This window comes from Bos javanicus, chromosome 2 (assembly GCF_032452875.1).
Source record: "Bos javanicus breed banteng chromosome 2, ARS-OSU_banteng_1.0, whole genome shotgun sequence".
In the NCBI taxonomy this organism is placed as follows: Eukaryota; Metazoa; Chordata; class Mammalia; order Artiodactyla; family Bovidae; genus Bos; species Bos javanicus.
The window spans coordinates 129,515,779-129,761,292 of record NC_083869.1 but is presented as its reverse complement, the minus strand read 5'-3'; the positions used below and the strand labels follow the sequence as shown (position 1 = coordinate 129,761,292).

Here is a 245,514-nt window from a genome sequence, read left to right as displayed (position 1 = left end):
CCACTTATGAGCTAAATAGTGTGATCAGATTTATAGAGATAGGACTTCCCTGGTGGAGCAGTTGTTAAGAATTCGCCTGCCAGTGCAGGGGACATGGGTTCGATCATTGGTCTGAGAAGATTCTTCATGTTGCAGGGAAGCTAAGCCCGTGCACCACGTCCACTGAGGCTTCACACCTAAGCCTGTTCTCCACAACAAGAGAAGCCGCCCAATGAGAAGCCCATGCATTGTAACTAGGAAGTAGCTCCTGCTCTCTGAAACTTGAGAAAGACGGTGAGCAGCAACAAAGACCCGGCACGGCCAAAAAAAATTTTTTTTTAATTTATAGAGACAGAGGTAGAAGTTTGGTGGTTGGCAGGGGTGGCAGACAGAGGGGAATGATGAGTTGTTTTGCTGAATGGGTACAAAGTTTTATAAGATGAAAAGCGTTCTTGAGACTGTTTGCAGAATCATGTGAACTGTACACTTTAAAACACTTAAGATGGTGAATTTTATGCTATGTGTAATTTACTCCAATTGTTAAAAGTTAATTTAAAATGAATTACAATTTCAAAATGAGTTAGTTATTTCTGGAAAAAATGGCTAATTTGCAAATGATTTTTTTGGTAAATAGATGCAAATGAATTCTGATAGAAAAAGTAACCTCAATGTTTACAGTTTTACAGCCTTGTAGGACTTTTTTTTTTTTTTCTTATTCAACTTTACAGTCTTATTCCAGCATTCTGTGTTCTAATGACCGGTGACTAGTTATCATTTTCTTATATTTTCCTTTGAACCAGCTTTATCAACCTGCTGGTCCTCTCAATAATTGGTTAAATACATCTTCGACATGTGCTCACTATTTTGTATGAGAGTTCTTTATGTTCGAAAGTAAATTTTAATGACTATATTATTCTAATAGTATATTCAGTTAGTTGCCACTTGTTGGGCCTGTAGGAACCTGAGATAAACACATTGAAGTTAAATCTTTGTACATATACTTAAACATTTTCCTAGAATGTTTTTCGGAAAGTAGGGTTGCTGGGTCCAAGGATATGCATATTTTAAAATCTAATTTTGTGTGTGTGTTAGTCAGTCAGTTGTGTCTGACTCTGCAACCCCGTGGACTGTAGTCTTCCAGGTTCCTCCGTCCATGGAATTCTCCAGGCAAGAATACTGAAGAGGGTTGTCATTCCCTTCCCCAGGGGAATCTTCCCCACCCAGGGATCAAACCCAGGTCTCCTGTATTGCAACTGGATACTTTAGCAAAATCTAATTTTAAATTTTATCAAATGACTGGGATTCCCTAGTGGTCCAGTGATTAGGACTCTGCACTTCTGATACTTCCACTGCAGGGGGCATAGGTTTGATCCCTGGTGGAGAAACTAAGATCTCTAAGCCCCTTGGCCTGGCCAAAAAAATAAATGTTTACAGGTACTAAGTTACTAAACTTTCAAGCTAGTCAGGTAAAACTATAGGGTTTAAAACAAACAAGTTTCCATCTCCTATCTCACTCCTTCCCATTCTCACATTCCACAACTCAAACAACCAATTCCAATTCTTTTAGCTGTTTCTTGTGGTATTTATCTTGATATATCTAAATAGTAGACTTCCCTGGTGGCTTAGACGGTAAAGCGTCTGTCTACTGAAAGGTTGCTGTTGAATCACACGAATACACCGGGATTCTTGGCCCCCGGATTAGAAGAATCCCGGACGAGCCCCCAAGATGAAAGGTTGTTGTTGAATCACGCAAATATACCGGGATTCTTGGCCCCCGGAGGAGAAGAATTCAATCCGGGGCCAGAGACGAGGCTTGATCGCTCAGAGCTTTTGTGTAATAAAGTTTTATTAAAGTATAAAGGAGATAGAGAAAGCTTCTGACATAGGCATCAGAAGGGGGTAGAAAGAGTACCCGCTTGCTAGTGTTGACAATGAAGTTATATACTCTCTAATGAATCCAAAGAATGTCTGGAGGTTGTAAAGACCTCATCAGACCTACTCCCATAATTTACATTTTAAGATAACAGAATTAGCCAGAAGGTTTAATCCAAAGACTGTCCTTAATCCAGAGACTGTCCTCAGGCAGGATACATTATTGTTATATAATCCTAAGGAATGTGGAGAAAGAAAAAAAGTTTGTCCTTTCTTCCTCCCTGAGAATTCCAGACCCCTCTCTCCTTGGGGACCCCTAGATTTCCTATCAACCTGCCTAGGAAATGACTCTCTCACTACGATGCAGGAGACCTGGGTTCGATCCCTGGGTCAGGAAGATCCCCTGGAGAAAGAAATGGCAACCCACTCCAGTACTCTTGCCTGGAAAATCCCATGGATGGAAGAGCCTGGTAGGCTACAGTCTGTGGGGTCCCAAAGAGTTGGACATGACTGAGCAACTTCACCTTATACCTTATCTAAATAGTAACTTATATGCAGAGTACATCATGAGAAATGCTGGGCTGGATGAATCACAAGCTGGAATCAAGATTCTAGGAGGGAAAGATCAGTAACCTCAGATATGCAGATGACACCACCCTTATGGCAGAAAGTGAAGAAGAACTAAAGAGCCTCTTGATGAAAGTGAAAGAGGAGAGTAAAAAACTTGACTTAAAACTCAGTATTCAGAAAACTAAGATCATGGCATCTGGTCTCATCACTTCACGGCATCCCATCACTTCATGGCAAATAGGTGAGGAAAAAGTGGAAACAATGACAGACTTCATTTCTTGGGCTCCAAAATCACTGTGGACAGTGACTGCAGCCATGAAATTAAAAGACGCTTGCTCCTTGGAAGAAAAGCTATGACAAACCTAGACAGCATATTCAAAAAAGAAACATTATTTTGGAGACAAAGGTCCACCTAGTCAAAACTATGGTTTTTCCAGTAGTCATGTATGGATGGGAGTGTGCGTGTGTGCTAAGCTGCTTCAGTCGTGTCTGACTCTTTTCGACCCTTTGGACTGTAGGCTCCTCTGTCCATGGGATTCTCCAGACAAGAGTACTGGAGTGGGTTGCCATTTCCTTGTCCTGGGGGTCTTCCCCACCCAAGGATCAAACCCAAGTCTCTCAGGTCTCCTGAACTGGCAGGTGGGTTGTTTACCACTAGCACCACCTGGGAAGAGAGCTGGACTATAAAGAAGGCTGAGCATTGAAGAATTGATGGTTTTGAACTGTGGTGTTGGAGAAGACTCTTGAGAGTCCCTTGGACTTCAAGGAGATCAAACCAATTAATCCTAAAAGAAATCAAACCAGAATATTCATTGGAAGGACTTGATGCTGAAGCTGAGGCTTCAATAACTTTGGCCACCTGATGTGAAGAGCCAACTCATTGGAAAGGATAGCAGGAGGAGAAGGGGACGACAGAGGATGAGATGGTTGGATGGCATCGCCGACTCAATGGACATGAGTTTGAGCAAACTCTGGGAGTTGGGGATGGACAGGGAAGTCTGGCATGCTGCAGTCCATAGGGTTGCAAAGAGTCGGACAGGACTGAGCAACTGAAAAACAACAAGACATCTCAATAGTATGCTTATTCTGTTATTTCAGAATTTCTCAGTTTTGACATTATAAATGATAGTGGGGGTTAGACTGCTTGCCACTCAAAAGCCATTAAAGAGGCCAGGTTGGAAAGGAAAGTTTTGGATGCTGGCAAGAGGGGAATGTGGGGGGGTTGATGCCAGCCTGAGTGGGGTGGCTACATGTAGAAATAGCACAGTCATCTCTGACAGTCATCTTGAAATTGATCATCGGTGATGTGACCAGTTTCATCTTGATTGTTTTAAGTACAATTAGTCTTCAGTTCTATGGTTGTTTTGTTCCCATTTCCTTAAGGCCAATTCTCAGAACTGTGGCAGCTTATGTCATGGTTATAATCTGGTCATTATGTAGTTAACTTCTTCCACCTAGTGGGAGTTTCAGAATCTTTAAGACAGCTCACAGGATATGGCCTCAGAGTATTATCTATAGCCTTTGGGAAGGAACTAAAGGTACTTACTTCATGGCAAATAGATGGGGAAACAGTGTGAGACTTTATTTTTTGGGCTCCAAAATCACTGCAGATGGTGACTGCAGCCATGAAATTAAAAGACGCTTACTCCTTGGAAGGAAAGTTATGACCAACCTAGATAGCATATTCAAAAGCAGAGACATTACTTTGCCAACAAAGGTCTGTCTAGTCAAGGCTATGGTTTTTCCTGTGGTCATTTATGGATGTGAGAGTTGGACTGTGAAGAAGGCTGAACACCGAAGACTTGATGTTTTTGAACTGTGGTGTTGGAGAAGACTCTTGAGAGTCCCTTGGACTGCAAGGAGATCCAACCAGTCCATTCTGAAGGAGATCAGCCCTGGGATTTCTTTGGAAGGAATGATGCTAAAGCTGAAACTCCAGTACTTTGGCCACCTCATGCGAAGAGCTGACTCATTGGAAAAGACTCTGATGCTGGGAGGGATTGGGGGCAGGAGAAGAAGGGGATGACAGAGGATGAGATGGCTGATGGCATCACTGACTCGATGGACGTGAGTCTGGGTGAACTCCGGGAGTTTGTGATGGACAGGGAGGCCTAGAATGCTGCGATTCATGGGGTCGCAAAGAGTTGGACACGACTGAGCGACTGAACTGAACTGAAAGGTACTTGACTCTGCTTAATGACTACACTATTGTTATTTGGTCTCTTTTGACCATTTTCCTTTGTTTCTGCATTTACTCACTTCTCTGATTAAACTTGTTCTTTGGCTAAAGATTTTCCACAGACAAAAGGCAGGTAGAGGACAGGGAGGGCAAGTACCATAGGGTCTTACTCGGTTTCAACATTATATACTATCATTTTATGATGGATGATGGGAATTTAGCTTTGATACAGAACCTCATCCACCCCCATTCTGACTCTTCTATAACCTCTCTCACCCCCTCTCTCCTCCATAAACTTTCTCCTTTCTCCATTCTCTCAATATAATTCTATCCCTTTGGTTAAAATAATTTTCATTGTTCATGTTATTTTGGACATGTGTCGCTCATGGCTGAACCATGTGCTGTACTATGATTTTCTTTCTGGCAAAGCTTTAGTTTCCCTGAACTTAATTTTCCTGAAGTTGATTTTTTTCTATGTACTTAGTAAAAAAAAAAAAAAATCAACTTCTTTAACATACAATCAACATAAAATAAAATATACCTATTTTACATGCATAATTCAATGAGTTTTGACTCATGCATACACACTCCAGTCAAGATATAAACCATTTCCATCACTGCCAGCAAATTCTTTACGGCTCTTTTGAAGTCAAACCCCACCCTCATCCCAGGCAACCACTGATTAGATTCTATCACTAGAGGTCAGTTGGACTAGTTCTTGAACATCATGTAAGTGGAATCATTTTTTGAAAATTATACTTTGAAGACACAAACTTATAAGAAAAGCAATGATAACTCTGTGTCTTGATGGAAATAAGCTTGAAGAACACAAGGCCTGTTTCATTGTTAAGTCAGTGAAGTATTCCTGGAAGAATTAAAAGAATACACGATCTCCACCAAATAGCATATTAAAAAAGCAGAGACATTACTTTACCAATAAAGGTCCATATAGTCAAAGCTATGGTTTTTCCAGTAGTCATGTATGGATGTGAGAGTTGGACCATAAAGACAGTTGAGTGGTGAAGAACTGATGCTTTTAAACTGTGGTTTTGGAGAAGACTCGTGAGAGTCTCTTGGACTGCAAGGAGATCCAACCAGTCCATCCTAAAGAAAATCAGTCCTGAATATTCATTGGAAGGACTGATGCCAAAGCTCCAACTTTGGCCACCTGACGCGAAGAACTGACTCATTGGGAAAGATCTTGATGCTGGGAAAGATTGAAGGCAGGAAGAGAAGGGGACGACAGAGGATGGGATGGTTGGATGGCACCACCGAGCCAATGGACATGAGTTTGAGCAAGCTCCTGGAGTTGGTGATGGACAGGGAGGCCTGCAGTCCATGGGGTCACAGAGTCAGACACGACTGAGAGACTGAACTAACAATCTGGGCCGACATTAGAATTAACCTGGAGTGGAAAGCTGTCCTGTGCAATGGGGATGGGGAGCATAGGAGTGTGAGGAGGTGCAAGTGCTAAAGTGCAAATGTGGGCGGGGCGGGGGGGGGCGGTCCACATAGAAGGAAAACTATGAGCAAAGTCCAGTAAGAAATGACAATTCCATTTGGACTCACTGTGGATTTCCTAACTTTTGTCCATTTTATTACCATGAAATTCATTTGCTCTCCAAGATTTTGCCAGTCCATCCAAGCAGGACAATTATGACTAGTAAATAAGTTGATCTACCAGCTACATTTCAGTGTCTTCCCCTCACTAGACTGTAAACTCTTTGAAAGCAAGAACTTCATAATTAAACTCTTGTCGCGTAGTAAGCATATTAATACTAGTTGAACTAATGAATGAGTAAATGAACGAATGAATTTATAAATACATGCAAGTCTCTGGAGGAAATGGTTGCCCTCGGATGTACGGTCTGGCCCAGAAGCCCTAGAACGAGAACCGTCCCGGGACAGATCCCCAAAGCTAAGGAGACGCTCTAGGAAAGCTTCGCGCAATTTGCCGTGGTGCCGCTCTAGCCTCTAGGACGGCACTCTATGGCAGCGGGGAGGGCGGGGCCGGGGGCGTCCGGGGCCTTATTGTCCGGGCGCGGCGGGAGCGCGCGCAGCGCGTGCGTACGGGGCGGCGGTTGGCAGCGCGCGGACTGTGTGAAGTGAGGCGAGGCGGCTTCGGACCCACGGACCGACAGACCGGGCGGCCCCTACGGCCGTCAGCGGCCAGGCGGCCCGACATGTTGTCTGGGAAGAAGGCAGCGGCGGCGGCGGCGGCAGCGGCGGCGGCTGCGGCTGCCGGGTCGGAGGCCGGTGCGGGGGTAGCGGGTGGCGCGGAGAACGGCTCTGAGGTGGCCGCACCGCCCGCGGGCCTGTCCGGCCCTGGCGAGGCGGGGCCGGGGGCGGCTGGGGAGCGCACTCCCCGCAAGAAGGAGCCCCCGCGGGCCTCGCCCCCCGGCGGCCTGGCCGAGCCGCCGGGGTCCGCCGGGCCTCAAGCCGGGCCTACCGCCGTCCCTGGGTCTGCGACCCCCATGGAAACGGGAATCGCAGAGACGCCGGAGGGGCGACGGACCAGCCGGCGCAAGCGGGCGAAGGTGAGGCCCGACCCCCCACCCTCGACACAGAATCCCGGTGCCTAGCTCCCCTGAGTTTGTCCAGCCCGCGTTACCCCGCCCCCACCTCCGCGAGCCCGGGTCTTGGGCCTTGAGCCCCACGCCCACCCCGACCTCCGGTCGCCGACCTCCACCCACCTCCCGGCTGGCTGACTGGGTGGGGTGAGCGAAGGGAAGGTGTTTGCCTGTGGTGAACGCGTCTTTGTGCAGGGACCCGGCCGTCCCAGGAAAAGGGGCATCTCGGAGGGGAGTCTTTTCACTCATATACTTTTCGTCTACCTTTTCGTTTTCTTGACTGGGGGGAAAAAATGGCTCCCTGACGTGGTGTTGTGGTTGGCCTTGTCGGGGACATTCATCCCTGTTTGTCCACAGATGTGTCTGGAAGCTGCTCGGCGATATTTATGTGTTTGAGCTGGGAGCACGTTGAGGCTGTAGGATGATGGTAAAGAAATTGTCTTAGCCGGAGAGATCGGGAGGGTGGGGGAAGGAACTTTTTTTTTTTTTTTTTTTTTGAGCACTTTGCTTGGTGCTAGCGAGTTTTCCCCTTTTCATTCTATCAGTGATCTTTTGATGTGGATTTTTACAGATGAGGAAGCTGATTAATATCAATTAGTCAAGGCACTGTTACAAGGACAGTATATACAGATAATAGTTGCCTCACAATTCTGGATGCCAGATGCTGTGTTCAAAGCGTGACCAGCATTTTTATGTTTGTTAAAATAATAGTAACTGGCAGGTGTTGCTAGCCTCATTTCAGGAATGAGTAAGCTGAAACTCCCAGTTTAAGCAACTTGTCCAGAGTCAGAAAGCTAAGTAAGTGGTGGAACTGGAATATAAACCCTACACTTAGAACAGGGTAGGGTATCATCAACCTCTGAAACAAAGGACCACATGGGACACCAGTGAGCAGGGCACTGGGGCAGTGCGAGAGCGCAGACTTCAGGCGTGGGCCTTTTCTGGGATTTCACGGTACAGTTGAAAAAACTGGAAATATATAGTTCTAAGTAACTAAATATGTAAATCGTAGCTTATGCCTATGATATCTATAATTTAAATGGGTGAGCCAGTTCAGTGTGCACGAGGAGCTTCTTGAGTATTGCCTATACTGAGAGCCCTCAGAATAGATTGCCCAGTTTTGAGAGCTCTCTCACCAAGAATACCCTGCCCTAGGGATGTCTTGAGGGGAGAGGAAGTTTTAACCAAAGCACAGGTTGGCAACTTCCAGCTCTGAAAAGAAATAGAGGGCAGAAGCCCAATTGGGTTTTGATTTTACTATTTCAACAGATAATGTGGCCAGAAAACCAGAAGATGAGATTAAAAAAAATTTATTGAGGGAATTCACAAACAATAAATTTACCATTTTTGAGTCTATTCAGTGATTTTTATCATATTCACAAAGTTGGCAACCAGCACAACAGTCAATTTTAGGATGTTTCATCATCCCCTAAAGACACTTGTAACATTAGCAGGCACTCCCCATTCCTCCTTAACCCCAGCCCCTGGCAATAACTAATTTCTGTCACTGTGGATTTGCTGTTTTCTGGACATTTTATGTAAATGGAGGCATATTTGGCCTTTTGTGTCTGGCTTTACCATGTTTTCAGAGTTCATCCGTGTTGTAGTACTTCCATTCAGAACTTAATAGTTCACAGGCCAAATAATATTCCAGTGTACGAGTATAGCACGTTTTGTTTATCCATTCATCATTTTATAGACATTTGGGGTGTTTCCACTTTTTGACTATTAAGAGTATTGCTGCTGTGAACATTTGTGAAGTTTTTTCTGTGAATTTTTTTTTTAATTAATTTATTTTTGACTCTGCTGGGTCTTCGTTGCCACACATGGGCTTTCTCTAGTTGGCAGTGCCTGGGCTTCTTATTGTGGTGGCTTCTCTCTTGGAGCATGGTCTCTAGGTGTACGGCCTCAGTAGTGTGGTTCCAGGCTTAGTTGCTCCGAGGAATGTGGGATCTTCCTGGACCAGGGATTGAACCTGTGTGCTCTGCATTGGCAGATGGATTCTTAACTTCTGGACCACCAGGGAAGCCCTGTGTGAATGTTTTTGGTTCTCTTGGATTTGATACCTAGGAGTGGAACTAATGGGTTGTATGGGATGCAACTTAGCAAGCATGGGTTGTTAACCTTTTGAGGAGCTGCCAAACAGTTTTCCATAGCAGCCTCATCATTTTACATTCCAGCTATCGATATTTGAGAGTCCTAATTTCTCCAATCCTGTTTACACTTGATACTGTCTTTTTATTTATAGCCATTCTAGTGGGTGTGAAGTGGTATCTCATTGTGGTTTTTTTAATATGTAAGCTAAAGATGTTGACTTGAGTATTTTCCCATATACTTTTTTGGTGAAAGTTGTCTTTCTATCATTGGCTCTTTTTCTGTTTGTTTCTTTATTTTTGGCTGTGTTGGGTATTCATTGCTGGAAGGGCTCTTCTCTAGTTGCAGCTAGCGGGGGCTACCTGATGCAAAGAACTGACTCATTTGAAAAGACCCTGATGCTGGGAAATATTGAAAGCAGGAGAAGAAGGGAACGACAGAGGATGAGATGGTTGGATGGCATCACCAACTCAATGGACGTGAGTTTGAGTAAACTCCAGGAATTGGTGAGGGACAGGGAGGCCTGTCGTGCAGCCCATGGGGATGCAGAGTCGGACACGACTGAGCAGCTGAACTGAACTGAGCGGGGCTGCTCTCTAGTTGTGGTGCACACGCTTCTCATTGCAGCAGCATCTCTTGTTGCAGAGCATGGGCTCTAGGGCACACAGGCTTCATTAGCTTTGGCACATGGGCTCAGTAATTGTGGCCCCCAGGCTCTAGAGCACAGGTCAGTAGTTGTGGCCCAGGGCTTAGTTGCTCCAGGGCATGTGGAATCTTCCAGGATTAGATTAGGGATTGAACCCGTGCATTCTGTGTTGGCAGGTGGATTTTTTTTTTTTTTTTTTTTTTTACTGCTGAGAGCTTCCTGGTGGCTCAGACAATAAAGAATCTGTCTGCAGTGCAGGAGACCCAGGTTTGCTGGATCAGGAAGATCCCCTGGAGAAAGAAAAGACAACCTACTCCAGTTTTGTTGCCTGGAGAGTTCCATGGACAGAGAAGCCTGGACAGGACTGTAGTCCATGGGGTCACTAAGAGTTGGATGTGACTGAGTGACTAACACTTCTTTATCACTGAGCCATCAGGGAATCCCTCCTTGGCTCATCTTTAAATTGTGTTGTATTTTTATTGTTGAGTAGTTCGAGTTCTGTATATATGGTGATTACAAAAGTTTTAATTTTGGTTTCCAATTTATTAACATTTTTTCTTTTGTCCCTTTTGCTTCTAGTGTCCCATCTAAGGAACTGTTGCCTAATTCAGTGTCATAAAGATTTACTCCTGTGTTTTCTTCTAACAGTTTTATACTTTTAACTCTTTTAGGTCAATGATCATTTTGGAATTAATTTTTGTAGATGGCTTTAGGTAGAAGTTCAACTTCATTCTTTTGCCTGTGTATATCTATTTGTCCCAACACAATTTGTTGAAGCTATTCTGTCTCCCTGTGGATGGTTGACACCCTTGTTGATTGACTATTAAGTGTGAGTTTATTTTTGGACTCTCACTTCTATCCCATTGTTCTATATTTCTGTTCTTACACCAGCAACAGACTGACCTGATTACTGTAGGTTGACAATATGTTTTGAAATAAGGAAGTATGAGTTCTCCAACTTTATTCTTTTTCAAGATTGTTTTGGCCATTCTTTATCTCTTGCATTTCCATATAAATTTTAGGATCAATATGTCATTTCTGCAAAAAAGGCAGGTGAAATTCTGATTGGCATCACATTGAATCTGTAGATTAATTTGGGTCATGCTATAAGACTTCTGTCTTGTAATTCTCCTGTGTTTGTTTTAATTTTCCTTTGTGATTAGCTCTGAAGCTCCCAAAAGAAAAATGAGTTGTGTGTGTATTTGGAGAGCACCTAGAAAGTAAAGAACTGGGGAAGCTGACCTATGTATTCAGAGCTAGTCTTGGGAGCCAAAGAAAACAGACTTCAAGGGATAGAGTGTCCAAAAAGGGGTAAAATGTAAGCTGAGTCCAGTGTAAATAGGCCTTGCTTCAAGAGTTCTGAGGTTTATCCAGGGGATATATATCTGTATTTTTTGCATGGGAGTTTATTCAGTTTTTCGGGGGAGATTTAAAAATTATATATACATAATATATAATTATATAAATAAGTAAATGTATATATAATTGTGTAATTGAAATTACACAATTGTATTGTATTGGAAGGAATCCAGGCAACTGAAGTTCCCTGATGCTCAGGTTTCATTAGTTTCAGAGTAAATTTACCTCTGAATGTGTGTGCTAACATTATGGCAAACTAAGGTTTGAAATTGTTGGGTTGGACTGAGGCTTTGGGAACAACACACAGCTTAAGGAATGGCGTCCTTGAGCTGAGCCTTGAGAAAGGACAGAATTTTTTATAGTAGTCTGGAAAAGGATGAACTTCTGGAATTAACTCATCCTCCTGTGATTGATTCCCTTTCCTCAGGAAAATAAATCTATCTATAACATTATTAGGTTTATGTATAATGTAAACAAAATGCTTATTTCAGTGTCTGGCACCCAGTGATTAAGTGCTACGAGCTGAGAGAAGGAGGTGAGAAATGCTTGGAATATAATAGGAAGTGGTCTGAAAAGCAGACAGGAAATCCAGAGTGGACAACTGAATGTTGGAAACAGTGGGCAAAAGAATTTAATTGCAAATGAGATTTTTCTAGGAGCAAGATAAGTTAGAGGGATTGTAGTCGGAGTGTTGTATAGAGTTGGGTCTAGGTTGTAGAGATCTGTACTGTGCAGTATGGTAGCCACTGGGCAGTTGCGGCTATTGAGCGCTTAACATGTGGCTAGTAGATTGCTGCTGCTGCTAAGTCGCGTTAGTCGTGTCCAACTCTGTGTGACCCCATAGATGGCAGCCCACTAGGCTCCCCGTCCCTGGGATTCTCCAGGCAAGAACACTGGAGTGGGTTGCCATTGCCTTCTCTGGCTAGTAGATTGAGGAAACTGAATTTTTAATTTTAATTTAATCCTAAGTAGCCACATGGTGAGGGGCTTCCCTGGTGGCTCAGTGGTAAAGAACCTACCTGCCAATGTAGGAGGTGCAGGTTCGATCCCAGGGTCAGAAAGATCCCCTGGAGAAGAAATGGCAACCTACTCCAGTATTCTTGCCTGGGAAATCCCATGGACAGAGGAGCCTGGTCACTACACTCTATGGGGTCATGAAAGTCAGACACTACTAAGCAACTAAACAGCAATAACAAGTGCTCAGTAGCCACGGTTAGTGCTACCTTATTGGAAGCACAGATGCACAACTTTACCATTATCACAGAAAATTCTACCAGACAATATTGCTAGATTATGAAGGGTAAGTACTATGAAAATTTAGAGAAGGGAAAGATATATTTGTGAGTGTGGAAGACTTAGGGAGTGATTTGCAGAGGAGGTGTTCCTTGGTGAGGGTAGCTTTTAGGGAATTTAGGGATGATTTTGACTAGTATGTTAGAAAATGATTAGAGGTAAGTTTGACTAGCTAGAGCCAGAGAGTTCTTACGCTGCTACGACAGTTTGGGCATTCATCTGTTAAACTGTGTGAAATATAACATATTTGGAAAAATTAATCTGGCAGTTGTGTCCTTAGGTGAATTACAAGGAAAAACTGTTAAAACAAAAGATGAGCTTTAAGGTGATTGGGAAGTGAATGAATCACTGTTGCGAGGGTGTGGAGGAGAGAAGAGACTAGAGATGTAAATTTGAGAGTCATGGGTGTACAGGTAAAAACAAGTACCCTTCTGACTCATATCTGCCTCTTGGGGCATCTTTTGTCCTTGAGTATAAGTAGTTGTAGAACCTCTGAGGTTCTGTTGTTGTTCAGTCTCTCAGTCATGTCCAACTCTTTGTGATCCCATGGACTGCAGCACGCCAGGCTTCCCTGTCCTTCACCATTCCCAGAGCTTGTGCAAACTCATGTCCACTGAGTCGGTGATGTCATCCAACCATCTTGTCCTTTTCTGTCGGCCCCTTCTCCTCCTGCCTTCGATCTTTCCCAGCATCTGTATTTTCCAGTGAGTTGGCTACTTCCCATCAAGTGGCTAAAGTATTGGAGCATCATCCTAGCCCCTCCAGTGAGTATACAGGACTGATTTCCTTTAGAATGGACTGGTTGGATCTCCTTGCAGTCCAGGGGACTCTCAGGAGTCTTCTCCAACACCTGAGTTCAAAAGCATCAATTCTTCGGTGCTCAGCTTTTTTTATGGTCCGACTCTCACATCCGTACATGCCTACTGGAAAAACCATAGCCTTGACTAGATGGACCTTTGTCCCCAAAGTAATGTTTCTGCTTTTTAATATGCTGTTTAGGTTTTGTCACAGCTTTTCTTCCAGGGAGCAAGGATCTTTTAATTTCATGGCTGCAGTCACCATCTGCAGTGATTTTGAAGCCCAGAAAAATAAAGTCTGTCACTGTTGCCAGTGTTTCCCCATCTATTTGCCATGAAGTGATGGGATCAGATGCCATGATCTTAGTTTTTTGAATGTTGAGTTTTAAGCCAGTTTTTTCACTCTCCTCTTTCACCTTCATCAAGAAGCTCTTTAGTTCCTCTTTGCTTTCTGCCATAAGGGTGGTGTCATCTGCGTATCTGAGGTTATTGATATTTCTTCCAATAACCTTGTTTCCAGCTTGTTCTTCATCCAGCCCAGCATTTCACATAATGTACTCTACATACAAGTTAAATAAGCAGAGAATTTTACTTAAGGATAAAAGATTCCCAATCCTTTGTGTTCAGAGCATTCAGTCTTTTGAGTTGGTGCCGCTGGTAAAGAACCAAACTGCCAGTGCAGAAAACTTAAGAGATGCGGGTTTGATCCCTGGGTTGGGAAGATTCCCTGGAGGAGGGCATGGCAACCCACTCCAATAATCTTGCCTGGAGAATCCCGTGAACAGAGGAGCCTGGCAGGCTGTACTCCATGGAGTCGCACAGAGTCAGAAACAACTGAAGCCACTTAGCACAGCACACAAATGAGTCCCAATTGTTTGTGTTCACAGCATCCATTCTTTTTCTCAGGGTGACAGTTTTTATTTTTTAGAGTTTGTATGATTCTTTCAGATGGTTTTTAAACTTTTTTTAGCAAGTGGAAAAATCCTTTTTTACAAAATAGAATTTTATGTTGTTGACCAGTTGCTCAGTCGTGTCCGCTTCCCTGTCCTTCATTATCTCCCAGAGTTTTCTCAAACTCAAGTCCATTGAGTCAGTGATGCCATCCAACCACCTCATCCTCTGTCCCCTCTTTATCCTCCTGCCCTCAGTCTTTCCCAGCATCAGGCTCTTTTCCAGTGAGTTGGCTTTTCACATCAGGTGTCCAGAGTATCAGAACTTAACTTTAATCTTGTATTCTTTTTTCCTTCAGAGGGCTTGATGTCTTAGGCAAAAGCTGAACTACTGCAGTAGAGAGGATCTTACTGTTGGTCTTTGTCTCAGAATTTGCATATTGCCCAGTTCCATAGTAGGCCCTTGTTAAGTGATTATTCATTGAATGTTTTGGACTGATACACAGGGGGATTAAAGGGCTGAATTTTGGAGACAGAGGGGTCAAGCATTGTTGAGGGGTAAAAGGAGAAAGGAGGCTACATACTGTAAACATATATTACATTTTCTAACCCCTTCCCTCTCTGAAACTTTTTTCCCCTCCTTGCTGCTTTACCCATTACCCTGAGGTCTGTTCTGTAGTTTATCTCAGTCAAATAGGATAAAGTTTCAGTTCAGCTCAGTCAGTCAATCGTGTCCAACTCTTTGCGACCCTATGGACCTCAGCATGCCAGGCCTCCCTATCCATCACCAACTCCCAGAGTCCACCCAAACCCATGTCCATCAAGTCGGTGATGCCATCCAACCATCTCATCATCTGTCATCCCCTTCTCCTCCTGCACTCAATCTTTCCCAGCATCAGAGTCTTTTCATATGAGTCAGCTCTTTACATCAGGTGGCCAAAGTATTGTCAGCTTCAACACTCAGGACTGATTTCCCTTAGGATGGACTGGTTGGACCTCCTTGCTGTCCAAGAGACTCTCAAGAATCCAACACCGCAGTTCAAAAACATCAATTCTTCAGCCCTCAGCTTTCTTTATAGTCCAACTCTCACATCCATACATGACCACTGGAAAAACCATAGCCTTGACTAGATGGACCTTTGTTGGCAAAGTAATATCTCTGCTTTTTAATATGCTGTCTAGGTTGGTTATAACTTTCCTTCCAAGGAGTATGTGTCTTTTAATTTCATGGCTGCAGTCACCATCTGCAGTGATTTTGGAGCCCAGAAAAATAGTCAGCCGCTGTTTCCATTGTTTCCCCATCTATTTGCCATGAAGCGATGGAAGTGGATGCCATGATCTTAGTTTTCTGAATGTTGAGCTTTAAGCCAAGTATCTACATTTCTGGGAGATTTTATTGTAAAATCTCTATGAGATGTTTACCTGATCAAGTTTATTTTGTTTGCCACTAGAGTTTCAGCTTATTAAGGACAGAGAGACTCATTTACAATCATTTTCTCCATTGTGCCGTGTTCTCAATGTTTAGTGTTTGATAGATAAATTGATGTGTTAAATAAGATTCTTGGAGCACATCAAAACTGTTCAATTTATCCATAATTGTTTCCATTTTCTAATCCAATCCATGTTTTCAGTAAAACTCTTATGTCTACTCCCTTAGCTACTGACTCCCCAAATCTGTGGTCATGTCATTTAAAAAAAAAATAATAGCAGCCAGCCATCTGGAGCTATTTCAGAGATATTTAAAAATTAAAATAGATTATACTCTCTCTGATCCACAAGATTTCGCATTTTAGAAGCCTAATAAGTTAGCTGTGTTTATGTGGAAGCCATGTTGTCCTTGCCCTGTCTCCACAGCCAGTAAGTTGTTTATTTTATTCATTTTGTCTTTTCATTGAATCCAGGATAGAGAGCTGTTGTTTCTGTGGCTTCTTGAAATCTTTATTGGGATGGGAGTCGAAATGATGATTTGACAGTGTTCCAAGGTGTTTTTCCTGTTTCCTATGGAATAGTAATTGGAAGTACAGATTGGCATTAGACAAGACTTGTTATTCTAGTTGACTATATTTTTGTCTGACTGAGGACTATTTTAGTCTTTTTTCAAAGCTATGGTTTTTCCAGTAGTCATGTATGGATGTGAGAGTTGGACTATAAAGAAAGCTGAGCGCCAAAGATTTGGTGCTTTTGAACTGTGGTGTTAGAGAAGAATCTTGAGAGTCCCTTGGACTGCAAGGAAATCAAACCAGTCCATCCTAAAGGAAATCAGTCCTGAATATTCATGGGAAGGACTGATGCTGAAGCTGAAACTCCAGTACTTTGGCCACCTTAAACTGACTCATCTGAAAAGACCCTGATGCTGGGAAAGATTGAAGGCAGAAGGAGAAAGGAACAACAGAGGATGAGATGGTTGGATGGCATCACCGATTTGATGGACATGAGTTTGAGCAAACTCCGGGAGTTGGTGATGGACAGAGAAGCCTGTTGTGCTGCAGTCCATGGGGTCACAAAGAGTTGGATGCGACTGAGCTGAACAAGGTTGATGACTGTTTGTAATATCACATTACACATTTTAGCAGAGAGATAGATCGATAATAATCTTCGCTATCCTAAATTGCTCTACCCCACAATAAAACATTCAGTAGGACTGCTTCCTCTTTCTACTTGTGACTGGATTTCCTCTTTATAACCAGTGTTAATTAGTAGTAAGGCTTGTAGTCTCCATTTCCCCATGACTTACTTCTTAGTTTGTGTTCATATGGATTCTTTGCTGTGATCATTCGACTCTCTTGAGTCACCAGTGTTGTTTCTTTAAGCATATGTACCTGTTTATTGTTTTTGACTGTTGCCATTTGCAGCTTTTATTCCCTGCCCACCATCCGCACCTCTGATTTGGTTTCTGAAATTCTTTTGCTGTTTTCCTATTTTTCCCTATTTCCTATGGAACAGTAGTCAGAAGTACACATTGGCATTGGACGGACTTGTTATTCTAGTTGACTGTATTTTTGTCTGACTGAGGACTATTTTAGTCTGTTGTTGAAACTTGCAGTATGTGAACATAACATATATGTACATACAAATGCACGCACAAACAGTTTGTAGTTGCAGAGAGCCTCAGAGTCGTTAATTTGAATTTCAGTACTATGATGTGAAAGTTAGTTTGGGCTAAATCTGAACTGACAAAAGATTGTTTCATGAGTGATTTTGTTTTAACGGTTACCTGTTAGGAGCTCACCTGTTCTTTGTTATTTGCTTATTTCCTTTTAAAATTGAAGATAGAAAGCAATTCACATTTACTTACAGTTCCAAATTGAGTTTCTGACTTTAGACGTCCACTGTATTTAGCTTTCCCTGGTATAATCTCCATATAGGTAGAGTATAGAGAGATGGATGAAAGTTTGGCCAACCTCTCAGAAGACGAGTATTATTCAGAAGAAGAGAGAAATGCTAAAGCGGAGAAGGAAAAGAAGCTTCCTCCACCACCCCCTCAAGCCCCACCTGAGGAAGAAAATGAAAGTGAGCCCGAGGAACCATCTGGTGAGTTGTAGTAACTAACCACAGTTTTGTTTTATCTTAGAAATAAGAATAAATGAATTTACTCTTATTCTGCAATGTTATTGATGTCTTTGGTTTATACTCTGATATTGGCCGTGTGTATTTTAGTATGTGTATATGTGCATATACATGTTTACACACATACATATACATACGTAATGGTACTGACATTCTTTTTGTGTGCATTTGTACATATAGGAGGAAAGTAAAGAAGGAGGGTAAAAGGATAATGGCTATGTAAGGCAGTTGGAAAGTTGGAGAAAATGAACAATTGGAGAAAACATACAAAAGTCAAACCCAAAGAACCAAACCTCTCACTGGTAACTCTGATTCAGAATTTAGAGGTAGAATGGTTCAGAAATTATTCTAGCTAAATTGTGCCACTTACTTTATGGTTAGATACTTTCTGATAAAACTGTCATGGTGTGTATCAGTTTTGAAGAGGGTCTTTCTGGTGAACGAATGTAAAATGTAGTCTAAAGTCAAAAAGAAAAGGCCTGAATGCCTGTCGTTTAGTTATTGAGCCCTGTACTCAAAAGAATGTGGTGAGAAAAGGCTATGAAGAGATTCTAAGGTCACAGTCTTCCTGTGACCTGGAAAGATTGCTGGAGTCTATGGTACTGTTTTCAGAGCTATAAACATCTTTAAAAATTCTCACTAACATCCCTTCATGAGTCCTGCTGAAGATACCCAGACCAATCAGGAATGCCCTTTTGTTTTGCAAGACCAGCCAAAGTAGAATCTTAGTTAATATTTCATATCTTCTGCCTTTAAAGGCATTTCATTAACTCCTCTTGACTTTGGATTTTTACTAGTTCTTCTCTTTAAAATATTTTCTGTATTTCCAGTATCAGCTCCAGGCCCATTCACCTCACCAATTCTTTTAGTTCTGCACCTTTTAAAAATAAAGTACTTGTTTCAGATCCCATCTGTTGTATGTTGCATCACTTTCATAGGTACCCTGATTAAGACATACTATCTTTAAGAAATTTTATCATTTTTTTTAGTTTTTTTGTGTTTGTTTTTGTTTTTCTCCTTTATTATGTTATATAAATACCCAGAAGTTACTGTATTTTTTTTAAAGGGATTAATACTGATGTATCACTTGAGAGTGTAACAAATCAGATATTAATTTAAACTTAGAACTTATCAAACAGGTTCTGAGGTTAAAATTCAAAAATAAAAATTTATAATTTATAATAATTGTAAGTAAGTGTAATGAAAGTATACAATTTGAGTGCATTTAGAAAAAGATTCTGGGTTTAATTCTTCTTAAGAATCAAATTTTCTAAGAATGGTTTTCCTAAAACTTTCTTAAAATGACTTATCAATTACTTCCTAGGAGTGGCATATGGGAGTAATGTCCCTGTGGCAAATGTACCTCAGCAACACTGCCTCTCTTTTTGTTGATTTATTTTTCCTCTTCTTTCTAGTCTTTTACATTTAGCTCTCTCCCCTTCTTTCTGTCCTTACTCCCAACTCTCCCCTTGACTCTGCCCCTTTCTTCTATAACTTTCTTTGATTCTTGCCTTTCTTTTCTTCTGCCTTTGCTGTAGATTTGCTTATGCAACACGTGGTAATAATCAGATAATCTGATATCTCTGATACTGCCTCCCTCTCTTTTTCGTGTGGTTGTCGTGTCTCCAGGAAGAAGCTGATTTACTGGTTAAGTTGATACACACTTAATCCTCTGAAAATTTTAAACCAAGTCTTAGGGTTTTCTTTCTTGTAAAAGAGGTTTTTTATTTTGCTTTCTTTTCCCATAAATGTCAGGTACTGTTTCTACAAAAAGTAAATATCTTAGCAAAGGGATTTAGGATCTGTGGAACTGTTGTTATGCCTTTATGTTCTAGTTCGTTTTAATCCAGTGGTTTAGTTTAAACAAGTTTTAAACTGTTTAATAATTTGGAGAAAGTTAAAGTTTATTTTCTCAAGTTTAGGGTATCTTCAGTGCTCAGAAGTTTGTTGATTACAGCCAAAACTTCTAACCATTTGTGCTTATGAAAGTAGTTATCTTTCCTCTAAAACAACTTAAATTTTTTAAAACATTGTAGGGTGAATTAGCAAAGTACTTTCCCTGGGAAAGTAGTGGTAACTTACTGGCCTGCAGAATTTAGAAATAGTTTGGGTCCTCATGGTGAATAATTAAATATTATCAGGGGAGTTCAAATACGTAGAAACTGTCCAGGTTTTCCAAATCTCGTGTCCTATCTGAACTAGTTCTGTCACTTAAGTTTTCATTCAGGAATGAGTGGTGGCTTTGTCCTATGGGTATCTTAAAATCTTGAGAGACAATGTGGGTTTGATTCTTTATATGTGTATGTATATATATATATCTATATATGAAGATTTGTTTACTTACCTTTAGCTGTGCTGGGTCTCTGTTGCTGAGTGCCATCTTTTCTAGTTGTGGTAAGCGGGACTGCCCTTCACTGTGATGCGTGGGCTTGTCATTGAGGTGGCTTCTCTGTTGCGGAGCACAGGCTTAGGGCATACTTCGGTAGTTGCGGCCCATGGGCTCTGTAGTTGTGGCTCCTGGGCTCTGGAGCGCTGGCTGAGTAGTTGTGGTGTGCCTGCTTAGTTGCCATGCAGCATGTGGGATCTTCCCAGAGCAGGGACCAAACTTGTGTCTCCTGCATTAGCAGGTGGATTCTTAACCACTGTGCCACCCAGAGAAGCCCTAGGTCTGGTTCTGTGCCAAATCTTTTCAGTCATTTTAGGTGATAACTAGATATTAACTTGGAGGAGGAAATGGCAGCCCACTCCAGTATTCTTGCCTGGGAAATCCCATGGACAGAAGAGCCCGGTGAGCTACAGTCCATGGGGTCTCAAGTGTCGGACACAGCTTAGCTACTGCACAACAACAACAAGACGTTAACTTAGTCTCTTAAAATATAGCAGGTTTGAATACATTTCATTCTTACCAATTTTTAAACATGTTTAGAAAATTTGCTTTGCTTTCCATAGTGTTAATCTTTAGAATAAGCTATTTTGTTAATTATGAAATCACAATGTGATATTCTGAAGTCAGTGGGTCAAATGATTTGATTGGAGAAGATTCCTCTAGGAGAGTTCTAAGAGGAGGCTAGAAAGGGAGGTTGGAGCCTTGGGTACCAGGCTAAGGAATTTGAACTTAATGTCCTTTGAACTCTGGGAGGATGTGGTCAGAGGTAGTAGCACTGGTCTTTTGAGTAAAGGATGTTTACCAAAATACATGTTTTGGAAAAATCAACCTATCTGCTATTTAAAGGGGAAGTAAAGGAGTAAAGAGACTGGGATTGGAGAGATGATTTTTAGACTTTTTAGTAATTTAATTTACTGGATCTTGATCAGAAGAAAAATGCTGTCAATATCAAAGTTGAATTTCTGTAGAAATAAGAGGTTTGGGTTTTGGGAATTTCCTGGCAATCCAGTGGTTAGGACCCCACACTTTCACTGCCAGGGCCTGTGTTCGATCCCTGGCCAGGGAACTAAGATTCCGCAAGCATGTGCCATGTGCCCCTTCCCCCCAACCAAAAAAATAAAAGTTTGGGTTTTTTTCTCTTTGAACTTACTTGGGAAAAAAGCTTTCTGTTCTGGGTTAAACATTGTTTGTAGATTTGTCAGTTTTTAATTATAACTTAATGTGGCATGTAGTTCCGTGTAGTTACTTGGGTAAATGTATTTTTTGTACTAAATATTGCTGCTTATATTTAAAATTCACCTAATTTATTTTCTTAAAAATTTCCCATCTATTTTTACATTTGCTGTACACTTCTGAATATATTTTAACAAATGATGGTTTTATTTGGTTTTCTAGAACCTTTTCTATCAAGATAAAAGTGGTTTGTGTTTTGGGGAGTCATGGCAACTCAGCCTGAACAGGTTGTCTTTGGCATTGCATGTTTGGTTATTAGTGGTGTCACATAATAGTAGAGCTTTGATAAAATAGAATGAAATCTCAGTTGGAGTTTACATACTGATTTAAAATAATTGCCCCTCTGTTAAAGTAGCTTTCTGTTGGAGAAAAGATTTCTTCCCCTTTTGAATCAATTGTTACCCTCTGTACCTTAGATTATTCCTCAGTGAGGTTTTACTATGTTAACTAATTTGCTAGCACTTTGTTTTTTATTTTCATACAAAAACATAATTTTTTTCCCCTTCACTGCTTTTCAGCAATTGAAATTTTCCAGGAAAATCTCACTAGTAGTTCCTGGATTTAAATTTTGTATTGGATTACTATTTAGGGACTCTGGTTTGAGATTACTGTTTAGGAACTCTGAACTCTTGAGGTTAGAGGTAGCTTAGTTGTATATAGCTTAAGACTTTTATTCCCCAAACCCAAACCCTTTTATGGAAACGTATTCTAAAATAAAATGAAATTTAAAATATGTTATTAAGTTGCCTGTCTTAAGATTTCTTCACAGTAATGAATTTCTCAATAGAAACATCAGAAGTATGTTTAAAATATATGTATGTGTGTGCATGTGTCTTTTGGGTACCATTTTTCCAGACTCAGTGCTACGCTAATACTCTATAATGAAACTCGAAGGCTTCCTTCCATTAACCATTGTTTAACTCTTTAAATCAATTTTGTTAGATATTGTTTGCTGGTCAGTGACTACTCTAAATGACTGGGAAGAATCACTTTACCTCCTTGTTTAAGGATTCTGGTAAGAACAGGAAGGAAAGTATTTCTCTTTATTGTACCTGGTAATTTTGGAAGTGTGTGGTGTGTGTGTTTGAAAGAGATGTAAGCTATTAAGCAAATTATAAAACATTGAGACACGAGAGACTGGTATGACAATTTTGTGTAGTTTTAATAATTTGAGGACCTTGATCTTGTAATAATCATGCTGTAGATTGAAAGTATATTTTAAAAATCACACAAAAGGAGATGTAACCTTAAGTAGTAAAAATACCCAAAAAAACCCACTAAATTTATAGAAAATATACCAAATGTATCTTTATGGGTTGACGAATTTAGCTTAAAACTGAGTGAAATTTGATCACAAGTAATAATATAATGAAAATATCCATATGACAAAAGATTGATGACCAAATATTTGGTGAATTGCTTTATTTGGTTCAGCAAAAATCCAAAAGACAGAATCTTTTGGATCATGCTTTAGACCTTGATACAATTAAATTTGACCAGAGAAGAGCTGAAGATGGACCTTCCTTCAAAAGGAAAAATCAGTGGTCAGTCCCAATGTTTGTAAATGGTCCTTAGGTTTTTGTTCTTCTTTGTTTACAACATGCCCTGGCATCTTCTCTGTGAGGCAGTCACACTGATTGCAATCAGTAAAAGTGCTGGATTCAGCAGCATGGATAGTTACGGTCAGAGTTCAGGTGAATATTTTTGTTTTTTGTGCTATAAGTGCTCTCTACTGGCTTATCCCAGGCTTCTCTCTGTCCATGCCTACAAGTGCACAGCCCCCATACCCAGCAACAGACCCTCTTTTATAGATTTAATAGAAGTTGCTAGGAAATTCATTCCTGAAGAGTTGTATATGTTGCCATTTTGGCCTGTAGTGTCAACTAAGTGCCTGAAATCATTTGATTTTTCTTATCATATGACGTGTGATGCATACATTTAGAAAATAGACCTAGGATTAATTTTCTTGCCTTTTTTTTTTTTTGTATAGCATCATTTCAGTGTTCTGATTTGGAACTATGCTCCAGAATAACTTACTAGAGATCTGGGGGAAAATGTCACAGCCTGAAAAGGTAATCTAGATCAATTCAACGAAATTTTTATATTTTGAGAGATGACTAAAAATGGACCAACGTGTATATTACTATCCAATACATGGTCCCCACTCTTAGATAATTTGTAGCTTGATATGAGATACAGCTGTATTATTGTCAATGGCAAAATACCCTTAAGTGTTACATTATAGAATAAGAATTTGGAGAGAGAGGCAGAAAGGGTGGAAAGGAAGGAAGTCTTCAGATTCTTCTTTACTTACTGGAAGAATTAAAAAACAAACAAACCCAACAAGGAAGGGGATTGGTAGTATAAAGGAGAAAAATGTATTACAGAGACATTTTCTACACAAAATAAGATTCCCTCAAATGTGCAACTGCTCATTCTCTGTATTTTACATACATTAATTGTAAAACTATAATGTTTTATTCCAGGCATGGTGCTAGATTCTGAGGGTTCAAGGCTGAAGACTAAGTCCTACAAAAAATTCACAGTCCAGTTTAGGTTTATAGATATATTAATCGACAGTAATGAAGAAACAATACAGTAAAAGTGTATTCAAAGTTTGATGAGATCTCAGAAGTTGTTTTCAGATGTTTTTCCCAAAATTGGATTTTGGAAGTTGTACTTTAAACATAAAAGAATGAAATTAGGCTTTTATGAAGCAGTTTGAGAGCCTTGATTTTTAACTGTTTACTGCTTTTGGCTGATAAGAACCTTTGAATGAGATGCTACCAAGTTACATTTGGTCTTTTAGAGATTGTGCTGCTTTTCTTAATGACTGATTTTATTTTATTATTTTGCTTTATTTTCTATTAATGCAAAACAGTAATTTGTTTAGTTGAACAACTTTATTTTTATAATCTCCTTGTATTCTTTTTGCTGCCATGGTTTATTTGGTATGATCATGGATAATAGAAGAGCAGGATAGTTTGTGAGGATTTTGTCATCTGCAAAATGGGTCTTGATATGAGGATCAGATGAGAACATATGCACTCCACTTTTGTGTACAAACATCTTGAATTTATTAAACACAGAGTTGAACCAGGAATAAAGTGGATTGGTGGAGGTATTTTTATTGAAGTATAGGTGATTTACAATGTATTAATTACTGCTGCGCAGCAAAGTGATTGAGTTATACGTACAAATATATATATGTTTAGTTATATGTATATTCTTTATTTAGTATTCTTTTCCATTATGGTTTATCACAGGATATTGAATATAGTTCTCTATGCTATACGGTAGGACCTTATTGTTTATCCATTCTGTATATAACAGCTTACATCTGCTAACCCCAAGCTCTGAGTCCATCCCGCCTTGAAACCCCATTCCCTTGGCAACCACTAAGGCTGCCACAAAAACCACACTGTTCTCAGTGTCTGCGATTCTGTTCCATAGGTAGGTTCATTTGTGTTATAGTTTAGATTACACATATAAGTGATGTCATATGGTATTTGTCTTTCTGACTTGCTTCACTTAGTATGATAATCTCTAGTTGCATTGGATTGGCATTTTAATCAGGAAAAAATCAGGTGAGGTTATGGATTAGGTTGACATATATATTCTGTCACTTTTGGAAACTGGAAAGTGTTTAAGCCCATTTTCAGTAATGTGAATAGATCTTTCTTTGCAAGATAGATCATTCTTTAAGCTTTCATATGTTAAATCATCAGAAGAATGGCAAATCTTGACAATGTAAACCTATGTATCAACTATTGAGATATAACATGTTAAATTTTGCCATATTTGCTGATCACAGAGGTTTTAAACATTTGAAAGTAGGATTGTTTTTACTTTTGCTATTTTTTTAGCATTTTCTGATATTTGAAGATAGACGAGTACATATGATTAATTTATTTCTAAGAAGTTGTATGTTTTTCATAGTATCGTAGACTCAAATTATACTTCAGATGGAAGTATAATTTAATCTAATCATAACCCAGGAAGGTGCAGATAGCCAGAATTCTGAAAAACCTACCTGAGCAGGAAAAGGGAATTCTCCTATTGGGAAATACATTCATGGTTATCAGTTGTGTAAAGGTATAATGGTTCTTTTAATGGCCGGTCCAGAATAAAGTTCCATATTGGCCTTTATAAAAGCAGGTAAATAACTATAAAAATAAGCTTTGTTTTTAACTACTCGGACATAGATTAAGCTTGGTAGTTGAGGAACATAGCATCCAAATTGTAGATTTTCCTTGCAACATTTTGAAAAGTAAACTACAAACCAAGATTTTGCAACAAAATAAGGAAAATCTGCTGTATGCAATGTGGAGGGAAATAACATGTGAAGAACTCAGTTCTTGCAATTGGTTTCTAAAAGCTTTGCTTTCATCCCTAGCTTGTAGGGCTTTTACTTTCTTCTATGTAGGATCCCTGCTGCTGAGCTTCTCAGTTGATCCCACGTTTAAGTTCTGGAGCAAATCTGTGCTACACCTTTCCCAGTAGTACAGTGAAAAAATCCCAGGCAGGCTCCTACCTCAGGCAGCAGTTTTCTTGCTTTTCAGACTTTAAGGTTATCTATTCTTAGTTCATTAATTTAAATAACAGTGTAACCCTAGAATTGCTGCTCTAATTGGAGATTTCGTTTTGGTTAATTTTGTTGGAGAGTATTGATCAGTGTTTTGTGTGTGTGTTAGTCGCTCAGTCATGTCCAACCCCACGGACTGTAGCCTACCAGGCTTCTCTGTCCATGGAATTCTCCAGGCAGGAATACTGGAGTGGATTGCCATTCCTTTCTCCATCGGTCATTGTTCAGTTCAGTTCAGTTCAGTCGTTCAGTCGTGTCCAGCTCTTAGTGACCCCATGAATTGCAGCACGGCAGGCCTCCCTGTCCATCACCAACTCCCGGAGTTCACTTAAACTCATGTCCATCGAGTCAGTGATGCCATCCAGCCATCTCATCCTCTGTTGTCCCCTTTTCCTACTGCCCCCAATCCCTCCCAGCATCAGAGTCTTTTTCCAATGAGTCAACTCTTCGCAGGAGGTAGACCCCAAAGTATTAGTTTCAGCTTCAGCATCAGTCCTTCCAAGAACACCCAGGACTGATCTCCTTTAGGATGGACTGGTTGGATCTCCTTGCAGTCCAAGGGACTCTCAAGAGTCTTCTCCAACACCACAGTTCAAAAGCATCAGTTCTTCGGCGCTCAGCTTTCTTCACAGTCCAACTCTCACATCCATACATGACCCCTGGAAAAAGGTGTTTTTAAATACCTTTGATGTACTTCAAAGGAACCCCTGAGGCTCCTTTAGGCTAATTTAGATCTACCTTTCTGAGCCCTTACATTTCTTTCAGCTGCTATAGATCATTTATTCTTCTGCTGAAAATCATAGTAGAAAAGTTAGCAGAAAATAGTATATACCATTTTTTTTTTTTTTTTTTTTTAGTATATACCATTTTTAAGCCACCTCTCACTAAAGCAAGGACAGAAAGGCAGCATGAAGTGGTTGGTGCTGGTCACCAATAACTCAATTTTTCTCAATTTTTTTTTTTGTCATTTACATGGACCAGTTCCTCTTTGTGTCTTTCCTTATGAGATTAACATATAGCTGCTTCAGACTCTTTTACCTCCATGCTAATTTAAAATTTCTTAGTCCCATTCTCACTTGTGAGCTCCAGTCTTTAATTTCCCACCATCTTTAGAGTGAAGCGAAGTCGTTCAGTCGTATCCGACTCTTTGCGACCCCATGGACTGTAGGCTACCAGGCTCCTCCATCCATGGGATTTTCCAGGCAAGAGTACTGGAGTGGGTTGCCATTTCCTTCTCCAGAAGATCTTCCCCACCCAGAGATTGAGCCTGGGTCTTCTGCATTGTAGACAGACGCTTTACTGTCTGAGCCCATTTAATTTTACTAAGCTGTCTCCCAGATTTACTGTTTATACATTTTATTATTACTGAAGTCCATTCTCCTGAACTTTGGAAGCTTGCAGTCATCTTGAAATTCCCTTATCTCTTTCATCAAATCTCTTGAAAAGTCGTGTCTTCCTGTGCACAGTTTCTTCAACTTGTTATATGCCTCATCCATTTTTACTGTCTCCCTTTTAATTTTAGTGGATTTTGCTTCATATCCAAATTATTTCAGTAGTCTTTCTATTGAATCTCCTTCATCTAGATCACCTTTACCCTCTGATCTATCTGGTACAAAGTGACCAGATTAGTTTAATTAAAATGTCACTGTTTTATTGCTTTCTTGGTAAAAATCATACTGTTCTCCTGCATTACTAATAAGACCAAGTTTAAGTTTTGGCCCTGAAGTGGGTACATTTTTGCCTATCCTGTGTGTTTCCCACTGCTCTTTGAGATCATCTCCTTCATTAAGCAGCATGCTGTGTGCAGTTCTTTGCACATACCATGTCTCTGCTTTTCTCCTTGCTTTTGTAAATGTTTCGGCCCATGCCAGTGGTTTCACTGCTCCCCCCACCCCCAGTCTCTCCAAATCTCTCTGGGTTTGTTCAGAAAAGCTTCAATGATTCCCCCAAGTCTGTACTTGTTTCCTCTTAAAAAATAAAAGTTTCTGGGTATTTTTTCATCTTTCCCCAAGTAGATCGTAAACCGTTTGAAAGTAGGCACTCAGGTCTTCCCGGGTAGTGTAGTTGTAAAGGATTTGCCTGCCTATGCAGGAGGCAGGAGAGACTCAGGTTAGATCCCTGGGTCAAGGATATCCCCTGGAGTAGGCTGGGAGGCTACAGTTCATGGGGTCACAAAGAGTTGGATACAACTGAGTGTGCCTGTGCCCGCGCGGGTGCACGCACGCGCGCGCACACACACACACACACACACACACACTATTCTACCTTTGATTTTGTGCATGGCAGTTTTTGTTTGGGTTTTCAGTAAACATTAAATTTGTGAGGTTATTAAGAAATTCAACTTGAGTGTTAATATAGTAGACACTTGTGTATTCAAAGATGGTTTATTGAAAATTTTTTTTTTCCTTTGCTAGTTTGATTGAAGTCAATCCTTGGCAGTCATTTTTATTCTGTAAATTTTGTAAAATTTTGATTAATTGATTTTCTGTTTAAAAACGATTGCTTCCTCTAAGATTTAGAAGTTTGTCAAAATGTTTATAAAAATTATCAATGTGTTTCCAAGAAACTAGTCAAAATATGATGAATATGTTGTTTAGTATGTTAATGGGAACAATAATCCAGTAATTCTCACTTCCATGCCTGGCTAAATGAAAATATTTGGAAGCAACAGACTTCCTCTGAAGATGTAAGAGTATGAATTTTAAATTAACAGTTTTGAATTAAGATGAGAGCTTGAATTAAGATGAAAAAATACTCAGTAGTGTGACTATAACTAAAATACTTCACTGTTTTTCAAGAATAACTTAACATATTTGCAGATTTACTAGAGGATGACTGAAAGACTGCTATGTAAAATAAACCGAAAAGATTTTCAACTTGGAGAAAATATGCACAAATAAACTGTGTTAAGAGTCTGTGCTTCAGACTTGAGAATTGTGTGTGTGTGTGGTGGAGGGAAGTGAGGTAAAAACAACAGGAAGTATTCTCATGCAGGAATGCCAAATTAAGTTAATATTAAAAAGTTGCTTTGTGTAATTTTGTCTTCTGTTTTGGATTTGAGCTCATGGAAAACAAAAACCATATTTGCCTGATGTTCCATGTCTTTGTACCACTGTAAGAAGAAAAGTTCTAGGCCCGAAAGACCCAAAGAACAAATGAATACAGCATTTTACGTGTTCTAGTCAGAGACGCTACTTGGATGGAAAGTTAGCTGCAAACATTTTTCTGTGTGAAAGTGAAAGTGTTAGTCACTTAGTCATGTCCAACTCTTTGAGACCCCCTGGATTATAGACCACCAGGCTTCTCTGTCCATGGAATTCTCCAGGCAAGAATACTGGAGTGGGTTGCCATTTTCTTCTCTAGGGGAGCTTCCTGACCCAGGGATTGAACCTGGGTCCTCCTACTTTGCAGGCAGATTTTTTTTTTTTTTTTTTACCATCTGAGCCACCAGGGAAGCCCCATTTTTGTGTGTATTTTCTTAATGAAATGATTAATACTCTGTTAAAAAATAAAGGAAATTAATATGTAATTATAAAACTGTTTCTTATGCCAATTGTATTGCATGATTCTGTGCTTTAAATATTATATAGCATTCTGGCAAAATGAATCTGAGAGCTAGTAAAGTGCAAAAAAAAAAAAAAAAGATGAAGAATTGGCCTAGAATACCACTAATAAAGATGATGCTGTTTTCCACTGTCTTGGAGAAGTATTCACCATCACAATACTCATGAGTATATTGTGATTAGAGAGAAAACAGCAACCTTATCTTTACTTTCAAACAGGTTATCAGTGTTTGTCAAGAGATGTATTGTTCATTTACCTAATTTAAAGCACTTTTTGTTTTTCATCATTTCTTACATGTTTATATCACCTTCTGCTTGGTTTTCTCCTGTTTTTCTGCTTAAGTAATACCCCAGAGTTTCACTTCTTTTTTTTTTTTTTTTGACTGCTGCTATAAGAGATACCTTTTAAAAATCTTTCTAGGATATTGAATATTTTCCTTGTTTCTCCTACAATTTTTTTTTTAATCAAAGAACAGTCTCAAAAAAAGAAAACAGTGTCTATAAGAATTTTGTTAGTTACTCTTCAAAACCAGAAGACCAAAAAGATTGCCTTACCTTGTTGACCTTCTGAGTACATAAGTCAGGGGTAAGAACTCCATATTTCTATGAAGTACCATTGATAGAAAAAATTGGTCAATAAAGTACATAGCATGTTGTATGACATGTAGTGGGAGAAGAAGGAAAATCATAGAAATAGGAAGGATTAAAATAATTAATACTTAATGGCAGGCTTGAAGGTGTTTTTTGTTTTTACTTATTAAGAAGTGATCAGATGCCATCATGACAAGAGATGGTTATTTTCATTCTTTGTTAATCCAGGAACATAATTTGCGAAAGAGCTATATTATTACTTCTAATACCTAAATGTTCTTCTTGGAAATGATTTCATTGTTTTGAGCCCCTTTCCTCTCTTTTCTAAAATATAGTTTAATTTTCTGATCTAGTTTGGTTCTATTTTGGAACCAAACAAAATTATGACAATAATTTTTACTCAGAAACTTTTCAACTCTGAAAGTTTTTTAAATTAATTAATCTGTGTTTATTAAGAATGAGCATTTTTTTACTTAAACTTTAAAATATTAAATGTAGAGCTTGCATTTTCAAGATAGGTTTACAGATTGGATTTCATAATTGGAGTTATCTCTTCATACGTATAAGCCCTTTTTCAAAGGCTGTAAACAATAGATCACACACCTTGTAACTTGTCTGAGAAGCATAATCCTCTGGAACCTAAAGGACACTCTTCATGCAAGAGCAATGTGAAATAATTTTAGAATGAGATTCTATTCTCCTTTGAAAGCAGATCATCTAGCAGCATATTATAACATTGTAAAAAATCATTTATGTCTGAATACCTTCATACACTTAAGATGAAAGTGTTACCACAGTCATAGGATCGTTCTTACAGTAAGGGGGTAATGTTAGTTGTATTTTCCTGCTCTCTCAACTCAAATGATGGAATACTCAGTCTGCTTTCTAGTTGAGATTCTTTTTAAACTGTTGAATGAAGCTTGTCAAGTTTTAGATTTTTGGGGGATGGTGTCTCATATCTTCAAAGATCACACTGGTTTTCCCATAGTGTATCAGGTGGCTGGAAGCTTAAGATGACCATTACATCTGTCTTGGTGATTGACTTTGGAAGAGTCTTGAAGATGATCTAACTTTCTCAGATTGAACTTTCAAGCTGTGATACTTTTCTTGAAGCTATTTGTACATTAATTAATACAGAAAATTTCTTAGCAGGCTTATTGTGTAGCTTGAGGTAGATGCTCCCCCACAATCTTCCCTGCTTCAGCCTTTCCCCTTGTGTCTCTCTCCAGTACTTGGCATATAACTACAAGCTGTCTTATGTTGTGTTTTAAAGTTTTCTAAGGAAGCTCTGGCATGTTCCCATCTGGCACTGTGTAGTATGTATAGCGAATGAAACTTCTTGTGGAACTGAATCTTGTAGTTAATATCCTTTCTTTGAAGTCAAGGGGAGAATTTCTCATTAAAATTACATCTTTTGCTTATTTTCTTATATATATATGTGTGTGTATATATATATACTTTTTAGGTAGAAAGGTAAAGTTTAAGAGACATTGAGCGAATGCTGAATTGTTGCAACTCCAGATCCTAGAGCCCATACCACACCCACTCTCAGTCTAGCAATAAGTAGTAAGACATTTGGAAGCCCTTTTTCCCCATCCAGTCTTAACTGTTAAGACTGACATCAAGGATTTAGCAATGAGAAATACTATGTACTTTGTTCTGCTACCTTTCAACAAGAATCAGTATGCAAAGTTGACATTTCCTGACCAGAATTTGGAAGACTATAATGTGATTCCCTGGGCCTTGATTCCAGAAGAAAGAGCTCTCTGAATATGGGTTTACTAGTTGGTGGTGAAGTCATGAGTCACCAACTGTTAGGCCAGATATTATCCCAACTATATGTCCAGATATTATCTCAATTTATGGAGTAAGGTCCCTGAGTTCTCCTCTTTCCTTCCACAGGGCAAGCAGGAGGACTTCAAGACGACAGTTCTGGAGGGTATGGAGACGGCCAAGCATCAGGTGAGGGTGGCATTAGATGCTTGCCACTTAGCAAGAGCCGCCAAGTCAGGGATTGATGCTTGCTAGTGTCTTTGGCTGTGGTACCCACATTTTAGCCAGAAGCGCAAGGGAAGAACTATAAGCCACAGGATAGAGTAGTATAATAGAAAGTGTAGCCAGAACAAAGGCAAGCAAAATCTTTTGAAGTCCTCAGGCCGATCTCAGCCCTCCACTCTTCTTCATGTTTTTGAGGAGATGGCGGGTACTTTTCTCCCCAGCAGACTTTATAGTAACAGCAAACATGATATAAAACACAGCTTAGGAATCATGGGACCTTTACACAGAACTATAACTTAATAATACACAGAGAGGGGAAGCCATAGACTGAAAAATAAGATGGAAAGGCATTCTAAGATTAGTCAAAGGAATTATGTGGGCAAGTGACTCTTTAGAAATGATTGTTAAGTGGTATTGGATACAGTTTTTTCAACTAACATTATTACATAGTTAATTTTTCAGTTTTAAACATTTTGTTTCTCACATGAAAATTAATTTTTTAAAAAAAGTCTGCTCAAAGTGCTCTTTATTTTCAGACCAAACTATGAGATTTTTAACTTCTAGGAAAAAGTAAAGGGTTAAATGATTTATAGGGGCCCATTTGGAACAGTTAAAGTTTGTTCCAGGAATCCAAAGTAGAGTTGTCTGGATTTCATCCTTTACCTCTTAAAGGATGTTATTGTATATGCCAGTGCTCAAAACTATTTTGCATGTACATTTTAATAGACTTGGAATAGGTATCATTTTTGGAGTTTGTCACTTTTCAACTCTTAAATCTACTTCAAAAGTATTACAATTTGTGTACAGCAGGTCCAGGGAATATTTGTATTTTACTCTCTTGGATCAAAGATACTTCAGTGGTAGTATCTAGGGGATCCAGAATGTTAGAAGTAGACTTCTTTAAATGCTGTCCAAAGAATTGAAGTTTGATAATCAGTACATGGTTGTCTTAGAGGAGTTAAAATTCTCATTTATCTGGCAGATGAATCTTCAACAATGCTTTTCATCAAATGATGCATGATTGGATCTTCCATGGAACTGCCGAGGAGCAGGGATAGCTTTTAGAACTTTTAATCTTGAAGAAATAGAGTTTTCTTGTTGCTTTTTGTTTTTACGTGAATAATTAATAAATTTACTCTTTCGCTTAAGAAAACAGTGTGTTGTATTGCTGAAAGTAAAAGCAGACTTCCATACAAAACTGGTGCTACTAATTTAATACTAGTAGAACATGAGCTTTAGGTGTTTCCAGGAATGGTGGTGACTATTCGGAACCCGTCAAGGTCTCTTTAGATCTTTATCTTGTACAGCTTGTTCAGAAGCATGCATTTGTGATATGATCAGTCTGAGTTAGAAAAGTATGCTTATAAGTAATCAGTGTTCTTCTCTTAACAAAACCATGTGACCTTCATGAGTATCTTGGGACCAATATCATATCTTGACCTTAAAAAATCACATCAAGTTGGTATTTACATCCTAAACCTTAAAAGTTAGTGGGGAACTTGAGGTCATCTTACCTAGTTTTCTGCCTTCAAACATATGGTATTTGTATCACCCCTGTTTTATCATTTAGGTCCTGAAACACAAAGTTAAATGACTCGGCCGGGAATATACCAGCAGTGGAGGAGTGAGAACCCAGGGGTCTTGTTTCTTATGCATATACTGTTCCTTACACTCTGCCTCATAGAATCATTTAAAGTGTGCATTTACCCTAAAAATTAAAAATCTAAAGCGTAAGAAATGCTCTCCTTTTTCTTCCTTTTTCTGTCTTTTTATTCTTTTATTTTTAAGCTATTAGTAGACTGGATATAGTGCATCAGGGCTTCCCTGATGGCTCAGACAGTAAAGAATATGCCTGCAGTGCAGGAGACCCAGGTTTGATCCCTGGGTCGGGAAAATCCCCTGGAGAAGGCATGGCTACCCACTCCAGTATTCTTGCCTGGAAAATCCCATGGTCACAGGAGCCTGGCGGGCTACGGTCCATGGGGTTGAAGAGTCAGACCTGACTGACTAACACTAACATGTGGTGCCTCTGTAGTTACTAATTTTAGGAAGTTCATATGTACTTCTTAGCAGGCTCTTGTTTCCATCCTTTAGCTAGAAATCTAGTTATAGGTAAATTTTATCTACTTTAATGAAGGTGGGAAAGCCAAGAAACTCTCATGGAGTTCTTCTTTTCTTTTCTGTTGTCATATCTCTGTTACTTTATTCAAGATGCTGCCTGTGTTCTAACAGAATTGGGGGGAAATGGTTTCATGGAATGGAGGTCCTAGAGCCTCACTTTCCCCCTCCCTTTTTCTGTCTAATTAATAGATCCAGAAAGGTCTAAGTCATTCCCTTAAATATGTAACTACTTTTACTTTGTTTTCAGAGAAAGTATGAGCCAGTCAGACCCTTAGACAGGGCAGTTAAGCTTTAGCATGACTGCATTTTGAAAGGTGATGCTGGAAATATCCTGTGTTGAAGTGGTAAGACAAACAGAGGGCAAGACTGGTATGTAGGCAACCTTGGGGCTTTTAAAAATGTCTTTGAAACATTCTGAATTTCCAGAATACCAGGCTCTGTTAAGTACACACAGACACCAAAGTATAAAACTATTCCAGAGCCAAGTGTAAATTACTTGTGAATTGTGTGTACTACTGATACTTTTAATAGTGATATTGTTAAAGACAATTGTATTCTGTAAGATTCTCCCCATTAAAGGAGATAGCATTCTGTTCATTTTGCAATATTTGTAAAAGAAAGAATGTTTTGATTTAGCTTCTGAGCAGTTTAATTTCCAAATTTTTTGTTTCTTTGGGGAAAAGTTAGATTTTTAAATCTTGTACTTTTCATCTTGATTTTGATAATGGTTTCCTTCTCTGAAATACTAGTCTCATCCTTAAAAGCTAGAAGGAAGGCAGTAATTACTGAGATTTTTAGTAATTTAGTAATTACTAAAGTAATTTTTAGTAATTTAGTCCGTTTTTCATGTTTTAAAACTTTAACTTTAAGAATAATTGGGTTTTTTTTTTTAGGTATTATGCAGAAGTTAGGGATGGAGAATATTGTTATTCCACATGTACATTAATGTTACAACTTTGGGCTTCTTTAATTCCTTTTGTTAAACTTTTGATGTTTGATCAAAAGATAATTTAAAACTCATGACTGATAAAAAATTTCTTGTTACATTTTCTCCAGATTTCTCAAATTAGACAACTATATTAAAGTGATTTCTGTTGATAACACTTGGAATGAGAAACCATATATAATGTAAAATTTAGTGGGTCTCCCCCCGCCCATCCCCCCCCCCACACACACACACATGGTTTTTCTGGCTGTCATGACAGTAGTATTTTGCAATGGCATTGATAGTCAGGGACCACTTATTAAACATATGTATAGAAGATATATAACTAAGAAAGAAAACTAACCTGTTTTGGGGAAGGAAAAGTAAAGTTTATAGAGTTCATTGGTTTTCTTGTTAATAGTATACACTCGTGAAATATACCAAGATATAACCTATATTTGGTTCAAATACTCAGGGTAATTGAGTAGATAATATTTCTTATAAATGTAACATGTTTTTAGACTTGGCTTTATTTTTCGTTTAGTTTATTTATTATGATTTCGGAATACAGGACTGGGGACTTGGAAGCTGTAAAGTATTGGAAACTTTCAGTTTACAGAAACTGTCAGTTTACTTCTGATAGTCAGCATTTCTTCTTTTCATGCCTTGATTTCCTGCTCTACCCTCCACAGTATGGCCGTTATTCTTTGTTTTTTTCTTAGAGAATAATTTCCCTGAGAGTCTTTAATTTTAGGTTGTGATTCATTGACTATGAGGATTGTTAATTTGATCTAGTGTTGTGAATACATTATTTGTGCCCTCATTACTTACTGTGGATGAATGGGTTTTAATGTTTGTCTCCAAGAACAGCATTCCCTAATGTACAGTAGCATTGGGCATTTTTGCTTATCCTCTTGTTAATCATTGTTTTTTCTAAATCATGTTTAGATGTCTTTACGGAAACAGTGCCTCAGTAGCTTAACTGTGGTTCTCTGAGCCCCACCTTGCCTGCTTTCTTCTCTTTGTTCTCCTGATCTCACCAATGCCTTTTCTTTAGTGTTGCTTCCATCATCAGTGCTTTCAACTTCTTGTTTTTTTTGTGCTTTTAAATGATTAAATATGGATATCTGGTACCTATTTTATTACTTACATAATTACTTCAATGGTACTGAATTTTTAAACTCTTTAAATTGTGTCTTGATATGTGCAGAAGCTGATGGTTAAGTGTATATTTATAAGATCACCCTAGATAGAGAGCACCAAATCCTAACCCCTGGACTAGCAGGGGAAGATCATCTTAGAAATAAAAGTAAAATATATGAAATGTATTTCTTAGGACATCTTATAAAGATGTACTTAACCCCCAGCTTATAAAAATTTCAATTTAATACCCAATTTAAGACTTGTTAAATAAATTATATATATGTATATGTAGTACTATCACTGACTTAGAGCCAGACATCCTGGAATGTGAAGTCAAGTGGGCCTTAGAAAGCATCACTATAAACAAAGCTAGTGGAGGTGATGGAATTCCAGTTGAGCTATTCCAAATCCTGAAAGGTGATGCAGTGAAAGTGCTGCGCTCAATATGCCAGCAAATTTGGAAAACTCAGCAGTGGCCACAGGACTGGAAAAGGTCAGTTTTCATTCCAGTCCCAAAGAAAGGCAATGCCAAAGAATGCTTAAACTACCGCACAATTGCACTCATCTCACACGCTAGTAAAGTAATGCTCAAAATTCTCCAAGCCAGGCTTCAGCAATATGTGAACCGTGAACTTCCAGATGTTCAAGCTGGTTTTAGAAAAGGCAGAGAACCGGAGATCAAATTGCCAACATCCGCTGGATCGTCGAAAAAGCAGGAGAGTTCCATAAAAACATTTATTTCTGCTTTATTGACTATGCCAAAGCCTTTGACTGTGTGAATCACAATAAACTGTGGACAATTCTGAAAGAGATGGGAATACCAGACCACCTGACCTGCCTCTTGAGAAACCTATATGCAGGTCAGGAAGCAACAGTTAGAACTAGACATGGAGCAACAGACTGGTTCCAAATAGGAAAAGGAGTACGTCAAGGCTGTATATTGTCACCCTGCTTATTTAACTTCTATGCAGAGTACATCATGAGAAACGCTGGGCTGGAAGAAGCACCAGCTGGAATTAAGATTGCTGGAAGAAATATCAATAACCTCAGATATGCAGATGACACCACCCTTATGGCAGAAGGTGAAGAGGAACTAAAAAGCCTCTTGATGAAAGTGAAAGAGGAGAGTGAAAAAGTTGGCTTAAAGCTCAACATTCAGAAAAGTAAGATCATGGCATCTGGTCCCATCACTTCATGGGAAACAGATGGGGAAACAGTGGAAACAGTGTCAGACTTTATTTTTTGAGGCTCCAAAATCACTGTAGATGAATGACTGCAGCCATGAAATTAAAAGACGCTTACTCCTTGGAAGGAAAGTTATGACCAACCTAGATAGCATATTCAAAAGCAGAGACATTCATTACTTTGCCAACAAAGGTCCGTCTAGTCAAGGCTGTGGTTTTTCCAGTGGTCATGTATGGATGTGAAGAGTTGGACTGTGAAGAAGGCTGAGCACCAAAGAATTGATGCTTTTGAACTGTGGAGTTGGAGAAGACTCTTGAGAGTCCCTTGGACTGCAAGGAGATCCAACCAGTCCATTCTGAAGGAGATCAGTCCTGGGTGTTCATTGGAAGGACTGATGCTAAAGCTGAAATTCCAGTACTTTGGCCACCTCATGCGAAGAGTTGACTCATTGGAAAAGACTCTGATGCTGGGAGGGATTGGGGGCAGGAAGAGAAGGGGACAACAGAGGATGAAATGGCTGGATGGCATCACCAACTCGATGGACGTGAGTCTGAGTGAACTCCAGGAGTTGGTGATAGACAGGGAGGCCTGGCGTTCTGCGATTCATGGGGTCACAAAGAGTCGGACACGACTGAGCGACTGAACTGAACTAATATAGTATATGCAGTAACATATTTTACTTGCAGTTAGTAGTAAGGCATTTATAGTGTTTCTACCAGAAAAGATGGATTTCTTGCTTTCTTTTGTCTCTTCATTGTAGTCGCCTTCGTTTCTCTCACTGCTTGCCAGCAGTTGAATTATGAGAACTAGTGGATGGTGCTGTTGATGAGACCATATGTTCGTTATTAAATGTTAGATCCTCTTCATGTTCCCTGTTGTTGTCCTAAAAAAAGTATGTGATTGTGTTTTTCATTCCATAGCCTCTTTTGCTTTCTTGTTAGTCTTTTCTCCTTTACTCTTGTTCTTTAGTTTTAAAATTTATTATATACTGTTAATAGTGCTAATTTTAGTTAAGAGTGTCCTCAAGTATTTTAAAGCTTTTTGTGGATGAAGAAAAGATTCTAAATGCCTTGTTACGTTTTTTAACGTATATTGTTTCTCTCATTAGTAAACTGATTTTAGGAATGTTAAGCTCGAAAGAATGACTACTTTTTAAGGGTGTTTCAGCTTTTGAGCAAATTGAAAGTTTGTTTTTTTTTTTTAAAAAGGAAGTGAGATCAGTCTGTGAACAAGCCAAAGCGCTACAGAAGTTCTTCAGGCAGAAAAGGAGTTTGAGGCATAATCATTATCCCTAGTTCTATATTCACTTGCACGTTTCCCAGAAACCCGTTGCTTTTTTTTGCTAGGTGTGGAGGGTGCAGCTTTCCAGAGTAGACTTCCTCATGACCGGATGACTTCTCAAGAAGCAGCCTGTTTTCCGGATATCATCAGTGGACCACAGCAGACCCAGAAGGTTTTTCTGTTCATTAGAAATCGCACAGTAAGTTTCCTTGTTAGTTTTTTCCCACCTGAATTCTAAAAGGTACATATTATTTTATATAGAATACAGGGGGGAAAGTAGAGAGGAAAGAATTTTTAAGTTATCTATAATACTATTATCCAGAGATAAACACTGTTAAAAATTAGTTTTTTTCCTCTAGGTATTTTTTTAAATGTATATAATTTTTCTTAAAAAATTGAGATCCTCCTTCCATGCATTCTTTGGATTCTTTTCATTCTTCAGTAGCCTTATAAACACACAATAAGAATCTTTATAAGCTTTTTAAAAATATACTTTAAAAATAATCACTTTGTCTTTCCTTCTCAGCATAAGAGAAGCCCTTATTCTGTTCTGCTCATCTGGGTCATCATCTTCCTCTGGCTAAATGATTGTTTTTAATATCTGTGTAATATTTATTTGATAGGTGGGTCATACTTTTAACTGTTGGGCAGTTAAATGTCCATTTTACTTATTAAAGTGAAGCTCTGAACAGCTTTATACATTGTTGACTCTCATCTCTGATTATTTCCTTATGATAGAATTCTAGATAGAGTTCTAGAAGGAAAACTACTTTCTCAAAAAGTATGAACACTTTTTAAGATTTGATACATGTTGTCAGATTACTTCCCCGAGAACCTGACCCAGTTAATGCCCTCATTGAGTGAAAGTGAAAGTGTTAATTGTTCAGTCATGTCCAACGCTTTGCGACCCCATGGACCGTAACCCACCAGGCTCCTTTGTCCATGGGATTTTCCAGGCAAGAATACTGGAGTGGGTAGCCATTGCCTTCTTCAGGGGATCTTTTCAACACAGGGATCTGAACTCAGGTCTCCTTCATTGCAGGCAGATTTTATGGTCTGATTGATGATAATCTTTGCTGCTGTAGTAGGCCAAGATCATTTCATTTATCTTCCATTTCTTTGATTACTTAGACTGATGGCTTTTTCATATTTGTTAGTCATTCGTATTTCTTCTGTGAATTTTTCTTTTACATTCTTTATTCATCTGAAGTTGTTTTTTTTTTTTTTTTTTTTTTTAATTTGGCTGCCCTGGGGTCTTAGTTGGCCTGTGGGATCTAGTTCCCTGACTAGGAATCAAACCCAGGTACCCTGCTTTGGGAACACAGTCTTAGCCACTGGACCACCAGGGACGTCCCATCAGAAATTCTTTAACTGTATACTGTCAGAACATATTTGTTAAACTCTGAAAGTGAAAATGTTAGTCACTTCAGTCGTGTCCAGCTCTTTGCGACCCCATGGACGTAGCCTGCCAGGCTCCTCTGTCCGTGGAATTCTCAAGGCAAGAATACTGGAATTCTCAAGGCAAGAGCCATTCTTTTCTCCAGGGAATCTTCCCGACTCAGGGATTGAACCAGGGTCTGCTGCAATGCAGGCAGATTCTTTACCTGCTTGGCCGAGCCACCAGGGAAGCTCCATTAGTTATACTCTGGTGAAACAGAGTAGAAGAAATTCATGTTGAATTTCAGCTATTTTGGATATAGCTGAATAAATACTCAGAGATGTCTTTTTATTCACCACTAACATCTTTATTTTGACCATTAGATTGTAGAACTACTGCTAAATTTGGATTGTTAGATGCCATTTAGCTAGAGTGATTGGTAGGTTTGTGTAGTAGTGAATAAAGGTTCTTTTTGTGAAGAAAAAATTGGGTGATTTTTTAAAAAAGTGAATGGAAAAGTCCTAATGTGCATTTTTGAGGCTGATTTGTCTTATAATTGAATCAGCTTCTGTGGATAGCTTGTTAACATTTGTTCTAAGTAGATTTCAGACAAAATTGTCATTTTGTTGTTTCACCTGAGGGAAGTTTTCACTTTAACTTGAATTTCAGTGGTAGATTTATAGCAATCTCTGTTTCCTCTGATTCATTCCCTGTGACAGAAGTCCAGATTTGGGGAAGGACTAAGCGCAGATTTAAAGTTGTGGTCTCTGGCTATAAAACAGAATTTAAGTTATTCTTTCCTATAAGAACTGTGTCACTTGTCTCATGTTAAATTGCATCCTTTGCTTCCAGATTTTAAAACCACAATTTTAGAATTATTCAACTAGAACCTGTGATGTGAGCTTTGTATTATAAGATGGAAGGAGGAAAAAGGCTTATGTTGAAGTTTCATGGGCTTGGGCCCACGGCATGATTGAGGAATTCCATTTTCCTTTTGACAGTAGCCACAGAGAAAAGCAGAGGGTCCATATGAATTTGGTCATATCTCTTTGTAACTGAATTTATTTACACATTAACTCCTTTGAAATTTGATGGAGCAGTATTTATTAACTTTTAGCTAAGATTTAAATATGATAGTATTCCGCTGGTCTTGCCTTTTGTAGGTATGTATTCAATTTGAAGATAATTCATGTTAGAGGCCATTGATTGTACCTTAATATTTGTCATTCCTCATTTTACTGCTTTTTCAGCAGTATTAGAAATAATTGACTCCTTTCTTAAATACACAGCTTCCTTAGCTTAACACAGTATTCTAGTTTTTCTGTTGCTTCCCTGGTTGTTGTCTTCTCTGAATGATTTGTAGGGTTGTCCTTAACAACAGGCCAACTATGTGAACTGGTTGGAAGTCCTTAAGGTCCTCTCCTCTCTCCCCTGTTCTTTCCTGCTAGGAACCCTTCTTCTGCACACTTGACTTCAGTTATTCCCATAAGCAAGAGGCTCTAAACCTCAACTCTCTGAACCCCAGCTGCGTATCTAGATGCCAGTCTTTCAGCTCCTCTTATTGTCTTTAAACTCAACTCATGATCTCTTATTTCAGTGTCCCTCATTCAGTAAATGGTATACCAATTCATTTAGTTGTGCAGGCTAATAACTGAGGAGTTATCTTTTGCACACACACGTCACCACATATCTAAATGATCATTTAATTTTGTATCAACTCAGTATCTCTGGAGATATCTAATCCAGGTTTAAATCCTTGTTGCTCCCAAGCTGAATGATTTTGACAAGTTACTTGGTAGGCCAAATATTTCCCAGCTTCTTTAATTATTCCCTCATTTGCCATGGTTTTGTGTTTCATTAGTTTCTTTGTCAGAAATAAAACCCTTACTGTTTCATTGAAAGGAAAACCCATATTTGAGGCAATCAAATAGTGTATGTCTATTTGTATGTAATACAATTTTCTGTCATTCGATTACAGTTGCAGTTGTGGTTGGATAATCCAAAGATTCAGCTGACATTTGAAGCTACTCTCCAACAATTAGAAGCGCCTTACAACAGTAAGTAGTATGTTCCATAGGACTGATCTTGAACTGGATTGTGAAAATTGATGTTTTTTTGCAGAAGCTCATGGCTCCTTGATATTGAATTTGTTAATTAATTTTCATACATATATTCATTTTATTTCACGCCTGTGCTGTGCAAAAGTGAGCCTTTTAGCAAAACTGTTTTGTGTGTTTGTAATTGTTCTTCTGAATTTTTATTTGTGATGACAGGTGAATGAGTTCAAGAAATTGCTAATAATCTCTCTAGACCTGTGTTCCAGCTTTAATCCACAGAGCACTTTGGTGGCATTCAATTGGCTGTATATTTGGCTTTTTCATTTGCCACTTGCCACCAATGGTGTTGTAAAGATTTTCCCAAAGTAAATGAGCATACTACTGCTATTTAAAGGGTTGGTTTTGTCCTTCATTTCATCTGTATTGGAATGTCATTCTTAAAAATTGAAGATTGTGTGATAGGCTTTTTGGACTACCACACAGACTTAACAGTTCTCAAAATCACTTTCCTAAAGGAGTCATATGACTTGAAGCTTATGGAAAAGATGAATAGAATGACTTCATGATGGAGAAATAAAGAAGAATCAGAGTTTTCCATTTAAAGTGCTAAAAAGATAAACATGTATTTAAATTCATTTTTCTGTAGGTGATACTGTGCTTGTCCACCGAGTTCACAGTTATTTAGAGCGTCATGGTCTTATCAACTTCGGCATCTATAAGAGGATAAAGCCCCTCCCAAGTAAGGACTGGCCAATGAATTTCATTGTTTTAGATTAGATTCCAGGAGGCTTTATTTTGATTTCTGATCCATATTTAGAGCCAGAATATTCCCAAGCTTATCTTCTTATAAGTCAAATTTAAGCTAAAATCTCCTTATAAATATGAATTTCCTATAATTTCTGGTTTGATAAATACTTGGTAAAAGAGATGAATTTCCAATTTAAGAAAAAACAAAAATAGTTTATTAAAAATGAAAAATCAGTTATGAAAGTGGGAGGTTTGTTTTCTCTCATTGAGCAGTTCTTTAATGCAGTGATAGGGTTGCATTTTTATTTTTTTTTAATGCTGTTTACCCCTTTAATGGTGTCTGGATAATGTCTGCCAGGAGTCAGAAGATAGGGATAATCTGAGAATTAATACATCTATCTGTTTATTTGCACTTCCCTGGTGACTCAGATGGTAAAGAATCTGCCTGCAATGTGGGACACCTGGGTTCGATCCCTGGGTTGGGACAATCCTGTGGAGGAGGGCCTGGCAACCCACTCTAGTATTCTTGCCTGGTCCCTATAGACAGAGGAGCCTGGCAGCTACAGTCCATGGGGTTTCAAAGAGTCGGACACAACTGAGCAACTAAGCACACACATCTGTTTATAATACATTTATTTTTTTGCTTTAATAATTTTTTACAATGTATATATTTATCTGGCTGTGCCTAGTCTTGGTTGTGGCCTATGGGATCTTCAGTTGCAGCATTCGAACTCTTAGTTGTGGCACATGGGGTCTAGTTCCCTGACCAGGCATCGAACTCTGCATTGAGAACACAGAGTTCCAACCACTGGACCACCAGAGAAGTCCCCTCTGCTTTAATAATTTTTAAGAAAAGGAAAGACTGCAGAAGTACAGCTTATAGAAAATAGCTTTAAGAATCAGTTGGTTGACTGCTCAAATTGTCCTAGTATAATTGTGAGGTAAATGTGGGAGATTATGCATAATAAGTTTACCAAGGATCACAGACACTGAAGCAAGCATGTGACTGAAGTAACGAGAAAGTAAATTTTAAGGTAAAGAATTCCATTTATAAATTTCAAACATTGAGTTAAAGTATAAGTCTCAGATATTTGTTAATTTGTATTCATATAGTTTTCCTATTTTGAAAATAACTAAATTATTTGTGAGACATCATAACGTAAAGAATTTAGAAATTTTCTTGATAAAAAATGATAAAAATATTAAAACTGTAACAGTGTTTTAATTTTTGTTCATTTTTTATTTTCAGCTAAGAAGACAGGAAAGGTAATCATCATAGGCTCTGGGGTCTCAGGCTTGGCAGCAGCTCGTCAGTTACAGAGTTTTGGAATGGATGTCACACTTCTGGAAGCCAGGGTAAGAATTTTAGTTTGGGTTTAGAAGCCCAACCTGATGAAAATATGGTAAGGAAATTATCTGTGGTAAATTAAGGAATCATACAAATTGAACTAAACCAAATTGATTTAAATAATACTCAAAAGTATTTTGATGGTGTTAATAACTACATCGAATAAAGCATTTTTGACAATAAGACTTTGAAAAGGGCTCAGTGAGTATTTAGAGTTTATATAATCTATATAGCCCTCTAGTGTATATTTTCAGGTCATTGTTTCCTACAATTAGCAACTTTCAATTTGTGGGCTTTGTTGAAATACCCTTTATAGAATGCAGTTACTTTTAGTGGTGGCTGTATTCTGTTCGATAGTAAAGGGAGAGGAGTTGCTTCTCAGGCAGCAGCTGTCTTTTACAGCCTTGGTAAATCCAAGATTCTGGCTCTTTACCATTAGTCCAGAGAGAGGAATGGAAGCTGAAGGAGGACAAGGATGATGGCACAGAGTAGAAAAAAAGAGTATCCCAATAGGACATCACTGTTCAAATCATTTTCATGAGTAATGTTTGAGATTTAATTATCTTTCAGTGGCTTAAAGACCTCTGTGGGCTCCTGCCACTTAAAATAGCAACAACAAAACACTTATCACATAACCTAAATCATCTAAAATTTTATAAAAGCTTTCAAAATGTTTTGTGCAGTACAATCGAAATTTAATTTTTTTTAATGTTCTTTTCAGATAGTATGGGGAAATCAAAATAAACAATTTGTGATAGTCTTACTAAAAATAATATTTTATTCCTTAATTGGAAAATATCTGTGTGCCTGTGTATCCTATGTACTGAGAATACAGTAAAGAATAATGGAGGATCATTATGATTCCTACCCATGTGTATAGGTTTTTGTCTTGTTTTGCTTTTTTTCATTTGTTGGTCTGGAGTTTACAGAGTACTCACGTAACTCATGACTGAAGTTTCGCTGCAGCTCAGTAAGATTTCCCTGTATTTGAAAATCTCCAGTCAGCAAAGATAACACTTGGGCCTTTTTAGAAATGAGAGGTATTGTCAACGGTTCATGTTCAGTAGACACTGCCCTTGGGCATGAGGCTACATTGAAGAGGCCTTTCTCAGAGAAGTTGTCTATCAAATCAGTCACACCTGACTTTGACACTGGGGGACAAGAGTCAGAACATGGTGGTAGAAAAATGACCTTAAGTGTTGAAATTTGTGTGCAGGTATTTTCTTTGTGGGTGGCCCTTGCTCAGCCTGTACAATAAGTGGTATTAGAGACATTGGGGTTGAGAGCTAAATAGTACCTATAACTGATATCTTCTGGCTATTAAATTTTTTCCTATCTCATAGCACTTAATTCTGTTCCTTTTATGTGTCATTATCTCCCATTCCCTCAAATAGTTAAACTTCATTTCCTCTTTGAGCTAACATCATACTCCCATGTAAACTCTACACCTTTTTCTTTTTAAGTTATCAAAGAGGCCTGAGATGGTACTTTGCCAGGTTATTATGATTAAACTAGAATTAATTTTAGCCATTTAATTTTTAAAAAACAGGATCGTGTGGGTGGACGAGTTGCTACATTTCGCAAAGGAAACTATGTAGCTGACCTTGGAGCCATGGTAGTAACAGGTCTTGGTAAGTAGTTTAGTTTTGTGCTACGATTTCAGGGTCTGAGACTCATAAAATGGTTTAATCTTATAAAGTCATAGATTCAGTTTTTAAATACATTGGTTTGGATTCTGTTCTTAGTCTTACGTGTATGTGCTCAGTCGCTCAGTCATGTCCAACTGTTTGTGACAACCTGGAAGGTTCTTCTGTCTATGGAGTTTTCCAGGCAAGAATAGTGGCCTGGGTTGCCATTTCCTTCTCCAGGGGATCTTCCCCACCCAGAGATCAGACTTGTGTCTCTTGTGTCTCCTGCACTGGAAGGTGGACTCTTTACCACTACACAAGCTGGGAAGCCTGTTCTCAGTGTTAGTGAAAGGTAAATTGGCAAACAGTTCTCTGAAAAGATATATCAGTATGTGCATAATTTATAATGTGTGTAGATTTTGCCCTGGCAAATCTAGTTCTAGGAAATTAACCTAAAGAAAATAGACAAGTGAACCATATTGTGTTCAAAACATTTTCAGTATGGGGTAACAATGTTAGAAACTGCAGATCAGAAGATTAAATTGTTATTCAGTGAGAACTCTCCAGCTGCTAAAAATTTGTAGCTCCATATTAACATGAAATTATGTTCACAATTTATTGCTAAGTTGAAAAATGATTATAAAACAGTGCATGTGTTATGATCCTTTTGTGTGTAATGTCTAATCTTACGCACATAAAATCTAGAAGGATCTGTCAGTTCATTCGCTCAGTCGTTGTCCGACTCTGCGACCCCATGAATCGCTGCACGCCAAGCCTCTCTGTCCGTCACCAACTCCCGGAGTTCACTCAGACTCACGTCCATCGAGTCAGTGATGCCATCCAGCCATCTCATCCTCTGTCGTCCCCTTCTCCTCCTGCCCCCAATCCCTCCCAGCATCCGAGTCTTTTCCAATGAGTCAACTCTTTGCATCAGGTGGCCAAAGTATTGGAGTTTCACCTTTAGCATCAGTCCTTCCAAAGAACACCCAGGACTGATCTCCTTTAGAATGTACTGGTTGGATCTCCTTGTAGTCCAAGGGACTCTCAAGAGTCTTCTCCAACTCCACAGTTCAAAAGCATCAGTTTTTTGGCGCTCAGCTTTATTCACAGTCCAACTCTCACATCCATACATGACCACTGGAAAAACTACAGCCTTGACTAGACGGACCTTTGTTGGCAAAGTAGTGTCTCTGCTTTTGAATATGTTATCTAGGTTGGTCATAACTTTCCTTTCAAGGAGTAAGCATCTTTTAACTTCATGGCTGCAGTCACCATCTGCAGTGAGTTTGGAGCCCCCAAAAATAAAGTCTGACACTGTTTCCACTGTTTCCCCATCTGTTTCCCATGAAGTGATGGGACCAGAAGCCATGATCTTCGTTTTCTGAATGTTGAGCTTTAAGCCAACTTTTTCACTCTCCTCTTTCATTTTTATCAAGAGGCTTTTGAGTTCCTCTTCACTTTCTGCCATAAGGGTGGTGTCATCTGCATATCTGAGGTTATTGATATTTCTCCTGGCAATGTTAATTCCAGCTGTGCTTCTTCTAGCCCAGCGTTTCTCATGATGTACTCTGCATAGAAGTTAAATAAGCAGGGTGACAATATACAGCCTTGACGTACTCCTTTTCCTATTTGGAACCAGTCTGTTGTTCCATGTCCAGTTCTAACTGTTGCTTCCTGACCTGCATATAGGTTTCTCAAGAGGCAGGTCAGGTGGTCTGGTATTTCCATCTCTTTCAGAATTGTCCACAGTTTATTGTGATCCACACAGTCAAAGGCTTTGGCATAGTCAGTAAAGCAAAAGTAGGTGTTTTTCTGGAACTCTCTTGCTTTTTCCATGATCCAGCAGATGTTGGCAATTTGATCTCTGGTTCCTCTGCCTTTTCTAAAACCAGCTTGAACATCTGGAAGTTCACGGTTCACGTATTGCTGAAGCCTGGCTTAGAGAATTTTGAGCGTTACATTACTAGCGTGTGAGATGAGTGCAACTGTGCGGTAGTTTGAGCATTCTTTGGCATTGCCTTTCTTTGGGATTGGAATGAAAACTGACCTTTTCCAGGCCTGTGGCCACTGCTGAGTTTTCCAGATTTGCTGGCATATTGAGTGCAGCACTTTCACAGCATCGTCTTTCAGGATTTGGAATAGCTCAACTGGAATTCCATCACCTCCACTAGCTTTGTTCATAGTGATACTTTCTAAGGCCCACTTGACTTCACATTCCAGGATGTCTGGCTCTAGGTGAGTAATCCCACCATCGTGATTATCTGGGTCGTGAAGATCTTTTTTTGTACAGTTCTTCTGTGTATTCTTGCCACCTCTTCTTAATATCTTCTGCTTCTGTTAGGTCCATACCATTTCTGTCCTTTATCGAGCTCATCTTTGTATGAAATGTTCCCTTGGTATCTCTGATTTTCTTGAAGAGATCTCTAGTCTTTCCCATTCTGTTGTTTTCCTGTTTATTTGCATTGATCGCTGAGGAAGGCTTTCTTATCTCTCCTTGCTATTCTTTGGAATTCTGCGTTCAGATGGGAATATCTTTCCTTTTTTCCTTTGCTTTTCACTTCCCTTCTTTCCACAGCTATTTATAAGGCCTCCCTAGACAGCCATTTTGCTTTTTTGCATTTCTTTTCCATGGGGATGGTCTTGATCCCTGTCTCCTGTACAATGTCACGAATCTCCGTCCATAATTCATCAGGCACTCTATCAGATCTGGTCCCTTAAATCTGTTTCTCACTTCCACTGTATAGTCATAAGGGATTTGATTTAGGTCATACCTGAATGGTCTAGTGGTTTTCCCTAGTTTCTTCAATTTAAGTCTGAATTTGGCAATAAGGAGTTCATGGTCTGTAATGTTAACTGATTTTTGGTAATAGGTTCAGTGACTGAGCACACACGCACACACTGTTTTGCTTTCTTCTTTATGCTTATATGTTTGTTTTACTTTGGGCATTTTTTTGGTATTAATTCATATACCCTAAGCTTTAATATTTTAAAATTTGAGTAAAAATATTTTTTCTTTGAAGTTTTTGTTGCCTTTTCATAAAGTATGTGAATTTAATTGTTGAAGTTTTTTCTAGGAGGGAATCCCATGGCTGTGGTCAGCAAACAAGTAAATATGGAACTGGCCAAGATCAAGCAAAAATGCCCACTTTATGAAGCGAATGGACAAGCTGTAAGTTGACAGCAAACAACTTTATGCAATTTCTTTGGTTCAGTTGAAAGCAATTTTGGGAAAATATGTGGATGAACATGCACACATACAAATATGAACTGAGGGTAGAAATAATGTGGCTTTATTCAGATTCTTAACTCTGAGCTATATAGGATGGAGTTATAATAGCTGCTTAGGTATTTAAATACTTAATGAAAGTTAGGCTAGCCAAGTGATTAATTTTTTTATTTGGCTGTGGCCACCTATACCCTAAGAGACCTGTAGAATGACCACCTGATTCTTCATTTCTTTGTGTTGTGCCTCCCATCATGTGCTTTAGCTTTGTGTGCTCTTCATGATTTCAGTTTTATGTTTATAGGATCAGGTTTCTGATGGGCTAATAGTGAATGGCAGTACTAAATTGATGCTTAGGTAGGTTAAAGTATTTGTTTATCAGAGGCATTTGTTGTTGTTGTTTAGTCACTAAGTCACATTCAACTTTTTGCAACCCAGGAGACTGTAGCCCACCAGTCCATGAAATTTCCCAGGCAGGAATACTGGAGTGGGTTGCTATTTCCTTCTCCAAGAAATTTTCCCAACTCAGGGATCGAATACACTGGGCACCAGGGAAGCCCAGATAGGAGCTTCCTATAGTTAGCATGGCAGTAACATGAAAGTGATGTTTAATATGGGAGAGTGGGAGTGTTTTAACAACTGCCTGATAGGTTATGTGTCAGTTCTAATTTTTTAGGGGTCTGTGAAACTCAAAAGTTTGTTTTCAGTGGAAGTTTGCCAGCTCCCCTGTTAGGAGTAAAAGAGACTGTAGTTCTCAGAATATAAACACATTGTCACCTTTATATTTCAAGGAAGAAAAGGTTTGCTATGTATATGGCAGTGTAGCTACTGTTATTGAAAGTGGTAATATTCCAACTCTAGAATTTTTTGTCATAGGTCCTGTGGGACATCCTCGCCTTTTACTATCTACCTTTAGGAAAAGACTTTTTTATAGGGTTCATATCAGAGAAGTACAGACTTTCAGGGAATGCTTTGGTTCCCATCCCCACCATTCTGGATCCAAATTTACTTCTAGGGCTTTTCTGGGGGTGAGGGAAAAGGGCAAGCAGCCTTCTAACAATAAAATAGAAAAAGATGAAGTAGACGTTAATTCAGCAATTCTATAAACTTCTGTTACTTGCAAAGATCTGTTAAAAAAAAAAATGCAGAGATGAATAAGACAGTCCCTGCCATATAAGACCTACAGTCAGGTGGGACTTGTACACAAATTTTCAAACTTATATAAATGTAGAAAGAGTACTATAAAAGGCTCCCATTTTTCCAGTCTAGTTTCATCTATCCAGTCTTGTTGAGAGCGGAGGAAGTGACATGACCAGATAGATGTTTTAGGTGGATAGACAATAATATAGAGAATTGAATTGCGGAAGCAAGGTCTTTGAAGTTGATACTATATCCTCAAGAAGTAATGGAATCCAAGCCAAAGATTATCACTAGTCTTTGAGACACTATCTTTTTTTTTTGATTTTCCTGAATGTAGAACAGGTTCATTTAGTCTTTCTAACAGTAAAATGTGAGGTTTTTTCCCCTAGTAGAGATATCCAGAGGAATGGTCTGCTTTTGTGGTATTAGATAAGCTGTAAAACATTCTAGAAAACATTTGTTTCCAAATAAATGCCCTTCTCCAGGGGAATCGTCCCAACCCAGGGATCAAACACAGGTCTCCTACAGGAAGATTCTTTACCATCTGAGCCACCAGGGAAGCCCATAGTATAACAACATTCACTCAAATATGGCCTACAACCAGCTGCCAATTCATGAACTGTTGGTTACTGATATGGGATGAGAGAAATATCTTGTACCAGAATGTAAATAAACTGCATCCTTTTAACCACAGTGTTAGTTCAGATGGCTTTGGTAGCAGGAGTTTTCTCAGTGAAAGAAATGTTACTTTAGTTTATGTTCTGGCATAAGCTCCTTATCTCACCAGGACCAGCTCTTTGAGTAGCATTCTAGTAAACAGTTGTTAAGCTGGTGTGTGGTTTTCAGCATTTTGTTGTTATTCAGCTCTGATCTTTACAGGATTTTTCTTGGTTGGTTTGTATTTGGTAATGCAGCTAAATGGTAAGGAGGATTCTTCAGGCATTACTAAATTTGAGGAAAGAATTTCTTTGTAGCTTTGAGTTCTGCTTGCCCTGTTAATGTTTCTGTATCTTGCTGTTCCCAGTAATCTAGTTCAGAGGACGAATGGATACCTATTGACTAGCAGACTGGCTTTTGGCTTATAGCCAGATTAATTTATACTCATAGTCAGATATGTTTCATGGCTTTAGAAATCTAAGGAATCTCACTCGGTTGCTTCCTTTCCTCACTTTGCAGGGGAAGAATCTAAAGCACACACATGTGTTTGCCTGACGTCACCATAGTCAATAAATTGTAGAGTCAGGTCTCTTGTCTGGTGTTTTAGCTTTTTTTTTTTTTTTAACTTAAAAAAAAAAAGGTTTTATTGGTATATAGTTGCTTTACAGTGTGGTGTTAGTTTCTGCTGTACAGCAGGGTGAATCGGCCACATGTGTGCATGTATCTCCTCTTTTGGATTTCCTTCCCAATTCGGTCACCACAGAGCACTGAGTAGAGTTCTCTTTGCTATACAGTTGGTTCTAACTAGTTATCTACTTTATACATAGTTGTGTCTATATGTCAATTCCAGGGTCCCAATCCATCCCACTTCCCCTGGTGTCTAATGCCGTTCTGCCTGCCTGAGAGCCCAGGGAAGGTTGGGGCAGGAGAGGTGTGCAGTTCTGTCAGTGTGACTGCATCAGCTGAGTCTCTTTCTTTTATTAAAAGAACTTTTTTTAATTGTTACTCTAAGGAGGCCCACCTAGAATACTCACTCAGCCATTGCTTTTTCTTTAGTAAACTGTTGTACAAAACGGGATGTGTTGCTCTGTTCTCTCTGTATAGCATCAGTAGAAAAGAGGGTAATTAGATGGTTCTTTTGTTAGTACACAAAAATTAAGTACTTCATCCTATACAAGAGCAGCAGCAAACTCAGTTATAAATACCACTTGTAATATTGTCTTAAGGGCTTCCCTGGTGACTCAGTGGTAAAGAACCCACCTGACAATGCAGGAGTTGTAAGCTCAATCTATGAGTTGTGAAGATCCCCTGGAGAAGGAAATGGGAACCTACTCCAGTATTCTTGGCTGAGAAGTCCCATGGACAGAAGGACCCTGCAGGCTATAGTCCATGGGATTGCAAAGACTCAGACATGACTTAGTGAGTAAACAACAGTGTTGTCTTAGGAACATATTACCATATCCAGGCATTTTGCTGCTATAGGAAAAACATCATGTAGTAAGTAGTTTTTGTTACATTACCTTGTTATTGTTTTAATCACAGTCACAAGAATCCCTGAAAGAGCTTGCCTCTCCCTTCTCTCTGGTCTTACACTGGCAGCTAGGATGTTGAACTAATAGAAGTATCTTCCAAGCCTATAAAAACAGTCAGAGTTAATGAAGCAGCTGCCTTGCTCATTGTCATTATTAATTGATGATGGAGTCATACTCTGAATTATGCTGTAATTAGTTTTGAATGGATAAGGTTGGAAAATAGGGTAATTCATGTTTTCAGTAGCATTTTGGGAGTCACCAGTGGGAAGTCTGAAAACCTGGATTGTGGGGGAGACTAGAGAAATGGCTGAGTGTTTTCTGCATCTCCTATACACCAGCTAGTAACTCAGGGGCTTTAGATTCTTGTTTTGTTTTCAGCTGTTTTTGAGTCATGAGTGTGAGAGAGAGGGGTATGTGTGTGTTGTTATTATCAAGTGAGATCCAAAGGCTCAGTAACTACTTGGAGAAACAGATCCTGATTTTCTACTTGGGAATGGCTCAGAGGAAGAAAGATAACTCTTGAAAGGTAATGCATACCAGGCTTCTTATAAATACCACTGATTGGGTACACTCAGTACCTATCGTAACTTACCAGGTATCCAGTTGTGTTCATATAGAGTGGTGTCTAGGTTATTATAGTTTTGACACAGGTGTCTTGGCCTTTTCAGTTTTCATCCTTTTTGGAAACATCTTTGGTATCTTTAAGGCAGTCTTTCTCTACCCTTGAAAATCATGACTGCCAGTCTCCGCTTTTTATGTAAAAATCTCATGCCCTTCTTTAATGTTTTTGAAGTTGCAAAATAGTTATTTTTCCCTCAAATATAGTTACAATACTGACTTTACTTTTCCAAACTATATTAATTTATTCATTTAACAAGAATTTACTGAGCACGTATGTGCTAGGAATTGCTAGAGTGTACTCCTTAGACATGCCATGTGTTCCGTCTCCATATGGCTTAGTCCCTGCTCTAGGAAGGTCAGTTATTTACATCCCCTATTCTTAAGAGAGAACGGGAGGGAGGCAGCAGTCTCCATTTATAGAATCACATTGAATTTTATTGAGTTGGCCAAAAAGTTCATTTGGGTTTTTGTATGGTGTTACAGAAAAACCTGAATGAACTTTTTGGCCTACCCAATATTTAGATTACAGATATACCCCTTGCCTTATTCTCCCTTTAGGGTCAACAACTATCTTTCATTTCCCTTAGCTATTTCAGAATCTGAGTTGGAAACCCCTCAGATATAAATTTGTTATTCCACGATTTACCAAAGGAACCAGTGTTTCGTTTTGTAGTTACAGAAGTGCATGGAGATGGGAGAGGTGGAGACTGACTGTAACCTCTGTTGGCCGGATTTGGCCATTACAACTTTTTTCAGGGTGTTACTTTTTCCTGAGAATTTCTCTTGCTAAATGTCAAAACTTTTAAGTACCTGGAACCCCATTTTTGCTCTGCTGCTAGAGAACTTATGCAGACTGGAAGTGTGACAGATCGGCAGTGTTTTTGAAGACCTACCAAGCTTGTAATGATAGAATGCAACCAGAGATAGAACTAAGAGCTATCTTTTCTTTGCGATGACTTCTTGCAGAATCAGGGACCCTGTCCAAAAAGTTGCTTGGCTTTCCCAAAATTTATTCTGCATGGGCCAGTCACATGGTCTCCCCAACCCATGACCATGTTCAGGGATGCTCTGTATAATCTACAGGACCAAAACAGTCAGGATTATAATCCATTTACAGGAGTGAGACTCACCAAATTTTTCATCTGGAACCATTTATTTGGAGACTTTTGTAGAGAAATAAATGGTTTTGAAGAATCACAAAATCTGTTTCAAGTGATAGCATTTTTGTTTGATTCTTTGCTAGAAAACTGTATCAGTGATTCTTTCCCAAAAGAATACATGGTTTGTTGTTTTGTGTTCTCACTGTGGTGTAATAGAGAAATCCAGCTGCCAGCAGACATTTTGCTAATAACTCTGGTAGTCATTTGCTGAGTTCCTTTCTCAGAATGCAACTAAGAGTCTAGAATAGAATGCTCAAATTAAACTAAAATTATTGAGACTTGTATTTAAAGACTGCCAATATTTCAACATCCTTTCATAATTATTTGTGAAACTAACGGAGTTCAAGGGTTCTCACCAAAAGGAAAGAAATGACGTGAAACAGTATTTAAGGACTGCTTAAGGTAGTCAGTTGCTAAAATTCTTTCATTGTCTGAGTCAACTGGAACATAGGTAATTAGCTTAATTTTAGAAACAGATTCAAGGTTTAAATACATCAAACATTTTGGTTTTCTCCCAGTCAGTATTAATTTCCTAATGGACAAATATTTTATTTACTCTTTTCCAAATAATTTATTTAATTTCAAAGTGGAATTTTTAAATTAATGGGAAGACAGTCCAGGTATCAGAGGTATCCCTGGTCTCACTGCCAACATTCCAATAACTGCTTAACTAGCAGATAACGGATGGGGCCTTACTGCTGACTGGACCCGAGTCAGAGAGATGCGCTAGGGCTGCAGTCGTGTCATTCTGGTGTCGGTCAGATGTGGCAGTGAGCTTTTGGTTTGCTGTTTGTTTGTTTGATTCTGTTGTTCTTGTTACTGTTCAGTGTTTTTCTTTTTCTCTTTTATTGAATTTTACTTTATTCTCTGCTTTCTGGCACCATCTCCCTTGACCTCCCTACCCTCCACCACCACCAAAAGTGCCTTTCTTTTGCCCATTTCTCTGCCTTGACTCTCCCGTTTTAGTCTCTGTACAGTCTGTTCCTTATTTCTCTGGTGGTTGCAGCTTCTGAGCTAACAATGCTTCTGTCATGCTATGTGTTTAAAGCCTTGATTTTACAGCTGTCTCACAAAACTAAACTTGACGTGGCTGTTGGGCTGTTATTTACAGTTTATTTCTCTCTCTGCTGCACTGGTTAAAAGGACACTGTCAAGGTATTTTTTTTTTCATAATTTTTCAAGTCATTTTCCTCACTGTTTACAATAACCCATTAAAAGCTTGAAACTTAAATCTTTCGCTTCCAGAGATCCTCTCCATCATACATTCACACTGGTTTGTTGTTGTAGAGTTGCGCCTATATGTTGGACTGGTGCCATTTGAGTTTTTGTCATTAAAAGCGCATGTAAAAAGTCAAGTTTTTTGTGGTGGCATGGGTGGGCTAAAGGGGAAAGTGTAATGAATCAAGTGGGCTGCTCAGCAAACAGAGGGAAGAAAAAAGGTCAAATTTGGTCCCTCTAACCTTGACAGTGTCCCTTTAAATATTTCTCTACCACACACCCTGGAACCCAGTTACTGAGCCTTGAAGTGCTGTGTACTTTTTCAGTATGAACTTCCCTATGTGACTGTCACTCTAGCTGTAAAGATTAAAGCTTGCCTAAAGCAAGCCACACAGTTGGCACTGGAAGAGCTTTAATCAGTACCATTTGCACACATATGTATTGGCACATTCTGCCCTATTGTAGTGGCATATGTGATCTGGCCCCCCTTGCTGCTATAGCATCCTCTTGCTAGGCATTTTAGAAGCCATGTATAGAAATATCACCATTTGTACTCCAGGAAAAGCAGTCCTTCACATTGCATCTGTGATCAGTTAGGATTTCATAAATATGGAGGTTTCATATTGAAAATGTAATTGATTCCTTTTTAAAGGAGCACCAGATTTAGAGTTTTTAGAATCATCTTTTGTAACATCATTGAGGGAATTAACACCAAGCAAAATTTCAGCTTTGTTTTAAGCTTCTCTGTATATGGCCTGTATACACCCTTATGCCAGAAAGTGAAGAGGAACTCAAAAGCCTCTTAATGAAAGTGAAAGAGGAGAGTGAAAAATTGGCTTAAAGCTCAACATTCAGAAAACTAAGATCATGGCATCTGGTCCCATTACTTCATGGGAAATAGGTGGGGAAACAGTGGCAGACTTTATTTTTTGGGGCTCCAAAATCACTCCAGATGGTGATTGCAGCCATGAAATTAAAAGATGCTTACTCCTTAGAAGGAAAGTTATGACCAACCTAGACAGCATATTCAAAAGCAGAGACATTACTTTGCTAACAAAGGTCCATCTAGTCAAGGCTGTGATTTTTCCAGTGGTCATGTATGGATGTGAGAGTTGGACTGTGAAGAAAGCTGAGCGCCAAAGAATTGATGGTTTTGAACTGAGAAGACTTGAGAGTCCCTTGGACTGCAAGGAGATCCAACCAGTCCATCCTAAAGGAGATCAGTCCTGGGTGTTCTTTGCAAGGACTGATGCTGAAGCTGAAACTCCAATACTTTGGCCACCTCATGTGAAGAATTGATTCATTGGAAAAGACTCTGATGCTGGAAAGGATTGGGGGCAGGAGGAGAAGGGGACGACAGAGGATGAGATGGCTGGATGGCATCACCGACTCGATGGACATGAGTTTAGGTGAACTCCAGGAGTTGGTGATGGGCAGAGAGGCCTGGCGTGCTGCAATTCATGGGGTCACAGAGTCGGACACGACTGAGTAACTGAACTGAACTGACCTTCACTGTATCATGTCGGTGAGGAAAAGTAACTGATGGGACAGTAAATGAAATTCCTAACAAGATCACTTCCATCAGCTCTGGTAGCTGTGAAAACAGAGCAAGTAGGGATGTCACCAAGAGCCCCCCTCTGGCTGTGGGATTGAAGGGGTAGGTCAGGTGTGTTTGATCCACCAAGTCCCAGGTACCACCCTGATACATAAATGGTACCAAGCTCCAGAGCCTGATTCACAGCCTTGTTTCTCAACATAAACCAGAACATTCTCCCAGGTATCTATTTCTTAGGCTCAGGGGGATTCTCTAATTCATAAAGATTTCCTGATGTTTTCCATGTATAATCTTTTAGAACTTGATGCTTTAAAATATTATTTTGATTGAGTCAGTTATGGTGTCTTTCATATTTACAGTTTGGAAGGAGAATTGCCATCCTTTCCCCTTTGTTTTGGTGCAGATTATACTTCTCACCATATTCTTTTTGCCACATCACGGCTCATCTGATAGAGTTACTTGTGTTGGCTCATCATTGAGAGGGCAGAGGCTAGTGCTTTGAAACCATCTGTTTAATTGTGAAGGGCACAAGTGAAGGTGTTTCAGATGAGAAGCGAGAGTTTTACTGTGATGGTCTGATCCACAATAATTACCTCTGTTCTTCCTCACCTTAGTAATTATTAGGACTTTCGTATTTTGTTCCTTATTACCAATTTTAGGTTGATTGTAAAGTCAAATTCCAAATTTGGAAACCCATTTCCCATGCCTAACTTATTATGGCAAGAGATGCTTTCTTTAGACATACTTTATTCTTCTCACTGTCCCCATGAATTCAGCAGTGGAACTGCAGATACAGTTTACTTTGGGGCTGAATTGAGTATTAGCAGAGGGATTTGTGTCAGCTAACTGATGGCATCACTATGCAGGGGCACAGCAGGGATTTAGGAGCATGTTCTTGCAGCTTAATGATCTGCTTTGCAATCTGTTCTCTTCCCCCACAATAGTGAGCCAGACTTGGTACCTCAGTTACTCGTAGTCTTAAGAGCTTTGGACATTCAACCTTGAACTTAATTGGTGCCATAAAACACTAGTACTCTGAGAATTAAGATGCTATTGTGTTCTTATTAATAGCCATGAATTTCACTTCTGTCTTCACTACCCCTATCTGAAATTGTTATCTTAGAGGGGAAGCAGATACCATGTTGTTCTTATTTTTTTCATCCTGCCCTTATTTACAAGGTGCTTGGGTGTGTTGACAGTCTTTGTTCTCCAGAACTTTTCCAGTGTGTTGTCTGCATGTCAGCCCGGCTTATCTCAGTGCATGTCAGCTCCAGGGCACCTTGTGCTCCACATGACTTCACTCACCACCAGTGTGAATCCTGTGGCTGTCCATAGAGGTGGAGTTCCAGCTCTGAGGGCCAAATCATGAGAATAGGGAATATCTGGGCTGAAACATTTCATATCTCATTTAATGGAATTGACCACTTCATAGAAAAGATAGTTTGAATCATTGTCCTCAAAGGCCTCTCCTTTGAGATACATATTTTGACCTTTTAAACTGTAGAGCATTTGTGTTTTCATGGATGGCTACGTTTAGTCTTGTAAGGACCAACTCTGCCCTACTTCGAATTTTCAGGTTCCTAAAGAGAAAGATGAAATGGTAGAGCAAGAGTTTAACCGGTTGCTAGAAGCTACATCTTACCTTAGTCATCAACTGGACTTCAACGTCCTCAATAATAAGCCTGTGTCCCTTGGCCAGGCATTGGAAGTTGTCATTCAGTAAGTACTTTGATACTGCTTATTGTATTGTGGATTTTGTTTATAGATTGCTGGGTAGTGTTTTAAGTTTCCATCAAGTCTTATTTGAGCTAGTTTTCACTTATTTTCATATGATAGTTAAATCTAAAAATAAAGCTTTTTAAAATAAGTCCATACATGATCCTTAAGGCTCTCTCAATTGTAAAATTCATATCTTTTATGGTATTGAATTGATTGTACTTAAATAACCTACAAAATAATTTGCCACCAGCCAACTTTCTTATTCCAAAGTCTTAGAAATTTTAATGGGCCTTGATACCATCAAATGTTGTGGATGGGCACCTGTCTTACACAGCACGGGTAGCTGTGTGAGCAAAGCACACATATATTGTCTCTTCAGGTTACAAGAAAAGCATGTCAAAGATGAACAGATTGAACATTGGAAGAAGATAGTGAAAACTCAGGAGGAACTGAAGGAACTTCTTAATAAGGTAAAATTCTGTATTTTTATCTGTCAGTCTTTCAGTATGACATTATTGATAATTGTTGCTGGGAGAAATAGATCTTTGCTGTAACAGATTGCCTTTGACTGTTGCAAAGCTGGTCTAGTGCCCTCTGCTGGAGTCTAGGATGAAAAGGGAGATCAGCTGTGCTGGGGTCAAGTTCCCACTGATGAAGACAACATGTCAGTAGCCAGGATCATAATTCGTTGGCCTAAGGATTTCACTTGAGGTGCCAATATGAGGATATTCCTCAGTGGTACGAATAAGGGGGCCCTTGTGTATTTCACCTTCCAGAGCCCCAGCTCCAGACTGGGAAACTGTTTCTCCGCATCCTGCCAGCTGCAAACTTGGGGGCTTTATAATTGCAAAATCTAGGTGCATCTTTTGGCTGGGCTCTTGGCCTCCCTCTTCGACTGTGCTTCATGTCTTTATCTTGTCAAATGAAGAGGTCTCTGGCACACCTCCTTCACGAACTGTGGTGTGGAGGACGCGAGAAGAGTGGCAGAGAACCAATGGCGAGAGCTGGTGTGGCGCTCCTAGTCTCAGGCTTTAACCTTCCCCTCAGAAACCTGGAAGAACTGACATTGGGAATGGTTCCTTAAGGTTCTTGATGTGGTGATTTGACCTTTTACGTTTTTAAAAGACAAATCATGATAATTTGTTTCCCAAAACTGTTTTATTGGTGACAGTTTCTTTTACCTGGTAGTTAAATTTTGAATTAATTTTTATTTGGGGGACATTATTTTTATTAATGGGATACTCCTGGTTCTTCCATTTGTTTTGGAAGACAGAGTCAATCCTGCCTGTTTGATAGTGATTTGATGCCTCTGTGTTGAGCCATGTAGGATTTTTTCCTGTTTTAAATATCATCATTTGGAAGAGGTACTTAATTCCATACATGTTGCAGTGTTAACCCTGTTTTGGTATAACAGCAGTTTAGGGGAGGAGCCAAAGTACATGCTTTGGTGATGAATTATGTCACTGTCTGCAATGGCAAATTTGTGTTTTTCTCTCTTAGATGGTAAATTTAAAAGAGAAAATTAAAGAACTCCATCAGCAATACAAAGAAGCATCTGAAGTCAAACCACCCAGAGATATCACTGCTGAGTTCTTAGTGAAAAGCAAACACAGGGATCTAACTGCCCTGTGTAAGGTATGATGTACATACATGCCTCCTGATTTTATTTGGAATCCTAAGTGATCATATAGATCTGGGAAATTTTGGCCATTAGCCAGTGACAGGCGCCTAGAATAGTAAGAAGAGGGTTTGGTACACAGGAGCCCTGGGGACTTAATGGGTTAGTTTTGTCTGCTTTTTCTGCAGAATTCCTACCTTGTTTTCACAATATCATCCTTTAGCTTACCTGCATCTCAGGTTAGCCCTCCATGATAGTTTATCCATGACAGTTTAGAGTAATGTTAATGAAGGTGGACTTCAGAGTTATTGGAGTCAGACCGTCTGGTTGAAATCTCTTAACTTAGTATCTCCTAGCCATGTGACTTTCGACGCCTTAGTCACCTCATCTGTGACATGGTCTTAAGTACTACCTTACTTGTAGAGGGATCTGAAGGGCTTATTCATACTAGAGACACAGTAAATGCATGAGAAGTGACAGTCACTATTCTTTTTTATCCTTCCTGTGTAGCATACTAGTGTGTTTCTTCTTCATCCTCTTCCCCCACCACACCCCGCTGTTACGTGCATCGTGACCCAGCCTTGGGCGAAGGCACTCTTGTAATTGACCTGAACAGGGGCGTGGTGCAGGCCTAACCCTCTGTGTTGCAAATAACTAGGTGCATCTCTGACTCATCCTGACCAACCTGGTTCTCTTAATTCCATCAGGAATATGATGAATTAGCTGAGACACAAGGAAAACTAGAAGAAAAACTTCAAGAGTTGGAAGCCAATCCCCCAAGGTAAATAAATGCTCCAACAGATAGCTTTTACTCTTCTCTCCATTAAATTTAGAAGGAAGATTACAAAGACCCTGGCCTCCTATGTATGCTCAGTGAATGTATTGTAGACTATTTCATGAATGGAAGGTGTCTGTGCATGCAGAACAGGGTCCTTAATACTCTGTTCTTATATGGTAATATGTAAGAGTGTCCTAGATGCTTAAATCAAGGTATCTTTCTTAAAACGATAGCTTTTTCCCATAAGATTTGATATTTGAATGCAAATTGTCTTTGAGTGAGGTAGAAAGTGGTATTGCTTTAAATTTCAAAATTCTGAGGATCAGAACAGTGTTACACTTAATTTCTGACAGTGCACCCTTACATGGTGACAAGTGCTCCATGTGGCATCCGGCATCCACATACATCTGCTCTTTTCTCCAGTCAGGGATGCCACCCGTCTTGCTTTTTTAAAAAATGCTTTATTCAAAATATAAAACACACAAAAAAAGGATACAAGTAAGCTTTTATAATACAAGGTAAATAGTATAAAGAAGACTTTTTTCCAGACTAATTTTTTTATCCGAATTACAGTTAGGCCTTTGCTTTATGTAGGAAGCTTGGCACTGCTCCTAGGCACTAGCAATAAAGGGTTTAATAAGACAGATGAGATCCTGTTTTTGACTTAGAATTTCTTCACATAAGGCATAGTCCCACTGATATCATCAACATCAGCCCATTGAGAATGGTAGTAATGCCCTTTAGTAACCTTGAGCTCCTTCGTTGTCATTTTGCAGTGATGTATATCTCTCATCAAGAGACAGACAGATACTTGATTGGCATTTTGCAAATCTGGAGTTTGCTAATGCCACGCCTCTCTCCACACTCTCCCTCAAGCACTGGGATCAGGTAAAAACTCCTTTGCCATGTATTTTGTTGCACATGTCTCTGAGAGGCTCCTAAGAGAGACTGTTAATTTATCTGATGTGTGTTTTTAAACAGCTTTAGTTAGTTACAATGTATATACAATAAAACCTATTTTAAGTGAGCAGTTTGATATTTTGCCAAACTTAAATGATTATGAACCACCACCACATTTTAAGATATAGAACGTGTCTGTCATCCTGAAAAGTTCTCTCTCACCCCTTTGCATTCAGTCCCCAGCCCTTCAGCTCCTGGCCCTGCACAACCACCAATTTGCTTTCTGTCATTACAGTTTTGCTTTTCCTAGAATTACATGTAAATTGAAGCATGCAGCACATAATTGCACTGTCCGTAGCCTTTTGTGTGTGACTTTTCATTTGGAGATTCGTTGTTGTATGTTTCCGTAGTTTGCTCCTTTTGTTGTTTAGTAATATCATATCCATTGAATGGATATGCCACAATGTATCCATTCACTGGTACATATTTAGACATTTAGGTTGTTTTGTTTTTGGCTATAAATACTTGAAGCTACTATGAACATTCATGTGTTTCTCTTGGGTAAATATCTAGAAGTAAAATTTTTACTGTGGGAAGTAGATTTTTAAAGTGTTTTCGAAACTACATTCTCAACAGTAGTGTACATAAGTTCTGTTGTTCCACACCCTCACCAGCACTTGATACTCTGTCAGCTTTAAATTTTTTAACTGTTTTAATGGTTGGTTAGTAATTTTTCATTGTGGTTTTAATTTGCACTTCTGTGATGACCGATAAAGTGAAGCATCTTTTCATGTGCTTACTGCTGCTAAGTCGCTTCAGTCATGTCCGACTCTGCTCGACCCCATAGACAGCAGCCCACCAGGCTCCCCCGTCCCTGGGATTCTCCAGGCAAGAACACTGGAGTGGGTTGCCATTTCCTTCTCCAATGCATGAAAGTGAAAAGTGAAAGTGAAGTCGTTCAGTCGTGTCCAACCCTCAGCGACCCCATGGACTGCAGCCTACCAGGCTCCTCCATCCATGGGAGTTTCCAGGCAAGAGTAGTGGAGTGGATTGCCATTGCCTTCTCCGTTTTATGTGCTTATTGGCCATTCATATGTCAGTTATTTGGTGAAAAGGCTGTTAGATCTCTTGCCTACTTTTAAAAAATCTAGTTGTTTGTTCTCTTGTAAGAGTTCATTATGTTCTTCAAATCCTGGATATAATTCTTTTGTCAGATTTATGGTTTGAAAATTCTTTCTTCCAGTCTGCAGCTTGCATTTTCCTTTTCTAAGTGATACCTTTCAAAGAGAAATATTTTTAAATTTATAAAGTCCTATTTGTCGACTCTTTCTTTTAGGCTTTGTCCTTTTTGTATCCTGAAAAATATTTGTCTAAACCAGGACTGCAAAGATTCTCTATTTTCTTCCTAAAGTTTTATGAATTTAGCTCTTATGTTACGTCTATGACTCATTTTCAGTTAATTTTTGTATATAGTGAGAGGTGAGCGTAGTTCATAGTTTTCTATATGGTTATCTTATTAATCTAGCACCATCTTTTTTCTTCATTTGTCAAATTTGTTGAAAATCAGTTCTTCCATTCAACAACTGTCTCTCTCCGTGCCACTGTCACACTGTCCTGATCATGGTTGCTTTATAGGACAATTTGAAATCAAGTAGAACTTCACCTTTGTTCTCTTTTGAAAGTGTTTTTGACTAGTTCAGATCTCTCAACTACAAATCAGCACTTGCCATCTGCCTCTACAAGGATTAAATCTTGTGCTGCTGCAGCTAATTTTCAACACCCTCTGAAAGGAGTTTAGGGCAGACAGCAGAAATGAGGCACTCTGTGCCCTGGGAAAAGCTGGCAGAACAGGTCTTCAGATAGTTAATATTTTCCAGAGCTGATTAGCCTACCTCTTGTATCTCTGGGATTCCCAGATGGCTCAGAGCTAAAGAGTCTGCCTGCCAGTGCAGGTGACACAGTAGATGTGGGTTCAGTCCCTGGGTCAGGAAGGTCCCCTGGAGGAGGAAACGGCAACCCACTCCAGTATTCTTGCCAGGAAAATCCCTGGCAGGACAGAGGATCTTGGCGGGCTACAGTCTGTGGGGTCCTAGAGAGTCAGACACAACTGAGCAAGTACGTACACTCGCATCTTCTTGTATCTGAAGAGCACTGAATGCTTCATGATGATGTCTGCTTCTTGGGACTCACAGTAACGAGACCAGCAGTAACCTTCTGTAAAAAATACGTGCTTTGATTGCATGTGCTCCCCAATTACCAGAATCAGTGTGTGCCGGCTTTCCTCCCTGCCTCTCTGAAGCGGTTTCTCAGAGCTGTCTGAAATGCTGCCTCCCTGACTATAATCCTCATTTTGCCTCAGATAAAACTTGCAGCTTGTACATTTTTTAAGTTGACACCTCTATAAAATTTTAGAACCAGCATATCAGTTTCTATAAAAATTACCTTCTACAATTGTCATCTCAACAATAGTGAGTCTTGAAATGTTTGAACATGGTCTGTCTCTCCATTTATTTAGGTATAGTTCTCAGTGTACCAGTCTTACACATCTTTTGTTAAGTTATTTTTAGGTGTTTTCAGTGTGATTTAGTCTTGAACTTGTGACAAATCACAGCATTTCTTAGATGTTAATGAACCAGTCTCTAAATCTGAGACTTTGGCCAGACTTAAGGAGATCCAACCAGTCCATTCTGAAGGAGATCAGCCCTGGGACTTCTTTGGAAGGAATGATGCTAAAGCTGAAACTCCAGTACTTTGGCCACCTCATATGAAGAGTTGACTCATTGGAAAAGACTCTGATGCTGGGAGGGATTGGGGGCAGGAGGAGAAGGGGACGACAGAGGATGAGATGGCTGGATGGCATCACTGAATCGATGGACGTGAGTCTGAGTGAACTCTGGGAGTTGGTGATGGACAGGGAGGCCTGGCGTGCTGCAATTCATGGGGTCGCAAAGAGTAGGACACGACTGAGCGACTGAACTGAACTGAAATGAAGATTGTATAGGAGTAAATATTATATTTTACCTACATATTTTCATTTTCATTATGCATTTTCCTAGTAAAATTGTTTTGACTTCCTCATCTTTAGAGCATGTCCTCGTAGTCTTTAGAATTTGAGTTATGGTAAGGATTGGACTTGTTAGTGGTACATATCTTGCAGAATTTCCAGTTTCCTTATGGTTTTTCATGTAAATACTGAATTACTCCTATCCTAGTCACTGATCTATCATTTGAAGTTTTGATATATATTCATTTCAAGTTGAATGTAGGTGATGATCCATATGGAGAACAGATGAGTCAGTCACTTAAGTAGTGAGTGTTCTGCTGCCAACCCAATATATTTTTTTTATCTAATTCCTAAGAACTGTGGTATGTTTTTCCCAGAAGTTTAATGAAATTAGAAATATCAAATAACCTTCAAAAGTTTTTCTGTTTGGAAGATTTTTCAGTAAATTCAGAGACATGAAATCATTTTGGGAATTCTTCCAGGTGAAATCTTGACTTCTTCACTCTATGGATTATCTTGAGCGAGTCTTTATAATCCTGTATTGCCTTCATCTAGTTTGACCAACTTTAGTTTTGGAAGTTTTCCTCGACTTTAAAACTTGTACGTTTAGGGCATGAAAACTGATTTCGCTGTTAATGTAGCAGAAAATGTAATTAGGATGGTGATCCTAATGTCCTGCCAAATCTGTAGTGCAGGTGAAAATGATAACTGTTGTGGTAGCTAATCATCTGAACTTACTGAATCAGCTTTCTTCCCTCTCCTGCCCTCTAGGGACAGTCTGAGCTTGGTGGTGTAGGGCTTTGATGTTAGAAAGTCTGTCTCAGGAAAAAAGAAAATGCCCCAATTTCACTGCCCACAGTTAGCCGTAAGCGACATTTTGGCTTTTTTTCCCTTTTCCCTTCAGTTTCCTGGGGCAGCTGTAGTTGAAGACTGAGGGATTGTCCTTTAGTTTCTGTCTTAGAATACTAACTTTTCACAAGCTTGTGTTTTTCCAGTGTTGTTTTATAGGACTCAGTACAAATGACATCAGTTAGACTAAGAAAGTGTGAAAGAATGCCCTTTTCTGTCCTCCTTAGGATGATGACTTTGAGTTTACTGGCAGCCACCTGACGGTGAGGAATGGCTACTCGTGTGTGCCTGTGGCTTTAGCAGAAGGCCTGGACATTAAACTGAATACTGCAGTTCGGCAGGTTCGCTACACAGCTTCAGGTAAGTCTCTACTAGTAAGATAAATCTCTTACTCTGAAATGCAGTACTGGTCTTCTGTTGAGTTTGACCTACTGAAAAAACATTAGTTACTTTTCCTGATAGAATGTTTTATAAGCTATGATTCCTGAATTAAAATTTTTTCATTTACAAAAGTATTGAGCCATTAGAGCCTTTAGAGGTTCTGACCCCATCATAGTACAAAGCAGAAAATGGGGCAGTTTTCAGAGTCTCTGGTTTGAATGGATTAGCAGTTAGCGTGAATTTGTTTGTTACCGTTGTTCAGTTGCTAAGTCATGTCTGTTTGCAACCCCATGGACTATAGCATTCCAGGCTTCTCTGTCCACCATCTCCTGGATCTGCTCAAGGTCTTGGCCATTGAATCAATGATGCTACCTAACCGTCTCATCCTCTGCCACCCTCTTCTCCTTTTGCCCTCAGTCTTTCCCATCATCAGGGTCTTTTCCAGTGCGTCAGCTCTTTGCATCAGTTGGCTAAAGTATTAGAGCTTCAGAACCTTTAGCATCAGTCCTTCTAATAAATATTTAGGGTTGATTTCCTTTAAGATTTGCTGAATTAGTTTGGTATTTAGATCCAGTGAGTTTGGGTCTAATTTTGCTAAGTAGATTCTTAAATACCAGGAATTGGGCCCCGAGGCTCCACTGAGAGCCACCCGTTGCATTTTACCATCTGCACCTTCGTCTTTGGCTTTTCCTGTTCAGGTGGGCTAACTGCTTAGGCTGGTTTCTCGTTTTGGGAGCAGTTTTGCTGATAGGTTGACCTCGGAGCCTGAACTGCCCTTTGATTCCTATGGCAGTGGTCTCTGTGCTCATTTTTGCTGCTTTCAGGATACATTTCATTTGGAGTGCAGAGAACCCGTCATTCCAACCACTTTTGGAATTTACTTGAACACCTTAGAAAAGCTTGTTGATCCCCCTCTGTATGGACTCTCATGACAAGTGGAGATGTGGCCACCAATCTTGCCCTCCATGGCCCCTTTTCTAGAGTTGCTAAGATCACCACAGATTTTTTTTTTTTTTTTAACAACAAAGGAAACAATTTTCCATTTAATTTTCTCTTCAGAGGCAGCTTTTAGCTGATGGTGTTAAGATCTGCGGCCTTTAAATAGCCATTTTCAGGCAGGTGGGGAATAGTGAGACTAGTTTCTTGTGTCATTTCCCTTAATTCTGCAGCCACAGAAGATGGGCGCGTATGGAGCACTCATTCTTATTTTGAGCTGTTTGTGTATTTTTTGGAAATTATGTGAAGAGGCATTCATTGAGGAAAAAAATGGAACACAATTGAGAGAAAACTACACTACCCGACTTACAGCACCTTTTCTGTGGTCAGCCTTGAGCTCGCTCACGTCCTGGCAGGCTCAGCACTACACCCTGGTGCGTCTCGAGCACAGCAGCTCTGGTGCAGGCTGCGCCCCAGGCCAGCACAGCGGTCTTCTGTCTGCGGGCGCCACTGGCCTCCTGGTCCTCAGGAGCTCCCTAACCGCAGTGGAGAGGCATTGCTTCTGCTGGAATAGGCATTTTACTCTTATTTAATTTTGGTCCAAATTTATAAACCTTGGTAAATGATAAGGTCTTGTTAGTACAGAAGAGCACTAGGGTCAGTCAAGAAGGTGTGGGGGTGGTATGGTGGTGAAGTTCGAGGACTCTGAAGTTGACTGTTGGGTCTGAATCCTGGCACTTGTTACCTATATGGCTTCAGACAAGTTACTTCACTTCTGCCTCAGTTCTCTTTTGTAAAAAATGAGTAGAACTGATGTCATAGACAGGTAGTAAGAGCCGCCTGAGGCAGCATGTGGAGTCTGCTGTGCACGAAATGTTCAGTGCCCTTGTCAGTCTCATCCTATCACCAAGAAAGCCTTTTCCCTCCAACCTCTCTAGGGTGCGAAGTGATAGCTGTGAATACCCGATCCACAAGCCAGACCTTCATTTATAAGTGTGACGCGGTCCTCTGTACCCTTCCCTTGGGTGTCTTGAAGCAGCAGCCACCAGCTGTTCAGTTTGTGCCGCCTCTTCCTGAGTGGAAAACATCTGCAGTCCAAAGGATGGGGTTTGGCAACCTCAACAAGGTAACTGGGCACCTCTCTACATTCCCAGTGCGCAGGCACCACTCTGATGCCAGGGTGAGGGCTGTCCGTTCATGCCCTTTACGTCCTAATTATATATCCAGGCATCCACGAGGCCTGCCTTCTGAGGTCACTTCTCAACCCCAGGCCTAGAGAAGCGAGTGCTAAAGGTCCTCCTGAGTGGTTATTTATAATAGGGACTTCTAAACTTACATTGAGAGTAGAGTAGAGGAAACTTTCTGAGGAAGAAGTACTTCCCTCTTGGGACACAGCTGTGCTTACAGCCCTGTTCTCTGGGTTCCGCCACCAGCTCATGTGCTCCTCTCCCCACAGGTCGTGTTGTGTTTTGACCGGGTGTTCTGGGACCCAAGCGTCAATTTGTTTGGCCATGTTGGCAGCACAACTGCAAGCAGAGGTGAACTCTTCCTCTTCTGGAACCTCTATAAAGGTAACTGCTTTCTAGTTTTCATCTTTTTCACATCATTATAGGAACAGAGAATCAGTAATATTATACTCGCCTTCAAGGAGTGCACAGCTTAGTGGGAAGTATGCATAGTAAGGAGGTAGGCAGCCTCAGGAAGGGGCAGTAAGGAGAGGAGTGAGGGTGCGAGCCCCGGCGCCGCAGGAGGAAACGTAGGAAGGAGGACTCTGCTCAGCCAGGGGCCAGCCCCGGGAGAGCTTCTGGGGAAGGAAAACGTGAACTCCTCATGCTCAGGTGCTTGTGTCTGACCTGCCCGAGTCTTTGATCACTTCTTGTTTTATATTCTTATGTAATTGGGTTGCTCTTAGCTTTATTTAGAACTTTTTTTAAAAAAAAGAAAGAAAAGTATATTTAGATACTACCTCATTCTAAGAAAAAGGTGTAAGACATGCTGTGCAGCAGTTTCAGGAGGCCTGGCCTTGACGGTGCAGACACACGGATTACCCAGTTTGACTGCCACCCTGGTTCTTGCCATCACTCCTTACTGCCTGATACCGAAGTATCCTGCACGTGGCCATCCTTCATCCTTCATTTGCTCCCTGGGCACGGCGCTTCCAACGACCGCTGAACGCTCTCTCTTTCAACTGCCCACCTCCCAGTCCAAGCCACTCTTACCTGTGCATACCTGTCCAATCACCAGTAACCACTGACTGCTATGCCTGCTTCTTTCTTTTGATGGTTTTCATTTTCATGGCCAGCATGAAGGGTAGTTAATCTAACCCTTCTTTTCTATCAGTTTCCTCATTGTCCATCCCTTCCCCAGCCTCCAGGCACACTTGTCTGCTCCCCCGGAACCCTGAAATGCAGCATCCTGTCTGCTACTTCTGCATTGTACTGGGGCCTGGGCCTGGGCTGCTTTTCTTTTTCTCCTTTTCTTTCTTGCCAGCCTGGCATACTCAACCCAGCCTTCAGTCTTGACCTAAATGACTCTTTCAAAGAGACCTTCCAGGATACATCTGTCCCCACAGCCTCAAATGTAAATGATGTCCTGTGTTCTTTTCTCTCTAGTCTGTGTTTTCGTAGCTTTTATCATAGTTCGTAATTACATATCTGATTTTTTGGTTGCTCTTTGGGGTCTGTAGTTTTTATATCCCCAGCATCTAATACTGTGCCTATCGCATAGCCTGTTGCACACTGGGCCATGAAATGGGTGAGGAAGGGTAATGGTGAGTATGGAAGGCCTCGGACGACAGCTAAGAGGCTGCAGCCCTGGTCATGGAGATGTCTTGAAGGATTCTGTGCCTAAATAAAGGGCCACTTGTTAGCAGGGTCTGAAGTGTATCTTCAGGACTTCGGTATTCTGCTAGGTTACATGCAGTGAAGTACATGAGTCACATTTCACTTACAGCTCCCTTCAGGGGGCAGGATTCAAGTTGCTAGTTCAGAAACATGCGTGGTGCATATCTAGTCTGTTGGCCGTCATATTTCAAACAGCCACAAGTAATGTGGGACCTGACAAGGAAGTACTTGGAAAAAGTCTGTAGGACTCTAGAATCGTCCTTTGTTTCTTCAGCTCCAATACTGTTGGCACTCGTGGCGGGAGAAGCTGCTGGCATCATGGAAAACATAAGTGATGATGTGATTGTTGGCCGATGCCTGGCCATTCTCAAGGGGATTTTTGGCAGCAGCGCGGTGCCCCAGGTGAGTAAGCGGGGCGGGGCAGTCAGGGATCTGGGGCCGTAAGACTACAGCAGGGTTTGATGGATCTCCAGTTGCAGCATAGATTCTTGGTCAGGGCAGTTTCAGCCAGAATCAAGTGTGTGCTGGGTTTACTGTGTAGAGTTCATGTCCCAAGTAGTTTTGAGAAAAGTCCCCCAGTGCATGGGCCCGGTGATTGAGAAGGCTGTGTGCTGCCTTTGCTCACTTGTGTTGTCTGTTGTCTCTATGTGTGAAATCACACTCCTCACCTGCCCCCCAACTTCCCCAACCACCTTTTAAAGTGGCCAAACTCCCTTAAGGAAGTTTTAAGAGATTATCTTGATACTTCTTTCCTATTATTTAGTCCATTGAAACACTCTTATGATTCCTTTGAGATGAGGCATATTAATGCTTCATGTGAATTTTAGAATCAAAGGGGAATACAGGTCAAGCCCTAGGTGGATCTCTGGATTCATAGCAAAGGCAGCCTGGAACCTCCTCTCAGCCTAAGAAGGCATTTGTGTTTTGTTTCCGAGCAGCAGCATTCATCACTTGGCCAGCGCTCATGTCTCACTGTATCCCAGCCCATCACAGCTTTTCCACCTTTCAGAAATGCATGATTTGTCCTTGGTGTCCAGTAATAACTTCCACTCTTATCTTTTTCTTTAGCCCAAGGAAACTGTGGTATCTCGCTGGCGTGCTGATCCCTGGGCCCGAGGCTCCTATTCTTACGTAGCCGCAGGATCATCTGGAAATGACTATGACTTAATGGCTCAGCCAATCACTCCTGGCCCCTCAATCCCAGGTGCCCCACAGGTGAGACACTGGCAAACTCTACCTGAGCTTCTTTGGAAATAGGCCAGTATCCCAGGATTTCGGGGTAAAAATAGTGCTACTGGTTTGATTGTTTTGTTTTTTCGTGTGTGTGTGTGTTTTTTTGTTTTGTTTTGTTTTGTTTTTTTTAAGATTTTAATTTTTTAAAAAAAGATTTTCTTCAGATTTTTAATCTGTTCTCGAACCTTTCAAGAGCAGAGGGGAAGGGAGGAGAAATACTTTGTGTGTCTGTTACTTATTGGCTTTGTCTAGTCTTTGTTCAGAATGGAAGAGTCCAAAGTATAGACCAGTTACTTTTTCCTCATTCAGATTGTGTGTTTTAATCTTTAATTGTGCCCCATTTTGTACTGGCTCATAGGATTGTTGCAGCATCCCAGTTACTTAGGGGGCTCCAGGAGATGCCCCTGAGAAATAACCTGAGGTCTTTATGAACAGTCATGGTTTCCCAGAACCCTGTGGCGAGTGAGGTCTGCTCTAGACTGAGGCAGGTGTCCCAGAATAAGAACAAGTACTGTGTTCTCTGTGGTACAGAGTAGTCAGGACACCATGCCCCCAGTACACGCTACCTCAGGCAAAGGAAGCTCCAGAACTGGGTGTTCCCAGATTAAACTGATAAATAAGTCCAGCTGCATCACCCTAGAATAAGGCTGCACTGAGTTTTAGTGCCCCATCTCTACCTCTCTGTGCTTTGGGGAGTTGCCTGCTAAGAAGGGAGAGACCCTTTTTGGTGGGATGATTGACCAGTAATGGAACGGAGGTAGTGAGCCTTCAAAGGCCAACAGGAGTTTGGCAGTTCAAATACAATAATAAGGCATACTTGCAGCCTGCTGATTTTCTCTAACTTTTTTTCCTGAAATAGCCTATTCCACGACTCTTCTTTGCTGGAGAACATACAATCCGTAACTACCCAGCCACAGTCCATGGTGCTCTGCTGAGTGGGCTGCGAGAAGCAGGAAGAATTGCAGACCAGTTCTTGGGGGCCATGTACACCCTGCCTCGCCAGGCCACACCCGGCGTCCCTGCACAGCAGTCCCCGAGCATGTGAGACAGACGTGTTAAGGGAAGAAGCCCGTGCGCGTGTCTTTGGCTGCATAAGCAAAGCTCTTCTAGCAATATAGATTCCACTGAGAAACTCACCCCGCATCTGGGCTCCAGTTCAGCTGCTAAAGCAAAGCCCATGATGGTCAGGTGGCCGAGGAGGTTGCCTCCTCTAAGTGACTTTAGAGCCAGGGAGGCACTTGTTGCATTAGTATGAGAGTCTGTGTTCTTCATTAGGACTGAGGGAAGCAAGTACTGGGAGAGAACGTCTTAGTCTCTTTGTCTGTGGTGGTTTTTTATATTTTGAGAATAAAACTTCATAGAAAATCAGGACTGATTTTTGTTTCCCCTTGGGGTTAGAGTTCTATCTTGAAAATGCCAAGTTTATCCATGTTAAAATGAGATAAAGGAGAAAGTGGTTTGGTGTGATCAGAAGACAGGACCTAGGGTTTCACATGGGAGCAAAATGCTTATCTGTGGGGCTAGACTCACCCCCACTGGGAGTGTGGGGTGACCCTGTGCCAGGGGTATGAACCTGCAGGTCATGCATATGGGTGTTAGGAAGCTGAATGAATTTTCAAGATAAAACACAGGCCTTGACACAAAGTTTGGCTAGGCCTCTGGCAGACCATTCGGGCTTTATTTCCCTAGATTCCCTCCCATGGGTATATGCTAACTTTCCATGTCTCTCCAAGGTACTGATACAAAAGTATAAGATCAAGGGTTTAGATAACAGCTACGCAGACTGTCGGGATATTCCATTTCCTTGCTCCTTCAGCTTCTACTGACTGTATTCCTTGGCTTGTGGCCCCTTCCCCATTTTAAAAACACATTACCCCAATCTCTGCTTCCATCATCACGCTATCTTGTTCTGGTCTCCCTCTTATAAGGATATTTCTGATTTAAGGTCCACCCAGATCACCTCTCCTGTGTCAGAATGCTTAGTCACATTTGCAAAGTCATCTTCCCCATGTAAGGTTAAAATGTTTTTACAAAGAAGGAACTGCACCTGTTTCTTCCAAAGGGCTCCAAACAATGTTACCGTTAAGTGTAGGTACATAATCTGCTTCAGTAAGTTGGATTTTACTCCTGTTAGTCAATTCTTTCCTAAGAATAGTTTAAATGAGGTTTTATCCTTAGTAAGATTTAAGGACATTATAGTCTGACTAGAAGGTGGAGATGGAGAGGGCATTTTCCCTAGAATGACAACCATGGGAGAATTTGCACACCAGGATTAGGACAAGTGATGTAACCATGACGTAAAGCTGAGAACATGGAGGAGAAAGTATACTGACTTTGGAATACAACCTATATTTGAACCCTAGCTTTGCCATCAACATCTGTGTTCATGAACCTCAGGGGCTTAGGTGTCTGATGTAGTGATACATGCTTTTTAAAGAGTTTGTGTTATTTAATGACACAGGCAGCCTGGGAGATACAGATGGTGGTTTTGTATGTATCTGATGACAGATAAGCCTAAAAGTAAAATGCAGCAATGAAATAACTGCTTTATGATTCTAACTCCACTTACATGAGTCTGAGGAAACATCCATAGCCTCAGCTATGTTTCCAGTCCTTAATGACATCTGTAATTGGCTGAATATTTTCAGTAAAACACAGTGAAATATACTAGGTGCACCAATGCATAGCAACAGTTGTACACAGAGATGACATCAAGGAGAATGGCATCACTGATGCACACTCACACAGAGCATGTGGAAACTAGGGAGCTTTATTGGTTACATATTGTGCTGCAGAGCCAACAGACCGCATTAGAGCCAGAGGATACATGCAGACAGGCAGCTTCAACTATACACATGCACCCCAGGAGCCCTGAGTCATTGCTCATGGCTTTGCCCTGGTTTCCAGTGACAGGGTCTGGCCTCCTCGGTCCCGTGCTTGGAGCAGGAATGTAAGAGAAGCTGCTGCACCAGCCTCCAAGGGGCAAGGGAGCGGCCAGAAGACCTGTCTGAGCGAGTAGGTGTAGACCGCCACACTGGTGTGTCCCCAGCGAGGGGGCCTATAAGGTAATAACAGTTTATTTGAGGGCTACTTCCCTAGCCCTCCCATCTTTAAAATACAAAAAAAAAAAAAAAAATAGACTTTATTCTCTTAAAAATACATTCCATTCAGTACATGTTCTGAGCTGTGAAGCAGCAGGAAAATAGGGCCCCTTTCCTATGCTCTTGGCTGTGAGAACCCTGTTCCCAACCTGGGGTACTTAAAAGGGAATCCCTAAAAGCAGCTCTTCCAAAGCAGTCCTGTCAGAGTAACAATAAGCCCACACCAACAAAGGCAGCTGGGGACCCGGACAGGGGGTCCCCAGTCCTTTCCTGGGGAGTGGGAGCACTTGGCACTAACCCACTGAATGTAAAGAAGTAAAACTACCCCGAGATGACAAGTCTAAGATCAGTACAGACGCCCCCACCCCCGTGAGAGGATGATGTTATGTGCAAGCTCGCCTGTGGCTGAGGTTGGAGTCCTTGGCCCCACTGCAGAGCCCTTCAACCCACCCTGTAACTGTTTGCTTGCCACACAAAAGCAGAACAGCCACGGCTTCCTTGTCCACCATCCCCACCCTTTCTTTCTCTGGTTGTTCCGCATGTCACGAGTGGTGAGACAGGCGGCAGCAGGTGGCGGAGACCAGCTCCTTGCGTGTAGCCAGCTCTGCCTCCAGCGCCCCTTCCTCCAGCCGAGCAGCTCTTGGAGTGCCAGGTTCCCCGACCCTCCTAGGAGCCTCCCGCAACCACACATCTGCCAGGAAAAGTCCGAGTCAGAGCCAGGCTGTGGAAGAGACTGGTTGTACAAAGTGGGTGTGTTGGCTGGGACAGTGGGAATATTTGGCTTGATAAGACAATTATTCAACTCCTAGGTCTCCCACTTGGAAGTTTCCTCCAGGACCTCTGATGGTGAGGTCTGGGGCCAGACAGTCACGCCTAGATTGCTTTTCGGAAATGGGCCTTCCAACTTTGGAATCTGAGAGCCAGCCTTGCCAGCCATTTGAAGCGCAGAGGAACTGCGCCTCTAGCCTTCACTTGCTATTACAAGTAGTATTTTCTGCAATGTTGAGGACATTTAAAAATAAAATATATTTTACAGCGGGCTCTAGAAAGTGTGCAGAGTAAGGAAACTATTTATCCTGAAATAACTGTACAATCAAACCCTATTGCACTCAGAGTTTAAGTCAGCAGCCCCAGCAAGAGGGCACCACGGCTGTCCCTCTCCCACAGAGCATTCTGGGCGGTGGCAGATGCTGGTGCTGCTGAACTGTGGAAAGATCCAGACTTTGGCACCAGGAGCTACAGCACCAGAATCCAGGGCTCCAGACGCCCAAAGAGACAAGAATTACTGCCGAGACCTTTGCGGGCATGGTCTGGTGCCTGTTTCCACCCGTAAAGAGCCACAGACCTAACATCTATAGTCTCAGTTGACTACCACAGAGGTCTGTTTCCTCTGGACTCTCAGGGTTGCTGACCAGTGAAGAGTGGCAGGGAGGCTACAAGTGAGGAGTTGCAGCCTTGACCCAGGAAAAGCAGCAGGAAGAGATTCTGAAAACAGCATCTTGAGCATCTGAGGCAGCGATGAGGAGAAAAGGCAAACCACATTACAACCCTTGGATTGACAAACCTCCGGGAAATGAAGTATGAGCAAAACACTCCTGTCCGTGAAAGTCAGGTAGGTGCTCCCCAAGCCTCCTCCAGGATCACCAAACCTGATGCAGACAAGGGAGGGGTGAATGCTGGTTCCCACCCTGAGTGGAGGCAGAGAAGATTCAAGAAGCACTGGAACTGGAGATAAACCAACTCATGTCATGGAAAGCACATGGCCTGCTGTGCAGCACTGGGCAAGGTTGGTGTTGAGAAGGGCCACAGAGACCATCTAATCTAACCCTTCCATTTTACAGACTGGAAAAACAGGGCCAAGGTAACTTCTCTGAGTTCATCCTCTCGACATTAAAACACAGGAAACTGGAAAGAATAAGGCCCAGAAAAACATAGGCAGTGGGAAGGACACATGTAAACCCATTTGGACAATACCTTCCAACAGTGAGAATTAACCCCCTACAGGGTGGAAACAAAACTTACAATGCCACGTTTAGGACCCTTAGAGACCATCCATTTTAAAGAACTAATTTTATAGATAGGGAAACTGAGGCCCCAAGAGGATAATGATTTGCCCAAGGTCACACAGGAGGAAGTATAAAGCCATGAAGAAAATAGCTTTCTCAACTTCTACTCCAATGCAATTTTTCCTTACGAAGGAAGTGTCGGCTTCATAAAGGTAGCCTTTGAAAAGGGATCGCTTTGAACTGATAGAATGCTATAGAAAAAGCAGTGTGAAGAATACATGGTTCTTCCCCAGGGGACTGGTACAAGGATGTACCAGGTTTTTTTTCCGTTTTTCTTTCCATGGCTTCCTGAAAGGCTTGCTGCTTTCTGAACCGTGTAAGCCTGGGGCTCTCGATGGGCATGTTTACCTTTCCTCCAAAGTCGTCACGACAATCGCTGGTTTGCAGTGCTCAGGGGCCCGCTTCTGGTAGGATGCATCAGCCTGGTAAAGTGCGATACCTCCTCCTTGGGGGACCAGGAGAAGGAACAAAGGTCACACCTTTTTCATGGAGCTATTGCTTTGTAGAGTGACTGAAGGGAAATCGCTTCTTCCTGTCCACTCTCCCCCACGCTGGCACTTCCTAGGAGGCCTCTAGAGGATGCTGGGTCTGGCCCAGTGGAGTCTGGGAATACTCCAGAGGAGATGACGCAGTCAGCCTGAGGTCTCCAGCCGCAGAAGAGCAGGCCGGGCCAGCAGCACGGTGGTGCCCAGGGAAGGAGACACGAGGCTCGTGCGCTCCCGGGTGCCTTAGAAGGTAAGCAGAGAGCCGGGGTTGGTGACGAGGGATGATGCCATTCCAGTAGGCAGGTAGGGTACCCGTGTGCTCTGCCCCTGGAAAACGATGGTCAGCCAGGGGGACAAGTCAGAGAAACATCAACCTAAAGGGTAGTTCCGTAAACCCTTAGAGGCGACACAGATCTCTCTTGCTGTAAAAGTCTGAGGAATGCCACAGGGGAAGAAACGGAGGCCCCCCAGATGGAGCTGATGGCTGGTGGGTGCACAGGCCCCTTGGGCAAACGAGTGAGCTTGGATGCGGTGAGGATACTAAGGAATCAGAATGTTAACCACACAGAAGGGGTTGCCCTACGACACAGATCCCACTGAGGAGCTGGGAAGAGATTTGGCTGCTGTTGTGTGGTGGGGATCCAAGGGGTTTTCTAGGTCTTTCCTCATTTGGGGGCCAGACTGGCCCATCCTACCTGGGGGACGGGGACAAGGAGAGAAAACTCATGCATCAGGGAAGGCTGGGCCCAGGTGGCCACGCAGCTTGTAGTTTCTGATCCCCTCTGGCCAACTGGCAAGCAAGGGGCCACACCCAGGCTCTCCGCAGTCTCCCAGCCAAGGCCTGGGGTCTGGCCTGGCTCCTCCTCAGGGCGGGAAGGTGGATGAGCTGAGAAGCAGGGGCAGAGGGGACGGCAGGCGTCGCCCGGCCGGCTCAGTTGTCCTCCGCACAGGGCCTGGTGGGCCGCAGCCGCTGCTCAGCCCACGTGCGCCCAGGCTCTGGTGGCCCCTGCGTCACGGACAGTTCAGACCTCTCAAGGGAGTTGTGCAGTCGTCTGTAGACGCTGAGGGTGCAGTCATCCCCTTCCTCCTGTGCCAACAGGACAAAAGTCAGCCTCACAGGACAACCCAAGTGAGGATCAAGACGCCCGCACACCCAGCCCCATGGTCCTTCCCTGCGGGGGGAGATGGGGTACAGAAAGCCCGCAGCAGAGCTGGCAAGGGGAGGCCGGCAGACAAGCTCCTGTGCCAGTTCCGAGCTGCTCAGGGCTCCCGAAGTAGACTGGAGGCCCACAGCTGAAGGGAACCCCAAGATGGACAGTGCCGGAAGCAGGGGCACTGAGGCGGTGCCCCCAACAGGGGCCAGCAGTCCTGGAGGGCTGCACGTGCAGGCTGCCTACCTCTCAGGGTCAGGGCCAAGTGCTCAGTGGACAGGCAGGGAGGTGTGAGAAGGAAGATGGCCAGCTCTTATCCGACTTGCCGCCCACAAACTACCAAAGGCTCGCGTGCCTTTCCTGCCGTATCCCGTACGTGCCCTTCACCCACGGTTTTCAGACACCCAAAGCTTAGCTTCATCCAACCATCTCCACTCCTCGCAGAATTCTGCCTTTGGAATGTTCTTGTTGGTCCTCCCACCCAAGTGAATGCAGATCAGAGAATGCAAGTGTGAGTGAGAAGGTCCAGCTGGCAAGGTGAACAAGCGCTGGGTTTAGAGGTCAGAACCGTGGATTCAGATCTCAGCTCTTCCAGTAATTCACCTGGGTGGCCTCGGGTGAGGCACCTCGTGTCTCTGACCCTCAGCTTCTGTGTCTAAAACAGAGGAATAATATCGCCCTCCACACACCCCAGGGCTGTTGGAGAGAATGAACGAGACGCTGGGTGGAGAAGGGCTTTGTCCGGTACTGTAAAGACTGCCTGGGCTTTTAAACTCAATACAGTCACCCCCTACCTTTTAAAAGAACAGAACAATATCTTGGGTTGAAGATGTCTTTCTTCATCACAGGACTCACATCTGAAAGACTCCCGGGGGGTTCCCACCACACGCTGATCTGGCGCTCTGACCCTCAGGTAAGGGGAGATTCTGGATCTGTGTTCAGTAACAGGCCACATGGAGCTGACCAACCCTGCCCTCAGACTGGTGGTGTAATGGGCTAGACAGATGCGGGGGACAGTGATGCTCGGGCATAAAGCTTATCACCGTAGGCCCAGTGGAAGCCCTAGCTCTCCTCAGCCCCTACATGCCAGCGGCTGGCAAAACTCTGTGGTCTAAACTGAAGAGGCAGCCAAAGAGCTCCCTGCCTCGGCCTGCCTCTGCCTACAGAGAGGGCGCGGGGCTTTCCCCATTTCACCAGCGCCTCCCTGTAGCCCACGTGCTCCTCTGCGGGGCCAGGAGCCCGGCGCCTCTGGCTGCTCCAGCAAACTGCGTGAACAGGCCACATCTCTCCTTTCCTGTACCCTTCATGTATGGAGGCAAACGGAAAAGACAAATTGGGGAAGAGGATTTTGGAAATTCATGCTGCTCTCTGCCAAATACCTTCTTCAAGGTACTTCCCTCTTCTCTCCGGCCCAATCCGCCCTATGTTCAGCAGTCCTCTGGACCACTCAGGTCTTGCTCAGTGTTTCCTAACCCCAAAGTCTCCAGCATCCCGAGTCACACAGGCCGGGGCAGAGGAGAACCAAGAAGAAAGCACAAAAGGAAAGGGGGAAGGTGGGAGGAGAAGGGGGCAAGGGGGAGAAGCGGGACCTACCGTGCCTGCCAAGTGGTTCCAGGCCTCAGCCGGAACGGCGTCCCCTGCCCGACTCCGCCGCGTGAACACCTCCGACACAGCAAGGCTGCTCTGGGTCCTTCTGGAGGCGAGCTCGGGCACTTCCCCTGAGGTTCCGCCCCTTCGAGTGCCCTGCTCAGAAAGGTACGAGCCGGGCTGTTCAGGGTCTGAACAGTCTGAGGACGATCTCTGGGTGTGGGGGTTGGGAGACTCCACGTGTCTACCTACTCGAGCTGGGGAGTCTTCTGAAGAGTTCAAGTCTCGCCTGCTCTTCCAGGCGTTGCGCACAGTGATGTGCCTGGCATCCGGAGAGCCTGCTTCCAAAGGGGCACTATGGCTTTTCCACCTGATTGTCTCCACTGTGGGTGCATGGCTGTTCCTCTCCACCGGATCCGATGGCTTGATTATAATGCTGCTCCGAGAGACGACAGTTTCCGGCCTGTTCTTCAGGGACCCATCTCCCGTTCTCTCCGCTTCGCTGAGCTGCAGGGTGATGTCATGTTTGTGAATGGAGAGCTCAAAAGGGGAGCTGACGTGGTTGCTCACCGAGGCGAGCTCCGGCAGCCCGACCTGGATGTTGCTTGTGGACGTGTGCCTCTCCCGCGCGGCCTCGCCCGGAGCGGCTCGCGGGCTGCCGCTGTCCGAGGGGTAGATAGTTATGCTGCTGGTCACTTTGTTTGGCCCTGGTTTGGAAGCAGATTTCTGTTTTTCCAGTGCGGCCTCGGTTCCAGATCCTCCCATGATTTTTTTCACATCCTTATCAATGATGACAGGTTTGATGATGGCTCTAGACCGCAAGGCCTCTCTGGGGCTGAAGGGCCGCTGGCTTTTTGCCCCAGAGCCATTGGCCTCTGGGAGCTCCATGGCATTGGCGGAGGCTCTGACAGCTTTCCCAGATTCATTTTCTGTTCCAATATCCTTATCGTTCTCAAACAGGGAGGCTCTAACCGCTCCTCGGGATTTGGCCTTTTCTCTCGACTGGGGCTGATGCGGGGGCTCTGGCTCTGGAGTGATGGTCGTGTTCACCAACTTGGCAGTAACAAGAGACACCATGTCCATGTCGTCGTCCGAGTCTGGCTTCTCCCTGCCACTGGACTTGGTGACTCGACACCTCAGGGCCTCGTGCTGACTACTGTCTTCCATCACAACTGCCACAGGTTGTTCAACTCCTTCTTTACTTGGGGTTGAAAAGCCCTGAAGGATGTTCTCTTGGCTTCTGGAGCTATAAGGATACTTTGATAGAGGTGGAGTCTTGGAGCTGGGGAAACTGGTGTCAGCCTCCAGGCCACTGGTGGCCTTTTTCCCCTTAGAGAGCCCTTCTGAGGAAGATCGTCGAGATGTGGCCAGGGCTCCAACGGCTTTAGAACTGCCAGCATCTGCAGCCTGAGTTATTTGACTTCCACTGCCAGGCACCTGCCCCCTCTTGCCAAAGGGGGCCTCAGTGGAGGTCTCAGAAGCCTTGTCGCCTCTCCCCGACACGTCATTGGAAACAGATCCATGGGTGTTATCACTAAACGTTCGCGTTGCCTTCTCTACTTTTCCCTTCAACCCACTCTCAGTACCTGGCTTGGGAGCGCCCTTCCAGACCTTACTGTGCTCCTGAGCGGCGGGCGGGTAGCGGCTGAGCACCGGCGGCTGCTCCCTGGACTTCTTCCCTTCGCTCTGCGAGGAGCCAGCCGTGAACCGGTCTTCGGTTCTCCTCGTCTCCTGAGCCCCACTGTCGGCACCTGCCCCTGCGTGGGAAGCTTTGGCCGTCCTCCTGTTGGTAAAGCTGGGAGAGGAGACCTGCCTGTTCTTCAGAGGGTTTTCATTGTTGAGGGTCAGTTCCCTGTTGCAGTGCCTTTCCCGCTTATGCTGGGGGGACAGCTCCCGGGCCATGTGCTTCACTGATGCCTCACTCCCGTGGCCTCTCAGCTTAGTCCTCTCGTGCCTGCCTCTGCCGGACAGGAAAGCGTCTTCCCCTTCCACCTCCCCGTTCTCTAATTCTTTTTGTTTCTTGATTTGTAGCTTTATCTCCTCCAGCTGGCTGGCTAAGAGTTTGTTTTTATTTTGTTCACTTAGGTAATTATCCTGCAGATCATTATTTTTGGCCCTCATTTTCTTAAGCTCTTCCTCTAAGGATTCAAAATGTTTGATTTGTGTCTTAAGTTTCTCAATCTCTTGGGTAAGGTCTTTTACTTTGTTGTCTTCCTGATTGCGGTTCTTTTCGTTTTCTGACTTGTTTCTTGTTTCATTCTCTGCCAGCTTTAGATAGTCCAGAGCGCCCTTCCTTCTTGATTCTTTGGACGGCAGTGGGGAAGAGATACCATCCTCAATTCGCAGGTCGTTCCTTTCCAGAAGATTCGAAGCATTCCTGGTGTAATCTCGGTTCATTTTTTTGTTCTGCTCCAATTTTTGAGTAAGTTCTTTTATCAGTTTCTCGTTTTCTTTCTCCTTTTCATTCAAGTACTTTCTCTCACTTACAAAGCTCAGAGTTAGTGATTTCAGCTTTTCTAACTCCGACACTAAACTCTGCTCAGTTTTATCCAGCCGGTCCTCGGAAGATTCCAGTTCTTTCACTTTGATCCGGAGCATTTCCAGCTCAGAGGAGATTTTCTTCGTCAGGTTTCTCTCCTCGTTCAGGCTCAGACAGAGCTGGGTACAGTCATTCTTACTCCTGCTAAAGGCCTCCTCTAGCTTCTCCAGTTCTGCCATCCGTTTCTGAAGCCGCTCAATCTCAGATTTCAGCTCCCGGGTGAGGTTTTCCTCCTCTTCAAGCTTCTCCTTCATCAGCTGACAGAGGTCCTCTGCTTTCTTAATTTCCTCGTCTTTGCCTTCAATTTTCAGCACTCGCTGGCGCAGCACTTCAACCTCAGCTAACATGCTGGAGTTGCTGCCTTCCGCCTGAATCACCTTGTCCTGGAGGTCCAGGAGCTCATCCTCTGCTTTCTGGAGGTTTTTTGTGGCTTCCTCCAACTCATCAAGGCGGCGGCTTAGACTCTGTAACTTGAACCGCAGGTGGCGGCTGGAAGCAGTGTCTTTGTAGCTTGTAAACTCAGCCATGTCTACTGCCAGCCAATGTGGGCTCCCAGAGGCAACCAATTCCACTCGAGGGGATGAGAAACGGTTACCTTTCTCTTGGCATCCACAATCTTCTTTGGCAGCTGGAGACCATTCTCAGTCTACAGAAGAAAAGCAGAAAGCATGTTAGGCGGCAAATCTAAAGTCTCCATCTCAGCTCCCAGTTGCAAGAGTTCCCATATGTAAGTCTTGAGCCTAGAACATGGTAAGTATTCAAATTTACTGAATGACTAAATCTGACTAAACCTGCAGGAAAGCACTGGTTCTTGATGGCTGATGCCTAGTTTCACCCTAATGAAGAATGCCACCAATGGCAGCATAGCAAAAAGACACAGAAAAATGCCTCGTTCACATGACCAATTGTTCCATATTCAGGAAGCAAACTCCCAACCCAAGAAGGATAAAAATACAATCTGCACTTATACATCATAAGGATATGGCAGAATACCACCAGATCTTTTTAAAAGCAGTAAGTTGGGGGGAGAAAAGGGAAAATATTCTATGAAGAAAGAAATAACAACTGAACTGGATTCTCAGCAGAAACTTTTAAGTCGGTGTCAAGTAGAAGATAATAAGACACGATAATAGTATCTTTAAAAACTTATAAGAGAAAATAACTGTAGCCTAGAAGCAAATGGCACCCCACTTCAGTACTCCTGCCTGGAAAATCCCATGGACGGAGGAGCCTGGTAGGCTGCAGTCCATGGGGTCGCTGAGGGTCGGACATGACTGAGCGACTTGACTTTCACTTTTCACTTTCATACACTGGAGAAGGAAATGGCAACCCACTCCAGTGTTCTTGCCTGGAGAATCCCAGGGACTGGGAAGCCTGGTGGGCTGCCGTCTATGGGGTCACACAGAGTCGGACATGACTGAAGTGACTTAGCAGCAGCAGAAGCAAATACCCAGAGGAACTATGAAAAAAAGATACAATTAGAGACAGTTTTTGAGACTAAGAGGAAAATAAAGTGTTTATTATTAACAGACCATCACTGAAAGATCGATTTATGGATATACTTCAAAATATAGAAACTGATCGCTTAAAGAAGGCATGAGACGCAAGACAGAAAAGAAATTAACCTGAACAAGCACTGATTCAGTAAAACAATAAAGATCACCTCAGGGCTGGGGAGAAGTAAAAGGATAAAACCAAAGTGAAACTAAAACACTAAACAATAACATGTGAGTCATAAAGACAAATCAGAATTCAAGTGTTCTTAAAATGTTATATTCTTGGGGAAGAGGACAGTGCTACTACAGCTAACCTTAGAACCTTATTAAGAATAGATAGTATCACATATCTGATAAGGCATTAATAAGCAGAATATATAAAGAACTCATACTACAACTTAACCAAAAAGAACCTGATTTTAAAATGGGCAGAGGATTTGCATAGACATTTCTCCAAAGATGATATCCAAAGACAGCTACTATCAAAAAACAAGAAGTATACAGATGTGAAGAACTGGAACCCTTAAACACTATTGCTGGGAAACTGTTATATGAAAAAAAATGATGGTTTCTCAAAAACTTAGTAGAATTACCATATGATCTAGCAATTCCACTTCTGGGTATATATTCAAAAAAATAAAAGAATGATCTCAGATATTTGCACACGTGTTTTTTGTTTTTTTCCCCCCTCTTGGTGGCACCATACCACACAGCTTGCAGGATCTTGATTCCCCAACCAGGGATCGAACCCCAGGCCTCCACCAGTGGAAGGAAGCACAGAGGTGCAGAATTCTAACCACTGGACCACAAGGGAATTCCCCATACCTGTGATCATAGCAGCATTTTTCACAAAAGCCAAAAGGTGGAAGCAAACTAAGTGTGCACCAGTGGATGCATGTATACACAAACGTACATACATACCATGAAGGATTATTCAGTCTTAAAAATGAAGAAAATTCTGACACATGCTACAACATGCAACACAGATGCACCCTGAGGACACTGTACTAAGTGGAACAACGCTGTCACAAAAGACAAAACAGCGTATGATTTCACTCATACGAGGCATCTGGGATAAGTCTTCCCCGGTTGCTCAGACAGGAGAGAATCTACCTGCAATGTGGGAGACCCAGGTTCAATCCCTGGGTCAGGGAGAGTCTCTGGAGAAGGAAATGGCAACCCACTCCAGTATTCTTGCCTGGAGAATCCCATGGACAGAGCAGCCTAGTGGGGTCGCAAACAGCCAGACACGACTAAGCAACTAACACTTTCACTTCACTGGAATAGTCAGATTCATAGAAACGAAATAGAATGGTGACTGCCAGAGGCTGAGGGAAAGAGGAAAGGGACTTGTTCAATGGGTATAAAGTTTCAGTTCTGCAAGATAAAAAATGTTCCAGATATTGGCTGGACAACAATGTGAATATATCAGATCACATCAGTCGCTCAGTCGTGTCCGACTCTTTGCGACCCCATGAATCGCAGCACACCAGGCCTCCCTGTCCAACACCAACTCCCGGAGTTCACCCAGACTCACGTCCATCGAGTCAGTGATGCCATCCAGCCATCTCATCCTCTGTCGTCCCCCTTCTCCTCCTGCCCCCAATCCCTCCAAGCATCAGAGTCTTTTCCAATGAATCAACTCTTCTCATGAGGTGGCCAAAGTACTGGAGTTTCAGCTTCAGCATCATTCCTTCCAAAGAAATCCCAGGGCTGATCTCCTTCAGAATGGACTGGTTGGATCTCCTTGCAGTCCAAGGGACTCTCAAGAGTCTTCTCCAACTCCACAGTTCAAAAGCATCAATTCTTTGGCGCTCAGCCTTCTTCACAGTCCAACTCTCACATCCATACATGACCACAGGAAAAACTACAGCCTTGACTAGACGAACCTTTGTTGGCAAAGTAACGTCTCTGCTTTTGAATATGCTATCTAGGTTGGTCATAACTTTCCTTCCAAGGAGTAAACGTCTTTTAATTTCATGGCTGCAATCACCATCTGTAGTGATTTTGGAGCCCAGAAAAATACAGTCTGACACTGTTTCCACTGTTTCCCCATCTATTTCCCATGAAGTGGTGGGACCAGATGCCATGATCTTAGTTTTCTGAACGTTGAGCTTTAAGCCAACTTTTTCACTCTCCACTTTCACTCTCATCAAGAGGCTTTTGAGTTCCTCTTTACTTTCTGCCATAAGGGTGGTGTCATCTGCATATCTGAGGTTATTGATATTTCTCCCGGCAATCTTGATTCCAGCTTGTGTTTCTTCCAGTCCAGCGTTTCTCATGATGTACTCTGCATATAAGTTAAATAAACAGGGTGACAATATACAGCCTTGACAAACTCCTTTTCCTATTTGGAACCAGTCTGTTGTTCCATGTCCAGTTCTAACTGTTGCTTCCTAACCTGATACAAATCTCTCAAGAGGCAGATCAGGTGTTCTGGTATTCCCATCTCTTTCAGAATTGTCCACAGTTTATTGTGATCCACACAGTCAAAGGCTTTGGCATAGTCAATAAAGCAGAAATAGATGCTTTTCTGGAACTCTCTTGCTTTTTCCATGATCCAGCGGATGTTGGCAATTTGATCTCTGGTTCCTCTGCCTTTTCTAAAACCAGCTTGAACATCAGGAAGTTCACGGTTCACATATTGCTGAAGCCTGGCTTGGAGAATTTTGAGCATTACTTTACTAGCGTGTGAGATGAGTGCAATTGTGTGGTAGTTTGAGCATTCTTTGGCATTGCCTTTCTTTGGGATTGGAATGAAAACTGACCTTTTCCAGGCCTGTGGCCACTGCTGAGTTTTCCAAATTTGCTGGCATATTGACTGCAGCACTTTCACAGCATCATCTTTCAGGATTTGGAGTAGCTCAAGTGGAATTCCATCACCTCCACTAGCTTTGTTCGTAGTGATGCTTTCTAAGGCCCACTTGACTTCACATCCCAGGATGTCTGGCTCTAGGTCAGTGATCACACCATCGTGATTATCTGGGTCGTGAAGATCTTTTCTGTATAGTTCTTCTGTGTATTCTTGCCATCTCTTCTTAATATCTTCTGCTTCTGTTAGGTCCATACCATTTCTGTCCTTTATCGAGCACATCTTTGTATGAAATGTTCCTTTGGTATCTCTGATTTTCTTGAAGAGATCCCTAGTCTTTCCTATTCTGTTGTTTTCCTCTATTTCTTTGCATTGATCGCTGAAGAAGGCTTTCTTATCTCTTCTTGCTATTCTTTGGAACTCTGCATTCAGATGTTTATATCTTTCCTTTTCTCCTTTGCTTTTTGCTTCTCTTCTTTTCACAGCTATTTGTAAGGCCTCCCCAGACAGCCATTTTGCTTTTTTGCATTTCTTTTCCATGGGAATGGTCTTGATCCCTGTCTCCTGTACAATGTCATGAACCTCATTCCATAGTTCATCAGGCACTCTATCTATCAGATCTAGGCCCTTAAATCTATTTCTCACTTCCACTGTATAATCATAAGGGATTTGATTTAGGTCATACCGGTCTAGTGGTTTTCCCTACTTTCTTCAATTTAAGTCTGAATTTGGCAATAAGGAGTTCATGGTCTGAGCCACAGTCAGCTCCCAGTCTTGTTTTTGCTGACTCTATAGAGCTTCTCCATCTTTGGCTGCAAAGAATATAATCAATCTGATTTTGGTGTTTACCATCTGGTGATGTCCATGTATAGAGTCTTCTCTTGTGTTGCTGGAAGAGAGTGTTTGTTATGACCAGTGCATTTTCTTGGCAAAACTCTATCAGTCTTTGCCCTGCTTCATTCTGTATTCCAAGGCCAAATTTGCCTGTTACTCCAGGTGTTTCTTGACTTTCTACTTTTGCATTCCAGTCCCCTATAATGAAAAGGACATCTTTTTTGGGTGTTAGTTCTAAAAGGTCTTGTAGGTCTTCACAGAACCGTTCAACTTCAGCTTCTTCAGCGTTACTGGTTGGGGCATAGACTTGGATTACTGTGATACTGAATGGTTTGCCTTGGAAACGAACAGAGATCATTCTGTTGTTTTTGAGATTGCATCCAAGTACTGCATTTTGGACTCTTGTTGACCATGATGGCCACTCCATTTTTTCTGAGGGATTCCTGCCCACAGTAGTAGATATAATGGTCATCTGAGTTAAATTCACCCATTCCAGTCCATTTCAGTTCGCTGATTCCTAGAATGTCGACATTCACTCTTGCCATCTCTTGTTTGATCACTTCCAATTTGCCTTGATTCATGGACCTGACATTCCAGGTTCCTATGCAATATTGCTCTTTACAGCATCGGACCTTGCTTCTATCACCAGTCACATCCACAGCTGGGTATTGTTTTTGCTTTGGCTCCATCCCTTCATTCTTTCTGGAGTTATTTCTCCACTGATCTCCAGTAGCATATTGGGCACCTACTGACCTGGGGAGTTTCTCTTTCAGTATCCTATCATTTTGCCTTTTCATACTGTTCATGGGGTTCTCAAGGCAAGAATACTGAAGTGGTTTGCCATTCCCTTCTCCAGTGGACCACATTCTGTCACATCTCTCCACCATGACCCGCCCGTCTTGGGTTGCCCCACGGGCGTGGCTTAGTTTCATTGAGTTAGACAAGGCTGTGGTCCTAGTGTGATTAGATTGACTAGTTTTCTGTGAGTATGGTTTCAGTGTGTTTGCCCTCTTTGCAACACCTACCATCTTACTTGGGTTTCTCTTACCTTGGGCGTGGGGTATCTCTTCGCGGCTGAATATATATGTGAATATATACATAACACTAATAAAGCGTACATTTAGAAATGGTTAAGATGACACATTTTATGCATTTTTTGACAAAAAATATTTTTTAAAAACGTTAAGGCACAAAAGAAGTAAAAAGCATAGAGAAGTAGGGTAGAATTTCAGTTTTGGGCCCAGCATGTAAGGAGCTTCTTAAACCATCACTTCTTCCTGACAATAAAAAGCTGAACAAACAACATCAACAACTCTTCTCAGATCCATCAGAGAACTGAGGTCTCAGAGAAAACTGCTTCCCCCAAGTTAGACAGACAAGCTGATACAGAGAATCACAGTTTACCGGAGCATAAATGCATAGGTAGAAACCTCCATGGGAACTAGTAACAGAGTAGGAAAACCTAAACTGCACGGAGAGTCTGCTGGAGGCTCAGTGTGGACAGCTTTGGGAGTCAAAACCAACAGGCAGTTTGTCTCAGTTCTTTTTTTTTTTGGGGGGGGGGGGTTGTGGTGCCCAGTGGGGAGGGATGCACCACACTTTGTGAGCTGTACCTCCAGGAGCTGTACCAGGTTCCACAGTAAAGATGGGAGAAAAAAAATCCCCTCGTGCTGCCAGCTGGAGGAGGGTAAATTTAACCATTATGGAACCAGTGTCACAGCTACTGGACTCTTATCCAAACCTAACTGACCTGGGGGAAGGAAAATACCTAACTCCAGCTCCCTCTAACCTTCTACATGGAGGAAGGACTATGCCCAACTCCAGCCACCCTGTATTACCTAGGGAGTGGGGTAGGGAGAGGGGTGGCATGCAGACCCGACAATGAGAAGCACTTGTGAAATTCACAGCCAGGAGGCCTCAGGCTCACTGAAAACTGAGACCTAATCATGGAACAAGAGAATACGTCCCCTACATCTGACCACCACATCATTAAAGGCCTACTCACCTAAGTGCTTTTTCCCCATCATGTTCAGCTTTCAACAAAAATTACAAAGTGTACTAAAAACTAAAAATACAGTTTTTAAAGAAACAGAGCAACAATCAAAACCAGACTCAGATATGGCAAAGCTGTTGGAATTATTAGACAGAAATTCAAAACTATAATATGCTAAAGACTCTAATGGAAAAAGTAGACAACATCCAAGAACACATGGGTAAGGCAAGCAAAGAAATGGAAATTATAGTAAAGCATCAAAAGGAAATGTTAGAGGTCAAAATCACTAAAGAATGAAGAACGTCCTTGACTGTCTCATTAGTAGACTAGACACAGCTGGTAAACAGTCTCTGCACTTGAGGACACGTCAGTAGAAACTTCTAAATCTGAAAAGCAGAGGGGCGAAAAAAAAAACGGGGAAAAAAATAAGTGTGGGATAGCTATAAGAAGTTTAACACAAATGTAATGGAACTACCAGAAGAAGAAAGGAAGAGAAGAAAAATCTGAAGCAACAGTGACATCACTTTCCAAAATGGTCATACAGCAAACCACAGATTCAGGAAGCTCAGAACACCAACCAGGATAAACACTAAAACGAAAGCACCAAGGCATATCATATTCACACTGCAGAAAATCAAAGATAAATGGGAAAAATCCTGAAAGAACTCAGAGAAAAAATACCTAACCTATAGAGAAACAAAGATAAGACGTAACACCTGGCTTCTCAGAAATCAACCCCGTGAGAAGAGTGTAAAGTAAAATGTTTTAAATGTTGAGAGAAAACACCACCAATCTAGATTTCTGTACCCTACAAAATCGTCCTTCAGCGATGAAGATGAAATAAACACTTTGGAGGAAGAATAAAAATTGAGGGGATCTGTTGCCAGTAGATCCACCTTACAAGAAATGTTAAAAGACATTCTTCAGTTCAGTTCAGTTGCTCAGTCGAGTCTCTTTGCGACCTCATGAACCGCAGCGCGCCAGGCCTCCCTGTCCATCACCAACTCCCAGAGCCCACCCAAACCCATGTCCATTGAGTTGGTGATGCCATCCAACCATCTCATCCTCTGTCTTCTCCTCCTGCCCTCAATCTTTCCCAGTATCAGGGTCTTTTCAAATGAGTCAACTCTTCACATCAGGTGGCCAAAGTATTGGAGTTTCAGCTTCAACATCAATACTTCCAATGAACACCCAGGACTGATCTCCTTTAGAATGGACTGGTTGGATCTCCTTGCAGTCCAAGGGACTCTCTAGAGTCTTCTCCAACACCACAGTTCAAAAGCATCAATTCTTCAGCGCTTAGCTTTCTTTATAGTCCAACTTTCACATCCATACATGACCACTGGGAAAACCATAGCCTTGACTAGACGGACCTTGTTGCCAAAGTAATGTCTCTGCTTTTTAATATGCTATCTAGGCTGGTAATAACTTTCCTTCCAAGGCATAAGCGTCTTTTAATTTCATGGCTGCAATCACCATCTGCAGCAATCTTGGAGCCCAGAGAAATAAAGTCAGCCACTGTTTCCACTGTTTCCCCATCTATTTGCCATGAAGTAATGGGACCAGATGCCATGATCTTAGTTTTCTGAATGTTGAGCTTTAAGCCAGCTTTTTCACTCTCCTCTTTCACTTTCATCAAGAGGCTCTTTAGTTCTTCTTCACTTTCTGCCATAAGGGTGGTGTCATCTTCATATCTGAGGTTATTGATATTTCTCCAAGCAATCTTCATTCCAGCTTGTGCTTCTTCCAGCCCAGAGTTTCTCATGATGTACTCTGCACAGAAGTTAAATAAGCAGGGTGACAATATATAGCCTTGACGTACTCCTTTTCCTATTTGGAACCAGTCTGTTGTTCCATGTCCAGAGGAACTAAAGAGCCTTTTGATGAAGGTGAAAGAGGAGAGTGAAAAGCTGGCTTAAAAGTCAACTTTCAAAAAACTAACATCGTGGCTTCCGGTCCCATCACTTCATGGCAAATAGATGGGGAAACAATGGAAACAGTGAAAGTGAAAGTTGCTCAGTCATGTCTGACTCTTTACAACCCCATGGACTATACAATCCATGGACTTCTCCAGGCCATAATACTGGAGTGAGTAGCCTTTCCCTTCTCCAGGGGATCTTCCCAACCCAAGGATCGAACCCAGATCTCCCACAAAGCAGGTGGATTCTTTACCAGCTGAGCTACAAGGGATGTTCAAGGATTCACTAGAGTGGGTAGCCTATCCCTTCTCAAGCAGATCTTCCCAACCTAGGAGTTGAACCGGGGTCTCCTGCATTGCATGGAAACAGTGACTGACTTTATTTTCTTGGGCTCCGAAATCACTGCAGATGGTGACTGAAAGTGAAGTCACTCAGTCGTGTTCAACTCTTTGCAACGCCATAGACTGTAGCCTACCAGGCTCCTCCATCCATGGAATTTTCCAGGCGAGAGTACTGGAATGGGTTGCCATTTCCTTCTCCAGGGGATCTTCCCAACCCAGGGACTGTACCCAGGTGTCCCACATTGCAGGCAGACGCTTTACCTTCTGAGCCACCAGGGAAGCTTGCAGATGGTGACTACAGCCATGAAATTAAAGGACACTGCTCCTTGGAAGAAAAGCTATGACAAACCTAGATAGCATATTCAAAAGCAGAGACATTACTTTGCCAACAAAGGTCTGTCTAGTCAAAGCTATGGTTTTTCCAGTAGACATGTATGGATGTGAGAGTTGGACCATAAAGAAGGCTTAGCGCCAAAGAACTGGTATTTTTGAACTGTGGTGTTGCAGAAGACTCTTGAGAGTCCCTTGGACTGCAAGAAGATCAAACCAGTCAATTCTAAAGGAAATCAGTCCTGAATATTCACTGCAAGGACTGATGCTGAAGCTAGAAGCTCTGATACTTTGGCCACCTTATGTGAAGAACTGACTCATTAGAAAAGACCCTGATGCTGGAAAAGATTGAAGGCAGGAGGAGAAGGGGACGACAGAGGATGAGATGGTTGGATGGCATCACCGACGCGATGGACATGAGTTTGAGCAAGCTCCGGGAGATGGTGATGGACAGGGAGGCCTGGCATGCTGTAGTCCATGGTGTTGCCAAGAGTTAGACACGACTGAGCAACTTAACAACAACAAAATGCATGCTAAGTCACTTGAGTCATGTCTGACTCTTGGACATGCAGCCCGCCAGACTCTGTCCATGGATTCTCCAGCCAAGAATACTGGAGCGGGTTGCCATGCCCTCCTCCAGGGGATCTTCCCAAACAAGGGACTGAACCAAGGTCTCCCACTTTGCAGGTGGATTCTTTACCATCTGAGCCACCAAGGAAGCCCAAGAGGGATTTGAGGAGATGACAAATGTTACTACCTCTCTCCAACCCCAAGATCTCCCCCATTAATTATACTTTAAGCCTACAGCCACCAGGTGGAGCCCATGTTCAGCTTTTGCAAACACTAAGGTCAGAGGTGTTGGAAATGGTCTCCCTCCCTGGGCCTCTCAGATCATGCCCACTCCAGGATTATTCTTCCCTCTCCACCACTTGGCTCCCCTGTATATTATCTTTGTCTTCTCACTTTTGGTTCTTTCAGTCTCCCCTTCTCCTTTCCCCAAGCTTACAGGCTTCCTCATTCTCAAGAATGGAGAGTAAAACACCCCTTCAGTGGTACTTTTATAAGAAAGAAACCTCTTTCCTTATTCCCATCAACATTTCCACATACAAAAGCACTTGTTTTGGGACCTCTCTAGTGGTCCAGTGGCTGAGATTCCAAGCTCCAGTGCAGGAGGCCCAGGTTCAATCCCTGATCGGGGAACTAGACCCCACGTACCACAACAAAAGAGCTCCCATACAGCAACGAAGATGGGAGATCCCACATGCTGCAACCAAAGCCGAGCACAACCAAGTACATTAATGTAAACACACACACACGTCGTTTTCATACTTCCCTGGTGGCTCAGCAGAAAGAAGCCACTTGCCAATGCAGGAGATGCAGGTTCGATCCTTGGGTCAGGAAGATCTAGAGAAGGAAATGACAATCCACTCCAGTATTTTATTTTTTAAAACTGCTGTGGAAGAAGAGAGGGAAGAAATCCCACACGTACATGGGAAGAGTGGCAGACTGTGAATGAACAGGAAGCAGGCAGGGCTGACCACCTTACAGGACCTTATAAATTATCTTTGGGCCACTTCAGTATTCTAGACTGGGAAATCCCATGGATAGAGAAGCCTGGCAGGCTACAATCCCTGAAGTCTCAAAGACTCAGACATGACTTTAAGAGACTAAACAACAGCAGTTAAAAAAAACACACACAAAGCCTCTTAATAAGGGTAAAACAAGAGAGTAAAAAAGCTGGCTTGAAACTCAACATTAAAAACACTAAGATCATGGCATCCAGTTCTGTAACTTCAGGGCAGACAGAAGAGGACAAAGTAAAAGCAGTGACAGACTTTATTTTCTTGGGCTCCAAAATTACTGCAGACGGTGACTGCAGCCATGAAATTAAAAGATGCTTGCTCCTTTGAAGGAAAGCTTTAACAAACCCAGACAGTGTATTAAAAAGCAGAGACATCACTTTGCTGACAAAGGTCTGCGTAGTCAAAGCTATGGTTTCTCCAGTGGTCATGTATGGATGTGAGAGTTGGACCATAAAGAAGGCTGAGCACCGAAGAATTGATGCTTTTGAACTGTGGTGTTGGAGAAGACTCTTGAGAGTCCCTTGGACTGCAAGGAGATCAAACCAGTCAATCCTAAAGGAAATCAATCCTGAATATTCATGGGAAGGACTGATGCTGAAGCTCCAATACTTTGGCCACCTGATGCGAAGAACTGACCCTGATGCTGGGAAAGACTGAAGACAAAAAGAGAAGGGAGGCAGCAGAGGCTGAGATAGTTGGATAGCATCACCAACTCAATGGACATGAATTTGAGCAAGCTCTGGGAGACAGTGGAGAACAGGAGCCTGGCATGCTGCAGTCCACGGAGTGAAAAAGAGCTGAACACAACTTAGAGACTAAACGACAGTAAAAAAAAAAAAAAAGAAAATTACAATTTTTAAAAATTTATTTTTTAATTGAAAGATAATTGCTTTATGAATTTTTTAACTACCAATTTTATACGAAGGGTGGAGGGACAGGGGACTGAACTAAGTATGGGCCATAAATCACTTTTAAGTGAATAGATACAAAGGATCTATATTGGCATAGCAGTTATTGGAGGACAAATGATATATGATGCTTCAACAAAATGCTTTAAAACAACTTATCCTCATAAATATGATAGACAGCCATTAAATTGTATACTTTAAAGACAGGAACTTCATGAGAGGAACTGTTCAGCTTATCCCCAACTGAAACATTCTCCTCAATATGTCTTATTTATACTAATTTATACTACATTTTTCATAAACAAATCCCTTTCTCAGAAGAGGGAAATGTTAAACTTAAGTACAGTCCCATCTATAAATTAGAATTCTGAATTAGTAGAGTCCAGGAATAACTGATTTTTAAAATTCATTTGGATTTAGTGTTAATTCCACCTACATGTTTTGTTCAAGACTCTGATATGAATCAAAGAATGAAGAAACTAAACCCATGGAATATGTCGGGCTTCCCAGGTGGCACTAGTGGTAAAGAATCTGCCTGCCAATGAAGGTGACCCAAGAGTTGTGGGTTCGATCTCAGGGTTGGGAAGATTCTCTGGAACAGAAATGGCAACCTGCTCCAGTGTTCTTGCCTGGAAATCCCAAGGACAGAGGAACCTGGTGGGTTACAGTCCATGGGGCGGCAAAGAGTCAGACACAACTACACAGCTGAGCACACACTGCTGTGGCTGTTGTTCACTCAGTCGTGTCCAACTCTTTGCGACCCCATGGACTGCAGCAGGCACTGATTATACAGCAAACATCAACAGAAAATTATCACACACCACTACTCAAAGTCCTTTTAAACAGCCTTATTGTTCTCAGGGCAAAGCCCAAACCCAAACTCCCCAGCATGGCATGTGAGTGAATCGCTCAGTTGCGTCCAACTCTTTGCGACCCCGTGGGCTGCAGCCTGCCAGGCTCCTGTCCATGGAATTCTCCAGGCAAGAATACTGAAGTGGGTTGCCATTTCCTTCTCCAAATGGCATGTGAGGTCCTTCACAATCCACCTTGCCTATCGCTTCAGCGTCATCTTCAAACTCCACATAGGCTCTGCATTCTCCAAGTTCCACAAACCGTGCACTCTATCTCACCTCTAGGCCTTCACTAGGTTGGTAATCATTCCTTCTTATTTGCTTCAAATCCCACCGTAGGCACCTCCTCCTGGAGCATGTCCTTCCTGAAACCCTGAACGAGATCGGGCACCACTTTCATGCACTTTAGTCTGCTGTGCTGGTCCCACCACAGCACTCACCACAATGCATTCAGGTTTTATTTACTCATCTTATCTCTCCAACTTGTTCCTTATTCATCACTGTATTCTCAGCACCCAGCAAGAAGCCTAGCACATAATTAATGCTTAAAATTTGATGAATGAATGGCTGAATGTGCCCCCTAATTATTAAATAGCTGATCAGTCCTTTGGCAATAACCATTAACAGAAAATAATAATAATAAATGATGTCAAGGAGTCAGTTACTCGTGAATTACAATGCAGAAAACAACCGACAAGAACAGACGCAGCCAGCACAGATATCAGGTCCTGTGGTGATCCTCTGGAAGGTCTCCTCCCAAGCCCCAAGCCACCTGCACAGTACTCCTCCCTGCTGGGCAATGACCCATCTGGCTTTCAGGTCTATGCCATGGAAATAGGACATAAATACCAGAACACCACACCATTCACACAGACTCTCACTACTGGAAAAAGTTGAAGCAAAAAATACTTTGGATCTTCTTCCTCTCCTTAGAAAGTGATTTCAGAGCCAAAATTCAGCTAAAATATCATTCAGTCCATTGACTTTCAAACTGGACTCGGCAACTCCCACCCTGGGGAAAAAGGGTGGGCAAAGGTCTGAGCAGGCTGTCAGGGCCCCTCTCTCTTGTCAACCAAAGAAACTGATTTTAGTTTCTTAACATATTGAAAGTGAAAGTGAAAGTCGCTCAGTTGTGCCCGGCTCTTTGAAACCCCATAGACTACACAGTCCATGCAATTCTCCAGGCCAGAATACTGGAATGGATAGCCTTTTCCTTCTCCAGGGGATCTTCCCAACCCAGGGATTGAACCCAGGTCTTCCACATTGCAGGCAGATTCTTTACCAGCTGAGCCACCAGGGAAGCCCAAGAATACTGGAGTGGGTAGCCTATCCCTTCCCCAGCAGATCTTCCAGACCCAGGAATCAAACCAGGGTCTCCTGCATCGCAGGACTCCCGCAATGGTAGGAGTTGGTAAGACTCCTCTTTACCAACTGAGCTATCAGGGAAGGTCCTAACATATTGGGCTTCCCCCACATGACTGTAACGAAAGAGTTCTACCGCTTTTATTTAAAATAAAACTGCTTGTTTGGCCTAATCCTCTAATTTTAAAAATGAAAGAACTGAGACTCGAGATCTCTCCAGCAACTTAGCAAAATCAAGGACTTTAGTCTCCTGACTCTACCCAGAACTCTTCGCACTGGGTTAAATCACTTCCCTACAAATTCTTCAGCATTTTTACAAAGTGAGGAGTTCTGATTATATACAGACCAGTAACAGGTACAAAGGGAACAAATACAGGACAGTCTCAAACTGAGCACAACTATATATTAAGTAGTTACTATATGGGTCACTAAGACTCAGACATGACTGAGTGACTTCACTTTCACTTTTCACTTTCATGCATTGGAGAAGGAAATGGCAGCCCACTCCAGTGTTCTCGCCTGGAGAATCCCAGGGACGGCAGAGCCTGGTGGGCTGCCGTCAATGGGGTCGCAGAGAGTCAGACACGACTGAAGTGACTTAGCAGCAGCAGCAGCATACAGGCTTTCTCTAGGAATCCCTAATCTATCTACTTGAATAAATTAGTTCTCTGATGTTTTTTCATCCATCCAAAGACAATATGGTAATCCCCTGGCATGGAATGCACTTAGCACTTAGCAGAATGCCTCCCACACAAGTACAACAAATAGTAGCTATTACTATTACTTGTGGCTCAGATGGTAAAGAATCTGCGTGCAGGGCTGGAGACCCCGGGTCAATCCCTGGGTCTGGAAGATCCCCTGGAGAAGGGAATGGCAACCCACTCCAGTATTCTTGCCTGAAGAATACCGTGGACAGAAGAGCCTGGCCCGCTACAGTCTATGGGGTTGCAAAGAGTTGGACACAGCCCAGCAGCTAACATTAACCACTCAGCTTACGCAGTAACCTTTTGGAATAGGGACCCTCAAACCTGCCCAAGGTCACACAGCTAGTAAGCAGGACAGCTAGATGGTGAACCCAAGTTCCAAAGACCACATTCCTTTTAGAATGCTACCCTCTTTGGCAGACTCATTTTTCTTCTCCATGCCTTATCAACCCCACCTACCTCACAGCAAAAGTTAAGGTCAGCAAAAGCTCTTTGGGAAAGTCCTATGCATCAGATCAGATCAGATCAGTCACTCAGTCATGTCCAAATCTTTGCGACCCCATGAATCGCAGCATTCTAGGCCTCCCTGTCCATCACCAACTCCTGGAGTTCACCCAGACTCACGTCCATCAAGTCAGTGATGCCATCCAGCCATCTCATCCTCTGTCGTCCCCTTCTCCTCCTGCCCCCAATCCCTCCCAGCATCAGAGTCTTTTCCAATGAGTCAACTCTTCACATGAGGTGGCCAAAGTACTGGAGTTTCAGCTTCAGCATCATTCCTTCCAAAGAAATCCCAGGGCTGATCTCCTTCAGAATGGACTGGTTGGATCTCCTTGCAGTCCAAGGGACTCTCAAGAGTCTTCTCCAACACCACAGTTCAAAAGCATCAATTCTTCGGCGCTCAGCCTTCTTCACAGTCCAACTCTCACATCCATACATGACCACTGGAAAAACCATAGCCTTGACTAGACGAACCTTTGCTGGCAAAGTAATGTCTCTGCTTTTGAATATGCTATCTAGGTTGGTCATAACTTTCCTTCCAAGGAGTAAGCGTCTTTTAATTTCATGGCTGCAATCACCATCTGTAGTGTTTTTGGAGCCCAGAAAAATACAGTCTGACACTGTTTCCACTGTTTCCCCATCTATTTCCAATGAAGTGATGGGACCAGATGCCATGATCTTAGTTTTCTGAACGTTGAGCTTTAAGCCAGCTTTTTCACTCTTCACTTTCACTTTCATCAAGAGGCTTTTTAGTTCCTCTTCACTTTCTGCCATAAGGGTGGTGTCATCTGCATATCTGAGGTTACTGATATTTCTCCCGGCAATCTTGATTCCAGCTTGTGCTTCTTCCAGTCCAGCGTTTCTCATGATGTACTCTGCATATAAGTTAAATAAACAGAGTGACAATATACAGCCTTGACGAACTCCTTTTCCTATTTGGAACCAGTCTGTTGTTCCATGTCCAGTTCTAACTGTTGCTTCCTGACCTGATACAAATTTCTCAAGAGGCAGATCAGGTGTTCTGGTATTCCCATCTCTTTCAGAATTGTCCACAGTTTATTGTTATCCACACAGTCAAAGGCTTTGGCATAGTCAATAAAGCAGAAATAGATGTTTTTCTGGAACTCTTGCTTTTTCGACGATCCAGCGGATGTTGGCAATTTGATCTCTGGTTCCTCTGCCTTTTCTAAAACCAGCTTGAACATCAGGAAGTTCACGGTTCACATATTGCTGAAATTTCACTAGGAAGAATCCTCCTAAAAAGAGCAACTCACTAACATCAGCCCTCCACCCTGGGAAAACAAGGAAATGGACTGAAAATGGGGTTAGTGTCACTTATCTCTGACCTTTCAGCCCTACAAATAGCCAGAGAAAGAGATGCTTTACTCTTCCAGGACCATCCACAAAGGGAAGAGACAGATGCCTTTCCTTCTAGTCCTACTGCATTCCCCATCAAGTATGTGTCTCCAGTTAAAATTCATTTATTTTGGAGACATCTATGGAACATCCATGATGAACCCACCATCTAGCCAAGTGCTAGAGAGAGATGGTTAAAACTCAACCCGTGCCTTTAAGGAATCAGAAAACTAGACCTAACTATAAAACAAGAATAAAGAGGCCTCCCTGACCATCTCACAAAACACAGCACCCACTCTTCTGGATCCTTGTTCTCTTTTCCTGTTTTTTTTTTTTTTTTCCACTTAATACATTTCACCACCTGTTAAGTGTGCTGGGAGCTTAGAAGAAGCAATTAATTGTGCCCAAGGGTGTGGGTCTGGGAAGGAAATTATGTATATTAAGCCTCGGAAATCATGGGAAAGTGAGGAACAGGACAGGGAGACCATTCTTTAATGCCAACTTCCCCCTCCCCACCGGTGTCTCCCTCAGCTCCAACTCATACTAGCAAGATGCCCCACCAACTGTCTCTCATGAGCCCCTTTCTGCCAAAGGTTTTGAACCTAGTTCCAAGGGGCTCTATCCAGCATTCTGGAAGCTGGCTCTTTTTCCTGTCCTGGTGGGCCAGGAAGGTCTGAAATAGTACATAGTCAAACTTGGCCTGCCCTTTCCCCCAACACAGCTGCCATGATTCACTTCCTGTTCCCAACAGTCATTTAAAGTAGAGGATCTGCAAATTTTTTCTTTCAAGTTTGATGGTATCCATATAAGTATATGACTTAGCTTGACAACAAGTATTTTAGGCTTTGTAAGCCCTAAGGTCTCTGTCCAACTACTCCACTGCCACCGCAGTGTGAAGCAGCCACACACAGCACATAAGCAAATGGTCAACCTGTGTTTCGACTAAACTTTATCTACAAAAACAGGCAGTGGGCCTGTGGACCAGTTTGCAAGTCCCTGATCTAAAGGAAAATGGGAGAACTAGTTTAAAGCAGCTTCCTCCTGACAATTCCTAGTTGCCCGTCTTAAAACCTTCGGCTATCCACATCTCGCCATCACTTCTTGAGTGTTTCTATTTAATTACTGAACTTAATTATTTTTCCCAGAATCATAAATTCATCTTAGACAGGCATTTTTGGATTTTAGATTTAGATATGCATATTTTAGACATGCAAACCTTGGGGTTGGTAGCCCAACGAGCATATAGACATTTTCCGGGTTGGATAGGATTTAGAGATCATCTGATCCAACCTCCCACTCAATGAAGAAATTATCTAGCGAGTAGTCATTCAGCTCCTATTCAAACAATTCTAATGACAGGAAGGATACTCATTTCCTCCCAAGGCAACTCATTTCATCTTCAGACAGCTCTATGGCAAGATACTCTACCTGTTTCTTCTCAGTACATTTTACCACTTAATTCTTTGTGTATTTGCTTACTGTCTCTTTACTAGATCGTATGATCTACGAGGTCAGGAACATGGTTTGGGGTTTTTTGGGGGGTGGACCTCTTTTTTACTGCTGTCTTTCTAGCAGTTTGAACAGTGGTACAAAAAAGGTATAAAGCAATCATTTACAGAGAGGAAGGGAGGGAGGGCAGGCGAGTAAAACAATGATGCACTTGGGGACTTTGAGTGACTCGGCAGTACTGACATGCCAGGCGCAGGGGAGCAGCAGGGCAGGTGAACTGGCATCGCTGGCGCAGCACAGAAGCCCCTGCAATCTCACAGCAAGCACAGAGGCTAGAGTGGTAATGTTTGAGGAGCACATGTAGAATTCTCCCCTTTCCCTCTGCCTCTTTCTTCCAAGCCTCCCCTGCCCCATTCTGATAGTTGGTAATCTCTCACTGCAGTTTTCTGAAGTCTGTTCAGACAGCCCCTCCTCCAACAAAAGTGCACAGCCCTAAAACCTGTAGATACAAAATTCCCCTCTTATGCACAAGTGGTATGTTTCAAGACCCCTGGTGGACGCCTGAAACCACACTCAGCACCAAACCCTATATGTACTATGTCTTTGCTATACACTTGACCCTGGAACAACACGGGTTAGGGGCAACGACCTTCTAAGCACTCAAAAATCTGTGTGTAACTTACAGTTGGCCCTCCATGTATTCAGCTCCTCTGCATCCTGGGTTCTGGGTCTATGGACTCAACCAACTGCAGCCCATGCTGTACTGCAGTGTTTACTATAGAAAAGCATCCACATAAAAATGGACCCATACAGCTCAAGCCTGCACTGTTCAAGAGTCAACTGGATAAAGGCTGGGTCAAGGATTCATTCACATTACTCAGAACAGCAGGCAACTCAAAGTTATAAATTCTTTATTTCTGTGCAGTGTCCAACTCTTTGTGACCCTTTGGACTATAGCCCGCCAGGCACTCTGTCCATGGAATTTTTCAGGCAAGAATACCGGAATGGGTTGCCATTACCTCCTTCAGAGGATCTTCCTGACCCAGGGATCAACCCTGCTTCTCTGGCGTCTCCTGCACTGCAGGCAGATTCTTTACCTGCTGAGCCATCAGGAAAGCCTCCGTTTATTTCTGGAGTTTTCCATTTAATATTTCTGGTTGACCTGATCCATCTTACAGTTACATTATTTACCTTTTTTTTTTAAATTTCAACCTGAAAGTCAGTTTCGATCAATAGTTTCAACTGTCTATATATTTTCTACACCTTCCAATTTATAAGCATTCACTGTTTATCTAACAAGTACATCTTTTCTGTATCTTCATCCAAATTGATTTTCAAATTGTTAAATAAAATATAACCAAGAAAAGCCCTCCAGAACGCCATTAAAAACAACCCCTCTAGATAAACATCAATCTATTAACCAGTACTTGCACATCACCTACATGCAAGCTGGCCCCAAATTCTGTCTTGGGGTCACATGAGAAAATGTTAAATACCTAATTTCAGCACTTTAGACACATTACGTTTTTAGCACATTTCTGAACCCCCAGTCCAGCCTAGGAGCCTTTTCAAAAAATGAACTGCCCTGATATACATCAAAGTGCTGGATATATGGTTAATTATCCCTGGATGGTGTGATTTCCCACCCCACTAATACTTCAATAAAAAACTTGTGCTGATTTTACAATTTACACAAAATCATGGCAAAACCTAAAGGAAAAAAAAAATTATCAGTTCGTATGAGTTAGTGACTTGCAGGGTCCTCTCTGTGCTCTTATCCTTTGCTTAATCTGTTTTAGAATTCTACCAGGGATCACTGTCAAGTTTCTAATGATACTCTCAAGCCCATGTGACCTAAGGGTTAACTCCAGATAAATCAAACATATCTACAGCGACAGTCAGAACTTGACTCTGCCTTCAAACGACATCCAGAATCCATTCCTTTCTGGCCACGCAGCACTGCCTCCCTCATCCCTGTCCTGACGACTGACAGAGGCAGAAGCTTCCTACCTGTCTCCTTGCTTCCACCATTGCCCATTTCCCCCCATCCTCCACAGTCTATTCCCCAGCGGGAAACAGAGTAAGCCTTTTAAAACCTAAGTCAGGACTTCCATGGTTGTCCAGTGGCTAAGATTCTGCGCTCCCAATGCAGAGGGCCCAGGTTTGATCCAGGAACTAGAGCTCACATGCCGCCACTGAAGATCCTACATTCACAATCAAAAAAGACCCTGAGTGCTACAACTAAGACCTGGCACAGCCAAATAGATAAGCATTTATTAAAAAGAAAAACAAAAAACAAACAAGTCCAGTCATGTCTCTCTTCTGCTGTCCACTCCTCAGTGGCTCCTATCTCAGAATAAAATGCCCTGAGTGCAAAGGCCCTTCCCCAGCTCTTGGGCCCGGGGTGAGCTGCAGCCAGCTCTGCTCTGTCCGGTCCCTACACGCTCTCCCAGCTACTCCTCTCCAGCCCCGCTGGTCCTGCGACAGGCACACTCACGCTTGTGTCTCAGGGCTTCTCCATCTGCTCTTCCCTCCGCCTGGAATGCTCTTCTCCCATGTAATTCCTTGGGTGTGTTTCTCACTTCTTTCAGATCTTGGCTTAAAGTATCACCTCATCAGAGACCTTTCCAGATGACCTGACAGAAAGTAACAGTCTCTCCGCTCCTCATCAGTTCCAACTGCCACCTTAGCCCGCTCTTGTTCTTCTGCACACCTATCACATGTAGGTGTTACTTATTTACTGTATCTAACTATTCACTTTTTTAATGTTTTGACCCGTTAGAGTATATTCCCTGAGAACAAGAATTTTTTTCTGTTTTGTTCAATGCTGAATACTTAGCTCTAGGCATGCGGTAAGTGGTACCCTCAGGACATAAGCGCAGTATATGGCAAAGTATGTATGAGAGATACGTGTAATAAATTTTATTGATGAAAATGATTACTCCCCCCTCCCAAATTCACCAAGTATATTAAAAAAAAAAAAGGGTGCTCCAATAAAGAGAGACTAAAGCACCCTCAGAAAGATCAATGAACAAATGAGTACTGACTGCCACTCCACCCAACCAAAAATGAATTTCATTACCTACCCAGTTCCCTGAGGTAGGAAAAACGCTCCAGGGAAAGGAACAGAACAAGAATCCTGAACCAATTAACAGATCAAGAATTTGTCTTCAAGTTTCCCACTCTCTCAAGAAGAGCCTGTCCTGTCCATAACTGTGCCTGCTTCCAGGAGCTCCCGTGAGACTGAGAAGTCTCACGAAAGATTCCTTTCCTATGTCCAGCCACTCCTATGCGTAGAACCCATTTCCCAGACTCACCCTCTGGCTGCCCCATTGCCCCACCTTCCAGAGAACCCTACTCTAATGAGTCCACAGCTACCATAGGGACCAAGACCATGAGGTCCTCTGGCCACTCTGCTCAGGCGTCTTCTGTTTCGTCAGTACCCTCACTTCCTTATTCAACACCACTAATAAAACACTGGCACACAGAATCCAGAAAGGGCTAGGAAGGAACTAGCTGGCAGTCACTCCCTCAACCAAAAAGTGACGTGCTCAGAAGAGAAACTTAGTGAAATGAAAATAACCAGGTTTAAAATCTAGTTCTGCCATCGGCCACTTGTATAAACATAGAGAAGTTATTTAAACCTCTCAAAGCTCATTTGTTTGTGGTGAAAATAACAACACTTACCTCACACTTTGGTGTAAATATTAAGGGATATAATGTCTCTCATATAGTAAGTGTTCAGTAAATGGTAGACTGGCTGGTAGACTGAGTGAGAAAACATGTGAGGTGCTTAGCACAGTACCTGGTTCAGAAGGGATCATCAATAAATACCTCCCTCTCTCGCAATGGTGGAAAAACTGTAGAGACTACAGAAACTACTCCCTCGCCCCGTGTGGCTGCGCACACTGTGTCACACTTACCATCCTCGCCCCAGTGTGGCTGAGCACACTGTGGCACACTTACCATTTAGGGGACTGAAGTTTCCTGTCAATGCTTCTGCCTGCTCCCCCGATGCTTGCTGTCGTGGACACGGTCACGCACTATACTGCAATGGCAGCTGCCTCTTGACCTGGAGAGAATATAAATAGAAGGCAGAGAGAGGTAAAATGTGAATCGCACAAGACTGGGCTGAGCCTGTCTCCCTCCTCAGGGAAGAGGGGGCATCTGGCTCTGGAAACTTCCCCTTTCCTATCGGATGGCATGGTCCCAAGACTACACTGTCATTCCTGAAATTAACAAACCTATACATTCCCCAATGGTCTAAACATTCATATGACAGCTTACATCCAGAAGGGATCTCAGAAATCTAGTTCAATGCCCTCATTTTAAGGAAGGAAACTAAACTTGGAAAGAGTGAGTCACATAACTGCTTAGGGCTGAAGCTGGGATTCCACTAAAAATCAGATGTTCTGGAATATGGGCAAGGAAAAAAACCCAAACATCTGTGGAGTATCCACCACACCCTGGACAATATGTTTTATGTTTTACACCAGACAATACCACAATAATGTTACTCCCTTATAGACAAAGAATCTAAATTTCAACAAGACAAGTGACTTGTCCAACCTCTTAGTTGTGAGTGACAGAGACTTTAAATCCAAGACTGTCCAATTACAAAAGTCATGTCACCATGCTGACTCTCATTGGAGTACCTTCTAGACTTGGTTCTCAAAACAGCCCTGAACCAGCCAATATCAATCAGAACAAAAAGAGAGCCTCTTGAACTTTCCTGGTGGCCCAGTGGTTAAGAATCGGCCTGCCAATGCGGGGGACATGGGCTTGATCCTACGTGCCTCGGGGCCAGTAAGCCCATGCGCAGCAACTACTGAGCCCGCCCACTGAGCTACTGAAGCCCATGTGTCCTAGGGCCCACGCTCCACAAAGAGAAGCCACTGCAAGGAGAAGGCTGGGCACCAAAACTAGCGAGCTGCCCCTACTCACAACTAGAGAAAGTCCGTGCAGCAGCCAAGACCCAGAGCGGCCAAATAGAAAATAAAACAAAATTTAAAAAATAGAGCCTCTCTGCCTGCAAACTTTACCCCCAGTTTTGTAACAAACCTTCTACAAGAGAGTTGAAAAGCCTCCTAACCCACTGAATCTTACCCCAACTCTGGAGAAGAGTAAATGAAGGTGGAAGATCTGGGTTAAACATCTGTCTATCCCGGTCTTAAGAAAGAATGGAAAGATGGCTTCTAAGCTAGTGGCAAGCTTAGAGGTTTCCGTACGTGGTCCTGCACCCATGGCACCTCCTTTCATCACAGCTGCCCACCCCTCCCTTGCATACCCCCACAGACCACCCTGTGACCTCCCTGCAAGGTTGCTGCTGCTGCTGCTGCGTTGCTTTAGTCGTGTCCAACTCTGTGCGACCCCTTAGACGGCAGCCCACCAGGCTTCCCGTCCCTGGGATTCTCCAGGCAAGAACACTGGAGTGGGTTGCCATTTCCTTCTCCAGCGCATGAAAGTGAAAAGAAAAGTGAAGTCGCTCAGTCGTGCCCGACTCTAGCGACCCCGTGGATTGCAGCCTACCAGGCTCCTCCGTCCATGGGATTTTCTAGGCAAAAGTACTGGAGTGGGGTGCCATTGCCTTCTTCTGTTGCTAGGTCCCCTTTAATCCAATTTCCACACCTCCATTACCAACCCCATAACACATTCAAATATACAGAATCTGCCTGTACCTCCATCCTCCTGGGGAGAAAGGCTAGAATAAAGATGGAGAAGTAATAAAATGATAGCTTTTCCCAAATGGCCTTTAAAAAGATGAAGGCTTGAAGTCTCAAGCCAATAAGACCTAAGAGAGAATTATTGATAAGCAATGAACACAGCTAGAAAAGAAGAAGAAAAAGGACCTGTATTAAGGGCAGCACCTGAAGGATGGCTTGGGCGGGCGGGCTTCAAAAAAAGAATCAATCTAAGCAGATTAAGTGTGGTTGCTATTCAAACAGCAGGACTGGCCCACAGACCTTCTGTCCTGCCCCCTCCACCCTTTTTACACACATACACATCCCTTCCTTTGCATAGCCTAGAACCTTTCCTACATAAACATTCTAAACTCCAAGAAATGGCCACATAAATCTGGTCTGTCACCACCATGGTCTCTGCAGCCCTAACAGTGGCAGCAGCGCCTCTACTGAAGCCGCTGCCCCCACCTCCAGCCAAACCTGCTGGCGTATTAATAAAACCTAGGAGCCCGTCTCTTCAAAACAGGATGGAATACCCTGCCAAAAAGCAAGCAAACAGGAACTCCAGATGATCCTCATTTGTTTTCCATTGACACAGACTCTCTCCTTATTTCTAAGGGCAAATGATTTCTTTCCTTTGCTCCTGAATGTCACTTACTTCTTCCATCCTCGGTGTACTGGTCCTCTGTCCCCAGAAACAAAGGATAACTGTAAACATCCTCCAACTCTTCAGCGCTGCCTCTTCAGAGCCTTTCCGCCCTGACAGATCTTGCCAGGCCACTTCCCCGAGGCATTTCTTCTGGTGCTTTGTGCTGTTACTGTTGGTGCTAATGGTGGTGGTTCTGCGTGTATGTGCTATCTGTCTAGGAAAAGAGATAAAAGGACCCTTACAGATCAGGGAGTCCAACTGCCTCATCTCCCAGAGAAGAAAAGGAGTCAGCAAAGGAGAAGAAACTGGCCCAAGGCAGCAAAGCTGGCTGAAGTGAACACATTGAGTCCACCTGAGATAACTAACAAGCCACAGAAAGGAAACGCATCAGTCCATCCTCACTTGATTGCTGAACGTAAAGTTCTCTTACTCTTTGGGCTCAGACCTAGATTGCGGTGACATGACTAAAGGCATCAAGGTCAGAATCGTGGGTAAACACAGGACGCATTATAGTATTAATAACTCCGTCAGGAGAATGGTGAAGTTGCAACCAGCCAGCACACCAAGCACACTGCTCCTTCTGCGGCAAAACCAGGGTGAAGAGATGGCCTGTGGGCCACTCGCCCTGTGCTTCTGCATGAAGATGTAGCTGGTGCTGTAATGTGCGGACCTACAGCACTATTTCCGCTGTCACAGTACAGCCAGCATCAGAAGCCTGAAGGGACTGAAGGGCCAGGAGAAGCACCACCACCTGAAATGCTGCTGACCTATAATACACGAGTCATTTCATGCAACAACAAAACTCTCTTAAATGTGTATCACCTCTGTCCCAAAACACTTTAATAAGGACTGGCAGGGCATGAATTCCCCACTTTTGGAGCTTTGACTTGAGGGCTGTCCAGCTGAAGTTCCAATTAAAAATCAAACCCAAGGCTTTCTGTTCATGGGAACCGGAGGACACGGAGACCAGGGCAGCCGCAGACACCAAGAAGAAGACAGCCAGACATGGAGCCCAGGTTCTGCTTGATGCTCTGCCCGGACTCCAGCTGACCCTGAACCACAGCTGCACAGGGCAGAATCCAAGGACGTCCGCTAAGGACAAAAGGACCGGACTGAGCCGTGCACAGCCACCCGCCGCACGTGAGACGGAACGTGCAACTGAAGTCTGCCCAAGGCGCCTGTGCTGAAACAAACACAGCAATGGGACAGTCTCTATAACATAGCATTCACACGCATCCATGCCAAGGACACAAGCCCGAATTACACGAAGAACTGAAAGAAGTAAACCATCTGCAAGAGTTAGGAAACAACAACAAATCCACAGAGGCAACACTAAGATGACCCAGATGCTGGGATTATCAAACAAGGACATTAAAGCAGCTATTGTAACAGCTATTAAAAGCAGAGAAATTGGTGGTGGCTGGGGAGGGGTGGTGGTGGGGGGGGACAGGGAGGGGGGAAGGAAATTTTAGAATAGAAATGCAGGATCTGAAATTTTAAAGTTCTCTGAATGAGTGGGCTTAAGAAGAGAATGGAGATTACACAGAAAAGACTCGATGAAACTTGTAGATCAACAGAAATTATTCAAACTGAAATAAATGGGTCATCCACAGTCTCTAGAAAATTCACTCTCAGGCCTTTCACCTAAGTGTATGCGGTGATTACTTTCTGTTATCAGAGAGAACCAGAATGACTGAGGATCACAGAGAAACCATTACCTGCAATTCTTTTGGACCAGGTTACCCCCATCAACTAATTAACCTCCTGTGGCCTTTCAAACATAAGCAAAAAAGAAAGTATAAAGGTGGAAAATGAGAAGGCAGGAGAAAAAATGTAAACCTGAGACAACCATACTGTTCAAAGTCCTAAGATTCAAATCTAATGCTCCACTGTCTGTACTGAGAAGCCAGGAGATAGTCATGTTTTCCCCTATAACTGCTGAGGTGGCATTCTCAGGATTATTAGTGAAAAAAGTCAGGAGGGATTTTAACCTTTCTCTGCCCTGTGTGGTCTCTTCAACAAAAATCCAACCTAGGAAACAGGCTCCTAGCAGGATGGGGTGGGACCAATCAAACGGCGGTCGGTTGGGAGCTGCAGAGAGCAACTTGGCGACAGCCAGCCTCGTGCCAGAACCCCACTGAGGTCATCATGTTGGAGTTCAGCTGCAAGACTTGTCAGTTTCCGTAAGCCCTGCCCTCCTACCTGGGCCACCTACCCGCAGGCAACAGAGTCCAGTGCAAGTGCTCTGTTCTCAAGTGCTGTGATTAATTCTTAAACTGTGTTAATAACAGAGATTTCAACACTTATCTCTGATGGAGGATAATGTCTGCTCGAATAATGTCTTTCCTTTTCTGCTCCTCCCAGGATAACTTATTACTCCTGAAACTCTTAAGATGAGAAGAAGATACTCTCTTATCCTCCATATGACAGATGAGCAAACAGACTGAGAGCCGTGTGACCCTTTTAGGAGACCTTTTAGGAAACAGAGACAGGACTGGTATCTAGTCATCCCACCTCTGAGCTACAGGGCTTTTCTTCACTTCACTAAAGAAGCTTTGCCCAACAAAGGGTCAAAAATACAGGCTGGAATTGAAAAGAAAGGGCTTAGGCTCTTAAGAACTTATTACTAACAAACAACTGGTAAGACTAGCTTGCGATTAGCATTTCTGTTTAAATGCAGGCCCTGGAGGATGCCACCTGGCTCTTCTGCTTCCTTTCCTAACTAGTAGGTTATAATTGAGACTAGGCCTCCTTGCAATTAGCCCATGTTTGTGGGGTTTAGCAACCGAACCACATGCCTGAAATTGTTGGTTAGTCACCTGCTTTAACAAAGTTGGCTGCTTCAGAAGAACATGCTGGCTGCCTTTAACCTCTAGAAGTCTATCATTAGGGTATCAAGGAGCCATAAGGACTGTAACAAGTAATGGCAAATGGGCTTCCCTGGTGGCTCAGTGGTAAAGAACCTGCCTGCCAATGCAGGAGATGCAGGTTTGATCCTTGGGTCGGGAAGATCCCCTGGAGAAGGAAATGGCAACCCACACCAGTATTTTTGCCTGAGAAACCCCATGGACTGAAGGAGCCTGACGGACTACAGTCCATGGGGTCACAAAGAGTTGGACGTGACTGAGCAATTAAACAACAACAACGGTGAATGTAGTTAAACAGCAAGTCACAGAAACCAACCTAAGAAGCAAGGAACCCAATGCTTCTGTCACCTAATTTAATCCTCACAGGAACCCTATCAGGAAAATACCATCATGCTTATTTTATAAATGAGACGAAATTAAAGGTTCGAAGTCATGGAGCTAATAAGTGGTAACTGATAAGTGGAGTCTCACCTAGCTATTTCTGTCCCAAAATACGCTTTCTCCTCTCCTTTATAACTCTCTAAGCAATCAGCTCTCGGATCTCACCCAAAGAAAAGTCAGTCCTGATCCACAGTCCAAATGTCACAAACCTTCATGAGGTTGATGGGTACTTTGTTCATTCATTCATTCATTCAAATATTGACTGATAATGCATTAGGCTCTGGGGCAAGCACTGGGAATAAAACAGCGAGTAGAAACAGATTGTCTTCAAGGCATTTACTGTTTAATACGATACTTTTCTAAGTTCTGACTGGACTTTGCAACCCATGGACTGTAGCTCACCAGGCTCCTCTGTCCATGGGATTCTTCAGACAAGAACACTGGAATGGGTTTCCATGCCCTCCTCCAGAAGATCTTCCCAACCCAGGGATCAAACTCGCGTCTCTTATGACTCCTGTCATGACAGGCAGATTCTTTACCGCTAGCGCCACCTGGGAAGCCCAGAAAGTTCTTCCTTCCCACACTGGGAGTCAAACCCTGGTCACCTAGGTAAAAACCAAGAATCCTAACTGCTAGACCATGTGGGAGGGACTAAAGAATCATATAAAATACAAAATACATGAAATACCATTAATAGAAAGTGACCCGCTGGCCTAGGTCTACAAAAGCTCCAACCAGGGTGAGAACGTTCCAAGTAGAAGAGGGAGCACAGTGAGCTAGCGGAACTAAAGTAAATCTATGTAACCAAAGAAGGGAGAAACATTAACTACAAGAGACGCAATGAGGCAGGAGACATTTGGAGAGAGTCCTACCATGTAGCCCCTGGAGCCCAAATTATGGGTTTGCATCTTTATCCAAACAGCTTAAGTCATCTAAGTGTTAAAAAGAGATAACTTTTGAAATGTGTACACATTTCAAGAAGATCACTTTGACTTCAGTATGAACAACAGATGGAAGGAGGTAAAGATGGTGCCAAGAGATCAGAAAAGAGGCAGGTCCTGTGGTCCAGAAGCGGCAGTAACAGGGCACATCACGGATGCCCCAGCGCACCCGATGTTCCAGGCCCTGCTCGAGGCCATTTATATGAACGAACTTAATCCTCACAGCAACTCTGTGAAACAATTATCAGTACTAAACAGATACAACTTGATATAAGGTTAAGTAACGTAACGGAATTACACCCCTCCCCGTTGTGCCCTCACTTCCCTCATGGTTGGTCCTATGCATTCCTTCTTCATATTCAACCAGTAAAACTTCAGCCCTTGTTAAACCAAACTAACAACCTCTCCAGGCCAACACCAAAGCATCTAAATTATAACCTAACTTGTATCTCTAGAGAAAATATAACCATATTGACTGATAAGATTTTAAACTGATCACCACAAATTTCCAACAATTTTCTCTCAAAGCTGCCAGCAATCCTGCTACATTTCCCTTAGTAGGTTCACTTTTCTACTCCCCAAGATGATTCACATCTTTTTTCCCTCCCGATAAACCTCCAGCCCCCAGCAGCTAATAACCCTGTCACCAAGAGGAAACATTCAGTAGTATCCAGTTCACTATGTTCTTTATCTGATATGCATGTATCCTTGCTGAAATGGAACTTTTGTTAAATACAGGCTGATATCAAGGTGGCTCCCCAGTCAAATCTGAAACAGTATCAAAACCAAGAAGCAACAGTCAGACCATGATTTTCCTAACTTCAGATCTAACCACACACCAGCATTCTGCTTCTCCTACTGTGATAATGAAGTCTCCACTGGTATATAAAGTACAACCTTTCATACCTACTATGGCTCTAGTTTCCTCTTAGCTTCATATACAGTTATCCCCACTCCCTCTTACATCATTGTTTTCTCTCTTTAAAGATTCACGTCCACCAGCATACAAACAAGCTCAAGAAATTAGCTACTTGAAGTCGGATCCCCAAACTTGGCACTGGCTCACAAACGGTTAGCAGGATGATGTCCCTGTTCAGTCATTCAGTCACGCCCACCTCTTTGCAACCCCGTGACTGCAGCACACCAAGCGTCACCATCTCCCAGAACTTGCTCAAACCCATGTCCACTGAGTTGGTGATGCCATCCAACCATCCTGTCCTCTATCGTCCCCTTCTCCTTCTGCCTTCAATCTTTCCCAGCATCAGGGTCTTTTCCAATGAGTCAGCTCTTTGCATCAGGTGGCCAAAGTACTGGAGCTTCAGCTTCAACATCAGTCCCTCTAATATTTATTCAGGATTGATTTCCTTTAGGATTGACAACTTTGATCTTGCAGTCCAAGGGACTCTCCAACACCACAGTTGAAAAGCACTGATTCTCTGGCACTCAGCCTTTGTTATGGTCCAACTCTCACATCCATACATGACTACTGGAATAACCATTTGACTATTTCTGTACCAGTATAGGCACAGCAATTGAGAGGAAGTGTGTAGACATTCGTGCAGCAATGTGACACTGCTGTGACATCCAAGCACATGATCAGTGGACTTCTCCAATGGTAGGCCAGTAAGGGTACTGGTGAACTCAAATAGCGAGTCATGTGTCAAGTGAGCTATGTACAGATCATACACAGTACTACCACATATGGGCTTCCCTGGAGGCTCAGATGGTAGAGTCCGCCTGCAATGCAGGAGACCTGCGTTTGATCCCTGGGTTGGGAAGATCCCCTGAAGAAGGAAATAGCAACCTACTCCCAGTATTCTTCCCTGGAGAATCCCACGGACAGAGGAGCCTGGCAGTCCACGGGGTCGCAAAGAGTCCGACACAACCAAGCGACTAGCACTTTTACTTTCACACTTCCAGGTCCGAGACCACATTTGAGAAGCAAGATTCTAGAATTTCTGATCTTAAAAAACAAGACCAAAAAAAAAAAGAATAAACTCTCTCTTGAGCTCACTTCCTCCGCCACTCCAGCTCCAATGTCTCTTCTCTTGAAAGGTTGTCTACATTCTCTGTTCCTCCTCTTTCCTCCTCTCAGTTCACTCCAGTCTTCTATCCTCAGCACACCAGACTGTTCATAAGGGTCAAAGGCCTCAATGTTGCCGAATTCTAGACCATCTCTTTGACCTCTAAACAGCATTAACACAAATAACCACTCTTTCTCCATCAAAACACTTTCTTCCTTAATTCCAGGATATCATACTTTTCCTGAGCTTCTTCCTACTCCACTGGCTCACTGTTAATTCATTTTTGTTGGCTCCTCCTCTACTCAACAAGGGTCAATCCTGGGCCTCTTTATCTGTAACCTCATTTCTTTGGGTAACCTCATTCAGTCCCAGCACTTCTGAAGCCCAATGGCTGCAAAAGCTTTCCTCAGCAGTGACCGCCCCCCGCCCCAAACTCCAGTAGCATATCCAACAAGTTACCTGACATCTCTACCCAGACATCTAATCAAATCCACAGTCTCATGTATTTTTTAAATTTAATGAAAACTTTTATATGTGGAATTAGCCAGCTCAGTTTAGATGATCCCAATTTTGCTGGCAATAGCCAAAGCACCATAGTCAGAAGCCAATCAAACAAATGGCTTCTCTCCATCAGGCCTGATCAGGGTGTTGACCTTACCACATCAGTGTTCTAGAGCTTCTCACAGCCTGTTGAGTTTGGCACTTGTTGGTCCCGACATCCACAGTGAACACCAGTGTGTTGCTGTCTTCTGTCTTCTTCATGGCTCATTTGGGGGCCGGGGGGGTGGGGGTGGGGATTTGATGGTGGCATAGTGAGTGGTCAAGTCTGTTCCTCCAAGGGGCAGCTCTTCCAAGAATATCTGGGCTGCCTCCTTAGCTGCAGTGTTTTGGGCCACTGGAAGGCGGGCAACGTCTGGATCTTCTATTTTTGTGGTTGTAGATGCCTTTTAACACTGCTTTCTTGGCCTTAACAGCCTTTGCTTTGGCTTTGGAAGGGGCAGGGGCTCCCTTCTTCACCTTCGGTGCCATTTTTGTGAAAAGCTTCTTATACTCTTGTTGGTCTTCACTGTCCACTCTTCCCTCCCCAGCGCCATTCCTCTTTCCCCATCTCAGTTCACAGCCACACCATCCACCCAACTGTCCAGGCCAAACACCTGGAATCATCCTGGATTCTTCTTTCCCTCACGTGCCACATGCAAATCCACCACCAAGTCCCATCAACTCTGAGATTTTCTGGAGTCTGTCCCTCTGCCCTCTATACTCCAAATAAGCACTCTGGTCCAAACACCTAGACTCTGACCCTACCAACTGCAATAGCCTTTCCTTAAGTCTCCCTGCTACCGGCTGTCCCCATTCACCAAATAATAGTGAATTAAATTTCTAAAAATTTAATCAGATCAAGACTCTAATCTCTAATGGCTTTCCCTTTCACTTAGTATAATCCAAAGTCCTCATCACGGCCTACAAGACCCTACATGATCTGGCCCCTTCCTCTCAGACCTCATCTCCCACCAGGTTCCCCCTTACTTCCTGTTCCTTGCACACACATTGTTCATTCTTGTCTTAGGGCCTCTGCACTGTTCCCTTCCCTTTGTAAGCTGGCTCCTTTTAGTCACTGAAGAGTCAGCTTAAATTTCACCACCTCTGTGAAGACTTGACCAGCCGATTTAAAGTAGCTCTCACCCTCTAACCTATCACCCTAGTTATGCTCACATTAACACTCAACCCTGTCTGACACTTTGTCTATTTGTTTATTGCTTGTCTCTTCCTCCCCACCCCTACCACCGCCTTCTGTTTGCCCTTCACAGTATCCCCAAGGTCTAGAACAGAGACTGACTGACAATAAATAGATGAGTCTTCAGCACAGGGAAGTGATCTAGGCTGGAGACATGCGTTTATGAGTCATGTGTGAGAGGTGTGGCGACTAAAGTCAATGGGGCAGATGATATCGCCCAGGGAGAGTGTCCACTACAAGGAGAGAGGAGGGCCTGGGAGAGCAGAGCATTTAATAGCTGAGGAATGGAGGATGCGCCTGCAAAAACAACAAGGAAGACAGTACGTCACTGGAGCCAAGAGAAGAGGGGGTTTGTTTCCGGAAAAACCAGGTGGTCAACAGTGTCATCTTCACTGAGAAAATTAAAGACGAAAAGTGTTGAATTCAGCTTCATGGAGAACATCAGTGACCTTAGTAAGAGGTGTTGCACTGAAATGATAAGCACAGAAGCCAGACTGGAGCTGAGTGAGTAGAGACAGGCCCTGAGTATAGACAACTTTTTTTGAAAAGTTTGGCTATTTGAAAGCAAAGATGATGGATTACAGAGAATGTGGGGCTGAGGAAGAAGAGTTGTTCTGTTTCTGTTTGAAGAGTTGCTTTGTTTCTTGTGTTACTCATCCAAGCAGCACCGCCGCATGCACACGCTGCCAGTCACCCAGAAGTCTGACGCCCTCACGGCCAGTCAGGACGCCGCCTAAATGACCTCAGGACCGGCTCCTAAACGCCCAGTCCCCACAAGTTTCCGTTTACGTGTGCACCGCATCTGCGCTTCTATACTCTTTCACTAAGTGCCGTCAGGAACAGGGTACTGGGCTTTCTTACGAAAGGCCTGCGTTTAAAAGGTTTTCTGCTGCCATTTTAACTTCAAGGCACAACTGGGGGTGATTATTTCTACCCCAACAAGAAGTCTGTTTCCATTCTACAGCCCCGAGAGCACTTCCCTTTGTCTTTCTTCCACACTCCCTCTCCACCCTGCCTGCTCCCCAGGCAACACACTATAATGGGAAGAGCATACTTAGTCTTAGGAGCTGGGAATCTGGGTTCCCACTATAATTCAGTCTCCTATCAGGTCAGAGGCTAAATCTCACGATCTCAGTTGTTTTCAGGTGGATACAGAAATGATAATATCCAAACTTCATGGCAGTGTTTGTTGTAAGGGTTATATAAGTGCCTAAGCACACAGGCCTAGCATCAAATACATGCTGCTAAGTCACTTTAGTCGTGTCCGACTCTGTGTGACCCCATCGATGGCAGCCCATGAGGCCCCCCGCCCCGTCCCTGGGATTCTCCAGGCAAGAACAGTGGAGTGGGTTGCCATTTCCTTCTCCAATGCATGAAAGTGAAGATGCTCAGTCGTATCCGACTCTTAGCAACCCCATGGACTGCAGCCTACCAAGCTCCTCCATCCACGGGATTTTCCAGGCAAGAGTACTGGAGTGGGGTACCTTCGCCTTCTCCGAAATACATGCTACAAATGTTAATTCAATTTTCTTCTCATTACCATTCTGATTAAACCTTACATCCCCTGCCCAAGTTCATTTAGTTTCTCTTTTCCTCTGTCTATGCGCACCAAGAAAAGGAGAAGCAGCTTGAGAAACTTACTTGCCCAGTTCCAACCTAAAGAGTTTTAAAGTAGTACTAAAAAAGGTGGGTGGGTGGGGCCAGAGGTGGAACCAAGCAGCATCTAAAAGGGCAGGGAGGACCCCTGAGTGAGAAGAAACGGGTCAGGCTCCCTGCCAGGGTCTCCCATGACCCCCTCCAAGCTCCTTCTTGCAGTTGAGGCTGTGTCTCTGTATCATGCTCTTTTAGTAAGTCATGCCTGCCAACAAGTCTCAAGCCAATGTCTTCAGTATTAAAAACAAACAAAACACTCATATACACACACTGGGATGTACAGAGGGTGATGGGATCCTAGGTCCTAGTCTTTCTCCAATTTATTAGTTCTGGACCCTTGTAGAGAATTATTCTAATTTTCTTACTCAGAAAAACTTTACTCAAAGTTTCCTCATTTGTTAAGACAGAAAACAATCTGCCATGCCTACAAGAGTGGCAGTATCACACGCAACAGTGTGTGTGACAGTGCTCTGCACACCTAACATGCGGTTACTGGTACATGATAGGTCCACAAAGCAGGTAGAGCTTACCTTTGGCCAGGTTAGGGGTAAGTTTGACTGACAAGGTCCCCAGTTCCGGTGTCCTCTGTTCTATGACCCAAGGCTACCTATCTCCAACCCAAGTCCCTCTGTCCCTGGCACCTGAAAAACCTATATTCTTTCTAATTCCACATGATTTCCTTATCTTAGCAAGGTTTCTTGAACTTCTCTGACTAAATTGCTCCATGTCCCCAAAAAGGTAAAGACATTAGACTTGATCTCAAAGGGCTTGGATATTCTAAGCCTCTCCATCCTATCTTTCAAAGCACTTCATCTCTCTACTTGAGCAATTTCCAGTCTGCTTTGCATTATAGCTTTATCTTATATCATCTCCTAAGGAGAGAGCAGAAGGATGTCTCACTGAGTTTAACATTCCCCATAGCACTTAACATAGAGCTTTGTACACAGAAAGAACTCAAAAAGTACTGGTTGAATTGACTCCATGCTGATTTCTCATTTTTTGCACTTACTGTCCATTCCACACAATAAGTATATACTATCTTATCCTTTCATATTCCTTTTGTAGCTCCCTAAGCCTGGTACAATGTGAAACACAGTCAGTATTTTCTTAAGAATTGGTGACTAGTTCATTTCTTAAGATTTTTTACCTTGATCAACCTCTGAGCCAATCAACCTATCCTACTTGTGATTTTTAACAACTGCCGATGGTTACTGACATAAATAAACACGACATTTATCAGACTATCATAGAAGGAAATTGCATAACAGTTATTACATGGATAGAAGTGGAATGCAGGGGTTAGAGGCACTTTTTCTCCCCAGTGGCATCAATAACATGGTCAAAAGGCAAAGTCAGCAGACCTAGACTCTAAGTTCATCTCTAGAAGGGAAGTGATCTTCCAAATTGGCTCCCAGTGATCTCTACCTCCTAGTATCCATGTTCTGTGGGGGCTCCTCCCCTTGAGTGTGGGCTGGACCTAATGACTTGCTTCTAATAAACAGAATATGGCAAGAGTTATGAGACGTCATTTCTGAGATTAGGTACAAAGGACTAAATTCTTTCTTGCTGCCTGTCTCGCTCTCCTTCTCACTCTTCACTCACTCTCTTGCTACCTCTTGTCTGATGAAGCTAGTTGCTACCCTGGAGAGGCCCATGTGGAAAGTATAATGTCTGCCTGCAATGTATGAGACCCAGGTTTGATTCTTGGGTCAGGAAGATCACCTGGAGAAGGAAATGGCAATCCATTCCAGCATTCTTGCCTGGAGACTCCCTTGGACAGAGGAGCCTGGTGGGCTACAGTTCATAGGCTCACAAAAAGTCAGACACAACTGAAGCGACTCAGAATGCTCATAACCACCCACCAATCAACAAGGAACTGAGGTCCTCAGTCCCACACCCCAAATGAATTGAATCCTGCCAATGACCACTGAGAGAACTTTGAAGCTGGCACATGATGAGGTGACTGCAGCCCTGGAGGACACCCTGACTGCAGCCCTGGATGAGATCCTGAAGCAGGGGACCCAGCTAAGCCCTGCCCAGGCTCCTAACCCACAGAAGTTGTGATATAATAAATGCATATTGTTTTATGCTGTTGAATTGTGTTATGTGGCAACATATAGCAAAGACACTCTGGTATTAAAAAAAAAAGAACAAAAACAGGGTGGGTGGGTGGAGAGAAGCTATGGATTAAAAGATTCTTAAATGGCATATCAATCACAAAGTATGGACCACATTAAAACTGTAAAAAAAACAAAACAGAATCATTACATTGATGAAATAATTAGAAGTTGAATGACTAGATATCCGATGATATTAAAGAATTCTTATTAACTTTTTGACATGAAATTAAAAATGTGGGTTTGCTTGGTTGGTTTTTTTGTTTGTTTTTTGGATTGCACCGTGCAGTTTGGGTGGGGGGCGGGCGGGGGTGTGTGTCTCAGTGCCCAGACCAGGGACTGAAACCAGGCCCTTGTCAATGAGAGTATGGAATTCTAACCATTGGACCACCAGGGAATTCCCAGATTACTTTTTTTTTTAAGTTAACTTTTATTTAAAGATACACATCGAAATGCTTACAGATGAAATGATATGATGTCTGGAATTTGCTTCAAAATAATACAGGATGGGGTCAAGTGGATGAGGGTATAAATTATAAAAATGAAACAAGATGGCCATAAGTTTATAACTCTTGCAGCTGTGTGGGTACATGGGAGTTTGTTATGAAGTTTCCTTTTGTTTAAGTTTGAAACTCTCTGTAACAAAAAGCCTAAGAAAGAGGCAGAGATGGGTAAAATCCAAGACCCAAGGGTCCTCCTAGTTTCAATAATCTGGGCCACAGCACCTCAAACCCTATGCTCTAACCTTCCCCAGGTTTCCTGAACTGGATTTAACATTTCAGTCCATGCCAGTGACCTACATTATCACTTTCCCACAAAAACTCCACTGAGCACCTACAGCTGAAGAGTTAGTTAAAATAATTTAAACAACGCAGCCCTGGTGGGTGGAGTCATGTGATGGCTAATTGCTAGAAGGTCCTTGAGACAACTGTTTGAACTGTGGTGCTGGAGAAGCCTCTTGGTCCCTTGGACTGCACGGAGATCAAACTAGTCAATCCTAAAGGAAATCAACCTTGAATATTCACTAGAAGGACTGATGCTGGAGCTGAAGCTCCAATAATTTGGCCACCTGATAGAAAGACCTGACTCACCAGGAAAAACCCTGATGCTACAAAAGACCGAGGGCTGAAGAAGGGAGTAACAGAGGATGAGATGGTTGGATGATATCACTGACTCAATGGACAGGAGTTTGAGCAAACTCCAGGAGATAGTGAAGGACAGGGAAGCCTGGTGTGCTGCAAGTCCATGGGGTTACAGAGAGTCAGACACAACTTGGTGACTGAACCAACCACCTGGCAAAAACTAGGAGGAACCACCCTAGGGCTTCCTCATGTAGGAAACCATTACCTGCTGTACTTTACTTTGTCCACCCTTAGGGCACATCAGTCTCTGGCCAGTATAAGTATTTTAACATTTGCTCCCTATGCTGTGCGCAAATTTAACTTTTTAATCCCTTACAGTTTTCTTTCATTACACCTCAAGTATCTCAACTGGTATGACCTATTTTCTAATCTTCAATTTTGTTCAGCTAATTAAAAAAGAAAATCTCAGATCTACAGTTCCCCACAAAAAAACTTCAACAAGGAAGAGATCATATCTGCTTTTTCTTGTCAGAATCTCTGATTCTTAGGTTGGAGAATCAATCTTTGAAGTTCATATTGACACTAGTAAAGTAATGCTCAAAATTCTCCAAGCCAGGCTTTAGCAGTACATGAACCGTGAACTTCCAGATGTTCAAGATGGTTTTAGAAAAGGCAGAGGAACCAGAGATCAAATTGCCAACATCCGCTGGATCGTCGAAAAAGCAAGAGAGTTCCAGAAAAACATCTATTTCTGCTTTATTGACTATGCCAAAGCCTTTGACTGTGTGGATCACAATCAACTGTGGACAATTCTGAAAGAGATGGGAATACCAGACCATCTGACCTGCCTCTTGAGAAACCTGTATGCAGATCAGGAAGCAACAGTTAGAACTGGACATGGAACAACAGACTGGTTCCAAATAGGAAAAGGAGTACGTCAAGGCTGTATATTGTCACCCTGCTTATTTAACTTATATGCAGAGTACATCATGAGAAATGCTGGACTGGAAGAAACACAAGCTGGAATCAAGATTGTGGGGAGAAATATCAATAACCTCAGATACGCGGATGACACCACCCTTATGGCAGAAAGTGAAGAAGAACTAAAGAGCCTCTTGATGAAAGTGAAAGAGGAGAGTGAAAAAGTTGGCTTAAAGCTCAACATTCAGAAAACTAAGATCATGGCATCCGGTCCCATCATTTCATGGCAAACAGATGGGGAAACAGTGGAAACAGTGGCTGACTTTATTTGTTTGGGCTCCAAAATCACTGCAGATGGTGACTGCAGCCATGAAATTAAAAGACGCTTACTCCTTGGAAGGAAAGTTATGACCAACCTAGACATCATATTTAAAGCAGAGACGTTACTTTGTCAACAAAGGTCCGTCTAGCCAAGGCTACGGTTTTTCCAGTGGTCATGTATGGATGTGAGAGGGACTATAAAGAAAGCTGAGCACAGAAGAATTGATGCTTTTGAACTGTGGTGTTGGAGAAGACTCTTGAGAGTCCCTTGCACTGCAAGGAGATCCAAACAGTCCTTCCTAAAGGAGATCATTGGAAGGACTGATGCTAAAGCTTGAAACTCCAATATTTTGGCCACCTGATGTGAAGAGCTGACTCATTTGAAAAGACTCTGACGCTGGGAAAGATTGAGGGCAGGAGGAGAAGGGGACAAGAGAGGATAAGATGGTTGGATGGCATCACCTACTCAATGGACATGGGTTTGGGTGGACTCCAGGAGTTGGTGATGGACAGGGAGGCCTGGCGTGCTGCGGTTCATGGGGTCGCAAAGAGTCAATGATGACAGAAGTCAGAATACGTGACTACTTGAAAGCGTGTTAGTCGCTCAGTCATGTCCTACGTTTTGCAGCCCCATGGACTGTAGCCCACCAAGTTTCTCTGTCCATGGCATTCTCCAGGCAAGAACACTGGGTTGAGTAGCCTTTTACTTCTCAAGGGAATCTTCCTGACCCAGGGATCGAACCCAGGTCTCCTGCATCGCAGGCAGATTCTTTACCGTCTGAGCCACAGGGAAGTGATTACTTAGGCAGCCAGTAATTGATAAGGAAGAAGCATTAGGTGGGTGAGCACTTCCTGCCCGAATGCTGAGTTCATGTTCAAGGGCAATGATGATGTTTTTGTGAACACCCATCATCTCCTGAATTACTTGAATAGCTTATCCAGGAACAAAGCCAAAGATTTGTTTATTGGTGACGTGATTCATAATGCTGGACCTCATCGGGATAAGAAACTCAAGTACTACATCCCAGAAGTTGTTGACACTGGCATGTACCCGCCTTATATAGGAGGAGGCGGATTCCTCTACTCCAGCCACCTGGCCCTGAGACTGTACAATGTAACTGACCGGGTCCTTCTCTACCCCATCGATGATGTTTATACTGGAATGTGCCTTCAGAAACTCGGCCTCGCTCCAGAGAGACACAAAGTCTTCAGGACATTTGATATAGAAGAGAAAAGCAGGAGTAACATTTGTTCCTATGTAGATTTGTTGATATTTGGTCTCGGTTGCAGAGTGCTCATTTAAAATGCTGAATTATGTGTAAACTACATTTTACATAGAAATGTATCTCAAATAGTTCCCATTTGTGTTCTCTTCCATTAGAGGTCATTTCTACGTAAAAACCATCAAAATTGCCTTTATAGGTCATGTCCATTTGACAGCCTCTAAACTCTTCAGTTCAGACGGTAAAGCGTCTGCCTGCAATGCAGGAGACCTGGGTTTGATCCCTGGGTCGGGAAGATCCCCTGGAGAAGGAAATGGCAACCCACTCCAGTATTCTTGCCTGGAGAATCCCATGGACGGAGAAGCCTGGGGGACTACAGACCACGGGGTCGCAAAGAGTTGGACACGACTGAGCAACTTCATTTCACTTACTCAATTGATAAGGAAGAAGCATGAGGGAGCCTTCTGGAGTTTTGAAAATGTTGTGTATTTTGATCCAGTGCATATCTTGATGTGAGTAGTCCTTACATGACTGCTTACAAATACAAAAATCATTGAGTATTTTTGTGTACTTCAGCGTAGATATATTCAATAACAAACAAATATTGGAGTAAAAACCAGAATCTTAGGTGTCGTATTTTATAAAAGCTCTAAGAGCAATCCTAATGTGCGACCAATGGTAAGAAACATTCTTCTACCTCAACAATTCAGTCACTCAGTCGTGTCCAACTCCTTGCGACCCCATGGACTACAGCATGCCAGGCCTCCCTGTCAATCACCAACTACGGGATCCACCTGAACAAGCTCAAACTTAAGACTCCCAGGTCTTCCTAATTCTATTTCAATAGTAACTGTGAGAAAAGGTAATAAAAAAAATAAAAAAAAAACTGAAGCTTGGAAAGATCGTGGTACAGGGAGTGGGTGAGGGGTACTTTTGAAATTTAAAAGTAAGAATTCAGAACAAAGGAGGAAAAATCGAAGTCAATGTTGACAGAGCTAAAAAAAAAAAATACAGCTGAAAGAGATAGTGAGCCTGACAACTCAGATTCTAGTTCCAGCTTCATTTCTGACTAGCTATGGCCGTGGCCTTCCACAAACTGCTTCCTTACTCTAGGCCACGCTGCTGCTGCTGCTGCTGCTGCTGCTGCTGCTAAGTCGCTTCAGTCGTGGCGACCCTGTGACTCTGTGCGACCCCATAGACGGCAGCCCACCAGGCTCCCCCGTCCCTGGGATTCTCCAGGCAAGAACACTGGAGTGGGTTGCCATTTCCTTCTCCGATGCGTGAAAGTGAAGTCGCTCAGTCGTGTCCAACTCTTCGAGACCCCACGGACTGCAGCCTAAGCTCCTCCGTCCATGGGAGTTTCCGGGCAAGAGTACTGGGGCGGGTTGCCATTGCCTTCTCCGAGGCCCTGCTAAGATCTCTTAAATTTTTAAGCAGTTTGGAGAGGAAGGTGAGAGGGATCGAGTAAGAACAAGCCTTTTTGAAGGACCCTAGGTTTATCTCTAGCATAGCACTTATCAATCTGTACTGTAATTACCTACTGGTGGGTTTATCTCCTCCCACCAAACCTAGAGCTCTTGAAAGGCCAGGATTATATATTTTGTTTCTGAATCGAAGCATATGCATAGAATCTGGCACACAATAATAATTCATTAAATGTTCAATAGTTAAATAGCTGCAAATTATGAGTGCCTGTACTTTTGTTCTTGTAAGTATACATGTACTTATATAGCTCAGAATCTGTCATGTCTGACTGACTCTGCAACCCCATGGACTCTAGCCCGCCAGGCTCCTCTGTCCATGGGATTCTCTGAGCAAGAATAATGGAGTGGGTTGCCATTTCCTCCTCCAGAGGATCTTCCCAACCCAGGGATCAAACCCATGTCTCTTATGTCTCCTGCATTGGCAGGCATTTTACCAATAGCTGGCACACCTGGCAAGCCCCAAAAGTTCTTCCTTCCCACACTGGGAGTCAAACCCAGGCCACCTGGATGAAAACCAGGAATCGTAACCACTAGACTTATAAGAATGATTCATCTCCCGCATATAGACCCCTTTCAAAAAACACTGAATAATATTATTTTCCTTATTGATACCAACTAAAGAAAGTCCAGATTCTAAAATAACCCAAAGGCTCCCTAGCAATGTCCTACCAGAAGGCCTCAAAAGTCCAGGACTCCTCCTCCCCCCCAAATAATATACCTAATAATTTCTAATATTTATACCTTATTTCATAGTTCAAAGTACTTTCACTTCCATAATCTCAATTAGTCCTCATAACAAGTCTATAAGGAGGTTATTATCAAATCCATTTACTATAATGAGCAAACTGAGGCTCTTATCTTAATTCTCTAACCCAAGGTAAACTGAAATCAACAAAAGAGGCCTTATGTGGCCTCTTTCTTCAGTGCCCGGAAGGAGGAAAAACAGGAGCATCACCACTCTGCTCCCCGGGCCTCTCCAAACGAGCGCGGTATCAGTCCCCTAGCTGCTTTTGCTTTATGGAGCTGACTATCTTCTAAATTTTCCTTGTCCTTATGAGAATCAGTCATATGGATTATTTTTATGTTTTAAGAAAAAATAAATCAAGTCTAAGGAGAAAAATCTCATGTCTACAAACAGCCATACTCAAAAGCTTCTTGCTAATGTCCTTGTGTGTAAAGCTAAAGGGGTAAGAGCAAAACGTGCTCCGCATGGAGGTGTAAGCCTACTAGCCAACACCCCTGCAGCACCAGGCAGCGATGCACAGCGGATTTAGGCTGTACTTGTTTTTATATTTTCTTCAACAATTTGTACTGTCTACGTTTTCTCCTCACTACAGCAAATTCTTCAAGAGCAAGGGTCACCTATTCCAGTTAGGAAGGTCTGTCTCCTATAAATGAGCACACAGTACCCAAACCAAAAGTGGACCATGTTTTTCTGACCTTGTAATTTACATAAACTGCCTTTCCCAAAATTAAAATTTTAAACTTTTTAAAATTACTTAAGATATTAAATACTTTTAAGTAATTAGAAAGTTGACATTCTAAACAGAATAACAAATAAAATCTAGTCTCTAAAAAACAAACACGAAAGGACACGGCACCTGCAATGAACCCAGGCACACATTTGAGTGGGAACTCGATAACAATGAACTGAGTGAATGATAACTGAGAGCTCAAAATCCACTAAAAATAATTTAAAGCAGGATAAAGTAACCAAGAACCAGAGAAATGGAAACAGAATGCCAAATTGGGAAAAAAACAAGTTGGATTCTAAGTCAGTCCCACCCAAAGTCATAGTTGGGGGTCTCACAAGGAATCACTGGTTTTAAGCACTGCATGCCACCCACAGCAGACACTCCACAGCCCAGGAGCTTGCATTAGGGCAGGAAGCTACCTCACAATTCTCTCTCCTCTACTAGCAGCTAGATCAGCAGTAGCTGTCCCTCCCCCTGGTTCCACCCAACAACCACTGTCCTGAAGTCCACACACAGGACTGTAGGAGTTAAACCTGGCAACACTAGAAGTGAGGAGGAAATGAGCCTGCCACCTGACACTTTCCTGGCACAACCTAAGCCGATTAGTTTAGGTTACAAACACAACTGCAAGATTCCACTACACTGATTAAATTACTTTTTCAGCAAACTAAAAATAACCTATTTATCAAATCGGGAGCATTCCTCAACTATTTTTGCCCTGTCAGCAACCCAAAATTCCATGTCCTCAAATCCTTCATCCAGAGTGTTTTACTGGATCCAAGTCTCCCCATGTCCTCCAGCTTCTCTCTTCATCCTAACCTTGTGACTGCAGCAAGAGACCTAAACCCTTTTTCCAACTCAAGCTTTTAAAGTTTCTTTTCTAACAACAAGCATGTACAAAGCTTTGTGGCCCCTGCCTGGTGTTGAGCCACAAATGGACGATGGGCTGAGCTGCAGCTAGTAATGAAAAGCAAAGAAAAAATGAAGGACAAGACAGGGCATGATCAGGAAGTTGGTACATGCTTTTCATTCAGGCAGAAATGGAAGGAACTCCACCCACTTAGAAAAATAAAGCTTAAGGGTGAATGGTTTCCAGCACAGAGTAAGGCTGTACCTTATCATCTGACAACATAGCCATCAAGACTCCTCTGGGGACAAATGCATACCCAAAGAGCCCTGAGTATCCCACGAGAACCATTAGTCTGTCCTAGGTTGAAATTTTTAGGGGACATTTTTAGGGGAAACAAACTTCCATAACTTAAACCAAACAAGTCAGGGTTAAACTACAGACTTTCTAGTCATAAAGTGCTGAGTGGTGGTGGTTTAGTCGCTAAGTCACATCTGGCTGTAGCCCGCCAGGCTCCTCTGTCCATGGCATTTCCCAGGCAAGAATACTAGAATGGATTGCCACTTCCTTCTCCAGGGGATTTTTCCAACCCAGAAATCAAGCCCAGGTTCCCTGCACTGCAGGCAGAATCTTTACCAACTGAGCTACCAGGGAACTACAAAGTGCCGAGAGAGGGGCTCGAACCATCAGGAGCTCTCCTCCTCTCGTGTCCTGGAGATAAACCAGCACTCCTTTTCCAAGTGAAAGTTGCTCAGTCATGTCCGACTCTTTGTAACCCCATGGACCATACAGTCCATGGAATTTTCCAGGCCAGAATACTGGAGTGGGTTGCCTTTCCCTTCTCCAGGGAATCTTCCCAAACCAGGGATCGAACCCAGGTCTCCTGCATTGCAGGTGGCTTCTTTATCAGTGGAGCTACAGGGAAGCCCAAGAATACTGGAGTGGGTAGCCTATCCCTTCTCCAGGGTATCTTCCTGACCCAGGAATCAAATCGGGGACTCCTGCATTGCAGGAGGATTCTTTACCAGCTGAGCTATCCGTGAAGCCCTGATATCAGGGAAGCCTTTTCTAGAGATGGAAACTAACATGGACTTTGAACTTCCTTATGGCCCCATTTTCCCTGCAATAGCATCAGGAGAACGCCACAATACTCAGCCATCCTCTATGGACCTAACAAAGCATCTGTTGTTGCACAACAGTTACTTTCCAAAGATCCAACTTTTAAGTCTTCTCTATTGTTTTATTTGTTTTTGGTTGTGTTGGGTCTCTGTTGCTGCGAGAGGGCTTTCTCTAGCTGTAGTAAGTGGGGCTACTCTTCACCGCAGGGCTCAGGCTTCCTACTGCGGTGGCTTCTCTCGTGGAGCTCTGGCTCTAGGCACGCGGGCTTCAGCAGCTGCAGCATGTGGGCTTAGTAGCTACGCCTAGAGCACAAGCTCAGTAGTTGTGGCATGTGGGCTTAGTTGCTCCAAGGCACGTGGGATCCTCCTGGATCAAGGATGGAACCTGAGTGCCCTGAACTGGCAAGTGGATCCTTAACCACTGGACCACCAGGGAAGTCCTCTAACTCCTATTTTTAACCTTTTACTATCTCTTCCCCGATGGCACTAGTGGTAAAGAACCCACCTGCCAGTGCGTAAATGTTAAGAGATGCCAAGTTTGATCCCTGGGTTGGGAAGATCCCTTGGAGGAGGGCACAGCCACCCACTCCTGTATTCTTGCCTGGAGAATCCCATGGACAGAGCAGCCTGGTGGGCTACAGTCCATGGGGTCAAAAAGAATCGGACACGACCTAAGCGACTTAGCATGCACATATCTCTTTAAAACAAAACAAAAACTGGCTTATCTATAAAATGTATATTCTCAGAAACATTATTCCTGAAAAAACAAACAAAAAAAGCCTTCACTGTGGTAAAGTTCCAAAGCAAAATCCTATGTTGTGCGAGCAAAGTACAAGTTGTGGCCCTTCTAGGATTCATGAAATCAAAGAACTATCAGAGCTGGAAAGACCTCTGGGGGTCAATTATCCAGTCCTGATTTTCACTTTATTTATTTATTTTTTGGCTGTGCTGTGTGGCGTGCAGGATCTTAGCTCCCCAACCAGGAATGGAACCCAGACCCCTGCAGTGGAATTGCAGAGTCCTAACTCCTGGACTGCCAAGGAATTTCCTGATTTTCATTTTAAAAATGGGAAAAATAAGGCCAAAGGAAAGGAAATAAGAGGCTTGGAGCAAAGTTGAACCTAAGACCTAGGTGTCCAGCCTCCCAACTCAGGACTCTTACGCCACACCATACCTCTGCTGAAGACTGAGTTTATGGGAGTCAAGTGGCTACGGGGAAGGAAAGGAAAAAAAAGGTGCCCAACAGAGACCAACTCTGAGAACTCTCCTCTGCTGCTGGAGCAGGACAATTCGCAGGGCCAGTTACTGCTCCTCCAAACGCCTTTAATTTTAAGAGCTTGTCTCTTAAATATTAAATTTCCATGCTCTGTGCTCTGTGCTCAGTCACATCCAGCTCTTTGCAACCCTTTGGACTGTAGCCTGTCAAGCTCCTGTCTATGGGATTTCCCAGGCAAGAATACTGGAGTGGATTGCCAATTCCTCTTTCAAGGGATCTTCCCAATCCAGGGATCAAACCTGCGTCTCCTGCATCTCCTGCACCATCAGGAGCCACTGGGGAATTTTTACTAAAAGCCACAATATGTACTGCCATTCACACACTAATAGGGCCTCCTCATCACTGGATGGGCAAAGTCAAAAATCAACCAAGGGCCTTCCCTGGTGGTCCAGTGGCTAAGCACGCCAATGCAGGGGAGCCAGGTTCGATCCCTGGTCAGGGACCTAGATCCCATGTGGCGCAACTAAAGAGCATGCGGGCTGTGATGAAGACTGATGATTCCACACGCCACAACCAAGACCTGGCTCAGCCGGGTACCCACACAAATGTTTTTAAAAATCAGCCAAACACAGGGATGGAACAGCTACAAGAACCCTTAAACAGAACAATAAAATCCTCTGGGGGAAGAGGGCATATTTTTAAAGGACGACTTCTAAAAGCCTGTAGCCAGCCAGGGTCCTCTGTCCAAGGGATTCTCCAGGAAAAAATACTGAAGTGGGTTGCCATTCCTTCTCCAGGGAATCTTCCTAACCCAGGGAAAGAACCTGGGTCTCCCACATCGCAGGCAGATTCTTTACTGTTTGAACCACCAGCAAAACCCTATTTATTGAGTGTCTACCATTAGACGTATTAAACACTTTCTCAATATCCTCACTCTGTTTTTCTCTTTCATTCAGCATTTTGCATATTAGAGATTTAAAGAACTATGAAAGAAATTCTAAAAAAACTTTAATCACAAATAAATAATTAGAGGGACTTCCCCAGTGGTCCAGCAGCTAAGAATAATCTTTGTGATGCAGGGGACATGGGTTCGATCCCTGCACAAGGAACTAAGATCCCACGTGCCTCAGAGCAACTAAGCCCACATTCCACAACTAGAGTCCACGCACCACAACGAAAGATCCTACATGATGCAACTAAGCCCCAACGCAACCAAATAAAATTGTAAAAACTCTAATGTTCAATTAATAGAAACTGAAAACACTATTGAGTGTAAGCAAGCTTTGTTCTAAATCAAATCAGTCTACATAGCCAACTCAGTGTTCTCCTTGCTCAGTGGGTGCTCCTTCCCAGCAATGTGGCTGATGGTGAAAATGCCAAAAAATATAAGCAAAGAGGAAAAGAGTTTCATTTTCTGCTCTCTCATCAACATATCTTAATATGGAAGTTATAGTCTATCAGAGATTTGACAAGAATTAAATCAATATAAAAGGAAACGGAAACTCCAGCATAAATTATGAAAAGTAATGAATCTTAACTAAGCAAGGACTTGCCTACCCACCCACTAAGCTGGAAATAAAGATGATTCCTATCAACAAGGTAACGAACAGTAATTTTCAAATTTCAGTATGGATATGGAATTACTTGTTAAAATTGCAAATTCCCAAGTATCATCCACATAAACTCTGGTTAATTGGACCTGTTGTGGAGGTCCAATTTCTATTGTCTGTTCCCATTTGTATCCAGATTCAGATGATACAAACACTATACTTTTAAAAATACTATTGGGGGGGCGGTGGGGGGAATTGTTAGGTTTCCTAGACACCAAAGTGTACATTTTTTAAGTGGTACAACCTACAATATATATTCCAAAGACAGCATGCAGGCTGATTTTCAATAGAACTGAACCTGCTCCTTCCCTTGAACAGGTTCTTGAGAATAAATACGGGTTGATTTCAATCACTTAAGGTCATTTTACCTTCGAGCTCCTAAAGCAACTTCTCAAGTCAGTGCTACTTCCACTCCTTATATCAAAGAGCCTCGCTCCATATCGTAGAGGGTCACTCACTGGCTTCATTCTGAGACCTCTCCAGGAAGTCTTCCATGACACCCTATCTAAACCTGGGACTTCCCTGCCGGTCCAGACTCTGAAATCCCACTGCAGGGGGCCTTGGTTCAATCCCTGGTCAGGGAACTATATCCCACATGTCACAGCTAAGATCCAGCAAAATAAATAAATAATAAATCAATTGTAAAAGTCTCTAAAAAAAAGAGATCCTATCTGAAAATAGGCACCCATTCTCTAACCTGCAACCTGTTTCTCCTGCTTTATTTCTCTCGACAGTACTTAGCATCACCTAAGATTCACTGCACTTTATATTTAACATTTATTTACACTCTTCCTCATTGGAAGGTAAGCTCTATTAGAAAAGGGGGTGCCCCCCCTCCACTGTATTCCCTGCACCAGAACAGTGCCTAGCGTATAGTAGGTACTCAATAAATGTTTATAAAACAGCACCATTTCAGAAAACAAAGCAGGTTCTTGGTCTTTCATCCTATTCGATTTACTCACGGTCACAGGACTTTACAGCCTGGGTGATAATTCTTCTTCCTTTCAATGGTTACATCATTCAGAAAACTGAATCTAGGTGTCAGCCCAGGGAGGCTCCCCATCATGTGACTTTCATTACCCAATGGTAATGTGAGATTTTTTTCCAGCTAAACTACAATAGAGTTTTCAAAGGTCTAGGCTACAGATGTTTCCAAATGACTTACACTCCATAGGAATGACTTGACTCCTGTCATGTGAGAAGTCAAACACAGTGCTGGCAAACACCAACGTGAAAGCTGCAAGTTTCGACAAAGCAGAACATAGTATGCTGGCAGCCAAAATCACCTTACTCTATTACATTAAGTCAGCCAAACACTTTCTGTCAAAACTCAGCTCTCACCACACGTTCGTCCATTATGTGCAACAATATCCTACAGAGCACATACTTTATATGCCCTATAAACATCACCCTAATCCAAAACCCTACAGAATAGGTCTTACTATCCTCAATTTATAGACTAGAAAATGGATATTCCAAGAAGTTAAGCAATTTGCAACTAAAAAGTTAAGCAATTTGCAACTAATAAGTAGCAGGCTGGGATTTGAATGCAGGTCTACCCAACTTTTTACTGTATTTCTTACTTTGGGCTGTGCAGGGTCTTCGTTGCTGTGTGTGGGCCTTCTCTAGCTGCAGCAAGTGGAAGCGTAGCTTCTTCACTGCCATGCATGGGCTTCTCAAGGAGATGGCTTCTCTCGTTATGGCTCACAGGCTCTAGAGCGCAGGCTCAGTAGTTGTGGCCCACCGGCTTAGTTGCCCAAAGGCACGTGGGATCTTTTGGAACCAGGGATGAAACCCATAACCAAAAAGGGAAGTCCCTCTGCTTGACTTTAAATTCTTGCTTTTTTCATTCTAACACTTTGACTCTTAGGCCCCACCACACCCCTCCCCACAACCCACACACACTAATATCTCCCTCGCCCTGTACTGAGCCTGGCACATAAAAGACATGTGATACACATTTGCCGAATCCATGAGTGTTAAATAGGATATTTTAATTCAAACTCAAAAAATCACCTAAGAAATTCTTCAGTCCTTCAGCTTTTAAAAACCAAAATTATCAAGTTCATTCAATTCCCTTTGAATAATTTTTAAAAATGGAATGGAAAATACAGCTTTTTCGGTTTAAAAAATATTGGGTTGGGGCTTCCCTGGTGGCCAAGTGGCTAAGACTTCAGCTTCCCAATGTAGGGGGCCTCGGTTTGATTCTTGGTCAAGGAACTAGATCCCACACGCCATTACTAAAGATTCTGCATACCACAACTAAAAGAGCCAACATGCTGAACAAAAATCAAAGATCCCGAGTGCTGCAAGTAAGACCCAGTACAGCAAATAACTTAAATAAATAAAAATATTGGATTTACTCCAAAATGGAATCAAAACATAATTCATTACTACGGAGAAATGTATATAAAGCAAATGAAATCACAGAAGCAGTGCACTTTCCAAATTCTCTTGCCCCTCCAACAATGGTGCCCTAAAATGAAAGCATGATAATGCCTATAGAAACACTTCAAAAACTGTAACATGTTCAGTTCAGTTGCTCAGTCGAGTCTGACTCTTTGCGACCCCATGGACTGCAGCACGCCAGGCCTCCCTGACCATAAACAACTCCCAGAGTTTACTCAATGTTCATTGAGTCGGTGATGCCATCCAAACATCTCATCCTCTGTTGTCCCCTTCTCCTCCTGCCTTCAGTCTTTCCCGGCATCAGGGTCTTTTCAAATGAGTCAGCTCTTCACATCAGGTGGCCAAAGTATTGGAGCTTCAGCTTCACCATCAGTCCTTCCAATGAATATTCAGGACTGATCTCCTTTAGGATGTACTGATTGGATCTCCTTGCAGTCCAAGGGACTCTCAAGAGTCTTCTCCAAACCACAGTTCAAAAGCATCAACTCTTCAGCACTCAGCTTTCTTTACAGCCCAACTCTCACAACCACACATGACTACTAGACAAACCGAAGTTTTGACTAGATGGACTTTTGTCAGTAAAGTCATGTCTCTGCTTTTTAATATGCTGCCTTGTCATAACTTTTCTTCCAAGGAGCAAGCATCTTTTAATTTCATGGCTGCAATCACCATCTGCAGTGATTTTGGAGCCCCCAAAAATAAAGTCTGTCACTGTTTCCCCATCTATTTGCCATGAAGTGATGGAACCAGATACCATGATCTTTGTTTTCTGAATGTTGGGTTTTAAGCCAGCTTTTTCACTTTTTCACTCTCCTCTTTCACTTTCATCCAGAGGCTCTTTAGTTATTCTTTGCTTTCTGCCATAAGGGTAGTGTCATCTGCATATCTGAGGTTATTGATATTTCTCCTGGCAACCTTAATTCTAGCTTGTGCTTCATTCAGCCCAGCGTTTCTCATGACGTACTCTGCATATAAGTTAAATAAGCAAGGTGACAATATACAGCCTTGATGTACTCCTTTCCCAATCTGGAACCAGTCTGTTGTTCCATGTCCGGTTCTGTTGCTTCCTGACCTGCATACAGATTTCTCAGGAGGCAGGTCAGGTGGTCTGGTATTCACATCTGTTTAAGAATTTTCCACAGTTTGTTGTGATCCACACAGTCAAAGGCTTTGGCGTAGTCAATAAAGCAGAAGTAGATGTTTTTCTGAAACTCTCTTGCTTTTTCGATGATCTGATGGATGTTGGCAATTTGCTCTCTGGTTTCCCTGCCTTTTCTAAATTCAGCTTGAACATCTGGAAGTTCATGGTTCACATACTGCTGAAGCCTGGCTTAGAGAATTTTGAGCATTATTTTGCTAGTGTGTGAGATGAGTGCAATTGTGCAGTAGTTTGAAAATTCTTTGGCATTGCCTTTCTTTGGGATTGGAATGAAAACTGACCTTTTCCAGTCCTGTGGCCACTGCTGAGTTTTCCAAATTTGCTAGCATATTGAGTGCAGCACTTTCACAGCATCATCTTTTAGGATCTGAAATAGCTCAACTGGAATTCCATCACCTCCACTAGCTTTGTTTGTAGTGATGCTTCCTAAGGACCACTTGACTGCATTCCAGGATGTCTGGCTCTAGGTGAGTGATCACACCATTGTGATTATCTGGGTCCTGAAGATCTTTCTTGTAGTTCTTCTGACTATTCTTGCCACCTCTTCTTAATATCTTCTGCTTCCGTTAGATCCATACCATTTCTGTCCTTTATTGTGCCCATCTTTGCATGAAATGTTCCCTTAGTATCTCTAATTTTCTTGAAGAGTTCTCTAGTCTTTCCCATTCTAATGTTTTCCTCTACTTCTTTACATTGATCACTGAGAAAGGCTTTCTTATCTCTCCTTGCTATTCTTTGGAACTCTGCATTCAATTGGGTATATCTTTCCTTTTCTTCTTTGCCTTTCGCTTCTCTTCTATTCAGTTATTTGTAAGGCCTCCTCAGACAACCATTTGGCCCTTTTGCATTTCTTTTCCTTGGGGATGGTCTTGATCCCTGCCTCCTGTACAACGTCAGGAACCTCCATCCATAGTTCTTCAGGCACTCTGTCTATCAGATCTAATCCCTTGAATCTATTCGTCACTTCCACTGTATAATTGTAAGGAATTTAATTTAGGTCATACCTGAATGGCTTTCCAGTGGCTTTCTAGTGGCTTTCCCTACTTTCTTCAATTTAAGTCTGAATTTGGCAATAAGGAGTTTATGGTCTGAGACACGGTCAGCTCCCAGTCTTGTTTTTGCTGACTGTATAGAACTCCATCTTTGGCTATAAAGAATATAATTAATCTGATTTCCGTATTGGCCATCTGGTGATGTCCATGTGTAGAGTCTTCTCTTGTGTTGTTCGAAGAGGGTGTTTACAATGACCAGTTTGTTCTCTTAGCAAAACTCTCTTAGCCTTTGCCCTGCTTCATATTATGTTATACATATATATATAAAACATGTTATACAAAGATAATTACTAGTATAATTTGAACCTGATGACAGGATAAACACCTGATATAAATAAGACTATTAACCAATAAGGCCAGCATTATTAAAAGTCCCACTATAGCTGGAGTGCAGAAAGAGGTAAATGTCCTAAACTCCAACTAGTTTATCCTTAATAAAGAAAGGATATGGCTTACCCATTATTAATCTTTTTATATCTAAGTTTTGGGCTTTCCTGGTGGCTCAGACAGTAAAGAATCTGCCTGCAATGCAGGAGACCAGGTTCGATCCCCAGGTTGGACAGATCCTCTGGAGAAGGGAATGTCTACCCACTCCAGCATTCTTGCCTGCAGAATTCCATGGACAGAAGAGCCTGGTGGGCTAGAGTCCATGGGATTGCAAAGAGTTGGACATGACTGAGCAACTAACTCTTTCATGGCTCTTACCCACTGTTAATCTTTTTATGTCTAAGTCTTATCTCTTCGGCTGCCATTTTAATAACAGAGAACTAGGATGTGAACATCAATACCTTGCTATGTTTTGAGAAGGACCAACAATGACTTCATTACAATGCACGGAGGGGAGAGACAGGCTCCTCTATATCCAAATAATAATTCCCTCCTTCCGGATAAGGAACAACAGTTGTCAGATCTATAAAATGCAGTGGAAAAAAGAGTCCAGATGATTTCTTCCAGCCATGAAAGCTATAATTCTTAGGAAAGCCAATAAACACTATCAGCATATGCCTATATTGGCTCAGTGCTCCATAAGCTAAAAAGAAAATATACAAGACTCTCAATAATATTAAATAAGAGACTATAGCAATGGTCCTAATTAATGCCATAAAGTGCATTTATCAATGACATCAATGCAATTGGTAAGGAATGATAAATGCCTTTTTAAAGCCCGTGGGGCTTGGGTAGGAGATATGGGGAGAGGGAGAAGGAAAAGGGGAGGGAGAGGGAAGGAATCAATTAGATCAGGAGCTATTGGGCCTGCATGTTTGTTACACATGGTTGTATTTTTTTAACATTTATTTATTTGGCTGTGTCGGGTCTTAGTTGCAGCCCGTGGGATCTTCGTCGTGTCATTCGGGATCTCCCACTGCAGTGCACGGACTCTCTACTTGTGTCACGAAGACTTAGTTGCATGTGGGTTCTTAATTCCCAACCAGGATTTGAACCTGTGTCCCTTGCATTGATTGCAAGGCAGATTCTTAACCACTGGACCACCAGAGAAGCCCCTGTGGTTGTATTTTAAATAACGAACAAGATAAGAAAGTCTCATCATTAGGCTCACCATTGTCTTATTTTCAGCCCCTTAAATGTTAACAACCATTGCTCTATCAAGATTCAGAATATAAAGATAACAATGAGATTTGGAATCTTGCAACGTATTTTTACATCGGCACAGCCTTCTTATAGTTCCAACATTTCCCCCAATCCATCACTCAATAAAATCCTATAACTAACTCTTCAGCACTTACTAGTGATACAAATCCCACTCCATCAAACTTGCCTATGGAAATAAGATCACTTAAAAGTATTTTTTCCCTGGTTCATTCATTTTTCTGCATGTTTCTCTATCTATGTACCAGAATCACAACTCAATTTTATATCTACAAGTGATCAAGGCTGTTACAATTTTACAGAATACAAGTGCAAACAGAAGACCATAAATATTAGTTGAATAAACAGCAAACAAGTGACTAAAGCACAAATCAGATTTGTGAGGTACACCCACTACAACAACAGATCACAGTCTAAATTCCTTAGTCTGTTATCCCAGGCCCTAAGCATGCCACTACCTTTTTCCTTCTCCAGAAGAGTGACCTACTCATTATTTCCTAAGGACCAATTGCTCACATCACATCTTTACTCAGACATTTCCCCTGCCTGGAATTACCTCCACCTGGGTCAAATCTATTGAAGAAAAAATCCAATACCACCTCTTCAGTGCAGCTCTCCCACACCCACTGTACCTTAACCCCTCCCTTCCTGAGCACCTTCTGCTGTTCAGCATATATATGACAGATGTACTGTTCTCTTATACACTACACAGACATATTTTTTGCATTTACACCCTATTACTCCAACCACAATGTAAGTACAATGTCCAACTAAGATGCAGTATGGACTTATTGCTTCTTTGCATTTCCACCAGTACCATGTTATAAATGTAAGAGTTTTTCAATAAAGGAAAGTAGAGGGCAGTATCCTCAGGATATATCAAGTTAATATTAAAATCAGGCCATTATCAATGACCTAAATCTTTCAGTTATTTTAAACAGTACAATTTGTATTTCTCAATGGTTTCCTATCACTTAAAATAAAAACCCTACACAATGTGGTCATTGCCTTCATCTCCTATCATATTCTTCCAACACTCTCTCTGATCCCTCTCTGCTCCCTACACACCGGCTTCCTTGGCTGCTCACCAAGGCCAGCTCGATTACAACCTTAGGATCTTTGTACCTTCAGCTTCCTCTGCTTCTAATTCCAGAAATTCCCATGGCTGCTGCCTCCTTGCAATTCTAGTCACAGTTCGAATGTCATTTCCTCGGGACGCCTTCCTGACAACCCTAGTTAAACGTATACTCCCTTCCTCCCATTACTTCCTACTGTATCAAGCTATTTTCTTTTCCTTTATGTCTATGTGAAATTATTTCGATGACACAGGTCTACTGCTTATCTCTCCCAACTAGTATATAAACTCCACGAGGGCAAGAACTTTGCCAGTCTTGTTCACCACTGTATCCCAGTGCCTAAAAAACTACCCAGCACATGGAAAACAGTCAATAAACATTAACCAAAAAAAAAAAAAAAAAAACTAGAGAGCTTCCTCTCAGCTAATACTGTAGTTCTCAACAGTGTGAATACTGTTTTCTACGTCTTTATCTCCCACAGCACCTAATGGACTAAATGCACTAGAATCACTCAATAAATGATTGCGTACACACGCCCTTCCATTTATCTTTAAGTCAACAGATTTTAAGTACTTACTATGAGCCAGGCACCAGCATTAGGATGAGGTATCATCCTAATTTCTTACTTTCCTAATTTATCATGTTCATGACTGATGTTCTCAATGATCCAATACTTGATCATAAGCTAAAGACCTGAATCCCCTCCCTGACAGTCAGATGACCTCATTTTTTTGATCAATGAAATGTAACTTATTGCAGCTACCTGCAAAACACCATATAAACTTAGTACATTTGAACTTGGACTGATATTACACATTAGAAACATAATTTTTTAGGTGTAATAATGGTATGGTGACTATGGAGTGAAGTGTCCTTATTCTAGAGAGTTACATATCTGCAGATATCAAGTAATTAAGGAAAAAATGGATATATATACAGATTCACAACTACTATGGCACCCTACTCCAGTACTCTTGCCTGGAAGGTCCCATGGACAGAGGAACCTGGTGGGCTGCAGTCCGTTGGGTCGCTAAGAGTGGAACACGACTCAGCGACTTCACTTTCACTTTTCACTTCCATGCATTGGAGAAGGAAATGGCAGCCCACTCCAGTGTTCTTGCCTGGAGAATCCCAGGGATGGGGGAGCCTGGTGGGCTGCCATGTATGGGGTCGCACAGAGTCAGACACGACTGAAGCGACTTAGCAGGTATAATAAAACCAACAGTTAATTAATGAATCCAAGTAAAAGATATGAGTATTACTTAAGACTATTGTATTAGCTTTCCTTTTATATATATATAATTTTACTTATTTATCTATTTATTTTTGGCTGTGCTGGGTCTTCATTGCTGCGTGAGTTGTTTTCCAGTTGCAGTGAGCAAGGGCTACTCCTCGCTGCGGTGCACAGGGCTTCTCACTCACGGCAGTGGCTTCTCTTGCTGCTGAGCATGGGCTCCAGGGCACTTGGGCTTCAGCAGTTGCAGCTCCCAGGCTCCAGAGCACAGGCTCAAGTAGCTGTGGTGCATGGGCTTAGCTGCTCTGCAGCATGTAGGATCTTCCTGGACCAGGGATGGAACCCATGTCTCCTGCATTAGCAGGCAAATTCTTCACTACTGAGCCACCAGAGAAGCCTAGCTTTTCCATTAAGTTTGAGATTTTTCCTAATGAATTGATGGGGAAAAAATGTTTCTCTTAAAACATTAATATGTGCATTTCTCTAAGCTATAACTACTGGCTGGTTTTCAATACAAGCTTTAACATATAATTGGTCCAGAGAGTACCATACGATTCACAACCATTACATCACAAGAAGTAATGACAAAAGAGGTAAGGGAAAGGAAAAACTACCCTAGGCAAAGACAATTTCTAGTCTAGACTAGACCAGTCCCTTCTTCTTAAGCAGCCTTGGAAGAAAAAAGATACTTTGAAATCCTGTTTCTAGAAGGCAGTTGTTCAGCAAAACACATGCAAACCCAATCTTTCAGCCTCACTCTCCCACAGATAGTCTATGATGGGAAATTAAACCACAGAACCACAAGAACAATATACATGAATAGGGCTTTCTAAATAAGCTCATGAGAATTTTGAAAATACAATTTGATCTTTATCACTGTTGTTACTTAAGCAGTTATTAAGAACTATAATCACAACCACCATAGTAATAACTGATTCAGGGAATTCCCTGGTAGTTCAGTGGTTAGGACTCAGTGCTTTCACTGCTGTGACCCAGGTGCGATCCCTGTTCAAAGAACTAAGATAAGATAGCACAGCCAAACAGCACAGACAAATGACAACAACGAAAACAAAAAGACTGATTCAGGCAATCCTCAGCAGTGGATCCTAAAACTATTTGGTAGAAGAAAAGATATTCACATTGCCTCAAAGTCACCCCACAGATTACTTACAAAGGGGATTAAGTAGGTCCCTTTACAATGACGAGATCACACTTATCATCAATGTGCCTCCCCATATGACGCAAGGGGAAATGGACAGCATCATCCATGTAATATTTCTCACCAAAAATGTTTACCCTGAATTTAAGCATGAGAAAACAATAAGAAAAATCCAATTTACAGGACACTATAACTGGCCTTTACTCTTAAAAAAGAAAACCATTGTTAAAGACATATACAGGAAAAAAAAGAGTGGGGCTGTTCTAGATTAAGGGTCTTCAAACTGAAGTTTTATTGGAGTACGATCATACCCACTGATTTACACATTTGTCTATGGCTGTTTTTCTCTTGCAAGAGACAGTATGATCCACAAAGTAAAAAATACTTAATCACTAAAAAATTTAAATTTTTAAATAAATTAAAAAAAAAAATATTTTACCATCTGGTCCTTTACAGAAGTTTGCTAATCTCTGCTCTAGACTAAGAGACACAACAATAAATGTAACAAGAAATTCTTAAAGTGAATTCTGAAGGGGAGGGAAAGCTGCAAAGAACATTTATGGACCAAGGGAGAGATCTGAACATGAACTAATCATGATTAGACATTGTTGAATGCAGAAGTATTTTGGTGGTGTAAGTCATGATGTACTTGTTTTCAAGTGTTTCAGGAAAAAGCAAATAAAGCAAATGTTAACAAAATATTAACTGTGAATCTGAGTTAGTGGTTCTCAAACTTCTTTATCTCAGGACTCATTTACACTCTTAAAAAGACTGCCAAAGACCCCAAAAGACTTTTGTTTATATGAGTTATATCTACGTATATTTGCTGTCTAAGAAATGAAAACTGAGACAGTGTTTAAACATGTGTCAATTTTAAAGTAACAACAAGCTCATTCATTATATGTTAACACAAATAAGATATTTTTATGAAAAGTAACTACACTTTTCAAAAACAAAAAACTTAGTAAGAGTTACATTGGCTTTTATACTTTTGCAAATTTCTTTGAATGTCTGTTCCATTCTCATCTGCTTCTGCATTCAGGTCTTAAGGTATTTTGTTTGAAGTATATGAAGAAAATCCAATTTCACAAAATATGTACCCGTAAATTGAGTATTTTAAGTCTTTTAAGATGATTAGAGATAATTCTTCTTTGATAATACCACTTGACAAGTGGTATTTTCTTACACATTAGTTGCAGTGTAGAGTCTGAAGCCAAATATATCAGCTATTCATACTTTGTTACATTAAAATCCATTGGTCTATCCTGCAGTTTGAATGGATCTTTTACCCAGGCATGATCTTAAAAAACCATGCATTGATCATTTGGAAAATACTGGTTCACTAAGTTGACAGATATGCAGATCTCTTGCACATTTCATTGTACAACATCAAAAAAAAAAAAAAATCACTTTTGTTATTATCACCATCAATCTCATCAGAAGAGACTTGAGCACTGGACTTCTCTGGTGGTCCAGTAGTTGAAAACCCCCTTCTAGTGCAGGGGACACGGGTCCCATCCCTGGTCTGGGAAGATTCCACACCCTGCAGGGCAACTAAGCCCATGTGCCACCACTGAGTCCGCATGTCGCAGTACTGAAGCCCATGCACCCGAGAGCCTGTGCCCTGCACCAAGAGAAGCCAGCTCACTGAGAAGCCTGCACACGCACCTAGAGAGCAGCCCCTCACTCAGTGCAACTGGAGAAAGCCCACTCACAGCCACAGAGCAGCCAAAGAAAGAGAACAGACTAAGGACTGGGAAGCTGCCAAGCTCACCAAGGCAAAAAAAGTTACGCCAATTCTAATTTTTGCTTGAAAGTTCTGATCTTATCATTGACAACAGAGAGTCAGTCATTTTCCTTGAAGCAACAAGCATCATTTCATTCATTCCCAAGAAAATGTCTGCCAAATACCCAGATCTGAATAACCAGTTAATCTGTCAATTTCAAGTAAAAATGATGTTTCATGAAAAAGGTTAGTTTAGCTTGCAACTCAAACACTCATACTAGTATTTTTCCTCAAATAATCACGCTATCTTGATATGCAAGGAAGTACTTCTCATTTCATCACATAGAATATTAAAAAGATGTTTACTCAAAGTTCAAGATTAATCATTTTTACTGCTTCATCAAGGATATTCTTAAGTGAAACCAGCATTTTTGTTTTACAGCAAGTATGTTACAAACACAATTATTACTATTACAATTTGATACTGCTACATTGATTTGTGCTGATACACAAGCAGCTTTATCCACCACTGACTGTTTTTGCATCATCAGCACAAATGTCACCACAGTGAAAAATGCAAATTATATCTTAGTATTATGAAAGTAGTTTGATTTTGCAAATCCCCTTAAAGGGTCTTGGGTACCTACTGACAACCTGTGAATAACCCTTCCAGAACCACCAATGTAGGTGGAAAGATATATGAGTACTTATAATACTAACTACCCAACTGAATGTAGAGTTCCAGACAATAGCAAGAAGAGATAAGAAAAACTTCTTAAGTGAACAATACAAAGAAATAGAGGAAAACAATAGAATGGGAAAGACCAGAAATCTCTTCAAGAAAATTGGAGATATCAAGGGAATATTTCATGCAAGGATGGGCATGATTAAGGACAGAAACACTAAGGACCTAACAGAAGAGATTAAGAGGTTGCAAGAATATAAAGAACATCAAAAAAACGGTCTTAATGACCTGGATAACCATGATGGTGTGGTCACTAACCTAGAGTCAGACATCCTGGAGTGTGAACTCAAGAGGGCCTTAGGAAGCATTACTATGAACAAAGCTAGCAGAGGTGATGAATTGCAGCTCAGTTATTTCAAATCCTAAAAGATGATCCTGTTGAAGTGCTACCCTCATTATGTTGGCAAATTTGGGAAACTCAGGAATGGCCACAGCCCTTGAAAAGATCAGTTTTCATTCCAATCCAAAAAGGGTAATGCCAAAGAATGTTCAAACTACCATACAATTGTATACTTATTTCACATGCTAGCAAGGTAATGCTCAAAATCCTTCAAGTTAGACTTCAACAGTACATGAACCGAGAACTTTACAGACGTGAAAGGATTCAGAAAACATAGAGGAAGGAATCAGAGATCAAATTGCCAACATTCACTGGATCACAGAGAGAGCAAGGGAATTCCAGAAAAATATCTACTTCTACTTCATTGATTACACTAAAGCCTTTGACTGTGTGGATTACAATTAGAAAATTCTTAAAGAGATGGGAATACCAGACCACCTTACCTGTCTCCTGAGAAATCTGTATGCAGGTCAAGAAGCAACAGTTAGAACCAGATATGGAATAATCTTATGTGAAAGTCACAACAGACTGGTTCAAAATTGGGAAAGTAGTATGTCAAGGCTGTATACTATCATCCTGCTTATTTACTTAAAGGTAGAGCATATCATATGAAATGCCAGGCTGGACAAATCACAAGCTGGAATCAAGAATGCCAGGAGAACCTCAGATATGCAGATGATACCACTCTAGTGGCAGAAAGCAAAGAGGAACTAAAAAGCCTTTTGATGAGGGTGAAAGAGAAGAGTGAAAAAGCTGGCTTAAAATTCAACATTTAAAAAACGAAGATGGGGGCTTCCCTGATGGCTCAGTGGTAAAGAATCTGTCTGCTAATGCAGGAGACATAGGTTCAATCCCTGATCTGGGAAGATCCCATATGCCATAACTATTAAGCCTGTGCTCTAGAGCCTGGGAGCCGAAACTGCAAGAGAAGCCACTGCAATGGAAGCCCACTCACTAGAGAAAAGTCCGTGCAACAACAAAACGACACAGCACAGCCAAAATGAATGAATAAAATTCAAAAAACAAAAACAAAATGAAGATCATGGCATCTGGTCCCATCAATTCATGGCAAATAGAAGGGGGAAAAGAGGCAGCAGTGGCAGATTTTATTGTCTTGGGCTTCAAAATCTGCAGATGGTGACTGCAGCCATGAAATTAAAAGATGCTTGCCCCTTGGAAGAAAAGCTATGACAAACCTACACAGTGTATTAAAAAGTAGAGACATCACTTTACCGACAAAGGTCTGTATGGTCAAAGCTACGGTTTTTCCAGCAGTCATGATTAAAGATTAGAACTATGCATCAATGTGCATCTTAAATATGTAACAAATATGCCAGTTCTATTTGATACTACAAATTATTTGGGTTTCCCTGGTGGCTCAGACAGTAAAGAATTTGCCTGCATTGCAGGAGACCAGGTTTCAATCCCTGGGTCAGAAAGATCCAAATTAATTAGGAATCAGAATTCGGAGGCAAATTATTGTAGATTTAGTTGAAATACTAACAAATTCCTGATACTACATCTCAACTAAATTCCAATTTAATTATCCATGACAAAGTAGTATTCTACAAACAGTAGTGAACTGGAGTCCAGGACACCTCAATTCTCATCTCAATTCTGCCACTAACTAGTCAAACATCCTGAGCCAGGATCATAGTAAATACCCAACACATGGGATGTTAAATCCATAAACCTAACTTTTTTGAACCTCTAATTCATTTGTAATAGAGAACACTGGATTAAAAAATCTCTGAAGGTCTCTTTTAAGCTATAAAGTCTTTAACGAAACCTAGGGTTTATTAATACGACTGGAGGTGGTCAGAATTAATTATGACTAATTTTAAAGAAAGAGAGGGTCCTGATCAAAGAGAAAAAAAGTTTTCCAGCAAAAGTAACAACATGAAGAAGAGTTATGTGTTAACAAATGAGATAAAGGGAGATCAAGACAGTGGAAGAGGACAACGTGGAGGAGGACAACGTGGAGCTCAGCTCCCCCATGAAAACATGAAAAACTCACCTAACTGTGGAGCAGGTCTCACTGAAAACACACTGGTAAGTGGCAGAAAACAACTATTACCACAATAAACACGAAGGGATAAACATGAAGATATAAAATATGACATTAAAAACATAAAACAGGACAGGGATGTAAAAACTTGTAGATCTTTTTAAGAACAAGTGAGATGGAATATAGTTTGACTTACAATGCATGTGCCCCCAAGGACCTTATCAACTCAAACTTTAGTGGTGACCTTAATTCAGCTCAGTTCAGTCGCTCAGTCATGTCCAACTCTCTGCAACCCCATGAACCGCAGCACACCAGGCCTCCCTGCCCATCACCAACTCCCGGAGTTCACCCAAACCCATGTCCACTGAGTCGGTGATGCCATCCAACCATCTCATCCTCTGTTGTCCCCGCCTTCTCCTGCCCTCAATCTTTCCCAGCATCAGGGTCTTTTCCAATGAGTCAGCTCTTCGCATCAGGGGGCCAAAGTATTGGAGTTTCAGCTTCAGCATCAGTCCTTCCAATGAATATTCAGGACTGATTAATAACTATCATCTAATCTGAACCACCTTAAAATGAGAAAACTGAGACCCAGAAAAATTACATGATGTGCTCAAGGTCATATTATCTGGGTGTGGTAATGCCAAGACTAAAACCCAAATTTCCCCAGTTCCCAGTCAAATGCTATCTTTCCTGTAACCCAAGGCTTCTAAAACTACCTAACTGCAGTGCTACCTGTAGTATGGCAACCACTTCAATCAACATATGCTCTTTCAGGACCTCTAGTTCTACTATATCATATGTATGTATGAGATGGGCAAAGAATTCTAGGCAAATAAATCCAAAAACTCCCAGAGAATACTTGCAAATATGTGATAAGACACTAGTACCCAAAGTATAGAGAGAACTCTTATAATTCAACAATTAAAAGGCAACAAATTTTAAAACGGGCAAAGGATTTGCACAGGCATTTCTCCAAAGATAAACAAATAGCCAATAAGCACATGAAAAGATGCTCAACATCATTAGTCATTAAGGAAATGCAAATCAAAATCACAATGAGACACCACTTTACACCCACTAATATAGCTATAAGCAATCAAAAAGGAGGACAATAACAAGTCTTGCGAGAATGTGGAGAAACTGGAACCCTTGCACATTATTGGTGGGAACGCAAAATGGTGCAGGTGCTGTGAAAAGAGATTGGTAGCTCTGCAGAAAGTTAACTACTGTCACCATATGATCCAGCAATTCTACACCAGGTATACACTGAAGAGAAAAGACAACTTACATCCATATAGAAACCTGTACAATAACATTCGTAACAGCCAAAAGTTAAGGCAATCCAAATGTCTACTAACTGATGAACAGATCAACAAAATGTGGTATATTATACAACAGGATACTATTCAGCCCAAAAAAATGAATGAAGCACTGATACAAGCTGTAATACAGATGAACCTTGAAAACACTGTGATAGGTGAAAAGAAGCCAGACAAACAAAGTCTACAGGTTGTATGTTTTCATTTGTATGGAATGCCCAGAACAGGTAAATCCATAAAGATATAAAGTACATTATGGCTGCCAGAGACTGGAGGTAGAAAAGAATGGACAGTGACTACTAATGGGCATGGGGCTTCTTTTTGGAGTGGTGAAAATATTCTGAAATTAGATAGTGACGACAACTGCACAAACTCTGTAAATATACTTTTTTTTTAACAAGTGAATTGCGTGCCTGCAAATGGTGAATTTTATGGTTTGTGAATAAAATCAGTATATGTTTTTGTTTTGTTTTAAAACACACAGAGAAACATCAAAGTGAAATCCCCACTCATTCCCTCTTGGGTTGTGAAAAGAAAAATACCAACACAAGGTTAATGCATCAGTCTCAGTAGTTACTGAGCAAGGCATGTGTTGTAAACGAGAATTCAGGGGCTTCCCTGGTGGCTCAGTGGTAAAGAATCCACACACCAATGCAGAGACTGGAGTTCGATCCCTGATCCAGAAAGATTCCAGATGCCACGGAGCAACTCAGCCCATTGGCCACAACTACTGAGCCTCTGGGGCTAGAGCCCAAGAACAACTCTCGAGCCTACTTGCCACAACTACTGAAACTCGGTGCCCTCAAGCCTGTGCTTCGGAACAGAAGAAGCCACTGCAGAGCCCGAGCAATGCAATGAAGACCAGTCCCCACTCATGCAACCAGAGAAAAGCCCACGCAGCAACAAAGCACCAGCGCAGCCAAAAATAAATAAATTTTTAAAATTATGTTTTTAAAAAGGTGGGAATTCAGAAATATCCTGTTCTCAGGATATTCATAAGACTGTAAGTATACAAAGGTAAGCAAATCATTACAACACAACAGGATACAACCACAACAAAAGGTGAAATTTAAGTTGATCTTTGAAAATGAGTAGAATATGATTATGTATAAAAAAGAAGGGACTGGACTTTGAGACAAACTGAGGAAACAATGAATCAAGGGCAAAATACCATTAGAAATGCACATATTTAGCTCAGCACAGCAAAAGAATCCTAAACAGACCGCTAAAGTAGCACTGACTAGGTACTCGTGTTGGTATGCCCTGGGCAGCATTTTAATTTGTTTCTTCCAAAGAAATACTGCCTATAGTAAGTATTTCAGTTGTTTCTTGCACATGTAAAATCTATGTCAGCTATCTATCTTTCTGTCCTCATTTAATCTTTACAACAAACTTGAACTAAGTCCTCATGATTTCAAAGAGGAACTCAACTTCAGAAAGTTAGTAACAGCTCACAATACTATACCTATGCATTCTGCTCAGTGTCATAAATTCATTCTCTCAGTTAATCCTGAAAACAACCCTAAGGGGACTTCCCTGGTGGTCCAGTGGTTAAGACTCCACACTCCAATGCAGGGGAGCCAGGTTTGATCTCTGGTCAGGGAATCTGATCCCACATGCTGCAACTGAAGATCCTGCATGCTGCAATAAACATGGAAGAGCCCATGTGCCACAACTAAGACCCCGTGCAGCCAAATAAATAAATTAAAGGAAAAAAAACCCTCAGGACCACGTATTACTAGTATTTCTGTTTTGTATATAAGAAAACTAAGATTCAAGGAGTTAAAGCAATTTGCCTGGAGTAGCACTGGTAATAAAAAGGCAGAACTGGGAATTAAGTCCAGGCCTGCTTGATCCTAAAGCTTTTCCCTAGATATATTGCTTCATCTATGCATGTATACATGCTAAGTCACCTCAGTCGTGTCTAACTCTTTGCGACCCTATGGACTGCAGCCCACCAGGCTCCTCTGTCCATGGGGTTCTCCAGGCAAGAATACTGGAGTGGGTTGCCATGCCCTTCTCCAGGGGGATCTTTCCAATACACGGATCATCTGCTTCATCTATCCTTAATCATTATTCAGTCTAATCCAATATGCTTCCATGTTTATACTCTGTACTTCCAGTGACTAGGAGCAGTGGTCTCTTACATGAACAAGCACAACATACATCTGCTGAAAACACTGTTTCTCTGTATTCAGTTCAGTCACTCAGTCGTGTCCGACTCTTTGAGACCCCATGAACTGCAGCACACCAGGCCTCCCTGTCCATCACCAACTCCCGGAGTTTACTCAGACTCATGTCCATCGAGTTGGTGATGCCATCCAGCCGTCTCATCCTCTGGCGTTCCCTTCTCCTCCTGCCCCCAATTTCTGTATTAGACCTAAGTAAAGGTTAACAGGAGAAATCCTAGCCATGAAACACCACCAAACAAGGTGACTTCTCGAAAATTCTTTTCTCTTCCGATTTTTCCAAGAGGTAGGAAACAGGCTCCAAAGCTACAGCAGACTACAGCAGACCCGAGTGAGAGATGCAAAGAAATCTTTTCATCAAAAAGATGGAAAGGGCAAGCCTGACCACGATCTGGTTACAGCAATGCAGAGCTCATGCGGTACACACTGCAGCAAAATCAGGTGCTGACAGCTGAGAGATAACAAGCCATGTAAGGCGGAGGGAAGGGAAACACAGACGCCCTTAAGATTTAAACCAGAGCAGGAAACTGACGCAGACAGAAGAGTGGGATGTGGTATCAAGCTGAAGCAGTGCAAGAGTTAAGCCGGTGAAAACAACTCACCACAGCCAGCAGCTCCTGCTGGCGACTCCCACTCATTTCACCTTGTTTTCCCTCATAGAAAAGGTAAGCTGTTTTCTCAGTTCGCAGCAAATCAGACAGTTTCTCAGCTTGCTAGATGGCTAGACTAGGACCGAGGAATGACGCAGCAACATCCTCCTCAGCTCCCTTCTAACAGCAGGAAGACAGCCAAGGACCAGAAGGAAAAAGAGTAGCTGGGAATGATTTTCTTTCCCATTCCGAACACCTCAGATTTGTCCAACCTATATAAAACAGGCGACTATTGGGACACTCATTTCAAACCAATTTCTTCGTCAAATACTCTTTTAAATTTTATTCCATTTAATTTTGTTATCATATCCTTACACAAGTTTCTTCATGAATTTCTTATTTGTAAAACATGACTAAATATGCTTGACTCCATATGTTTACCCCTTTCATAGTAATGTGTGAAGGAAACGTTATTTAAAGTCCTTGGAAAAGTTAAAAGCATAATATAATAACAATAACTAGCACTTACTGTATGTCTACTTAGTGTCAGTCTAAGCCCCTCGCGTGAACTCCTTTATTTCTCACAACGTCATGAGGCAGATGACACTAACCTCATTTTTTAGATGAGTAAACTGAGGCACAGAAGTGGAGTTCTTTTCCAAGTTTATGCAAATATAATATGGTAGAACTACAAACCGAGGCGTACTGGATAACAATTGTGAGTATATATTTCTATACTAATGTAATATGTAATGAAAAGTATGTTAGAATATTATAACACATGGCTTAAGGAAGCAACTCAATGACCTAGTCAAATATGCAACAAATACCTGAATTCTACCTTGTTCCCAGCACCATATGCCATCGTCCGTATGCATTATAAAATTAACATGTAACAGAGACAGCTGTGCAGGACCCAGGAGCTGGTCACAGACAATATGTCACTCTGAAGAGGAGCACAGACAAGTTACTTAACTGTGCCTCAAGGTCCTCGTGTGTAAGACAGCTATAATACCTACCACAAAGAATCCATGCCATACTGTATTTCTTACATGTCAAACAACATATTGCAATACTCCTCAAATTAAATGGTAGTATCTTCTTAGAAATTAATTATTCCAGCTTCTCATTTGACAAATCTGAAGTCCAAACTATAAAGTAACTTGCTCAAATTTGTAGAGCTAGATAATGACAAAGACTCAGCCAAAACCTCCAGACCCAGTCCAAAGTTCTTTATCATCTCTCTGGGCTAAATAATTCCATTTCCTCTCAGGAAAAGGTGATAAACATCAGAGAACAGAATGACTCAAAACCTCTAAGGATAAAAAAAATACAAACAAACAGGATGCAAGGCTTCAACGTTCATTTAATATAGCAGAAACAAAAAAAAAGTGGCATTACTCAGTACTGTTTCCTTCTCAAAAAAATCATATCATCGCAAAAAATTTACTCTACTATATTTGTGTTCAGTTCAGCTCAGTCGCTCAGTCGTGTCTGACTCTTTGCAACCCCATGAATCGTAGCACGCCAGGCCTCCCTGTCCATCACCATCTCCCAGAGTTCACCCAAACTCATGTCCATTGAGTCGGTGATGCCATCCAGCCATCTCATCCTCTGTCGTCCCCTTCTCTTCCTGCCCCCAATCCCTCCCAGCATCAGAGTCTTTTCCAATGAGTCAACTCTTCACATGAGGTGGCCAAAGTATTGGAGTTTCAGCTTTAGCATCAGTCCTTCCAATGAACACCCAGGACTGATCTCCTTCAGAATGGACTGGTTGGATCTCCTTGCAGTCCAAAGGACTCTCAAGAGTCTTCTCCAACACCACAGTTCAAAAGCATCAATTCTTCGGCGCTCAGCTTTCTTCACAGTCCAACTCTCACATCCATACATGACCACTGGAAAAACCATAGCCTTGACTAGACGGACCTTTGTTGAAAAAGTAATGTCTCTGCTTTTAAATATGCTATCTAGGTTGGTCATAACTTTCCTTCCAAGGAGTAAGCGTCTTTTAATTTCATGGATGCAATCACCATCTACAGTGATTTTGGAACCCAAAAAAATAAAGTCTGACACTGTTTCCAGTGTTTCCCCATCTATTTCCCAAGAAGTGATGGGACCAGATGCCAGGATCTTAGTTTTCAGAATGTTGAGCTTTAAGCCAACTTTTTCACTCTCCTCTTTCACTTTCATCAAGAGGCTTTTGAGTTCCTCTTCACTTTCTGCCATAAGGGTGGTGTCATCTGCATATCTGAGGTTATTGATATTTCTCCCGGCAATCTTGATTCCAGCTTGTGCTTCTTCCAGCCCAGCGTTTCTCATTATATACTCTGCATATAAGTTAAATAAGCAGGGTGACAATATACAGCCTTGACGTACTCCTTTTCCTATTTGGAACCAGTCTGTTGTTCCATGTCCAGTTCTAACTGTGTTAGGCTAACCCATATGTACTCAGGTTACTCCTTCCCAGCTGTTTCTGCAACTTTCTGAAACTGTCTTGGCAAAGTCAGGTCAAAATCCTAATAAGCTCCAGAGAACAGCACAGTGTTACTATAGCAAATTCTCCTAAAATATTAAAAAGCAGGGCTTAGAAACTCTACTGACATTCTCAGTATAGTTATTTTGGCTGTGATAGAAGCCAATCTGTTTTTCTAGAAATAACTTTTCATGAAAATCATTCTCAAGTAAGAAAGAAGACAAAATTTTTCTCATTCATCTCATTAATTTTCATTCAATTTTCCCAAATTTTCTGGAGCATTTCAAATCTCACATGAGTTTACCAGAGACCTCAATCCATACCACTCTTTCCAAAAGTCTGCTGTAAAAGAGATATGTTTGTTTTGGTATTATAGTATAACCAGAGTCAAGACTAGAATCCATTTTACATGCAAGCAGAATCAGGGAAAGAGAAAGAGACAGGATGACTGGCAAGTCAAATCAATTATTTATTTAAAAGTCCACAAGGTACAGAGCTCTGTAAGGTGCACAGTGCCAATCTGCTCCACCCCTTCTCTGCTAGTCAGTAGAGGCTGCAAGATGAACACCAGAGTCCTCAACAAGCAGCCAAGTTCTGAGTAAAACGGGCCTACCAGGCTCGATGGGGTCAAACACATTTTTTTAACTCTGAATCAAAGAACAGAGGTTCAAGGAGGAAGATGATCAATATCTTAAATACTGCAGAGAGATTAAGGATCAAGAGATTAAGGTTATGAAAATGCCTGAATACAAGGACAATGGATCTTCTGAAAGGGTCTTTACAATAAAATGTTAGGGACAGAAACAAGACAGGAAAGATGTTAAAGAATAAGCAAATGAGCGTAAAAGAAAAAGCTGCATACAAAATGCCCCCTTTATAAAGATGTTTCAGAGTGAAAGAAAAAAATCCCAGTAACTGTAAGACACAGAAAGGCAAAGGGATTTTTATTTCTCTGTTTTAGGATAGCAAAGACCTCAGTGTATTTATAATCTGAAAGGAAAGACTCAATAAAGAGTGAAGCCAGACTTCCCTGGTGGTCCAGAGGTTAAGAATCCAACTGCCAATGCAGAGGACATGGGACTGATCCCTGGTCTGGGAAGATTCCACATGCCACGGGGCAAATAAGCCGTGGGCCACAACTACTGAGCCCACACGTGCCCTGGAGCCCACGCTCCACAGGAGAAGCCACTGCCGCGGGAAGCCCACACACCCAGTGAAGAGGACACCCACTCACAACTAGAGAAAGCCCAAGCGCAGCAAAGACCCAGAAATAAACATCTGTTTGTTTGTTTTTAAACAGTGAAGCTAAAAATACAAGAGAAAGAGAGTAACTGCTAAGAGGGAGGTACTAAACAAAGTGGATACTAGGGACTGGAATGGAGAGGACAAGTAATTCATGTGGATCCTAAGAGTCACCAGACAAATGCAATGAAAATGCAGAGAGCAGACGGTAGGGGCTTTGAAAAATCAAAAGCCACAAATAATGGCAAAGTGAAGAACCAGAAATACGTATAGTAATCTATCCCTGTGTTCAATCAGCAAAAATAGGAATAACTCTTCTCATCAGAGAGGAGTTTTCAGTTATGGGTTAGGAGATGGAGAAATACTGGGAGAAAAGAAGAAGAGCCTAGGACTCAGCTCACATTTGTGCACAGGTTTTACCAGGCTCAGAAGCAGCAGCTCGTAAAGGAACACCAGAAATGAGGTGTAAATGGATAAAGCTTAGATGTATAATGTTGAGGAGACAGTAAAAATAGAATTTTGGAATAATTATCAATGGCAAACATGAAGAAGAGCAAGCTAAAGAATTTTATGGCTGCATTTGACAGAGGAATGAAGAGAGGAACAGACCGAAAAAGAGCTGAGGATCACTAACAGTGTGTCTCCGGTGCTCACTATGCTTCCAAGTAGAATGATCTTGGCCCAGAAGCTGGGCCCTGAAACTTCCTTTTATTTCATTTGCCAAGATTAGCAATTTGCTGAACTGTTTCAAAAGTTTGGGGTTTTTTTGTTTTCTGAATTGAACATTTGTTCTTAATAAGGATTTCCTAAGCACTCTACAAAAGGACCTGAGGAACATTATCCAAGACGTAAGTGAGTACGATTGATTAGACCCTATTTGGTCTTTTAAGCTGACTCCACCCCACTCCACCCACACAGACAGGATGGAAAAGGGTAGATAACAACAGTTAAATCTGGGGAGCACTTCACTAATCTGAGTCACTACCTAATCAATTCTCTCAACCAACCCATGCTTTATTTTTATTCTTAAGAGGTCTGTCTAATTCAAGAACAGAATAGTATAAAGGACACAAAATACCGAAATCCGATTGATTTGATTATATTCTTCATAGCCAAAGAAAGAGAAGCTCTATGCAGTCAGCAAAACCAAGACCGGGAGCTGACTGTGGCTCAGATCACGAACTCCTTATTGTCAAATTCAGATTTAAATTGAAGAAAGTAGGGCAAACCATTCATCTATGACCTAAAATTCAAATCCCTTATGATTATACAGTGGAAGTGACAAATAGATTCAAGGGATGAGATCTGATAGACTGCCTGAAGAACTACAGATGGAGGTTCTTGATACTGTACAGGAGGCAGGGATCAAGACCATCCCCAAGAAAAAGAAATGCAAAAAGGCGAAATGGTTGTCTGAGGAGGCCTTACAAACAGCTGTGAATAGAAGAAAAGTGAAAGGCAAAGGAGGAAAGGAAAGATACACCCACTTGAATGCAGAATTCGAAAGAGTAGCAAGGAGAGATAAGAAAGCCTTTCTCAGTGATTAATACAAAGAAGTAGAAGAAAACATTAGAGTGGAAAAGACTAGAGAGCTCTTCAAGAAAATGAGATAACCAAGGGAACTTTTCATGCAAAGATGGGCACAATAAAGTACAGAAATGGTAAGGACCTAACAGAAGCAGAAAATATTAGGAAGAGGTGGCAAGAATAGTCAGAAGAACTATACAAAAAATATCTTCATGACCCACAATGGTATGATCACTCACCTAGAGCCAGACATCCTGGAATGCAAAATCAAGTGGGCCTTAGGAAGCATCACTACAAACACAGCTAGTGGAGGTGATGGAATTCCAGTCGAGCTATTTCAAATCCTAAAAGATCATGCTGTGCAAGTGCTGTACTCAATATGCCAGCAAATTTGGAAAACTCAGCAGTAGCCACAGGCCTGGAAAAGGTCAGTTTTCACTCCAATCCCAGAGAAAGGCAATGCCAAAGAATGCTCAAACTACCACACAACTGCACTCATCTCACATGCTAGCAAAGTAATGCTCAAAATTCTCCAAGCCAGGCTTCAACAGTACATGAACTGTGAACTTCCATATGTTCAAGCTGGATTTAGAAAAGGCAGAGGAATCAGACATCAAATTGCCAATATCCACTGGATCAATGAAAAAGCAAGAGAGTTCCAGGAAAACATCTACTTCTGCTTTATTGACTATGCCAAAGCCTTTGAGTACGTGAACCACAACAAACTCTGGAAAATTCTTAAAAAGATGAGAATACCAGACCACCTGACCTGCCTCCTGAGAAATCTGTATGCGGGTCAAGAAGCAACATCTAGAACTGGACATGGAACAACAGACTGGTTCCAAATCAGGAAAGGAGTACATCAAGGCTGTATACTGTCACCCTGCTTATTTAACTTATATGCAGAGTACATCATGAGAAATGCTGGGCTGGAAGAAGCACAAGCTAGAATTAAGATTGCCAGGAGAAACATCAATAACCTCACGTATGCAGATGACACCACACTTAAATGGCAAAAAGTAAAAAACTAAAGAGCCTGTTGATGAAAGTGAAAGAGAGTGAAAACATTAGCTTAAAGCTCAACATTCAGAAAACTAAGATCATGGCATCTGGTCCCATCACTTCATGGCAAATAGATGGGGAAACAGTGGAAACAGTGACAGACTTTATTTTGGGGGGCTCCAAAATCAATGTAGATGGTGACTGCAGCCATGAAATTGAAAGACACTTGCTCCTTGGAAGAAAAGTTCCAACCCAGACAGCATATTAAAAAGCAGACATTACTTTGTCAACAAAGGTCCATCAAGTCAAAGCTATGGTTTTTCCAGTGATCATGGTATGGATGTGAGAGTTGGACTATAAAGAAAGCTGAGCGCCGAAGAATTGATGCTTTTGAACTGTGGTGTTGGAGAAGACTCTTGAGAGTCCCTTGGACTATAAGGAGATCCAACCAGTACATCTGAAAGGAACTCAGTCCTGAATATTCACTGGAAGGACTGATGCTGATGCTGAAACTCCAATACTTTGGCCACCTCATGTGAAGAACTGACTCATTTGAAAAGACCCTGATTGTGGGAAAGATTGAAGGCAGGAGTAGGAGACGACAGAGAATGAGATGGTTGGATGGCATCACCGACTCAATGGACATGAGTCTGAATGAACTCTGGAAGTCGGTGATGGACAGGGTGGCCTGGTGTGCTGCAGCCCATGGGGTCACAAGGAGTCGGACACGACTGAGCAACTGAACTGAACTGAACGAACACGTGTTTTCTGTCATGGTGATTTAGAGTCCTAACCCTACCAGTCCCCCAGGGATATTTCTTAAGCCCTTATGAGTTTCAGTTTCCCCCTCTATAAAGTAGAATAACAGTACCTATTTCATGAGGTAGTTGTAAAGAATTAGACAGCAAGTATGTTACACAGCAGATGCTAAAGAAATATCAGGTAATACATTCTACTAAAACTTGTTACAACAGAATCTGGAAGACTATTTCAACTAATATTATTATAAAGTAAGCCATCCAAGGTGAACAAGTTTATTGCTACGCTGCTAATATACACAGGACAAATTCTGTTCTAAAAATTCTAAAGGAAAAATGTGTTCCAAAAATTCTGTTGCACTTGATAATCTAATGATGATGTTATTTTGGGGGTATAATGTCCATAACTAAGAACTTAGTGTTTTGAAACGTACCTTCCCCCCCACCCCCAGTAATTACTACTTCCATAATAGAGGAAACCTTCCAATTCAATCCCAGGGCAATATCAGATTTTCAACAAATCTCAAATAAATGGAGTTGTAAAAACACATAGATGTAAAGTAGCCTGCAGAAAACTCGAGGCAAAAGGCTACATCCTGCCCCTTTCCCCAACATCAGTTAACATCACAAATGTTCCTCAGTTTTACCAGTCCTAACATCTTAGAGTTATCATTTCTTTCTTTCTCTACATCAGCAGTAAGTCCTATCTCTTCCTTCTTCAAAACTTCTCTCCAACATATCCCCCTCTTTCAGTTTTCACTCCCAAAATTCAGGTCTCAATAGTGTTCACAGATGAATTTCTAAAACAATTCTTAACTAGCCTCCTTTCTAACAATCTACATAATGAAAGTGAAAGTCACTCAACTGTGTCTGACTCCTTTCCACCCCAAGGACTGTAGAGTCCATGGAAATCTCCAGGACAGAATACTGGAGTGGGTAGCCTTTCCCTTCTCCAGGGGATCTTCCCAACCCAGGGATTGAACCCAGGTCTCCTGCATTGCAGGCGGATTCTTTACCAGCTGGGCCACAAGGAAAGCCACTCCTGATTAATCAGCCTATAATTCCAAGTTTATCAAGTCATGGTCCTATTCAAAACTTTCAATGATTCCCAAATGTTGGCAAGATAAGTCCACATTCCTCAGTATAACTGTCAAGACTGTTCATAATCTGACTGAGCATTACCTCACTAATCTTATCTCCTCCCCGTCCATAATCTAAACTCTATTATAGGATCAAACAATAAATATTACAAGTTTGTTCCAATCTCAGTGTCTTTGCTCTTGCTTTGCTGAGGCCTAGAAACCTATCCCCTTCCTTTCTGCCTATTCAAATCCTATCCATCCATCACTGTAAGTGAAAGTCGTTCAGTCGTGTCTGACTCTTTGCAATCTGGAATTCTCCAGGCCAGAATACTGGAGTGGGTAGCCCATCCCTTCTCCAGGGGATCTTAACCACCAAGGAATGGAACCAGGGTCTCCTGCACTGCAGGAGGATTCTTTACCAACTAAGCTTCAGGGAAGCCCTTCCATCACAGTAAACTCCAGTCTAACTGCCTCCATGAAGCTCACTGACTACTTCAGCCCAGACCCATCTCAGTAAACTAGGACCTATCATTTTGATATGTTAGTAGCATAACAGACCTCCTAAAGCAGTGCTGTTGTACAATAGACCCAATGGCATTTTCACACACACACAAAACCCACCAAAGTAAACTTTTCATGAGGCTAAATTATTCAATATAAAAAACTCCTTTCATCTGAGATGATGCCCTTTCATTTCTGTTTTAAAATGTTTCATCTTTTACAAAATGGTGGTATTAGATGAGAAAATTGTTTTTCATTTTCATGTCCTTACTTGGAAAACAAAAACCTCTTTTGAAATATGACTGGTTTTATGAAACCCAAGTTCTGGAACCACAAGTCTACATCCCCCATTTTGGCATTTATATATGCTCCAAGACTTGCAGAACTATTTTAAAAACTACATACTGTCTCCCCAATGAGATTTTTTAATTCCTTAAGAACACAGGCTACATTCTGCACTTCCTTTGTCTTTTTGTTTCCTCCACATTAATTAGGCCTGGATCAAATATAACACCAGAACTATAAAATGAATAAAATTCACAAAATTCCTGGCTTTTAAATTTAATGTGAAACTGGCCAAAAATGTAACTGAAACCTGTGTTCTTTGTCTCCTCTCCATTCCTCTTCTCTAAAGGTTCTCTGCATCCCTGTGGACTGCAGAATGACTACTATTTTCCAATATTTCTGCTCAGATCCCACCCCTCTTACCTCTCTTTATAATCTGAAATTTTATCCCTGTTTCCTTATTATTTCTCCTTGTTCCATTAACTGCCTCACTACCCACCCATCTAGTTTTCCAACATACTACTATAAGATCCTTGGGATGGAGACTTAAAAACAAATGTCTAACATAATCACCAGTCCTCAAGTTCCTACCCCCCCCTCAAAAAAATTTAGCAAATGTTAAGAAGTACATTGGAGAAGGCACTGGCACCCCACTCCAGTACTCTTGCCTGGAAAATCCCATGGACGGAGGAGTCTAGTAGGCTACAGTCCATGCAGTCGCCAAGAGTCGTGTCACTTTCCCTTTTCCCTTTCATGCACTGGAGAAGGAAATGGCAACCCACTCCAGTGTTCTTGCCTGGAGAATCCCAGGGACGGAGGAGCCTGGTGGGCTGCCGTCTGTGGGGTCGCACAGAGTCGGACACGACTGAAGCGATTTAGCAGCAGCAGCAGCAAGCGGTACATAATTTTATCAAATTATATTAAAACCATCCCATACTGCACTCCAGGACAGCTGTGGTAGAAAGCATTAAAATTGGTATTCCTGACATAAACTTACCAGGGTCCATTACTTTGTTACACAAACAGCCTGACTACATTGGTTATATCTTCTATCTTTAATTAGCTTCTGTATATTCCATAACAGTCTTTCATGTTAAAGACATTTGCTGTATCTTTAAGTTTATCAAGACCTAAAAATGATATTCTTCCTATCCTAAGGAACATAAGTCAAAGCTGACCTCATTTACTCAGGGAATAAAGATCTGAAATGCACACAGTTCATAAAATCATCTCGTCTTCTGGTTTAAGCAATGTAATTTTCAAGAGCAAAGACAGAGGCAAAACCTAGCTTGGCATTCACCAGTTGTGTTGACTTTGGGCAAACTGAGCTCATATCTTAAGGCTTTTTCATCTATTAAATGGCGATAATTAACAGGATCCACCCCCAAAGGGTTGTTAAGAGGAAGATTAAATAAAGATATTAAAAGCACTTAAGTACAGTGGCTGGAAGACAGTCAACAAGTGCAAGGTTTTATTATTAGTCCTCAGTAAGAAAGAATCCTTAGAAAAATTTTCACGTATAAGACTTAAATAGCTGCTGATTCATTGATATTAGATATAAATCACTCAGATGGCCTAAACCAGATAAATTATCCCAGGTAACTAGAAATAGACAGGGTATTTGTGATAAATCTGTTTCAAGGTTTAAAGAGTCAAAAACTGCTTCTATTATCTTGTTTAGCATTAAACTTTTCCAGTTAAATGCTTGAAACTGGATGAAAGTAGAGATTTCATTTTTAAAAACAGGAAAATGCTGTCATTTTTCTATCTGAACTCTTTAGCCTCTGCAGAAAGTCTATACAAATAATGCCTTGCTAAGTGGGAAAATACCTTTCATTTTTTTATTGTTCAGTTCAGTTCAGTCGCTCAGTCGTGTCCGATTCTTTGCGACCCCATGAATCGCAGCACGCCAGGCCTCCCTGTCCATCACCAACTCCCAGAGTTCACCCAAACTCATGTCCATCGAGTTGGTGATGCCATCCAGCCATCTCATCTTCTGTCGTCCCCTTCTCCTCCTGCCCCCAATCCCTCCCAGCATCAGAGTCTTTTCCAATGAGTCAACTCTTCGCATCAGGTGGCCAAAGTATTGGAGCTTCAGCTTCAGCATCAGTCCTTCCAAAGAACACCCAGGACTGATCTCCTTGAGAACGGACTGGCTGGATCTCCTTGCAGTCCAAGGGACTCTCAAGAGTCTTCTCCAACACCACAGTTCAAAAGCAACAATTCTTTGGCACTCAGCTTTCTTCACAGTCCAACTCTCCCATCCGTACATGACCACTGGAAAAACTATAGCCTTGACTAGACGGACCTTTGTAAACAAAGTAATGTCTCTGCTTTTGAATATGCTATCTAGGTTGGTTGTAACTTTCCTTCCAAGGAGTAAGCATCTTTTACTTTCATGGCTGCAATCACCATCTGCCAGTGATTTTGGAACCCAGAAAAATAAAGTCTGACACTGTTTCCACTGTTTCCCATGAAGTGATGGGACCGGATGCCATGATCTTAGCTTTCTGAATGTTGGGCTTTAAGCCAACTTTTTCACTCTCCTCTTTCACTTTCATCAAGAGGCTCTTTAGTTCCTCTTCACCTTCTGCCATAAGGGTGGTGTCATCTGCATATCTGAGGTTATTGATATTTCTCCCCGCAATCTGGATTCCAGCTTGTGCTTCTTCCAGCCCAGCGTTTCTCACGATGTACTCTGCATAGAAGTTAAATAAGCAGGGTGACAATATACAGCCTTGACGTACTCCTTTTCCTATTTGTAACCAGTCTGTTGTTCCATGTCCAGTTCTAACTGTTGCTTCCTGACCTGCGTACAGGTTTCTCAAGAGGCAGGTCAGGTGGTCTGGTATGCCCATCTCTTTCAGAATTTTTTATTGTAAGTAATTTCAAATCTGTTCCCATATTGATTTGACTCTCAGCACATTAAAAATGTTCCTTTTCCCCCTTTTCAAAAACGTTCTTTTTTAGTAAAAAAAAAAAAAAAGATTAATTTTTAAAAGGCTACAAATAAAACCATGTTAATATTAATATAAGATAATGCTTTCATTAGAGAGAGTTTCCACTCAATCATAATACAAGTTAAATAAGTTCATGTAATTATTTTTATTTTTAGAGGGTCGAAATGAGTAATATTATACAAGTCATCTTGGAAAGCAAGTTTTGCTTTCAACAATGCTGCCAAGGCTCAAAACCTTTTTGAAACTTCATTTCTAAGATTCTTAAAGACAAGCCTCATACACGCAAAAATTCCTAGTCTCCACCTTGAGAATTACATCTCATTTATAACCAACATAATGTTGATTACTCACTTCATTCACCAGACTTATCTCCAAAAATTAAGTATAATTCCCCCAAACGAAGACTTAACAGGATTAAGACATGAAATATGTTCTATAGATAAGTTCAAAAGAAGTATAGCAAATATTTCAGTTTGGAAATCCCATTAAAATAAATGTATAACTATTCATTTTGGAAACTGTTTTTAAAAAGCAGTCATACTCCCTTACACATACCCTGCAGACAGACTTCCTGGTGGTCCAGTGGCTAAGACTCCATGCTCCCAACGCAGGGAGCCCGGGTTCAATCTCTGATCAGGGAATTAGATCCCACATGCCACAGCTAAGATCCAATGCAGCCAAACAAATAAAAATTAATATTTTTAAAAAACTACATAGTAACAAAACTAGAAATCTGAATTAGTACTGGATCTATGTAAAGCAGGAAAATAGTACTGTGGATAATGACTAAAGTTTTTCAGTTTGAACCATTAAACTATCATGCTTCCTTATTTGCTCCCTTGAGTGCCTCTGAAGGAACAGCATTTAATAAGGTTATTAACATCCATTTCTCTTGAAAATTTAATTTGGTTCACACCAGTCTGGGTAAACTGCGTGCGTGTTAAGTTGCCTCGGACTGTAGCCCACCAGGCTCCTCTGTCCATGGAATTCTCCAGGCAAGAATACTGGAGTGGGTTGCCATTCTGTTCTCCAGGGGATCTTCCCAACCCAGGAATCAAACTCAGGTCTCCTATACTGCAGGCAGATTCTTTACCATCTTAGCCACGAGGGACCCACCCTAACATTATGATCTAAGTGTTTTTATCCATTTGTTTTGTTTAGTTACTAAGTCTGTGTTCAACTCTTTTGCAACCCCATGGACTGCAGCTCACCAGGATCCTCTCTCCATGGGATTTTCCAGGCAAGAATTCTGGAGTGGGTTGCTATCTCCTTCTCCAGGGATATTCTCAACCCACAGGTCTGGATCAAACCCGTGTCTCCTGCATTGGCAGGCGGATTCTTTACCACTGAGCCACCAGGAAAGACTTTTATACGTTCAATTATTTAATCCTCACAACCACTCTCACCATCTTAAAAATAGGGAAATGAAGGCTTTCTGAGGCTACAGAACTGAAATCATAGAGTTTTACATAATCTTATTATAAGGTAAGGTGCTATTTAACAAAAACAAAGTATGAAAATAAGACACAAATGAATAATCTGTCAAAGAATCAGAAAACAATAAACCACATTAATAAAGCTTTATTTGAATAAAATCTAATGATTCAGAAATGTACTTCAAGATCTCATGATGCTTAGAAGCCAACATTACAAACAATTCTACAGTGAATGTGTAAAGTGTAGGAGATTAGGTTGAATATATACTAACTTTGTAATAAATTCTGAAAAAAAAATGTTTTAATGAATTCACCACAGTTTATCATTTGCTTCTTCACACTTCAAAAGAAATTTCTGATTACTGAAGTTTACTACTGTTTTGAAGTATGGATAAATGTAAATGCATTTCACCCATACTTATTATCTTGACCTAATTGGAGTAAAAGATAAAATAGACTGATTTTATAGACTTTTATAGTCTATTGATTGATAGAAATCAATCAATAGACTGATTTCATAAAATATTTCTAAATTTCTAAAGAATAGTGCAACAGTGAGAAGATGATGAAAGTTAAAAAAATCACTCCAATGTCTCAAAACTTCCTAAACATCTCTGTCCAATAACTCCAAAAAAACAATTATTAAGCTACCCTATAATCTTCTGATATAGTTCCATCAGAAAAGTCAAATGATCACTGCTTTAAAACACATAGTATCAGGAATCCCCAAGCAGTCCAGCAGGTTTAGGACTGTGCTTTCACTGCTGAGGGCCTGAGCTCAATCCCTAGTCAATCCCCAAAGTCGTACAGGCAGCCAAAATAGAAGAAAAGAAACTTAGAATACATAGTAGGTATCTCTTAAAACAGATTTATATTTACCACACAATTGTGTTACACTTATATTAAATTAAACTCTCCCAGTTACTACTAATTCAAATTTGCACTTAAACTGGCTTAAAGTAAATACATAGGAAATTCATACATACATTCTTCTACCTTTTTTTCTTTTTTTGGCCACACCGAGAAGCAGTTGGGATCCCCTTGAATTGGAAGCATCTTAACCACTGGACCAACAAGGAAGTCCCCCATTTTTCTACCTTTAATAAAAAAGAATAACTACTGAGAGAGCTTATTGGCAAGTCAGAGAAGGTGGCTTTAAACAGATTTAAGTGGCTTACATTTTTCTTTGTTGATATCAAAATAAAATGTTATTCAACAAAGTAATTCAAATGAGGTGTATACCCAATATCTCATTTCAGTTAAGAGCTTAATCTGAGCATTAGACAAACACTTGATTAAGGGTCACTCCAAGAAGAAACTGTACACTTTTTGCCAGTGAGATTCCAAAGAAGGAGCTGCACCATGAATGGACTCGTGTACCTTCTCACCTGAAGCAACTGGGGCATCTCAGCCTTTTGATTAGAGAAAACACAAAGCAGAATTCTCATTAAAATGTTAATAAGCTTAAGCAACTAAACTGTTACCTATACATAAGCATCATTATGATCAATCACCTAAAACTCTACTGAGGGTCTAGTATGTCCAAAACTCAGTGAAAGGAATTGAGGTGAGTACCAGTTAAGACAAACCCCGCTTCTGATCAAGAACCTTATGATCAAATTAATTAATTAAGATACGAACTAATCAGATTAACCAAGAACACGAAGGGTACAAGCATTACAAGCCACAAGATTTTTGAGAAAGTAAGAAGCTTCTGACCTGACTAAGGAGATACAAGCTAGTGTGACTTAACTAAGAACTTGAGGAGTATCAGCAATAAATGTCAAAATTTTGGAGAAGAAACACTACTGCAAAGTCAGGACAGACTTCAAAGATGAGGAACTGAGCTGAGCCCTGAAGGATGGAAAAATGAAATAATTAAACAGCAAAAGAGAGAAAAGGACAAAAGATAGTGGAAATAAATGTGCTAAATTGTGAATATGGTCATTAAATATTTATTAAATACTTACTACATGTCAGTCACTGTGTTACGTACTAGGTGAACAAAGCAGATGAGTTTCCTGGCCCTGTGAAGTCTACTGGGGAAGACAGATAATAATCAGGCAAGCAGATATATCATTATAATTGTAACAGGTGTTATAAAGGGAGGCAACAGACGCCAGTAACAGGGAATAACGAGAAAGGACTAGCAAGATAAGATGATGAGGGAAAGTATCTCTGAATCATAAGCTGAGGCTGGAAGGAGACAGCCAGGCAAAGTGCAGGGGAGAGAGTGTTCAAGAAAGAGCCCCATGTACAAAGGCCCTGAGACAGGAAAAGAACTTGTGTTTAAAAATAAATAAGCAGCTAGTTGTGAGAGAAGCGTAACAGATCATGAAATTAACGTAAGATGAAGTGGTACCCAGGGGCCAGGTTATACAAAGCATTACAGGCCAAGAGAAAGTTCGAATTTGGATCTTATTTAAGTCTCAAAGAAAATTAAAACCATTAAAAGTTTCTGCAGGACTTCTCTTGTGTGCCAGTGGTTAAGAATCCGCTGGCCAACGCAGGGGACATGGGTTCAATCCCTGGTCCAGGAAGATTTCACATGCTGAGGGGCAACGAAGTCTGTTCCACACAACTACTGAGCCCACCTGCCACTACTACTGAAGCCCGTGTGCTCTAGGGTCTGTGGTCAGCAACAAGAGAAACCACTGCAATGAGAAGCCCACACACCACAACTAGACAGGAACCCCCACTCACCCCAACTACGAAAGCCCTTGAGCAACATGAAGACCCAGAACAGCCAAATAAACAAATAAAGGTTTCTACGTACTCACATACTGCTGAATAAAAGGAGGCAGACCCAAAAGGGTATATGCTGTACGATTCCATTTTCACAAAAGTACAAAACCGGATCTAACAGAAATCAGGATGCTGATTACCCTTGGTGGGTGGAAGGGCTGCAAGAACCTGAAGGGAACTCAACAGGGGCTTCTTCTAGGTCCCGGTAACACTGTTTCTTGATCTGCGTGCTGGTTACATGAGTATATTCAGTTTGTGAAAAAATCGTCAAGTTGTACTCTTAAATGTACTTTCCTACATATAAATACTACATACTTCAATCAAAACTTGTAATAATGTTTCAATTTTTTTTGCAAGTTTTTAGTAACATGTTTTAAAAATATTACTCTATCCAGATAAAATGGCAACAGAGGAGCACATGCAAATACTTGGAAGGACTTGACTGACAAATTAACCTGGTGAAGTTTTCAGAAACACATAATACAGGGGAATACAGGGGAAAGGGTAAGTCAAGCAACCAGTGAATACAAAGTACCATGTTCATAAAGAATAAGGTCTAGAAAGGGAGTTATGCAATAAAAGATAAGCTATAAATTCCTTAGAATGTAAGGAGGTACCTCTAGAAATTAAAAAAACTTAAAAAGTAATAGATGAAAATAGCAATGCCTAAAAAGTTTAGCAATGCTTGTTATCTTTTAACTTTTATTTTTATATGGTATTTTCAAGCTCTTCTCTTGCTGTCCCAACTCCAAACCAATCGTGTGATGAAACAGAAAGATTCTAAACTTGAGCATCAATCATATCTGAGCTGAAATCAAGTCTGCCCCCACCAGCTCTGGCAGTACCTGCTCTGAGCTCAGCTCCCTCATGTACAGAGGATAATGACCACCTCATAGTTATTATTTTCTATCACCACCTAAAATGTGGAGTTGGTAGACTGTATTTTAATTTATCATTTCCTAATGGTATATGGCTGAGTGACTAAGCAGCAGCAGCAATGGTATATGGAGGGTCAAATGGGTTTCCATTCTCAAGATTCAAAGGTGGGAGAAGAGAATTATATAAGAGTCAACATAGAGAAACAGCATAGATAAGGAAAAACAAGAAAGGAACTTCCCCGGCAGTCCAGTGGTTAAGACTCTGCACTTCCACTGCAGGGGGCACAGGTTCAATCCCTGGTTGGGGAACTAATATCCTGCATTCCCATGCCGTGCAGTGGGGGGAAAAAAATAATACAAGGGGGGTCAAAGATAAACACGTGTCTTCTAGCACTTCAGATAAAGTGGTTTCAAGCATTTTCTAAGACAGCTGCTGCTGCTGCTGCTAAGTCGCTTCAGTCATGTCCGACTCTGTGCGACCCCATAGACGGAAGCCCACCAGGCTCTCCCGTCCCTGGGATTCTCCAGGCAAGAACACTGGAGTGGGTTGCCATTTCCTTCTCCAATGCATGGAAGTGAAAAGCGAAAGGGAAGTCGCTCAGTCATGTACAACTCTTAGTGACCCCATGGACTGCAGCCTACCAGGCTCCTCCATCTATGGGATTTTCCAGGCAAGAGTACTGGAGTAGGGTGCTATTGCCTTCTCTGTTCTAAGACAGAGACTTGTCCTAAAGCAGATTGGGACAGGTGCAGTGACTTGAGAAATTAAGAGAAGAAAAAGACACTCTATGTTTCCCCAGCAAGATGCAATTCCTACCTAATGTATTCCCTTTGTGGAATTAGCTAAAACAAGTTAGAGATTAACACTAAGGATATTCTATCGCAGGTGGAAGGGCAAGGCCTTTAATCATTTTATGGCATCCCCACCCTTCAGAATTATTTGAACAACCGTAATGTGTAAAGTACTCCTTAAGTATAGCCAAAGATGTTAAGTTTCATATTTCAAGAGCTACCATTTCCAAAAAGATACAAAAATAAAAGTTCAAGTCATTAACAAATTTTCAGGTAATTTTTATTTTCCCCACAGTGTACCCCCGTCCTAAAAAGTAATGAAAACCTGGTTCCTCATGAATTCATCTTTCTGCTGATCTGACAAGTGTCCCCATCTCTGCCTCTCACTCTTCTCATCCACCTCACCATTAAACACTTAGAGTTCCCGCTGTTTCCTACAAAGTTGGCACGCTGACTCTCTAGTATTCACTCTGATCTCACCAGTATTGATTCTAAACATAGAAACTTCACAACATTCCCAACTGATCATTCTGCTAACCAATAGCTAAGAGATAACACACCGTTTAAACAAACAAAGGTGGTCCTGGTGATTACGCAACTGTATGTGTTTATCAAAGCTCATTAAACTGTACATTTCAAACTGGTGAATCTTATTGTATGTAAATTATACCTCAATAAAGCTGACTTTTTTTTTAACAAGAGAATGCATGCATTCATTCATCCAGCAAATATTTACTGAGCATCTACTATGTGCATCAAAGTTTATATCACATCTTTCAGCTTGACTATCTGGGTCCTACCTGTATGTAATGTGTATGCTCTACTCATAAACTAATACTGTCCTCAAAAGCCATGTTCCATGAAAAATGGCTCCATTTTTTATTATGAATGTCACCTTAATGATGGCCTCTACAGCAGAAGGACCATTAGCTATCCATCATCTTCCATCACATCAATGAAATCTATGCTATTTTAATACAAATGCTTCCATCACAAGAAAAAAATTAAGCACCTACTGCATATATCACCACCACAGCCTTATGTTTATCTTTCTATCCAAAAAAAAAGAAATATCTCAAAACTTACTGATAACATTGCCAGAAGACAGTATTATCGGGGAATAGACTTAATTGACTCATTCTAGGATCCATGGTGACCCAGCAGCTGACTCAAAGGCCTAGAAACTAGGCTCCTGGCTCCCAACTCCAACTCCCAATATGCACAGTGGACCTTAGAAACAAACTTGGGTTTGAATTCCAGCTCCACTTCTTACTAGTTATACGCACACACTTAGCAAAGTCAGCTTCAGTTTGCTCATCTGTGAAACAGGGATGCCAACTACCATCTCACAGCATTGTTGTGAAAACTAAAGGAGACCAGTATCACCCAGTACAATTACTGGGCACATGATTAGTTCCCTTTCTTGGTCTTCAATTATTTAAGAGTAAGAAAATATCTATTAATCAAAGTTAATTTACAATTCCTATTTTCTGCCTTGTTCATACTTTCCTCCCATCCCACCATTTCCAGTTCTTCAAACTTCAGTTACTATGTTTAGAAGTGATTTAATTTTAGAAACCTGGAAAATTCTTCTGAGTAAATTGAGCAAAACCTTCATCTGCCCCAAGGGGAATTCTGAGCAAAATAATTATTTCTAACAAGAAAAGAATTTTTTCTATGGGGGTTATTCATTTTAACCACATGAATGCCACCAAGGCTGCACACAAAGTAACAGAAAATCATCTGGAACATACTGTACAGATCCTCCGAAGGGAAACATCCCCCTAAAATCCAAACACCTCCCTCCCTAATCTTAGGTAGTAAAATCTTAACAGGCGATCTGAATTCCCCTGGCACTGACACCAGTTCAACTCCTTAGGCCAGAAGTGCAGCAGTCTGTAAAATGCCCTGAACAAACCCCACCTCTCGAAATATCCCTAAAAGGCAGGGAGGTCCAGAGGGTATTTTCTCCTTCGACAGATAAAGCACTAGAGGCACAATTCCTTTCATTCAAGGTCATTCATGTCAGAGGAGGTGCGACGGGGAATCTGCAGTGTCTGTGGCTTTCTGGAGATCACACTGCAGGGAATTTTTTTTCTTTTTCTTTTTTTTGGAAGGGGGGGGGCTGCCTATTCTCTTCCCCTCTCCCACCCTTCAAGTGTGAGCACTGGTCTCGGCATTTCCGAAACAAGCCACAACAAGCTCTGCAGCGTAAGGAAAGGGGCTGACGCGATGAAGAAACAGATGCTCCAAAGCAAGATGGTCTTTCTCGGCTCGCAGAGCCTCCTCCAAGGTTATTAACAGAAACCGCAGGCACCCCAGGGAGCTCTCTACTCCCGGCTCCGAACACCCCCAGCCCCGCCGCCCCGGGGACGCCGAGCTTCCTTCAGCAGCCTTCGCCGCCCGAGGCCACCGGCCCCAGAAACCGCACTTCATTCCTGCGCTCCGGGAAGCCATGGCTCCTTCCCCGCCCCGCGCGGGGCTGGAGGGGGGGGCAGTGCGCGGAGAGGCGGGCCGCGCGCGCTGCGGAAAGTTCACCGCGGCGGCCGGCCGGCCGGCGGGCGGGCGAGGGGCGGTCCCGGCCCGGCTCGCCCGCGTCCCCCAGCAGATTCCACCATTAATTAGTCCTGAGGACTGTCTACTGGCAACTTAAACAAAGCGAATGCCTCGAATTCCTTCCCGGCCCAGCGGTCTGGCCGCAAGAGCAGCATCGGGCCGGGGCGCGCGGGACCGGCGCTGCGGGCCGACCGACGGCTGCGGCGGAGCCCTTCCCCCGCCCGGCCCGCGCCCCCGCCCCCGCCGCCGGGCCCAGCAGCCCTGCCCGCAAGCCGGCCCGCGCGCTCCCAAATCTCTCCTCCTCCTCCTCCTCCTCCTCCTCGGGAGCTCCCGGGCTCTTCCTGTAAGATCACTTCCTTCCTCCCCGGGTGCCCGCGGGCCCCGCGCAGCCCCCCTCCCCGGCGGTCCCGGCTCCCCCCCACCCCTCCCGGCCGAGCCGCTCCCCGCCCCCCACCGGGCCCCTGCGCCCCGCGCGTCTCCCCACCACCACCACCCCCTCACACACAACTCCCAAACTCGACCCCCAAACTCCTCCTCTGCCCCCTCAAACACGTTCCCCTCAGCTCTTGGCCCCAAACATTTTTTTTTAACCTCAGATTCTCGCTCTCCCACCAAGAAGTCTCTCAGAACCTTCCCTCCACCCCCCCCCCACCCTCCAAAGGAGAAAAAAAAAGAAAAAAAAATCTCTCAACTCTAAAAGAATTCTCAAGGTCTGGCTCCAGAGATGTCCCCTTCGGAGCTCTTTCTCCGAAATGCCGCTCAAACTCTACCCCCCACTTCAACTCCACACACCTCACCCGCGCCCGCCCTCGCCGGGGTGCGCCCGCAGGTTCTGCCCGGTCACCCCTGGGTGCCCCGACCCCCTTTGGCGGGGCAAGCCGCCCCTCTGAGCGCTCTCCTCTCTCCGCCCGCCAGCCCGGCCGCCCGGCCTCCCGCGCCGCCCTCCCGCCACTTCACCGCGGACTCCTCACCTCAGCGGCTCCGGCCCGCACTCCCGCCCGCCACGGGATCCGGCGCTCAGCTCCCGGCGGCCGGCGCCTCCTCCGGCTCCCGGGACTGACAATGAGGGGCGGGACTATCTTGTGACGTCAGGGTCCTGGAAGGCGTGGCTTCTTTGAGGGGCGGGGCTGATCGACGGTCCCGCCCCTTCATCTTGCGTTTTCCCCCCTCTCTAGGACTTGAACTATTCCAAGTTTCTACTGCCGGTCTAGCTAGAGTGCCCAGCGCCTGTGCTAGGCGCGGTGGCAAATCGAAATGGAAGACAAGACTTGTTTTCAAGAGGGGCATTCTCAGGGGATTGTGGGATTAAATGAGATAATCCATGTAAAGGTATTTAGCCCAGAGCCTGGTATGGAGTAATCTCTCAACAAATACTATTTCTATTACTCAGCAAAATGTAGAAAAGGAACTCAGCTTGAACTCAGAAGGCATGGTGGGTTCCAGTCCCCACCTCCGCTATTAATTCCTTGTGTGATCCTAGGGAAGTCCTTTGCTGTCTGCGTTCCCTCCTGTTGCCTTTAAAATGGGAGGGGGCCATGACCAGATGGTCTCAAAGGGCCCTCCAATAATACTGTGACTTTCCTGTGGAACTATACTATGTGCAAAGCACCCTGGGAGCCCAGAGAAGTGGGGAGGGGGGCCTTAGAAGGGAGTTCAAGACCTAGCCCCAGCGTGGTACAGGACACAGCTCTAGACGCTCTCCTGGCTGGTGCCCTCCCACGTACTGGCACAGAGTTGCATTCACAAGCCGGGACACAGATGCACGGAGGCCCTCTTCCTCTCTGACTGCAGCAGCATAGCTGGTCTCTTGAGACATCGCTTGTGTAAGCTCCTTATTGCCTATGGAATAAAGGCCAAATGCCTGGCCTGGTCTGATCTCTTCCTACCTTTACACACACACACACACACAGTTTATCCAAACTTCCCCTAGCACACACCCACTGCTTTCCCATATCTGCCCATTGCTCATGCTCTGCCCTTACTGTCTCATCTCAGTTTACAACTCCTCCTAGTTTCCCCCAGCCAGAAGCTGACTCTCCCTTCCCTGAATGCCCATGGCATTGTGTTAACTCTTATGTGGGCACAAACACATTTTAACTTATGTCAAACTGACCTCCCCTTTGTTTCTTAGCACTTCCTCACTTCCTTGAGGTCAGAACCCACACATAAGTTTGTGGAGCTCAGGTTCTGATGTCAGAAAACCTTGGGATGATATATCCATGTTCTGGCCCATACTACCTCTCTTTGAAACTCATTCTCCTCATCTGTCAAATGGGCGTATTAAGACAGTCACTGTGCTGTTTGTTTTAAAATCATAGAAGAGGACAGCTCTCCTCTCCAGAACCTGGCCAGGCCAGTGCTGTCCATCCTCTAGGACCTGCAGCCAGACCTCCAGAACTGAGGAAGAGAGAGAGAGAAAAAAAAAGCACAAAGACACAATGAAATGAACCTCAGCAATAGGCGCTGGAGGAGTTATTCACATCCAGCTCCACGAAAAAAAAATAAAATAAAATAAAATCATAGAAGACACTGTGTGGAAAGCACCAACCACGGTGCTCCACAAATGATGTAGCTGCCATTCTTATTTATTATTGTTGCTGTTATTATTATTATCAGCAATACTGTTTCTAGTTCCTAACACCAGATAGCATCCCTAGTGATGATACACTCAATCATTTCATAGTGGGAGACTTTAAGGAGCTGAGAGAGAAATAGACACTCTGAGAGGGGCCCTCCCCAGCATGGCCACTGGGATAGGAACTCCAGTTTCTAGACCCCCGGTGGACTCTGCAGAGTCACAGCTGATACCAAGGGGTGTCTCTGTCATTCAGCACCCATCCAGGTTGGGGACTCCTTCGAGTTCTCATCTTTGGCAGCAGAGCTGACCTGGTTCTCCCTCATACCTCTCTCCTCTCATTTTCCTTACAGAGAGATGGATCTGTGTTAAACTGCCCTTGACACCCCCACAGTCTTCTAGCAGAGCTGTAGCAAGGCACTGGGCGTTTCCAGAGTGCTGGCCTGTGGGAAGAGGGAAAAGGCTTTGGGGTTCTGATTAATTTCCTGCGAGGCTGACAGGCAAATGGCTGTTCTGAATTGCCTGGGCTGGTCCTCAAGGGCTCCTAACAAATTGCAGCTTATTTTTAGAATAAGAGATTCAAAAATGCCACTTCCCATGAAAGGAAGGCACAGCCACAGGATTGCTGCCGGCAAAGAAAGGGCCTTGACTAAGTCCCTCCCATGTGCTGATTCCAAGCATTGCAGACACTTGAAAGTGAGAACCCAGGACATACAGGGGAGGTTCTGAAGATAGAACTTTCTCTCCAGGACCCATGACCCCATCAGCCACCTATTCATTCATTTGAGCCTTGGCACAGGACAGATCAGGATTCAAATCTCAATTCTACCACCTACCAGTTGTGTGACCTTGGGCTTTCAATTGTCTGCACCTCAGTTTATCATCTGAAAAATGTGAATAATAACAGTACCTATTTCATACAGTGGCACAGGGGCTGTGAGGATCAAATGGCATAACGTGTGAAGGAGCTGAGTTCAGAGCTTGGCATCTAGTTCATGTCAGGATATGGCGGCTGCTGTTACTACTCCAGCAGGACCTCCCGGTAAGGCCTCTCATGTGCTGGCGTGTGGACTGGAAGTAACAGTCCTGACCATGAGAAGCTCGTTTGGTAAAAGGAATGGAGGAGATTTTCATGAATAACCAATAAAAGGTGACTACTGGATATTGTTAAACAAACAAAAGTTGCAGAATTACAGGTGTAGCAGGATCTCATAATTGTAATTATATACTTAGTACATGCACTAAAAAGGAGAATATTGGGGGCTTCTTTGGTGGTCCAATGGTTAAGAATCTGCCCTCTGATGCAGGCGATGCAGGTTCGATCCCTGGTCGGAACTAAGATCTCACATGCTAAGTAGCAACTAAGCCCATGCACCACAACTCCTGAAGCCTGTGTGCCGCAGCTACAGAGTCTGTGTGGCAAAGAAGATCCGGGGCACCACAGCTGAGACCGGACACAGCCAAAGACAAAAGAAAGAAATTTTTTAATGGAGAATATAAAAAACTCAATAAGAAATCTTCACCTTTTCTCCTTGCTTTTTGCTTTGCTTTCTTTGTATCTGTGCCTGTGTGTATATATAGCAGGAATTTTCAAAAAAGACTCTACTGAATGCTAAGAGAGGGGGAAAAGGATGAAGACATAGCTACAAGGTGTATTCAGCAATGGACATCTGGGCCAACTCTTCATAAGCCATAGAAAATTCTACAGGTTCCACCTCATTCTTCATGGCATTCCAAGGAAAGCCCCGCCCAGACAATTCTCACCTTCTCCATCTCCCCAGCCCTTAGCTGCAGTTGAACTTTTCAATGCTATAGTCAGAGGCAGGACTCTGAACAGAATTCCCAGGAACCACGGCAAGGCCAGGAGGAGAAACCTTTACGCAGGAAGAATTTTTTTTTTTTTTTTGCTCCCTGTCCTGTGCCCCATTCCCACCTCCCAAGGAATAACAGTCTGTCAGCATCTTATACCCACAGTGCCTAAACCTGTCTGCAGTCTAATTTCTCTCATTATATCCTTCTGTAATTTAAATTTTTACAAGGAGGATGTATTACTTGGTCATCAGAAAAGAGGCAGTAAAGACGCATGTAAGAAGAAAGCTAACCAAGCCCAAGTTCCTTCACTTCTGTTGGTTTGCAAACGATGCATCGAACAATGTGGTTGAGGCCAGTGCTTAAGTCTCACAGGATCATAGAAAGTGAGGGTGGAAAGGGATAAAATCACCCTCAGTTTCTCCTACCAGCCCTCAAATGGCATGCTTTTAAGTCTCCTCACATTTCAGACCACGCATCAACACATGCATTTGTTGAGTGAACACATTCACTCAACAAACACCTATAGATCTTTTACTATAAACCAAGCACCATATAGGTTAGGAAAGTCATTATTCCCACCTTGCAGATTAGAAAAACAAGGCTCAAGGAAGTAAAGTAACTTGCCCAAAGTCTCACATCTGCAGGAATCTAAAGGAAGACCTTCACAACATTAAAAAAACCCAGTTCCTAAAGTAGGAGAACTGAATTCCAAAGTGAGTGAGCCACTGTGGTGGCCTGGGTGACTTTGGGCAAGTCACTGAACTCTTCCAGGAGCAGTTTTCCCATCTCTCGGGAGTTAGGGCATACCTGGATATTTTACGTAAGTTAAGTGCTTTTGCCAACATCCGATGGATCATCGAAAAAGCAAGAGAGTTCCAGAAAAACATCTATTTCTGCTTTATTGACTATACCAAAGCCTTTGACTGTGTGGATCACAATCAGCTATGGAAAATTCTGAAAGAGATGGGCATACCAGACCACCTGACCTGCCTCTTGAGAAACCTGTATGCAGGTCAGGAAGCAACAGTTAGAACTGGACATGAAACAACAGACTGGTTCCAAATAGGAAAAGGAGTACGTCAAGGCTGTATATTGTCACCCTGCTTATTTAACTTCTATGCAGAGTACATCATGAGAAACGCTGGGCTGGAGGAAGCACAAGCTGGAATCCAGATTTCGGGGAGAAATATCAATAACCTCAGATATGCAGATGACACCACCCTTATGGCAGAAAGTGAAGAGGAACTAAAGAGCCTCTTGATGAAAGTGAAAGAGGAGAGTGAAAAAGTTGGCTTAAAGCTCAGCATTCAGAAAACTAAGATCATGGCATCCAGTCCTATCACTTCATGGCAGATAGATGGGGAAACAGTGGAAACAGTGGCTGACTTTACTTTTCTGGGCTCCAAAATCACTGGCAGATGGTGATTGCAGCCATGAAATTAAAAGACGCTTACTCCTTGGAAGGAAAGTTATGACCAACCTAGACAGCATATTCAAAAGCAGAGACATTACTTTGCCAACAAAGGTCCATCTACTCAAGGCTATGGTTTTTCCAGTGGTCATGTATGGATGTGAGATTTGGACTATAAAGAAAGCTGAGCACAGAAGAATTGATGCTTTTGAACTGTGGTGTTGGAGAAGGCTCTTGAGAGTCCCTTGGACTGCAAGGAAATCCAACCAGTCCATCCTAAAGATCAGTCCTGGGTGTTCATTGTAAGGACTGATGTTGAGGCTGAAACTCCAATACTTTGGCCACCTCATGCAAAGAGCTGACTCATTGGAAAAGACCCTGATGCTGGGAAAGATTGAGGGCAGGAGGAGAAGGGGACGACAGAGGATGAGATGGTTGGATGGCATCACCGACTCGATGGACATGGGTTTGGGTGGACTCCAGGAGTTGGTGATGGACAGGGAGGCCTGGCGTGCTGCGATTCATGGGGTCGCAAAGAGTGGGACATGACTGAGTGACTGAACTGAACTGAAGTTATATCACAAAGAGAAGTTGTTACATCAGCTCTTCTGGGAATGATTCCGCTTGGCACATTCCTGTTTCTGTGTATCCCCATGAATGTTTTACTCCCCGTTAACACATTTAGGACAGTCTTCCTCACATAAATGCATATTATTCCCGCCACTAGCCTGGGACCTTCTCAAGGAGGGAAACGATGCTTATTCATTTCTGTTCCCTTTCTGCCTCCAGGACAGGGTCTGGTGTTTCCTCGGTTCCTTCATTCTTTTCTTTATTTCATAACAAATGGTTGAGAGCCTAACATGTGTAAGACAGCAAAGGTCCCTGCCTTCTTGGACCTTAGGACTGATGAAGGGACTTCCCTGGTGGTGCAGTGGTTAAGAATCCACCTTGCAATGCAGGGGCTGCAGGTTCAATCCCCAGTCCGGGAACAAAAATCCCACATACTACAGAGCAACTAAGCCCATGCCACAACTACAGAAGCCCATGTGCCACAGCTAGAGAATTCATGAGCCACAGTGAAAGATCCTGCATGATCCAACAAACATGTCCTATATGGCAACTAAGACCCAAAGCAGCCAAATAAGTAAATTAAAAGTTTTTTTTTTTTTTAAGCAGTGCTCAAAAAAAAAGTTTCAAAAACCAAAACAAACAAAAAAGACTGGTGGGTGGAGGGACAAGAAAATATTAAGCACAATTAATTACTTCATAACAACTGCATTAAATCCCACAGAGTATCAGGCCAGGTGCAGTGAGAGCTTGGGGAATGTGGAGTGGGGACTTAATTGAATTCTGGACACAGGGAAGGTTTCCTAGAGGAGGTGGACTTGAGGCTCAGAGAGGTTAAGAAATTTGGTCAAGGTCACACAGCTGGTAAGTGGTCAAGCTGGGATTTTAACCCAGAAGGCCTCACTCCCAAACACATATTCCTCTGCTAGACAACACCACCTTTTATCTCCTCTCTCCTATTTTTTCCCGACTCTTACTAGGGAGAGGGAACAAGGCCTATCATAGGATGCTCCAAAGCAATATTTTCCCCAGATTGAGGGGTCAGAGCCCTCTTAGAGAATCTGGTGAAATCCAAGAAACCTCTCCTAGGAACTGCATGGACACAGACAGACCCACAGAATCTTGCCTGCAATTTCAGGGGGTTCATAGGCATCATGAGGCCCAGGTTTAGAACTCACACCATGGGAACCTTACAGTGAGATTCTCAGAACCTCAGACAAGACACCAGGGCCCCATGGGGACCTCACATTCAGAGACAGACCCCGGAACTCCATAAAAAGATTCTCAAGATCCAGGAGAAAGATCCTGGGAACCTTTAGAGATCCCAAGCCCCTCCCCTGCAGAGACATTCGTAAGATGCTACAAAGACTATAGAGGAGGATCAGGCCCTCAAAAACCCAGCATCAACCCCTGCACCTTGGAAAGCTAAGACCGTTTTGGAGTCACAGACACTTTGAGGGAAAAAAAAAAAAAATGCAGCCTACAACATGCTTTGCACAAAATCCAGGCGTTCACAGACCTCTATGAGGTCATCAATTACCCCCAGAATCAGGCCTCCTATTCTCGGGCCTCCATAAAACCTGGACCCTCCCGAGCCCCTCACCAACCTGAACAAGGTCCACAGACTAAAGACACAAACTTTAGATTCAAGCAGCCCATGGGTCGAATTCCGCCCTATAGCTTACTAGCCGTGACCTTGGACCACTCACCTACAAACCCTGGGGCCTCAGCGTCTCACTCCGCAAAGAGAGGCTCGGCCACCTCTCCCTCCCCAGTCCGGCCCCGCGCGGCACGGGCTCTGTGCCGTGTGGGCGCTGGCGCCCGCGGGACCCAGGCCGCTGGGCTCAGGCGCCCGTGACCGGGGCTGCGGCGCTTGCCTGCGATCCTGATGGACCGACTGCAGCGGGAGCGCGAGCGGCGGGGGAGGCGGCGCGCCTGCCGCAGTGACAGCTCCACGCCGCCGCGGGCCTGGGAAGCCGGCGAGGCCGTTCCCACCCGCCGGGCAGGGCGTTCCCGCCGGCCGGCTTCCTGCAGTCGGGGGCAGCCGAGTGGGGGAGGCGCGGAGGGGCCGCGGGGCCCGGCAGGCCTGGTTCCTGGCTTTCTCTCCGCGTTTCCTGAGGCGGACCGGCCGGGGGATGGGACCCAGCACAAACGTCCTTCCCGGGAGCGCAGCCAGGAAATCGCGTCCTGGTTCGCTCAGGTTCCTGCTGTGTCCCAGGACGATGCCGGTTGTGGTCCATGATCTTCTCGTCCTGACATAATGAGTACGATGCAAGAAGAAACGGCAGACCCCAGACCCCACAGCCCAGCGAGATTCCAATCGCGTGATGGAAGTTGGTTAATTTCATTCTACGGATGAGAAACCGAAGGCTGGAAAAGTGAAGTGACATCATAAAAATATTGCTACTGATAAAGAAGTGCTCACTACCTACCAGGTGCTATGCTACAAATGCGCTAAAGTAACTGTGTCTCTGAGCGCTCAGAATCTATGAAGATAACTATTGTCCCTATGTTATAAATGAGGAAACTGAGAACCAGAGAGGTCAAGTGGTTTCTGCAATGTCACACAGCTAGGAGTTCAATGCCAGTCTCCTGTTTCTGGAGCTCAAGCCATTCCACTGTCCTGCTTCCCAGATGTCCTATTTCAACTCATTACAGTGAGTAACCTGAGAGTCAGAACCCCGTCTCCTTTGTTTCTGGGTCCCCCAAACGCCACTTGGAACTTGACACAAAATAAGTGCTTGGAGGTGACTCTGGAGCCTAGCGCGTTGCATACATGCTCAGTCGTGTCCGACTGTTTGCAACCCCATGGACTATATAGCCCACCAGACTCTTCTGTCCATGGGATTTTTCCAGGCAAGAATACTGGAATGGGTTGCCATCTTCCCTACCTAGGGATCAAACCTGCATCTCTTGCCTCTCTGCATTGGCAGGCGGATTCTTTACCACTGCACCACCCAGGAAGCCCCCTGGAGCCTAGTAGAGCAGCTCAAAGTTAGCAGGACTAGTAGGAGGCATCTTATCTGACTCCTTCTAGACTCTTCATCATAGGGAAAATTCAACCTCTGCTTCAATAGTTCGTAGCATGACGAACTCTCTCTCTCCCACCATAATCCTTTCCTCTGTTGAACAAATATGTTTGGTCTAAAATGTGAATACTTCATTTTGCTCATGGTTCCTTGTAAACAGAGGAAGACCATTGCCCTTCTCATGACCATAGTATACACCGCGTGGTATTCTTGGCCATTTTATAAAGGTTCAATAATTTTAAGTCTTTGTGAACTGAAACAACACCAGCTATTCACCAAAGATGTTCCTCTTCCATGTGTAGAGTTGCTTCAGAGAAAAGCAGCCCAGACTACATTTTCCAGCACCCCTTGCAACTAAGTACGTGACAGTGGGCTATGGGCAGGACGATGTGTGCCGTGTCCAGGCCAAATCCAACTTAAAAACTATGTATGCTTTCTCAAAGCTCTGTCTTTTCCCTCTGTCTGCCAACTGCATGGGCTTCCCAGGTGGCGCTACTGGTAAAGCAACTGCCTGCCAATGCAGGAGACACAGGTTCAATCCCTGAGTCAGGAAGATCCCCTGGAGGAGGGTGTGGCAGCCCATTCCAGTATTCTTGACTGGAGAATCCTGTGGACAGAGGAGCCTGGCGGGCTACAGTCCATAGGGTCTCAAAGAGTTGGACACGACTGACTTAGCACACACGCACGCCAACTGCATGCCAACACAGGTGAACTTGGGAAATCACGTGTTGAACACAGGAGAACCTTGGTCAGCCCGGGTTTCACTCAAGTCGCTTGACTGAATGGTACCACGTTGAACCAACTTCTACTTAGTGTTCAGACACTGATCTCTCAGGATTTCTCTATTTCAGCAGTTAGCATCTCTTTAACAAACACTGGGACCAACGTGGGTTCATTGTTATGACCTCCACTTCACAAAGCAAGGTGTTGGTCATAGAAAAGTTGCTTAAAGACGTCCATTTGGTACTGACTGTGTCCAGCTGGATCAGTTGGGCAAGAAATAGTCTCTGTTCATCTCACTGATTCACTTCATCCTTTCTATTCCCACAAGGGTTTTGAGATGGTTTCCATTGTAGCCACAAGCCTATTTGATGGTTAATTAAAGAGCAAGAATCAAGGAGTAATGAAAGCCTGGACCAAAGGCCAGTGGAGAAGGAGGCAAGAAAAATGAAACATTGACTAATTATAGCAGAAATGCTAGGTCAAGTTTTCTAAGAATAGCAACTGTGACAGAGCAAAAAAGAAGCCACAGCTCCAAGTTTCCTGGCAGTCAAAGCAAAGAGGGAAAGAGGATGCTACAAATTATATAGGAAGCAATAAATGTTTGATTAGCCACACAAACCCCAGAACCAGATTGTGTTGCTTTGAAGCCCAGCTCTACCACTTACTTAGGCAGTTACTTAACTTCTGTGTGCTTCTTTTTTTTTTTATTTAAAAAATGGGGATGATATAAAATAAAACCCCACCCTTATAATACAGGAGCCAAGGCATATTCAGATCTCATAACAGGCCTATTACATGTGGTGAATTCTGTATAAGAATTAGCTATTGCTACAGTCTAATTGGAAGAATCAGGTCAGTGATTTGCAAAAGACAATTTTTTTCCCTTTACTAAACTCTCAGAGGAATGTATTCTATAAGGGACCCCAACTAATACAATGAACTATGCCTTAATCAGATTTATAACAACTGCTGGGCCCTGTATCACACAGTCATTTCTCTTATTGGCTTTTGGTCCAGACAAGCCTTAGCATTCTATTCATTAGGTAATCTGGGGGGGCAGATTGTTGGGGTGCCCTAGGTGTTTTATGGATAACCTGCCCCCAAGGCAGATAAGTGTTGTGGTGACGAGCAAAGGGGCTGGTATCAGACAGACTCAGGTATGTTTGTCAACCTTTTCAAGCCTCAGTTTCTTATCTATAGAGCGGAGACAACAAGAAGTAGTATCTACCCAAGACAGTAGAGAAGGCAATGGCACCCCACTCCAGTACTCTTGCCTGGAAAATCCTATGGATGGAGGAGCCTGGTAGGCTGCAGTCCATGGGGTTGCTAAGAGTCAGACACGACTGAGCGACTTCACTTTCACTTTTCACTTTCATGCATTGGAGAAGGAAATGGCAACCCACTCCAGTGTTCTTGCCTGGAGAATCCCAGGGACTGGGAAGCCTGGTGGGCTTCCGTCTATGGGGTCGCACAGAGTCGGCCACGACTGAAGGGACTTAACAGCAGCAAGAGAGTTGCTACAAAGACTATGGGAAAGGATAGATGCAAAACCATTGCCACAATGACTGGGACTATGGGAAGACTGTGCTACACTGACACTCACAAAATAGGGAAGAAACTGCCAAATTTAAATAGGGAGCCTCACCTGAGACCCCTGGGGTAAGGAGAATCTTTTTTTTTAAGGTTTATTTATTTGTTTATTTATTTATTGGCTATGGAAGGCCTTTGTTACTGCACTCAGACTGTGGGGAGCAGGGGCTACTGTTTGTTGCTATGCGCGGGCTCCTCATTGCAATGGCTCTTGTAGCGGAGCACGGGCTCTAGGCACACAGGCTTCAGTAGCTGTGGTGTGTGGGCTCAGTAGTTTTGGCTCTCGGGCTCCACAGCGCTGGCTCAATAGTTGTGACACACGGCTTAGTTGCTCCGCAGCATGTGGGATCTTCCCGGACCAGGGGTCAACCAGGTGTGCCTTGCATTTCAAGGCTCTTCTTAAACACTGGACCACGAGGGTAAGCCTTTTTTTTTAATTTAAAAAATGGGGGTGATATAAAATAAAACCACGCTCTTATGATAAATGAGCCAAGGCATATTCAGATCTCATAACAGGCCTATCACATGTGGTGAATTCTGTATAAGAATTAGCTATTGCTACAGTCTGATTGGAAGAATCAGGTCAGTGATTTGCAAAAGACAATTTGCAATTGCAGGTGTCCCTTGCATTTCAAGGCGCATCTTAAACACTGGACCATGAGGGAAGCCTGAGAATCATTTTTAATGCTTCAAAAAGCAGAACAGGTAAGACTCTGAGTTTTCACTACAGGGGGCTCAGGTTCTATCCCTGGTCAGGGAACTAAGATCCCACATGTCATGTGATGAAAATAAATAAATAAATATAAAATTTTAAAAAATTGAAACAGAATTGGTACATTTTCCCCAGGATGTGTCCCTGGGGCTAACCAAAGCATTACTTTTTTGCTTGTGGCTGGAATTCCCTTGGCCTAATTTGGTGTGTTGTGCAGCACAAGCTGGTCTGTTTTTGGAGCCACCTCTGCCCGGTGAGGCACTGCAGAGCCAGAATGACTACCGTGTGCTCCGTTGCTCAGTTGTGTCCAACTCTTTGTGACTCCATGGACTGTAGCCCACCAGGCTCCTCTGTCCATGGGACTCTCCAGACAAGAATCTTAAAGTGGGTTGCCATGCCCTCCTCCAGGGCATCTTCCCAACCCAAGGATCAAACTCACGTCTCCTGGATTGCAGGCGGATTCTTTACCACTGGGCCACCTGGAAAGCCCAGAATGACTACTATGCTACAGGAAAGACTGTCTTTGAGGGGAAATGAGAACTGACCCCTCATAGCACATGTTAGGTGCTTCACATATTATCTTGCCTAACCGCCACAACAGCTGCAAAGGGTAAACCCTGTCGACAATCGCATTTTATGGATGAGTAAACTGAAGGACTTCCCTGGGGGCTCAGACTATAAGCGTCTGCCTACAAAGCAGGAGACCCGTGTTTAATCCTTGGGTTGGGAAGATCTCCTGGAGAAGGAAACGGCAACTCACTCCAGTATTCTTGCCAGGAAAATCCCATGGACGGAGGAGCCTGGTAGACTACAGTCCACGGGGTCGCAAAGAGTCAGACACGACTTCACTTTCACTTTCACTTTCTTTTCAAACTGAGGATCAGAGAAGCAAAGTGATCTGTCCAGGGTCACAGAGCTAAGAAGTGGCAAGGCTGGGACATGAGAGAGCTGCGTCTGACACTAGCATGTACTTCTCGCCACTAGGCAACACGGCCCCTCCCCTCCACCCTGGGCCAGGATCTCCTCTCTCCCATGAACCTAAGCTGTTTGTTTTTCTCAAGGATCTTCTGGGAAACACATGCTGTAGGAACCAACGTATTCCTCCTGTCGGGGCAGTCCCTTCCCCTGTGAGAACCATCTCCTGGGTAAGACACGCAGTGTCAGTGGAGTGACTCAAGCTGGTTGTAAGTTCTGAGTGGGTGGAAAGCCAGCCACCGACATCATCACCACGTCCAGTCTCGTCTCTCAGCTTCCCGGTTGGTCTCCTTTTCAGTCTCAAGGCTCCCCCACCTCCCTTCCTCCTCTTACAGCTCTGGTGATGGTTTTCAACACTGATCTAACCAAGTCATTCCCCTGCTAAATACTCTTCAGTAGCTCCCTGTTGCTCCCAGGATAAAGTTTGAAGTCAATTGTTTGCTGTGGCCCTCAAGGTCCAGCCTACCTCTCCAACCCTCCCTTTGCTCTCAGGCATGCTTGGCCCCCATGGACCCAAATATCCATGGTTTCCAGCCCCCGGGCCTTTGCGCCTGCAGTTCTGTGTGACGCGAGGTGAGCGAGCTGCCAGCCTGAGCTGGGCATCTGTCCGATTCTGTCCGTCTCACCTTCAGCCTGCCCTCGGACCGAGACGTCTTTGCCAGGAGGAATTGCTAACCATCGACCTGGAAAAGGGACCAGTTGGGAAGACAGCACCGGCCACTCAGGCGCTGTGGAGAGCCCTGGGAAACGAGGACATTATCCTGCATCCATTCTCTGTGTCCGAGGCTGTCTGGGAGGTGACATGATAAAGCGGCGAAGGGACGCTCGATTTCCTTCCAAGTCTCCATGATGCCTGTGCCCAAGCCTTTAACAACTCCCTTATGTGGTCTCCTTGGTGAAGACAGAATTCACCCGCTGTGTATGTCCATAATGTACACAGTTGCCTGATGCTGTCCCCGAGCACGCAGTCTTCCCACCTCATTATTCCCTCCTGCCAAAGAAAATTGCTCTGAATGAGGAAGGCACCCGCCCGCCTTCGATTTCTGTGCGTTTCTCTGGTGTCCTTCCGCCCCCTGGTGGTCATACCTGGAATAGAGGGATTTCTGCTCTGAGGATGGAAGGGCGTTGAACAAATTCTCCAGGGTAAAAGCATTTTCATCTCAGTCTACATTCCCCCCAAGAACCCAGGGCTCACCTGGACCTGAAATTCGGAGAAAGGCAGACGTTGATTCCATCTCACTGTGGAATCTTGGGCCTGTCACTTCCACTCTCTGGGTTCAGGATCTTCATTTATAAAAAGGGGCCTAAAGAGATTGGGCCCTATCAGCCCTGATATTCTAGGATTATGTCTGAAGTTCACTAAGTGACCTGTGACTCTGCCTCCTTCTTTAGCTCAGTGGGAAGAATGTAAATTCCAGGAAGTCAGGGAAGCTGCTGGCTTGTTCCCTCTCGTTCACAAGCGCACCGGTCAGTGCTTCATACCTAGATGCGTTCCTGGGTTTGCGGCAGCATTCATAGAAAGACTGCATATACCATGTGGGGCTTCCCTGGTGGCTCAGTGGTAAAGAGCCCACCTACCAATGCAGGAGCCACAGGAGACGCAGGTTTGATGCCTGGTTCGGGACGATCCCCTGGAGAAGGAAATGGTGACCCACTGAGTTCATGGGGTCATCAAAGAGTGGGACTTGAAAGAGATAGGACTTAGCCACTAAACAACAACAGCAATATGCAACGAAGGAGGTGAAAGTCATTCTGCCCATGTCTGAGGTCCCATTTGGGATCAGAACTTGGAAAATGACATGGAGAAAGCATAACTCATTCATGGGAGGGTGAACAAAATAATACCTGTAAGAGGGATCCCCCAAAGCCACATTATATGGGGGAACAGTTGAAGGGACCAGAATATTGACTCTGGTCTAAAAAAGACTCAAGGGGCACACATGTTTTCCTTCAAATATCTGGAGAGGGCATCTGGGGAAAAGAACTGGGAGAACTAGGAACAAGGGCTGCTGCTTCAAGGGGACAGATATTTCTCCCCCCTAACCAAAAGAAGTTTTCAGTCTGAGCTAGAAAAAAAGAACAGACCTGAATTTGAATCCCAGTCTGTCCCTAACTAGCTATTTTTAAAGAAGAGATTATAGTTGCTCTACAAGGTTGTGGCAGCCTCTGCTGTACAAGGTGAATTAGTTACGTACACACATATATTCCCCTCACCGTTGGATCTCCCTCCCACCCCGCCCCACCCCATCCATCTAGATCACTGCAGAGCGCCGGGATGAGCTCTCTGTGCTATGCAGTAGGTTCCCACTGGCTGTCTGTTTGTGACCTTGGACAAGTTTCTTCATCATGTTAAGCCTTGGTTCTCTCATCTGTAAAATGGGTATAACGTGGAGTACACAGGACTGTTGCAAGGAGAGAATGATACAAAATATTTTTTAAATGCCTAGTGCAAGGCCAAGTACCCAGTTGGTGCTGGGTGAGTATAGCTGTGGTTAAAAACACAGAGAGGGAGTGAGCACCCTGTCACTGGATGTGTAAGCAGAGGCTCGAGGATAACTTGGTAGGAATGGGAAGGAGTCAGGCAGCTAGCAGCACTGTGGCTCAGGGAGGCAGTGTAGGCTGGTAGTTAGCGGTACTGGTTCTTGGTCACACCGACTAGATGTCTATCCTGGCTTTGCCATTTAATTGCTGTGTAAATCACTTCACCACGCTGAGTCTCAGTCTCCCCAGCTGCAGAATGGGGATAGGTAGTTCCTGCCTCACCAAGTTGTTGGGGGATGAAGAAGGTCAAGCAATCAAAACGTGCACTGCTGCTTTGATGTTAGTGCTCTGATTGGGGTTGTCCTGGATGACCTTGAAGGTCCCCGCCCGTCTGATACTCTCCAGGTCTGGATTCTCTGCCCTTGCCCCTGGGAGCAGAATGCAGGGGACCCTGGGGAAGGAGGTAAATGCACTGTCCTAAGACTCCAGAGGCATTACTTTGTCAACAAAGGTCCGTCTAGTCAAGGCTATGGTTTTTCCAGTAGTCATGTATGGATGTGAGAGTCGGACTATAAAGAAAGCTGAGTGCTGAAGAATTGATGCTTTTGAACTATGGTTGCAGAATACTCTTGAGAGCCCCTCGGACTGCAAGGAAATTCAACCAGTCCATCCTAAAGGAGATAAGTCCTGGGTGTTCATTGGAAGGACTGATGTTGAAGCTGAAACTCCAATACTTTGGCCACCTCACGTGAAGAGCTGACTCATTTGAAAAGACCCTGATGCTGGGAAAGATTGAGGGCAGGAGGAGAAGGGGACGACAGAGGATGAGATGGTTGGATGGCATCACCGACTCAATGGACATGGGTTTGGGTGGACTCCAGGAGTTGGTGATGGACACGGAGGCCTGGTGTGCTGCTGTTCATGGGGTTGCAGAGAGTCGGACACGACTGAGTGACTGAACTGAACTGAAGACTCCTAGAGGAGCGCTTGCATCTGCTCCTTGCCAGTGGCATGTAAACAGGGCACTGTCCCTTCCCCTCCTCCACAAGCCAGCCCTTCCTGTGTTTTGAGTTTGGCATCTGAGGAAGCTGAGGGGGCAGACACAGGATGGGCTATGGGACAGTACAGCGGTGAACAGGCTGTCTGGCTTTCTAATCTGCTCATGCACTTTGGTCCCCAGATAAACCATGAGCCCTGTGAGCGATCCAACGGCTGTCCAGGGTACAAAAATTAACCAATGGCCGGGGGAGGATTGGAGGTTGCCAAATGGTGGCCCAGGGGCCAGATCGGGCTCTCAGATTTGATTTGTGGTCTGGATAGTTGCACAGTGGTTTGTTTTTAAACCAGTTGTCAACATTTAAAAATAAGGGAATTGCATAGAAAATCCCAATTCCTTCCTCTCTTCAAAGTCAATAGAGCTGGTATATTTCTGCCTGGGAGAGTTCGTAGGAGAGGAGTAGTGACTGCCACCTTTAGTCAGGGCATATGAGCTCCAGTCACCAGAATCCCCATACCTTCTAGTGGTATCACACCGGTCAGCTTCACTCACTTATGACTGCGCAAAGTACTTAACCATTCTGAGCCTTAGTCCCTTGAGTTTATGATTCTTGAGATTCTTTGTGACCCTGGGAGCAGAATGCAGGGGACGCTGGGGAAGAGCATTGGCTTTGTAATATCTCAGGACAACGGGATAAATCCCAGCCTGGTATGTGACTCACGAGTGCTCTGAACTCCATTTCCTCATCTGTAAGAAGGGGGATAAAGACACAGACTCCTCCCAGAGCTGAGGTGAAGATTAAATACGAAAATGTATGTAAAGCATCTGGAACATAGCAGGTGCTCAACAAAAATTCCTCATGAGTAAACCATGGCCCAGCCTCATTCAGTGTTCTCCCTGCTGCTGCTTTGTTTTACATGTTTATTTATTTGGCTGTGCGGGGTCTTAGGTGCAAAGTGCAGAATCTTTTAAGTTGTGGCATGTGTAATCTTTAGTTGCGGCATACAAACTCTTTATTGAGGAATATGGGTTAGTTTCCTGATGAGGGATGGAACCCCGGGCCGCCTGCATTGAGAGAGTTTTAGCCACTGGGCCGCCAGGGAAGTCCCAATAGTCTGCCTGGTTTTGAATGCACAGTCCTGGACACCATGTCAGGTCTCAACCACCCTATGAGGCCAGCATTATTGTTATCTGTGTTATACAGAAGAGCAAATTGAGGTACAGATCAGATCAGATCAGTCGCTCAGTCGTGTCCGACTCTTTGCAACCCCATGAATCGCAGCACGCCAGGCCTCCCTGTCCATCACCAACTCCCGGAGTTCACTGAGACTCACGTCCATCGAGTCAGTGATGCCATCCAGCCATCTATCCTCTGTCGTCCCCTTCTCCTCCTGCCCCCAATCCCTCCCAGCATCAGGGTCTTTTCCAATGAATCAACTCTTCGCATGAGGTGGCCAAAGTATTGGAGTTTCAGCTTCAGCATCATTCCTTCCAAAGAAATCCCAGGGCTGATCTCCTTCAGAATGGACCGGTTGGATCTCCTTGCAGTCCAAGGGACTCTCAAGAGTCTTCTCCAACGCCACAGTTCAAAAGCATCAATTCTTCGGCGCTCAGCCTTCTTCACAGTCCAACTCTCACATCCATGCATGACCACAGGAAAAACCATAGCCTTGACTAGACGAACCTTTGTTGGCAAAATAATGTCTCTGCTTTTGAATATGCTATAGATATTAAAGAAGTACATGGAAGAGCTGGGTTATGTGGCCCCATCTGTCTGATTCTCAAGCCTGTGCTTCCCCTCACAACCACATGCCATTTTGGCCCTGGACACATGCACTGGGGTTGAGTGTGAACTCTAAGTTATAACTGTAGAGCTAGAATTCAGGCTCCACCACTAACTAGCTTCCCAGGTGATGCTATTGGTAAAGAATCTGCCTGCCAGTGCAGGAGATACAAGAGATGTGGGTTCGATCCCTGGGTTGGGAAGATCCCGCTAGAGTAGGAAACGGCAACTCACTCCAGTATTCTTGCCTGGAAAATTCCATGGACAGAGGAGCCTGGTGGGCTACAGCCCATGGGGTCACAAAGAGTCGGACATGCCTGAGCACACTTGCACTTCAGTTGGCACTAACGAGCAGTGTGACACTGGGCAAATTATCTAACCTCTCGGGACTTCTGGTGTTTCATCCAGAGGATAATAAAAGGACCATGTGCATGCGGGTTAAATGAGTTAAAGCTCATAAAACACTTAGGGCTGTACCTGGGTACACAGTAAGAGCTCGATAAACGCTAGTTATTGTTATCGTCAGCTGAGCACTGGCCGTGTGCCAGGTACTAAAAGTGCAAAGATCAGTGAGAGGCCCTGTGGCGCTCAAGGTCAGGTGAGAGAACAGAGGTCACAGTGACTGCTGTTGGGGAGCCTGGCTGTGGAAGCAAGGCGGGTGGTGGTTAACTCTACATGTCAGCTTGTCAGGACCACAGTGCCCAGGAATTCAGTCACATATTGCTCTGGATGTTTCTGTGAGGCTCTTTTTAGATGAGATGGACGTCTAAACCAGTGGACTTTGAGTAAAGCAGATTGCCCTCCATAATGTGGGTGGGCCTTATCCAATCAGTTGAAACCCAAATAAAACAGAAGCAAGAGCGACTTCCCAAGAAGATGGCCTTTGGACTTCATCAGCAACGTTGGCTCTTCTACAGCAGACTGCCTTTAAACTCAAGGTGGAACTTTCTAAAAAAAAGTGTTTATTTATTTACTTAGTTGGCTGCACTGGTTTGGTTGTAGCCCACAGGATCTTCGATTTTCATTGCAGCACATGAGATCTTTCAGCTGAAGCATGTGGGATCTGGTTCCCTGACCAGGGACTGAACCTGGGCCCCCTGCATTGGGAGCGCAGGGTCTTAGCCACTGGACAATCTGGGAAGTCCCCAAGGTGGAACTCTTTTGTCTGAATCTCCAGCCTGTTGGCCTCCACATCAGATTTTGGATTCATCAAGCCTCCATCATAAGTCGATTCCTTGAAATACATCTCCTCTTATATAAACGCATGCCCTATTTGTTCCATTTCTCTGGAGAATTCTGAAAGAGGAGGAGTCGTACCAATACCTTTGCCAGAAGAGTTATCCTTCTTATGTTTAGCTATCCTAGCCTGAAGAAGGTCGTCCAAGGGCCTTGACCCTGTCCCCAGTAGATGTAACGGTTTGTTAATATTTGGGATGCATTTACTACAAGGATCACACAAAGCTGGGAGAGAGAGCAAATAGAGGCTGAAATAATCAGGATTCCAAACCCACTTAATCTTCAGAACAGTGTGTAGGAATCTACAAGAAGAAATGTAACACAGATGAGTGAAAAGTCCTCCCCTTGGGCTCTATTATGCAGAGATAGAGTCAGGGGTCGGGGTGGGAGGGTGAGGGCAGGTGAGAAACACTAGGTATGTATGACGCTTGGCACTTTCAGGAACTTCCCTGGTGAGCCAGTGGTTCAGAATCCACCTTGCAATGTAGGGCACACAGATTCAATCCCTGGTCCAGGAACTAAGATTCCATATGCCACAGGGCAACTGAGCCTGGGCACCACGGCTGCTGAGCCCGCACTATGGAGCCCACGTGCACAGCTAGAAAGAGCCCTTGTGCATGCCACAACTAAGACTCGGCACGGTCAAATACACAAATATTAAAGAAAAGACTTGGGACTTTTAGTTTGACTAGCAGTCAAACTTCGATTCCTTCCTGGGTGAAGTCATGATGAGATATGAGGCTGATCGGCCTGAGGAGACACGTCTCTGGCGTCCAGGTTTCAGAAAGTCAAGATAGGGACAGAAGGGCTTCCCTGGTGGCTCAGTGGTAAAGAATCCGACTGCCAATGCAAGGGACATGGGTTCGATCCCTGGTCCAGGAAGATCCCACATGCTGTGGAGCAACCAAGCCCATGTACCACAGCTGTTGAGCTCTTGCTCTAGAGCCTGGGAGCCAAAACTACTGAACCCACGTGCTATAACTACTGAAGCCCGAACACCTTAGAGCTTGAAACAAGAGACAATACTTCAGTGAGACACCCATGGACCTCAACTAGAAAGTAGCCCCCATCGCCAAAACTAGAAGAAACTGCTCGAGCAGCAACGAAAACCCAGCACAACCAAAAATAAATTAAAACCAATTTTTTTCTTAAAAAGGCACAGGCAAGTGGAAGTTACCAGAAATCATATTTGGGCCAGAGGGAAGAACAGTCAGTGCTGACCAAGATGGCCTGGGTGTCTCATGGGCACTGATCTCCCTGTCACCAAGAATGTTCTAGGAGGTATCCCTTCTTGGAGATGTAACCAAGACAGTGTTGTGAAGAGAAAGAAAAGAGTATGCACTTTGGATGGGACAGACCTAGATTCAAACTAGTTAATGTGAGTGTGACCTCAGATGAGTCATCCTCTCTGAGCCCGTGGGTCTCAGAGAGTACTCGTGATGCACTGGAAATCCCTGGGTCGCCTCTCAAAGCAGCCAGGGAACATTAGCTGTTTACCCCAACGGACTGGCTCACACTGACAAACATCCTCTGGCTATCCCCAGATCCTTGCTCAAGACATCAACCCTGTGCCAACCTGAGAGTGCCTCATGCTGCCCAACCTTACTGCCATCCAACCTCTGGGAGGACCGGATAGCAAGAAAGAGGTATGTCCTCCTGGTGTCTGTCTGGATGCGATCAGAAGCAAGTCACAGAAAAATCCAGCGAACAGTGTTACTGTTACAGGATGGTTACTACTGACTTAACAAGTAATCTGAGACAGGTGGTCCCAGGGATGCTTTGGTACCTCAGTGATTCAGTCAAGGATGTTGCTTTTTCTCCTCTGCCATCTTCAGGGCATCCGCAGTGTTTTCCTGCAGGATCAAAGGATGACTGCCTAAGCTTCCCATCCTCAGACAGCATTCAAGCAGGAAGAACCTTTTTCCCTTGCATGTCTCTCTTTTCCTGTAAGGAGGATCTTTCCCAAAGCCACTAACAACTTCCCCTTAAGTCTTTTTATTTATTAATTTTAAAAATTGAAGTGGAGTTGATTTACAGTGTTTGTTAGTTTCTCCTTACACCTTGCATAACCAGTTTGTCCCAGTTTGCCAGGTACTTTTCCACTTTTTACCTAAATTCACAGATCCTGGGAACCCCCTCCTCCCTGGCAGATCTGACCAGTTGGGTGTCCCTACTTATATCCCATTGGCCAGAACTGGGTCAATGTCCATCCCTTGACCAATCACTAGTAGAGACGATGGATGTATTCCAACTGGTTCAAACCAATCAGGATTTACTTCCTGGGGGAAATGGCATGTTGCCAGTTGACCTGCTGTGAGGTTCTGTGAGCAAGGAAATAGGATTGGCTGCTAGACGGGCATCTGCAGTGTCTGCCACACTTGTGTGCATCAGAAACCAGCAAATTCCCGTCCTAGACTAGGCTCTGCTCTCCCCGGCATCATCACCGCCATGCTCTGTGTGTGTTTGTGACTAAGTGTGAAAGAATTAGGAGCATGACAAGGATGTTGGGGGAGGGGAGACTAGAAAGGCTCTCAAATACAGGCTTCCTCTGTGGTCATGGAAAACAAGTTTATTTTTAATCTGACCTAATTAGTGTGCAATTCTCCAGGCATGATTTCTAAATGGGCAACTTTCAGGTAATACTAACAAACCCAGAAAACAGTTGATTTTTCTCCTAAGCTGGACTTTCCTTTGACTGTCCCTGGGTAGAGACTGGAGGAGGGGACATCTGAGCAGGACAGAGGGGCTGGGCTGAGTGCAGGCTAAGGGGTCAGCCCCCGCTCCAGCTCCAGCGGGATACTGGGGTCACCTAGCCTCCTCCCTCGCCTCTTACCTTAGCTACACTCAGGACAGAACCACCCTGAGTCTGACTGACCTTTACCTGACACCAAAGCTCATGATTTGTGAGGTTCCAGCCACAGGAACCAGTCACTGTCTCTTAAAACTTTAAAGACAAAGACTTTGAGAATAAGTCATTTGTAAACCTGGAAACGACATTTCATTCATTCAAACAAACAAATGTTCATTGAATACCTACTACGTCTAGGCACTGCGGTGTGCTGGAGATCAAATTATGATACATAAAGACCCTCACCCTTATGAAGCTGACATTCTAGAGATGGCAGACAGACAATAGGCAAGAACTAATATGTATCATCATCAGTAATAAATAAAATAGAGAAAACCAGAGAAGGGGGTAGAGATGGTTAGGTAGATGAAGGAAAGGGGTGCCTGCTTTTCTGGATCAGAGGTCTTCTTACCTATTTTAGTAAATAACATTTTATTGGAATACAACCAAGCTCATCAATTTATGTATTGTTTATGACTGTTTTCATGCTACGGTGGCAGAGTTGAATAATTACAACAGAGGTTATACGACCTGTGAAGCTGAAAATATTTACTATCTGGCTCTTAAAGTTAGCCATCACAAGGAGATACCATTTCACACCCACTAGAATGGCTATCATAAAAGACACACGGTGACAAGTACAGATGAGGATGTGAACACACTGGAACTCTCACACACTGCTAAAGAGAATGTAAAGTGGTGCAGCCGCTGTGAAAACAGTCTGGCGGTCCCTCAAAGGGGAGACACAGAGTAACCATGTGACCCAGCAGCTCAACTCCTCAGTATATGCCTAAGAGAAATGAAAGTACGTGTCCACACAGAAACTTGTACCATAAATTTCAGAGCAGCGTTATTCATAGTAGACAATGATGAATGAGTGAATAAATAAAAAGTAGTTTAGCTATACAATGGGATATTATCTAACGATAAAGAGAAATGTAATAGTGATACATGCTATAACACGGGCAAATGTGAAAAGATTATGCTAAGTAAAAGCAGCCAGTCACAAAGTGACATACTGTATGATTCCATTTATGAAATATCCAAAAGAGTCCACCTATAGCAAAAACAAACTACGGATTGCTTAGGACTAGAGAGACTGGGCAGTAATGGCTAAAGGGTGAAGGGTTTCTTTTTGGGGTGATGAAAACTGAATGTGTCATAGTTCCATAACTCTGTGAAAATACTAAAAGGCCTGGAATTGTACACTTTAAATGAATGAGTTATGTGGTATATGAATTATATCTCAATAAAGCTGTTTTTAAAAGGTTTACCAGAATTCCCTGGTGGTCCGGTGGTTAAGAATGGACTTCCACTGCAGGGTGCACAGGTTGGATTTCTGGTCAGAGAACTAAGATCCCATATGATGCAGCCTAATGCCAAAGCCTTTGACTGTGTGGATCACAATAAACTGTGGAAAATTCTGAAAGAGATGGGAATACCAGACCACCTGACCTGCCTCCTGAGAAATCTGTATGCAGGTCAGGAAGCAACAGTTAGAACTGGACATGGAACAACAGACTGGTTCCAAATCGGGAAAGGAGTACGTCAAGGCTGTATATTGTCACCCTGCTTATTTAACTTATATGCAGAGTACATCATGAGAAACACTGGGCTGGAGGAAGCACAATCTGGAATCAAGATTGCCAGGAGAAATATCAATATCAGATATCAGATGACACCACACTTATGGCAGAAAGTGAAGAAGAACTAAAGAGCCTCTTGATGAAAGTGAAAGAGGAGAGTGAAAAATTTGGCTTAAAGCTCAACATTCAGAAAACTAAGATCATGGCATCTGGTCCATCACTTCATGGCAAATAGATAGCGAAACAATGGAAACAGTGGCTGACTTTATTTTTCTGGGCTCCAAAATCACTGTAGATGGTGACTGCAGCCATGAAATTAAAAGACGTTTGCTCCTTGGAAGAAAAGTTATGACCAACCTAGATAGCATATTATAAAGCAGAGACATTACTTTGCCAACAAAGGTCCGTCTAATCAAGGCTATGGTTTTTTCCAGTGGTCCTGTATGGATGTGAGAGTTGGACTGTAAAGAAAGCTGAGCGCTGAAGAATTGTTGCTTTTGAACTGTGGTGTTGGAGAAGACTCTTGAAAGTCCCTTGGACTGTAAGGAGATCCAACCAGTCCATCCTAAAAGAGATCAGTCCTGGGTGCTCATTGTAAGGACTGATGTTGAGGCTGAAACTCCAATACTTTGGCCACTTGATGGGACTAGCTGACTCATTGGAAAAGACCCTGATGCTGGGAGGGATTGAGGGCAGGAGGAGAAGGGGACGACAGAGGATGAGATGGTTGGATGGCATCACTGACTCAATGGACATGGGTTTGGGTGGACTCTGGGAGTCAGTGATGGACAGGGAGGCCTGGCGTGCTGCAGTTCATGGGGTCACAAAGAGTCAGACATGACTGAGCGACTGAACTGAACTGAAATAAATAAAAACTTTTGTCCTAGACAGTTGAAGAAGGCTGAGCCTCTTTTGGAAATGGCTCAGAGTTCTCAAATAGTAACAGGTAGCATTTCACTGAGCACTTAGTGTCAGGCACAGTGCTCAGTGTGAGAAGCACTTTGCAAATCACTGCCTCATCTAAACTTCACGGAGATCTTACGACTTATATACGGACAACTCCATTAACCAATGAAGAAACCAGAGCATGGAGACATTAGGGACTTGCCCCCAGGTCACAGAGCTGATAAATGGCAGAACTGGGCTCCAACTGCAGGTATTTCTGACCTCACAGCCTGTGCCCTTAACCACTGATACATACTGTGTGTACATAGATCCCTGTCCAGTCTTTGGTTTCCTAATCTCCCAGATCAGAAAGATGGCCCTAGGTGACACAGAGCTGGTGAGGAAGAGTACAACCTTAAAGGAAAGTCAGGAAGGGCATGAGAGAGCAGAGGAGAGGAGTGAGTGCGCAGAAACATGTCTCTGGGCTCAGGGAGCACTCCCACGGGGTGACCTAGATAAGGATGCAATCATTTTAGAAACTTTAGAAAATTGGAAACAACCTAGTGGATAGAATTGACCTGATGCAAGAAGTGAAGAGAGGTTTATTTAAAACCCAATTCCTGGGTTTAACTGCCAGAGATTCTGATGTAGTGGGTCTGAGTTGGGAACCAGAAATTCAGGGTTGACAGAATCTCCCTGGGAGATTCTGATGCAAATGGTCAGCAAACACACTGTGAGATGCCAAGCAGAAACTTAAAGGTCAGCACAAGACTCCCCTGGGTGCTCCCCCTACAACAATCCTGGCCTCCCTGCTTATCTCTCCCTTTCTGATATTCCATATTCCTGACTCTCCTCCATGTTCCCAGAGATCCCATGGAGTCTTACAGGCCTCCTAGGCTCTGTCCTTGCTCTTTTCTTCATCTGGCATGACCTTCCCTACCTTCCTTTTGCTCTGAACCAACTTCCCCTGAAGCTTTGTCACACCTCCCCTTCCTCAGTTTCCCATACCCTAAAAGTTCATCAGCTCATGTGTCACCTTCTTATGAAACCTTCCCTGATCACAGGCAAGTTTCTTTGTTGCATCTGTAAAACGAGTATGGAAAGCAAGATAGAAATTGTATGTGAGGAGCATTGCAGGCACTCAGTACATAGTAGCTATTATTTTTATGTTGCTTAATCTTGGGCAGGTGAGTTTCTGCATCTCTGAAATAATAAGAGTTCTTGTGCTAACCACTGTGTTAAAATATACAATAACCACCCGATATTTTCCTCATTTTACATTTGAGGAACATGAGGTAAAAAGAGATTAAGAAACTTGTCCAAGGTCATTCATCCAGGTAGAAGTTGGTAGTACTTGGATTCGAACTGAGGCATCAGGTCCTCAGCTCTAATCATCACGTTATACTGACTTCCACTGTTATGGGACTTCCCAGGTGGTGCTAAAGAATCCACCTGCAATGCAGGAGATGTAAAGAGATGGGGCTTTGATCCCTGGGTTGGGAAGATCCCCTGGAGGAGGGCATGGCAACCCACTCCAGTATTCTTGCCTGGAGAATCCCTTGGACAGAGGGGCCTTGTGGGCTACAGTCCATAGGGTCTCACAGAGTCGGTCACAACTGAAGTGACTTAGCATGCACCGTTATTATCAGACTCCAATCAAACAATAAATACCAGGATTCTGGCACAGGGACCAGCGTGTGGTAGGTGCTCAGTAAATGCTAGAGATTAAATTGAATTGGGAAGCCCCTACATCCAGGGAGGGAGTAAAAACTACTCAAAGACTTTACTGATAATGATGTCTCATGCTTTTTATTTGACAAGACTCAACACCTTAAGATCTCTAATGAGAATGGGATGTAAAAAAATAATTCAGGAAAAAAGTTCAGAATGGTGTTCCATTGAAAGCCTGGTAGGTGCAAATTCTGTCAGTCTGCTTCAATGGGGGTAAATTGTGGGTTTTAACTTCAGAACATTCAGATGGTGCAGGAGGAGGATGGGTGGCTGATCTGGTCCCAGCCATCCACTCCCCTGCCCCTGGCTTCTGAATCTCTCTCTGTCGCTCTGTATCCATCACTCTATATCATTGGCACTTCAAATGCTGACTTCTTCCTCATGATCAACTAAGGGAGATTCAATCTAAGAAGGACTCAGTGGAAGAAATACTTGGGTGTTATTTTCCAACTAAGGCACCGCATGGAATGGAAACCCTCCATCCAACTCCAATTCTGTTTCAACTCAGGTCATTCATCTCACTGACTCTCTTTAGTGGTGGTGGTGGTTTAGTTGCTAAGTCATGTCTGACTCTTGCAATTTAGAGCTCCATGCAAAACTTAGGTAGACCAGAAAGCCTCCCGTTTTGAACTTGGGGTCTTTCTACAGAGTTAGCCAGTTTTCTGCCCAAATAGCATCAATAGGGAAACCTGTAGGTCACATTCTTTCCAACATGGATGAACCATGAAAATATTACACTAAGTAAAGTCTTGCCCCCTTTCACACAGCTGCCCAGCTTTTGGTGGCTCAGAAGTCAAGACAACAGCAAAAAAAAAAAAAACACCAGACAATTCTATCAACTGGACCAAACCCCAAGATATCGGAACTAACCCAACTCTCAGGAAAAATAAAAAAGACAATTTCCAGTTGGTTTTCAGGACATAAAAGATATCAAGAGTCACCATCAAATAAGACTAAGAGGTTTTCCTGAAACGGACAACTTTCTGAAACGCTTGCCGAAACTCTTCGTTAAACATAGTATAGATTATTGGATTGATGAGGGAGTTCAGATAGCCTAGCCAGGTGAAAAAGTCAAAAAGTGCTGGGTGGATCCAGCAGGCGTCTCTGCAGATGGGAAGGACCAGAGATGCTACAAAGAAGGGCAGCCAGCAGACGATAAAGGCCCCCAGAATGATCCCCAGGGTTTTTGTGGCTTTCCTCTCTCGAGCAGCAGAAATCCTCTTGCGTTCCAGGACACTATCGGCAAGCTTGATTTTCACGTGGTTAAAAAAGAGAGGGGAGCCGGCGGAATGAGAATGCCCCTCGTGAAGGCTGGGGTTGAGCGAGCACAGCGAGGACCCTGCAGAGCCTGTGATGAGGTGCGCGGTGGTGAAGCGCTTCCCGTAGAGGGACGGCGGGTTCAGGATGCGGTTTCGGGCGGCCATGTAGATACGGCCATAGAGGATGATGAGCAACACGGACGGGATGTAGAAGGCCCCACAGGTGGAGTAGATGGTGTAGGAGATCTGAGACGTGTTCACCAGGCAGTCCGACATCTCTTCATGAGTTTTGGCCTGCCGCCAAAAGAGGGGTGGAATGGAGATGCAGACCGAGATGGCCCAGACCACGGTGATCATGGCGGCTGCGTGGCCCACAGTCCGGCGTTTGCTGTACTCCAGGGCATCTGTGATGGCCCAGTACCTGTCCAGAGCAATGACACAGAGATGCAGGATGGAGGCCGTGCAGCATGTGATGTCAGAAGACAGCCAGATGTCACACAGGAGTTGGCCGAAGCTCCAGGTGTGGGTGGTGGTATAGGCGATGCTGATGGGCATGACCAAGATGGAAACCAAGAGGTCCGTCATGGCCAGGGAGCCAATGAGACAGTTGGCTGGGGTGTGGAGCTTCCTGGTCAGGAAGATGGTGGTAAGCACAAAGGCATTGGAAAGGACTGTGGCCAGGGTGATGATGGAAAGGAGCACGACAAGAGCAATCTTGAGGGCTTGGAGAGTCCCCGGGTCCCAAGCCCCTGGAGTTGCTGTGGCATTCAGGGATCTGTTGGGAGCCCCCTGCAGAAGACCTTCTGCTGACTGGTTTGGGAGGGACATTCTAGGTGGCTCTGTCTTTCCACAGACTTTCACATACACAGCTCCTTTCACAGTTGTCTTGCTCACAGAATAAGGTCATCCTTCTGTTTCACACTGGTGGGAGGCAGCCGTCAGAACAGAACCCAGCGAAAAGCCCTCAAAACTCCACCGTTGAAAAGAACACTGAGGTGACTACCTTTAACTGGTAGTTAAAGGTCTTTCCTAAATCAGATGATTCCCAAGAGGTCTCACTGTTCTGGAATTTTGCCCAGCAACTGATCAGGCGTTGAGGACACATGCTGGATTTGTTAGACATTTACCAGGATATCAAAACAGTCTCTGCAACGCTCTGAAATTCTTGCTTTTGGCATTCTGGCTCCTTCCAAAGCTTGAGAGATAAATGTGTTTAATGAGAACTTAAGAATTTCCTCCATTCTATTCTGAGAAGATTCTGGATTTCAAGTCACCCCTGGGAATTTTTTTTTTTTTTTTAACCAGAGACAAAAAGAAGTGCCAGCTGATTCAGAGAGACAGCGCAGTCAACAGCTCACAGTTTTCCCAGGTTCGTCTGCATGTGTCATGAGGTAGTTAACTTTGGTCCCTGTCCCACTAAACGTCTGGAGCCTGAACAGACAGACAAAACATTCCAGTTACCAAGACTCGAAGAATGCCTAAGCTGGGAGAAGGCAAAACAAAGAGATCACTGTGGGTTCATCCCGAAGGCCACGTGTTCAGAAGTTCTGGGGGTTAAGGAAAGACAAAAAGTAGAGTTAGGTTCTAGAAGGACAGTTTAGACGTTTGAGATTAACTATAAGATTAAAAGGATACTGCTTAGTGCTGGCAGTCGTGCAGCCAAACTGGCATTTCCACACAGGTCTGGAGAAGGCGGGGGAGGGCAAGGAGCCCCACCCCCACAATTCTCAGAGGGGGCACAGGATCACAGCTGCTGGACATATCACAGGTTTCTTACAGGTACATGAAACTAGCTCTGTGCATTGTGAATCAGAAATCATCCTATTTATTCAGCAACAATGGAACCTAAATAAAAATAACTGTACACACACACACACACACACACACAGGCCACTGGGAAAGATACCAAATTGTTACCATGTACTTCTCTAGGAATTGGGGAAGGGGTGGTGACCTTTTTCCTATCATACGAGTTTTCCAAATTTCCTAGAGTGGGCATGTATGACTCTTAAAATCAAACGTGCAAACAACACCTTTTCGTTAAGCAAAGAAAGTGAACTGCAGGGAACTCCCTGGTGGTCCCGTGGTAAAGACTCCTCACTTTCATGACTGTGGGCCCAGGTTTGATCCTTGGTTGGGGAACTAGGATTCCATGAGCCATGTGGCAAAAAAAAAAAAAAAAAAAAAAATTAAGTGCAAAAATAAAAATCCTGTGCTTTGTTTCATGGTAAAAGTTGAAATACAAAAATAAAGTTGGCTTTGCAAATGAGAATTGGAAATCAAGTCACAAAACAATCTTGAAGAATCAATTTCTTTTCTTTGTGTCTGTGGACTTGAATCTGGGTTTCAGTATTTGGGACACGGGCAAGTCTTGGTATCTGAAGTCCACAGGGTCTGGCAGGAAGCCCCTGGGTGTACGGGGTCGGCAAGAAGAATGCTAAGACCCCTTAGCCCCATCAATAACCTTACTGCGTCTCCCCCCGTCTTGTGTGGAGTGCTACTACTCCACTAGGAATCCCTATGATTCATTTATCATTATCTCTTCCAGCTCAACTTAGCAAACAGGTCTTGCCCTGAGAGCATTCACAGCCCAGGAAGGGAGGCAGATATGTAGTGTCAAGGACCCTGGGATGGAGCTGGCAAGGCAGAATATATATTATACATACATGCTTTTCTAAAAAATGTGATATCACTTTCTTTACTGGCGGCACCGAGCAGCTGGTGGGATCTTAGTTCCCCTACCAGGGTTCGAAACCCGAGTCCCCTGCGTTTTGCAAGACAGATTCTTAACCACTGAACCATCAGAGAAGTCTCCATAATTTCATTATTAAGGACTGCATATTGTTCCATTGGTTACCTACATTAAGGAGAAGGGTCTCAGTAGTCAAAGTCGAGAGGGATGGCATTCCTGGTAGCTGGAAAGATAAGAGTAAAGGCCTGGAGGCTGGAGTGCAGAGAGTAGAGGATCAGGCTCTAGGCATGGGGGGTGGGGGTGGGGGGCAGCAGGGCATGGGATAAGAGTTTCGCTTGGACTGGGGCAGTCTAGGCTCTAATCCTTGTTCTAGCCCAACCTTCCTGTATGACCTTGGGCAAATCCTAACGTCTCAGATTTCTTTCCCAAAACAGGAGCCAACCCACCTGCCAACCAGAACTGCTTCGGGGCTTTCATTGCTCCTGGCAAGGTCAGCCTTTGAAACCCACTAAAAGCCCGAGAGATGCCAAGAATCATTGTCATCCTACTTCCTTCCTTCTGCTCGGCCCTGGGCTTTGTTGGAAAAGTTCAGTCTACGGCTGTTGATTGGCTTTATTTTTGATTTAATTAATTGATTTGGCTGTGTTGGGTCTTCGCTGTGGGACACAGGGTCTTTGTTGTGTCACGTGGGATCTTTTGTTGCAGCGCAAGAATTCTCCTGATGTGGCCCATGCACATAGTAGCTGTAGTATGCAGGCTTAGTTATTCCTCATGACATGTGGGATCTGAGTTCCTGCACCAGGATCGAACCCACATTCCTTGCATTGGAAGGCGGATTCTTAACGGTTGAACCACCAGGGAAGTCCCTATTGATTGATTTTAAATCATTAAGAAGCTGAACGTGGTAGTTTCCCTCTCGTGCCCCAAAAGTGTGCTTTGTCTTTAAAAAAAATATCTGCCCAGAGGAGAGAAAACAGCCTGAGTTAAGAAAACCCTTCTTAAGCTACCTGTTCTGAAACATTCCCTGAATTTGAGGAATATTATCATCACCCCTTTGATGGAGCTCTTCGTATGTTCCAGGGGGGGACCCACTCCACCCATGGCCCCCAACTGACAAATGAACCAATCAGCGCTCAGAAAGGTGATGTCACCTGCCCCAAGGTGACCAGGTGGAAGTGGAAAAACCGGGTCCAGGGTCAGCTCTGACATTTCTACTCCTCTCCACACTGCCTCAGTCCAGGAAGAAAAGCCTTCTGGCACGTTTGCTTCTAGGCATGAAGCTGGTTTGGGATCTCCTGGAGATACAGGAAAATGGTGATTCCTTCCCGCTACCCCACCCGCCTCCTTGCCCCATCCTCCACTCCCAAAGGCCTCTGGCTGAAGCTCTCCTTTGGTTCACAGGGAAAATGTGAAGTCAGGTTGGACTGTTGGGAATTTTCTTCCCTCCAGACGGTCTGGGTGAGCGAGGTGGCGTCATTTCCCACGGAAGGCTGGTGTGCTTGCCCCACAAACCCAGGGGGTCACTCCTTGGGTTCCAGGCATTCCAATGACCTCATTCCAGTGAAAGGTGTGGGCTCAGAAAGGCCCGGGAGGCTGGTGGGTGACATCTTGGGAAGAAGGACAGTGTTGATTGCCTTGGTCAGGAATGCCAGGCTGGAGCTTTGTAGGAGGCCACATGATTCTTTTTTTAATTAATTTTTATTGGCGTATAGCTGCTTTACAATGTTGTGTTGGTTTCTGCTGTACAGCAAAGGGAATCAGTTATGTGAATACATCTGTCTTCTCTTTTTTGGATTTCCTTCCCATTTAGCTTGCCACAGAGCACTGAGTAGAGTTCCCTGTGCTATACGGTAGGTTCTCATTAGCTATCTATTTTATACATAGTACTGTATATATGTCGATCCCAATCTCCCAGCTCATCCCTTCCCCATGCACTCTTTGGTATCCATGAGTTTGTTCCCTACATCTGTGTCTCTATTTCTGCTTTGCAAATAAGTTCATCTGTACCAAATCTTTGTAGATTCCACATAGAAACATTAATATACAATATCTGTTTTTCTCTTTCTGATCTACTTCACTGTGTATGACAGCTTCTAGGTCATCCATGTCTCTGCAAATGACACTGTTTTGTTCCTTTAAAGGCTGAGTAATATTCCACTGTTTATACCTGCCGCTTGGGAGTCACACGATTCTGAGGCTGTCTCCTGCCTACTGTTCTTCCCCAACTTGAACAAAGTTGGGGGAATTTCCCACAATCCAGCTACCTTTGGAGATATAGACTCTAGGTCCATAGTCAACCCTCCCATCAAATAATAAGATAAAAAACAGAAATCGTATGTAATTTCAAATAAGGTAAAAAACCAGAAATTCAAACAATGAGCTACTGTCTTCAGTCAGCAGGTAGGTAAAAAATTTTAATCTAGTTGAGTCATGTCATTTGGTAAAGGTGGGAGCAACAGAAATTATCACCTCCCACTGGTTAAGTATACTTTGGAGGACACTTGTTAGCAAACAATTTGGCCTTATGTCATAAATCTAAAACTGTAATGACCACCTCATGACCCAGTAATTCCACTCCCAGGTACATAAGACAGAGAAACTTTTCAGTGTGTTCCCCGGCAGACAGCAACAAGAATAATCACAGTAGTAATGATTGTAACAGCAAACAACTGGAAAGCACCCAAGCATCCATCAGGAGCAGGATGGCAGAATACGGCGTATTCCTGTGCCGGCTGCTAGAGCAGCAAAACTGGGTAAATCAAAGCGCGTGCATAACAGTGCCAACAACAAAAACATGCCAGAGGAAACAAACTGTTTAAGGATATAAATATATGTGGCAAAGCCATAAGGAAAAGCAAGGGAACATTCAACATAAAACTCAGGGGAATTCCCTGGCGGTCCAGAGCTTTCATTAGAGAGGGAATGGGTTTGATCCCTGGTCAGGGAATTAAAATCCCACAAGCGGTGTAGTAAATAAATAAATAAAAATAGCAATAAAATTAAAGCTAGTGTTTACCACTAGAGGGGAAAGGAAACAGGGATGTGATCATCACGGAGGGGTTTTAAAGTTATCAGTGATGTTTCTTAAGGCAGTAGTGAGTACATTGTTGTTGTTAGTCTTTAATCTGTAAGTATGTTTTATAAATACATTCACACACACACATATATATTCTTTCATAGGGAATTGAGATTTTCATATTTTTCTTAATCAGTTTTGTACATTATAAAAAAGAAAAGCACATGACCAGCACTCGTAGTATTGGAACCAGCGTTGATACCTTGATTCTGACACGTTAATACCTATCCATACATCCTAGTCCCAAATTTCTGAGTTCTGAGCCCAGCTCTGCCACTGATCAGCAGGGTAATCATGGGCAAGACATGATTTCTCTTTGACCCTCAGTTTGTTTGTAACAAACGGGAACATTAGCATGGCTATGCTGCCCCAAAGGGGTGTTCCAATAAGATCATATATATGATAAGATGTAATTGTAGCATCCTGGATAAAAGTAACCATAATAACAGAGCTGGAGGGGAATGGCAATAAGCACACATTTTGGGTAAGGCAGGCTCAAGTCCCAGTCCCCGTCGCTCCACTTGCTTGCTGTGACCATTGGGTAAGTTACTTAAGCTCTCCGAGTTCCAGTGATGAAGGTGATAATTCACACCTCGCCAGAGTTTAGGGAGAACTGATTAGAGCATGGATCTTAATGCCCGACATAGTAAATGATGACTTCTCTGGTTTCTCCAGGATGGATCCAACCATGGTCAGGTCTCCAGGTGACAAGGTCTCTTCCCTCACTAGAAACAAGGCATCGCTGTCCGTTTTAGCCAGTGATGTCACCATTGTCAGGACTACCAGCCGTACCCGGGAGCTTCTCCCCTGCCCACCACAGTCCTGGCAGTCATCAAAGCGAAGTTAGGCCCTTCCTCAGCCTCTCCTGGGAGAAGGAAACGACAACCCATTCCAGTATTCTTGCCTGGAACATCCCACGGTAGGCTACAGTCCATGGGGTTGCAAAGAGTTGGACATGACTGAGTGACTTCACTTTCACTTTCAGCCTCTCCTGAGCCCAGTAGCATCTTCCCTGGAGTCCACATCATACAGACTCTAGCCGTATCATATGCTTCCCAGCTCCAACGTCTCTGCAGAGGGGTAGAGAGGAAAAAGCAGCGACGCCTGGGTCCCAGTTCCAACTTGGTCCACAGGCTACCTCTGACCACAGCTGGCTGGACCAGGGTGGACTTGTGAGCCAAAACAAACCAGCAGGTTCTCTCTTGGGAATTTAAATTGGAGACTGTGAACAGCTGAGTGGAGGGAGAGATGATGGAGGGGGAGCAACTCGAATGCTAAGGATTCTGGGGCAGGAATCAGGCCACAGCCGTGACCAAGGGGCACATGGTGGTGGGGGGTGGGGTGGGAAAAGCCATCAGTAAACAACCAACCAACAGGTCTGCAGAGAGAGGCAGGAGGACAGGGGACCCGGAGAAGGGAGCAGGGAGAGAGGAGACCCACCTGCCCCAGGAGAGGAGAAGGAAGGAGCCTTCCAAGCCCAGTGAATACTCTTTACCCTTAGACGTCCATGAGCAGCCTCTGCACCAAGGAAACCTCATTTGTAGCAACTTACACTTTTTCTGTTGAGCCAGTTCAAATGGACACAACAGGCCGGGAGAAAGAGAAATCAGACAGAGGATTTTCAGCTCCTTCCCACCAAACGATCCCCGCTGGGGACGAGGCAAGTCACTTCACCTCCTGTGCTTTTCTTTCTCATCTGTAAATTGGGGTCCTAACGCCTTTTGCCCAGAACTGCTATGTGGATTCCGGGAAGGCACAGTCACTGCAGGCATCCTTTTTAACCCCTCTTAACTAAGGCTTCCCACCCAGGGCTCAACTCCTCCAGCCTGCAGAAGAATCTGTCACTTCCCTTTCAGAAGGAGCTTTATTTTAACTGAGTGAGTCATAAAGCCTTGCCAGAAACAAAGAGGATGTATGGGTTTAATGTATCCTCAGAAGTCTGTCCCATCTTTTTGGAGGAAAAAAAAAAAACCAATAAGCTGTGATAAAGATTTGATGCAGCAGAATCAGTGCCCCACAGAGGAATTTCTGTCTGTTCTTTCTCTGGAAGCTGTGCGGTACGGATGAGTGAGCCCTGACCAGGGAAACCATTCTCCTCAAATCTGAACACTGCTTTTTATTTTACAAAGCACATCCACAGCTGTTATTTCATCTGTTGCTCATGGGACCTCCCACAATCTCGGTCTTTGTAAAATCAGGGTATCAAGTCTATCTCCCATGAGTGAAATAAATATGAGAGGAAGATAAAAAAATTTTAATAGGAGCGTGTGTCCATCTATCCATCAATCAGTATATCTGTAAATGAATGGAAGTTTTGAAATCTAGTCAGTTTCTTGAGCAAGTCAACATTTCACCTCAATTAAAATCTAGAGAATGGGGACTTCCTTCGTGGTCCAGTAGCTAAGCATCTGCCTTCCAATGCAGGGGACATGGGTTCGATCCTTGGTCGGGGAACTAAGATCCCACATACTGCTGGGCAGCTAAGCTCAACCGCTGCAACTGGAGAAGCCTGTATGCCGCAATAAAGACTCAACAGAGTCATAATAAAATAATAACAAAATAAAATGACCTCTTAAAAAATCTGGCAAATGTCGAAAAATCAAAAGCAGCCAAACCTCTGAGCTAGAACTTCTGCTCCCAATAAAAACAATAAAAACATGGACAAATGTTCACCAAAAGGCATGTGCAAGAGTTATTCATAACAGCACTATTGAGCAACCCCAAACCGGAAGCCACCCAAACAAAGGTCAACAGTCTAATGGATAAATCCACTGTGGCATATTCCTACAGCAGAATACTACAGGCCAGTGAGAATGAGCCCCACCTCCCTGCCACACTCAGCCATGTGGATGAACTTCACGGAACAGAAGACACTCAGTGCTATGACCCCACATGTGAGTCAAGCTTCATAAAGTTCATGAACGGGCAAAACTGATCTGCTGTGATGGGAGTCACGCTAGTGTGTTGTGTTTGAGGGGAAAGAGGCAGTGATGGGGAGGGAATATGAGAGGGGCTGCTGGGTGAAGGTCATATGGTCTGCCCGCTACATGTGAACTTTCAAAAATGCCTGCATCTGGTTCCAGCGAGGAACCAGAACCTGTGCCATCAACATCAGGCGTGAGTGAAACTGCAGCTTGCCCTCTGTCTCCTGTTGCTGACGATCCTTCAGATCTACCACCTCCCACCTCTCCTCCCGCCTGCCGTTGGTAACTCTTCTCGCCTGTTCACTCGATGCCAGCCCTTGGATGCCAGCTGTTATGCTCTACCACTGTACTTCTCTAGGTACTGTACTATAAAATTTTAAATGCTTTATTTTCTGTTTTTAAAAATGTATTATTTGTGTGAAAAGTACTATAGACCTATCACACAGTATTCTATACCCGATTGTGTTGGGTACCTAGGCTAACGGGATTGGACTTACAAACGAATTGGACTTGTGCTCTCAGAACGGAATTCGTTTGTATGGAGGGGACTTCCTGTATTCTGTTTCCTGAGCTAGGTGCGTTCACTTTGTGAATATTCATCAGTCTGTGCATTTGTGTTTGGGGTACTTTTGTTTTTGTAAAAATGTTTACCCCCCAAAATTAGTGGTTAAGTGCCTAAGAACTGGGGTACCAGTTCTGTGCTCAAAGGGGGCCTTGAACTCGTCATTTAACCTCTTGAGTTCGGTTTCTCCGTGTGGCAAATGGGTAGGGTAACAGTACCAACACTACAGGGCTATTTTGTTTGAATGAGCTGAGTGAAAAGCACCCACCATGGAGTGGATGCTCTGGACATTTTAGTTAGTTGTAATTAACAGTCCCTCCCTAGCAAACATGATCTTGAAGGAACTTTTATTTTTTTGGTTTATTTTTAAAAAACATTTATTTATTTGACTGCACTGGGTCCTGGTTGTGGGGGATCTTTATTTGCAGCACGTGGGACCTAGTTTTCTGACCAGGGATCGAACCAGGGCCCTTTGCACCAGGATCATGGACTCTTAGCCACTGGACCACCAGGGAAGTCCCTTGAAGGAACTTTTAAAATGATATAAACCAATATGAGCTGAGATGCTAAGACCCAAAGATTACAGATGTCTTGCCCCAGATTTCAGAGGAAAGTTCCACCTCCCTCCCAGCTCAGCTCAGCGTCCACCTCCCCATGCTGTCCCCATCTTCCCCTGTCAAGAGAAGGCATGTATTTCCTGGACCTGGGCTCAGCACGGATCAGCCGTGGCCAGCAGGGTCAGGCAAGGCTGGCAGTGAACTTGTTCTAAATCTAGTTCTCAAGGTGCTGTGCATATTTCTGCTTGTGGTCCATCATCTCCATGAGAAGACCATGTATGGGCTTACCACTGGCCCCAAGAGGAGGGGACAAAGACATGTGGAACAGAGCTGCTTATACCAATGGCCCCAGCAAATCCCCACGGAGAATAGAGCGCCTCAGCTGACCAGCAGACACACGTGTGAGCCCAGCTAAAATAGCAAACATGCCCAGCCCATTTCAGATTAAATCAGCCAGTCTCCAGATGCATGAATTTTAGTAGTAAATGTTACTGTTTTAATCCACGGAGTTTGGGGGTGGCTTGTTACACAGCCATAGCTGACTGGTATAGTCTCCTCTCAGTATAGTAAGGATAGTACAGTAGTACTGAACTACTGAATTCTACCAGCTTCACTGTCTAAACCTAACTCTGCCTTGGCTGTCTTCATTCTTCTCTACCCCTGTTGCCACTTCCTGTTTGGGGCCAAAATTTTCTCTGGCTTAATACAGTATTTATTTATTAATTTATTTTGTTGATCTATTTATTTAGCTGTACCAGGTCTTAGTTGCAGCACACAGGATCTTCAATCTTCTTCGCAGCATGCAAGATCTTTCGTTGAGGTATGTAAACTCTTGTCTGTGGCATGTGGGATCTAGTTCCCTGACCAGGGATCGAACTCGAGCCCCCTGCACTGGAAGCATGGAGTCATAGCCACTGGACCACCAGGGAAGTCCCTCTCTGGCTTAAATGGTCTCCCTGCCTCCACTTCCTTCCATTCTCTTACCACGTAACACCTGGAATCTTCCTTTTAACTAAAAGTCTGACCATGGCACTCTTAAATCCTCCAGTGGCTCCCCCTGCACCTGGGATTAAGTCTCAGCTCCATCATTTGGTCGAAGAGAACCTTCATGAACCTTTAATCACATCTGCAGCATCGCCTCTGAACCTCGCAGGCTGTGACCTTCCCCGTCCAGCGTCACAGACCTGCTTGAGTTCCTGCTGGCACCCTCCTGCCGTACCCAGGTCCCAGAGCTGTGTCCTGCTCTACACCTTTGTCTTTGCTGTGTCCTCCGCCTAAGTCACTCTCCGGGACTAAACTCTGGCATCTCCTCAGGGAGCCTTTCCTAAAGGCTTTCCCCCCCCAGCTTGGGTGAGGTCCCCCTCTTCTGGATGCCCACCACCAAGGCTCTTACCACACCAAACTCTCCACCACTGAACATTGAGTGCAGGGACCATATCTTATTTAGCTCCTATAACCATGACACCTGGCCCACAGCATGAGGTCAATAAATGGTTATGAAAGGCTCCATGAGCCGAGGAATGGGCCCTGAGAACAGGGTACTGGACTGAGAGACGGTGGCCCTGGACTTTAGCTTGGTTCTGCCATGAATTCTCTGCAACCTTACAAAAGACAGTTCCTCCTCTGGGCCTCAGGGTCTTTATCTTGAAAATGAGAGGGTTGGGTCAGATCAGAGATTCTCTTGCTGTGCATCAGAATCACCTGGGGGAACTTTAAAAAAAATACAAATGCTGTTACAAACAACAAGAAAATACAGATGTCCAGGCTTAAACCCCCGAGGGCTAGAGCCCAAGCAATGTAATTGTTCAGAGCTCCTCATGTGTTTCTAAGGTGCAACCAGGTTTGGAAACCACTGGCCCGGATGATCTCTGGTGATCTTCATCACTGGCGATCTGGTTATCTTGAAACAAGGTAAAGGTTGTTTCCAAGGCCTTTATAACAGGGAAATATGAGAATTCAAACCTGTCTTACTTTCAGCCTTGCACTGTGTCAATTACCAGCCTTCATCAGGGAAGGGACCACTTTGAATGACCAAGTTGCACAAAGACTCCCACTGGGTGCCCTGACTCTTTGTGACCCCATGGACAGTAGCCTGCACCAGGCTTCTCCATCCATGGGATTTTCTAGGCAAAAGTACTGGAGTGGGTTGCCATTTCTTTCTCCAGGGAATCTTCCCGACCCAGGGATCGAACCCAGGTCTCCCGCATTGTAGACAGACACTTTTACCGTCTGAGCGTCCAGGAAAGTCCATTCATCAGGGAAGGGACCACTTTGAATGACTAAATTGCACAAAGACTCCCACTGGGTGCTCTCATGCTTGTGAGAAAGAGGCCAGAAAGGTTTTAAACTCTCACCATTAACCTCTCACACTACCTCTTGGGGTAGAAATTCCCCCATATTACAGATGAAGAAACTGAAGTTCAGAGAGGTAAAACGCCTAGCCCAAGGCCACATAGGCACTACATAAAACAGCTGGAAGTCACAGCCAGTCCTGAGAAAGTGTAGAGCAGTCTCTACTGGCCACATGTGGCCCCTGAGAGCCTGAAAGTGCGAAACACACTGGGTTTCAGACTTACTTCAAAAAACAATGTAAAATACCCCATTAATAGAATAAATATTTATATCAATCACATGATAACATTTTGGATATGTTGAATAAGTAAAATATAAATCAAAATCAATTTCACTTTTATTTTAAAGTGGTTACCTCTAAATTTTCTAGATCTACAATTACATCTGTGGGGTCTTCCCTGGTTGCCCAGTGGTTAAGACTTCGCTTTCCAATGCAGGGTAAGCTGGCTCAATCCCTGGTCTGGGATATGCCAAAAAACAAAACCATAAAAACAAAAGCAATATCACAGGGGTGGTATCGCCCCCTAGGGGTCACTTTGGGACTGTTGTCTCAAAAAAGAAAAAGAAATGCCAAGTAGGCAAAGTGGCGATGGCACCCCACTCCAGTCCTCTCGCCTGGAAAACCCCAGGGACGGAGGAGCCTGGTGGCCTGCAGTCCATGGGGTCGCTAAGAGTCGGACACGACTGAGCGACTTCACTTTCAATTTTCACTTTTCACTTTCATGCATTGGAGAAGGAAATGGCAACCCACTCCAGTGTTCTTGCCTGGAGAATCCCAGGGACGGGGGAGCCTGGTGGGCTGCCGTGTACGGGGTCGCACAGAGTCGGCCACGACTGAAGCGACTTAGCAGCAGCAGCAGAGGAAGCCTTAAACAGCTAAGAAGAGAAGTGAGAGGCAAAGAAGAAAGGGAAAGATATACCCAACTGAATGCAGAGTTCCAAAGAATAGGAAGGAGAGATAAGAAAGCCTTCTTAAGTGAACAGTGTAAAGAAATAGAGAAAAACAATAGAAAGGGAAAGACTAGAGATCTCTTCAAGAAAACTGGAGGGGTGGGAATATTTCGTGCATAGATGAGCACAAAAAAGGACAGAAATGGCAAGGAAGGACCTAACGGAAGCAGAAGAGATTAAGAAGAGGTGGCAAGAACACAGAGGAGAATTATACAAAAGAGGATTTAATGATCCAAATAACCACGAAGGCGTGGTCACTCTCCTAGAGCCAGACATCCTGGAATGTGAAGTCAAGAGGACCTTAGGAAGCATTACCACGAACAAAGCTAGTGAAGGTGATGGAATTCCAGTCGAGCTATTTCAGATCTTAAAAGATGATGCTGTTAAAGTGCTGCACTCAATATGACAGCCAATTTGGAAAACTCAGCAGTAGCCACAGAACTGGAAAAGGTCAGTTTTCATTCCAATACCAAATAAAGGCAATGCCAAAGAATGTTTCAACTACCATACAATTGTGCTCATTTCACATGCTCGTAAGGTAATGTTGAAAATCCTTCAAGCTAGGCTTCAACAGTATGTGAACCGAGAGCTTCCAGATGTTCAAGCAGGATTTAGAAAAGGCTGAGGAACCAGAGATCAAATTGCCAACATCCTATGGATCACAGAAAAAGCAAAGGAATTTCAAAAAACATCTGCTTCATTGACGACACTAAAGCCTTTGACTGTGTGGATCACAACTGTGGAAAATTCTGAAAGAGATGGGAATACCAGACCACCTGACCTGTCTCCTGAGAAACCTGTATGCAGGCCAATAAGCAACAGTTATAACCAGATATGGAACGATGGACTGGCTCAAAATTGGAAAAGGTGTACGTCAAGGCTGTATATACATTGTCACCCTACTTATTTAACTTTTATGAAGAGTACATCATGCAAAATGCCAGGCTGGATGAAGCACAAGCTGGAATGAAGATTGCCAGGAGAAATATCAATAACCTCAGATATGCAGATGACACCACCCTTATGGGAGAAAGCAAAAAGGATCTAAAGAGCCTCCTGATGAGGGTGAAAGAGGAGAGTGAAAAAGCTGGCTTAAAACTCAACATTCAAAGAACAAAGATCATGGCATCCAGTCTCATCACTTCATGGCAAATAGATGGGGAAACAATGGAAACAGTGACAGACTTTATTTTCTTGGGCTTCAAAATCACTGCGGACAATGACTGTAGCCGTGAAATTAAGAGACCCTTGCTCCTTGGAAGAAATGCTATGACAAACCTAGGCAATATATTAAAAACCAGGGATATCACTTTGCCAACAAAGATCTATAGTCAAGCTATGGTTTTTCCAGCAGTCATGTACAGATGTGAGTTGGACCATAAAGAAGGCTGAACGCCAAAGAATTACTGCTTTTGAACTGTGGTGCTGGAGAAGACTCTTGAGAGTCCCTTGGACAGCAAGGAGATCAAACCAGTCAATCCTAAATAAAATCAACCGTGAAAATTCAATGGAAGGACTGATACTGAAGCTGAAGCTCCAGTACTCTGGCCTGGTGTGAAGAGCCGACTCATTGGAAAAGACCCTGATGCTGAGAAAGACTGAGGGAAAGAGGAAAAGGGGGCGACAGAAGATGGGATGGTTGGATGGCATTACTATGTGAGCAGACTCTGGGAGATAGTGAAATACAGGGAAGCCTGGTGTGCTGCAGTTCATGGGGTCACAAAAAGTCGGACACAACTTAGCAAGTGAACAACAATTTTCATGAAATTCAATGCAGTCCCAGGAAGGGGGTTAGGACAGTACCTGGAGCTTGTGGACAGGGGCTGGAATAGCAGTAGTAGTGAAGTAATGGGCAACATTATTAACAGCTTACTATGTGCCAGGCACTGTGCTAAGCACTTCCCCTATATCAACTCACTGAAGTCTGACCACAACCCTCTGAAGTTGGTGCTATTAGTAAATCCATTTCCCAGGGAAGGAAGCTGAGGCTCAAAGAAATGTTTTGTCTAAAGCCCCAAAGCTAGAACACATAGATCCAAAATTGGAACCTGGCTTGGTCTGTTCCAAGCTCCACCACTCATAAAAGGTACTGAGTCAAGTCAGTTCCACTCCCTTCTTCATTCACAACTATTAAACTACATGTGATGCCGCACATTCAAAAAATCTCCCCTGGGTCCCTGATACGTTCTGGGCTCCATCACTCTTGCCTGAAGGGGGTCTCTCTCTGCCAGGTAGAGGGAGATACTTGGGTCCAGAGGAGAGTGTGCAGACACCTTCCTTTCACACTCTGCACACAATCCTCTGCTTACTTTTTCACCACAGCCCAAAGAGAAGGGCGGGAAGGTGGTTATAGCAGCGCTTCTCACACTTGAATGCACACATGCATTACCGACCATCTTTTTAAAAGTGCAGATTCTGGGACTTTCCTGGTCCAATGGCTAAGACTCGGCACTCCCAACACTGGAGGCCCAGGTTCAAACCCTGGTCAGGGAACTAGATCCCACATACTGCAGCTAAGAGATCCCACCCGCTGCAACTAAGACCTGAGGCAGCCAAATAAATTAATTAAACATTTTTTTAATTCTTAATAATATTTATTTATTTATTTATTTATTTAATTAATTCTTAAATAATATTTATTTATTTTTCACTGTGCAGGGTCTTTGTTGCTGTGCGGGCTTTTTCTGCAATTGGGGTGACTCTCTAGTTACAGTGTGAGGGCTTCTCATTGTGGTGGCTTCCCTCGTTTCAGAGCATGGGTTGCAGGCGCGTGAGCTTCAGAAGTTGTGGCATGTGGGCTCAGTTGTTGCCGTTTCTGGGCTCCAGAGCCTAGGCTCAGTATTTGTGGGGCAGGGGCTTGGTTGCTCTGTGGCACATGGGATCTTCCCAGGCCAGGGATCAAACCTGCATCTCTTGCATTGGCAGGCAGACTCTTTACCACTGAGTCACCAGGGAAGTCCCAATAAATAAATACTTCTTAAAAATGCAGATTCCAATTCTGTGGGTCTGGAGCAGGAGCTGAGATGCAGCCTTTCAGACAGGCTGTCAGGCGATGCTGCAGCTCCGCTGATGCCACTGACTCGCATGAGGGTAACAGTAATGTCAGCCCTGGTGTTTAAGGGGGATCTCAGCGTGTCAGAGCAAGAAGGACCCTTAGGAATGACCCACTCCAACTCCCTGGTGGTGCTGATAGGGAAAGAAAGGGCGAGACACTAGCCAAAGGTCACACAGTGAGTTACAGGCAGAGACTGCATCTTCGGAGTCCCATCCATGCCCCTTCCCATCCACCGTCTCCAGTTGGCGGCAGCATTCAGGACAGGTGTATCCAGACACTGTCACAGCCAAGTCACACCACACGCTTTTGGCATTGTCACATCCTCTCCCCGCTTCCCATTTGAGCTTCCACATGAGGGAAGTAATCCTGGGAGCAGACTTGCAGGGCAGACCACACTCTGCAAGAAACCTTTAGGGCCGCAGCCTCTGGTCCTGGAGCTCAACTTGCCCCTTCCCGCCAGATGCTACACATCTGGGTCCCCAGAAAGCAGTTGAGCTGATGGATGGAGTGAAACCGTTTTCAGGACAGGGGAGACACTGACTTCTCCAGACTGGATGAGCAGGGTACTTACAACAGGAATTCATTTCCTAGAAATTAAACACTGAATTTGTTGGTGTTTACAGGATTCACCATCTGCTTTCCCTGCTGGGAAGCACAATACAAGCCATGATGAGAATATAAACTTTAAAGTCAGGTAGGGCTTTGGAGTTAGGGGAATTTGTTTCCCAGCTCAGCCATTTATTAGCTCTGTGACCTTGGACAAACTACTCCACCTGTCTGAAGCTGTTGACTCATCATCGCTTCAATAGTGAATGACTTAAAGCCTATCACAGGAATTCCCTGGCAGTCCAGTGGTTAAGAGTCCATGCTCCTGTTGCAAGGGGCATGGGTTTGATCCCTGGTGGGGCAACTAAAATTCCACAAGCTGTACAGTGTGGCCAAAAAAAAAAAAGAAAAGCCTATTACATGTTGCCAAGAGCAATACAGATGTGGGTCCTGCTCTTAGGAAGACACCGCAGCCCTGGGGAAACCCTCCTGGAACCTGCGACCACAGAGAACAAGCACCTGCAGCAGCCCTAAGATCCCTGCTGAAAGTGGCTTTGAAGGAACTTCCTTTAGTGGTGCAGTGGATAAGAATCCTCCTGCCAATGCAGGGGACATGGGTTTGATCCCCGGACCGGGAAGATTCCACATGCTGTGGGGCCACTAAGCCCACGCACCACAACGACTGAGCCTGTAAGCCGTAGCTGCTGAAGCTCTTGACCCCTAGAGCCCACACATCGCAACGAAGAGTAGCCTCTGCTTGCCGCCAACGAAAGGAAGTCCACACAGAGCAAGGAAGACTCAGTGGAGCCACAAATAAATAAATAAGAAAGAAAAGGCGGCTTTGAAACTGAGCATTGGCAACAAATGGAACCAGCAAGTGAAGAGGACCTGGGGCCAATGACATCTATTCCATGAGACTTCCCTTCCAGGGAAAGTAAAATCTTCCCTGCCATGCACCCCAAAATCTTTTCCTTTTTCTTTTTTTGGCTGCACCATGGTGGCATGGGGGATCTTAGTTCCCTGAGCAGGGATTGAACTCATGTCCCAGGTAGTGGAAGCATGGAATCTTAACCCCTGACCATCAGGGAAGTCCCAGATCCTTTTTCTTCACTTCCTGCTACTTATCTATCCAGAGACTGCACAGTCCAGTCCTCTCCTCTCATCCTCCTGTTGACCTGCACTCAGCAAGAGACCTCACCTCCAGCCTGGCTGAGACCTCCTCCTACAAAACCCTGTGCTTCTCTCTCTCCTCTGAGCCTTCGCATGGGCGAGTCCCTCTACCTGGAATGCCCTCCTCCCCACTCCTCCACCCTCTCTGCAGGTTTCTCTGGATGGACTGCTCCCCCCTCCTCCCCGTCCCTTTGGTCTTCTTATGACTTATCACACTGGACTCCCCTACCCTGGGGGCTCACATGCTGACTGCCTGACTCCCTGTTGGACTTGAGTCTGGAAGGGAGGGGGACATGGGGGACACGAAGCCCAGGGACCTCTGTGTGGGGTACCCTTCTGCCCTCACCCACCTGTCCAACTCCAGTGTCCCCCTCAGGATTGAATTCAACTGTCTCCTCTTTGCTGAAATGTGTTCACCCCTTCCACCCGAGTGGGGCCAGTCTCTGCTCAGTGGTGCCAGCTGAGGCCTCACGGCAGGATTCACACCGTACAATTCTCATCATCCTGCCTCCAGTGTTGTGGGTCTTTCTCCCCACAGGATGGTAACTTCCTGGAGCAGAGTCAGGTTTTGTTCACAGCTGTATGTTTGGGCTTAATAATGATTCAGTAAGGATTGACTAAGAATGAATGAAAGAAGCACACTGACAATTTTATGTCTGTCCCCCAACCCCTTGCTTTGTGCCAACTAGTCACAAATATCTTGTGTTCATCACCCCCGAATGTCTCACAGGGAACCCAGACTCAACTGAGCCACGACGGTCCTCGCCCACCCAGCACCCCCTGCCTGTTTCTTCCTTTGTGGGCATTATCCTGTTCTTATTCATCCATCCCCAGCACTTGGAAGAAACCTCCGTCCCTCCCTCTTCCCAGCATTTAACTAGTTATTTCCCTTCTATGAATTAGGAAGCTGAGGAGGTCACACAGCAAATAAATGCCGGGTCCGGGCCTTGCCCATCTGGACTCCCTACCTATCTAGCCTGACTCTTGCTCCCCAACAGGTGCTTAGTTGTCCTGCAGCATGTGGGATTTTATTCCCTGACCAGGGATCAACCCCGAGTCCCCTGCATTGCCAGGTCATTTCTTAAGCACTGGACCACCAGGGAAGTCCCTCTCCAGGTTTGTTTGTGCTCCTTATTCCTCTGGCTGGAAGCCCCTTGAAGATCTACCCGTTTCCTCCCCGCTCCAGCGACCAGAGCACAACAGGCTTACAATCAACATAGAGGAACACTTCACATAAGGCTCAAATGGGCTGAAGAAAAATAACAGCATTCCTTTTTCTCCTGTTTAAAACTCTCCATTCAGAATAAAATCCGAAAGCCTCACCATGGCCTGCAGGGCCCTAGATAATTCCCCCGCCCTCCTCAGCCACCTCTCTGACTTCATCTCTTACCATCCCCTACTCCCTGCTGCCCATTAAGTATCACCTTCTTGGCAAAGCTTTGGACCAGCCAAGCATAAAGTAGTCCATCCTTTACCATATCACCTTGCTTCACGCTCATTTGAGCAGTTAATCGTATCTGATATTTTCTGCTTGTGTGTTTATGGCCTGTCTCCCCTCCTCCCCCATGCACTTTCTAGCTCATCGCTCTCTCCCCAGGGCCTAGAACAGTGCCGAAAGTGAAAGTGAAGTCGCTCAGTCGTGTCCAACTCTTTGCTACCCCATGGACTGTAGCCTAGCAGGCTCCTCTGTCCATGGGATTTTCCAGGCAAGAGTACTGGAGTGGGTTGTCATTTCCTTCTCCAGGGGATCTTCCTGACCCAGGGATCAAACCTGGGTCTCCCACATTGCAGGCAGACACTTTACTGTCTGAGCCACCAGGAAAGCCCCGAACAGTGCCGGACTGACAATAGATTGGTGGATCTATAGCCTGAAGAGCTATCTGGGCTGGAGACATGCATTTATGAGTCACGTGCACAGAGGTGGGAACTAGAGCCAATGGAGAGGGTGAGATCACCCAGGGAGGGTGTCTACTATGAGGAGAGAGGAGCGCCTGGGACAGCAGAACAGCTAATGGCTGTAGAAAGGAGGCTAAACCTGCAGAAAGAACAGATGAAGGGAAAACACGGGAGGGTCAAGTCGCAGGAGCCAGAAGAAGAGAGTGTTTCCAGAACCAGGAGGGTCATCAGGAAGGAAGTCAAAGACTGAACAGTTGCTGCTGAATTCAGCTTCCTGGAGGCCGTGGGTGACCTTGGCAGGCCGATGCCCCCTTCATGAGGGCTATCTGTGCAATAAGAGGGGTCTCTCAGGTCCTAGGAACTTCTATTTCTGAGAATCTGAATTTCTGCTCACATTCACATCACCCTCATCAAAAAAAAAAAAAAAGAAAAGAAAAACAATTATCTGCCTGTGGGCTAGGAGAGAAGGGATGACCCGGGGGTGGTCACCCTCATTATTAACGGACAAACTGAGGAAGCATCTCTGTATTCCCCAACCTGTCCTAGGCACCACTAGGAGATGAAGAGGCCCCAATGTGCCAATCACATCCAGGTGGCTCCCCCACCCCCATGCTATCCTCTAAGTACTGGCTTCCCAATGCCTTCACGCCAAAGGCCACCCACATCTCCCCTCCACCTGGACAGGACCGAAAACAACAAAAGGCCCAATTGCCCCAGTGGCTTTTGCTGGCGGCTGTTGGTAAAGAGTATCTTGATGCCCTGGTGAGGAAGGCCAAGACCCTGGGCTGTGGAGGAAGAGAGCCACCTGAAGGAGAGCAAAGACCCACAATGTGTGGTGATTAGAAAGCACCGGAGGGACTTCCCTGGTGGTCCAGTGGCTTAGACTCCATATCCTCAAAGCAGGGGGTCCGGGGTTCAATCCCAGCTCAGGGAGCTAGATCCCATGCTGCAACTAGGAGTTGGCATGCCACAACTAAAACCTGGAGAGCCAAATAATAAAAATCAATGAGTACTGAAAAAAAAAAAAAAAAAAGCATTGGAAGCGGATTCCAGGGAGACAGTGAGAGGTTGCTCCTACCAACCAGAGCAGTGACAGCCACAAGTGCCTGAGCTGCTGTCTGCAGCCAGGTGCTGCGCTCAGGAATGGCCTATTTGATTTGCACAGCAACGCTGTGAGGTGGACGCTGGAATCCCCTTTTGACATAGCATGAAATCAAGGCTCAGAGAAATTAAGGGCTTTCCCAAGGTCACACAGCTAGTAAATAGCCAAGCCCTGTGTGCTAAGGCAGCCAATCTGAGAGCCCCTGCTCTTAACCTTAGACCTTCCCCAGCTAGTGAGGCAAAGGGACTTTAGTCTTATCTTCTCTTCCACGCTGTGTGACCTTGGGCGAGATTTATTCCCTGCTCTCTGCATCTGCAGTAAAGCAGGTTTCTTAGTTCTCTTCCGTGTCTGTTATGTAATTAACTGGGATTTGGACAGAGCTTTACAGTATATAAAAAGACATTCATAAGGCATCTCATCCCCCACCCCCCCAATGGACCCTGTAGGATGAAAGAATTATCCTCTCCATTTGATAGATGTGCAAACTGAGGCTCGAGGAGACTCAGTGAGTGACCCGCCCAAGGTCACAAAGCAAGTTAGGGCCGCCGGATTTCGCTCTCCACACTAGACGTTCCTCCAACTCCAGAAAGGAGCGGCCCGCGGCGCCCGGACCTGGCGGACAGGGGGCGGTGCCCGGCTACCCTCGGCCGCCCCGGGCCACTTGGTGGGGGGTCGCAGCCCCGGGCCCCGGGGATGGGGGGAACGCCTCCCGCCCCGCCAGATCTCCGGGAACGCGCGCCAGGCAGGCATCCCGCAGCCGGCCCCAAGCGCTGCCTCGACCCACCCTCCATCCGTGGGCTCGGGACGGCGCCCCCCGCGACGCGCCCCCCTAGCCGGGCAGGTCCTCCGGGAAGCCCCTTCCGGCGTTCGGGCACTAGCCCCCCGCGTCCGAAGGCACCGGGAGGCGGGACGCTCGGGCCCGCGGGGCGCCGAGGAGGGCGCCGCCTCCCCGCCCAGCTCCACCTGGGTGGCCGGACTGCGAGCCGCAGGGGCCCCGGCGCCCCTCCCTGGGGCGGCACCGGGCTCCGAGCGCTTACCCGCTCCCGGGCACGCAGGTGCGGACCGCGGGCTCGCCGGCCCGGGTCCTCGTCTTCGGCCAGCGCTTCGTCTCCCCGCCGGCGGCCGCCGCATCTCCGCCGCGACCTCCCCAGTGGAGCCTGGGGCGCGCCGCCCGCCCCGCCGCCCCGGGGGCCCTCCCCTGGCCCCGCGCCCTCGCGATGCCCACCTCCCGGCGCCCTGCGGCTCCGGCTCTAGGCTCCCCTTCCCGCGCCCGCCGCCGCTCCTCGCTCCCTGCCCCCAGCTCCTCCCCCGCGAGGCGTCCTCCCCACTCTGCCCGCCGCCCGCCCGAGGGAGGCTCGGCCCCCTTCCGATCCCGGACGCGTGGCCCCAGCTCCGGGCCCCCGCCTCCGCCCTCGCCGCAGCCCTAGCTTCAGGGGTAGGTGGGCGACAAGGAAGCGGGGTTGACGAAATCCCCAGCCCGGTAACCCCGGGCCCCCACCTGTAGGGGAGAGGGCGGACTGGGTCCAGAGGAGGGGTGGTGAGAGGTGGGCCCTGCCCAAAGACCTTGGTGAAAGCCTAGCCTCCCCCATTTGTCCCTGCCCCCTGTCTTTCTCTCTAGGTAGGGATCGAAGCCGGTCTCCCGCATTGCAGGCAGACCCTTTAGCATCTGAGCCATCAGGGAAGCCCCTTTCCTTCATTTAACAAATATTGATGGATGTGTGTGTCAGGCACGTTCTAGGCAGTGGGGACAGACCAGTGAACGAAACGGATGTTGACCTAAAGGAGGTGACGTGCAGGTAGTGAGTAAAAGGTAAGAAGTGATTTTAGAGGTAAATGGCGTGGAGGACGATGAAGCATAGAAGGGAGATAGAGTGAAGTGCAGGTTCGAACAGGGAGGTTGGAGGAGGCCTCCCTGGGAAAGTGACATCCGAACAGGAGGTGAGGGAGTGAGCCCTGCAGAAATAAGGGGGCACCACACTCCACATGAGGGCAGCCCAGGGCAGTGAGGAGTAGGAGTTGAGGTCAGGGAGGCAGGGGAAGGGGCAGTTGCCACCCTCTTTCAAACAGCAAATTCTCAACCCTCAGGTTCCAGCAGGTGTTGGGGTGCCTGGTTCTAAGAACAGGGTCAAGAGAAGACTTGAGCACAAAGAGCAACCACGGGAAAGGCTCTGGAGGAGGTCCAGGCCTGGCTAGGTCCAGGTTTCACGCCTTCAGGGGGAGCTGGCCTCTGTCTCCTTATGAGCTTTCTGTCTCCTTGTTCATGTATTTCCAGGCCATGTTATTTGGATTATTTCCAATCTGTGCGTCTGCTGCTAGGATTGTCCTGTCTTCTTGATGAACTGATCCTTTTAGCATTATGAAGAGACCCTCTGTCCCTGGTAACAGCTCTTGTGGTGATGTCTCCTTAACTGGCTGTCAGGAGAGGCTGGTTTGTTCACAGCGCCCACAGCTGTTCGACATCTGGTATACCCCAAACTCAGCAGCTCCTCCAGACTTCCTTCCCAGTGTCCTTCTGTGCCCTTCTGCTTCACACTTTCGTTACCCACCTGGCCCTCCCCTCCTTCCTCCACTCCTCACCCTCCTGGTTTACCATCTAATGGTTGGCCTGGAACCTTCAGCTCTCTCCATCTTTCTCTGTTTTGGAAGGCTGTGATCGATGAGCATTAATAATGCAAACGTTCTTTTTGTCTTAGTGCAAATCCCAGGCAGATAAATTACTGGCAAATAGAAGTTACCGGCAGCCACACCTCAGCCTTCTCCACACTATTGAGGCCCTGGGCTCTTCTCCCAGCAAGGAAGTGGAAGACGGACCAATGAATGCCAAATGTAGGCGTTGCCCCAAATGGGTATGCTGCTGATGACCCAAGTTGAAGACTTGTGGAGGAAGGGGTCCTATCCACACAGCTCGAGCGTTTGTAGGTGCTGCCAAAACATCAGCCTGAGATCAGCAGGTGGAAATCAGAGCTGGGTAAATATAGACACGCCGGGGTGTGTGTCCTCACTGAAAAGACCCTGACAGCCCCAGAAGCGGCTCTGACCAGGGATGAGAAACAGAAGGGACGGGAGAGAGGGCAAAGAGAATGAGACTGCAGCCTCTCAGCAGACAGCTGACATCATTTAACAATAAAAGAAGCCAGAGATGCGCAGTGCTGTTAGAGAGATGGTTTAGGGAAAAGGCTGGGTCTGCGGGAGAGGGTTCACTTCAGCTTCTCAGCCCTCACCCAGGGCCAGCGGATATGTGAAGCCCAGTCCCAGCTCTCAGGAAGCACACAGACCAGGAGAGAAAACCCACAGGCAGTTAAGCATAGCACCATGTCAGGGGAGGGAGAGAGGTGGGAGGGCGTGGTAAGGAACTCAGAGGACTGCATGCCCCTCCTGGGAGGTGAACAAGGGCCAACCCCATGCTGAGCCTTGAAGGGCAGGTAGGAGGCTTCTGAGCAAAGAAGGGGAAGGAGAGCAGAGAAATTCCCTGGTAGTTCAGTTCAGTTGCTCAGTCCTGTCTGACTCTTTGCAACCCCATGGATTGCAGCACACCAGGCTTCCCTGTCCGTCATCAACTCCCGGAGCTTGCTCAGACTCATGTCCATGGACACCGTGATGCCATCCAACCATCTCATCCTCTGTTGTCCCCTTCTCCTCCCGCCTTCAGTCTTTCCCAGCATCAGGGTCTTTTCAAATGAGTCAGTTCTTCGCATCACGTGGCCAAAGTATTGGAGTTTCAGCTTCAGCATCAGTCCTTCCAATGAATATTCAGGACTGATTTCCTTTAGGATGGACTGGTTGGATCTCCTTGCTGTCCAAGGGACTCTCAAGAGTCTTCTCCAACACCACAGTTCAAAAGCATCAGTTCTTTGGCGCTCAGCTTTCTTTATAGACCAACTCTCACATCCATACATGACCACTGGAAAACCCATAACTTTGACTAGATGGACCTTTGTTCCTTCCCTGGTAGAAGGAACAGCATAGGGGTGCAAAGGGGTGAAAAGAGTGAATTTGGTTATAGAAACTGAAAGTCTGCAGATACTGCTAGAGTGGGGACAAGTAGTCAGGAGGAGGCTGGACATAAAAGAGAACAAAACTGTGTCCTGTGCAGAGATGCAGATGGACCCAGAGACTGTCATAGAGTGAAGTAAGTCAGAGAAAAACAAATACCGTATATAAATGCATATATGTGGAATCTAGAAAAATGGTATAGATGATCTTATTTGCAAAGCAGAAATAGAGACACAGATGTAGAGAACAAACATATGGATACCGAAGGGGAAAGGGCGTGGTGGGGGTGAACTGGGAGACTGGGATTGACACATTTACACTATGAACATCATGTATGAAATAGATAACTACTGAGAACCTGCTGTATAGAGTAGAGGATGCTACTCAGTGCTGTGTGCTCACCTAAACGGGAAGGAAATCCAGAAAAGAGAGGATGTATGTAAACATGAAGCTGATTCCCTTTGCTGCACAGCAGAAACTAACACCACATTGTAAAGCAGCTATATTCCAATGAAAACTGAGAATAATAACAATAAAAAGATGAAGCTGGAGAGGCAGGAAGGGACCAGGAGAGCCTCGACTGCCAGGTAAAGGTGCTCATGTTTTATCCTGAGAGCCGTGGGAGCCAGGGAAGGGCTTTGAGCAAGGGAGAGGCATGACTGGACAGGGTAGACTGGCAATCCATAGTATCCTGAACTCCGACGACCACGATCCCCACTTCTGCTACCGTGATGAAAAAACCTAGGGGCAATTTCTGATGGGCTCTACCCCACTCCAAGCCATCCTCCGTGTTTGAAGAGAGCACGTTTCCTAAAACGCATGGACCCACTGCCCAGACAGCCCCAGTCCCTCCCCCCTCCCTCCTGAATGGTCCTGACTCCCTTGCCCCGGCATTCCAGACTCTTCCCAGTCTGTCCTCTCTGTATCCTACCTTCTCAAAGCTGGCCCATGCTCTTCCTCCCGTGTGGAAAGTTCTGACCTTCATTTCCATTGCTCAGAATGCCCCCCCTCATTCCAGAAGCTTTCACGCCTCCTTGGCTCACCATGACCCATCCCTCAAGGCCAAGCTCCAAAATCCCCTTCTCCGCCAGGTCCTTCTCCTTCCTTCTGAACAGAAATGGTGGTTCTCTCCTTGAAGGGCCGAGTGGGGAGTCGAAAGTGTTGACTCAGTGATCAGACTGAGTTGGAATCTTGATCTCACTGCTCAGTAGCTGTGCAACTCCAGACAGGTTATCTCAATTCTGTGCTGCTGCTGCTGCTATTTAATCACTAAGTTGTGTCCGACTCTGTGACCCCATGGACTGTAGCCCGCCAGGCTCCTCTATCCATGCGATTTCCCAGGCAAGAATACTGGAGTGGGATGTCATTTCCTTCTCTAGGGGATCTTCCTGACCCAGGGATCGAACCCAGATCTTCTGCTTGGCAGACGGATTCTTTACTGCTGAGCCACCTGGGAAGCCCATCTAAATGCTCTGAGCGTCAGTTTATTCATGCGTCAAAGGATCACAGAACAGTCCCTGCTTTGTGGGGTTATGATGAGGGCCAACTTGAAGTCGTGTATCTAAGTTCATAGCCCAGTGCCTGGCGCACAGTAAGCCCTCCACGAGTGTTCATTATCACTGTCATTGTGACTGGAATGCCACACTTTTCACAATTATGTTGCATCCACCTCCCTCAATATCAGGAGTTCCCCAAGGGTAGAGGTTTTTCATCTAACCATGCTCCATGTCCAGCACTGAGTTTCGGGCATGTAGGCACTCAACCAAAGATGGATGGATGAATGGATAGATGATGGATGGATGGATAAATTAATGAAAGAAGCCACCCAGACAATCCTGCTCCCCTAGAATCCACCCCGACTTGCTCTTTTCTGAAGAGGGCTGAATGAATTTGTGTGTCGAGGACTAGTGTCTGGGGCAAGCTTTGTCATCACACAGTCTGCGGTTTGTAATTTCTTCAGGGGAGAGCAGTCTAGACAGAGACAGCTGTACCAGGGAGGAGCAGGCACTGCCTGGGAATCAGAATCCAGGGAATTTCAGGGAACCAGAAGACCAGCCGCCTCCCTGTTTTCTTCCTTTCTCGTCTCTCAGGAGCTGGCTAAGAAAATTGGCTACTAGTCCCCAGCAGTGGAAATTAGTTCTCAGCTTTGACCTGGGGAGGGGTATAGCATGGCCCCTCATCAGCTGGTGTCAAGAGTCAGGGGAAGGATGGAGAATCCATCAAGGGAAAGAACCAATATTTACTGAGCAGTTCTTATGTACTTCCCTGGTGACTCAGATGGTAAAGCGTCTGCCTGCAATGCGGGAGACCCAGGTTCGATTCCTGGGTCTGGAAGATCTCCTGGAGAAGGAAATGGCAACCCACTCCAGTACTCTTGCCTGGAAAATCTCATGGATGGAGGAGCCTGGTAGGCTACAGTCCATGGTGTTGCAAAGAGTCGGACACGACTGAGCGACTTCACTTTCCTTTCCTATGTGCCAAGCACTAGGCTAAGGGTTTGATGTGTATTTCCCTCTCCATAACCCTGCAATGAAGCACCAGTGCGGATTGCTGCTGGATAAGCAACCAGACACAGAAGTTAGGCGGTTTTCTCCTGCAAGGGTAGTAAGCAGATGGGACCTCGGCTTTGTCTATTTATCACTTTTTTGACTGTGCTAGGTCCTCATTGCTGGGCCCGGGTTTTCTCTAGTTTCGGCACCTAGCGGCTTCTTATTGCAACGGCTTCTTTTGTCATGGAGCGCAGGCTGTAGTGCACTCGGCCTCTGGTAGTTGAGGTGCAAAGGCTTAGCTGCCCCGTGGCATGTGGGATCTCTCCAGACCCATGTCCCCTGCACTGGCAGGCAGATTCTTAACCACTGGACCACCAGGGAAGTCCTTCAATTATATCTAAGTCCCTATGCCCGTACTCCCCCATGAATCATATGTCTAGTCAACAAATACTCTGAGCAACTTCTCTGCAGAGTGGCTGAGGGAAGCAGTGCAGGTCAGTAAGGATAATTCCGCTGCGATTTCTACTCTCAAAGAGTTTATAACCTGATGACAGAGGTTAAGCCTCATAGTTCTTTTGGTATTCCCAGCCTAGGGAATTGCCTGTGAATATTGAATATGGAGCAGATTGTCAGAGATGGGAGGCTCTTTGGAGTGCAAGAACACCAATCCTGTTCATTTACAGATGGAGAAACTGAGACCTTGACAGAGGAACTAACTAGAGGATATGGTCAGGAGCTTGGGCTCTGGAGACTGGTTTGATCTCCCTGCTGTACCACTTACGAGCTGTGTGATTTTGGGTTGGTCACTTAACCTCTGAGCTTCAGTTTCTTTGCGGGGGGGGCGAAATTAGGGGTAAAATTGTAAGAATGAAGTAAGATTATCCACATGTGGGATTAGCATAACACTTAACAGGTAACCCCATAACACATTTTGCTCTGATTACGATTAACTGGTCACGCATTGAGTTAGTGACAGAGCTGATCTAGACCCCGGGCTTCCTGATTCACAGTCCAGTGCTCTTTCTAGCTCTTCGTGGCTGCTTGTGTCCATTCGAGTGTAGTCGGAGGAGACTGGGAGTCACCTGGGGAGGAAGGATGTCTGTGATTGGGTATCTGCTGTCCTTGGGGAGAAGTGCCCAGAGGTCCCTGAGCCCCCGTCACAGTACTTCCTGCCGCTGCTCCTCACCACCTTTGAAACCTTCCCGCCCCCACTTTCCCGGCTTGACTGGAGTCCAGAGACTCACTCCTCACTGGAGCACGCATGAGACTCTTGATAACATCCCACACCTCCCTTTGCAATTTCCTCTGGGCCAGACAGGGTGGGGCCGCGCCGGGGAAGGAGCCAACAGGAAATGCCCGGGGAGCATCGAGGGGTGGTTGTCCGAGTGCAGCTGAGATCGTATCTCCAGCTTCAAACATCAGTGCAAGGAAGAGACAGGTCCCACAGGAGAGGTTTTTCTGTTTGTTTTACTCCGGCTTGACTTCTAACCAGAGAATTTAATTAAGAGTTTGATTGCTTTCCTCAGGGAATAGAAATCCGAGGGGAGGAGAGCGCTGAGGCTGGTGATGGCCAGGGAGGGAGGCAGGGCCTCTTTTGACTCAGACCAACCCATGATGGGGTTAAGCTGCAGCAGAGAAGTTTAGCTCACAGAGGACATTTGGTATGACGGCCCAAGACAAGAATCTTTCCCTACAGGATCTTGGGAGGTTTCAGATTCTGTGATACAAATTGTAAGAAGTTTAAACCAGCCACAGAAATCGGCGTGTTTGATATTTCTCATTGTTCCCATTCACATCACTCCAACTGTCTTCCTTGGGGCTATTGGGCTGTAATGGAAAGCCAGTGGGCCTGAGTTCAAATTCTGATACTTTAACTTCCTGAGCCTCAGTATCCTCATCTGTAAAATGGGAATAACTTCACCCATGCATTCATCTGATCTACCTATAAAATGAGAATAACAGCATCTTTCTTGTCACTGGGGGACAGGGAATAAATAAGACAGAAACTGGAAAATAGAAGGGAGACAAGTGTCAGAAAAATGGACTTGGGAATTAGGCCCCGGAGAAAATCCCAGTGCTGCTATTCTTTTACGGTGAGCTTGGGCAGGTAGGGTACTTCTCTGGGCCACAGTTTTCTCACCTGTAAACTGGAGATGTTAGTGCCGACTTCACTGTTTTATTGTGAAAATAAAATGAGACATGGATATGGAAATACCGCCCACAGAGCCTGGCCCACAGCAGGCACTTCTTGCTGTTACTGCTGCTGCTAAGTCACTGCAGTCGTGTCCGACTCTGTGACCCCATAGACGGCAACCTACCAGGCTCCCCCGTCCCTGGGATTTTCCAGGCAAGAGGACTGGAGTGGGGTGCCATTGCCTTCTCCGAGGCACTTCTTGAGTGTTTGTTAAATCTGAACACCTTTCACTCCTTCTATCATCACCAGGTCCTCAGGATTTTTCATGGAGGGAAGAAATTTCTGAGGAAAGATTGTGGTTTAGGATAACTTCCTACTTCTCTGAACCTTCTACAGGCTGGGTTGGAGAGTTAGTCATTGGCAAAAAAGAGGGCGCATTTTCCTCACTTCCAGCAGGGCTGACTTGGGGCTGGGGCCAGATTAGTCATTTTAACAAAATCTACTGATCAGTTCCGTTGAAAGGAGAAAAAAGGCAAAATTCAACTTGGTCTAAATGTTTAATTATTTGAGGATGGAAGTATGTCCCTCAAGAGGAGCTGATTTTCTGGTTCAGTTCAGTTTAGTCAATCAGTCGTGTCGAACTCTTTGCAACCCTGTGGACTGCAGCACAGCAGGCCTCCCTGTTCATCACCAACTCCCAGAGCTTGCTCAAACTCATGTCCATAGAGTCGGTGATGCCATCCAATCATCTCGTCCTCTGTCGTCCCCTTCTCCTCCTGCCCTCAATCTTTCCCAGCATCAGGGTCTTTTCAAATGAGTCAGTTCTTCGCATCACGTGGCCAAAGTATTGGAGTTTCAGCTTTAGCATCAGTCCTTCCAGTGAATATTCAGGACTGATTTCCCTTAGGATGAACTGGTTGGATCTCCTTGCAGTCCAAGGGACTCTCAAGAGTCTTCTCCAACACCACAGTTCAAAAGCATCAATTCTTCGTTGCTCAGCTCTCTTTATAGTCCAACTCTCACATCTATACATGACTACTGGAAAAACCATAGCTTTGACTAGATGGACTTTTGTTGGCAAAGTAATGTCTCTGCTTTTTAATATGCTGTCCAGGTTGTTCATAGCTTTTCTTCCAAGGAGCAAACATCTTTTAATTTATGGCTGAAGTCACCATCTGCAGTGATTTTTGAGCCCAAGAAAATAAAGTCTGCCACTGTTTCCACTGTTTCCTCATCTATTTGCCATGAAGTGATGGGACTGGATGCCATGATCTTAGTTTTTTGAATGTTGAGTAAGCCAGGTTTTTCACTCTCCTCTTTCGCTTTCATCCAGAGGCTCTTTAGTTATTCTTTGCTTTCTGCCATAAGGGTGGTGTCATCTGCATATCTGAGGTTATTGATATTTCTCCCTGCAATCTTGATTCCAGCTTGTGCTTCATCCAGCCTGGCATTTTGCATGATGTACTCTGCATATAAGTTAAATAAGCAGGGTGACAATACATAGTCTTGACATACTACTTTCCCAATTTTGAAGCATTCCGTTATTTCATGTCCGGTTATAATCGTTGCTTATTGGCCTGCATATAGATTTCTCCTTACCTTGGACGAGGGATATCTCCTCGCCACCGCCCCTCCTTTCCTTGAACGCGGGCAGCTGCGACAGTGCACAAGCGTGGGAGCTGCGACGGCACACAAGCGCGGCTGAGAGGAGCTACCCCACGTCCAAGGTCAGGGGCAGAAGCTGGGAGGACCCCATGCCCGAGGGGCGGCGGCCAAGAGGAACTACCCCACGTCCGAGGTCAGGGGCAATGGCTGAAAGTGCCAGGCTGCGACGGCGCAGGAACAGCGGAGAGGAGCTATCCCATGTCCCATGCCAAAGCCTTTGACTGTGTGGATCACAATAAACTGTGGAAAATTCTTCAAGAGATGGGAATACCAGACCACCTGACCTGCCTCTTGAGAAACCTGTATGCAGGTCAGGAAGCAACAGTTAGAACTGGACATGTGTTGAGGTCCTTTAATGGACCGGAACCTGGTGGTCTGGAGTCGACTGATAAGAAAGTAAAGGAGAGAGAGGCTGATATTCCTTGGTTTACACAGAAAGCCAATAAAGCTCCTGACATGGGACTTGCTCAGTTCACAGAGGCCTCAGGCACCCTCTCGATGGGGTGAAGATGCAGAGCACCTTCTCTAGAGGGTCTTAGAAGCCCAGGCAGGAAAGTGAACTCAGAGAGCCTCTGCGCTCCAGGGGATCAGCCTGAAAAAGAGAGAGAGAGAAAGAAAGAAAGACATGGGGACCAGAGCTCTGATGGAGCAAAGGTGTTTTAATCAACATGGTGTGGGCATATATACTGTCTTACAAGGTAGTTATTCTCAGCAAAGATAAAGGTTAAAATTCCAGACTTACAAAACATAGGTGATCCATATTAAAGAGAGAGAGAGTTGTAAACAATCACTTTTACCGTATGGTTCACAAGAAGGAAGAGGGTACTTATCACCATATAGAAACACTAATGAAGGAAATGCCTGGATTCCTCAGTCCTGGGAGAGGCTTGCCTCTCCTCTTAATTCCTGAATATTCAGGAATTAATAAGGAGCAGAGAATTCCTGACAGATCCAAAACAGCACACAGGAAGCCTCCTGTTAAATGCTTCCTGACAGACATGGAACAACAGACTGGTTCCAAATAGGAAAAGGAGTACGTCATGGCTGTATATTGTCACCCTGCTTATGTACTTATATGCAGAGTACATCATGAGAAACGCTGGGCTGGAGGAAGCACAAGCTGGTATCAAGATTGCCGGGAGAAATATCAATAACCTCAGATATGCAGATGACACCACCCTTATGGCAGAAAGTGAAGAGGAACTAAAAAGCCTCTTAATGAAAGTGAAAGAGGAGAGTGAAAAGTTGGCTTAAAGTTCAACATTCAGAAAATGAAGATCATGCCATCTGGTCCCATCACTTCATGGGAAATAGGTGGGGAAACAGTGTCAGACTTTATTTTTGGGGGCTCCAAAATCACTGCAAGTGGTGACTGCAGCCATGAAATTAAAAGACACTTACTCCTTGGAAGAAAAGTTATGACCAACCTAGATAGCAAATTAAAAAGCAGAGATATTATTTTGCCAACTAAAGTCCATCTAGTCAAAGCTATGGTTTTTCCAGTAGTCGTGTATGGATGTGAGAGTTGGACTGTGAAGAAGGCTGAGCACTGAAGAATCAATGCTTTTGAATCAGTGGTGTTGGAGAAGACTCTTGAGAGTCCCTTGGACTGCAAGGAGATCCAACCAGCCCATTCTAGAGGACATCAGCCCTGGGTGTTCTTTGGAAGGAATGATGTGATGCTGAAGCTGAAACTCCAATACTTTGGCCACCTCATGCGAAGAGTTGACTCATTGGAAAAGACTCTGATGCTGGGAGGGATTGGGGGCAGAAGGAGAAGGGGACAACAGAGGATGAGATGGCTGGATGGCATCACCGACTCAATGGCCGGGAGTTTGAGTGAACTCTGGGAGTTGGTGATGGACAGGGAGGCCTGGCGTGCTGCGATTCATGGAGTTGCAAAGAGTCGGACACGACTGAGTGACGGAACTGAACTGAACTGATAGGTTTCTCAGGAGATAGGTGAGGTGGTCTGGTATTCCCATCTCTTTAAGAATTTTCCACGGTTTGTTGTGATCCACATAGTCAAAGGCTTTAGTCAATGAAGCAAAGATAGATGTTTTTCTGTTTTCACCTCATTCCTCCACTCACCAGCTGTATGACCATAGATGAGTTAAATCTATGCTCATGTGTTAAATGGGCATAATAAAAGTATTTGCCTATATTGTGAGGGGCACATGAAATGATGCCTATAAAGTCACACATTGTTGGGCACATAGTATGTGCTCAGTAAAAATCAGTTATTTGAACAAGTAGTAGTTGAATTGAAAGGTTTACTCCAAATGTAAATAAGCAGGACCCTAAGGAGTCTTCCTGGGATGGCTCCCCACCCCCTCAACCCTCCCAACCCCCCGAAATGCCCTCTACTTGACTCTTGTTTGTGGAGAAACTTTAGTTTCCTAGGCCTTCCCCAGTTTCCAAAGAATACATTTAATCAGAGAAGTGAGAAAATGCAGAACAAAGGGAAACTGTCAAGCAAGACAGAATAATAATAGTTTAGCCATTAAACAAATCAAGAACCTTCAGTTCCTTCTCAAGTGCTATAGATAATATTCTGACCTATATCCTTTGAGCTGTCTTGCAGAGACTAAAACCGCCACCAGATGGAAGAGATTAACTGCGTGCTACCCATAAGCCTGTAGACCCCAGAAGGTTGATGATATTGACTCCTGATGACCTCAGCACCAATCAGTCAGAAGAATTGTCCACAAGCTGATCACACACTCCACAACTTCCCTCCCTCACTCTGTATTTAAAAACCTTTCCCTAGGACTTCCCTGGTGGTCCAGTGGCTAAGACTCTGCACTCACAGTGCACGGGGCCCAGGTTCGATCCCTGGTCAGGGAACAACATCCCACATGCTACAAGTAAGGGTTTGCATGCTGCAACTAAGACCCAGCACAGCCAAATAAATTAATAAATATTGAAGAGAGAGAGAGAGAAAAAACCCTTTCCCTGAAAACCATCAGTGGCTCAGGTCTTTGGAGCATTAGCTGCCTGGACTCCTTGCTCGGTGCTCTGCAAGGAATGCTGCACTTGGCTTCACAGCAACTCCGTGTCAGTTGACTGGTTTTACTGCCCAGGTGAGTGGACCCACGTTTGGCTTGGTAACACAGACTTGGTGTGTGATATGGAGAAACCTCCAGAACTAGGGTAAAGCGTGGGTGAAGATGAGGATCTGCAGAAGGGAAGACGGGGCAGGATGAAGCATGGGGCCTGACTTAAGGCAGTGGTTGTGGGGAAGATGAGGGAAGAAAAACTAGGACTATTTCTGAGAATCCCAGTAGGTTCACAGGACCAATTTTAGACTCAGGGAGAGACACAGAGAGCATCCTCAGTCAGTCCTGCCGCCCTCCACAATCTTGTAGTTCCCAGAGAATTCCAGGACGCCACTCCTCTCCACGTGTCCATCGATGAGAGAAAGAGCTGAGGCCAGAGAAACAGATGAGGCTGGGAGGGTGTCAAGGCACTGGATGCAGCACTCAAATAATTCCTTAATTAATCTTACGACAGCGTTTGAGGATTGGACTCTCATTCCCATTTTTTAAAAAATTTATTTATTTGGCTGCACTGGGCCTTAATTGCAGCATGTGGGATCTGGTTCCTTGACTCTTGGTTGAACCTCGGATCCATTGGGAGTTCAGAGTCTTAGCCATTGGACCACCACGGAAGTCCCTGTCATTCCCATTTTACAGATGGACTATCTGAGGCTCAGAGGGGTGAAATAATTCTCTGGGGCTCCCTGGGGAGAGCTGGGAAAAAACAAGAGCTGCCCACTAGGGCCCATGGGATGCTAAGCACCGCCTTGAGGCACACTTTCCACGTAATAGCTCCCAACTGATCATGAGGTCGGTACTTGATTATCCCAGTTCTACAGATGAGGAAACAAACCAAGGATCAAAACCCAGCCCCTTGCTTTAGGAACTCTAAGACTTAGCCTCTGGACCACCAGGGAAGCCCACAGATTCTTTCTTAAAGTTGGACTGAGCAGAAACAAATGGGGCTGATGCTGTAAACCCACACATCTACCAGTCTCATTACTTTATAACCCCATCATACCACACCCACTGGGCCCCAACTAAGCTGAAAGGCAGAATTTAATTCTACAAAGTGGTTTGGAAGAAAAAAAATGCACGGATGCTTCCAAATTTAATTGTCAGGTAAAGATCAGCTCTAATTACTCCAAAAAAAGAGAAAGTTTGACAGTTTCTGAAATTCAAGGCAACTTTCTGACATGGATAATGACTTGACAGATCCATTTGAGATTCCCAAGCATCCTTTTAAAATCTCAGGTGTTCCCTTCAAAACGTTAAAAAAAAAAAAAAATCCTCTGAAATCCATGCAGCTATAAACTTTCATTTGAAACACAATTTGTAAAATTAGAACTGACTTTCACCCATCAGAGAAGAAGTTTTAAAAGATTGGTGATACCCAAAGTTGGCTAGGGTGTAGGGAAATGGGACCCTCATTCACTACTGTGCTCAGTCACACCTGACTCTTTGCAGCCCCATGGACTGTGGACCACCAGGCTTCTCAAAATTCCATGGAATTCTCCAGGCAAGAATACTGAAGTGAGTAGCCATTCCCTTCTTCAGGGGATCTTCCCAACCCAGGGATTGAACCTGAGTCTCTGGCATTGCAGGCAGACTCTTTACTGTTATGAACCTTCAGGGAAGCCCTATTCACTACTGAGAGAAGTGCAAATAAGGGTAGTCTTTTTGGAAGATAATTTGGCATCAAGTGTCAAAAGTTTGAGTAAGCATGCTTTGACAATTCCATTGCTAAGTATCATCCTAAAAATAAACTCTCCCATGTGTACACAGATGTATGTTTATCACTGTAAAAAAAATGAAGATGACTTCAAAGCCTTTGTATTCCTTTAGCTAAATAAATTATGTCTACTTATGAGTTACCATAAAGCAGTTAAAAATAGTTAGGCAGATCTCTGTGTATTGGTGTGATAAGCTCTTTGAGTGAAAAAAGCTAAAGTGAAAAAAGTAAGTTACAGAACAGTGTATGGTGTGATCCCACTCATGTACCAAAACTATGTTTGTGTATATGCAAAACTTTAAAAATGAACATAACTGCTAGCAAAGCGACCTGGAAGGAATCACACCAAGTTATTAACGATGGTCAACTGGGGACTGCCCTGGTGGCCCAGTGGCTAAGCCTCCTTCCTCCCAATGTAGGGGGCCCAAGTTTGATCCCTAGTCAGGGAACTATATCCCACGTGCTGCAACTAAGACTTGGCACAGCTAAAATAAATAAAAATAAATATTTTTTTTAAAAGTCAGCTGAGGAGGGAGGGGAACAGACTGAGTGCAAAGGAATTTCATCTTTTACTCTCTTATATGTTGGCATTTTCCTCTTATTGTTGGCATTTCTTTTAACAAATGTATAACTTATGTGTATTCGAAATACATACACAAAATGATAAAAAATTTAAGTTTCACACTACTTGTACTTTGGGATTTTTTTGGATTTGTTATGTCTTTGTGCGTTTTAATAAACTGTCAATGAACTTTAAAAGATACATATGCATATACAAGAGAAAAATTAATTATGAAGCTTTTGAGCAAGCTACATTACATTAGCAAGCTTCATGTGCCACACTATTTAAGAGAAGCTATATAAAATTGTGGCTCTATAATTCTACAAACACAAAAAATAAAAGCATTTTCAATAAAGCAAAGGATAGAGTTGACCCTCCTTATCCAACGGGTTCCACACCAGGGATATGCAGGGCTAATTGTAAGGGACTTGAGCATCATCATTTCTTGGTGTTAGTGCTAGAAGGTCTTGTAGGTCTTCATAGAACCGTTCAACTCCCCTTCTTCAGCATTACTGGTCGGGGCATAGACTTGGATTACCGTGATATTGAATGGTTTGCCTTGGAAATGAACAGGGATCATTCTGTCATTTTTGAGATTCTATCCAAGTACTGCATTTCGGGCTCTTTTGTTGACTATAATGGCTCCTCTGTTTGTTCTAAGGGATTCTTGCCCACAGTAGGAGATATAATGGTCATCTGAGTTAAATTAACCCATTCCAGTCCATTTTAGTTCACTGATTCCTAAAATGTTGATGTTCACTCTTGCCATCTCCTGCTTGACTACTTCCAATTTGCTTTGATTCATGGACCTAACATTCCAGATTCCTATGCAATATTGTTCTTTACAGCATCAGACTTTAGTTCCATCACCAGTCACATCCTGGGTATTGTTTTTGCTTTGGTTCTGTCTCTTCATTCTTTCTGGAGTTATTTCTCCACTGATCTCCAGTAGCATATTGAGCACCTACAGACCTGGAGAGTTCATCTTTCAGTGTCCTATCTTTCTGTCTTTTCATACTGTTCATGGGGTTCTCAAGGCAAGAATACTGAAGTGGTTTGCCATTCCCTTCGGTGGACCATGTTTTGTCAGAACTTTCCACCATGACCTGTCCATCTTGGGTGGCCCTACATGGCGTGGTTCATCGTTTCATTGCAGCCATGAAATTAAAAGATGCTTGCTCCTTGGAAGAAAAGCTATGAACAACCTAGACAGCATATTAAAAGCCAGAGACATTAGTTTGCCAACAAAGGCCTGTCCAGTCAAAGCTATGGTTTTTCCAGTAGTTACGTATAGATGTGAGAGTTGGACTATAAAGAAAGCTGAGTACCAAAGAATTGATGCTTTTGAACTGTGGTGTTGGAGAAGACTCTTGAGAATCCCTTAGACTGCAAGGAGATCCAACCAGTCCATCCTAAAGGAGATCAGTCCTAAATATTCATTAGAAAGACTGATGCTGAAGCTGAAACTCCAATACTTTGGCCACCTGATGCGAAGAACTGACTCATTTGAAAAGACCCTGATGCTGGGAAAGATTGAAGGAAGGAGGAAAAGGGGACAACAGAGGATGAGATGGTTGGATGGCATCACTGACTCAACGGACATGAGTTTGAGCAAGCTCCGGGAGTTGGTGATGGACAGGGAAGCCTGGCATGCTGCAGTCCATGGGGTCGCAAAGAGTTGGACACGACTGAGCGACTGAACTGAACTGAACTGAGCATCATGTATTTTGGTATTGATAGGATGTCCTAGAACCAGTCTCCCAGGATACTGTAATTCTGAACCAGAGAATTCCCAGCCTGGCTTGAGTCAGGATCTATTGTGAATCTTGTTAAGTGTCTCCAGGGATTCTGAATCAGTAAGGCTGCTCCTCAAACTATTGCTGAGTGGTTGTTTTATTTTTACGTCTAAAAAACAAATGTGGTCACTGAGCCTCAGAAAGGGAAAAAGACCTTCTCAGAGTCACAAAGGAATCCCCATCCCTCTCTTCTTGTGCCCCCTCCCCCATATCCCACCCCAGGGGGAAAAATGCTTCCCCCACCACCCCTCTAGATTAGACCAGCTGTGAGCATCACAGAATTAAACTTCAAACATTTTAACGCAGCTCCAAAGTTATTTCCTCCCATGTGGAGAAAGAGCATCCCTTGAGAAAGATGCTAAATTGCCTTAATTATGTTTCTTTCAAAGGCACAGAGTGCCCATCTGCTTTCAAGGTGGGGGCTGTGGATGCACGCTGAGCACACATACAAATCAACCCCAATAATGCAAACACTATGAACAGGTCCATGTAGCAGGTATCATAGCACGTGATAGTCGCTCAGTCACATCTGACGCTTTACAACCCCATGGGCTGTAGCCTGCCAGGCTCCTCTGTCCAGGGAATTCTCTAGGCAAGAATACTGGAGGGGGTAGCCATTCCCTTCTCCAGGGGATCTTCCTGACCCAGGGATTGAGCCAGATCTCCTGCATTGCAGGAAGATTCTTTAAGGTCTTAGTCCCCAGGGAAGCCCTAGCAGGTCCACGCAGCCCTGTCTGAGAGACAGAAAGAACGGTACCCATGGGGCAGGCCACTGGTCAACTCAGCTCCAAGGCTCCCCTTGAAATCGGGTTCCGGTTGAAGCAGACACGGACTACAGCTGGCACCAGCTCTTGACTCTGGGGTTTGGGGTAGAGGGCACAGTGTTGTACACGTGAAAGACTTCAGGAGTGAGAGTCTCCCACCCCCCAGGCACAGCGCTGACCCCAGACAACAGCATGAGTGTAAAGCACAGTGTCACTGGAACTCAGTAAATGTGAGAAGCAGAAGAGGCTTTGGAATGTCATCCAGAAAAGAGCACAGCTGCTGAGCCAGCTCAGAATTCAAACCCTGGCCCTGCTCACTCACTGTATGACTGAGGGCAAGATATGTGTCCCTCTCCGGGGTGTCCTCTTCTGTAAGATGGGGACAGTAATACCTGCTTCCTAGGTTGGAGCAAGCTGGTGTGAGGGGCTGTGTGTCCAGCTCTTAACACAAGGCTCAGTTCAGTTCACTCTCTCAGTCATGTCGGACTCTTTGTGACCCCATGCACTGCAGCACACCAGACCTCCCTGTCCACCACCAACTACTGGAGCTTGCTCAAACTCATGTCCATTGAGTTGGTGATGCCATCCAACCATCTCATCCTCTCTCATCCCCTTCTCCTCCTGCCTTCAATCTTTCCCAGCATCAGGGTCTTTTCCAATGACTCAGTTCTTCACACCAGGTGGCCAAAGTAGTGGAGCTTCAGCTTCAGCATCAGTCCTTCCAATGAACACCCAGGACTGATCTCCTTTAGGATGGACTGGTTGGATCTCCTTGCAGTCCAAGGGACTCTCAAGAGTCTTCTCCAACACCACAGTTCAAAAGCATCAATTCTTTGGCACTCAGCTTTCTTTATAGTCCAACTCTCACATCCATACATGACTACTGGAAAAACCATAGCCTTGACGAGATGGACTTTTGTTGGCAAACAAATGTCTCTGGTTTTTAATATGCTGTCTAGGTTGGTCATAACTTTTCTTTCAAGGAGCAAACGTCTTTTAATTTCATGGCTGAAGTCACCATCTGCTGTGATATTTGAGCCCAAGAAAATAAAGTCTGTCACTGTTTCCACTGTTTCCCCATCTATTTGCCATGAAGTGATGGGACCAGATACCATGATCTTCATTTTTTTAATGTTGAGTTTTAAGCCAGCTTTTTCACTCTTCTCATTCACTTTCATCAAAAGGCTCTTTAGTTCCTCTTCGCTTTCTGCCATAAGGGTGGTATCATCTGCACATCTGAGGTTATTGATATTTCTCCCAGCAATCTTGATTCCAGCTTGTGATCATCCAGCCCGGGATTTCATATGGTGTACTCTGCATATAAGTTAAATAAGCAGGGTGATAATATACAGCCTTGACGTACTCCTTTGCCTATTTGGAACCAGTTTGTTGTTCTATGTCCAGTTCAAACTATTGCTTCTTGACCTGCTTACAGATTCCTCAAGAGGCAGGTAAGGTAGTCTCATATTCCCACCTCTTTAAGAATTTTCCAGTTTGTTGTGATCCACACAGTCAAAGGCTTTAGTGTAGTCAGTGAAGCAGAAGTTTTCTGGGATTCTCTCGTTTTTTTGATGATCCAATGGATGTCGGCAATTTGATCTGTGGTTCCTCTGCCTTTTCCAAATCCAGCTTGAATATCTAGAAGTTCTCTGTTCACATACTGTTGAAGCCTAACTTGGAGAATTTTCAGCATTACTTTGTTAGCATGTGAGATGAGTGCAATTGTGTGATAGTTTGAACTTTCTTTGGCATTGCCTTTCTTTGGGATTGGAATGAAAACTGACCTTTTCCAGTCCTGTGGCCACTGCTGAGTTTTCCAAATTTGCTGGCATATTGAGTGCAGCACTTTCACATCATCAGCTTTTAGGATTTGAAATAGCTCAACTGGAATTCCATCACCTTCACTAGCTTTGTTCGTAGTGATACTTCCTAAGGCCCACCTGACCTCACACTCCAGGATGTCTGGTTCTAGGTGAGTGATCACACTACTGTGATTATCTGGGTCGTGAAGATCTTTTTGTATAGTTCTTCTAACTATTATTGCCACCTCTTTTTAATATCTTTTGCTTCTGTTAGGTCCCTACCATTTCTGTCCTTTATCAAGTCCATCTTTGCATGAAATGTTCCCTTGGTATCTCTAATTTTTTTGAAGAGATCGCTAGTCTTTCCCATTCTGTTGTTTTCCTCTATTTCTTTGCATTGATCGCTGAGGAAGACTTTCTTATCTCTCCTTGCTATTTTTTGGAACTCTGCATTCAGATGGATATATCTTTCCTTTTCTCCTTTGCCTTTCTCTTCTCTTCTTTTCTCAGCTATTTGTAAGGCCTCCTCAGACAGCCATTTGGCCTTTTTGCATTTCTTTTTCTGTTCAGGTTTATGAACCTCCATCCATAGTTCTTCAGGCACTCTATCTATCAGATCTAATCCCTTGAATCTGTTTCTTACTTCCACTGTATAATTGTAAGGGATTTGATTTAGGTCATACCTGAATGAGCTAGTGGTTTTCCCTGCTTTCTTCAATTTAAGTCTGAATTTTGCAATAAGGATTTCATGATCTAAGCCACAGTCAGCTCCCAGTCTTGTTTTTGCTGACTGTATGGAGCTTCTCCATCTTTGGCTGCAAAGAATAATCAATCTGATTTTGGTATTGACCATCTGGTGATGTCAATGTGTAGGGTTGTCTCCTGTGTTGTTGGAAGAGGGTGTTTGCTATGACCAGTGTGTTCTCTTGGCAAAACCCTGTTAGCCTTTGCCCTGCTTCATTTTGTTCCACAAGGCCAGGCATGATTAAATGCGTGACAGTTAGCTCTTTTATTATTCATCATTATTATTCACCTACACTTTCTTGAAATGCCTACACTTTCATTCTTTTTCAGGGAGGAAGGATGCAGAGAAAAGATGAAACAATTTCTAGAAAGGATAGCAACTTAATCTATGTTCTTGAAGGAAATCTGCACAACCTTGAAAAAAAAAATCTCTTTATTCTCATAGGACTGTTTCCCTATGCATACCACAAGGTCCAAAGGTCATTTCAGCTCTGACCACCTAGTACTTTACGCACGAGGACAGTACCAGGCTGCCTCCAGAATTATCCTGAGGGAGTGACTAGGGGAAAAGCTAAATCAGGGAGGAGAAATCCCCAGATGCTTACCCAACACTTAGAAGAGGTGACTAAGACCATTAAGGGGTAAGCTGAGGATGAGGCTGGTTCTCTGGCAAAGCAAGGATAACTTGGGCACGTGCTAGCCAGTGTCCAGCTTTTTTTTGGATAGAAACTGTTGTGACTGTTGGTGATGAGAGCAGCTTCTATTTTTTGTTTTTAATATTTATTTATTTGGCTGTGCTGGGTCTCAGTTCTGGCATGTGGGATCTAGTTTCCTGACCAGGGATGGAACCCGGGCCCCCTGCATTGGGAACACAGAGTCTCAGCCACTGGAACTACAAAGGAACTCTGTAGCTTCTATTTTTCAGAATCTCCTCTGCTCCAGGCACTATATGGGGCATTTTACATATATAAAATCTTTCATGCTTGTAACACCACTGGAAAGAAATGACCCAGTTCAACAATGAGGAAGAAGACTTAGAGAACTAAGATCACACAGCTAATAAAACAGCAAAAGTGGGATTTGAACCTGGGAAGTTCTAGAGCTGATTCCCTGTGCCTTATGCTGCATCACCAGCTAGGAACTGCTGGAAATGAAGAAAGGAATAAACATGCCCAGGTGTCCTCGTGTGTATTAAGCAGCAGGCTAGATACTAGGTTTATGTCATTTAAACATTACAATTATCTTGTATTTTTTAAAAAACATATATTTATTTATTTGGCTGTGTCGGGTCTTAGTTGAGCAATTTGGGATCTAGTCCTCTGACTAAGGATTGAACCCAGACTCCCTGCATTGGGAGTGCAAAGTCTTAGCCAATGGCCCACCAGGGAAGTCCCACAATTACCTTGTAATATAGGTATTCCTGTTCCTGTTTATAGGTGGGTATACAGAAGTTCTCTGAGGCTAAGAACTGGATTCAGGGAATAACAAGACAAAAGGGCTCTTTTTGGGCTTCAGACCCTTTGACAATCTAGTGAAACCTATAGATTCCTCCTCAGAATGTGTTTTTAAATGCCCAAAATAAAATACATAGGTTTGCAAAGAAAACAAATGATAATGAAATATAGTTGTCAAAATACTTTTTAAAAGCCCCATGATATAATAAGGGTGTTTCTTTATTAACGCATTAAATAACAAGATCTGGCATTCTCATTTCAAAGTTGTAGTGACATAAAGTGGCTTTCCTAGTAGCTCAGTTGGTAAAGAATCCACCTGCAATTCAGAAGACCCTGGTTTGATTTCTGGGTAGGGAAGATCCACTGGAGATGCGATAGGCTACCCACTGCAGTATTCTTGGGCTTCCCTTGTGGCTCAGCTGGTAAAGAATCCGCCTGCAATTTGGGAGACCTGGGTTGGGAAGATCCCCGGGTTGGGAAGATTCCCTGGAGAAAGGAAAGGCTACCCATTCTAGTACTCTGGCCTGGAGAATTCCACGGACTACAGTCTAAGTGTCGCAAAGAGTCGGACACAACTGAGCGACTTATACGTCACTTCAGTGACATAAACAATATTTCAGGGTACCTGCAATAACCATCAGTTCAGTTCAGTCACTCAGTTGTGTCTGGCTCTTTGCGACCTCGTAAACCACAGCACGCCAGGCCTCCCTGTCCATCACCAACTTCCGGAGTCCACCCAAACCCATGTCCATTGAGTCAGTGATGCCATCCAGTCATCTCATCCTCTGTTGTCCCCTTCTCCTCCTGCCCTCAATCTTTCCCAGCATCAGAGTCTTTTCCAATGAGTCAGCTCTTCACATTAGATGCCCAAGTATTGGAGTTTCAGCTTCAATGTCAGTCCTTCCAATGAACACCCAGGACTGATCTCCTTTAGGATGGACTAGTTGGATCTCCTTGTAGCCCAAGGGACTCTCAAGAGTCTTCTCCAATACCACAGTTCAAAAGCATCAATTCTTCGGTGCTCAGCTTTCTTCACAGTCCAACTCTCACAACCATACATGACTACTGGAAAAACCGTAGCCTTGACTAGACGGACCTTTGTTGGCAAAGCAATGTCTCTGCTTTTTAATATGCTGTCTAGGTTGGTCATAACTTTCCTTCCAAGGAGTAAGCGTCTTTTAATTTCATGGCTGCAATTACCATCTGCAGTGATTTTGGAGCCCAAGAAAACAAAGTCAGCCACTGTTTCCACAGCTTCCTCACCTATTTGCCATGATGGGACCGGATGCCATGATCTTAGTTTTCTGAGCTTTAAGCCAACTTTTTCACTCTCTTCTCCTCCACATGATAGTACCATCATGTGGAACCAAAATATCTGTGATTTTTATTGGAACCAAAGGCACAGGTATGACTATTGCCCTGATTCATTCTAAACTTTGGGATAGAAGATAGTGAAAACTAAGGCATAATTTTTTCCCCTATTCAAGTCCATGTCCTGCCTGAAATCTGTCCATGGAACTCAGGAGTCCATAGACCCAGGTTAGCAACGCCTGCAAAGACTGTGACTACAGTCACTGGATTGAGTTACACTAGGAATCAGTCATAGTTGTGCTTTGGTAACTTGTCAACGGCTTGTTTCATGGAAAACCAAATATTTGGCCAAGTACGTGATACTCTCCAACCACACTGTGCACACCTGGGAGAAAAAGCCTTGGGCTTGAACGATTCATCCAAGGGAACAGGACCACCAGCAGGCACGTGATATGATACAGGGAGGCTCCTCCCGGGTAGGGCAGTCCTTCCTGGTCCTGTGTCCTCAGTGGGTGGCTTGAGTAATGAAAACATACAACTCCTCTCCCCCCAAATTTCACACACATCTTAGATTTCTTCTATCTGCTTCCAGCAGGTAAGGTTTCTTCTCTCTTAAATGGATGGCTACCAGATGCAGCAAGCACTGAGAATGCATTTATTCATTCAGTTTATATTCACTAAGCATATTATTAGCCAGCACTTTTGAGCTAAGCAAAAGAAAGAAAGGGGGAGGCTACTTATTGACTCACAGAACTTAAAATGTCTAAGAATGGTACCATTTCACGTGTAGCTGGATCCAGGCTCTGTTTTCCACTGCATCAGCTTCATTCTCAAACAGGCTCCCCATGAGTGCAATAAAGCAGTCACCAGTAAATTCTGGTGGTTATCTTACTTGCTCAGCCACCTTAGCAGAAAGAAAGTGCCTCTTTCTCAATAGCTTCAGGAAAAAAGTCCTGGAATTGACTCTCGGTGGATCAAGCTGGGGCATGTGTCTGTCTCTGAACCAATCACTGTGGCAAAACGGATGTGACGTGCTAACTAGCCAGGTCTGAGTTATGGCGGGAGCCAGTCCTAATTGAACCACAAGGTCTGAGTTGGGGGGTGGGTGTTCCCAGTGGAAAATCAGATCATCAACACCAGAAAATGATGCTGGGGAAGGGCAGGGGATGTCTTCTGCTTGCCCTGTTTGCCAGGCTGTTGAGAGAGGAACTCTGCCCTAAATAGTATAGATAGCTGAACGCAAGACATCTGAGAGCGAACAGATGAGCTCAAACAGAAGGTAATGTTAACCAAACATACAGCCCAGAAAAGAGCATGGCCAGTCTCAGAGGGCCACGTGGGGGTTACATGCAGGAACAGAGTGAGCCAGCAGGAGCTGTGGGGGGTGGGCTTTATAGTAAAAGAGAGGGTGAGGTGACCCCTGGTTTCCTTGGGAGGAAGTGATTGGCTTATCTGAATAATTTCTCAGGCTGGCAGGGAGTTGGAATAGGCTAGGCTGAGGGTCAGTTGGGCAGCTGATCTGGCTGGTAGAGGGATTAGCAGGGTGGGGAGCCTTTCCCTGAGGGTGGTGGGAAGTAAGTCTGGAGCAGGGGAGCTAGACTTTGGTGCCCTGTGAGACTCAGAGATGCCAGGGCAGCACATTGATGCTGCAGACCTTACAATGCACCCTCTGAATGGCCTGCTGTATGCCATGAGTGCTCTTAGGCATGGAGCTTAGAGGGGAGATTTCTCACAGACCTGGTGCTCTCTACTTGGAACTGGAGTCTCTGGCTCCAACAGATCTACTCTGGACCCAACCCTTTAAAACTGTTTCTTACTTTCCTGCTCTCTGCTTGAATACCTCCCTGGAATCTAGACTCATTTTTGGGCATTTAGACATTTCTTCTTAATATAGAGTTATCCTTCAGTTCAGTTCAGTTCAGTTGCTCAGTTGTGTCTGACTCTTTGCGACCCCATGAATTGCAGCACACCAGGCCTCCCTGTCTATCACCAACACCCGGAGTTCACCCAAACTCATGTCCATCGAGTTGGTGATACTATCCAGCCATCTCATTCTCTGTCGTCCCCTTCTCCTCCTGCCCCCAATCCCTCCCAGCATCAGAGTCTTTTCCAATGAGTCAACTCTTCACATCAGGTGGCCAAAGTATTGGAGTTTCAGCTTTAGCATCAGTCCTTCCAAAAAGCACCCAGGACTGATCTCCTTTAGAATGGACTGGTTGGACTCCTTGCAGTCCAAGGGAGTCTTAAGAGTCTTCTCCAACACCACAGTTCAAAAGCATCAATTCTTCAGCGCTCAGCTTTCTTCACAGTCCAACTCTCACATCCATACATGATCACTGGAAAAACCATAGCCTTGACTAGATGGACCTTTGTTGGCAAAGTAATGTTTCTGCTTTTGAATATGCTATCTAGGTTGGTCATAACTTTCCTTCCAAGGAGTAAGCATCTTTTAATTTCATGGCCGCAATCACCATCTACAGTGATTTTGGAGCCCCAAAAATAAAGTCTGACACTGTTTCCACTGTTTCCCCATCTATTTCCCATGAAGTGATGGGACCAGATGCCATGATCTTAGTTTTCTGAATGCTGAGCTTTAAGCCAACTTTTTCACTCTCCTCTTTTACTTTCATCAAGAGGCTCTTTAGTTCCTCTTCACTTTCTGCCATAAGGGTGGTGTCATCTGCATATCTGAGGTTATTGATATTTCTCCCGGCAATCTTGATACCAGCTTGTGCTTCTTCCAGCCCAGCGTTTCTCATGATGTACTCTGCATATAAGTTAAATAAGCAGGGTGACAATATACAGCCTTGACGTACTCCTTTTCCTACTTGGAACCAGTTCCATGTCCAGTTCTAACTGTTGCTTCCTGACCTGCATACAGGCTTCTCAAGAGGCAGGTCAGGTGGTCTGGTATTCCCATCTCTTTCAGAATTTTCCACAGTTTATTGTGGTCCACACGGTCAAAGGCTTTGGCATAGTCAATAAAGCAGAAGTAGATGTTTTTCTGGAACTCTCTTCCTTTTTCCATGATCCAGCGGATGTTGGCAATTTGGTCTCTGGTTCCTCTGCCTTTTCTAAAACCAGCTTCAACATATGGAATTTCACAGTTCACGTATTGCTGAAGCCTGGCTCGGAGAATTTTGAGCATTACTTTACTAGTGTGTGAGATGAGTGCAATTGTGTGGCAGTTTGAGCAATCTTCGGCATTGCCTTTCTTTGGGATTGGAATGAAAACTGACCTTTTCCAGTCCTGTGGCCACTGCTGAGTTTTCCAAATTCGCTGGCATATTGAGTGCAGCACTTTCACAGCATCATCTTTCAGGATTTGAAATAGCTCAACTGGAATTCCATCACCTTCACTAGCTTTGTTCATAGTGATGCTTTCTAAGGCCCTCTTGACTTCACATTCCAGGATGTCTGGCTCTAGGTGAGTGATCACACCATCATGATTATCTTGGTTGTACAGTTCTTCTGTGTATTCTTGCCACCTCTTCTTGATATCTTCTGCTTCTGTTAGGTCCCTACCATTTCTGTCCTTTATCAAGCCCATCTTTGCATGAAATGTTCCCTTGGTATCTCTGATTTTCTTGAAGAGATCTCTAGTCTTTCCCATTCTGTTTTTTTCCTCTATTTCTTTGCATTGATCGCTGAGGAAGGCTTTTTTATCTCTCCTTGCTATTCTTTGGAACTCTGCATTCAGATGCTTATATCTTTCCATTTCTCCTTTGCTTTTCGCTTCTCTTCTTTTCACAGCTATTTGTAAGGCCTCCCCAGACAGCCATTTTGCTTTTTTGCATTTCTTTTCCATGGGGATGGTCTTGATCCCTGTCTCCTGCACAATGTCACGAACCTCCATCCATAGTTCATCAGGCACTCTGTCTATCAGATCTAATCCCTTAAATCTATTTCTCATTCCCACTGTATAATCATAATGGATTTGATTTAGGTCATTCCTGAATGGTCTAGTGGTTTTCTCCACTTGTTTTGCCCTAAATTCAGTGAAAAGAATACTTACCTACTGAGTGACTCAG

General features: G+C 43.6%; 3 protein-coding genes and 2 non-coding genes across 11 annotated transcripts; 3 read left to right on the top strand and 2 right to left on the bottom strand.

Moving 5' to 3' along the window:
- Window positions 1-6,657: 6,657 nt before the first annotated feature.
- Window positions 6,658-72,720, top strand: KDM1A (lysine demethylase 1A). 2 transcript variants are annotated; one of them, XM_061393719.1, is made up of 20 exons: window positions 6,658-7,137; window positions 17,615-17,780; window positions 32,077-32,136; window positions 38,893-39,026; window positions 42,184-42,262; window positions 42,909-43,001; window positions 44,259-44,365; window positions 45,907-45,988; window positions 49,060-49,154; window positions 58,668-58,810; window positions 59,190-59,280; window positions 60,311-60,445; window positions 61,136-61,209; window positions 61,983-62,094; window positions 66,187-66,319; window positions 68,215-68,402; window positions 68,733-68,847; window positions 70,394-70,521; window positions 71,188-71,334; window positions 72,212-72,720. In XM_061393719.1, exons 1-20 carry the CDS (start codon window positions 6,784-6,786, stop codon window positions 72,395-72,397), a joined length of 2,622 nt encoding a protein of 873 aa, XP_061249703.1. In that variant the 5' UTR covers window positions 6,658-6,783; the 3' UTR covers window positions 72,398-72,720. The 2 variants fall into 2 exon arrangements, with proteins under 2 accessions (XP_061249703.1, XP_061249713.1); XM_061393729.1 differs by lacking the exon at window positions 32,077-32,136.
- Window positions 72,721-74,102: 1,382 nt separating this feature from the next.
- Window positions 74,103-177,060, bottom strand: LUZP1 (leucine zipper protein 1). 6 transcript variants are annotated; one of them, XM_061393707.1, is made up of 6 exons: window positions 169,888-169,995; window positions 107,060-107,264; window positions 104,687-104,792; window positions 103,218-103,433; window positions 79,749-82,927; window positions 74,103-78,091 (listed from the first exon to the last, which is right to left on the bottom strand). In XM_061393707.1, exons 5-6 carry the CDS (start codon window positions 82,806-82,808, stop codon window positions 77,936-77,938), a joined length of 3,216 nt encoding a protein of 1,071 aa, XP_061249691.1. In that variant the 5' UTR covers window positions 82,809-82,927; window positions 103,218-103,433; window positions 104,687-104,792; window positions 107,060-107,264; window positions 169,888-169,995; the 3' UTR covers window positions 74,103-77,935. The 6 variants fall into 6 exon arrangements, with proteins under 6 accessions (XP_061249691.1, XP_061249649.1, XP_061249666.1 ...); XM_061393665.1 differs by lacking the exon at window positions 103,218-103,433; XM_061393682.1 differs by lacking the exon at window positions 103,218-103,433 and having other exon boundaries at window positions 107,060-107,260; window positions 169,888-169,983.
- TRNAG-UCC (transfer RNA glycine (anticodon UCC)) lies at window positions 165,805-165,877 on the top strand. Its single transcript has one exon. It is a non-coding gene; the product is annotated as a tRNA-Gly (tRNA).
- Window positions 177,061-195,916: 18,856 nt separating the features above from the next.
- On the bottom strand, window positions 195,917-199,597 carry HTR1D (5-hydroxytryptamine receptor 1D). The gene has a single exon (XM_061393907.1). It carries the CDS (start codon window positions 197,942-197,944, stop codon window positions 196,811-196,813), a length of 1,134 nt encoding a protein of 377 aa, XP_061249891.1. The 5' UTR covers window positions 197,945-199,597; the 3' UTR covers window positions 195,917-196,810.
- Window positions 199,598-231,054: 31,457 nt separating this feature from the next.
- Window positions 231,055-231,127, top strand: TRNAV-CAC (transfer RNA valine (anticodon CAC)). The gene has a single exon. It is a non-coding gene; the product is annotated as a tRNA-Val (tRNA).
- Window positions 231,128-245,514: the final 14,387 nt, after the last annotated feature.

Bases quoted from the DNA above. Each gene is read 5' to 3' on its own strand.
- KDM1A (XM_061393719.1), top strand. From the start codon at position 6,784: ATGTTGTCTGGGAAGAAGGCAGCGGCGGCGGCGGCGGCAGCGGCGGCG. The intron at 58,811-59,189 runs GTAAGTACTTTG...TTGTCTCTTCAG, and splicing joins GCATTGGAAGTTGTCATTCA to GTTACAAGAAAAGCATGTCA. The intron at 59,281-60,310 runs GTAAAATTCTGT...TTTCTCTCTTAG, and splicing joins TGAAGGAACTTCTTAATAAG to ATGGTAAATTTAAAAGAGAA.
- LUZP1 (XM_061393688.1), bottom strand. From the start codon at position 82,808: ATGGCTGAGTTTACAAGCTACAAAGACACTGCTTCCAGCCGCCACCTG. The intron at 78,092-79,748 runs GTAGGTCCCGCT...CTGTTGGCACAG, and splicing joins GGAACCACTTGGCAGGCACG to GAGGAAGGGGATGACTGCAC.
- HTR1D (XM_061393907.1), bottom strand. From the start codon at position 197,944: ATGTCCCTCCCAAACCAGTCAGCAGAAGGTCTTCTGCAGGGGGCTCCC.